General features: G+C 36.8%; 1 protein-coding gene and 1 non-coding gene across 7 annotated transcripts; both read left to right on the plus strand.

Moving 5' to 3' along the window:
• The first annotated feature begins 441 nt into the window (after nucleotides 1–441).
• KIF21A (kinesin family member 21A) lies at nucleotides 442–139,047 on the plus strand. Of its 6 annotated transcripts, none has more exons than XM_072972994.1 (37): nucleotides 445–860; nucleotides 67,292–67,514; nucleotides 67,643–67,825; nucleotides 69,202–69,351; nucleotides 70,039–70,173; nucleotides 71,051–71,218; nucleotides 73,085–73,200; nucleotides 77,930–78,125; nucleotides 78,518–78,707; nucleotides 79,057–79,120; nucleotides 86,971–87,171; nucleotides 96,336–96,426; nucleotides 96,852–96,969; nucleotides 97,340–97,528; nucleotides 97,981–98,180; nucleotides 99,273–99,380; nucleotides 103,190–103,258; nucleotides 103,354–103,568; nucleotides 103,713–103,866; nucleotides 104,658–104,852; nucleotides 105,280–105,381; nucleotides 106,087–106,252; nucleotides 106,740–106,760; nucleotides 111,257–111,317; nucleotides 111,682–111,736; nucleotides 114,025–114,236; nucleotides 116,552–116,659; nucleotides 118,060–118,188; nucleotides 120,315–120,353; nucleotides 121,004–121,018; nucleotides 124,324–124,460; nucleotides 126,208–126,388; nucleotides 127,902–128,066; nucleotides 130,021–130,138; nucleotides 131,545–131,715; nucleotides 132,985–133,184; nucleotides 137,763–139,047. In XM_072972994.1, the coding sequence occupies exons 1-37, from the start codon at nucleotides 817–819 to the stop codon at nucleotides 137,854–137,856; spliced, it is 4,983 nt and encodes a 1,660-aa protein (XP_072829095.1). In that variant the 5' UTR covers nucleotides 445–816; the 3' UTR covers nucleotides 137,857–139,047. The 6 variants fall into 6 exon arrangements, with proteins under 6 accessions (XP_072829100.1, XP_072829095.1, XP_072829096.1 ...); XM_072972998.1 differs by lacking the exon at nucleotides 445–860 and adding an exon at nucleotides 65,766–66,107; XM_072972995.1 differs by lacking the exon at nucleotides 106,740–106,760.
• A 34,702-nt stretch (nucleotides 139,048–173,749) lies between these two features.
• Nucleotides 173,750–173,852, plus strand: LOC116282728 (U6 spliceosomal RNA). Its single transcript, XR_004192309.1, has one exon. It is a non-coding gene; the product is annotated as a U6 spliceosomal RNA (small nuclear RNA).
• Nucleotides 173,853–259,541: the final 85,689 nt, after the last annotated feature.

The raw sequence follows: 259,541 nt of genomic DNA on the forward strand, positions 1-259,541 counted from the left end.
CGGGCTGGTAGATGGGCGCCGGGCTGCAGAAAAGCCCAGCTGCTCAGAGACTGTGGCCAAGCTGGGGAGCCGGTTTAGTATGAATGACTGGCTCCTGGGAAGCAGGGCGTTCAGAGGGGGCCTGGGGAAGAGGGTCAAAGTCCAGGCTGGAGAGAGGACAATGAGCTTTGGGTGGAAACAAAGGCGAGCCAGGGCAGCAGCTGGCTGGCTGCTGGCGCTGCGCTGGTGGATCAAGCTTTGCATTTAGAAAAAGACAGGCTGCAGGAGGGCGATCTCACAGAGGCGCACGGCTCGTCGCCCGCGGGCGTGGGCAGCTCGCGGCCAGCATCCCTCCCCCGCGGGCCCCAGGGCCGGCAGCGCCTGGCAGTGCCCGCCGAGCACGGGGCGGGGCGCAGGCCGGGCAGCGCGGCGGCCGCTGACGCAGTGCGGGGCCGGCCGCGAGCGGGCAGAGCCCGGGCGGGCGTGGAGCGTGTGTCCCGGCCGCCGGCAGGCCGCGTCCCCAGCGGAGGGGGCAGGGCGCCCTCAGCGGCCCGAGGGGAGGCCGCCGCAGCCGCCGCGCTCGTCCCCGCCCCAGCCCAGGGGGCTGAGCCGGGAGAAGGGGCGGGCGCCCGCGAGCGGTGAATCACCTCCTCCTCCCCCTCCCGCTCCTGCCTCAGCGCCGCCGCCACCTTTCCATTCAGCCGCCCAACATGGCTGGAGCGCGGCGGAGGTGAGCCGGCCGCCCCCTGCTGCTCCAGCCTCCCGCGCCCGAGCGCCGGCGGCGCCTCAGCTGTGCGCTGCGGAGGCCCAGGGGCCCGGCCGTGGCTCGCCGCCGGCATGTGGGGCGCCCCGGACGAGAGCTCGGTGCGGGTGGCTGTCAGGTGAGGGCCGACGCGGCGCCGGCGGGCGGGCTGCGGGCTGCGGGCTGCGGGGACCTGAGGGGCGGCCCGGCGGGGGCCCGGTGGCGGGGAGCCGAGACCGCGGGCGCCGCCGGCCCGGGTGCTCGCGGGGAGAGCCCGCGCCCTCACGCCCCGGGCGTTTGTCTGCAGGTGGCCGGCGGCCGCGCGGCGCCCGGTCCCGGGGGCGCCCTGACTCCCCCGCGGGAGGAACCGTCGCCGCCCGCCCCCGCTGGGTCGCGCACCCGCGGGACAGTTGCCTCGGGTTTGGCCGCCTCGGGCGACGGCCTGTCCGGCTTTGCCCGGAGGAGCTGCCTCTCCTGGGCTGTGGTGTTTTTTCCACACATTTGAAGAGTGACTGTCTTACGTGTGCTTGCAACTCCGGTCTCCGGAGGCGGGAGACAAAGCCTCAGCACGGCGCTTGCAGAGGCCGGGGGTCTGATGTCTGCGCATAGACGTCTGTCTGGTGACCCACCGTGGACCAGATGGCACCAGCGTGCGGGCATCGCAGACATTTCTAGAGTTGGAAGAGACATTATATTTAAGGGAAAATTCAATGGTACTAGGTCCGTAAAAGGAAGAGAACTTGAGGGGAAGGGTTAATTGGGTGACTGGATGAAACATCCTAAGGTTAAAGCAGGGTGGTTACAATAGAAAATTACATATTCCGGGGTGTGAGTCTCGAAATACTAGATACATCAAAATTGTAATTCGGTCAAGGAGAGATACACGACTGTTGGATGTAATTTGGATGGTTTTGATGCATATCAAGGAGCAGAGCTCTGACAGTTGCACATGGAAAATTGCAACATCATCCCTGAAATATTAATGAAGCATTCATGGTAGGATAAGTGCGTCGCTTTTACAGCTCCGATGGTCTGCTCTGAATTTGCTTCTCGTTATGTATACGTTCAGGATTATAAAAAGAATCTGACCTCTGAGAAATTATTTTTTTAAAATTCTCCACCCTTGTGGTCTTTCTGAGAAGTGATTTTTAAAAATCTTATCCCGTCAGCATTTCTATAGTTAATTTAGTGACAAATGTTGGTGAGGTGTAGAAATGATAGTTTTATATATACTTTGTATCTTTAATCAATCTAAAGAATAAAATGAATTTTGAAGGTTTTTTTTCATTCCCTTTACAGATGACCACCTATGGAGGTGACATTTTTATGACTGTTTAGAATCGCCTGTTATAAAGCTTGAAGTTTCAGTTTGGCCTTCTTGGTCAAAGGCTGTTTATCCAATTGTTGGATTAGTTTGCTTCTCCTATTTACTGCTACTACCTCTCTTCTGGTCTTTTAATACTTATTAGTGACTGTACCGTGGCAGAAGAAAGGGAAGGAAAAAGAGAGGAAACCCAGTAAGAGGCAGTTTTGTTAGTTAGCAGATCTAGTCAAAGACAGTGTAAGAAGGAGCAGAAAACAGTAATGAAAACAGAAAATTTGGCTGTGAGAGAAACTGTTGTTAGAGAGTTAATATTTTTATCTGTTAATTCTCTAGAATATCACAGGGCAACTTTTTTGGCCATGCTATTAAATCTGATGCTGCTTACAGTTAAGGTGAGCAGAGTCATGGATAACCTTAAAGTAATGTTGACAGGTAAATAACTTACATTTGGTTTTGGTATGCATGTTATTTATTTTTTTTTAAAGGTAATATGTGTGGGTCTGATTGTTCGGGAAAGGCTTTATAAAAAACGTAAAGTGAGCCACATTGTTAAGACCTATTTTTTCTCCCATTAAATACGTTGTCTGAGTAGATTCACTCTAAACTTAATTTGCATAGGATAAAAATATCTTACATAGCACTTTGGTATTTATAAAATATGTGTACGTATATTTTCATTTACAACAAATATTTATTGAACATATAGTCCCATCTCTTTTGTCCTCATTTCTGAGCTAAAAATAGCAAAAATTATTGGACACACAGTATGTGCCAGGGTCAGTGCTGAGCGTTAAGATGTTTTGTATCCTGTGAAATTGCGTTTATTTCTCATACCAATTTTGAGTTTGGTCCTATTATTATTATGGCCATTTTACAGATTAGATGCAGAAAGATTAAGTAACCTTCTTCAAGTTAGACTGGTAGCAAGTGGCTGAAACAGTTCCAACCCAGATAGCTTGACTCTACAGCTCGGGTTCTTAACCATTAAATCTATATAGGTGAGCGGTACCAACAGGCGTCTCAAAGCTTTACTTAGCTCAAGGTTACTTGCCTCTTCCTGGTTCTGCACCAGTTCAATTACAAATGAATGACTTTGACAGGGTATTTATACCTTGGTATTCCTAGAAAAGCCAGAGCTCAGAAAGGGGGAAACTGAATTTACTCTAAACTATTTCCTCAGATTTTTACATTTTCCCTTTGACCTCCAGTCCTAGCTTCTAGTTTGTGATAAGCTTCATCAGCAGGGGAAAAAAAAAAAAATCAACACTTAGACACAAATCAGCAGGGCATTTGACCTACTTTTCCCCTTCCATGAACAATGTGATAACAAGTAATAGAGAGTTGACTCTACTTGAGTAAATGCACAAAGTGTCCTAGAGGGCCTTGTGTTTTATTAGATGTGGAGATTTATCAGTGTGTTAAAGCTGATGACTCTATTCTAGGTTTCTCAAAATAAGTGCATGGGTCATATAAGGCTTTGGGGAAAAGAAGTTAAACAGAAAGTTTCTCATTTAGGGAGAACACTTTAAATTCAATGTCTGAAAATGCCTTTTGGCAGAGTATATGTGAAGGTGTTCTGGAGGGAATCTGTCTTTGTGGTAGATACAAATTCAGATGACAGCCCTGCTATCCAACCCCAGGAGGCCACACTTAAATTACGATTAATGCTATAACCGAAACAAACTTTGTTCCACTCACCCAATGCACAGCAAAGCCAGTCTACTGACCCTGAGTTGTGGTGAGGTTAAGTACAGTTTATTGTTAGGCACCCACGTGGAGCCAAGCAAGGTGAATGGGCAGCTTTTGCTCAAAAGACCAGAACTCCCTGATGGCTTTCAGGGAAGGGCTTTTAAAGGGCAAGGTGAGAGAGCAGGTCATAGGGTATGCGATCAGCTTACGGATATTTCTGATTGGTTGTGGTGAGGTAACAGAGAGGTATTTCGGGGGTTAACATAATCCACCCTCTGGTTCCAGCTGGTCTGGAGTCTACCTGCTTGTGGTCAGCATGCAGTTAACGTTTATACCTTGTGGGGGCTTTAGTAGAGTTAAAACCACTCAGGAATATGGCTTGGAATATTATTTATAGTCCTTGAGGAGGAACTAAGGGCCCTTGACTTTGTTTTATGGCTAAACTTATTTTGTCTTGCTTGACTGTTTCCCTTTGTGTCTGCATTTGTCTGATTAAATTTGCTCTTTGGAACTTGGGGAGGTCCTTGGAAGCTAAAAGTTTTCTACAAACGAGGTAGGGACCCAGGGAGGTGAGGGGATAGTGGGGGAGGGGTGTATGTAGGGGGAGTGGTGGTGTCTGTTCCCAGGAAGGCCCTGCAGGTTTCTGCTTGGTTGCAACACTACTGAGGAACTAAATTTTAACTTTTATTTAATTTTAATACATTTAAATTTAAATTTAAAAACTGGTCTTGTGGGAAGGGACAGAATGAGAGTTTGAGATTGGTAGATACTGACAGGTATATATGGAATAGATAAACAAGCTTATACTGTATAGCACAGGGAAACATACAAGATCTTGTGGTAGCTCAGGGGGAAAAAGAATATGAAAATGAATATATGTATATTCATGTATGACTGAAAAATTGTGCTCTATGCCAGAAATTGACACAGCATTGTAAACTGACTATAACTCAATTAAAAAAAAATAAAATAAAGGCAAAAAAAAAAAAAAGAAAGAAAGAAAAACTGGTCCTTCATTTAGTTTTGGAAAACTTTTAAGTATGCTTGGAACAATGTGGTTATGTGGATCCATTTTTTAACTGTGAAGTTTATGAAATCAAAACACTTATAAAGTATTTCTGATGAAAATGTCATCTTTATATATATATATATATATATTACACTGACATGTATTGTCAGTGTGTTAGATTTTATATGTATTAGATTTTCAAGCCTTAGTATGAAGAAAGAATGTAAATATATCAATAATCTTTGGATTGATTACATGTTAAAATGATAGTATTTGATACATTGAGTTAAAATATTTTTAAAAATTTCATCTATTTCTTCCTTTTTAAAAATATGGCTATGAGAAATTTTAAAATTAAATATAATGTTGCTCCCGTTGTGCTTCTATTGGATAGTACTGCTCTGCAGTTTAAAAAAATGTGAGGAAAAGATGTAGAATAAAACTATTCACAGCCACATCATAGACTAACCCTACCTTTAGATCCAGAAAATTCCAAAATATTGGGTGTCTGTTTTTAGAGTGGTTATATATACGTGTACAAACACACACGCGTGCGCACACACAGACACACACACATATACATGTAATATTTGATTTAATAGCAACATTTTTTTCCTCTGGATGCATAGATGTAGAAAGTTTTTGCTTATAGACTCAGTATAGTAGTCAACTTCCTAGAAAATTTGGTAAGTTGACAGATGTCATCTACAAAAATGAGCAATGTAGTGTATATTCTGTTCTTATTATATAAATAAATTGAATTGAACTATTCAGTTAATTTGAAATAATAAACTCAATTAAACATTTTTAATTTTAAATCTAAGACTTTATGAAGTGATGTGAAGGAAAGTACAGTGTTTATTACAAGGCGTCTGCTGTGAGACCAAGCAAGGAGAATGGGCAGCTCATGCTTTCCCTGTCTGAATGCTGACATAACATTTGAACATTTTTTCCCGAGATTTTTAGCTTGCAAAATATGTCAAGAGCTGAAAGAAAATGGAGATACAGAAAGAACAATTGTGTTTTCATGTCATTATGTGTGTGGTTGTGAGCTAAGATTTCTTTGCTTGGCTTTGGCAGAGAACAGTGCGTATCCTTGACAGTGGGTTTGGATTAGTGTGTAATGTTGTCTGATTTGCTGAGTTTTCACCTTCCTGCAGCACTTTAAAGAAGTGACATTGCTCTTCTAGCTTAAGTGCTGATTGGACAGCCAGAAGCTCTGTTTTAGCTCTGATTTGCAATGTGACCTCCCCCAACTTTTCTTTTTACTCATGCTGAGATGGCAATTCAAGGTTATAAGAACTTCCCATATACAATCTATTAAATATGTGATTTTTTTTGCTTGTTAGCCAAACTGTTGGTACTAATGGTGCCTCCATATTGATAGAAAGGAACTATTTTAACATTTCAAACTTGATTTTCCCACAGTATGTTTACTGTGGGTACTGTTGTTACTTAAGAGGAAACATTTAGGCTTTTGTGGTCTCTCTGTTCAATTCTGGCTATGATACAAATATGCAATATTTTATTTAATCTACACATCTACACTAAAACCCTATGAGGTGGGCTGGACAGGTATTATTCCTATTTTACAGATGAAAAATTGAGTCTCAGAGATACTTGGTGACCTCTTCAAGGTTTCTCAGCCCCTAAATACCAGAATTGGAACTCAAACTCAGGCTTCTGCGACCTATTTCTGTGTTCTTGAAAATATTTCCAAATGTTTTCAAAATATTTCACATGCTAATTTCAATTTAATAAGAATCCTTCAGCTGAAACTTGAATATACATGTGAGGTAAATTATTTGAAACAATTTAATATTTAGAAAATGTAGAGGCAAGACTTTTAGAAATATTTGATGGAAGTAGATGGTTACCTGCTGTTTGGTCATTTATTTATTTCCTCCTTCCTTCATGCATCAAATATTTATTACATGCCTACTATGTGATGGGTTCTGAGGATATACAGCACACATGAGAAACATGGTCCTTGCTTTTATGGAGCTTAGCTCTAGCAGTGTGAGGCTGTTTAAATGCACAAACTACCTTGGTCCTAACAAAAATATATCAACAGCACAAACTAGAAATTAAAGTAATTGTTGCAGCTTAGTTTTTATTTCTCCCTTCTTTTTAAACAGCATTTTTTAAGTTCATATGTTGCCTCAAGAATAGTGATTTAAAAAACAAAAAGTGTGCCCTGCTTCCAAGCATATTTCATACAAAAATTGAACTCCAAAGCCTGTGCATTAGAAGGATATTATTTATATGTATGTGTGATATAACATACATGCCCTACTTGTATATCTTTGTATTTGGATTGTGAAGTAAGGGAAATGGAAGCTAGGAGAATAAGGAACCTGTGGATGATGTGAACTGAAAGTCAATGAAATTATTTGAATATGAGTTGATACTTTTTCTTCAGATAAGGTTTATGAAGTTTATAAAGTGTGGTAGACCTGATTGTTATTTGGAATTCCACTGGAAGCTCAGGTTTCATGTCTAATTATTACTACCCCTTGAGCTCTTACCCTCTGACCGGCCAGTTGGTTAATATTTTGATGCATAATTATGGGGTAGTAAATGATGCACTAGAAATTCCAGTTTAGTGAAGCCATGAAAGCAGAAATTATCTTGGTAGTTAATTTCATAATCTGTCCAATCTTCCAGTTCTCATCAATTTCTCTTCAAAGCAGTGAACTTGGAATATCTGTTATTGTGGATGCTTTCCCCCAAGAGATGTTATGACTCACCTGTGTGACCCTGACTTATAAATGGCTGTTTTCTGTCAATATTAGACAAGACCTTTATCTGAGTTTCAGATTAGGAAGGAAAACCTATTGATGAAAATGCAAGCTAGATGATAGAAAGTATTTGTATTCAGTGTAACATTAGGATAACTTTATTCGTAATAGAATGAATGTTTGTTATTTCCAGTGCTTCTCTCTGGGGAGCGGATTTGTGAATTCTATCTTTGAATTTGGTTTCCCAGTGGATTAACCATTTAATCTTCTCAGAGTGTTAAAATAGTTTTCCCATGGCTCAGGCTTTATTTGAAGCAAGTGACAGCCAAGCCAAAGGGACTATTTTTATGACACCCTACAATTATTATGAGATCTTTCTTAATGTTTAAACATTACCGTTGCGCTTCATTTGTTCTTTGTTTTTTGAAATGAGTAGACATTTATGTATTGAATGTAACTTTTAGTATTCTATAATTATTGATGAAAGAGATTTTAAAATTGAAAGGGACCTTAAATGGACTAGCTAGCTGGTTGAGGCCCCTTTTTTAAGACATTTGAGGCAATAGAGGCCCAGAGAAGTTGAGGGAGTTGCTTGAGGTCCCACAACTAGCAGCTCAAGTCTTCTGTTGACTGTTGCTATGGATTTTCTAGGACTTACATGTTTTGCTGGCAGATGTCCCAGAAATAGAATAAATTTATATTTTATAGACTACAGTTTTAATCCTTTAAGCACTCCTTTTAAAAGTTTACTTTAACATGTAGATGAGTGCCCCCACTCTCAGTGCCCGGTGTTTTGGCTTTATGATTGCCTCAATCCTAGAAACTAGACCAGCGATGCTAAAAAGGACCTCTTAGAGGTAGAGAGGGGATCCCTGGACTATATGCTTATATTTTGAGGTTCCCAGTGTGTTCAAACGTGAAGAAATGCCAGAACAGAGTTATAAAAATAATACAGACTGTGTTCACCATATACATGTTAGCACGTTAATGCTTTAGCAACAACCACAGAAATACAATGTCTGTGTAGCCTAATTTGGAAATAATGTTAAACATATAAATAAGAGGATTTTGTGGATGTAGCCTTCTTCCTCTCCCTTCACCTTGGTTCTTGAAAGTGTCCTGTTTTGTTTTTTTCCCCTACTCCAATAGATTTGAGGATTGTAGCACACTCCGGCTATAATGGCAGCCTCACCGCAAGGAAGATGGCTGGAGAGAGGGGTAGTGTCGGTGTGGTGTATTTATTGGGATCTGGCATTGGAGATGGAGGTAGAAATCTGAGTGGCTTAAAAACAAACAAACATACAAAAACAACAAAAACCAACCAAACAAACAAAAAAACACTTGAGTATACTTCAGTAGATAGGTGGTTCTTAAACTTTTGAATAACATCTCAGCCCCTCCCATTCCTTATTTAGAAAAAAATAAAGGATGTAACACATTTTGGGCATACTGGAAGTCTATCATCCCAGAAGTATCCTAAATCGTATCTGTACTTGAAGCCTTTCTAGACTTCCTGCAGGGAAATATCTGCCTTTTGGGGCCTTAGACCTTCTTTGTATGATTCTCTCTCTCCCTCTAAAATTCCAATGGGAGAGGTATACACAATATGATGATTTTCACTGTTCAGCTTGAAATGTCCCCCAAACTCAGAGAATAGTAGAATTTTTTTTAAAGAATTTGCTAGTATACTGACTGATAGCACTGTTACAATAGAACATTTGAAGGACATTGGGGTTATTGAAACAAACATATCTATGTGTCCAGATTGGAATGAAGCTCATTTAGGATTTAACCCCAGGGTCAATTTACTAGGGAGACTATCTCCCTCCATCTATTATTTCAGTAAGAACAAGGAACCAAGAAATTGTTCTAACTTGGTTGTGGAGAGGTGGGCATCCTGAGCCCACCCAGGGGCTAAATCGAGGACAGCTTAAGGTTTGTCCCCTACCCGTTGAATCTCTTAGTGTGAAGTAAAATTTTAGTTTTTGAAATTGGATTTGACCTTATTCTCAATTTTGAGGAGCTATGTCTGTCACTTAGGCATGACAATATCCGTTCTTCCGAATAGGATGAAGGCATTATATTTTTTCAGAGTAGAATTCCCATTCTTTGACACAGCTACATTAGAATAAATGAGACCTTTTCTTTCAGCAAGCAGGAACAAGAAACCTTGGAGAGGGTCAAGCTGTAGTTAATTATTATGATGTGTATGTTGATCACATGGTGTACTAATGAGGCATAGGGCACCTGCACCCTCAGTTGCATTCCTTCTGAACTTACTTTTTTAGATCAAAATTCATGCATTTATGACATAATTATTGAATGTCTATTGTGTACTGGGATCACTTAATTTGGAGACATTAAAGAAACTGGAAGAAATGTGGTATAATAGAATGAACATTGGATGGTTAGAAAGCTGCTTTGGTGTGGGCCTTTATTAATGATAAACTTGGCTTTGTGTATAGATAGTTACCCCCTACCTCTGTGAACTTAGAAAGGGATCAACAGAGACAACTATGTGAAAGCATTTGGAAAATGGTTTTTATACAAACAAAGGCAGTAATATTATGAGAGATGAGTTTGATATATAACCATCAATGGATATGTTGGTTATATTCCAAACTCTGTCAGTTGGATTAGTCATTCTCTAATTTGTAACCCATAACCTTGCAAAGTTCTTGTAGGTGTTGCATCTGGTCTCTTGCTTTTTGAGTGCCTATTACTTGCACCGCTATGACTGAAGCAAAAATGTGTATAAATACTTCCCAAAACCTTACCTTATCTAGTCTCCTAGTTTTCATTTTGTTTTCAACATGTAAATCACGTTTCATCCTGCTCTATCTTTCCAATTGCCTTTTTTTTTTAATAGAGTAGTAAAGTCCACCATTTTAATTCTTTCTTTTCTCTTTCCACACAGACTTTCAGTTGGTGTGGGTTTTAGTGTTTGTGAAGTTACTACCATATACTTTGTGAGATTAACAATATTGTTATATTTTCTATTAGTTGCTTAACTTGATGTCAGAGGGTGGTGACTAAATTGGTTAATAAAAATGTGAATTTTTCCTTCTGAATTGGCTTGCACCAGATTTTTTAAAATATTGCTAATGCTTTCCTTGCTTCCTCTCATCAGCTTTGCAAAGACATACTAAACCAGGCTGTGGATTAAAGAGTGTTGTAAGGAGTTTACGAGTAAAAAGCCTGAAGTAATGTAACACAGAATTTTGAAAATGAATTTACATTTTCTGTAAAATTTTTTCTGCACCTAGAGCAGTGCCCCTGCCGTCATTGATAGATCTAGGTGAAAACTTAGCTGAAGGCATTTTAAAAGAAGGTTGATATTAAGTTGCAGAAAATAGATCTTGCAAGCATAGTCTGTCTACAAAGCCACCTCCAGTTTTTAACTTCCAAAGTTATTTTTATTTGATTGTTTTCTGTTATTGAAATAGTATAATCAAATTAGAAAAAGTATGTGGGAAAAGATGAGAAAAGCGACTGGCTTACCACCCTGCTATGATTGCTAGTAATATTTAGCAATCATAGTTTGCCACCCTGATGTAATTACTACTAGCATTTTGGTATGTTTATTTTTAGTCTCTTTTCATATGTGTGCTTATGTATTTTTAAATTCTTTTTTTTTCCCAACAGTGTTCTCATTTATGACTTTTTTTTTCCCCCAATGGTAAGCTTGCTAAATTTTTGTAATGTGGATACACTTCTGTAGCCTAATATTTACCACTTTATAGAGTAGAACATAAGAATTCTTCCATGTCTTTACATTAAAGAAGGGCATTTTGAGTTACATGCTAAATATATTGTATCATCTGCTTTATTTCATTAGTTCAATTCAATTTCTATTAAATCCCATCTATCAAACAGTACTGTAATTGACAAGCCTTTATTGTATAGGGCAGGCATTAATTTCATTTTCTAAGAGTTGTGCTGTGTCTTATGATTCTTAGTAATGTTTTCATTTTCACTGATAAGCACAAAGTCTATAAATGCCTGCCTCCCGGAATTGAAAGGGGAGGGTAGTGCTTCTCATCCAGAATGGATGAGTAAATGTTATGGTCTGAAGATCCTTTTCAGAAAAAGATATTGATATGAAAATTTTAACTTTTCAGCTCTATCTGTAGCAAAATACATAATGTATTAGGATAATACAGACTTCCACTCAACACATTTGTCCAAGCCACTGACGGTAAAGTAAATCAAATACAGGCTCATACCCATGCCATATTGCTTGAAAATCAGTGCATGTCTGAGGTGTTTTATTTTGCTTGTGTCCATCTCAATTCAACACAAAACAATTCTGTTTGAGCAGCTTGTTGGTCATCTCACCTGCATCTGTTGTGCCTTGAAATGGAAGTTGTCCATGGCTGATAAAACTTGAGATCACAGACTTCATTCCTGGCTATTTGGCCTGCCACTTAAGGTTCTTTAATTCGAATGTGACATCTGTGACATTTTCAAGTCTCAGTTTACAATATGATGCCTCTGAGTTTTAATTTGCCAGCTTGGCTTTAGATTGGCAACAAATTCCATCTCTCCTTGATTATATCCTTATTTATTCTGTTATATAAGTGCAATTGGACTGTTAGCTTTGTAGCAGATTCAGTTCCTGTCTTTCTGTATAGGATTTCTTTAGTTACCTTTGGTTCTTAATTTTGTATTAACTTAGTGTAACTTGTCTCTCTTTTTTTTTTTTGCATGTATTCTGTGATTGCAGCTTTCAACAAAGAGTAACCCCAAGACTTTTGATGATTTTGCAGTTTTAAATTTCAGCACATTTTGGCATCAGTTTTTGTGGTCTCATTTTACATGTTTCAATATTAGGATTCTACCTTGTTATGTTTAAAAATAGTTGTAAGGAAATTTTGTGTTATTGGGTGTTGTGTGTATTGGTGATCTGTAAGTCCGGTTGATTTCAGGGTCAGGGTAATAAATCCAGGATTATGAATTTGACCCTTGGATGGGCTTGTTAGCTTTGCTGTTTTTGATTGTAGCCTTTACGATCACAGCAAATACTGCTGCTCAGAAGCAGCGGCTGGATATTATTGATGATGAATCAGTACAGATTGGTTAATGCAGGTGAAAAATATTGCCAGCCATGTTCCAGCATTTTCATTTCCTTCATTAGATTACTATGAATGAAAATATTTTTATATTCGGTTTCTATAGGAACTTAGTAAATATTGTTACATTCAAAGTCTGTAGGGGCTCAATAAGAGAAAACAGTAACCTACCTCATATATTTGTTGTAAGAATTAAGAAGATAACATATGTAAACACTCGCACTGCTGGTAGTTAGTAAATTTGTTCTGTAAAGAGTAGTTGGTATTGTCGTCTTGATTTCATTACTTTTCTCTCCACATCCCCTTGGAGTTTCTCGGCCAGTCTCAAGTAAAGCCACAAGTAAATCAGAGCAGTGCCGTTTGCCGCACCTGCCCCTCAGTTTGAAATTCGTCCTGCTGTTCCAAACTTCCGTGCCTGTGCTTTTACAGTCATAGCTTTCCCTGTAACCTCCTGTTTTATTCACCCAGACTTGGCTTCTGCCTTGGTTTCCTGATTTATATCCCTTTTCTTACATCTTGAATCCAGATCCACTCAATTAAGTGGAATTATTCAAAGCCCCCTTTTGTGGAGGGGAGATGTCCCTTTTTTTTCCTAACTGGGGTCTCCTTTAACCCATGAGGGCCACTCGGAGCCAGGGGCCGCCACCAGATTGAATCTACTAGCGTACACGTGCTGGCACTGATCAAGCCTGGGTCGCTCTTGACCTCACTTCACTGCCATGTCATCTAGGCTTCTGGCCAGGCTAGTTGTCCAACTTTATCCCTTAACCCATGCCAGTCCAGAGTCCCCTGTATGTTTTGAGGCAGATTCTACTTGAGGTCAGAAAGCTGTGATTTTGATAGGAGATTATCATGAAACACATACACATACCTAAAAACATAAAATTCACTAGAAGTTAATAAATCTGGCTAATATGGCATAGAATATATTAATGTTCATAAACAAAATAAATTGATATGTTTCTTAATATCAGTTAATGAAAAAGATTCTCAACTTGTCCCTATGACATTTTGGTCAAAAATGATACATTGGAATTGTCAGGAAGCTTTGAAGTTTTTAGTCCTCATTTACAGTTCTCTTGGTTGTCATTTTGAAATGGGAAAAATTTGGCCACTCCTGAACTGTGCCTAACTTTGAATTGATATGAAAATGGTACTCTTTGCTTCTGCTGTGGCCCTGCAACATATGTACCGTGATGGATTGGCATCTCAATTTGGATAAAGCAGTCCACAGACTGTGCTTTGGGCTGGGCCAGGCCACCTGTATGCACTCTGCCGTTGCTCAGTATAGGACTCACACATCTAGGTGAGTTGGCCATTGCTTTTTCTCATAGCAGCTTCACTGACAATGAGACGGGATGGGGAAGAAGAGGAATGTTGAAGGGATCAAGGGCACTGATTCTTGAAACCAAGTAGCCATTCTGGCTCCTGACAGCCCTGCATTCTAGGTTAAAAGCATCATGGCTCGTTGGTAGCAGTGCTCTGTCTTGTCCCGGTATCCATCAAGGCACTGCTGAAAGCTGGTTGATTTCCTCTCTTTTTCTGGCTTCACATTTTTATTAACTTTGCCTTTCCCTTTACCCCTTCCCTGCCTTAATTTTATTTTCCTTTGTGGTGTGGCTTATTGAAAAGAGCATGGACTTTAGAGTCACAAAGATTGGAATTCAGAATTTTAGGACAGCCATTTAACTGTTATGAACCTTAGTTTTCTTATCTGTAAAATGGAGTTAATACCTGTTTTATAGGGCTGTTAAGATTAAATGAATGTTGTAAATGCCTTGCATTTAGAAGTGTTTGGAAGATGTTAGATTCTTTTTTTCTTTTTCAGTTTTCCCTCTCTCCTTCCTCCTCCTCTTCCTACCACTTCTCTCTCTCTCTGTCTGTCTGTCTTTAAATCTCTTTTTCCTCTTCTAGGTAAGACTTGCAGTGACTAACCCCAGTTTCATTTCTGATCACCTCAAGGTGTGGATAATTTCTTTGGTGAGCTCTTGTCCTCCTTCTTAGTTTCTCTATGAAGTGGAGACAATAAGAATACTAATCTCATATGATAGTTGTGAGAATTAATTCGTGTGTTGATAAACCACTCATAATAGTTCTTACCAAAAAAAAAAAAAAAGGCAAATATGTGAAGTGATGAATGTGTTCATTAACTTGATGGGAGGCACCCTTTCACAATGTTTGTGTGTATCAAAATCATCACAGTGTACTCCTTAAATATCTATTTGTCAACTGTATATGAATAAAGCTGAAAAAAGGATGGTAATAGTGCATTTATATGACTGAGATCATTATGCTTTCTTGACCAGATTGAATATTTTTTAATCTTTGTCTTTTGTTGTAAGGAATTACATTCCTTTCTTGTTTATCTTTAAGGACATGGGAATACTTCTTGATTTCCAGCTGCTTACCTGGCGTGGTGAACTGGCTGACATGTTAATCCTTAAACCTCTTAAATATATTGCTTGCTATACCATTAATCTGAGCATGCTTTACTTATGCCAACAGTTTTTAATAAGAATCCAAAAGTGATCAGACACACACATACACTCATATCTTCACACATGTATATATGCATACACACATGCATATATTCACACATACTCACACATGTATACACACACTCATTTTATATATAAGCTCTAAGAGAATGTCTCACTGTTTCCGTGCCTAATGTGAAGTACTTGAAAGATTTGATTGAGATGACAGAGTTCCTTTGCTAATTTAAAAAGACAAGAGATTAAAAGATTAATTTTGTCCTTCCTTTTTTTTTGTAGTTTATATCATTTTGCAAATTTTTGTTTTAATTATTGTGATTAAAGACGAATAAAATCAATTTGTGACTCGTTTTTTTCCCCTTAGGACCTATTCAGTAATCGAGTCTTCCATGTTTATATAGTGTTTGCTGCCGAAACCTTTGACTAGATGACTAGCTTTGTTTTCATTGAAACACAGGATTCTGAGTGGTACAGTATCAACAAACAAAGTCAGAAACTTAAATGATCTTGAAAACAAGTTTCACTTTTTAAAACAAACCTATTTAGAGAACAAACTTAATTGAATTGGTAAAAAAAATACCTTATGTGTCCTTCATAAATTGGTTGATGGTGAAATGAAACACTGTGTTGACAAATGATATGTAGTGGAAAGTTAAGTGGACTGTTGAAGATGGCTTAAGACTTAAGACAGCCTTATGACTTAACACAGCCCTATTTGCTGGCTTTGACAAGCAGAAAAATACTCCAAATATCAGTTATCAAAATAATAAACGCAACAGTAGAAATTGAATAATGTAACGGAGGATATGGATATCCTTCAAAATTATCAGTTAGATTCCCTACCCTATTTTGCTGTAATAACAAATGCTTGTCTATTTGGGTTGTTTCCTATATGGTCTGATGAGAACCATGCTCTCTATTTATGAGAAAAAAAGGATGCAATAACAAGAACTTATGTATCCAAAACCAGTCATCTTTGTACCTTTTAATTTTGGACCATCCAACAGGTTTATTTGACAACTACATAATTTTCCTTTTATGATTGAATCTTAAAATGAAGTCTGGTGATGAAAGTAATGCTTTTGCACTTTGAGTTCAGATCTCTTCAGTGCACTGACTCACTCTGGGATGGCAGTGGTATAAAAGTAACCCTGTGGAAAAAATAACGTGATGCCTCTCAATGACTCAGGTCCCTTTATGTGTAAAGTATACTTATGCTCCTGCTGCACATATACAGCCGCTTTGTAAAGTGTAGCTAGTAAAAGTGCAAAAGGAAGGGTATTGCTCCAAGCTCATTGTAAGCACAGCAGAAGTTACGTAAGTAAGTATGTTTTGATACCTAAAATGGAGGAATAAAAATGAATTTGTGAGGCTAATTAGTAGATCCCATCCCTGACCATCCTAATTTATTTTGTCTAGATAAATTCAATGTATTTCAGTTTAATTCAATTCAATTTATTAGTTACTGAAACCTACTGAAATTAAGTGTACTCAAAACACTTGGCTAGGCACTGGGAAATGCAAGATGAATCAGCTTTGGATTTTGCCCTTGAGAAACTCAGTCCAGTTGGGAGAGTCTTGCGTGCCCTTACAAGATAGCTTTCCCATGAAACATGTCAAAAATTAAGTATAAACACATTGTGTGCAAGTTATTGGAGCAGTCTACCTCTACAGCCATTGTAACCACACGAGCACAACCTTCTGATGCAGGAAAATGACTCCTTATTTTCCAAAATAGTGATGTAAACTCTTAATAATTTGTCCCGTGACATCTAATCTTTCCCAGTCTCCTAATCTTTAACATAGCCCTCTTCATTTAGTTGCCTTTATATTTCCCCTCTCTTAACCTTTCTGATTTTTCCTAATTTTCGTGCTTATCCCATTAAAAAAATCCCTTTCCCTAAATTTCATGCTATTTTCATCAGATATTAATTGCAAAGATTTATAGCAGTTCATCCACAGAAAGACATGAATACATGCCCATATGTGCACATGTGCACGCTCACACATAACCACACATCCTTTTCCCGTACGGTTAGTTAAATAACCAATTCATTCCCAGTGCTTTAGCTTGGATCTGAGTGAGGCAGGAAGCTTCTATGGGAAGTTCCCTAAAATATTCTATTTCTAAGGGTAGTTTGAATTAAATGTAAAAACCCCTTTGTTAACTGCATATCTTTTTCTTGTGTATCCACTTCATCAATCCCAGTGTCCTGTGGGTAACAGGGTGCGTTTTGGGGGGAACTGATTTATCTTTCAAGACCCAAGGACCTGAGCACTTTGGACATTGAATATTGGTGGAGTTACAGACTTTTAGTTGTTCTTGACAACTCCATTTGATATTATTCAACCTTCTGTTAAATATACCTTTTGTAGTTGTCAGCTCTTGTTAGAAGGAAGTGGCAGAAATCATTTCCTAAGAGGAGATTGGGCTTTGACATCAAGGACTTGTGTGTACCTGACTCCTTTCCTTGTTTTTAACCTTGGGTGAATTGTTTAAGCTACTTCAGCCTCAATTTCCTCATCTGTGAAGTGATGTTGATAATATATACCTCATAGAATTATGCTCTCCTAAGGGATCCTCTCCTGCCTAATTCTCCCGTGGTCACATATGAAAATCTAATGGACAGTATATGATAGCTTGCTCTGTAAATATAGTTGATCCTTGAACAACTCAGGGGTTAGAGGTGCTGACCCTCCATTCCACACAATCAAAAATCCTTGTATAACTTTACAGCCCGCCCTCCCTAACTGTGATTCTGCATCTGTGGATTCAACCAACCTTAGATCATATAGTTCTGTATTGAAAAAAATCCACATGTAAGTAGACATATTGTTAAAACCCATGTTATTCAAGGGTTAAGTGTCGTTGCCTTTAGTATCTTGGTTTTCTCTTCTTCCTCATACGGATTTTGAATCATTTAAGAGCACGGATACATTTATTTCTTCTTTACCTTTCTCTGTGAAGGGTTAACACAGCAGTAGGCATGTCAGATCTGGTCCTCAGCACCAGAAGAATGAAATACAGTATACTGCTGATCATCATGGAGACTTCAGTCAGTCTGTCAAAAAATGCCTGACTGCCATGGATGTTCCAGGTAGGCTGTTCGGGGTGTGGAGGATGTAGATGTGAGTGAGACAAGTGTTTCTGCTTTCAAGGAGTTAACAGTGGATGAGGATACAGACAGTAAACATCAAAAAGTATAATTCCGATGTTGGTAAGTGCCATGGAAAAGACAAAACAATATGATTGAGAGTAATTGGCCTTGGCCGGGAAGGAGACATTTGAGTTGAAAAGTGAGCCATGAGAGGATCTGAGAGAAGAGCATTCTAAGCAAAAGCAAGTACAGAAGCCCTGAGAAAATAAGCTGACATGTTAGGGGAATGGTGAGAAGAGACAGCGAATAAAAAAGAGGGCGGAGGCCATAACAGAGAGAGGGGCGGGAGCCAGATCATTTAGGGATTTGTAGTCTAGAATGGAAATTTTGGACTCAAAGTGGGAAGACCTCAGAGAGCATTAATTGGAGATATGACATGATATGATTTATGTTTTAGGAAGAGAACCGGTTGCTACGTAGGAAGTGGACTGTGTTGTAAGAGTTAAAAATACAAGTGGGACAGGTGAGAAAGCTGTTACTTTGTTCCAGGAGAGACGTGGAGGCAGCTTGGACTAAGCGAGCAGGACAGGTGGTGAACAGTAGATCTGAGGCATATTTGGGATAGAGAGCTGTTCGGACTTGCTGATAAAGAATGTGAGGAAAAGAGGAATCAAGTACAGTCTTTAGACTGATGGTGTAGGAAAGAGAGGAGATACGGGACTGAGGAGAGAAAGTGGAGCAAGTGGCCTCAGAAGCAGTGATGCTTCTATTTTAATAGAAAAAAAACAAGATTTGTGAGTATAGATGCAATGTAGTTTGGATCTGGGAGTATGAAGATGAAGTCATTCAGTGGTTCTCTTTTGACTGCATCTTCCTTTTTTTCTGCTTTAAACAAAAATGAGACAGGTTTTAAGGAGGCCAAACAACAATAAGATAATGGTGTTGGGTGCATTACTTAAGGGATTTGAAGTTGCCAGGAATGCCCATAGAAGTAGTGGTGGAGAGAATATTGTGGCCTGTTCGTGAGGTTGGTGGCTAGGGCAGTGTGACTAGGATAGCTTGGGGCAAGGTTTGATGACACACGTGCTTCAGAGAAGATGTGATCTTTGGAAGAGGAATGAGGAGAGAGGTTGGAAACTGCCCTAGGGAGCAAGAAGACAACTCACCTCCAGGCAATGTCTTATACACCTGTGGTGTGGGAGAAAAAACAGCCTTACTTGAGAGGACTTCAATAAAGCTATGTCCTCAGAGGATGAGTAGGTGAGGCTTTATTTTGAGGGTGTAGGTGAATTTTCTGATCAAAATAAATGAACTATCAAGTACTCATTATGCGGCAGAAGCACATGTTCTAAATTCTGAACACATATGAACTCACATGAGCCTCACAGTAATCTTGTAACATTAGGCTCTATTTTGAATCCCACTCTATGAATGAGGAAATTGACACGTTAAGCAATTAATCTGGGGTCACACAGCTGTAAGTGACAGGGATGGCAAACGTGGTTTCAGCCAGTGTTCCAGGTTAACCACTGGTCTCTACTGGTGCTGATGGAGCATGATTTCCAACACACAGTGTTTTGGAAGGCAATGAGAGAGGAGGGGGCCAAATCAGAGACTATGCAGTGTAGTATTGAATGAGCATTTTTATACTGAGTACATTTATATTATATCTGAGAGGCTTGGGTTTCTGATGGCTAGTTTGGTGAACAGGAGTTAGATGAGCTTTTTCTGTATTTTATTTTATTTCTTTTAAATTTCAATTTTTATTATTTTTTTCATTGAAATGAAAAATAACATGCCTTATCTGTATTGTGGACCAAAGAGCAACTTGAAGATCTTAGATGGCTGGTTTTGGTGGGGGCTGGTTTTGCTAACTGGGAGACAGTAAGCAATGAAAATTTTGAGGTAGCTCGTGACACCACAGAGAAGGAACAGAAAGGCAATTGATTATCTGTATTCTGGCAGCAGTGGCCTGCCATGTTATTGTGTGATAGAGAACTCGTTTGGCAGTCTTGGTTGAACATTATATTGACCAGTTCATCTTTCTGGTCCTGAAATTCAAGCATTGTTGTAGTTCTTATCATCTGATATTAAGGCAATTGCTTTTGGCTGCAAGATTCAGAACTATACTAATGACACTGAAAAGAAGACAGAAGTTTTTTTGATTGTAGCGGTAAAAATGTTCACATTTTTTTCCCACAAGGTTACTTGCAAACATTTTTAACAGTGTATTTTCTCTGATTTTAAAAGTATTATCTGTTCATTTTAGAATATTTACAAGAATTTTACCAACCAGGTAAATATTTCTGCTTATTTATTTTAATATAATCTCATGTTAATTATGTAATATAATAAAAATATATCCTATTGCATATACAATTTTCCATCTTTTCTTTTTTTTAATTTCACAGTTTAAAATTTCATGAGTCTTTCCCTAGGTCATTAAGTGATATTCTCAACTCTGGTTCCTAAAGCCTGTATAACTTGTTTGTTGAGTGGGCTGAATTTGGTAGCTTACAGCTAGGAAACTATGCTTTATGCTTCAATCAAAATCTGGCTTTCAGGGATGAATGTCTGAGTTACCTACAAAAAAAAATTTGTCTCATTTTTCTTTCAAACTTCTGTAGGTCCCATTACTTTCAGATTATTTTCAGTTACAAGAATGGTCTCATTTTCAGGAATTAGAGCCCTGCCCAGTCTAAACTCCAAACACCTAATTCACTGTTCTCTTTTCATCCAGCTCAGTTCTGACTGCAGACGGACCTACAGTGGAAAAGGGAGACTCTCCTGGCTTACCTTACTCTGCCTTAATTTGCTCTTCCATTTTTTCCTCCCTCTGCCTCTCTTTGCCTCTTCTGCGTCTTCCAAAGAAGGAACGGGGAGACATTTAAGGAAGAACAGATTTTTTTAACTTAATGTTTTTTGTGCTTCTTTACTTAGTGCTCTTTTTGGTCCTTTCTTAGCTTTTGTTAGCCGGCCATTGTGCCGTTGGGTTCTTTGCAGAGCCCCCTGAAAGCAGCCTCGGTGCTACATCTTATAATGAGAGTTGCACTCTCTGCCTGACCTTTGGGAATGCTCTAGCTCCCTTTCCCTTTTTGCTCTCCTCGTGTGCCTATAGCCTGTAACACTGAATGTCCATCTGCCTTGGTGGTAGTCAGCTTGGCTTTTGTCAGGCCGCTCTTGTTTTTGTCCACTTGGGCAATGAGAAATATCACATAGCTGTGACTTGTTAGACAGCAGACGTGCAGCTAGCTTTCTCAGTTACTGCCCTCTAACTTTTTTATTTTTCCTTAACCTCCTATCTTCATCAGACTTTTCCAGGTGTTTATATATGTAGTACTTAGACTCCGAGCACATGTAACAGATTTTCCCAGGGATTATCTCATCTTTCTTTTCTGGATGGACACTTTTATGAGATGGACGTTTGAGACATTTTGGGCAATTTTGGGACACTCTGTATTCTGCAGAAGTGAAATGCTGCAATCCCTTCCTTTTTTTTCTTTTAAAAAATGTTTCTTTTGATTTACTTTCTTTTTTTTTTTTCCTCTATTTTTGGGGGGGCGTGGGGAGGTGTAATTAGGTTTATTTATTTATTTAATTGAGGTGCTGGGGATTGAACCCAGGACCTCATGCATGCTAAGCACACACTCTACCACTGAGCTATACCCTGCCTCTATAACCCCTTTCTTATAACTCTTTAATCCTGGTAAGTAAAGAGGATTTTGGACCACCCACTCACTTGGCTTGATGGAAGAGACACATTTTGCTTCACTAATACTTTAGAGAGGAAAAAAGAAAACAGTGTTCTCTGTATCTGTGAATTCTCTTCAAAGCATCCCCACCATGAATCTTCAGCCTTATCTTAAGTAGCCTGAGGATAAGAGGTAAGGACTGATAGTTGAAGGGCCAGCTCTTTGTAAATCCTGTAGGCATGTGTCTATAAACTTTTCCTGAGGCTTGTAGTTGAAATTATGAGGCAATAAGAAAAATCCCTTTCCTTATCTTGTTATAGCCGCTGGCATTTTATTAAATGAATTAATAGCATGATTTCGTAGTAAATATTGCTGGTCATTATGGCTCCTTCACAGATGAACTCCAATCAAACCCTAAGGGAGTGGCAAAAAAAAAAAAAAAAAGAGGAACTCATTATACTATAGGAATGGAAGTTAGAAGATCTGGGGCTCAGCCCTGCTTCCCCAGTAGCTTCCCCAGATTACACAGAACGCATATTTTCTTTTGCCCTCATATTTAAAATAAAAGAGTTAGACTAAAGAATGTCTTCCAAAATTCCTTGTGGCTCTAAAATTGATGAATCAGTTTCCAAGGCATTTCTACTACTAGAATGACACCACTTTAGGAACTTGTCAACAGATTACCTATGGAAGTGGAACTTTCAGAATAAAGCCAGTACTATACCACACCATACTGTACCGTTCCATACCATTCCACACCATACCATACCACACCATATTATACCATACCATACTATACCTTTCTATTAATTAATTTTTTTCAGCAATTGACTCCCTTAACTCTGTTTACTCATAGGAATCCATTCATTGCACCAGTTTGACATACAAGGTAGATAATGTACCTTTTTTCCTAAAGAGAGGAGTAAATAAATACAGTTTGAGAAACTGTAGCTGAGCAAATAGCAAATAAAATAACATCTGTAGATTCTAGGTATAGTTCCTGGTAAAAATAGTTGCTTAACAAATATTGAGGGCAGTTAAGCCAGTTGAACGTATCCTGGGAGTTCCGCTGATTGTGTCATACTGTTGTTAAATTCCTGGTGATTTGTGGGTACTTCTAGTGCTTTATAAATAAAATATAGTTATGAAATATCTCCATCATCATAGATGTTTAGTCACTTGCTTTTGTTTCAAAACCAGACCTTTCTTTAACGTAGTAATGGCTAATTCTCACTGATACTATTGTGTATGCTTGAGTATTCACCATTCACTGAAGAATTCTTAATTAAATGGCTTTGATTCATAGTTTTTATTGCTTCTGTAGTTTTCCAGTATTTCCCAGACACCTTCATAGTTGTGTGTTCAGGTGAGATATTATAATAGATACTAGGATCAACAGTTGATGAACTCACAGAGTACCCCAGGAAACCCTACATTGTTTTCTACGTATTAGATATTCAAGTGAAGAGAAGAAGCACTTACATTGTTGGAGGAAACTGATCAACAATATGTGTATGTTTTTCATTACTGAACATGTCATGTTATGTATGTGTGTTATTCCTGCTGAATTACTAACTAGACAGGCCTCAGAACTCTTGCTTACCATCCTGGTCCAAAATCTAGATTAGACATTACAAAACCAGTGCTTTCTGGATGTTATTCTGTCTACAGCTTACTCTGCCCGTTTAAATGACTGAATTAGACGTTGCACAGAAGGGGGACCTAATTGGATTTCCACCAGTATAACTGAGGTGGCAAAGCCCTTGTCATTCCATACTCAGGTATAGATGTGCTGTTTTTACTGTGTTATAATCTATCTTCTTTTTCCCCATTCCCTTTGCCACCACCGTAGTGTTCACGTTTTAAACTGTTCGGGTATTTAGTGCCTGAACGGTTATAACGGTGTTTTAATGACTGATGTGGGCCAATATGATATGACCATTCCGAAGAGCAGACCTTCCTTCCATGATGATCTGACCATCAAATCTAGAGTCATTAAAGATTGTTTTGTTGGCTGTAGCCTTTGCAGGACTCAACCAGGTAGCAAGATGAAGGAAGCAATACTTTTTCCTTGTTTACTGCATTTGCGGAGTAATAGAAAGGATCCCAGCACGTTCCTCTTATAAATTAAACAACAGCCAGCAGATACATTTTTCATTCTTTGTCTGTTTTGAAATATAATACAAATAGAGCAACCTTTAGTAAAATCTGAAAAGCTAGAATTGCTAGTATCATTGATATTAGAAAGTTTAATCACGACGGAACAAAACTGTATCCTCTTGAGAATTTAATGCCATCTTCACATGGTTTTAGTATTGTTAGACATTATAGTCATCCTTAATATTTTCCCCCACAATTTAATACTGTAATTAACTTTTTCATTATTGTCCCCCTTAACACAGTGTCTTCTGGGACTATGTTTTTAAAATTTCTCTTCTCTTCACCTACTGCTGGTTGTCGCCATATCCTGCTGTTTCTTTCTCATTAATGTCTCTTATATTGTACTCTTCTCCTCACCTACCTAGTAATTCACATTGCTTTTACCAACTAACTAGAGTTCTGGTCACTCTAACACACTTAACTAGAATTCTGGTCTTTACTATTTAATGACTGACCTTTCGCTATAGTTTCTTCACTAATGGTAGTAATAACTAAAATTTTTATGGCTCTCTATAGATTAGGAGTAAATCCACATTAGGAGCCTTCTAATCAGCTTATCATTATTCCTATTTTCAAGAAGACAAAGCAGGGACCCTGAAAGTATCAGAGAATAGTAGGTAAAAGAGCAGGGAGTCAAACCAGGTCGTCTGACTTCTAGTCACCTGCTCTTTCTGTTACGCCCTCTGCCTTATCTTATGTCCCTCTCTAATCCATTTCAGTGCTATCAGATTATCCTTTCCTGAAGCATTGCTTCCAATACATCTGTACTGATCTCTGTCTTCTTGCTTCTGTGTATCTCTACCCTTTGAAGTTAGGCTCCTTAACACTTGCACATTATCATTACCCCATATGCTAGGACAGATCCTGCTCTGAAACACCAAGCCATCCTGGGCTCCAGTGGCTCAGAAGTTCAATGTTGTCTTATCTTGTAAAATTTTTCATTTCTAATATTTAGTTCAGGCATAATTTTTTTTAACTGAATGAATTAAACCTTTATTACTAGGCGTTCAGTAGCTTGAGTCTAGAAACTGAACCCTGCCTTGATCACTGTTCCAGTAGTTTGTACTCTGTCTTGTTGATCCATGTGTCTTAGTTACTGCCTTTGTTTACCGCTTACCTCATCATTAAACTTTCTCTTGAACTAACACCAATGACAAAAACAACACTTGTATTCACAGAATATTTAGCACAGACTCCTGTGTATAGTAAGCAATCTGTTTTGTTTTGTTCATAACTGGGTTGCCAGTATTTAGAACAGTGATGAGTTCAGAGTAGACCTTCAATAAGTTTGTTGATTGACTCTATAACGTTTCATTATAAATCTTTGTGACTGAATCTCTGGTACCTACCAACATGCTCTCCCTGATGAGGACTACATCTGCTTAGACGTCTGCCTGCTGCTTGCCCTTGTGTTCCTAATGTTGTTTTCTGCCTCCTGCTAGGCTATTGCCTACGTGCACGAATTTTTTTCCTATTGTCTGGTGCCCACACTCCCTATTATCAAGTCCCTGTGGATCTATTTGGTGTTCAGATATTATGTTTAGGTGGATTAGATGTTTACCAAGCCTGCATAGAATTCTTTAAGAGCTGTTTAAAGGCTTTTTAAATGTTTTTTAAAATATGATTTCTGACCATGTCTGGAGTACATAGCTGTCAACCAAATATTAGCTAGATCTTTCAACAATTAAGTACCAGAGATAGGATGTAATAGCAGTTAATGGTCTCATAGTGATCATTTTTGGTCTGTTTCCTGCACAGCTGCATTTCTCTTATTGAATAAATTGTGGGGGAAGAGACTGAAAATGACAGTTAAGTGAAGCATGACTTTTATATTACTGTCTCTAGCATTGGGAAGAATAATTACGTCTAAATCTTCAACTGAAATGTCTTAAGTCTATAGAATGATTTAGAATGTTTCTGCTAATATATAAAGAAAAATGAAATGCCAATTCAAATATCCATGCTTTTTATTTTAAAGGAGGTTGAGGCATCTAATCCAGGCTCCAAAAGTGATGCCAGATATTAAGATGTACAAAATGACAATCTTATAAATTTTAGTCAATTTTTTGTATATATCCCATGGTTTCTTTTAAGGTTTGTATAGAGTAGAGATTTAGTTTAACTGGAGTACGTCTGAACCCTTCGTGAAATCAAACATGTAGTATGTTTATGCCCATTTTGTGGATGTTGGTACAGTACTTTTATTAGCTTCAACAAATAGGTTTATTATTTCTGTTGTGTGGTATTTTGTTGATCTTATCTGTCAGGACTGTCAAATGTTACATCTTCCTATGGGAAAATAATTTTATGAGATATTTACATTTTAACATAGCTTTAATTCCCTATGTCACATTTAATGGTCTTACTCATCATTATGGCAATAAAAAGAAGGGCATGGCCTGAATATATCTTTTGTATCCTGTGTTATGTATATCATTTTTTTTAGTTCCCATTTTGCCACCAGTTTTGAATTAATTTGAACTGGTGATTCCTTGTAGGACTTCAAAATTATCATCCATCAAAACTGGTTTGTTCTTTTAGAACAAGGAAGTGAGGTACGACAGTAAACATCTGTGTGTACACACCTTTCTTCTTGTCCCTGAAGAACCTGCCTGGTCAAAGGGACTCAAGGATTAGATGTTGATGTTTTGTTTAAGTGGAGTAGCATTGAATAGGCAGAAGCAGGAGCGAAGAATTCACCAATTGTTTCCAAAATTGGGGTGAGAAACTGGGCATGCAATATAAGCTACTAATTAATCTGTTTAAACTAGAAAGGATGATTGTCAGATACTACAGTGTCAAGATAATGAAATTTTACTTATTCTCTATGTTATTTTTTTCAGGTAGCATGCTGATTTTTTAAAGGCGTTCAGAGAGGTCTAGATTGATGTTTGTTCTGAAAAGCAGGGGAGGCATTTCTAAAAGATTTGCGATGTTAGAGGTTTCAAAACAAACAAAGGAATACACTATATGCGTGCTTTCAGATCCAAATTTCAAAGCTCACTGGATCCTCCAAAATGACATGCTTGTTTTTTTTTAAATGAGATATTAATTTTTCTCATTTTTGTAAATTTTTTTAGCACTCTGGCAAATTATATGACACTTATTAAAATCTAGAAGTAATTTTAGGGGAGTATTTTAATGCAAAGTTTAACATCATATCCTAGAGGGCTGTAAGTGGGACTGAGGCAGTTCAGAAGTATTTATAAAGTCGTGTTTGAGTTACTGCTCTAATTATGATAGATGTGCTAGTCACAGTAATTCTATCTTCAATTTTCAACAAATCATTTTCATCCAATTGCTTGTTGACTAGGCTTTCTTTTCTTTCCATAATTGTTTTCTTTTTCATTATGGATTATTATTTTTAGTGACTAGTCAAACATTTAAATATTTTATGCAGAGTTTCTAGACAACAGGCAATTGAAACATAAACCTTGATTTTTACAGGCATGTTATGTTGCAGTGTACCTAGATTTTATATGCATCTCCCAACGTACTGTAATTAATAATTTTTCTCCCTGAAAATATTTTTTTCCTGACCTTAAATTTATTGTGTACTTTTGGGTGTTAAAAATGTAAATGCATGCATATATTGTTAGATTATTTTGAATGATGTTTATTGAATTGCTTCTATATACAATTTATCGTGATAGGTTAAAAGGAAGCATTGTAAGGCATAGCATTTCAGATTTCACTATGCATTCTAGTCACTTGAAGATGATGTTAAAATGCAGATTTTAATTCAGTAGTAGGGTGGGGCCTGAGACTGCATTTCTAGCAAGTTTCCCCAGTCGATAGGCATGTTGCTGGTACATGAGTAGCAAGTCTGAAGGTATAGGTTAATTATTTCATTAAATAACTGACAATGTTATTGAAAAATTAGTGTTTATACACCTGAAATATTTAAAAAGTACTTCAAGATAAAAGGTGATTGAAAGCTAAAGGGGACATGGACAATATTTAGTCTAAAATTTGAGGGGAAGTTGAGATCATTAGGGGCTGCTTCAAGACAGAGGCAAGGTTAAAAGCTGGGCCTTGAAGGGAGACAGGAATTGGTGGAAAGGCAAAAGGGGAGACTCCAGAGGAGGGAGCAGTGTCAAGGGCAAAGCTGCGTCTGAATGAGGGCAGTGGCCTTTCAAAGAGCAGGAAGAAGCAGCCTCCCTCCTTTTCTCTCTCCACCCAAGCTTCTAAGGTGTGAGAATTTGGTGCAGGGATGGGGAGCTCTGTAATTTGTTCAATTTTCCAATATTTAGGAGTTTTAAAGTTATTTATGTTATTTCAACTTTAATTTCACTGTGGTCAGAGAATAGACTTAGTATGATTTTCGTTCTCTGAAATTTCTAGAGACTTGCTTTATTGCCCAGCAGGTGGTCTGTTCTGTAAATGTTATATGTACACTAAGAAATATGTATTCTACAGTGTTTGCCTTTAGTACTTTATAAGTCTCAACTAGGTCAAGATAGTACTGCTTAAAACTTCTAGTTCTCTACTGTTTGTTTGTTTTTTTTTAAATCTACTTGTTTTATTAGTTACCAAGAAATGAAAGTTAATATTCTCCAACTATGATGATGAATTTATTGATTTTCTTTTTGTTCTATCAATTTTTGCTTCTTATATTTAAAGGCATATTATTGGGTAGAGACATTTGGGATTGTTATATTTTCTTGTTTTATTGATACACGTACTTGTTTTCTACTGTTGCTGTAATAAGTTGCCGTAAACTTAGTAGCTTAAAACAACTCAGGTTTGTTACCTTACTGTTCTGGGGATCAGAAGTCCAAAATAGGTTTCATTGGGTGGAAACAAAGGTGCTACAGAGGCCCGAGGGGAGAATCCCTCTTCTTGCGTTTTCTAACTTCTGCTGTTTGTAGTCCTTCTATCCCACGCCTCATGGTCCTTTCTCCATTTTCAAAACCAGCAGAGTAGCATCTTCAACCTCTGTTTTCATCTTCACATTGCATTTTTCTCTTAGGACTCGTGTGATTAGGTTATGCCTACATGATTTAATGCAGGATATCTGAAACCTGGTAATGTAAGACAATCTTTCATCTCAAGATCCTTAATTTGATCACATTTGCAAAGTCCATTTTGCCATATAAGGGACCATTTTCACAGGTTTCAGAAATTAGGACATGGATATGTTGGGGTGGGCATTGTTCTGCCTGTCACAGTCCTGTCATCATTATGAAATGTTCCTCTGTGTTATTAGTACTGTTTCTTGCCATAAACTCTACTTTATTTGCTTAGGGTTCTTGCATCTCTGAGCACATGTCTTTTAACAGGTTTGGAAATTTCTTGGCCATGATCTTCTCCAGTATTGCTCTTGTCTCATTTGCTTGCTCTTCTCCTGCTGGGACTCCAATTGCATGTATATTATATATTGAGAGTGTTTGTGTCTCCTTTATGCTTTGTTGTCTTCTCACTCTTTTTTCTTTCTGTGCTTCAGGTTGGATATTTTCTGTTGATCTGTTTTTGAGCTAGTCAAATGTGTCTTCTTTGTCCAGGCTGCTATTAAACCTACTTAATTAGTTCTTGATATCAGCTATTGTATTCAGTTCTAGAATATCCATCCATTTTTTTAGATTCAAATTCTCTCTTGAAATTCTTTTCATCTATGTAGTTCATCTTTTCTGCTCTTTTCTTTGATACATATGTAATAGTTATTTAAAAATTCTCGTTAACTAACCACAACATCTGATCATCTGTTGATTTGTTTCCATTATCCATTTTTTTGTCTTGATTATTGGTTACATTTTCCTTTCTCTATTCATATCTTGACACTTGATTTTATGTGAGATATAATGTGTGAAAGACCAGCAGAAGATTTTTGTTTGTTTTGTGGAATGGGGCATGGATTAAGAAAGATTGAGAATCATTGTGAAAGTCTTGTGTAGGGACATAAGGACACTGGCTTATTGTTTGTGAAGGAACTGGGTAGGGAACATTTGTTACAATGAATAGTAGAGTAGAGCCAAATTGTGAGATTTTTCTCTCAAACTTGCGAAGAGATTGAATAAACTGTGTGACCTTATATAAGTTACTCAACCTCATGGTGCTTTGGTTTCCTCTTTAAAATGAGATAATTACAGTATCTCTCCCACAGAGTCATTGTGAGGATTAAATGAATATGTCTGGCAGCATAGTAAGTGTTCAATATGTGTTGGCTGTTATTTATTTGAGAACTTAGGATAGACATGGTAGCCATTAGTATATTTGTCAAGTAGGTTTTCAGGGCTTGATGGTGGCAAGTGCCTGAGTGGAGGAGGTTCAGGAGAGAATGAGGAAATGAGGAATTAGAGACAGCAAGAATAGACTACTGTTTTGAGATTGCTATAATAGGGATTAGAAAAATGTGGTAGGCAGAGGAAGACATGAAGCTCAGTGATGAATTTAAGATATGATAATAATAATACTTAAAATAATCTTCACAGCAACTCTGTAAGGTAGGTACTATTTTTACCCCCATTGAATCTGAGGCATGTAATTATAGGAATGTAATTATAAAATGTTTGTTCACTGAGAATAATCTAGGAGGGAGGGAAGAATGCAGGAGCTGAAGGGGTGTTTCCAGGAATAAAGTTTTCACGTAGGTGAGAAATGATGGAATGAATGCAGCCTACAAGTGAATCAGTTAATAGGAACAGGGAATGTACATTCACTTAGTTTCAATTTGTATCGACAGCAAAGTGTATAATGTAGATCTGGGAGTGGGAGAAGACTTGCTTTATTCTGAGAGCTTGTACCTTCTCATTGAAATAAAAAACAAAGGGGTTAGCTTAGAGTAGGGTTGGAAATGTTGGAGGAGAAGTGAAATAGTTATTTTGGAGAGTGGGTGAATGAATTGACTTGGTTATGGACGAGCCTTTTGGTAGTGCGGAGGGCTCATTTGACGACTGTGATCATAAATTGAAAGTGGAGATTGTGGAGATGGGGAAGAAACGGTGATAGGGAGCTCAACATGTTTGAGAAGGAATAAAAGGCGAATTAACATGATGACGCCAAGAAGGAAGTAAGATAGTCTTTTACCTTGAAAAGCTTAAAGTCTACATACCAATTTAAATGATCCATGCCTGAAAGAACACATCAGTAAGCAAAAGATAAATGCCAGATGCATTACCTAGACCGCAGGCTCTGTGCCTTCAAGGGAGGGAGTGAACACTTTGGGCAACATGAGTGTCTGTAGTAGGAGATGAGCATTGATTGGCCATTAAAGTGTATGTAGATGACAAGCGGATGAACATTTAGCATCTCCTTGGTGTCAGTACTGTGCTTTTTGACCCATAATCTTTGAATTCCTTATCTGTGGATTCTACTTCCTACGTCTTATGTAGACACTGATTTGTCCATTTCCTTCTGAACATAATACATTACAGTCATCCTTAAAGGAAGTATACATTGTAATGACCTTGAATTATCTTCATTTTTATTTTATGTACCAAATATATTGCTTGAGAATTTATTGAAACTTGGAAATACTGTTTTGTAGGTTTTCTTTGGGGGAAGGGAGTGCTGTTAGGGAATAAAGTAATTTTTTTTTTTTAACATGCCATGTTCTGTAACTTCAGATTTCTGTTGGAACTTACAGAAATGTTTTTTGAGTATTCTGAGCTTCCTTTGACTTCAACAAGAATGGTGGCCAGGAAGGAAATATGTAAAAACCGGCTTTACATATGAAGTAAAGAAAGTATTTTTTGTATACAAAGTAAAATACTAACTAGTCACATAATTAATATAATGATGAGTTTGTAACTATCCTGCTACAATTTTGTCCATTATTTGAGTGAATTTATTATTTTTCTTAATTGCATTTTTTTTTCTTATGGCCTAGTTAAGAATGACCAACTCTGTGTTTTTAGTCATTTCAGTGAACAGGCAGCCTTCTGTTTCAAACAGAGAAACGTCTGTTGGAAGAAACATGCAACAATAATGTGGGGCTTTTTTCAGTAGTTTGTTTTGGAACTTTATGTACACTTTTATAAAGCAGCTACAAGGAAAAGTGTGTGTAGGTTTTTGTTTCTTAAGTGTTAACGTAAGTAATATTTAAAGAACTGTATGAAGCTTTTCAGCAGTGCTTTATTTGGCTGTTACTATTTAAATTTTTTTTTCTGCATTTCAGTTTTATTAGATGGCTACAATTTTACAAACGATGCTAGATATTTTTATTGCATAAACAAATGTGTGTTTTATACAGATATCCTTAAAAATATTGTAATTATTTTGGTAAAGATACATTTTCTGGACAACAGATTCTATACATTTTTCTAAATAATCTTTTAGTTTTTAAAATAGCATTTAATATTAAAGACAATTTAAAAAGTAAATTCTGAAGTATAATTTTATTACATAAATAGCTTTAAATTCTCCACTATATATTTTAATAGCATCCACTATTTTTTAATTAAAAAAGACCTTATGAAAAATTAATTTATGTAAGCAAAATTTGTTTAACACTACATTTGAAATTTGTGTTTGCTTGGTAAGGAATGCATAATATTTGGAACAGTATAGATATTGCTGAAATAGCATGTAGGTATCACTAATCTGACACTTAATTTACCAAGAATAACTCTTAAAATTCCATTATTTTCTTTGTACTGTATTTATATAACATTCAGTTTAGAAACATGTAAGAATTCTCATTTATTATTGAAATTATAGGGAGCACACTAGCAGAACTGCTGACTACTTATTTTTTATCTTGTTAACTATATTATGAACCATGAAGTTAGTATTACTTTGTAAGGAGTGGGTGGCATTTATGCTAAATTGTGCTTCTTAAAGGGAAAGGGGAATTTTTATATTAATGGCCTCAAATGCTTATTGCATATTTCCTGGTTGCTTTTGGATGTGGTTTTTAGTTATGGTAAAGAGTAACAAGTAAGATTATTTTTAGCACTATGTAAGTTATAAAAACCAATTCTTTCTTAATTAAACATGTTATTTAATGTGTTATTCTTCCTTAAAACTATTTTTAAAGGAGCTGGAAAATGCATTTATTATTCTATGTGATGTTCATTTTCTTATCAAAAGACAATTTTTTCCCCCTAGTCTTATTTGCTAGTAAAGTCAGAAGGATTAAGTTGACCTTTCATCATAGGTTAGTGGCTCTTATATTTTAATGTGTGTAAAAATCTCCTGAGTGCTTGATAAATTTGTTAGATTCACAGACTTTGCCCTCTGGAATCCCATATTTACATGTCAATGTAACTTAACAGGCTTCTCGGTGATTAGGGTGTTTTTGCTCCTTTGAGAACTCAGGCCAGGTAGTTGTTCCTCAGCATTGACTCCGTTCTCCTCACATCTTCAGTACTAGTCTTCAAAGGAGTAAGACTTTGCTGTTGAGCTGAGATTGCTTGAAAAACTTACAGGAAGGTATTTTAGCTATTTTGAAAGCTTTGGAAGTTGAAATAAGAAGTTTTCATGTTTTGGATTATAACACATTGTACGTTTGTATAAAGTCCTACAGTTGAGTAGACGCGATTAACCTTTTTTGCCATTTAATCTTTATAACAAAGCCTACAAAGCATGTAAAACAGGTATTATTATCTTCACTTCATGTGTTGGGAAACTGGCTAATAAATTTAAGTGAGCTGCCCTAGTCATATAGCTATTAAGCGGTTCAGCTTAACTAGAATGTAGGTCTTGACCCTTAGACCAGAGCTCTTTCCATGGTACCACACCATACAACTATCTAGAATTGAAGAGTTAAAAAAAAAAAAATCAAACAAACTTGTGTGTGTGTATGCATACACTTATGTATAAAGGCACATCATTTTATTGCACTTTGCTTTATTGAATTTGTAGATATTGCTAGAATTGAAGAGTTAAAAAAAAGTGTGTGTGTATGCATACACTTATGTATACAGGCACATCATTTTACTGCACTTTGCTTTATTGAGTTTGTAGATATTGCATATATATATATATATTATATATATATATATAATATATATATATATATAAATTGAAGATTTGTGCAATCTTGTACCACGCAAGTCTGTCAGCACCATTTTTCCAACAGCATTTGCTCACTTCGTGTTTCTGTGTCACATTTTGGTAATTCTCAAAATACTTCATACTTTTTCATTATTATTGTATTTGTAATGGTGGTCTGTGATCAGTCATCTTTGTTGTTTCTACTACGACTTGCTGAAGGCTCACATGATGGTTACATTTTTTTAACAATAAAGTACTTTTTAATTAAGGTATTTTTTTAAACATAATGATATCATAAACTTACAGTGTAAGCATAACTGTTTTATGCACTGGGAAACAAAAAGAATTTGTGTGATGTCCTTTATTTTGTTATTGGCTTTATTGTGGTGGTCTGGAACCAAACCTGCAATATCTCCGAGGTATGCCTGTATACCTACTATATAAGTATACATATACATACGCATACATGTCATCAGACACGGTTGAAGTTTTCTAATTAGAAAAATTAGCGTGCTGATGAGATTTTAGTGTATTTTTAAACAGTACATATGCTTTATCTTACAAACTCTAGCTTAAGCTGAATAAGGGCATGGATTGTGTTTTATATCTTTGTATTCTCATTGCCTGTCTTACTCATTTGTAGAGAGAATCCAGGTGCTCAACAAGTGTTTGATGAGTGAACGGATGGATAAATGAATGACCTTTTGGTGTTTGCCAGGAGAGAGTGTTTGAAGGATTTTGGTGTATGTTCTTGTCTTAAAATGGGAAAGACTCATGATTGGGTTCTTGATACTTAAATTGGGGTGACGCACATTCTTGAATTATGAATACATACATAATGCCAGTTCTCAGAAGCAGATGCCAAATAGTGCTTCGTAAAGAAGCACAACATTCATATGATGATAGTTTTTTTTTTTTTTTTTTTGGTAATGCAATGTAGGATATTTTATAGTTTTCAAGTCATATACACACTTTTGTCAGTTTTATAATCTGTGTTACCAGGGTAGAGCTAAATTTTCAGTAGAGGTGGAAAGGGTTTCTTTTATTTTAGAAATATCTCAGAACCTCATAGAGAATGTCTAAAGAAAATAGTTTATAAACCTGACTATCCTTTGTAATTGGATTACCACAGACTATTGTTTCTTAATTTGTAGTTGGCTCTATTCCTTTGATAACTATGTAAGTTTAAAAAGCTGAAGATCTAATCTGTTCTTAGAAACAATAATTAGTACATAGATGTAAACTAAAAACAAAAACAAAAACAAAAAACCCTAAAAACTTTAAATTACCATTATAACTTTCTCTTTGCCTTTCTTTCTAGAACGAAATTGACCAACCTCCTACCCAGATAGTTTTGGTAATTCAGGAAGATTTCCAATATTTTGGTATATGTATACTAGAGATTATTTTGTGTTGTATAAAATAAAATGTATTCAGTGTTCCTTCCTAAGTGTATAAAATCTCCTGAGAGACACAGTCTCCTTTCTTTTCCTAGAACCAGATTATTCCTTATGCGAGTTATTTAAAATGTATTACACAGTTTTTGTGGACCACTAGTTATGTTTGATTTTGTTTTTGTTTTAACTATATATGTATAATTTACTTTTTATAGCAGTAGTAAGAAGAATGAATGAATCAGATACACTATTTCTCTGCATATTTGCAGATATGAGTTCATAGCTAGCTTGGCAAGAAAGTATATTGAATCAGTAGTTCAGAAGATGTTTTAGATCAACTGTGATTTTCATGTATTTGTACAATTCTCCTTCTTTATATTATATGTAATTGATAAGTACATTCATTACTAACCCTGAAATCCCATTTCCAAAAGGTGTCTACCAGAATACCTTTTCTTGAAAAAAATTTGAGAATTTAAGAAGAAGAAACATTTTACATACTTCTCATGAAGATGTGCTTTTGCTTGATGTTCTGGTTTTGATTCAGTTTGGCACTCAGACAAGTGTTCCTCCCATGCACGCTCAAGTTCTTTGAGTTGCCTTACTAAGTGCCTGTAGAATCATGGGAACTTGGCTTCTACTGTTATTGATAATGTTTTATTGTGAATACCCTTTAATCCTTGGCATACTGAGCTTTCGTCTAAAACATTTTTTTTTTTAGTGTAAGAAATGTTTTTCAAAAACTATCTTCATAAATAGGGCAACTTTGGCACACTGTATGTGTATGTGTGTATAGGTGTGTGTGTGGGGGGGTCATTTCTGAGAAAAAGACAAGAACATAATAAATAATTATATAGTATGTTAGAAGATGATAAGTGCTATGAAAATAATAGAGTTGGTTAAGGTGAATTAGCAGAGTAGGGAGTGGTATGTGAGGGGGTGAGGGTTGGGAAGTAGAGATGGGAGTGCAATTTTGCCAGCGCTCAGTATTATTCTGATATGATTTTGATCACATTTTGAGAAACAATATTGTAGACATAATTTAAATGGTAATCGAATATGATTTCCCATCAATTGTGGTTCTTCAAATTAAAACACCTTAATATTAAGCACACACATTGTGCTGTGAATTATAAAGAACTGAAGGATAACTTTTTAACAGCTTTATTTGGGTAAAATTTATAGACTATAAAATTCACCCAGCATGAGTGTATAGCTCAGTAAACTTCAGTAAATTTATGCAGTTTTGCAGCTGTCACCACAAACCAGCTCTAAAACACTTCTGTCACCTCAGGAAGTTTCTTTGTGCCTGTTTGCAGTCAGTCTCTCCTTCTAGCTTTAGACCCAGACAACCACTGATTTCTGTGTTCTGCCTCTGTAGTTTTGCCTTTTCTAGAAATTGTTTATAAATGGAATCATATAATGTTTAGTCTTCTGAGACAGACTTTTCATTTAGTAATATGTGTCTGAAGTTCATCCATGTTATTGTATATGTTAAGAGTTCATTCCTTTTTATTGCAGACTAATATGGCATTGTCTGGCTATACTGTACTTTATCTCTTCACCAATTGGTTGGATATTTGGATTGTTCTTAAGTTATAGGCTGTTTTGAATAATGCTGCTGTGTATATTTGCGCACATATCTTTGTGTGGACATATGCGTTCATTTTTGTTGGGTAGATATGTAAGAGTGGAATTACTGGGTCTCTGATAAGTGTATGTATAACTTTTTGAGATATTTTCAGTTTTCCAGATTAACTGTACCATTTAATATTCCCATGAACAATATATGAAGGTCCCAGTTCCTCTAAATCCTTGCCAACAATTGGTATTGACGTTAGTCTCTTTTTATTATAGCTCATCCTGTTGGATATGCAGTGGTATCTGTCTGTGGTTTTAATTTGCATATCCCTAATGACCAAGGATGTCAAGCAGCTTTTCATGTGCTTATTGACCATTTGCATTTCTTGTTTGGAGAAACATCTATTTAGGTCTTTTGCCAATTTTTCAATTGGATTATTTGTTTGTTTATTATTGAGTTGTAGGAGTTCTTTTTATATCCTGGATATTAGACCCTTATTTAATACATGATTTACAAATATTTTCTCCCACTCTGAAGGTTGTCTTTTCACCTTCTTGATAATCTCCTTTGATGTGAAGTTTTAAATTTCGATTAAGTCCAATTCATCTATTTTTTCTTTTGCTGCTTATGCTTTTGGTGTTATATTTAGGAATCTATTACCAAATCTGAGGTTGTAAAGATTTACCCCTGTGTGTTTATTATTCATTCATATATATTCTCAAAAGGTAAATTTTTAGAAAAGAAAAGAAAGGCAAAATGATTAGTCTATATACACAGTAATTCCTACTTGTCAGTTATGATGACTTTAATCTGGGATCATCTTTCCTTGTCACTGCACCCCACCTTATACTGGATTTGAATTGAAAAAAAATGTCTCAGGACTCCTCTCAAACTTATTTCTTGCGGTTAACCAACTCTTAGGTTGATGTCAGTGATTAAAATACATTGCAGTTAAAAGCTTCTCAGACAGCATGTTCTGAACTTTTCATCTGCTAATGACTTTTTGTCTCTTTTGAGGAAGCAAGTAACTTCCTATAGGTTGACTCATCCACATGAGGAGAGGTCTTATACTGTGGTTCCTCTGCCCCAGACTTTCCTACTTCTATGTTTGCTGGTAAAATAGTGATTACATATGCAGACTGAAATCACTTAGTATTCTTTGTCATTAATATTCTGTATTTCTGTCAGTAGAAGGTTACTTGATGTGGAGGAGTCATAGATCATACTTTACTCCCTTCTTTTCATGGTTAAGCAGAATAATGCCCCTGCCCCAAATGTCCAAATCTTAATCCCCGCCGAACCTGTGAATGTTGCATAGTGTGGCAAAGGGCAATTTAGGTAGCAGATGGAATATTTAGGTTGCTAATCAGCTAATCTTAAAATAGGCATGTTTACCTGTGTTATCTGAGTGGGCACAATGGGTCCTTAAATAGGGGAGAGAGGCAGAAGAGATCAGAATGGTGTGATGAGAAGGAATCAACTGTTGCTCCTGGCTGCTGGCTTTGAACATGGAGGAAGACTCAAGGAATGTGGGTGGCCTCTAGAAACTGTAAAGGGCAAGGAAATAGCTTCTCCCCTAGAGCCACCAGAAAGCCCTGCCCAGTGAGACTGATGGGGGATTTTTGAACTGTCAAACTATAAGGTTATAATTTAACACATAATTTTTTGGGGGGTGTGTATGAATATGATCCTATTATTTTTTATTAAAGTATTGTTAATTTACAATGTTGTGTTGGTTTCAGATATACAGCATGGTGATTCAGGTTTTTTTTTTTTTCAGATTATATTCTGCTATAGGTTATTACAACAAATTGGGTATAATTCCCTGTCCTAGACAGTAAATCCTTTTGCTCATCTGTTTTATGTACAATAGTTTGTTAATCTCATATTCCTAATTTGTCCCTCCCCGCATCCTTGTCCGCTTCTGCTTTGGTAAGCATAAGTTTGTTTTCTATGTCTGTGAGTCTGTTTCTGTTTTATATATAAATTAATTTTTATTATAAGTTTGTTTTTTTCTTTCTTCCCTTTTTCTGTTTTATTAGGTAGAATTATTACAATTTGACTGCACATACACATACTGCATGTAAATACATGTATACAGTATACTGCACTTTTTTTTAGTTTACATATATGTACTAATTATTGTTTCTAAGAAAAGATAGATTCTTAGCTTTTTAAATTTACATAGTTATCAAAGGAATAAAGCCAACTACAAAATAAGAATCAACAGAATGTGGTAATCCAACCGTAGAGGACAGTCGAATGTTCTTACACATATTCAAGAAATCAAAATAATAATTAGTTCATCTGTGTCCTTATCATTTTTATTATATTTTAGATTCCACATGTAAGTGATAGATAGTATTTGTCTTTGTCTGACTTATGTCACTAAGCATTATATTCTCTAGGTCTGTATACTTTGCAGTGATCAAAATTACGTTTCCCCCTTCTTTAAAGCAACCAGTCAGCTATTTATTGAATAACTTTCATGAATCTGTAGTAGGAATGACCTGAATACCCATACTGTGTAAAGATTGTACCACTGGTGAATTGCACAGCTGGGAGAGAGCTTAGGTGATTTTTTTTTTTTTTTGCCATTTTGAATCGTTCCCATAGTCTTCCCTCTCCCCTGCCTCTAAGAACCTGCCAGGTGGAAAGCACAGTGCTAAATGGGAGAAGAGAGACGAAGAGATGAATCAGAGATGTTTTACAGTTTTTATAGTCCCCTAAAGCACAATTTGGGTGGAAATATGTGTGAGACAGACAGACGTGCCTCCTGAAGGTAAGGTGTGTAGTGCGGTTGGGTGGTGTAAGGGAAGCAGCAGCAGGCGTTAAGCCTTCAAATGCCAAGTTGTACGAAATCCCCCCAGATCTAGGGACAGAGAGTGAGGCTGCATGGTGGAAACCACTTGCATATCTTTCCATGAAATCATCAATGGGAACTCAATTAAATTACTTAGAAGTGCTGTGAATTTAACATTTAAAGGCTTTCATCTTTATAACAATAGATACCTCAGAAAAAGTTCCTTGAACTCCAGAAAATAATGGGTAAGGATGTGCCAGGAGTGATTTGCTCCTAGCAAGAGGTTAGTCATTCTCCCAGTAGCCCCAGAATCTTGGCATGCTCTGAAGGCTAATGGAAGACACCTGATTATGGTAAATGTGTCTGCCCTGAAATTCTTTCATGGTTTAAGTGCTTACACATATTATTTGGCTTATGAGAATCCGATACTGGTGGCAATGGCAATGGCAGTGAAAAGATCTATGGGGAACCTGTATCTTAGTTGCCAGTTAGGGCAGCCAGCTAGTGCACCATGAAACAAAGTTTCTGTAAGTTTATATCACATGTTGCTCTTTTGAAAGCTGTGTTGTGGATGATACAATATTATATTTTACTGATATCTAACTCTTGAATGAACAAAGCAATTTCTGTGTCTAAAAGATACATGAAAAGCGTGGGAACTGTGACAGATTAAACACGTTATTATCCTGTTTTTCTTTGTTCTTGGACTTTTAGGCAACATCAATATGTATATAAGCTTTTATTGAATAAATATTAAATGAGTAAATATTGAATACATATTAAGTTAAAATTAACTTGTATGTCAGATTTTTTTATTTAAAGTTTTTTTTTTTTTAATTGAGGGAACAAACTGATGAAAAATTTCAGTTCTAAACAACTCTAAAACATATATGTGCTAATATAAAAATTATATATTAAGAAATACCGGGTGGAGTATAGCTCAGCGGTAGAGCACATGCTTAGCATGTATGAGGTCCTGGGTTCAATCCCCAGTACTTCTATTAAAAAAAGAAAGAAAGAAAGAAAGAAATACCACCTTAACGAATTAGTTCCCAATTTTATAATTCAGGGCATTTTCACTGTGTTTACAAATCTCTATTCCAGAATGCATTTCATTCCAGTGAGATTTAAGAATGCTTAGAGTTTTCTTAAATTGTTTAAGTAAGCTGTAATTTATCACTGTATTTTAATTACTATTATTATCTTGTAGCTAATGGTTTCATAAAACACAGAATTTCCATACTGAGTCATGATCTAAATTAGCCAGCAATGTAGTTGGAATAGGCTTTTAAAAGCCATTCTCTGTGTCTCCACATATATCTTATACATTGCATTGAAAAGTTCCTTGTTATATTTTTATAAGCATGTGTAATTTAGGATATAGGTTTGACACTATAATGGAGATCCAAAACATCGGTTGCTTAGATAAGACAGAATTATTATGCTTGTCCAGGGTTACCAAGGAATCTGCATAGTGTTAGGGACCCAGTCTCCTATTTTTTCAGTTTGCTGTCCTTCAGATATTTATCTTGTTTATGGATGGAGACCACCATGTTTACCTCCCGGCAAGAAACAGAAAAGGGAGGACATGCTCCTTTCCTCTGAGGGATTTTAGCACACATCATCTTTCTTGCATCTTACTAGTCAGAAATCAGTCATATCACCTTATGCAGTAGCAAAGGAAGCTAGGAAATGTAGGATGCTGAATCCTAGCTGAAATTCCTATTATTATGAAATAAGGAGAATATGGATTTGGGGAGACATCTAACACTTTCTGCCTTGTACACTGTGTCTCCCAACCACAAAACATACCCACTTTCTCTCCAAGTCTCATTCATCTCATAGTTTATGATATCTGTGTAATGTGAAGTCTGTTCTTTCTCTCAAGCCCTAATATTACTTCATAGCTGATCTGAAAGGCAAGTTATCTGCCATCTGCTCACCACCCGCTACCCCCAAATACACATCCAATATACTGCGGTAAAGTCGAGGTAGGGTAACTTATACAAAAGGCAGTGGTAGAGGAGAAGCAGGAGAAGACACTCCCATTTGGAAAGGGGGAAGTTAGGGAACCCAGTAGTCATTCAGCAACGGTCAAATCCTATGTGGATTTGAAGGAATCATGAAGACTTTTATCCTGGTAGTAGAAGAGTTTCGTTGTTAGCCCTCCTGGCAAGCTTTCCCCTCTGTCCTTGGGGAGGAAACCAGTTGTTCCCCATGGTTCCTGGTTTTGTCCTGTGGGAGATTCTTTATTGTCTGTTATTCTCCATGGCCAGATCTAAAGTCAGCATTAGAAAGTATACCATTTCTTGGGGTTCGATAGCTTTCAAAGCTGGCTTCCTGCTGGTGCAGGTGAGAGAGCCTAGGGGGTTGTCTTTGGATGAGCAGTTACAGGCTTTTATAGTACAAATGTGTGGGTGTGTAATACATCCCCTCAAAAACTTACTGGGTTTCCTATTTGCACTGATTAGTTCCAAGTGCAAGTAACCATAACCGAGTATTAATCAAGACATAATTTTTTTTTCCTAGCTAACTAGATTTTAATTTCGGCCTTTGTGCTCAGCAAATCCTCCAGTTTCTAAATCCAGGATGGTTGCCTTGAGGTCAGGTGAGAACATCATGCCGTTGATATCTTCCTGATTGCTGCTCTGGACCCCATGGTCTGGCTGTGTGAACTCTTGGAGTTTCAGCCTTGTTCAGCTTAAGCAGTGTCTTCTGAACTCCTGTTTTAACTATGTTTGTTTTGAATATGGAAGAATTAGGTTTAAAACCCTATGAAGTCACATTTCACCAGACACTCAATCAATTTAAGTTGCAAGCTATCGGCAAGGTGAGCTTTCTTCCATAGAGCTGAATTCTCTTCCACGCCTGCCTGAGAATTCCTTATTTAGGCTGAGTTTATATCTCTTGAAGGATTTTGTTGGAAGCGTCAAGAAGTAGCCAGTGCATGCTAACCTTTCTTACTTTTTCCATTGCCTTCTTTTCCAGTGAGAGGCTTGGTGACAGTTTGGCTGAACATTTTGCTGTGGCGTAGCGGGAGTCTGCGACTTTTCATCTTGCTCTCTGTTTTGTCACCAACTACTGCTCGATCTCCAACTCAGTGCCACATATTATAGGTTCTGCTAGGGCAGCTGTCAGAGTCTGTGTTAGGTAGGCCGTGGGTTCAGCTGCTCAAACAAAGACCCTAAATTACAAGAGCTGAATCAAAATAGAGATTTACCTCTCTTCCACATTACAGCCGTGGCATATACACATTTGGATCTTCAAGAACAAGAATAAAGCCCAGACCGACCAACCAACCAACCAAAAAGCCTTTATCATCATATTGAAAATAGATAAGTAGTTGTAAAGTGCAGTATCCTCTAGGGTGATTGCGTGATGTATAAATTTAGCTGTCTTTTCAACAATTCAGTCTGTAGTTTACCTTCAGAGACTGCCGTGAATATGCTCGTATGCTTTACATTTGAGACTGTCTGCTTAAAAATTTATTTTTTTACTTAGGAGTTGTTTTTCTTTTCCCCCTCATGAATACTTAATGAGGTATGAAATACAGAATAGAACCAAAATAGCATTGAGTGTCAAGCATTTGTACCAAAATTCCCCTAACTGCAGAGAGAGAAAATGTATTATGAAGTCTCAAATCGGAAATTTCTTTGCTTTAGGACTCAAGTTTTACCTAAAAAATTAATACAAATGTCCTATCGTACTCCATTTCATATACTCATTCTACAAATCTGTTTGTTTTTAATATAAAAATGTTGACATTATTTATTTTACCAAATGTAAAGTTGACCCTCTGGAAAGACGTACATTATTTTTTCTGTGTTTCTTATTCTGATGCATACCTCTTGGGGTATACATGAAATAGTTGAGAACTTGGGTAATTGGATTGTAAAACTCACACTGTATACTATGTTTACATTCATTGGCGACCAGTGATGAAATGAAAAAAGCAACTGATATGGCTATTGGTGGGTGTCATTTTCAGAGCTGTCTCCTTCCTTATCCCATTTCCCCTTCCCTGTCTTCCCAGCAGTTGCCTCCTCTGCCCACTGCTTTCATATTGTTAGTTGATTCTTCATTCTTGAAGTGTCGAATCAAATGTCACATTTCCTGAGAAAGAACTTTCCTGACCATGGCAGAGAGGCTCTGGGGTGACATTCGGTGATCCTTGTGTCTTGATTTTCATGCCTCTCTTCATTTTGGGCAGTATCTATGACTTGCTTTTAATTAGTAGAGTTTGACAAGAGTGATGGGATGTCACTCCCATGATTGCATCATGATATTTAAGACTCAGTAGACTGGAGCAAGAAATTCCCTTGGTAGTTTTGAAGCAATAAACTGTCATGTTGTGAGAGGGCTGTATGTCTAGGACCTGAGTGTGGCACGTGGGAGCTGAGAACTCCCTATCTGCCAGCAAGGAAACAAGACCCTCAGTCCTATCACTGCAAGCAACTGAATTTTGCCATCAACTTGAATGAGCTTGCAAGAGGAGCCTGAAAGTCCAGCTGAGGACGCTGCCCAGCTGATGCCTTGACTTCAGCCTGGTGAGACTTTGAGCAGAGGTCCTAGCCTGTATTTCTTATCTACAGAAATGAAGATAATAAATGTGTGTTGTCTTAGGCCCTACGTTTATAGAAATTCGATACACAGCAATGGAAAATGAATATAGATGTTAGGAGTCCTGTGTTGCTTGAGGGGAAAAAAATCCACATTCCACATCCTGCCTTCCTTCCTCATAGTTGTGTCTGTCTGTGTTTGGGTCTGCCTTCTCCAAGGGTAGTGGGGCTGGGGGGGGATGCAATTCAGGGTCAGGTTTACAAACTTCAACTTCTGTCAACTTCTGTTGAGCTTGTCTGAGCTCATCCTGTGAACCACTGATTATGCTACCATAATGTGAAGCTGCTTAACTTGGCAATGACTATAAACCCAAGTAATTAGGAATGGCACTTTAATAGAGCTCTATCTATTATATCTGTATGGGTAATATAAGATAGCTATAAAATAGTAGATCTAATAATCATTATTTTAAATGAATAGCACTCCCTTAGTAAAAAAGCATCTTTTTTCCTTTTTTTTCTTGAAGTATTGTTGACGAGTTGGTGTACTATATTATGTTAGTTTCAAATGTACAACATACTGATTCAGCATTTAAATACATTATAAAATGATCATCATGATACCTTTAGTAACCATTTATTCCTAAAGTTATTACAGTATTATTGACTATATTTCTTATGCTGTATATTATATCCTTGTGACTGTAAGTTTGTGCCTCTTAATCCCCTTCATCTATTTTGCCCACTTACTCACTCCCCCACCCCTCTGACAACCACCAGTTTGTTCCCTGTATCTGTGAGTCTGTTTTCATTTTGTTTTGTTTGTTTGGATACCACATGTAAGTGAGATCATATGGTATTTATCTTTCTCTAATTTATTTCACTTAGCTTAATGCCCTCTAGATCCACCCATGTTGATGCAAAAAGATTTTATTCTTTTTTATGGCTGAGTAATAGTCCACTGTGTATGTGTGTGTGTTTATGTGTGTGGGTGTACACAAACATGCATACACACTCCACATTTTCTTTATCCATTCATTTGTTGCCGGACACTTAGTTTGCTTTCATATCTTGCCTGTTGTAAATAATGCTGCAGTGAACATTAGTGTGTATATATCTTTTCAAATTAGTGTTTTGTTTTCTTTGGGTAAATACCCAGAAGTGAAATAGCTAAATCACATGGTAGTTCTATCTTTAATTTTTTGAGGAATCCCCCATGCAGCTTTCTTTACATATTTTATGCCAATTTACAATCCCACTGACAGTATTCAAGGGTTCCCTTTTCTCTGCATCCCAATTTGTTGAGAATTTTGGTCATAAATGGATGTTGAATTATGTAAAAATCTTTTCCTGCATCTTGAAATGATCATACGGTTTTTATCTTTCATTTTGTTAATATGGTGTATCATGTTGATTGATATGCATATATTGAATCATTCTTTCTATCCCTGGGATAAAACCCAGTTTGATCATGGTGTATGATCCTTTTCCTATATTGTTGAATTTGGTTTGCTGTATTTTGTTGAGGTGTTTTGCATCCATGTTCATCAGTGATATTGGCCTGTAATTTTCTTTTTTGTAGTGTCTTTGATTTTGGTTTCAGGGTGATGCTGGCCTTGTAGAAAGAGTTTAGAAGCATTCCTTTCTCTACAACTCTTTGGAATAGTTTGAGAAGATGTAAACTCTTCTTTAAATATTTTGTAGAATTCTCCTGTGAAACTATCTTGTCCTGTACTTTTGTTTGTTGGGAGTGTTTGATTACTGATTCAACTTCAATAGTAATTAGTCTGTTCAGATTTTCTATTTCTTCTTGATTTAGTCTTGTAAGATTGTACATTTCTAGGAATTTATCCATTTTTTTCTAGGGTGTTTCATTTGTTTGCATGTAATTGTTCATAGTGATGTATTATGGTCCTGTGCATTTTTGAGTTGTAACTTCTCTTTCATTTCTAATTTGGGCCCTCTCTTTTGCTTTTCTTGATTCAGGCTAAATATTTATTTTTTTGTAGTTCTTTTCAAATAACAAACTCTTAGATTCATTGGTCTTTTCTATTTTTTAAAAGTCTCTTTCATTTATCTTCACTCTGGTCTTTATAATTTCCTTTTTTTACTAACTTTTGGTTTGATTTACTTCTCTCTCTCTCTTTATTTTTTCATTCCTTTTGGTGTAAGATTGTATTGTGATTTGGTGTAAGTTGTATTGAGATTTTTCTTGTGTCCTGAGGTGGCCTGCATCACTATAAACTTCCCTTTTAGAATTGCTTTTGCTGCATTGCATAGATTTTGATCATTGTTTCCATTTTCATTTATCTCCAGACATGTTTTGATTTCCTCTTTGATCTTTTTAGAGACCCATTGGATATTTAGTAACATATTGCTTAGACTCCATGTGTTTGTGTTTGTTCTAGTCTTTTTCTTGTAGGTGATTTCTAGTCTCATACCATTGTGTTTGGAAATGATGCTTGATGCAATTTCAATCTTCTAAAATTTATGGAGACATTTTGTGGCTTAGTGTGAGTTCTATCCTGGAGAATGTCTCATTTGCACTTGAAAAGAAGGTGTATTATGCTGTTTTTGGATGAAATATTCATATATATCTATTAATTCCATCTGATATAATGTGTAATTTAAGGCCAGTATTTCCTTATTGATTTTCTGTCTGGATGATCTGTCCATTGATGTAAGTGGGGTAAAGTCCCCTACTATTATTTTGTTACTGTCAATTTGTCCCTTTATATTTGTAATATTTGCTGTTTATATTTAGGTGTTCCCATATTGAGTGTGTATATGGTTACAATTGTTATAACTTCTGGTTAGATTGATCCCTTTATTATATAATATCCTTCTCTCTCTCTTTTACAGTCTTTGTTTTAAAGTCTATTTTGTCCAAGTATTGCTACCCTGGCTTTCTTTTGATTCACATTTGTGTGGAATACTTCTTTCCATCTCCTCACTTTCCATCTGTGTGGGTCTTTAGTTCTGAAGTCAGCCTCTTATAAGCAGCATATAGATAGGCCTTTTATTTTTATCTTTTCCAATCTATTTAGCCACCCTGTCTCTCTTGATTAGAGTATTTAGTTCATGTATATTTAAATTGACAGGTATGTACTTACTGTCATTTTCTTAATTGTTTTCTGGTAGTTTTTCTAGTTCTTCTCTGTTCATTTCTTCTCTTGCTCTCTCTTCTTGTGATTTGATGACCATCTTTAGTGTTAAATTTGGATTTTTAAAAAATTTTTTTTATGTATCTTCTAGAGGTTTTTGTTTTGTGGTTACCACAGGTTCATATATTACAACCTGTGTCTATAGATGCCTATTTTGAGTTGATAATCTCTTAATTTGAATGCATTATAACAGCTCTTCATTTTTACCACCCCATGCACACCAACATTTTATGTTTTTGACATCATATATCATCTTTTTGTTTTGTGAATCCCTTAACTACTTATTGTGGATATGGATGACTTTACTGTTAAGAGTAGTACTTTTACTACTTTTGTCTTTTAACCTTCTAGCTTTATAAGTGGTTGATCCACTACCTTTACACTATGTTTGCTTTTGCCATTAGATTTTTTCTTTCATAATTTCCATATTTGTAGTTGTGGCCTTCTTTTCCACTTAGAGAAGTCCCTTTAACATTTCTTATAAGGCCAATTTATTGGTGATAAACTCTTTTCAAGTTTTTAGTTGTCTGTAAAATTCTTTATCTCTGCTTCAATTCTGAATGATAACCTTGCTGGGTAGAATATTCTTAGATTCTTGGTTGTAGGTTTCTTCCTTTCATCACTTTGAGTACATTGTGCCATTATTTTCTGCCTTGCAAAATTCCTGCTGAAAATTCAGCTGACTGTCTTATAGGAGTTTCCTTGTTTGTAACTTGTTGCTTTTCCCTTGTTGCTTTTAAGAGTCTCTCTTTACCTTTAATTTTTGTGATCTACTTATAATGTAACTTGATGTGGACCTTTTTGGGTTCTGTTTGGGACTCTCTGTGATTCCTGGACCTGGATGTTTGTTTTCTGCCTCAAATCAGAGACGTTTTCACCTATTATTTCTTGAACTAGGTTCTCTGCCCCTTTCTCTTTCTTCTTCTGGGACCCTTATAATGCAAATGTTGGTATGCTTGATATTGTCACAGAGGTCCCTTAAAGTGTCCCCATTTTTTAAAACCCTCTGTTTTCTTTCCGCTTAGGTGATTTCCATTACTTTGTCTTCCAGATTGCTGGTCTGTTTTTTTTTTCTTTCTTTCTTTCTTTTAAGAAACAAATGAGGGATATTTGTTTCCCTACATTGATCTTATTTTCAGTAGGTAATGTCATTGATTTATGTAGGAGCCTCTAGCATAACCACACTTAATGACATTTTTAATCCAGTGACTGGCTTAAAAACAAGCAAGGAATTTAAATAAGTTGACCAGTTTGAAAACCAATTAGAATGCCAAGGCTGTGTGATCTACGTTGTTTCTCTTTGGTGTGTTTTTCATTTCAGTTATTGTATTCTTCAGCTCTGATTGCTTTTTTTTTTTTTTTTTAATATTTTCTAACTCTTTTTTGGAGTTCTCACTGTCTTCATCTGTTCTCTTTCGTTCAGCAATCCTCTTTATGTTTGTCATCTTGAAGTCTTTATCAAGTAGATTGCTTATCTCCATTTTGTTTAGTTCTTTTTCTGAGGTTTTGTCTTGTTCCTTCATTTGTAACCTATTTCTTTGCCCCTTCATTTTTTCCTAATATCTGTAGGTGTTTTCCATGTATTAGGTGGGTTGGTTTTGTTCCCTGATCAGTGAAACGTGGTCTTATGCTCCCTCCTGGCCACCAGAGCTTGGTGCTCCAGGGCTGTCTTCTATGTGGGCTGCTTTGGTTGTGGCAGGGCCAAACACTGTGGGTTCCTGGTAGGCGGGTCTGCCTCCTGGTCCAGTTGGCTCATGCAGTTTCGCACGAACACTGGTGGATGAGTCAGTCTTCCTGGGCACCTTTCTATGAGGCCCCGTGGTGCTCTGCTGCTGTGGGTGCACTGGTGGGCTGGGCAGGCCCCTGCTGTGGCCGACTGAAGCCTGGCTGCTTGAGTACAGTGAGGTCATCCTGGTGGGTGGGGCAGGCCCCTGGCCTGGCCAGCTGTGCAGCCTGGTGTCATGTGACTGCTGTGGGCCCACTGTGGGTGGAGGAGGCCCCCTGGCACAGCTGATTGTGAGCCCTGGCGTCATGGCAACTAGTGTGGGTGTGCCGGTGTATGGGGCAGACCAGGCCAGCAGTAATAGGCCTGAGAGAGGAATCAAAAATGGTGTGTGTCAGCTCTGATGTCAGCACAGTCGAATGAGTTCATAACAATGGGTGCTGCCAATGTTTCAGTCCCTGGAGGGAGTTCCAGTTGCCTCCTGCCTCTCTGGGAGGCCCTTCAAGATACACGTGAGTCTGACCTAGACACCATTCAAACTGATGTCCCAGTGCTGGGACTTGGAGTGTGTGAGATTTTTAAAGAGTGGGGTGTCAGTTTCCTGCAGCCCTCCTGGCTCTCCTGAACAAAAGCCTGCAGGTTTTTAAAGCCAGAAATTTTAGAGACTCATCTTCCTAGTGCAGTATACCTGGGCTGGGAGCCTGATGGGGGTCTTGAACCCCTTGCTCCTCGGGGAGCACCTGCACGGTGGTGATACTCCTCCTGCTTGTGGGTCACTGACCTGGGAGTGCGGGTTTTGACTTAACGGTGTCTCCACCCGCTTCTGCCTATCTTCTGTCTCCTCCTACCTGGCTCCCTCTTTATATCTTTAGTTGTGGAACGTCTTTTGTTCTGCTAGTCTTCAGGTCATCCTCAGAGGCAGTTGCTGTATAAGTAGCTAAGTAGTTATAATATCTGTGTGCCTCTGGGAGGAGGTGAGCTCAGGGTCTTCCTGCTCCTCCGTCTTGATCCACCTCCCCCAAAGCACATTTCTTTGCTTGATTCATTTATGCATTTCATTTCTTTTTCCTCAAAATCCTGCCTATTCAAGAGTCTTATGAAATATAATCTTCCCCCGTCCTGTCATGATGATACTTTTTTCCTTTTCTAACTTGGGGTGATGTCTTTTATCTGTTTTGCCAGAAGTGCTGCATCAGCATTATGTGTAGCTTATTGATAATGCAGATTCGCAACTCTAACCCACACTCTAAACGTCAGGATCTGTATTTTTATAAGCTCCTCGTGTAATTCATATACACGTTAAAGTTAGAGAAGTTTTGCTGTAAGTCTCTTTTATGGCATTTAATAGTATATTATGTTAAATTACAGTTATTTTTGTATTTGCCTCTTTTTTCTGCATTTGGTTGAACAATTCCGAGGTGTTGGAAACTACAAGTTGGTTCATTTTATTTCTCCTGCAGCGCCTAACATGCTGTTTTACATACGGGTATCAAAAGTACTTATACAAAACATTATTTGTTAAGCTGAATCAACTCTAGGAAGACTTCTTTCTGTTTTTTGGAAACCTTTATTTCTTAACAGTCAGCCTCAAATATCTGGTATTCAGGGACTCATTTTGTTGATAAAACAGGAACTTCCATAAGCTACGTATAGTTATTAGATTTCTGCTGGAAAGGGAGAGCTGATGGTTTAGAGAGCTCATTGTGTTTCACAAATCTCTAAAGACATTTTGATTCGATTCCTAACACCTAGAGTTTTTTTCACAGTGTACAAATGTAGATTGTGCTAACTCTTTTGGTATCCATGCCAATGTATGAGATTTATCTATTTCCTCAGACCTTCAATTCAAGAAAAGAAGTAAGTGCATTTATCAAACATACTTTGTTCTGTAATGTTTATCTGTTAATATTCATGGGCTAAAATGTTGCAGAGAAAGCCAGCTTTCCTAGATACCTGCTCTTGCCCACTGTCAGGGATCTTTTCACTTCCTTCTGATCTTGTTTTATGGGCTCTCAATTTTTTTGCACTGGAAAACAAAATTAATAGTAAATCAAATTAAATTTGTGAGAATTGTTTGGGAAAAGCTATTTGCATGTTCCGTTCCAGATACTTCGTGAAATAAAATAAAGCTCCATGAATGATATTTAGCTGGCTTTCTAAAAGGCAAACAATCTGTAGAAAGCGAAGCAAATGTATGTAATTTAACTGTTAGGTGGTTAATTTAATTGATAGATAATTTCATTACACATGGTATTGTATGGGGTGTGTGTATCTGTGTTTGGGTGTTTGTGTTTAGAAAAGTATGGTTTGTTAACTTTGTTTTGGGGGTGCTTATAAGATTAGTTTGAAAATTCTATTCAAAACTCTTCCATGGTCAATCCTGTCACATAGCATTCAATAAAACATGATAGTATGAGATCTCAGAATTGTTTCATAGAATAAGTCCTGTGTCTTAGCCAGCTTAGGCTGTTATAACAAAACACCATAGACTGGGTGGCTTATACAACAGACAGATTTCTCACAGTTCTGGGGCCTGGGCAGTCCAAAATCAAGATGCTGGCAGCTTCTCTTCATGGTAAGGGTCCATTTCCTGGCTTGCAGATGGCCATTGTCTCTTTGTGTCTTCACATGGTGGGGAGACAGAAAGAGCTCTGGTTTCTTTTCCTCTTTTTTTATTTTTTTTTAATTAATTAAATTTTTTTTTACATTTTTTATTGAGTTACAGTCATTTTACAATGTTGTGTCAAATTAAGGTTGTTAATCCCATCATAAGCCCAACTTCATGTCGTCCAAAACTTAATTAACTCCCAAAGGTCCCGCCTCCAAATACCATCACACTGGGGTTAGGTCTTCAACATACGAATTTTGGGGGGACACTTTCAATTCATTGATAGAGTATGAAAATAATTTTTAAAATCTAAGGCTGCTGAACCTGTTAAAAATACCCCATTTGGAGTGAAATCTGTTTTATTAAATACACAGTGACCTTGGAAGTTAAGAGACATAGGTAAACTTGCCTTCTCAAGCATGACTCATGTTTTTATTTTATTGGCAATCAGATTACCTGTAATTGTTCTAAGAATTATCACAATATGAAGTTTTTAGAATTTTAGAACTGACACTGAAGGGAACTTTAAGATTATCTACTTCATCTCCAACCATATGCAGACATTTCCTCTGCAACAATGGTTTTCAAACTTCTTTTCTGAACCCTCAAACCCATTTCTTAAAATAAAATCTTACAAATAAATGAGGAGCTGAATCTGCCATGCTTTAAAGAGAGTTATGAAAAACAGGCTGTTCACCCTCCACCCACACCCCAATTTGAAGTACCCTCAGGCAGAGGAGCTGAAAACCAAAGAAGGGTAATTTATTATAAAATTGAATGACAAGATGCAAACTTCATGGAGACAGACTCCAAATACACAATTTTAAAAGACAGTTGCTTCTCTGAGTAGTTACAACAAACTATGGACATCTTAAAGGTGCTTACTGAATTTCCTTTATTTCCTAGAAGAATTTATTTTATAAATACTTTGTTTACATTTTAGATTGTCCTTACTGAATTAAAAATGATGAACCTAGTTGGAATCAGCTGTTATTCCAAGCTATCATGCTTACGCTATGTCAACAGCATTTATTTGTACTAATGCTAATATTTCCATCAAAATTTTGCCTGTGGAACATATGTGCAGTTCTTAATTTTAAAATGTCAGTTCTTGAGATATACTGTGGTAAAGCTGTTGTCAGCTTCTCTGTTTCACAGTGCAATCAGCATATAAGTATATGGATATTAGAAAAATATTTGTTTTTTTAAATATGTTGATGTGTGATAAAGATGATCTAATTTGTGAATGCATATGCGTGTGTGGTTACTTTTTATAGTGTGGAATAATGAACAATGAATTTGCTGAAAATAAAACATAGGTTAATGAGAAAAAAAATGCATCTGAATGTGCAGAGTCTTGGTTTTTAATAGGCCTGTTCTCAGAGGAGCCCTGGATTTCATGGAGAACCCTTAGGGTCTACTGTGGATGAGGTTCCTAGTGGCAGGAATCCCTGGGATAGTTCCAGTAGGAGTGATTTCATTTTTATGTGTTTTGCATATTGGGCTTCAGGATTAAGATTGTGTTTGGGAGCAAAGCAGGTGAGGGAGCAAAGGTGGTAGAAATGGTGATTTATGTGTGTGTATGAGGCCCCAAGGGTGGGAGGGTCCACGACTGAAATAAAGTAAATATATCACTGCTCACTCCTCCTTCCAAAGTTTGGTGCTTGACTGTCACAGTGTTCGAATCACTTGGAGAGGTAATTAAAAACATAACTTCTGGGTCGCACATCATGAAACTCTGATTCAGTAGTTCTGCGGTGGGTCCTGGCAATATAAATGAGAAATACAGCAAAACCAAAGAAACAAGTGCACTGAAACACACCACGTGATTTCTCCCATACAGTCAAGTTTGAGGACCTGTACTACCTATCTGTTGTCAGTAGCCAGTGTGGGTACCTCCCTACTTCCTAAGGCAATCTGTCTGTTTTTTGGTGGATTGTTAAAAAGCTTTTTCCTTATTTAGAGCTGAAATATCCGTCTCTATAATTTGAATTCTCTGCTATGAGTGTACCATGAGTAGGCTGTTCATACATCTCAGTTTTCTAGGACAGCCCTAATTTATGACTGTTGCCCTTGGGTACTCAGTATAACGTAAAAGTAGATACACACTCCACAGACAGTGTCTCACTCAGAAGGGACAGCAGCCATGAAGCATGGGGCTGTTAGTTTTTATGGGCTCGGTAACTTCATATGCTAACAAGTGGGAGGATTATTCTGACTACTTTGGAAGGGGCTGGATTCCCAGGAACTGGGTCATTGCCCACTTTTTAACCTTTTATAGTTAGCCCTGGAACTGTCATGGCACCTGGGGGAGTGCCATTTACCATGCTAGTATAGTACAGTGAGCATATAATGAAGCTCAAGGTCTACTAGAAGTCAGATCTCCCGCCATCTTCAGCCTCAAGGTCTACTGGGAGTTGACTCTCCCACCATTTTGGTGTTAATTGCTGTGTCATTTCTTGAATGGCTGTGCCCTGCCCCCTTCCTTTCTGTCTCATTGCTGCTGTAACAAATTACCACCAATATAGAGGCTTATGAAAACCACAGATGCAATATTATCTTGTAGTTCTGGAGGTCAGAAGCCCTAAAATGGTTTGGCAGGATCACATTCCTTTGGAAAGTTCCAGGGGAGATTTCCTTTTCTAGATAATTCTAGCTATGTAGGAGTTGCTTGCATTTTTTGGTTTGGGGCCCCTTATTCCATGTTCAAATCCAGCAATGATTGGTCAAGTATTTCTAACATTGTGTCATTTTGACATTCCTCTGCTGCAGCAAATCTCCCTCTTCCTGCCTCTGTAAGGATGCTGGTGATTACTTTGGGCCACTTGGACAATCCAAGATAATCTCAAAATTCTGAATTTAATCATAACTGTAAAATCTCTTTTACCCTATAAGGTTCCAGGAATTTGGGGCCATTATTCAGCCTGCTATAGGGAATAATCTATTCTATTCTCCTGCTGACGTGTTTTGTACTTATAGGTAGCAATGTCAACCACCAGAAGAAAAATATCCCAGTCTCACAGTAGAAAATATAAACAGAAAGAGAAATCTGGGAAGTCAGTCTAACTTTTGTTGAAGAGGCACAGAGAATATAAAAGCCCTTAATATAACTGCATTTTTAAATAATATAATTGCTTCTGAATGAAAATGAAAAGAATATTATTCTTGGAAGGAAAATGTGTTTCTAATTGGAGTTTATTTTCTTTATATTTATCACCATTTATTTTTAAGACTTCTAGGAAATATAGGATATTGTCAAACATTCTGAAGTAAACAAAACAAAACTAAGCTTAAAGAAACTTAGTTGAAGATTTGTAACTTAGAAATGGAATGAGTTCATTTTCTCCCCCAAGAGGGCAAATAGATTAATAGTGTCATGAATGGAGCTTCTTTGACTATGTCTTACCATTATTGCAATATTACAGATGTCACCCATCAGACTATTCTATGTTCAAAGTTAGCATAAACAGTTGTTTTAGTGATTATGGTCTTAAAGCAGTAGGATCCAATGTAGTGAAGAGTAATAAGGTATTCTCCTGTATTAGTTTTCTGTTGCTTTATAACAAATGATCAGAGATTTAGCAACTTAAAATAGCACATGTTTATTATATCTCAGTTTCCTTGAGTCAAGAGTACAGGCACAGCTTAGCTGGATTCTCTGCTCAGGTCTCACAAAGTTGTAATCAGGGTGTCAGTCAGGGCTACACTTCTCAGCTGATTCTCACTGTCTTCTGCTGAACTCATTCAGGTTGGTGGCAGAGTTCAATTCCTTGTGGCTTTACGACTGAGGTCTCCATTTTCTGCTAACTATTGTTTGGGGTTTGCTCACATCTCCAGAAGACATCCTTTTCTATAGGCAGTTTTGAGATACGATTATTTGCCCTTTTCCTGTAGTCTAGCAGGAGCTTGTCTCTTGGATGCTTCCCTTCTTTTAAAAGTGTACCCATTAGATTAGATCAGACCCACCCAGGGTGATTTCTCTTTGATTAACTCCAAATCAACTGGTTAGTAACTGAATTGGAGGTGATATCTTGTCTTAATTACAGGCTCTATCACACTTACCGGTCAGGAATTTTGTATGAGTGTGGACCATTGCAGATCATCTTACAACCATCTACCACACTCTCTTTATAAAAAATTGTGTTCCCTGTCACTTTGGATTTCTTGGGAGATGACAGAACTGTGGCTTAAGTTAGTACTTGTGGTAGAAATTACTTTCTCTTAATGGTAAAAATTGGTTATCAAGAGCTGTTGTTCATATGTTTAGGACCTGAATCTTCATCTGCACAATATCGTTATACTTATTTACATTTCTAAGAAGCAGAACTGAAATGACAAGTCTTTTTTGCCTCCAAAGAATGATTGTAAACACAAATGGCATATGCATGGGATCAAGGATGTGCTACTGTCATTATATGTGGTCATAATACTGTTTTTTTCTCATCATGAAGTAGTTAAACAAACATACAGTATTATTAAGTATAGAAAGAGACCTCCTCTTTCCACCAAGAACACATGTAATTTCATTTAGAAAGAACTTTATAGGAATATTTTGAAAATTTTGTATATAACTCGAATGGAGTATCATAAGAAAAATATATGGTATTAGAAACCTATTGACCTCAGAACGAGAGTTGAAATGTCATATATTTATCACAACTCTCTCATTCTGAGATTACTTTTTCTCTCTTTACTCTTCCCCTTTTGAATCTTTCTCTACCATTTCTTCAAGTTTAAAAAAACAAAACTGAAGTGTTAATTAAATCTTTTAAATTGTAAGAATTTAAAAAGCAAATTCTGTGGGCCAAGAGAGGTGATGCTTTTTAAACTTTGCTATTGCCTATTGCACATTTGACTGTAACATCCATTATTTGTATCTCCAACTCCAACGCTTCTCAGGAAGGAGAATGGGCCGATGACGCTTGCTTGTGAAGGGCTAGAAAATTGCAGGGACCTCGGTGGCTCTGTATGTTAGGTCAATATTCGTATCAGGAATGGGAGAGAAAGGGCTGGTGACACGGTGGTAGAGCTAAAAAAAAAGGCTTATTGCCATTTTCTGAGACTAATCTCGATTTGGTCAGGATCTTGGCAGGAAACAGTTGACTGGGGAGAGTGTGGTGGTGGATGGGCAGCATTAAGGAAAACCACAAGGGATGAGGCAGTACCCTGATGTTAGCAATGTCAGGGTTGCAGGCACCTATGGTTGTGATGTCCTGATTAGAGCTGTGGCCTTTGTTAGAGGGACACAGCCCACCACCAGCACCTGGCAGGGAAGGAACCAGGAGAATTAATACCCTGATCTCACCTCATGTCTCTCCTTCCCTACCTACTGTGTCCTACTGGCATCTCCCATTGTTAAGTCTTTCTGGAAATTGAGGGCAAGGAAGCCCATTGCTGTAGCTCATGAAGGTTAGGCTCCTAGGGCACAGGGTAAGGTGAAAATGAGGTAAGAATCCATCTGGAGGTGAAAACTAAAAAGCGTTTGGCAGAGATCTCTAATGTGACTTTTGTGTGCCTTTGGGTGGCATCTTTTGTCCTGCGGAGAGTAGAGTGTTCATTTTAGAGGATAATGCCCTTGGTGGAATATCTACTTAGGTGGTGCCGTAACATTAATAAAACATTCCTAAAATCTGGTAACTCTTTTTATCCTCATGCTTCTACTCCAGAGGACTCTGTTACAAACAGGGACAAATATACTTCAAGTATCTTTGCCTTTGTTTTGCCTGAACTGACCTTTTCTCCCTTCTCAGCCTGAAAAATTCTAATCACCTTTCAGAAACAAGGTCAGGTATAATTTCCTGTTGAAGCGTTTCCTGCATCTATCCCATTATCCTTTGGCTGATCTTTATTCCACTCCTCCTTTGTCTATAATATTCAATTGAGCATATATTTAATTTTCTTCTAGCTCTTTTTTTTTTCTCTCTCTCTCCCATGGCTACCCTCCTCAAGTTTTTTGTTTTTGTTCTTATAAGTCCTTGCTTTCCACATATGTTTGACATACAGTAAGTACTCCACAGGGATTTGTTGACTCAGTGAAGTTTTCTGATGGCCTTGGATTACAGATACGTCACCACGTACAGCCACCAGCAACCATCGAAATTTTACAAGCGGTTTGGACATTAGGCAGGTGGATCGTGTCATCCCTTAAAGTACCACTTTCCTTATTCCTTCAGCTTTTTTGAATAGAAGCTTTTATATTTCTGGCAGACAGTCTACAGAAGTAAGTCCTAGAGTTTCTAAAAGGATTCATTATAGTGATGCAGAGGATTGGACTTTTCTCTACATCCAGAATCTGGCTACTTTGTCCTTTATTTTGTTAGTCGCTGTGCACTATTTCAGGGTAGTCCTCTGGACAACTGGTGCTCTAGCCCTGTGAAAGATATTAGTTTCCTCACTTGAGAGAGAGCTTCCCTCAGTGTGCTATACCCTTAGTTGAGTCATGGGGATAAAAATATGTGAGACTTGGGAGTGGAAGTCAGAGGAAGATGGCACGGTGTCCCATCATCCTATTTCCCCTATTTCCTTCTCCCTAATTAGCCAGCTCAGAACTGCACTTGGGGGAGATAAATCTTTGTTCTGCCAAGTGGTTTTGCAAGCCAGAGACTAAGTAGCTTAGCTTAAGCATCACAGCCCCAAACATTAGTTACATACATTGTGCATTAAGCATTTTAATTGAAAATAGATATGTCTATGTGTATCTTTTGGTGTTCCTGGATCAGAAAAACTTGAGGCAGGTGGACCACACAGGGATGAGGCAGTAGGATGCTAACTATACAGAGTTCTCAGTAATTTTAAAAAGTAATTCATCATTAATGGATTAAAAAGTAAGGTTCTTCTCGCCATCTCTGTTATTCATAGAAGTATGTACTTGCTGGTGTCTCGTACACACCACTGTTCTTTATTGTTCTTAGGCTTTTAAAAAAATTAATCTCTTAAGTAAAATTACTGAGGTATGTTTTTTTCTTGAGTATCTTGAAGAAATCTGTTTCTTTCTTGAATGTCTTGAAGAAATACGTTTCTTCCCATCGACAAACCACCACTGTAATTAAAGATCCATTTAGGGGAATTTCTTTTTGTGGACTTGTGTCACTTACTTTTTATGCAGTGCCTGATCTTTTAGGAAAATAATTCAGCAAGACCACAGATGGTCCAGCAAGTTCCAGCAGTGTGTGAGGAACTCTCTTCTAGAACAGAAAGTAGAGGGTTAAAGTCGGGCAGGTTCTAAGTGTGTGCCTACTAACTGGAATGGACTAGGGGAGAATAAAACAAGGGGCCAGAAATTCCAGTGACTTAGGCCAGAATGCCTTAACTTCTAAGAAATGAAAGGGAGGAAATTAGTGAGGTATAATTAACATTTAGATATCAAATTGAATACTAGCAAGTAGCATTTGATATAATGATCACCCACTGATAAATGAGATAAAAAACAGCAAAATAGCTGTTCTGTAAACAGATTCATTGGTGTCCTGTGAGAATAACAAAGGTGTTAACAAGGTGCCAAGTGGGCTAGTTACAGATAGCTCTAAGTAAAAGAGCCACACAAAGTGGGAATCAGGTCAGATTATTGAGTAAACTGGAGAACCACCACAATCACGTGAGGATGAGATCAGAATAACTCAAGCAAAAAAAAGAAGAGACAGTTTATAAAGACATTCAGGCAATGGGAAAATTTGTCATGCTTATGAAACAATAGATTAAGGACAACAGTGTTTTCTAACAGGACAAGAGGTTAGCAATGGCCAACCGCAAAAGGGAAGGCATGTTGTATGTTATTCCTTTCCTGTTTGTGGGGAAAAATAAAAATAACTTGACCAATCACCTAGCAAAAGAAAGGTTTATCTCTGGTGATGCTTTTAATAAAACAAGGAACATAGGGATAGGAGAGATGAAGGTATACGAAAAAATCTGGAAAAACAAAACTGCGTGTGCGTAAATTAAAAATACAGGTTTGTTGCTTGCATCTTTGGACTTAGGTTAATGAATGATGCTAACTTTTCTAATTTAGAAAAAAATTATGGGTGACTGCACAAGTCCTGGGAGGTTATAAATTTTAATGACATGCATTTTCCTTAAAAGAGCATTTCTTAAGTAACTACAAATCATGGTTAGTTATTAGTCAACATTCCCATCACTAGCACTTAATCAAATTTAATTCAGTATGAGGACAAAATGTGCCATAATTTGATTCCCCCTTTTAAAAGAACCTGTTACTCAGGAACTTGGTTCTTTTCCATTCTGAATGAAATTTGCTTAACTGGCTATATGGGGCTAGTAAAAATGATAAAATTATTGAATGAATAAAAATTCCCATTTTGGCTTCTGTTGTACGCCATGCTGATATGAACAGCACGATAATGAAGCTTGATTATTTATTACTTTGAAAGGGTTAACTTTGGGATTATGACTTTTCATTGCAAAAGAAGGTATAACATTATTCAGCCTGATTATCTCTGCAAGGCAAGGTATGTATATTTTCATGTGTGTGTACACATTTATGTGGGTGATATTCAGTGTTGTATTATACTTGTATTTCTGACATAATAATTCTACGTTTAATTCTACTAAAGATTCAGCATACCCAAAGGGTATTTTCAAAGATATGACAATAGTTTGGGAAGCCATATAGTAAAATCATGCATTCTTTAACATGCTGGGAGGCCCAAGTGGATTTAAGATGTTAAGATGCCTTATGAGGGAACTGACTTGGAGAATTTTCAAGTGGTGCTGTAACAACACTTTGTACCTAAATAGGCTCTCATTGCCATGTACTGTCTCATTTGTTCAAAATGCTGTGATGTGGTTGTGGTGACAGTAATGCTACCATTTGTCAGATAAGACTGCTGAGGCTAAGAAAGTGACTTGCCAAAGCTCACAGTTAGCATGTCTTAAGTTCTGTGAAGAGTCTGAGATTTTACCCTATTTACAACTTAACAAGTGAGTCTTTTACTGTTTGGTGTCTAGTGGCAGAAGACACAGGACTCCTGAGTTGGAGACAAAGGACTTTGATTACTCGTGGGATAGTAAGCATCATGCGTTCATGGTGATTTGAACCGCTTGCCCATCCCCACACTCCTAATCTGAAGGCCGCAATGCAGGTATACCTAATGCATGGATGCTGTGCAAGCAGTAGGATATCAAGAAACAGCAACCTTCTCATCACAGGGAAAATATATGTTTTTCTATTTCTTTAATATATCTATGTGAGATGATGGAAGCTCACTGAGCTGTTGCAGTAATCATTTCATGATGTTTGTAAGTCAAATCATACTGTGTACCTTAAATGTATATACAGTGCTGTATGTCAGTTATATCTCAGTGAAATTGGAAAAAAAAGAAAAGAAACACTGAGCTTGGGGATTCACTGTTTTTATTGTTTATTCACTGTTTCCATTGCTTTGTGGAAGCAAGTCAGCTCTGTGAGGTGGAAGACATTATTCGTAAAGGCTGCTCACTGCAGATGTACCTTTGAGAAATGATCCATGAAAAGAGTAGTCAGGGTTTGGCATTCTTGGCATACTCAGCATGTGTGTGCAGGGATGTGCTGGCCTCATGGTGGAATGCTTCTTCCAATAGTGCGTGGCAGAATTAAACCTTAGAAACAGTTTTGTTGAATTTTATGACTTAAATTCTAGCTGAAAAGGAAGCAGTTATAAGCCTTTCCCACCCAAATATACTTACCTCACTTTTCTGTCTTATCTAGGACATCTTGAAACTAGCCCTCTTAGCATTGGTATACTCAGTTACTAAGACCAGTTATGTTTATTATGAAGGCAGAGAACTGAAAACGGGGCCCAATTTAAGGATACTTACTGGTCTTACTCTCAGGCTCTCCTCTAGTCTTCACTAGCTACTGCCACTGCAAAGAGCCATGACAATGGTTTCATAGATGACGTTCTTCATCCCTGTGGCCACAGTAGCATTTGCTATATAAAAACTAGAGAGAATAATGGGAATCATAAAGAAATAAGGAAACACCTAATGGTGGGTGTAGAGTGTGTCAGAAGAAAAAGGTTGTTTATGGTTACCTCTTTTAAGTCAGGATTTTGCTTTTTCTTAAAGGAATAATTAAAATAGAATTTGAAGTTAGAAAGAACTTTAGGAATATTAAATCCAGGGCCTATATTCACTTTATAGACCAGAAAATTAAGACATAAAATGGTTCAATGTTTGCTCAAGATCAAGTTTCTAGTAACAGAGTAAAGTGATGGGGGGCAAGGTTAGATTATTGTGAGAGTCACATGCCCGGTATTAGAATGTCCCCCCCTTAAGGAGTGCAGTTTATAGGAGTCATTTAGTAAACATTTGTTGAATTACTTTTATGATTGAATAAGTTATATTATCGGTCCTTAAATAATTCAATTACTAGTGGATCAACAAGAATTCAGTTTGGTATCTGTTATTCTAACATGATACACAAATTGCATGGATTAATTCAAATTTGGTGGGGGAAAAGAACACTTTATAAATGTACAGATATTTGAGCTAGGTCTTGAAGAATTGCAAAGAGGTTTCTATGCAGAGAAGTAGAAGTCCAGCATTCCAAGCAGCGAGAAAACTGTACTTTGGCATGGTAAATGAAAGTATTTAAGTTGATCACGAAATGATCAGTGGTTTGATATAGCTGAGTATCACTAGATTTGAGAGTGGAATTGCAGGTAGAATCCAGATTAGGAAAATCTTAGATATCATGCTAAATAATTGGGACATTTTTCGGGAGAAACACTGTCGTTTTCAGGCAGGTTGGTATATGAGATATAAGAGGAAAAAATGAGCTCAGAAATTGGAATCAGTAAAGAAGAAATGTCACAAAAGCCAATCAATGAGAAATATGGTGTTTAAAGGTAGCAGAAAATTACCACCCCATAATATTATAATTTGACATAGGATTATTTTGAGCTGAAGGTAGTTAAAAGAAACAGATACAAAAAGAGATCTCTGCCCTTCCGCTATTTGCCTAAAAGCAGGACTTAACTTTTTAAAGCTATTCTTCCTCTGCTCTCTACCAGGAAGGGCAGAAATTCATTACCAGAGATTGCACCAAAAGATCCCACATCGGAAACTTTATTTAATTAGCCCCTAGTTTCCATTAGTTCCTCCATATATTTACATTCCCACAATTTGCTAGAAACTCAAAATCCTTTTTCTTTTTGTTATGATGCTACTTAAATCCGAGTTCTAACCACTCTTTGAGTCATTCATCACTGAATATTCCCATGTGCGTGCATGAACACAAGTTAATAAACTTCTGTTTGTTTTCCTTGTGTTAATCTGTCTTTTGTCAATCTAATTTACAGGGTCCCAGCCAGGGGAATCTAGAAGGGTAGAGGGAAAAAGTTTTTCCCTCCCCTGCGAGTTGTAAATAGGATCGAATGCTGAAGAGAGGTCAGGTAGGATGAAGACTAAAAAGGGTCCGTCGTATTTGGAAATAAAAAGGTCATCAGTGCCTTCTATATAGGCAGTTTCAACAGAGTGTGAGAACAGAAGCAAAATGGTTGCTAAATGCTGACGGAGAGATTCAGAAAATGGAAACATTTGTTCATGCCTCTTTATCTTAAAACTGAATAATTGACAGCTTTGATCATATTCTCTTTCAAGCCGTCAACCTTCACAAAGTAGAGATCACAGATTACATTTGTTGCTCTATGGCTCATCGTCGGTTTTCCCTTTCAGATCCCACCCCACTGGTCAATGGCCTGCAAAAGATAAAAAGTTCCATACTTTATGCTAAGGAAAAAGGCACATTTGCTGGTGAAACTGTCCCTATTTTCCATAACAACCTCACCCTGCCTACATTCATTTCCAACGTAACAATTTTTACAGATCCCATCTCCATTAGCAAATTAATATTGTAGGTAGAACCCACATTGTTGAGTTCTATAATTGGCTTTTATAATATGATATTGCTGCATAGTATTATAATATCTTAATTGTTTATGACATAAGCTTTATGCATAATTGCTTTTCTTTAAGAAGCAATTTCAAATATATCTAGTTGTATGATTACACATTTGAAAAATCCTGCAAGGTTTTGTTACTATATCTTAGTAACCTTAGTGTTAACTGAAATGTTAACCCTCATTATTTCTTGGTTTTGGGGTTAGATGAGTATGTTTAATGTTCTTATTTTTATATAAAAATATTAAGAAAATATTTCAAAATACTTGTAGTAATAAATGTCAGACTTTAGTTTTAGTCTTCCTTTTCTGAGAAGAGTTGGTACATTTTGTCTATATTTACTCTCAAATTATAGTTTTTAAACTGAAGTTTGTAACTATGAAAATTTCAAACTCTTCGCATCATGAAGGTCAGTGAATTGGCTTGGGTTAAGACTTCATCTGAGAATTCTTGACTTGAGTATACATTTAGGGGATTTGGAGTTTAAAATCTGAATTTTTGAAGGGGAATTGAGCAGGTGAATAAGCCGCTAAACTTTGAAGTATAGTCAGCTTCCGATTATCTGCGTGTGTCAGAGACCATTCCCTCAGACCTGCTGGGAAACTGCCATTGCCTGCATCCAGTGGAAAAGGGTTCCACCCATCTTGCTGGGTTTTAAAGCCACTCTGTCTCCCCACCCATGCAAATGGTGGAATTGCTTATGGTCCATTCTTTAAATGCAGCTCCCCTTGACATTAGCAAGGATAATAATCAGGTGAGTAGAGTTTAGGAGATTAAGTTCTAGATGACATTGGCATTCTAAAATTAGCCGTCATATTTACAATTCAAATAGTATTTATTCTTTATGTTGAAATTGTATCTTATTAGCCAAATAAGTTAGCCTATGGTTGTAATCATTTACTTAAAATTAATGAGGCACTGATTTCAAACAGGAGGCTAGTGCTCATTTTCATTTAGATAGTTGTTTTTATGTTCATCTGTTTTGTTATGTGGTATTTATTAAGCTTCATGGTGCAGCTATAAATCAGGGAGAGAGCAGAATCCTGGGGTAAATGAGGTAGCTTTCAGGAGATGGAAAAGCCTGGGCTCAGATATGACTTTATGTTGGAATGCAGAGAGTTAGGTGAGAGCTTCCTAAAGGAGTGAAATCTAAACAGAGATTGAAACCATGAGATGTTCAGGCTGGAAGAGGAGTTAGAAATTGAGAAGGTGGAAAAGAGTGTTCAGGAGAAGAGAAAAGGATATTTGAAGGCATGGAGTCTAGAGAAAGCATACCTTGTTAGTGAAACTGGTTAAAAGTAAACCATCACCACCACCACCATCCCCAACCAAAATCCTTTGATGCAAAGATGGAGCGTGGCAAGAGGAGATGGTAGAGCGATTTAGAGATATGCTTAAGGGTTTTCAGCAAGGTAGTGACCAACTTCATATTTTACAAATATCACTGCTGTTGCAGTCTGTGGAACAGATTGGGGAAGGGCAAGATTGACACAGGCTGAATGGTGAGGGGACTTCTGCAGTAATCCAAATAGGAGATAATGGCGGCCTTGCTTAGGGTGGTGTTGATGAGGAAGATAAGAAATTGATGGGCCCAAGAGCTATTTCAGAGATAATTCATAGCTCTTAGGGTTGGATGAGATAGATGAAATAGGGGAGAGAGGGTAAGTGAGGCTGAATCCTGTTTCTAGCTTGCCAGTAGTCAGGATGGTGGTTCTTCCAAGGAGGTGGTGGGGGGTTGGTTTTTCTCTCCATGACTCTGCTGAGGAGGGTGGGGCTTATGATTTTCTCCTCATGATTGGATGAAGTGAGATAGAAGAGGAGGAGTTTGGAAAGAAGGGAGTATGAATTTTGAGAAAGACCACTCATCAAGAAAATGAAGAACTAGAAAGGGAAAGGTGCTTCTATCATGTGCTGTTTGTATAGTCCATGGAGGCAGCTTCTTACAAGAAACCCTTTTGTTTTATTTGTTATATATCATTTTACCTTTATAACAGTAGATAAATATTATTTTCCTCTTCCAATTTTATAATACGGTGTTCTTCAGTCAAATAGTGTTGGATCTAAAAAGAACCTTGGATGTAATTGTTCTGTCAACAGGGGAGGAAATCAGAGCTCTGAGAGAAGGCCACATCACGTCTGTGGAGTGGCAGAAGTCATGGAACCCAAGTCTCCCAAAGGCCACTTCCTGACTCTCCACAGTACCCAGCGAGCTCCACTTTGGTTCTTGCATTCCATTAAAACAAATAAGTGAAGCTGAAGACTTTATGAAAGAAAAACGTCATTATCACAGAAGAAGGAAAAAATGCATAAATATATATTCTTAACACACTTTTTTGCTAGTACAAAATTCCATTTAAGATAAGCAGGGTTACAGAAATGTAGTCCCTTCTCAGTATTGCGATTCCTGTCCTTCCATTGACCTTCCATCCTGATGAACTGGTAAGGGTCAAACCTCAGGTGATCTGGACTTAGGCTTAGCTTTGTCTCTGATAGATAAATGAACTCGTTCCACTTTTATAGATCTCAGTTTTCATATCTCAGAAAATAAGAGTATGGGACCAGATTTCCTTTAAAATCCTTTCTTTCTTCTCTCTGTATCATTTTATATGTTCCATTACTGGTTGTCTTTACTCTCTTCCTTAAAATGCTTCTCCTCCATGGCAAAAAGAGACCTCTTAAAAAACTTGAGTACGATTTCAGTCAGTGACATGTATGCCTAGGGTGGTCTTGATTCTGGAGTGGACAGAATAGGGCCAGATTTTGTGTTGTTCTGTTAGCAACATGTCACCATATTTACTTTCCTTCTTGGAAATACAAGCCTTGAAATCAGGAAGAGAAGGCAGAAGAGGAAGTTCCTAGAATCTGAAGTAGATGAGAGTGAGTGTAGGGCAGGTGTAATGCTGTGGTCTTCCATGTGGAGAGAGGACCCCCTAGGAGACGTACATGATGATTCACAGGTTTTGGGGAGAAAGTATTAGAACTTCTACTTGTCTTCATTTTTAATTTCTTCCTTTTCAAAATTCTGCTTTTGTGTATATCATAATATATGACAAATCAATATAGTACATGCATATATTTACAAAATGAGTATACATTTTCTTTTATATTATATATTGTGGGATTATGCTTGAAACAGTTTAGCTGACAGAAGGTTATGGTCAAATAAGTTCGAAAACTATTCACCATTCTAGGAGAGTTTGCAAAAAGGCAGTCCAAGGGCATAAAGATAAATACTATGTCCTTAATTTCTCATTTTTGGATATCTTCCTCTGTGGAAATAAAAAGACCTCTAAAAGATAACACCACATAGGATTTTGGGAGTTTAATTTATCTAACTGAGTCTTTACCTCTTACAGAGTTGAGGAAGAGTATTCACCTGCAAAATTTTAATTTTAAGATTAATTTTACTCTTGTTCATGATTTTTGAGGGAATTGTGAAATAATTTATACTGAAAATGACTCAGTATGATTTAACTTAGTTAAACTTTTCAACTCAAGGAGCAAGTAGTAGATTATATTAGTGATTTTAAAAGATTTGGCTAGGAATTTCAAAATCCTACTTCTTCAATTTTTTCCCATTTATCTTATTTTATTTTATTTTTACTGATTTTTTTTTTTCACAGAATAAGACCACAGCTTGCCAAAGAAAGAATTGAAGGATGCCATATTTGTACATCTGTCACTCCAGGAGAACCTCAGGTCTTCCTAGGAAAAGATAAAGCTTTCACTTTTGATTATGTGTTTGACCTTGACTCCCAGCAAGAGCAGATCTACACTCAATGTATAGAAAAACTAATTGAAGGTTGTTTTGAAGGCTATAATGCTACCGTTTTTGCTTATGGACAGGTAAGTACCAAATTATTTTCAAAGAAGCTGTACTGTTCAGAAGTGTCATTTAAGCTGCACTTTCATTTTTGTCACTTGAGATTATGTTAGTAAGATCAAGCACCCATTTTTTCTGTTCTTTTATTCAGACTGGAGCTGGCAAAACATACACAATGGGAACAGGATTTGATGTTAACATCATTGAAGAAGAACAGGGTATTATTTCTCGTGCTGTTAAACACCTTTTCAAGGGTATTGAAGAAAAGAAACACACTTCAATTAAAAATGGACTTCCTCCTCCAGATTTTAAAGTGAATGCCCAGTTCTTAGAGGTAATAATCTAAGTGTGTCATTAGTTTTCTTTAGATTTTATTCTTAAGACCATAGCCCTTATAATTTTATACTCCCGCTTCCAGCTTAGTGCTTGGCACATAGTGTTCAATAAATGTTGTTTGAGTAAATGAACATTAGGTAATAGGTGGCAGTAACAAGAGATAATGGGTAGTAAGTACTCCTTGTGTGTTTGCATTTAAGATCATAAACAGCTAACTGGTGTCCGCAGAGCAACACAATTAATATTGTTTACTTCAGATTCTCTCTTTATCCTGTAATTACTGTTGTGATGTAGGCAGGCTCACAGAATGCTGGGAAATCAGTGACCAACACCAAAAGGGAGGGGGAGGATGTGAGGAATAACAGGATTGACGCTGTAGCACTAGTCCAGCTGCAGGAGCTGGTTTTCCTACAAGGAGGGGCAATGTCCAGAGGTTGGGGCAAGTTTGGATTCATGTAGGACAGTCTAGGCTGGTGGGAGGGACAGGACAGTAAGAGGGCACTGAGGATTTGAGCAGTATTGCAGTCGGGTGGACAGTGGCCTTGTAGTTCTGTGTGCTTGATCCAGAGAGCGTGCCAGTCTAACTGTCGTCCAGACCAACTGAGCCAGTCATTTTGCTCATCGATGAAACCTTTTATCCAACATTGTATGGCACAAAATAGAAGACAATTCAAATTAGTATCAGTTATCTTGCTGCGGGTTAATGGACATTTATATTTAGTAAAAATCAGAAAGAATATAATTGTGTGTTTCTACCAAAAGAAAGGTAATTAATAGTGGAGAAAGAAAAGAAAGTGTTGTCCTATCTTCCCTTTCACCCTCTGAATGTTTTTAGGCATTGCGACTTAAGCATATTGATCAAAAACAGGTATACGCATCCTCTTCTAAGGTGGCAGCACAATCTCATCAGTATCTATTGATACAGAAACTAAAATACTGCTGACCTTGTGAAAATACTAAGTATCAATTTTTAGATACATTAAGAAGGGTTGTAGGGCGAAAGGAAATATATTTGTAGCTCAAGAAGTAAAAATTCTTAAAATCGTCTCTAAGCTTAAGAGATGTCTACATTTGGTACATATTTTTTTTTTAATTTGCTTATGTTTACAAATATTTCTTTATCTCTTGCAAAGGATTAATGGATCATTTTAGCTAATCCTTAACTCCTTAGTCATGATTAAATCGTTTACTGTTCTTACCCTTGTAAAGAAATCTGGCATTTGTTTGTATTTGTAATGAATTTTATGTGTTGTTTGAAGAAATATATGTCATTTGGAAGAATTTTTAAGATATGTTTGAAAAATAACATGTGGTATGTGTTATTACAGTCATGAGGCTATTTCTGCTAACATTAGATTTATTTCTTTTTGATAGCTATATAATGAAGAGGTTCTTGACTTATTTGATACCACTCGTGATATTGATGCAAAAAATAAAAAATCAAATATAAGAATTCATGAAGATTCAGCTGGAGGAATTTATACTGTGGGCGTCACAACACGTACTGTGAACACAGAATCAGAGGTGACGTTTCGCGTTATAGTTAAAATAGAGCACATTTGACTTTATTTAATAGTTATCTTTGCTGATCAAGGTATGAAATTTCTATCTTTAAGTGTGACATGCAGTTAAAATCTTTATCGTCTTCTTCATTTTTTGCCCAGGATTTCATTATTAGAAATGTCAGAGTTAGATAAAGTCATTACATTTATCGTAGCATCAAAAGAAACTAAGGCAATGTGTGTATAGCTTTCTTTCACAGCTAGAAAAAGAGGGTTAGATAATTGAAAGTGAAGTATGAGACCACAGTCCTTTTGTACTTTTTGCTGTAACATATGTAGGACTATATCATGGCTCCTAAAGAGAGACTGTTAAGAAAATTACAAAAAAAATTTCAGCAGAAGGTACAGAAGATAACTCCAGTTATTGTTTAGCTTGTTCCAAAGTGTTCTACTGTGATAGTTTTGAAATGGAAGCTGCAAATGTCAGCCAGTGGCAAACAATGGAATCTCAGTGTTTTTCCTATTAAAAAAAAAAAACACTATTATTATACTGAGAAGTTCAGCTCAAAAGTGCCTGTAACCAAAATAAGAATCTATGTCTTTTACATTCCTTAATGTTGTGGATTTTAACCATTAGCTCAGACTTCTGATTGTGTGGACCTTATTTAAGTATTGTTCATGAAAACTCTTCTTTCTTTCCCTTTTCCAGATGATGCAGTGTTTGAAGCTGGGTGCCTTATCCCGGACCACTGCTAGTACTCAGATGAATGTTCAGAGCTCTCGTTCTCATGCCATTTTTACCATTCACTTGTGTCAGACCAGAATGTGTCCCCAAATAGATGCTGTGAGTTATTAGTTCTAATCTCTTAACATTTTCAGGTTTCACTTTCCTAAAATCACATGAATTCTCAGAGAGATCATTTGTGCCAAATTTAGTTTGTTTTTAACCATTCCTTTTCCTAATGAGATGTCTCTGATCCTGTTTAAGCTAAAGCTGGCCAACCATGTAAGATTTTGAAATAAAAAATTGGATATATGTCTGCAACAGCCAGAGAGCAAGCTGTGGCCATATGGTGATGGATATGGTTACCTGAGACCCTTTGTTTTTGAGAACTGTATGTGTTACAAATTTCCCTTCAACGTAAGCAAAGCCTCAGTCGATAACCGTTGAGTTTTGACCTTCTCTGACCTAACTTTGTCTACACTTCTAATCGCATCAGACTTCTTTATACTTATTTTATTTGGCTACATGCCTATATTTGGCTATATATTTGTATATATGTGTAGTATATATTATTTCAGAGGTCTGGTACCATATATACTATTTCAACCACTTATGTGGGAGCATGTGGATGCTTTGCTGTGAGAGTCATGCTCAGGATTCTAAAGGAGCAGCAACTTAAAAAAGTGAGGAATAAAACTTTGGCTTAAAATTTAAAAGAAAGGAAAGAGAAGGTCAAACTGGTGCAAGTTTTCTTATGAAAGAAATATTGTGGACTAAACCCTCATAAATGCTGTCTAATGGGATTCCTTCATTTTCTTTCACTGTTAGCACTTTCACTGTTGGTTATATCATTCTTTTATAGTTAGGTTTAATAAATAATGTGAGAACTATATGTAGCAATATGAAAAATATATATATAAAATGAGGGCAAGGTGGGATTGGAGGATATTTAGTGTCACATTGATAAAATATTTTCGATTATTTTCTTCAACTGCAGGAAAACGCAACTGATAATAAGGTGATTTCTGAATCATCCCAGATGAATGAATTCGAAACTCTGACTGCAAAGTTCCATTTTGTTGATCTGGCAGGATCAGAAAGACTGAAGCGTACTGGAGCGACTGGCGAGAGGGCAAAAGAAGGCATTTCCATCAACTGTGGACTTGTAAGACTAAGACGAAGGCTTTGTGCTGACACGAAATCGGGGCTATGTCATTGTCCTTTTCCCTTTTGGCATATATAATGCACTGGGCTGAGAAAGCAAAATTGCTATAAACCTAGGAGTAATGCATTGAATTTTGATCTCCTCATGCTGTCAGATTTTTTTTCTCCTTTTGACAACGAAACTTTTCTTCATGTGTAAAAATTTCATTGGATTAAATTTTATGATGTGTGCATAAAATAATATATATAATAGAAATGACAAACATTCTTTTCATGTTTAAGACTATGCTGTTTTAATACTAAATATTTTATGGGATGACTTTCATAGTAGCTTTTTTGCTAACATTTTATGAGACTTTATTTTGGAAATTATAATAAATTTTTTTTAGTAATGATCACTTCAAAATGAGAAGTTTTCTAGATTGTATTAGGAATTAACTTTTAATACCAATGCCACTTAGTCGTGTTTTTGTTTGGAAAAGAACACCCCGTGTTTGAGTTAGCCTAAAGCTTCTATTACATGGAAGAAAACACTCTTGAACCAACTTTTTATGTAATAAATCTTTCCTTCTTACTGATGTGATTATAAAGTTGGTCATTTGTTCCTGCTTAAATGTAATGACATCCTAAATTTCTGTGATGCTGACAGCATCAAGACGTGTGTATTTTGCTTTGCTTCTCTCCCTTTCTTCCTAGAGGTGGGGCTCCAAGCATATGGTGTTTTTTGTTTTTGGGGGTTTTTTGGGTCGTTTTCCAATATTTGCTCTTGTATGATTGCAACCCTTCTGCGGGGGAATTACCAGCTGAGGGTGATTAGAGAGAGCCAGTCCCCGTCTTGATGCTCCAATCCCCGTCTTGATGCTCCCACCATATGTTTGAATATTGTGTTAAAGGGAGTGAAAGACCTGGATCCTGGACTTTGTGTATTGTTTTGAATTTCTTAGAAAATAAAATCATGGTGGTATTTTCATTTGTGCTGTCAGGAAAAGACAAAAGCCACTGCACTGTTTTCCTGTGCATGCTACGTGGTAGAGCGGTTCAGTGTGGCCAGTGGTTAAAATTGTATCCTCTTTGGAAAAGGAGGACTGAGACACAATGTGACGCTCATGCACTCTCAGCATCATCTGTTGGCTCGAACAAAGACATCGTTACAGATGTTTGCATTACTGAAGGAGAGCGCGACCCGGCATGCTTACCCTGTACCTGCTAGTTCAGTGACAGCAGCAAAAGCAGTAGGCGTGGCAGGAGGAGTGACTAAAGAGTTCTGAAATTTGACCTTGTTTTTTAAATATTGGATGCTTAGCATGTAGAATCATTGAATTTCTAGGTAAGGCTATCCTTGCATTAGGAATACTGAGATTCTTCAGAGATATCATACTGATATTTTTATCGAGGTTGAAGGAGATTTTGTCTTCCCATAAGGCAGCCATAGTGCAACAAGAAAGTTTCATGAAACGAACTAACAAACAAGTTATTTCTTCATTGAATTGAGAAGAATTTGCAACATAAATTGGCAGTTTTGGGGGGAATACAACCCAATGCTGTGTTAATTCTAGAAATGGTCAGAAGTCATCAATCTTATAACATTTCTATTTCTAAAGAAAATCCCTGAACAGAGGCTTAAGGATTTGTGAATTGTGAGCATCTATAACACTAAATTTTGAGCAGTTGTCAGCTTTATAGTCGTTAATATGGAAAGCTTTGAAGTTTTCTATATACTTTAAAATACAAATGCAAAGTAAAACCAAATACAAATGTTCTCAGTTCTGCCACGTTTTCACATTATTTTCTATAAGCTTTCGGTATTTAAAAGTGTTACAGTTGGTAAATTTTTTATCATTTTTCTCTCTCTCTTTCTCTCTTTTAGTTGGCACTTGGCAATGTGATAAGTGCATTAGGAGACAAGAGCAAGAGGGCCACTCACGTTCCCTATAGAGACTCTAAGCTGACAAGACTACTGCAGGATTCTCTTGGGGGTAATAGGTATGCAAACGTGTTTATCCTCCATGTTCCCGTGTTTCAATTATTCTTTAAACATAAGTTTGTAATGTGATTTATAAGAACTGTTTTTAACTATAAAGCAAATTATTAGGATGAGGAACTAATAATTATTGAGTACCTCCAAGGTGTGAGTTCTTCTGGAAGTTGTTATTTCACATATTTCTTATAACATCCCTTGAGGTGGGTGTTATTGTTCCTGGTTTATAGATAAGGCAGTTGAATTCTAGAGAGGTCGAGTAATTTATTCAGTCATTTAGCTCAGGAGTGAAGTCCTTGGCATGTGCTCTTTCTACTACATCATAGTTTCAGTTTTCAGCGATTGGCACATAGAAGGTGCCTAGTAAAATTTTGTTGAAAAATAAATGCTCTCTTCTGTGTAATCGCAAAGTAATTTAAATATTATTGATAATTTTTTATGAAGTCTTCTAAAAATTAAACATTTTTTTATACTTGGGAAAACTTTTGTTTAATGTCAGTTGAATGAAATACAGGGTGTTAGCTGGTTACTAACTTGGCCAGAATCACTGATACCGCTCCTTTTCCGTCCTTGGCATCATTCTGGTATGTTTCATCAGCTAAACACATTCTTTGGGGAATGCATTCCTCTTTATAAACATCAACACGTTGGCTTTAAAAGTGGAAACATTTTTGGCATTTAAATTCAATCATAGCACAATTCAACAAGTTACAGACAACTAAAGTGAATCGATTTTGCAGTGTTTTCAATGGTTGAACATGTTTACTGATGCTGTCAAAATGATCCTTAGATGCTTAAAATTATCTGGTAGTTAAACTTGTAAACTTTCTCTCTGAACAACTATTAGTCAAAGAATTTTGATAATGTTGAGTCTATTTAGGTTTGAAGTTGGATGGATTTAGAAATAAAGTTTTGTTTTATAGAATTCAGTGGTCTCATTTTTATTTTATTTGTTTATTTTAGGGTTTTTTGGGGGGGAGGCGGAGGTAATTAGGTTTATGTACTTATTTACTTTCTTCAGAGGAGGTACTGGGGATTGAACCCAGGACCTCATACATGCTAAGCATGTGCTCTACCACTTTGAGCTATACCCTCCTGGCAGCGGTCTCATTTTCATATTCCTACTCTTTATGTAATGTTCATATTCTTTGTATTGCTTCCGTTGTGTATTTCTTACTTCTGTTCTATATTTTCACTCTGACCTTCAGTATCAATCTGAGTCTTATTGTAACAGGACAAATTTTTTTTTGTTTTTTAAGCCAAATATAAATTTTTAAAGTTTACTAAATTGTAGCCTTTTCTTGTATTTACTTCTTAACTTATAACTTTGTTTTATAACAAAGCAGAAATGGTAAACATCTTCCCCTCACAAGTGTCAATACTTTTGAATAATACTTCTGAAAGTTTGCTTGCCCTGTAACAGTCTTAAGATATTTGTACTCTGGCTTTGGATTCTTCTTGAGTTTTATGTAAGCTACAGCTAAATAGTCTCCTCTGTTCCTCACCCACTTCCTCACTGGGTGGTCACTGCTCTCTTCTAATTCTGTACTCAGTGATCTTCCATTCCTGCTTAAAATTGTGAGATTGAACTTCTAGTTCAAAAGCGTTATATTTTGTATAACCTGGAGAATAAAGCACTTCATTTTGTGATGTTTGTACAGATTACTCTTAAGAAAAATTAGGCCAAAGATATTTTTAGAAACAAGCTGCCTATATTTATGTGCACAATTTAGTGACTTGTTTTTCCAACCAAGCTGGCTTTCATACATTTATAATATTTAACATTTTAAAAAGTTTATGCCTAAAATTCTGAAAAATACAGAAAAATTTAAAACATGAATAAAAATCACTTAGATTTTTATTACCTGTAAGTAACTATTGTTCATATTGTGATATATTTCCTCCCTAATATATGTGATATAACAATATGTAAGATAACATAATATATTTAAATGATACGTTTTTTTTTTTTAATTTTTAAAAATTTTTTCATGAACAACTCTTCTTGAAATTTGTATCTTTTGGGTTTTATTTAATATGTCACCTTTTTTCTATGCAGTAGATTTTAGCTCCTCTCATTCTTGTCTTGCACTAATCTTCTTAAGCACTTGATCCCAGGACTCCTCAAAATATGTGTGAAGGGCGAGCCCTTCTCCTTCCCCACTTCCCGTTTGTGGTAGATTGATGTTGTACATGACTGTACTCAGCTTGTCCCATTTTGTGACTTTTTATGTGAGTTTGAATACACTTGAACTGGTCTGTCTTCTATTCAATGAAATGAGCAAGCTCCAATGTTGTAAAAGTTTTCAAAATGCTTATTTTCAATTTCTGTACTTACTGTGACAATAATGTACAGGATGGCCCTGGGCTGGGCACCACACTTTGAGCAGTCCTGTCCTCTAATCAGTATCCATAATCATCGCTCTCACTTGATTGCCTTGTCTCCTCCATCAAAAGATATGCATGAATTATCTTAACTTTCTGACCTCAAATAAATAAACATGACGTACAATTACTAATGACCTAATGTCTTCCAAATAACACAAATGTAATGACTAATGCGTTCCAAATATCATGTTGTACAGAGTATTCTGATGAGTAAAAAAGACTTGATGATCCTTCCCTCTAGGAGTTTAGGATCTAAGAGTTGGGCTCTATAAGCTTTCAGTGTAGTCACAATCATAATTTACTCATCATCTACAAAAAAGAGATAGGCAGAGAGTGTGAGAAGGTCGAGAGAAAGAGTACAGCCACACTGAGGACTGGATTCTCAGACTAGATGATCTCTGAGTTGAATCTCGAATAATCTTGTAAGGGTAAGTCATACATCTCAAGTGTAGTAAATGTATGTTGTTTTTGTCTTTGGAGGATTACCTGTCACAGTCCCCAGAGGGAGGCTAGAGTAGTGAGCTAGTTGTGAGATGGAACAGGCTGCCAGGGGAAGCTGAAATAATTCTGTAATACAGATCAAATTCTCCCAAGAAAAGTACTTGCTGATGACTGCTATCCCCTAGAAGAATAAACTTTAACTTCAATTAGTCTGGCGGCACAATAACTAGTTTCCAAGGGGTTATACCCAAGGAAGTCCATGCTTTCTCAAAGGGTCTGCCTCCTGTATACTCTTGTATACTCCTGTATACCCACTTATTACCTAACACATTTTCCCTTTTGATTAAAGTGTATCGAGGGTGCAAAATCAAATAAGTGGGTTATCTGTCCTTTTTGTTATATGTATTAATAGTTCCTTAGCTTAAAACTTGTATTTAGTGAGTACTTCAGGGTAAATATCAAGTTACTCAAATTATTGTTTTTAGGATGATATGATGGATTTTAAATAAATAAATAAGATCTGGAATGTTAAAAAATAAAAGTAAGAGTAAGTAAGGTTGAGCAAGAGTTTGTAAAGGGAGGGAGATAGGTGGAGTGGACCCCCTTTTAACAGGGTTACCATGAAGGGCGTTATGCTAAGTGAGATAAGTCAGACAGAGAAAGACAAATACTGTATGACAGCACTTAATGTGGAATCTGAAAAATACAAACAAACTGGTGAAGCCGACTCACACGTATAGAGACAAACTAGTGGCTCCCGGTGGGGAGAGGGAGAAGGGGCAATAAAGAGGTCGGGGAGTTGGGGGTACAAACTATTGGATGTTAGAGAGGCTCAAGGATGTATTGTACAACACGGGAAATATAGCCAATATTTGGTAGTAAGTGTAAATAGAAAGTAACCTATAAAAATTGCATAAAAATTAAAAAGTTAAAAAAAAAACCACAGCGAGACATTACTACGTATCATCTAAAATGATTAAAAATACAGCTTGACGATATGAAAAAAATTTAAAAATAAAAACATAAAAAGGTTACTGTCAGTACTATGAGTGCTGTGTTGGGATTATTGGGAGAATGCAGAAGTGGAAGCAGGGGCTAGGAGGCTGTAGACTAGGATTGATAGCTGTGAATTTCCTACCAGGGTGGGTAAATTAGCTCCTTAATTGTAGTTCCTGTGTATTTTTTTGTTAGTGTGTGGGTGTGCATTAGAATGTTCACATCTGTTTCATTGATAGAAATAGCTTAAGCATAATAAGTATTTTATTATCCTGTTCTTCGATTTGTAAAGCAATTCTTCATGATTGTAAAGTAGTGTTTCCCATTGTTCCTATGTAATGTGGCCAGAAACTCTGGAACTCTTGACTACTCAACCACAAGTGGTGTTTCATATTGTAAAACATATGGGTATACTAAATACTTTTCTTGATCAGAGGATTGGATTTTGTGTAAAATTCTTTGCTGACATTAAAAAAATCAGGATTCAAGTGATTAAATGAAAAGAAGAAAAATGTGAAGTCCTGAAATATTAAGTAGAGAATGAAAGCAGTGGTTTTTGAATTTCAACATGTCATATTATAGGTAGATTAAATTTTAGAATTACTCTGTGTGCATCACTTCAAAAAATTTTGTAAAGAGGTGAGAAATATATGCCTTCTCAAGGTATTATGAGTCAAAAAAATATTAATTCATTTCCCCCAGTTTTACCCAAGGAAATAAAATCTTTTTCCTTATAATAGTCTTAAAGCACTGGGGCTTTTAAAGTTTACTTTTATTTTAAGTTAGTAATATCAATCTTTTGGTATCTTGAAGAGTAGATACTATTCAAAGGGTAGGAATTTAAAAATGATTATTTCAGTGTTTTATTTGCTTTTATCTGTAAACCTAATTATCATTTGTAACTTTCAGCCAAACAATCATGATAGCATGTGTCAGCCCTTCAGACAGAGATTTTATGGAAACTTTGAATACCCTGAAATATGCCAATCGAGCTAGAAATATCAAGAACAAGGTGATGGTCAATCAGGACAGAGCTAGTCAGCAGATCAATGCACTCCGTGGTGAGATCACACGGCTTCAGATGGAGCTCATGGAGTACAAAACAGTAAGCTCATGGTTTTGACTTTGCATTTTGTGATACACGGTGTGTACACAGTGATAGCTTTTTGTAATGGCTTGCTCATGTATGTCTCTAGTAATGGTGGCATCTTTCCTTTTGGAGGTAGAATTCTCCAGTTTTCCTTGTGGGTAGCCTATGTTCACTCTACAGCCTGACCAAACCTCTTGTTTCAAAAGGCTTCCTACGCAGTCAATGTCTTCAGTGACAAATGCTCCATGGACAGTTGTCGTAGAGGGAAAAGGATCTCTTTTGCCTTGAGGCTGTTAAAACAAAAGGGCTCTTGACTGTAGAATTGTGTAGTCCTGTAGTATCCTTTAACAAAAACTCTTGGGTATTTAAAGCTTCTTAACGAACGGGGAAATGTTTTTCTTTTCTAGGGTAAAAGAATAATCAATGAAGAGGGTGTGGAAAGCATCAACGACATGTTCCATGAGAACGCTATGCTGCAGACTGAAAATAACAACCTGCGTGTAAGAATTAAAGCCATGCAGGAGACAGTTGATGCACTGAGGGCCAGAATCACACAGCTCGTTAGCGATCAGGCCAATCAAGTCCTTGCCAGAGCAGGTATGTGTGTAGGGAGGGAGGGAGGGGTTCACTTGCGGAGGGCAGGAAACATACTTCATGTTTGTTAATTATGTGGAATATTTGAAATGAAAAAGTCAATATCTGTGTTTACAGTCTGTGATTTTAAGTTACTTAATTTGTGAATAATGCATTCTTACAAAAGCAAAATATGTCCTTCGCTTTATCGTGTTATCTTATTTTCTGCTCATGTAATTAAGGTCAGGAAATTTGCTGTTTAAATTGTATTTTTCAAGTATTCTTGTTTGGTTTCTATAACTTGATTCTTTTCTCTCTGTTTTGTTGAATTTTTATTTTAGAGGAAATTCTTGATTTCATCTTTATCTTGCAGGTGAAGGGAATGAGGAGATTAGTAATATGATTCACAGTTATATTAAAGAAATTGAAGATCTCAGGTACAGTTCATGTTCTGTACTATATAATGCGCATAGTATGGGTTTTGCAATGAAGTGTTATTGCTATTTGTTGGGCTAATTTTGTAGTAACTGTTCACAGTGATATTTCACCCCTTAACGTTCAGGGAATAGTACTTGCCTGTTATGGAACATATGGGAACATAATGTCACATTGCAAACTACTTTCCTTGCCTCTCTTCCCACATTATCTTCCCGTGTTATCCTCCTACTCTTGTTCTTATACCCTTCATTGGAGGCTTACCTAACCTGATATAAGGATAGGCATAGTTGGTTTGATAAAGTTACCTCCCTGTGCCTCTTCATCCACCATTTGAGAATGGCCCACATCAGTAAGTCATCTCTAATTTTTTTAAATCTTCTGTTGCACCTGTTCCCTAAGAGTTCTCCAGTGACTCTTTATGTGTGAGTTATTGCATCCCTACCAGTTTGCCTGCCTCTTTGGTACACACAGAAGCTCACTCATCACCCACATTTCACACACGTACTGCAGGTACTCACTATATGCCACGTGTCATGCCGTGGACTGAACAAGTGTGACATAAACAAGGAGTTCACAGTCAAGGTGGGTCACCTGACATAAATAGTCACATGTGGTAAACAGGATGACAGAAATTGGCCACACGCCTAGTGTGGGAATATGGGGGGGACCACTGAGCTCTGACTGGGAGAATATAGGGTCAAAAAGAACGTCAAAGGCACTAATCATTTCTGTGATATTTTCAGATTCCATGGTTTGCCCTGATGGCTGAGCTGCTTTCTCTCTCTCTTTAATTGAAGTATAGTTGACTTATGTTGCTAGTTTCAGGTGTACAGCTAAGTTGATTGAGTTATATTTGATATATATATATATAATATCTTATATATATATATATTCTTTTTCAGATTTTTTCCATTATAGGTTGTCACAAGATATCAAGTATAGTTCCCTGTACTAGACATAGGATCTTGTTGGTTATCTATTTTATATATAGTAGTATGTATATATTAATCCCAAATTCCTAATGTATCCCTCTCCTACCTTTCCTCTTTGGTAACCATGAGTATGTTTTCCATGTCTGTGAATCTTATTTCTGTTTTTATAAATAAGTTCATTTGTGCCATTTTTTTTTTAGATCCACATAAGTAATACCATATGATGTTTGTCTTTCTCTGTCTGACTTACTTCACTTAGTATGATAATCTCTAGGTGCATCCATGCTGCTACAAATGGTAGTATTTCATTCTTTTTTATGGCTGGGTAATATTCCATTGTGTGTGTGTGTCTGTGTATGTATACTCACACACACATACCACATCCCCTCCATCCATCCATTATTGGACATTTAGGTCACTTCCATGTCTTAACTATTATAAATAGTGCTGCTGTGAACACTGGGATGCATGTATCTTTTCCAGTTAGTTTTCTCCAGGCATATGCTCAGGAGGGGGATCCCTGTATCATATGGTAACTCCATTTTTAGTTTTTAAAGGAGTCTCCATGTTGTTTTCTATAGTGGCTGCATCAGCTTACATTTCACCAATAATGTGGGTGGGTTCCCTTTTCTTCACACTCTCTTGAAAATTTATTATTTGTAGACTTTTTGATGATGGCCAGTCTGACTGGTGTAAGATGATAACTCATTGTGATATTGATGTGTATTTCTCTAGTAGTTAGCAGTGTTGAGCATCTGTTCCATGTGCCTGTTGGCCATATGTATGTCTTTTTTGGAGAAATGTCTATTTAGATATTCTGCCCATTTTTTTTAAATTTTTTTTTTTAATATTGAGCTGTATGAGCTGTTTGTGTATTTTGGAAATTAATCCCTTGTTGGTTGCAGTGTTTGCAAATGTTTTCTCCCAGTCTGTGGGCTGTCGTTTCATTTTGTTTATGGTTTCCTTTGCTGTGCAAAAGCTTTTAAGTTTAAGTAGGTCCCATTTGTTTATTTTTGTTTTTATTTTCATTTCTTTAGGAAATGGATCCAAAAAAATATTGCAATAATTTATGTCAAATAATGTGTTATTTTATGGTTACCCCTATGTTTTCCTCCAGGAGTTTTAGAGTATCTGGTCTGTAATCCATTTTGACTTTACTTTTGTATATAGTGTTAGAGAATGTTCTAATTTCATTCTTTAACATGTACCTGTCCAGTTTTCCCAGCACCACTTATTGAAGAGAGTGTCTTTTCTCCACTGTATTTTCTTGCCTCCTTTGTCGTAGATTAACTGAGCATAAGTGTGTGGGTTTATTTCTGGACCGTTTATCCTGTTGCATTGGTATATATGTCTGTTTTTGTGCCATTACTGTTCTGTTTTGATTACTGTTGCTTTGTAGCATAGTCTGAAATAAGGGAATGTGATTCCGCCTGCTCCTTTCCTCTTTCTCAAGATTATTTTGGCTCTTTGTTGTCTTCTGTGTTTCCACACAGTGTAAAAATTTTTGTTCTAGTTCTATGAAAAATGCCATTGGTAATTTGATAGGGACTGTATTGAATCTGTAGATTGCCTTGGGTAGTATGGTCATTTTAATATTGATTAGGTGCATATATATTTACATTTGTTATATTTTCTTTTTCGATTGATCCCTTGATCATTGTGTAGTGCCTTCTTTGTCTCTTGTCATAGTCTTCATTTTAAAATCTATTTTGTCTGATATAAGTATTGCCACTCCAGCTTTCTTTTGATTTCCATTTGCATGGAATACCTTTTCCATCCCCTTACTTTCTGTCTGTATGTGTCACTAGAGCTGAGGTGGGTCTCTTGTAGACAACATACATCCCAGTCTTGCTTTTGTATCCATTCGGCCAGTTTATGTCTCCTGGTTGGAGGATTTAATCTGTTTACACTTAAGGTAATTATCAACATGTATGTTGTTATTGCCGTTTTGTTAATTGTTTTGTATTTGTTTTTGTAGATCTTTTTTTCCCCCCCTTTCTTCCTTTGTTCTCTTCTCTTGTGATTTGATGACTATCTTTAGTGTTAGATTTGTATTCTTTTTCTGTTTTGTGTGTATATGTATCTTAGAATTTTGGTTTGTGGTTACCATGAGGTTTTGGTATAGCAGTCTGTATATATACATGATTGTTTTAAGTTGCTGATCTTTTCATTTCAAAAGCATTTTAAATGCCCAGTATTTATACTCCTCCCCTCATGATGACTGGTTTTGATATCATATTTTTCATCTAATTGTTTTCTGTATCCTTTTACTTCTTGTTGTGGATACAGATGATTTTACTGCTTTTGTCTTTTAACCTCCCTACTAGTTTGTGTGTGTATAATTTCCTACCTTTATACTGTATGTTTGTCTTTACTGGTGAGCTTCTCCATTTTGTAGTTTTCTTGTTTATGCTTGTGATCTTTTCTTTTCTTCTTAGAGAAGTTCCTTTAGCGTTTGGTGGTGCTGAATTCTTTTAGCTTTTGTTTATCTGTGAAGCTTTTGATTTCTCTATCAAATCTGAATGAGAGCTTTGCTGGATAGAGTATTCTTGGTTGTAACTTTTTCCCTTTCATCACTTTAAATATATCGTGCCACTCCCTTCTGGCTTGCAGAGCTTCTGCTGAAAAATCAGCTGATAGCCTTATGGGAATTCTCTTGAATGTTATTTGTTTCTTTTCTCTTGTTGCTTTTAACATTTTGTGTTTAAGTTTTGTCAATTTGACTACTATGTGTCCTCTTTGGATCAATCCTGAATGGAATTCCCTGTGCTTCCTGGACTTGGGTGACTGTTTGCCTTCCCAGGTTAGAGAGTTTTTAGCTATTATCTCTTCAAGTGTTTTCTCAGATCCTTTCTCTCTTTTTCTTCTGGGACACCTATAAATTGAATGTTCATATGCCTGATGTTGTCCCAGAGGTCCCTTGAACTTTCCCTGTTTCTTTTTATTCTTTTTTAATTCTGTTCTGTGGCAATGATTTCCATTATTGTGTCTTCCAGCTCACTGATCCATTTTTCTGCCTCATTTATTCTACTATGGATTCCTTCTAGTGTATTTTTCATTTCAGTTATTGTATTCTTCAACTCTGGCTATTCTTTATATTTTCTAACTCTTTGTTAAAAAATTCTAACTTCTTGCTCTGTGCATCCATTCTTCTCCCGAGTTCTTGGATCATCTTTACGTTCATTACCCTGGACTTGGGTAAATTGCCTCTCCCCACTTCACTTAGTTGTTCTCCTGGGGTTTTATCATGTTCCTTTCTTTGAATATATTCCACTACCATCTGTCTCTCTCTCTCTCTCTTTTTTAAAATAAATTTCTATTTGTATTTTTATGTATGTGGTAGGTTAGTTATGTTTTTCGACCTTGAAGAAGTGGCCTTCGGTAGGGAATGTCCTATGCGTCCCAGCAGTATGCTCCCTTCTTGTCACCCAAGGGCCAGGGGCCAGCTGGTTCCAGGGGATGGTCTGCCTTGCGTTTGCAGACTTGGTGCTATAGGCTGCAGAATCGTTGTTTTCTTGCTTCTTGTGCCTGCCCCCTGGTGGGTGAAGCTGGTCTAGAAGCTTGTGTCGACTTCCTAGTAGGAGGGGCTGGTGGGTGGAGCAGGGTCCTGGCCCTGTGGTGAGCAAGGCCACACCTAGGGACGTGTCTAGAGGCAGCTTTGGACTCAGGAAGTATTTAGGCAGCCTGTCAGCTGATGGGTGGGGGCAGTGTTCCTGACCAGTTTGTATTTGGCCTGAGGTTTTCCAACACTGGAACCTACAGTTGTGTGTGTCAGGTCTGGGTGCTAATGATCCCAGCAAGGTGTCAGCCTCCAGGAGAGTTCATGTAGATTAATACTCCCCAATGTGGCCACCACCAGTTTTTATGTCCGCAGGGTGAGTCCCAGCCACCTCCCAACTCCCCAGGAGGCCCTCAAAGACCAGCAGGTAGTTTTGGCCTAGGCTCCTATGAAGTTAATACTTTTGCCCTTGGGCCTGGTGCATGTGAGATTTTGTGTGCACCCTTTAAAAGTGAAGTCTCTCTTTTCTGCAGTCCTGTGGAGCACCTTTAATTAAGCCCCATTGGCCATCAAAGCTAAATGATCTGGGGGCTCCTCTTCCTGATGCCAAACCTCTGGAATGGGGAGCCTGATGTGGTGCTCAGAACTCACTCCTGTGGAAGAATCACTACAATATAATTATTCTCAAGTTTGTGGGTCACCCACCTGGGGATATGGGGTTTGATTATATCACAAGTGAGCCCCTCCTACCCATCTTGTTGTGGTTCCTTCTTTATGTCTTAATTATTATTTAAATCCAGGTTCTCACATTCTGTTTTTATCTATGAAATCCTACTCCAGTCCAGAACTTAATCAGTACTTTCTCTCAGGAAGGCGTTCATTTCCAGCCACTTAATGCAAATTACATCAGTGTATTGCCACTTGGTAATTTTTATATTTTAAGTCTTATCATTTTAGTTTTAAAGTAATACTGGTTACCTTTTAATAAATTCACATGTCATTATTTGTTGTGAAATAATAATAATAATAATAATAATAATAATAATAAATTAATCTTAGTTTTTGGGGGGTTTAAAGTTTTTGTAGAAATGTCTGAAAGTATAGGAAAGTATTAAAAAAGTTCAAATCTATATTCCCACCATTCCAAGAACTGATGTTAACATTTTTGGTTTATGTCTTCAATATCTTTTTCACTGCACACTTCAGAAAAATTTTTATCAGGGTGTATCTATTTGCTATCTATTTACTATCTATTCTTTGCTATCTATTCTTTGAAATGTGACAAGATATTAGGAGCATTTTTAATGTTGTTAAATATTTTTCTAACGTGATTTTTTCATGACTCCGTGAGTACTGTCTTGTGTGATTGTATTGATTTATTTAATGAATCCCCTACTGTTAGATAATTGTATTGTTTCCAACTTTTTGGTAAGAATAGTTATTACTTGTTAAAAACATTATTAATTTAAATTCATTATAGCATCCTCATAGCCATCCTATAGAAGTATATATTTTTATCTTCATTTTATGGAAGAAAGAGGGGAGGCTTTTAGAGATGGCCCAAGATCCAGTGAGTGACAGAGCTAGGATGTAAGCCTCAGTTTACTCATTCCCAAGGAATTCTGTGTACTTCCCCTCATGTCTCACTGCCTGATCTCCTATTAAATGAAATGCAGACAGCAACAAGTGTGTGGGTGGGTGAGTGGGAAGAAAAGGAGAGGCAAAGAGAGAAATGTTATTTCCACAACACATACAAAAAGCAGGTTCTGCAAATGTAGTGTGGGTTAGTGGAGTGGGAGGTTTCCCTGAAGGTTTCAGCCTTTATCAGCACCAGGAATGAAAAAGCATTGAATATGCCCCTCTCAAATGCAGACTTCTAAAATCAGGTAATCAAAGACATAAGCTGTCTGATTATTATATAAATGATCCAGTTTCAAAAAGACAGTTTATTATTGATAGCAAATTTATATTTTCATTCATTCTTAACATGCATTAGTGTGTACTCTGGCTTTGTGCTAGTGTAAATTTTGACTGAGGTCTTATAGTTAAGCTTCTTTTATTCTTAGGTTGCCTTCTTATAAAAAATTACAGCCTTATAGTCAAAATTTTTTGCAATCATTTAACCTAGAAGTTTTACACAGCTACTTAACCATTTTAAAACACTGTAACTGTTGTGATGCCAGATATAAAAGAAAACAATTTCATTGAAGAATATATAGGACACTTGTAACATATATTCACTGATTTGTATATACTCTGTTTCTAGCTGATTTCAACAGTGCATGAACAATTTTGGTGGACAGTGAAAAAATACAGCGCTGACCATGCCTTCTAGATCTTGGTAGTTGCAAATAATCTGGCATCCTCTGAAACATTTGAACATATGGCAAAAGTACTTAGTAATATAGTTTGAGGCAGAAGAGATAGCAGGTAGTATTTTCTCCTTATAACCCTGTCTTAATCACCATTGTGTCAAACTGACCTTGGAAATCTATTATGTTGAAGTAGATAGTTGTGTTCATGAGGTTTAGATCAAGTAGAATTAAGAAACTTGCCTAGAGGACTCTCTGAATCCCTTTTAGTCTCAAGAATCCAGGCTCTTTTAGGATCTCATCATTCTGTGTTTTTGCATAATACTGACAGTACATACATTATTCTCCTATCATTATTAGGACCGCTTGAGCAAACAAAAGAATGTTTTCAATGATCAAACTGAGGTTTCCTTGGAGACTTCATCCTTTCCCACGCCACATTCAGAAGCCAGATATCTCTCAGCCAGTTAGGGGCAAGTTTGACTAAATATTCCTTGCAAAGATTTGGAAATGCTATTATAGCATGATGAATGAGGAACAGAAAGGAAGGGAACAATGCTGCTTGTACATTTTAAGTTTAAGTGATGGGTTTACAAAGCAAGGATAATTAGGGCCTATTGGCCAGAATGCAAGCAATCTAATTACCATCAACGCTTTTGAGCACTAAGAGTGGGATTTCAAATTTATAATTATTTAATCAGAAAATCTGAAAAATATCTTAAGCATTAATGTTTGTGAACATATTTGTTAAAATAAAAGCTGTACCTTGTAATAATGTTGAAATAGATTTTGGAAAACTTTTTAGCATGCCAAACAACTCACTTAAAAATGCTCCCTATTTATTCCTAGAGTTGCCAAGATTGTAGAGACAGAAGGTATAATGGTGATTGCTAGGAGAGAGGAATGAGGCGTTAGTGTTTAATGGGTACAGAGAAGATGAAACGGTTCTGGAGGTGGGTGGTGGCAATGACTGCACAACAGCGTGGATGTAATTTTTGCTGTAGAACTATATACTTAGAGATGGTTAAGGTGGTAAAATTTATGTTATGTACTTTTTAACCACAATGATAAAATGTTACCAACTTAAATCTATTTTTATTCACTAGGGCCAAATTATTAGAAAGTGAAGCAGTGAATGAGAACCTTCGAAAAAATTTGACAAGAGCCACAGCAAGATCACCGTATTTCAGTGGATCATCAGCTTTCTCTCCTATAGTCTCCTCAGACAAAGAGACCATTGAAATTATAGATCTAGCTAAGAAAGATTTAGAGAAGCTGAAAAGAAAAGAAAAGAAGAAGAAAAAAAGGTAGTGTTATAAAATCACTGCTATATGAATCCCTGTTTTTCTTACTTTTCAAGATGCTTTATTTTGCGATTACAATGCGTATAAATAGTCTCATAAGTATATTAATGAGTGAAATATTTAAATTAGGTGACAGTTATATTTATATACTTTTAAAGATTTATCTCTATATGTAAAGAATAAATTTAATTATAATAATATGGTAGTAAATTTTATTTAGACTATGACAAGGTAAAATTACTATTAGAAGTTATTTCTTCAAATAGCTGCTTTTGCATTCCATTCATCTTTTCTGCAAAGCTTGTTCTGCCGTTGCTCAGTATTTTTTTTTTCCTCCATTTTCTAATACGATTAAATAGTCTCATGATATATTCAGCTTCCTGTCTAGATTAGTTTAACTAAAGGCTAAACTAATCCATCAGGCTGTCATTTAATGTCATTTGGTCTCTTAAGTATTTTCTGCAGGGCTTCTAATTTGATTGTGTAAAAGTTATTTATGTTATTTCAGGCTTTCTGACTTCCCACAAGGAGTTACTCAGCTTTTCACCACTGTTCTAGGCTTCCTTTTCCTTGCATCCTGGTAATATCTCCCTCTGAAATCAGCTGGATGCAAAGAAGAGGAGGAAAATTAAAATTGTAATGTGTGAGTGGTTAAAACCTCATAAATTGTTTACATGTTCACCTATTGATTCTGTATGCAGTCAAATTACTTACTTAGAATATATTTTGAACATACCAGGCAAATTAATTTTAAACATTTTTGGCTAGATATTCCAAAGGGGGAAAAGACATCTTATTTGTCACATAGTTTGTTACAGGGTATATACTTTGTGTAATTATTATTGACATTTAGTCTACCTGCTGCTTTACTCAGTTTATTTAGAAATTTATTTAGACAACCAGACATTTCTTCCTTGAATAGTCAGTTGACCAAAATTATTGGAGACAAATTCTTCAAATCAATTCTGCTGTGTGTCCCTGAGTTAAAATGGAATGATTAAAGTAATTAAAACAATGAGCTGCACAACTATGATTTGGAGGCATTGCAATTGAAATTGCATTCTCAAGATGCTAATATTTTAACAGGTGTTTCTCATGGGTGACTGACGGCAGCATTAAAAAATACGCAATGATTAGCTCTTACGCAGGGCAATTAAAAATGTAACAGTATTCACAGAATTACCAAAACCAGTGTGACCCAATATACTGTGGGAATGAAAATGAGACTTTGCACGTGACTTATCATTTATTTGTAAAAGTCAGTTGTATAGTTGGTCAAAATGTGAAATGGTATGACTTGTTTTTAAAGATGTAGGTGGTTTGCGTTCATGACTAACAAGTAAGGATAAGCAGGGTGTATTTCTCAAGGTCATGAGCTGATTCTGCTCTTTCCTTCTGAGGTAAATTTAGAGATGTTATCATGATCACCTTTTGGGTATGAATAATGAAAAATAGATAGGGATCCTAGTGGAAACCTAGGCTGTTTTGACATTTTAATAGTGATCATAGTTACCCTAAATTAATTCCTCTGATGCAGGTTATTTTCGTGGCAATGTCGAGTTGTACACATTTTGACTCTTGAATAGTACTAAAGAAGAAACATTTTATTATTAAGATTTGTTTCTGTTGCTTTATGATAGAACTCCTAACCATTTAAAGTTAAAAAATTTAGATAAAACAGCAACTATTTAAGAGTGAAAAATTGACTGTTTCAGTGATTGTGGTAGATGTAATAATTATTATGATAAAAACGATAGCAGATGTTAATACTAAGAAGACCGCATCAAACAACTGGATTTAAATGTGAAAAAGTTATTTCCTAACCAAGTGTGATGTGGGATAAAAAAAAAATTTGTGAGAAGGAAATCCCAAGCCAGAAAGGTAAATTTAGAGATGTTAACCTTAATTATCTGTGAAGCAAGTGAAAGATAGCTTAGAATGAGAGAAACAAATGGATACTTCCTAAAAATTAATAATTCCTATATGGTGCTTTAAAATGCTTAATAAAAGCATTTTCACACACATGCTATAATACGTCTTGATGAACTGTGATCTATATTATTATAGTGCGAACCTAGAAAAATGTTCTTGTGTACCATAAACTGTATAACTAGAAAAGCCTTTAGAATCAATTTATGAATTTATATTACTATATACATAAATTTGTAGAACTTAATAGAATTTTTCTTACCACATTCTTTTCAAGCCCTGTAGATTAAAAAATGAAACTCATACTGTTTTTCTCAGCTTGATAATTCATTTCGTTTATCACCAATAACTATTAGCTGTATGTAATGTAAATTCCTATTTTTTTTAATGTTGGTAAGCTCTCACTTAGCCAAAGGATTTGCTACAGATTGAAACAAACAAATAATAAAGAGTTCCAAAAGTGTTTAGAATGACAGCAGCGTTACTGAAGATAGTCTTCCACGGGAACTCTTTGACGGCAATAGCTCCTGTTTGGATGTACTGATTCTGGTTGAGTTGTATTATATGCCTCATACTTATTTTATTTATCAAAGACAGCACTGCAAAATTTGGTCCTCTCTTAACATATATAGTAAGTTCAATTAAAAATTGTTTGGAGCTTGAAACTAATTTTTCTCCTGAAAGTGTTACAAATACATAATGTCCAGATTTCCCAACTCACTCACATAAAATGATTTTTACTCGTTTGATAGTGTGGTAAGAGAAATTCAAACGGGAATAGGAAAAGGGAAAGAGAGGAGAGAAACTTTCTCTTTCATGAATGTAGACCAGCCTTTAGGGGAAAGTTTGAATTTCTCCCTTGGCCATGCTCTCTTACTCCCATCTGCTGACCACCTTTGTCCGTCCACATGCTGCCTTGGTCCCTTTCTTCCTTAGAGGTCAGTTCTCATGTAATTCTTCCTCAGCCTGAAGTACTCCCAGTTTCAAAAATCATCTGCTTTCTTCTCTCATCTCCTTAGTTTCAAAGTTGGGAGCAAAGCGGTGTGACTAAAGAGACTCATACCAGTGGAAATGACTTATAACGAATAGGCTTCCTCTAGGGGTATTTGTAATTTTGAAAGAAGGAGCCTCCGTCCAACTACTGACCGTTTGGACAGCAACTTTATGAAGAAAAAAGAAGTTAAGTAGTATAGGGAAGATTATTTTTTTACCCCGTTTGTAAGTGTTGGTAGAAAGAGTGGCCAATGGATCATTTTTATGTCAGAAGCTACATTTGTGTTCAAGGAGAATGCCTTAAGTCTTGTTTCACATGAAAGTTTCACCCTCGTCAGCATCAAAGTCTTCATCAAAACTACTATCAGTAGCTGGTGTATGGGGTTTAAAGGTTGACTCTTCTGCCTTTCTGTGCTTGTTTTCTGTTGAGCTGTAAAATAATCCGAAATTATGGATAATATGAAAATAAGGGAGAATAACTGAATAGACTACATTATCTTTTTTTTTTTTCTGGTTACAGCAGTGTTGCAGTGGTTAACAAGATTTGTCTCCTCCCCCACTCTTTTAACTATGGAAGAGGCATTATAATGGAGCTAAATGAAATAAAACCTGAACTCTTTAAATCATGGAGAAGTATCAGATTATTAGTTTATATCTCTGCCCCTCCACTGTCTTTTGGAATTACTGATTGTACTCGTTTTTAGAGGCAACTGGGAAGGCATGTAAAGTGTATCTCCTTATTAGCGCACATCATCCACTCATTGTAACATAGCTCTCCTGTGTAAGGCAGACAAAGATTCTGCACGTTGAAAATAGAAAATGTGGGAATTTTGCCTAGGAACCATATCCTTTGAGCCATTGTAGCTCGTTATCATCAGTATAAGCCTAGGCATAAAAACTTTTGCATTTTTTGTGTGTATGTGGATAAAGAAAATTTACCATTCACACATTCATCCCCATATTTTTGGATATCTAGCTTTAAATGACTTTCATTATATTAAAAAAAAAACTTCGCTTGTCCGACTGCATTCTGTGTATTTAGTGGTGTCAGGTTGAAACTCTAGAAACACAGGGGATTTCTTAGGCGATGGCATTTCTTTCCCCTTTCTAGCCATTATACTGGACATTTTGATTCCTGGTGAAGGTCACTCGGCAGTATTTTCTTCTCTGAAAGATTGCTGGTCTCTTGTTGCAACAGTAGTCTATAAGCTGATCGTGAAAAGCAGTCACAGGCTAACATTATAAAAGGAGAATGAGAACTGGCTTGATGAAGTCATTCATAGCGAAGACTCAGTCTCTTCATTTTAAAATATTGATGATTCTGAAAATTATTTTTGGAATTCCAGGCAGAAATGTACTATATCAAGATTGCTTTATGCTTAATTAGAGCCTGGCACATCTGTCTTTTTGTCTACATGACAGATACTGGTGCTCAGTACATTCCATTGAGTAAAGATTCCCAGTTCTGTGCATTGAACATCATTTCAAAGCCTTTAGGTACATGTTTATAGTTTTTCTCATACTTTTCTGCTTGAAAAATAATCTTACTAATGGAAAGTACTACATTTCCCATTTTACTGCCACCTTTGCCTTAGATATGTCTTTCTGGTAGTTGAGTAATTAGTACAGTGATATTAATTTTCAGTTAATAAAATTACAGTTTTCCATTGATATCATAACAACCATATTCATTTGACCATAACACCATTTCATGTATAATTTTGAAATATAATTATTTTTTTTAGATTTAGTGATGTTCATATGTAGTGTATTAAAATAGAAAACAAGTTTTAAAACTAGTATACTAGTATGTAGTATTAATGGTATTTTCATGTTGTGGTATAAAGGCATTACTTTTTGAAGCTCTTTTAATGATGCCATAAAAAAATCTTCTCTAAAAGTTTAAATGGAAGAGGATATCGTTGAAAGTGGGCTTTTTTTTTTTTTTGGAAGCTGAGAAAATTGATCCATTTCAGGTTAAGAAAAGCAATTGTATCCAAATAGTCTTACTATTTATCAACTTTATAAATTGAGACTATACATTTTACTGCTGAATAGTTTCAACTGATGGTCTATATAGTCTTCTTAGATATAATGCTGCTTGTTTTTTCTACTTACTTTTTATTCATGCAAAATGTATTGCCTTTTTACTGTGTATTGTCCTTTGATGATTATCTTTTAAAATTTATTTTAAAGTCTTCAAGCTCATGTATCATTTTTACCTTCTTATCACTTTCGCTTTTTACTGTCTGGTTTGTCCTTCATTGGCTTGGCCTTCCAATACTGTGCCTCGTGATTTTGAAGGCTACAGAAACTTGAGGAAAGCAATCGAGAAGACAGAAGGTTGGAATATTTCCCAGGTTTTTTATTGAAATGTCATTTAAATACTTAGTTGCCATTTGCAGGGAAATGTGTTATAGAATTATGGATTGTTTCAGACAAGATCAGTTTGGTGCTCCTAAATATAATGGTGATTTTATAAAATTAGCAAAAACACCAAAAATATTAAAAAAAAAACTTTTCGAGAATAAAACCCACACTGGTTATATGAATTAAGATTTAGGCAATTTCATGTGAATTTACAATAAGCTATCATAATTCTGATGGCGAAAAATGACCCAAGAACACCATTTGACTTTCAGAAAATACCTTTCAGAAACTTGTGAGCAGGAAGGGAGTTATTAATTTGGTGGGAATTAACATCTTGTTGCAGCACATACTAAATCATGGGTGGGCTCCTCTCTTCTCTTCCTTATTTGGTGAAAACTTTGTTGGGAAAACAACATTAAAATGGCAACAAAGTAAAAGGAAACTGTGGCCTTACTACAGATAAGATAAGGCATATTTAAGGTTGAATTATGAAATATAAAAACAAGTTTTGCTTTTAAAGTGTATCTGAAGTGAGCATCAAAAACAGGATCTTCTGGGTTTTTTTTTTCCATTTGAAATTTGAGCAAATTTAAAGGCGCACTTCTGAACTCTCAGTATAAGAAAATTTTGCATTTTACTCATTCAGTATTAGGATTATTTAACCAAGTATCAAGTAGTATTTTCTTCTTACTAGAATTTCTCTTTGTAGATTTTTCTAAACATGTCTCTTGGTTACATAGTCAAAATCATTAAGAAAATAAACTGGTTTCAAAATAATATTAAATGTTTTAGAAGCACCACTTTTGATATTTCATCTCTTAAAATAAGCCTTTTGAGAAGTTTTACTATGCAACAGTCAGTTAAACTAATCTATAAATAGGGGAAACCTTAAAATTATATTTTCTTTAAGTCATTTAATAATTTATATTTCACAGTTATATTTTATGGTATTCTGAAGTTTCTATAATTTATTCCATAGCTTACTTAGAATATTCTATAATTAGAATGTAATTCTGTCTGTAGGTTGTCTTAGGACTCACCAAATTAGTTCATATTTAGGACATTATGTTTATCCTTGGAATTAAATTAGGGCATTAGAAATGTGAAAATTTTTCTATTTTGAAAGGCCAAAATAAGATGCATAGTTAAAGTAGTGTCATGTAAACATTTTCCCGCCTTAAAATAGCTAAATGTACTTAGTGAAGAGTGTTTGCTTCCAGTTTGTATGTAATCCCTAGAGGGAAACAAAAGCAGAATGGTTTGGCGCTCTAGGACAGGGCTTCTCAAACATGAACCTGCAGATCGGTAACCTGGGGAGTTTGATAAAATGAAGGTTCTGACTCAGTAGGACTGAGGTGGAGCCTGAGATTCTGCACATCAGGCAAGCTCCTGGGTGTTGCTGATGCTTCTTGTCAGTGAACCAAACTTTGAGACAGCATTGTAGAATATTGGCCTTGGAGTCGTGACACCGGGCTTTAAGTCCCCTTGAGCTGATTGGCTTCCCCAGGCCACAGTTTCTTTTTTGGTTGTCAACGAAAGTGTTGACCTTGGTTGTCAAGTGTCAAAGGGTTTAAGCCACTTGGTCACGAGTGTTCCTTCCAGCTCCAAGATTCTGATTCTGTGTAAAGTGCATTCTATGACTTTTCATTGCTGCTTAGTTATTTTAGATGGAAAATTTCCTTGACTTATTGAGAAACTTGAATATTTGACATACAATAATCACAAAGTATCAAACTGTACTTTAAAAACTTACATCTTTAGTGATTTATAAAGGTGAATAGATAATGTAAACTTACAACCGCTGATTTTTCCGCATCAGAATTGGCACAAGCACCTTATAAGAAATGCGTTAACTTTATATAGATGTGAAAAGTAATGTTTGTTACCCTGGATTCTAGTGATTTGGAGGGAGCAAGAGGGTGTGTTGGGTCAAGTCTTTGGAATAAGGTGGTTGTACAAACCTGAATGAAAGGGAATTTGGGTTGGAACTTGATGTAAGGAAGGAACAAAAATTGTAGGCCACAACAGTTGCAGGTGAGGAAGGGAGACTGCACAGGGGAGGGAATGAGGGATGCTGACGGGAGATGCCTTTCCTAACACACACTCCTTTCCTAGCCCTAAGCCTTGGGCCTAAATCTCAAGGAGAGCACTGCTTGAGCACATGGTGCTGGCCTTTGAATCAGATGATTGGATGAAAGGGGAGTTTCTTTCCAGATTTTCAGCTTGGAATGAATGATGATAGAAAGCCAACGGCCTTATTATAATACAAGTGATGTAAAACTGGCATTCAGTTATGTTCAGCATTTTTCTCTTAATAAGTGATTTAACAAACTCATTTTATAATGGACATGCTGCCTCTCTAGTTAAGATGGTTTTATTGCTGGTCCTACTGGTAGTTTCTTCTCACTCTAGAGATTCGGTGTCTTCCGTGCATCTTTGTGCATCTTTCAACATGTGCTGTTCTGCTCCAACGTAATTAGTGTGTGAGACACAGGCAGAGGTGCCAAACAGAGATGCTCATGCACATTCATAGGGACTAATATAGTTTACAAATAGTTACTGCACATTTATTATGCACACCCTCTGGGTACTGGGCATGCGATGCTGGGCCATACAGACACGATCCGTGCCCTCAGGAGGCTTACAGTCTAGTGGGGAAGATAGAAATTAATGAAAATAATCACATAAATAAACATAAATTAAGAACTCTGAAAAATGCTTACGAAGGAAAAGTATTTATGTTCATCTTGTTCTGAGTACAAAAATGTCTGAGAATTGGGACCTAGAATTAAACATTAGATGGAGTTTAATAATAAGAACAGGGTCTAAATAAGATTAATTTTTCAGCTTAGAAGCTAAAAAAAAAATCCATGAATTAGAGTAGTTATTTGGTGTAGCAGAATATCTGAAAGAAATCATAGCTGTTATAAAGTTATTCTGATGAAATTTTTAAGCTCTTTCTAGAGGAATTTTATTTGGAGAATATTGCCTTATTCAAGTACTCTTTTTATTCTTAATGACTAAAAATTTTTTTACCATAGCACAAGAAGAAAATTTTTCATAGGTAGACTCATTTAAAGTTCACTTTCTTAGTATTATTTAAGTTGGATTAAATGTATGAACCGTAACATTACCTGACAGCAGTGTGTAGTCAGGGCTGTTATACCGATAACCTAAGAGGAGGATTCTATTTGCTTGGTGAATCTTGAGGCAGATCCTGGAATTTCCTGTTCAGTCAGAGGTCAGGCTGAACTTCAGATAGTTTTGAAGTACAAAGACCCATTTCTGTGAGAACATTATGAGAAACAGCCCTGTGGTATAGGCACGCCTAGGAGAAAAGCCCCTGTGCTGTTACCCAGAGAGACCAGAACACTGCAATGGGTGCAGCCAGTGTAGACAAACTTACTGTGGGCAGATTTATTCTGATCTTTAAATTTACTCTTAAATGTATTAGGGCATCAATTAAAAAATGCAGTTTCTGTATCTTTATTTAGATGAGAAAAAATTTTACATGTTTAGATGAGAAAACAAAAATATATTCTTTTTTACTTCCATTGAATTTAAATGGCCTATATTCTAGTTTATTTCATGTTACTGCAACTGGTTCTTAGCTGTCTCATTAGGTGTCATGCTCCAGGGTATAATCTAGTCCTCAGTGTTTCTAGAAAATAGGATTTTCTCCATTGATATGAATCACTGCACTATGAGATGAATGGCAATTTCTGATTTCCTCTAAAGCATCAGACATGGTAACTTGGCTCAGTTAAATGATGAACTCGTCTAGTTTGTTTTTACAAATAATTGGTGGTTTTGAAAAAGTGAACAATTTTCCTCTCTAATACTGTACATGTTTGTTCCTTTTTTTCTTTTTTAAGTGTGGCTGGTAAAGAGGATACTATAGACACTGACCAAGAGAAGAAAGAAGAAAAGGGTATTTCAGAAAAAGAAAGCAGTGAGTTAGAAGTTGTAAGTATGAAAGAATGAACTTGTAAATTTGAGTCCTTGAGTTAGGCTGTTCTTGACTGCTGGTAACTGTACTAATATATGTAGAAAAGGGACTTGGTTACCATGCATCCATTTTAAACTGTTTCCTGGGTAACTTATTATCTTGAGAAATGTGAGCTATAAAATATTAGCAACCCACAGTCTTTTGCATTGTGAAAGCATTGTGTTTGGTGGGGGATAGGATACAATGAGAGATGAAGTACTCTTTGATTTAAGCCAAAATTATTATAAAATGACATTAAAATTGTGGATTGATTTTTTTTTTTAACTGATGAAAAGTAAAATTCTTGCACTCTTGTACTATGTACCCCAGCCATCTCTCTTGATGAGGGAATCAGTTTGCTTTGCCAATATTGTGCCGTTAATGGACACAAATCATATTTTAGGAAGAAAGTCAAGAAGTGAGTGATCATGAAGACGAGGAAGAGGAAGAGGAGGAGGAGGAAGATGACATAGAAGGGGGTGAAAGCTCCGATGAATCAGATTCCGAATCAGATGAAAAAGGTATTTGTCTTTTGGTACAAGGACAAAACTTCATTTGGGGAACTTGTTTAAGACATGACAGAAAACTCTTAACCTTCTTCATCTTTGAGGAAGGCACCTTTTATAACTGCTGACCTGTGTATGCCCTCCAAGGCTCATGTTTGTTCTCTTACTAGGTTTAGTCATTGCATGACGTCCATTTTTATTTAGTATGTGTCCTTGACTGATGTGAACACTCTATCTTGTTACCATTTTTTCAGTTTTTGGTGTATTCAGGTTATTTTCCTTACAGCTGCCAAGTGATATAGATGATAGTTTTCATGCTCTTGCTTAAAAGCTAGACTTACACGATAGCCTACCTTAGTATCTTTATTTTCTTCTTTTATAATAGCCAATTATCAAGCAGACTTAGCAAACATTACTTGTGAAATTGCAATCAAGCAAAAGCTGATTGATGAACTAGAAAACAGCCAGAGAAGACTGCAGACCCTGAAAAAACAATATGAAGAGAAGCTAATGATGCTGCAACATAAAATTCGGGACACTCAGCTTGAAAGAGACCAGGTGCTTCAAAACTTAGGTAAGAATTTTATTTAATTCAAATTAAAGTTCAAACTAAATTGTCGAAGTGGATTTTTATTTTGTCTTCCTTTGAAAGAAGAAAATTATATAAAAGGCCATATTAAATGTTAATTTGTCCCATTATGTTAAACATTACTGTTTGTTTTATTTCTTCATGCTGGTACCTGTCTAGACTATTTAACTATTTTTTTCCAAAGTTGTGGCTAATTGTTTTAATGCCTTGATTTATGCTGGGAAAAATTTTTAAATTTAAATAGATAAAAACTTCAGTAATTGTAAAATATGTTAGGAGTAGATAATAAAAGAGAAAGTGATTGAAAGACACTCTAGCCTCCAGAGGTTTGTATTTGGAAGGTATTTCTTCTCTAAGGTCATGAGTTGTAAATCTGTGAAATAAAAAAAAATCTGTTGTCTCACAAAAACAAATGCAAATATTGTTTGATCATTCAGGCTCAGTGGAATCTTACTCAGAAGAAAAGGCAAAAAAAGTTAGGTCAGAATATGAAAAAAAACTGCAAGCCATGAATAAAGAACTACAGAGACTTCAGACAGCTCAGAAAGAGCATGCAAGGTTACTAAAAAATCAGTCCCAATACGAAAAGCAATTGAAGAAATTACAGCAGGATGTGATGGAAATGAAAAAAACAAAGGTATTGATTATATTTTCCATTAATGTTTGATTTGACAATGCTTATGTGATTTGGGACCAAAAAAAAAATTATTGTGGTTTTTTCCATATTCAATAAAAGGCAACCCAGTCTCAGAAATGATGCACTTCCTTTGGTAATTAGAAGCTGTTTCCTGTAGTTTTCCATTATCAAAGCCTTTCTTTGGAGTAGCTGAAAATCAGGGCTGGTCAGCAGGGCTGACTTTGATGGATATTATTCTCTTAAAACTCTTATACAAGGTTAACAAAAGTAAAAGTATTTCAAACATGTGAAAAAGCACAGATAGTAACATAATGAACAATATATCCACTATCTAGTTTAAGATAGTAAACATTACAGATATGCACACAGTATCCCTATGTATCCCTTCCTGATCATAGTCTCTTTTCCCTGAGAGGTAACAACTATCTTGAATTTGGTGTTTAGCATTTCCATGCAAAGAAAAGTACAAATTTTCTTCCCGTGACCAAAAAAGAGTATGTGAATTCTAATCTGTTACAGATTTTATTGTGGGATAGGTTATTCTTAGTATTTGGCATGGAAATCAGTGTTGTTCCTAAAAATGGGAAATGTGGAAATAATTTAAGAAGTAGTTAGATAATTGCGTTGTGTAGTTGCTGATGACAGCAAAAATAGCTGAAATGATTAGGTGCTTACTATGTGTCAGGCACTGTTATAAGCACTGGGCAGGTGTTAACTCATTGACTTCTCAAAGAAATCCAGTCCCATAACACTATTACCTTTATGTTAAAGATAAGAAAACCAAAGCCTAGAAAGGTTAAGTGACTTGTAGTAACACAGCTACTGGTAATAAGTCCCAAAAATTCATTCAAGTTATACAACATCTGGAAGCATGTAACATTAAGCAGATAGAAATATGTTAGAAATGTATTAGAAATATAAATGTATTAATCTTACAGAAAATAGAATTGACCATTTAAAATGTATAGCAAAGCTCCACATTGTTTCTTCTTAAGTATTCAGAATCCTAAGGCTATACTTCCACACATGTGATTTATTTAATGCATATTGTGATCAGGTAATCACAATGGATGTATTTACCTAATATTTTAGGTTCGCCTAATGAAACAAATGAAAGAAGAACAAGAAAAAGCCAGGCTGACAGAGTCTAGAAGAAACAGAGAGATTGCTCAGTTGAAAAAGGATCAGCGTAAAAGAGATGTGAGTGAACTTCTGCTCTGAGTTATGTAAGAGTGTTGTTCATCAACAAGATTGTTCAATAAATGGAAGAGAAGTTTTGGGTAACTTTATTAAATGCATATTAAGGACAGTGAATAACCATTTTATAAGATGGCATTTATTACAGTATATGGATTATAGTAATTCAACATAAAAGTTTATGAAAAACACTGTAATATTATTATAAATTTAATTGGAAGCTTATTTCCTAGAGGAGGAGATGGAAGGAAATGGCAAAGAATTAACTGGTTATTTCTATGGAGACAGAGAAAGTAGTTGCAGTATTATATAAGATAGTGGTTTTAGGATGGTGCCAAAGACAGTTTTATCACTAAGAATTCTTCCAGTGTTCCTGGAATAATAATCAGTCTTCATTAGAATAGGCTTTACTAAGAGCTATGAAAATTTTCGTATTCTTTGACATAGAGTTCTGCTTCAGTGAACTCAGACTAAGAAAATAATTTAAACTAAGAAAAATCACAGTGGTTTGTTAAAATCTTTACTTTAGGGTTATTTGTAATAGTGAAAAATGTAAAATCAAATAAGATGTGTGACAGTAGGGGTAATGGTTAAATAAATTTTGGTTCATCCCACTTAATAGTTTCTTTTAAATATCTCATCCATTTATTTCTTTATGTATGTATTTATTTGAAGTATAGTTGATTTACAATGTTGTGTTAGTTTCTGACGTACACATAGTGATTCAGTTATACATATATATATGTATACTTTTTCATTATAGGTTATTACAAGATATTGAATACAGTACCCTGTACTATATTGTAGGACCTTGTTCTTTATCTATTTTATATGTAGTAGTTTGAGTCTACTAATTTCGATCTCCTAATTTATCCCCCCCCTTCCCCTTTGGTAACCATAAGTTTGTTTTCTATGTCTGTGAGTTTGTTTCCATTTTCTAAATAAGTTCGTTTGTCTCATTTTTTTAGATTCCACATATAAGTGATATCATGTGATATTTGCCTTTGTCTGACTTCACTTAATGTGATGATCTCTAGGTCCACCCATGTTGCTACAAATGGCATTATTTCATTCTTTTTTATGGCTGAGTAGTATTCTGTTGTACATATTCACACCACAACTTCTTTATCTAGTCATCTATCATTAGGCATTTAAGTTGCTTCCATGTCTTGGCTATTACAAATAGTGCTGCTATGAACCCTGGGGTGCATGTATCTTTTCAAATTGGAGTTTTCTCTGGATATGTGCAGAGTGGGATTGCTGGATCGTGTGGTAACTCTATTTTTAATTTTTTAAGGAATCTCTCTATTGTTTTCCATAGTAGCTGTACCAAATTACATTCCCACCAATGGTGTAGGAGGAATAAGTCGTTATTTAACCATTAAAATTTAGGATTTGGAAACTGCTTAGTAAAATGAACAATGACTATAATTTAACATTAATTGTCAAGTAGCATTTTATATATGCATGCTTGATTACAATTAGGGAAAATTTGAAAGATACATACCAATATGCTAACTGTGTTTATGTTAGGGTTATAGGTTACAGTTGATTTTTTTTTCTTTCCAAATTTTTGACAATATGGTTATTTCTTATGACCTTTTTTCTTAAAAGAAGAAGCCATCACCTTTCTTTCCCCATAGCAGTTAGGTTTTAGCCTTTGTTCTTTCTTTCTTGTTCAACTTTTTCTAAATTTTCCTGAAAAAAAACATACAGGATATTTTAGAAAACAGAAGTCTACTTTGGGAGGTAAAGAGGCAATTTAAGGAGATAGAGAAGAGGGAGTAATGAGATAGAAAATTAGATATTTTAGCCAGGTGACTTCCATCTTTATGGCTTTATTTATTTATTGTACCAGGATAGCAGTGTATTTTAATAAACAGTGTCTTTTGTTGCTTTCAATTCTTGGGCATTTTAGACCTTGTTTATACCAATACATTTCCACTAAAATCAAGTAGAAGCATATTCTAACATATTGCCTACTCTTCTTTTCTGGTTTTTTAAAAAGTTGAGATAATTCACATACCATAAAATTCACTGTTTCAAACTGTACAATTCAAGATTTTAGTATATATACAGATTTGTGCAACAATCCCCACTCTCTAATTTCAGAACAGTTTCATCACTCCAGAAAGAGACACCATACCCATTAGCAGTCACACCCCATTCCTCCCTCTCCCTAGGCCCTGACAGCAGCTTATCTACTTTCTGTCTATTCTGGACATTTTATATAAGTGGAATCATATAACATGTGACCTTTTGTTCTGTCTTCTTTCATTTAGCATGATGTTTTCAAGATTCATTCACGTTATAGCATTTGTTAGTGTTCATTCCTTTTTATGACTGTGTGTATAGAGCACATTTTGCTTATCCATTCCTCAGTTGACAGGCATTTAGGTTGTTTCCACTTTTGGGGCCACTTATTTTGTTTCTAATGAAAACTAAACATTTAATTTAATGAAAACTAAACATTTAGATGACACAAATAATTTCCTTATAATGTATGCTACCTATTTCTTTATTACTAATTCATATGATGTATAAAGAGATCAACAGTGAACAATTAACTTCCGGGATTGAATTTTTGAATCTTACCCGCAGTATATATGCCTATATTCTGTTATAAAGATGTGAGACTGGCTGTTCACCTAACAAAGCTAACATTTCAGGCTTTTTCCTCCCTTTAGTGTGTTGCTTTGTGTGTATATTCATCTTGCTTCTAAATTGTTTCTTATCATATTGAGCTTTAAATGCTTAGAGAACCAAATGTGTTTATATATTACATAAAAATATGAATGAGCTTGAGATTTGATTTTTAGTATGAAGAAACTTAGTATAATACTTCAAACTATAGGTTAATTTGAGATTTTGATAGTTCATTCAATTAAAAAAAGATTTATAACTTTGCTTCTATGTCTGTCATTATGGTAGGCAATTGAGTATGGCTGAGATATGATAGAGTCCTTTTCTCATAGAATTTCCATCTGATGAGATAAGAATATGTATAAACATGAGATGAATGATCAATTTGAATTTGGGATACAGAACATGGAGAGTTATTTGTTACATCACAGAATTAAAGTCCTAGAAGAGATGTTTGTGATCAAGTCCGGTTTCTAAGCTTTTCCCATGATCACAGAGTTGGGTAAATGACAGAATCAGGACTCGGATCTGTGTTTCTATGGGTTTTTTTTTTTTCTAGTCCAAAGTTATTTCCTAAATTATATCCCTATAACATGGCTTGAAGTAATTGTCCTTATCGTATAGACTAGGAACAAACTGGTAATGAATACTGACATGCTTTATTGTCCGTATGCTTTACCCAACATAATAATATTTCCCAAGTTATTAGAAAGTGCTGAAACAGTCAGTATATGTTCTCCCTATATTTAAAACAGAGTTTATGATTATTGTATATATTGTAAGATGCCTCTATTGAAAATATTCTAAGCTGTGTTTCTTCGTGGTAATGCCTCAGCCAGCAACCAAAACAAAATGTCTAACAAAAATGAAATGAGAAAATATTTGTACAGTGTTCAGAAAAGTATTTATATCTAGTAAGCCCTATGTTAGTGTTTGTTGAATAAAAGTATGTCACAGAGGTTTCATTTTTCAGAGAGAAATGACTGTATCAGTATGCATTTGTGTTTATTGGAACAAAATATATCTGTAGTAATGGGTACAGGATTATCATTAGCTCATATTCCTCTGAGAACTCAGTTCCCAGCGGAATGGGGAAATATGCTAATACGGGAGCAGGAAATATTTATCGTTCAGCTTCCTCTTTTAACTTATTCAATATTATTTTATAGCATCAACTTAGACTCCTGGAAGCCCAAAAAAGAAACCAAGAAGTGGTTCTTCGTCGCAAAACGGAAGAGGCAAGTTGACCGTTTGGAGGGAACATTCTGGCTTCGAGATAAATGATGTATTTCTATAGACTCAGAGAATGAGCCAATCTCTGTTGCTATTTCAGGTCACAGCTCTTCGTCGGCAAGTAAGGCCCATGTCAGATAAAGTTGCTGGGAAAGTCACTCGGAAGCTGAGCTCATCTGATAGCCCTGTTCAGGACACAGGTCCCAGTGCCACTGCCATGGAAACAGATGCATCGCGGGCTGGAGCCCAGCAGAGGATGAGAGTTCCTGTGGCAAGAGTCCAGGCCTTACCAACCCCCACAACAAACGGAACCAGGTCAACACGATTCATCTATTCCTCCTGGCATCATGTTTGCGTTATTACTGAATGTTGGGCTTAAATGAAAAACAGCTCATTATTTGGCAGCACATAATCAGATAAGCACCTCGGTAATCATGTTTGTCTGTTTTCATAATATAGGAAAAAATATCAGAGGAAAGGACTGACTGGCAGAGTGTTTATTTCCAAGACCGCCCGCATGAAGTGGCAGCTTCTTGAACGAAGAGTCACAGACATCATCATGCAGAAAATGACCATTTCCAATATGGAGGCCGATATGAATAGGCTCCTCAAGGTGTGGGGAACAGGAGGGACATGTGCTCTCGCTTTGCTGACTGCTAATTGTAGTCTTCTAAATATGTTCCTTGGGTAAACTGAGTATGTGTCAGGTTTGTTCGGGGGAGGCAGGGATGGGGGTTGACTCATTGTGTATGAATAGATGAACATCATCTCATTTCTTTTTTTTTTTAATTGTGGTAACAATAGATACCATGAAATACCCCTTAACATATTTTAAAGTGTACATAGCATGGTTTTGTTAACTATAAGCACAATGTTGTAGAGAATTCTACACCTTATCTTGTATAACTGAAACTTTACATCCACTGAGCAGCAACTCATTTCCTCCTCCCGCCAGCCCCTCCTAACCACCATTCTACTTACAGCTTCTGAGTTTTAACTGCTTTTTTTATTTTATTTTATTGAGTTATAGTCAGTTTAGTGTTGTGTCAATTTCCAGTTGTAGAGCACAATTTTTCAGTTATACATACACATACATATATTCATTGTCGCATGCTTTTTCATCGTGAGCTACCACAAGATTTTGTATGTGTTTCCCTGTGCTATACAGTATAATCTTGTTTATCTATTCTATATATACCTGTCAGTATCTACAAATTTCGAGCGCCCAGTCTGCCCCTTCCCACTCCCCTCCCCCTGGCAACCACATTAACTGTTTTAGATACCTCATGTAAGTGGAATCCTGCAGTATTTGCCCTTTTGTGACTTACTTACTTCATTTGGCATAATGTTCTCCAGGTCCTAGGTAAACATAATTTCTTAAAATCCAATTTGTTTTCTCAACAGCAACGGGAAGAACTCACAAAAAGACGAGAGAAACTTTCAAAAAGAAGGGAAAAGATAATCAAGGAGAGTGGAGAGGGAGATAAAAGCGTGGTTAACATCAGTGAGGAGATGGAGTCATTAACGGCTAATATAGATTACATCAATGACAGTATTTCTGATTGTCAAGCCAACATCATGCAAATGGAAGAAGCAAAGGTTTGTAATTAAAAAAAAAATGTTTAATGATTAATGAGAAGTATTTTTTTTGTCATTAAAAGCACTTGGAATTTTCATATGAAGGAATTTTCTTTCTATCTTTAATATGATTCTTGGGTTTTGCATGTTTACCACTCCCTGTCTGCTTTTCAGATTTCTCTGCTGATTTTATGATATTATTTATTGTTTGTAAAAAACATGTATCATTTATTAATCCACCTGGGATTCTTAACTGCTCAAATATGTCTTATCTTTTTAAACTAGACCAGATGTTTCTTGGAGGTAGGAATCAAATTTTATACTTTTCTGAGGAGTCTCATTAGCTAACCCAATAATATCAGATAAATTCATGAAATAGCAGGCTTTGTCTTCTGTTGAACACATTCAGCTCAAAGTACTGATGCATCATATGCTGGTTTTGATGTAGGAAGAAGGAGAAACGTTGGATGTCACTGCGGTCATCAATGCTTGCACACTAACAGAAGCCCGGTACCTGCTGGATCACTTCCTGTCAATGGGCATCAATAAGGTAAGATCTAGCTACGCGATTATTAAAAACCTCAGCTTTGGTTAATTTGTTGTGGTTTTGTTCATCTTTTCCCAGTGATCCTTTCCTTTGTGATAAGGAAGAAGATTCTTTTGAAAAGTCAGCATTATTTACATCAATTCCATTAGCCTGTCATCGGTTGCACTTGTGTATTAGAACAGATAAACAACTTAAAGAATAAAATAATTTCTATTTTACTTTAACAAAGGAAAATTAAAAGAAAAATCCCTTGGGTTGAAAATAAATTTAGTGTCATAATTTTGATTCAATACTGATTCTTTACAGCTCAAAAAAAAAATCAGAAAAGAAAATAAAATACAGTTGCTCTCTGCTTATCTTAAGCAACTTTTGCCTAAATGTTGAAAGTGATAATGATTACTGATTCACCTTTTTTCCCACATTGAGACAGTGCTAAATCCTCTATGTTTTGTTCTCTCACTTAATCTTTACAACATACGAGGAAGTGGGTATTATTCCTACCATTTTGAATATGAGGAAACGAGAATCAGGAAGATAAGGTAACTTGCTCAGCGTCACCAGGCTTGTGAGTGGAGGAGCTGGGATGAATCAAGGTCTATCTGATGTCAGAGTTCAGACATCATATGCATTTGCTATTTGGTACAGATCTTTTTGTATAGGGTCTGTTTTGTATGATCTAAGATAATTTTTTTTTTGGTGTTGTTGTAGGGTCTTCAGGCTGCCCAGAAGGAGGCTCAAATTAAAGTACTTGAAGGTCGGCTTAAGCAAACTGAAATAACCAGTGCTACGCAAAACCAGCTCTTATTCCACATGTTGAAAGAGAAAGCAGAATTAAATCCTGAGCTAGATGCTCTACTCGGCCACGCTTTACAAGGTAATTTGGATTAAATTTCAGCTAAATAAATTGCACGGCAACTTTGCTCTTTGAGTATGCTATACTGTCCCCTTGTCCCCTATAGCTTGACTGAATAGATGCTATATTTACTTAAGCTTTTAATAATTGTTCCTTCTTTAATTTGCATGCATAAATTTGGGGGCATATAATTATTGTCATTACAAGAAATGAGTAGCAACTTAAAAGGGCTTATTTAACATTATTAAGCAATTAGTTTTTAATGAATAAAAAGATCAACTGTGTTTCTGAATTGGTTATTTAAATTGTTTAAAGTATTAACCAATTTCATTCCTTTCCTCTGCATATCTAACTGCCTTAAAAATAAATTTATAAGCGTTTGCTATGGCATCTATTCCACATATCTTATAAGTGGTACATAATCGTGTTTTATGTGGGAGTTTTTAACATTGGATCTGTTTTGATTGGAGTATTGCTTTTTGTTTCCTTTTTGCTGTTATTTACACAGATCTAGATAGCGTACCGTTAGGTAAGTATGTTTAGCTTTCTGTGTACCCTACAGATGCATGAATTACTAATTGTTCATGTACACTAATTGTGGTACATCTTATTTTAAACATTTTTATTGGCAGCCAGCTGGCTTCTGCATGATCTTTTTTGAAATGTACCTGTGACCACAAACATACTAAGTCTTTTGTCTCTCTTACACATTTCCTGATTTTTAAATTTTTAGATATTTAAATAAGTATGTTTCGTTAATTTTCTGTTTTATTATTTGAACTCCAGTTTTGGCTCCAGTTTCATAAGCCCTTCTTTCTTTTCTTATAGGGAAAAAAATGGAACATACACTCCTTTTTAATTTTTAAATATATCTGTTTACTTGTATCTGTTGTTTTACCCTCATAAACAACTTTAATATTTATCTTTGGTGTATATTTGTCTCTGGCATATATTTGCAAGATCTTTAGCTGTTCTTAAGTTTTATAAAATTAAGTGCATATATTACAGATTGAGTAAAACTATCCAAAGGATTTTATATGAAGAGATTGAAACAATATTTATAATCATAGCATGGTATTTGCAAGTCAGAAAGAGCTTCAGATTTCATTGAATATTGAGATTTTCAGTTTTTTTTCTCTTGCCACTGCGATATTCATGTGAACTACAGCCACCCTGAGTAATATCTATGCTCCTCCTGGTGATTTATATATTCATGGAGGTCCAAGAGTATCAGGGTAATTTTATTACTTGTGATTTTTCTGAATGATTATTTTGGAGCAATTTTTATTTAATTAAAATTATTTCAAAATCTGATCTTAACTTTTTCTTTTTCTTTCAAATTACATAACTGTCAAAAGTTTTCTAAATACTTATACTTGAAGGAGAGGAATGTAGCTGAAAGATTAAATGTAATTACCTTTCTAGGTCATTAAACATAATCTATGAGTCTGAATTTATTTAAAATAAATTTATGTTAAATAAGATATTACACAAATAAGATATATGAGCTATTTGATTTTTTTTTACATGTTTACACTGTGTGTTAATCTCAAAATAGTATTTCCTTGAGATCATCTCTGTAATATAGATATGGACAGGCTACTCCTTTGAACCTGCTCCAGATGTAACAAGGACAGGTGGAAAGTGAAACTGTGGTTGTATTAAGGAACCATGTTAGACTACCCATGTTCCTGGATCGTAACCAGAGTTTTGGCCATTCCATGTGTTCTCAAGCATGTTTCTGCTCCTCTTCCTCCTTGTTCTTGTTCTGCTCCTCACCTTTCTCCTCCACCTTCTCTTTATTCTTCTTCATCTCAGTGGCTCCATTATCTCTTTTAACTTGGAAGAAAAATGCAATTCCCTCTTTGATGACCTTTTGTGCAGAAAAATATTAAACTGCTATTTGATGAATGTTGTTACTTTTCACAGCCTTCAAACAACTTTCAATCATCTGTAGCTTAAAGAAGGGTCAGAAGCAGAGAGGGGAGATGCATTTAGCTGATATAACCTGTGACTCATGACGGAAATTTTCCCTAAGGATTGGGGCCATGATCTAGCCCAAAGTGCCTGAAAGAAAGAGCATGGAAGGAGAAAAACACGGATGTAAATCCATGGAAGCTACACAGTCATATACACATTGCTTTAAAAAAATACTTACTTAGTTCCAATTTATCTCAAGTATCTAGGTGCTGAAATTGAAAGATAAGTGAGACACAAAATCTTGCACTCATGGACTTGATGCCTTGCTGAGGGTGATGGACCATGAACAGATTGTGATACATTGCAGTGAGGGCAGAGACTGAAATTTGTACAGGGAGTCACGGGAGTACAAAGAGGGCTTACACAACAAGAATGGAGGAGCTGGTGAAGGCTTTCTGGACAGGGTAAAATTTGAGCTGAAACATAAAGGAAGAAAAAAAAATTAGCGAGGCAAGAGACAAGGTGGAAGGGGGTGCAGGAAAGAGTCACTCTGTGCAGTGAGTAAGTTAAAGCATGGACATTTAGCCACAGTATTATTGGCATGAGCCCTTCAAGCAGGTTGGTGCCCTGGAGCAACAAGGTTATGATATAGGGTGATGGAACATGAGGCTAGAGGGGGAGCCAGGCCCGTACCTTGTGCCTAATAGGCTTGTGTTGTTGCAGCCTTTAAAGAGCATTCTTATTTTCCCTTCTTTTTTCCCTACCTACGTTAATGTTCCTAGGGCCTTTCCCTGTCTTTGGAGAAATGCTAGAAGACTCGTGGGGTTCAGCAGATACTTGTATTCATGGCGAAGATTCATGAGAGCAATGCAGGGAAGGCTTCACAGCAGGATTGTAGCAGAAAAAGATGCAGATGGAGTTGGGAGGAATCCGTGTCCAGGCTGCCTTTTGTTCTCTCCCTCCCATGAGAGATCCCACAGAGTGCATGCGTCCCCTGGAACAAATGCAGCAACGTGTGTGCATGTTTTATGCCCAGGGAAGTCCGTTAGACACTCAGCACCTGCGGTTTTTACTGGGGACTGGTCACACAGGTATCCTCTGTTCAGAACACAGCAGAATTCTAGACATTAGAAATAAAGCTGGAGTTCAGCATAGGACATACTGTTGGCACAAACATTCTAGGTAGAACGAACTTCCCTCATTAGTTAACTGGTGACTAGGGGCACTCTGAGAGGAAGCTGCCAGATGCCCGATGAAGTCCGACCTTGCAGGCAGGCCTTTCTGAGGATAGTGGTCTCTGGGCTTTTGTGTTCACTCTTTTCCATAAGCTACTTAAAAAAAAAAATATATATATATATATATATATATATATATGAATATATATGTAACTTTTAATAAAAAAAACTTTAAAGAAATAACTGGTTAACGTCTAGTGAAGTGAAATCATGCAACTTTATATTGATATGGATGAACTTTAAGGCGTTTGGGAGTTTTAAGTATCTGCCTTTAGCTTTATTCTGCAGTGATGAGAAAAGAAACTGGGGTTGGGCTGGAATTATGTTCTTAGAATTTAGAGTAGAGCAAGGAGGTGATGGCATGTCCTGCTGCCCAGATGACCATTGTGGTACAGACCAAGCTCAGTTCCAAAGAGGGGTCTGATGTGGTAAATGTCGGGGTGAAGGTCTCCATCCTCTGGTGAGGTTGTTTATTTCAGACCGTAATTATCTCTAAATAAGGCGTATGTGCATATGCAGGAGTTCAGTAGTTTTCACTAAGCACTCACATGATGTTTAACATACTAACCGGTTTCATCACTCCCTACAAGAAAATTACTGGTCAGTCTTGGTCTGCTTTTATACATGGGAAAATAAGGGCTGTGTTTGTCATCCTGACATTTTCTATGTTATTGACTGATTCCATCACCTTAGCACTCAATTTTCCTGTCTGTGAAGCACGTCCAAAGCCTCCAGGTGTGGGCTTTGAGGTACATATGGCCTTCAAGACCATGTTTCTCATTTCAGACAGTAAACTCCCTCTGTGCGGGTCCTAGAAGGGCTCCATTTTAGAGAGCGCTCTCAGGTATTACTGACTTTCCATCCAAGTGCCTGCTGAACAGTGAAGAAGAAAGGAATTAGTTGACTCATGAGCACAATCCAGAAGTTAAAGGGAGATGAATCCTATATATTTTTCATTAACACACAAATTACTGATAATATTATCTTTGGTTTTGTGAAATGACTTTATAATAAAATGTGTAAGTTTTGAACACTTGTACCTGTATTGGGGGCTCTTTGACACTTTAAATAGTTCACTTTCAGTGGCTGTTCTATTTACTGACTTCCTACTAGTTTCATATGTTTGCTTTTCCCTCTCTTTTTTATTAGTGTGCTGCTGTTGTTCTGAAATAGCAGTGGTTTGTTTGTATTTATTTACAAAACCGTTGCATGCAAACCTATGGTTTTTGTCTTTTATGTACATGTGAGTGAGCCGCATGCTGTTGTGTGACTTCTGAATATCTTCATACACACACGTACTCTCTCTCTCTACTTGAAAACAAAAATAAAGATAAGGGGAAATATTTAAGTGAATTGGAATACTGATAAAGTATGCATACCAAGTATGTTTACACTTACGTAGTTTTAAAAGTTGGCTCAGTACATTAGAGGGAGCTCAAGTAGCATTTACTTTAATCTTTTACTCTGTGTTCCTCTGGTTTTTCAAATGTGGGATGAATGGATGACATGGGATAAATACATACTCTGAAAAAATATATATACAATTATACATACTCTGATAAATACATGATCTCATTATATCTCAAATACAGGATCCCATGAATACTGTTTTCTGTGTTATATCATTCAAACTCATGGCTTTCCTATTTTGAACGTATCTGTTGTTTTTTTTTTTTTTTCTCATCATAGGACATACAATCAAAGGAGTTTCTTAGAAATATTTTTTTGCATTTCTGTTTTGGTTTCTATATTCCAAAACCAAAGGGCCCTTATTGAGATCTTGGGCTGATGTTTATTATAGCATAGGGATTACAGTCATCATTCAAATTGTGACATGTGGGTAATACACACTTTTTGGGCTTTTTTATAGAAAATGTAGAGGACAGCACTGATGACGATGTTCCTTTACACAGCCCAGGATCAGAAGGCGGGTAAGAGAGTCTTCAGAAACTTAGTAGATTTGACTCATTTCTGTAATATTTTAATACTTTTATCTTGTTGCATCAGTTACCATAAGACAAAGAATTTTGGAGTTTACGACTAAGTGAAGAGCACTAGAAACAATCATATGGAAACCAAACTGTGTAATGCTTAAACTTCAAAAACATTAAAAATAGTCGGATACTTAAGGAAGGAAAATGAATTCTTTTAATTCAGTTGTTTTGATTTTGGGTATCGTCATTCTGTGTTTTCCATGGGCATGTAAATTTTTTCCCCGTATTTATGCTGAGAGAGGACATACAGTTTTCTATAAGAAGTTCCATTTTAATCTTGTGCTTAATTATTTCCACATAGCTCACTGTCTTCAGACCTTATGAAGCTTTGTGGTGAAGTGAAGCCAAAAAGCAAGGTAAGGAGAATTGAAAACACCAGGTAGACATTTTTACTACTGTTCCTTATTATTCCTGTTAGAACAGAGGGCACAGGGTTGACTCTTCATAGGTTAGCAAGTAGGCATGCTTTCACCAAAGGTTTCATGTGTGAGAAAGTTAGTGCTTGATTATAGTCCCCTTTTAAAAACAATTTATATTGAACAGTTTCTCCTTTATGGAACTTGTGATTTACTGTATTCTTGCACTTTTTCCATTAGATAAGATATGATTATGGAGAGCAGTCCTTAAAAATAATTTAGACAGACAGGAGATTTTTGAAATTTTAACATTCTAATATTTGTGTGTGTGTGTGTGTGTGTGTGGATGAATTTCTAATATGTTCTTAAGTGTTCCTTATTTATTTTAATTGTATCCAAAGGTGGTTTGAATAAGCCAACTCTTAATCATTATTTTGTTTTAAAAACTGAGGCTATAATGGATATTTGTGAAGTGTAAAAAAATATGAGAAGTACATACTGTTAAGTGTGTAAGACACACAATATATTTCAGATTGAGTGTTGGTAGCATTTGCTATTAGATGAATTACAACCATTTTAAGATGTTTGAAAACAAAGGATTTTTGCGGTGCTTAGTAAATATTTGTTGAATGAATGGGTGGGATCAGGACCTGAAAGAACTGTCTTGTGCTAATGGGCAGGATGGATTTGAGGCCCACAGTGGCTGGCCAGGTAATGCAAGTGAGTAACCGGCCTGGATGTAAGCTAATTAGTAGGGGTGAGTCTGATTACCTGCAGAGGACATGCCCCGCCTGAAACACCACTCCGCTATTGCTTATTTTTGCCGCGTTGGAGTATGGGCCTAAGGCTGCCAGATTCTCAGTTTTTTCGAGAGAAGCCCCACATGAGGATTTTAATGGGGAGTTTCTTTATCTTTGAATTACTGGGCTTGCCAGTCAAAGCACATCGACAGGCTTTGTGTGCAGTCCTGGAGCTACTGGCTTGGTAACGTGTGGTTTGCGTTTATTATTCTAAGTGACTAAGCAGAAGTTACCCAGACTCAGAGAAAACATTCTAGTGTAGTTTGGATCCAGTCTTAAGTGGAGGAGAGAGTCTCTTAAGGTGACTTTGTGTTTCAGGCGCTGTGAAAGCCTCGTCATTCATGCCCTCGTAGGATGCCAGGGAGAGGTGTGAAGGGGTGGCAAAAGGCCATCTCGTGGAGAAAACCACTGTGGTTAGGAATCCCCAAGAAAATGATTCCATTGGCAAAACGCTGGCCTAAAGGGCTTTTTCTTTCCAAAAGTTTTCTTGTGCTCTCTGCCACTCCTTTTGAACTGCAAAGATGCCTAAAAGGATCTCCAATCATTCATTTTTCACTTATTGAACAAACGAAGTTGGCTGTATATGTTCAACAGATATGTACCAGCACTGTGTTAAATGCAGGGGATGTAAAGTTGAATACAACAGGGTGTCTGCACTCTAAAGGTTTATAATCTGGCAAACACCATGATTGTCTGTTAGTACGTTAGTGAGAACAACCAACAAGCATTAAGAAGGTAGTCCCTTGGTTTTTTAGGAGTATGGAAGAGAATGCTTACGGTGAATTCAGATTCTAGGGAAAATTAACCTTCACCTGCCTCACCATGCTGCCAAAAGCTAGGATGGGCTGGTGTTGGATATCCAGCAGGCAGATTAAACAACCAGTGAAGACATCAGGGGGCAGTGTCATAAAAATGGAGATACAAATAAAAAAATTGATATTAAAATAAAATTTATATTAAATAAATCATCTAAGCTTGGGAAGAATCAAAACTTAGTTGAAAGTCCCTGCAATTATCTTTTGGTTTAATTTCTTTCTTTCTTTCTTTTTTTTTTAATGAGACATTGAGGGAGCTGGCCACTAGTGTCAGGATGGCATAGTTATGTTGGAGGCAAATTGCCTGGTTTTGAATCTGGCTTTGCCACTTACTAGCTGTGTGACTTTGGACTTTTAGCTTCTGTGTGCCTCAGTTTCCTCATTTGTGAATTGGGATAACGATAGTGTATGCTAATATAATAAAGTGTTTAGAACAATTTCTGGCATCCAGTGAGTATAATACAAATGTTGGCTATTATTATGGCCCCTAAAAGTCTTATCTGGCTGTAGCTTTGGCTTGTCACTATCTTACATGCTATGTTTGACACACTTGCTAGGAAAAGACACGCTAAATGTTTTTACCTATTTCAAACTAATATCAAATCTCTATTCCCTAATCATCTTCTCTGCGAACGTTTGCACCTGATTGCTTTTCCTTCCATTCTCTGACTAGGCTCGAAGGAGAACCACCACTCAAATGGAATTGCTGTATGCAGATAGCAGTGAACTAGCTTCAGACACTAGTGCAGGAGATGCCTCCTTGCCTGGCCCTCTTACACCTGTCGCAGAAGGGCAAGAGATTGGAATGCATACTGAGACCAGTACTTCTGCTAGGGAAAAAGAGCTCCCTCCCCCATCTGGCTTCCCTTCTAAGATAGGCAGCATGTAAGTCTGGCCCAGCTACACTAACTTCCTTTCTTTTGGCCTTTCTTTCTTTCTTTTTTTTAAAATATGCATGTTGCTAATTTCTATTTTTTAAAAAATTATGTAAATAAGATCTCTAGTTTTCAAAGTAATTTTTGCTAGGTGTCTTGTCCCCTAATTTTTTGAACATTCAAAATAATTTAAATGAGATGTTCTGTGTTGAAATTGCCTTGTCCTATTTCTAAGTTTTAGGGTCTTTCTTAAAGATTATCATTTTTATAAAGGCTGAGATGTGAATTACAGGCAAAATTTATTTAGAAACACATTTAGGTTATAAAATCATTATATCAAACAGAACCTTAGAGACTCTTTAGTTTGCTCCAAATTATGGTATATCCTCGTTCTAAGAGCCTGGTCAGGTTAGTAGACTTTTGCTGACACTTTTAAAGAAAAATACAGATATCAGTTACCAACCTAATACATTTTGAACTTTCCTTATTCTTTGCCTTGAAGACGTTGCACATCTGGGATGAGTGTATACACAAAGTATTATTATTATATTATTAAAGAGTTGAAGGAGGAAACATTTCCCATCTAAGATAATCTTAATAAGAAACATTCTATTCAAAACAGATTTAACTTAGAAATTGTTCATTATTATCTTGAGAAGAAAGATTTTCCTACACAGGCCAGTGTGTATATACGTGTGTGTGCTTTGTTGTATTAAAACTACATCCGTCATTCACTAGTAAAGATTTTTAATGACTTTTATCAAACTAATCCTCACATCTGATCTAGCAAATAATTTATTGGATGAACACATGACTGCATTGAGAAACAGTGCCAAAAAAAAGGGACACACACTGGATGACTCTACAAATAGTAAACTATAACAAACTCCCTTCCCCCCCAACCTGAGTATCTGTTTCCCATAACTTTCTTCATCTTATGAAGGTATTTTCATTGTCTTCCATTCAGTAAGCCCATCTGCTACCTTTAGTTCCAAAATTAATTTTGATGATGACAGAACTTTCTTGCTTGTGCTTGAGGTGGCCTATGTGATTAACTATTGAATTTGCTGAAAAAGATTGCTAACCAGTATAGCTTATGGCTTCAGTGCTTTTTTGATAAGATAACAGTAGAAGAAATGCTTTTGGAGAAGGTAGTGATGTAGAACTGAGAACAGATTTTAGGAACTCCCATGTGTTCAGCATTTAGTCTGTCAGATGAATAGAAACTTTTGGAACTTCAAGACTAAATCTATGACCTGGAATCCAGAATTCAGGTAATACCTTCTTTTTGCCTTTTTCTTTTTAAAAATGTTATCATTCATGACAGGTTGTAGAAAATATCTTTCAGATACTGTCTCTTCACATAAGTTATTTTCAAGTTTTCATCAATTAAGATGCTTGTGTAATTCTGTACAAATTTAAGAGCTGGTCATGTGCTGGTGCAATAACTCTTATAACCCATTACTTCATGGCTTTTATTGCATAAAATAAAATAATTTACCTAGGTAGGCCTTATGATTTAAATGATGCAGACCTTCTAAAATGTGATTTCCTCTAATTAGAAAAATCAGGCACATGAAGTTTAATTACATTTAGTTTTCACTTTCAAGTAGGAATCATTGTAAGCCCATTCTGAGGATCCTGCATTCTAATTCTTTAGTGTTTTTTGCCTTATTTGTATAACTAGCCAAGGATAGCAAAATTTCATTTTCTTCAATTAAAATTCATTACCACTATACACAAAAATCATAGTCTGAAGTTGTTAATTACATAGCCATTATTCAACATTTGAAATTTATAATAAAACAAAAATATTTTTATTACCAAAATTTATATAGCTAACAAATACTTAAATACTAGTTAAGTAAAACATTTTTTGTGATTACCTGTAGTATTCTTTTGTAACTGTAAATAATAATTAATTAAATTTCATTGTTTCTCATATTCAGATATTCTAGTATCTTTGTTCTTGCAAGATTGTAAAGACAATTTTTCTTCAACTAAAGCAATTTTAATCAAACTTATACTCATTTAAAATTTAAAAATTCGTTTCAGCCACTTGGCAGTATAGCACTGATGTTTATGTTCAAAGATAATAGGCTTATCTATTTTTGGTAAGATTGCCAATTTAAAAATTAAATGTACAGTTGTCAAGCTCCCATTAATTAAAAATAACTTGTGTAATATTTTCCTTTCCTAGTTCTATCTTTTATTCCCAAGTACCTTTTTCAAGTTCTAGTTAGTAATCTATAAAAATTTAGGTTGAACTGCCAAAGTGATACGTATGTATTTAAAATTAGATGATTACAGAATCTTCTCTCTTAGTTCCAGACAGTCATCTCTGTCAGAAAAAAAACTACCAGAGCCTTCCCCCGTAGCGAGGAGAAAGGCGTATGAGAAAGCAGAAAAACCAAAGACCAAGGAGCACAAGCAGTAAGTTGCTAATGCTTTTTTATCTGTTAGATCGTATAAAATATCAGCGGCACTGAGATGCTGAAGGACAACAGTGGAATCATTTTCCATATTTAGGCTGACTCTGGGATTGTGACTGATTTGACTTAAGACAATCAAATCAGCTGTTGGCTTACGGTCTTCTAATTTTCTTGGCCACACACATAACCTGTAAATAAAATCCAGTAACTGTTCCCGATCATATACCCTGATTTATTTTTCAATTATTTGTGTATATCATTGTAGGGTTAATGTACCTTTGAGGAGAGGTTTATTAAAACTGTAATTCAAATAGTCTTCTAGAAAAATTTGAAATTAATTTTGACTGTTACCTGATAAAACAGACATTGATTTCACCTCTTTAAAGTGGTTGAAAAAAATCTAATGTTAGAAGATGTGTGAGTTGTACTATTTTCTTGCTGTTCTTTCATATTTAAATTGGTATTATCCTTAATTTTTTTGTTGTTGAAATCTTTTAAAAGCTGTGTGTGTGTTTTGTGAGGGTTAGTTTGCCTAATAGTATATAATATGGTCCACTTACCTGGGTATTTGTAAACTGCAACACTACAACACGCAGAAAGTTATGAATGGGTTAGAGCCACTGCACCTTTCTCCCCTGCGGCACACTCACGTTTCCCTCAGGTCACCTAACGAGCTGCACATGGCAGGTCAGTCTCTGACATGGTCTTAAGTGAGAGTATCAATGGCAGTCTCTATTCAAACATTGGCAAAGCCAGTTTCTTCAACATAAAATAAATATAAAAAGAAGTTTTTGGGTGTTTTCTGTACCCAAGTGGACGGTCTTATACCATCCCCCAACCCTGTACCATCACGCACACTCTCTACTTTGACCACTGGTTTTAGCTGACTTGAATGTCATGGAAATTCTTCTAGTCATCCTTGCTTCCTGTATTTAAAGATGTAATTTACCTGTTTCTACTGAATAAAATATCTGAAGAATAATTAGGAGGTAGAGGATGAAGCAAATAAGTAATTTTAAAATAAATGAATGAATCAGTTGAATAAGCAAATCCCTCTTAATCTCTCAGGGTCTGTTTCCTCATCTGTAAAGGGAGCATCTTGGTCTCAACTGTAAAGCTGTGTAATTTTAAATTTGCCTTGCTTTATTCATACCGAGTTTAGATTTCAGCAGACAGGACTTTTTCTTTAGTGCCATCTCGTGGCCAGTGTAACACAGTCCAGTGGGAAAAAATTCTAATTAACTTGTTCAGAGTGCATTTTATCTTATGAAAAAGGAAGAAAGGAGGGAAGGAAGGAATTCTCTAATGAAAAGCTTTTGTTTTCAAAGCATGTTTCTTGTAACATTTCTAACAAATTAAAGCCAATTAAAGCCGCCTATTTAACTTTTCTTTTCCTTGTAGCTCAGATTCTGGAGCCTCAGAGGCTAGCCTTTCACCTCCGTCTTCCCCACCGAGCCGGCCCCGTAATGAGCTGAATGTTTTTAATCGTCTCACTGTTTCTCAGGGACACACATCAGTTCAGCAGGATAAGTAAGTCATTAACGTAGAAGAGTCCCAGCTATGGATTATAATATTCCTGAGCCTTTCAGTACAATCTATAGAAAACATTTAACTTTCTCTCTGCGTGGGAGATGGAGTCTGACTTGTGAACTCTTGCCGTATTTTATGTGTTTTTCCAATGGGAAATGAACCACATACACAAAATTAGACAAATTTATTTTCCTGCTGAACATTATTCCCTGCTGTAGATTTGCATCGCTCTACTTGAGCACTTGCCTTGCCTTTTCCTTTTGCAAGTAGATTAGAATTGAAATAATCTTTGAGATCATTTGAAGTTCAAATTTCTTGGGATTCTCTATCTTCACTGAGCCCATAAAAGCCTCTAATCTGGATAGCCTGCATTGAAAAGAGGCAAACTATTGTACTTTTGGTGGATATGACAGCTTACAAAGACCATATCACATGTGTGTAAAATGTTGTTACCATTTGGTTGTTGTACAAATCCACCACAAAACTTGAGTCATTGTGTTCTTGAAAAAAAAAGAGTACCTTTATGGGTGGAGGGGTTAGAACTCAGGGTGGGCTGTTGGGGAAGAAAAGTAGGAGGGGTAAGGAAAATACAAAATTTTCATCAAACTTGAAGTGAAAAAATATTCACACATTGAGCCAGAATCTCTCTTGCAAGAATATCATACTAACAGTTTTGCTATAAAGTATTTAATAACTCTGACTTTGTCTGCTTTGATTTTAAATTATAACATTGTGGATGTATGTACCTGATACCCAGTCTGCCACACCAATTTGTTTTCTATGCTATGATCTTCCTATATATATCAACGATTTTGAACTTTACAGAATAGTGTTTAAGATCTGTCTGGCGTGTTTAGATCATGCTAAATGGCTCTGTAGACTTAGAGAGATACAACATTATTTTGAAATAATCTTTAATCTACTTAATTTATGGGTAAAATTCTTGATTAGATTTTAATATAGTTTAATCAGTAGATGATATGTCCTTTAAAATGATCTAGTTAGGTGATTTAAAAAAAATTAAAGCAAATATCAAGACTCTTGAACATTGTTAAATCATACCTTTCATTTAATTGAGAAAAGAGTGGAACATTAGGAATGTCTTTAGGGAGTCCATTTGCACTAGTGATGTGAAGAATTACTAAAGTTTGACTACCCTGTATTTGCAGTCATAAAATTTTCCGTCAGTCTTTTGATAATCTTGACAGTCTAATCATAGTTCCATGGTTTTTTTACTGAAATAGTTTATGAGCTACCAATCATTGACTCCATTGTCGTCTCTATAAATTAAAACTTAAAATAACTGACTACCCCAAACACTCACCTACCTTTTGAATCACTTTCTTTGGACTCCTTTTTGAGACTAGCATATTTCACCTGCTAGAAGTGAGGTCCCACACATTGTTTCTGATGACATGACATGCCAGCACTCACTCTGTTCTCATCCTTCCCAAGCCCATTGTATGATACTACACGCTAAATATTTAGTATCCGAATAACCGGACTTACTGTCAGTCCTGGAGCTTTCAGGGTCAGGCTGACAGAAATGGCTCACTGATTTCTAAAATCCCACCAAAACCTCCCCGCTGTTACTGAGGGACTGGCTAGGCAGAAGACCTGCATCTTTTTGAGATGAGTTAAATCAAGTTATTAAATTTTGAGTTATTCGCTCCCCACACAAACATATAATATATTTGTTTAACTTTCATATGAGACTCTACAGTAATTATCAAGAGGAATGAAATTCATTCATGGCTATTGAAATGGGGGAATTTTTCTAGTACTAGTCAAATTAAATAGTGTCTTAAAGTGATGGATTTCATTTACCTGATGTTGTGCCTCTTCAGGGCCTACATTTTACAAAGTGAGGGTAGGTAGGTTCCATGGATCAGTAATAGAAAGTTTTCCCCCCTAAATCTTGGTAGAAAACATAAGAACAAAATATTTTACCTAATTGAGGAGTATGTTGAATTTGCTGATATCCAGTGCAAACAGGAAAGCAGGGCCTGTTAAAGGAAATGTGTGCTGTGTTTCTATTATTCATACTATTGAATCAGTTCAGCCTCAGTGTCTACCTGTTAACATCTGCATTCCTTTTCCTCATAATTCTGACTCTTTCACTGTAGGTCTGATGAGAGTGACTCTTCTGTGTCGGAGGTACACAGGTACTTTCTATCTTTCCTACTTTCTGGCCTTTCATTGATGACCTAAATTGCCTTCCTAGAAACTTTAAGCAAGTCTCATTTTTGTTGCATTCATAACTGGTAAATGTCAATGCACTAATATTTTTAACCATTAATTTTAATATATATATAAAATATATTTTTGTGACCATAACTCTCAGACAAGGTAGTGGCAGGCTTTTTTGTATAATGGCATAAAAACTTGTGCTATTTGTTTTCTGTCTGTAATCTAAAAAGTTTTCTTTAAAAGAAGTTAAGTTCAATGAAAATTAATTTCCTCAATGAATATTGCCCCCTCAAAGTGTGGGAGGTGAAGAAGTTTTTTATATTGGTTTATCGATTTTAAATGAGAAGTTTATGGCAGGCTTTGTGATGAAAAAAGGTACGCTACGGGAAAAAGGATACTATGGTACCTAAAATATAGAAAGAAAAGGAGTTTTTGAAAATAATAAATTTTTTAACTAGTAAATGCTATTTTAGAAATAACAATGTTGCTTTTTTTTCATGTTACGGAATTTTTTGGACTCTTAATTTCTTTTTCTTTCTATCATTTCCTCTTTCCACTAATCATTTTGTCTCCTTTCTCTTTGCACTTTCTCCCCATGTTTTATGGCCATTTTCCTGATCACCAGTAGATCCTCCAGAAGGTAGGCAGGGGGAGGGAGAGGAAATTAATCTTACTCACAGTGTTCCAAGGCTTTACTGGTTTTGCATGGAACAAAAATAAGCATTTTTTTTTCCTTCAGATCAGATCTGTTGTATAAGTTTGCAATATTTAACCTTAACTTAAACTATTTTAAACTTGATTTATATATTTCAGAATGTGAATAGATTAATTTTAATAGAAAAGAAATACCATAGATGTATATTTCCAATTTCTGTATTTTTTTTCTATTATCTTTGGTGTAAGGTAATCTTTATAAAATATTAACCCTAATATTCTGAATATATGAGTATTTTTCAGTATCTAATGAATAAAATGCTCTATTTAGTGTTGAAATTCTTTTTCTTCAAAGGTCTCAAAAAATAAAACATGTAAGAATGAAAAAGAGACATCCTGGTCTCTAAGGCTGTGCTGTACATAAGTCACTGGAGGCAAATATTTACTTTTATAATATTACAACCTTTGGCATGATAGAATTGTGTTGGACATTATGTCATGAAGGAAACACTTAATAGATTCTTAGGAAAAAGAAAGTAATCTGAATGAAGGAAAGTTTTTGGAGACATAGTATTATATAAATGAGGGTACCGTTTAGTTTTTTTTTTCCCCTTACGATGATTTGTGTCATTAAATGCAGATCATGCAACTCTTCAGCTGTTAACATGGATTTTTTTTTCTTTATAATCAGCTTCTTGGGATATACATACATACATACATACATACATATATATTCTGTTTTCAAAGTAAGTAGCAATTGCCTGTGTATTAGATTGTAACTTTTCAACATTTGAAGCAATAGTTATAATTTGATGGCTTCAGTTCATAGCTTTTAAACCCCACATCAGTTAGGGTTTCAAAATGGCAGATTCAGACTTTTGAGGAGGTTTTGCTCCCATTTCAGTTCTGGTTAAATTCTTAGATTACCAACAAGTTACTGAGTATTAATTTCAAAAATCTCAAATTGATGCATGTATGCAAATAATACTTTGGATTTTGTAATTACATATCCATATGATAACACTTCCTGGTATTGTTTCTAGTAATGAGGAACTCCCTTTGTTTTTTGAAATCATTATAACTAAACCTTAAAAATGAAGGATTTTTAAAAATCCTGAGCCTAAATTTACCTCCTTTAAAATTCTATTCATTGGTCTTTCATCAGCTCTCTTGAGCTACAGTATTAATCCAGCACATCTTTTTGTGGGTATGTGACAGATCTTTTACAAAGATTTATTCAGCCATTTACCTGTGCTTTTGTATGCGCTCTCGAATGAAGGTTCTCTTATCATCTAATAGTTTTAGAGTTATCTGTTCCTAATATGATACAGTCTAGGATCCTTCTTTCTGCTTCCACAGTTTTGGAAAATCTCCCATTTTTCAGAGTTCTTCTTAGAATGTGGCATCCAGAGTTCAACCTCACTCCAGATGTGGCCTCAGCAGGATATAGTAACTCTCTTGCTTTCTTCTGAAATATTTGCTTCTATTGCACAAGTCATTGAAAACATTGGTAGAGGAATCAAAAATTGTTAATCCACTGATCTCATATCAATAAACAGATTTCTTTAGCTTGTAAAATCGAGTTAAGCCTCTTTCCTACTAGGAGCATTCTCTTCTATCTTCAACTTAAATTTCATGTTTAAATTTTTTCCAGTGAATATTTTAGTGCTAAGTATATACTTAAATGAATTTTGTTTGTAATTTTTCTAGGCAGTACATCTCTTTAATATATCAATTTAATCAACATGCCATTATCTATCTTTGTTTCTGAGGAAAGATTGACTGGATACTGAAGACCTCTTTCCAAGACTGATAGGAACATTGACTCTTTAGGTGTGATTCTTCAGCCGCTGACGGAACTACCTTACTTACTACAATAGTTTTTTACTTACTCACCTCGTCTTCAAGGATGTCATTTGAAAAGCTTTTTACATGGACCTTTTTGGAGTCAACATATACTGTGAATATGATATTCCTCTAATATGCTCCCTATTAATTCTACAAAGAACTTCTCCCATGAGATTAGTGAATTCACATTACCTCTTACAGATGAGCATTTTAGTGTTTATAATTATTTAATGTTTTCTTCTGTGAGACTCAACAAGATTTACCCATCTGTAATCTCTGAAATCCACTATTTTTCTTCTTTCTAGAAAATTGGGTCTATGTGTTTTATCTCCTTTATTGATCCTCTTAGTGTACCAACAATGAATTTGCCTCCACAATGGTGTATACCTTCAAAACACTGTGATACAATGATTCAGAAACAGAAATACTTGAATTCATTGAATGAGTCTTCATTATCAGTTCTGACTTACCTTGGGCTTACGTTTCTTCTTAATGATTTCTGCCCCTTGCATCTTGAAGGTTGTTCTCATTCATCAAGAAGATGGAAACAGACAGCTTTGTTTTATCCCTGTATCTGCCATAATATGATGCCATCTGTCTTAGATAATGGTCATATTTCAGCATAATTTTTCTTCCTGCTCTGAGCAAAGTTACATTCAACTTATATATTTATCATGTCTTAATTCACGCTCACCGTCAGTCTTCCTCATACAGCTATTTCAATTCAGATCCTGTCTTAAATTCCTTTAGGATAAGGACAATGTTTTGATAAACTTTGTATTTCCGTAGTTCATAGTCCAATGGCATAAAGCAGAAACTTCAGAAATATTAAATTTGTGAGAAAGCTCCCTAAAGAGCCTCACTGTTCTTTTAAAACTTTACTCTTTAAAAACATTTTTTTCTTTGAGACTGTTGAGAGTTTTTAAAGTTTTTGCTATTTTTGAGCCATTCTCCCTTTAGAATTTCTGACTATGCAAATATTCTTATATTTCTTCAAATTGGTTTGAAATTTGCTTTCTTAGTATTTTAGGTGGTATGTGTTATACTTTCTCCAGCCTGACAGGAAGTCACACCTTCCAGTTAACCATCATTTATACTTTCTTACCTGTCAGAATTCACTATCCTTGAACAGCTCCCAATATTACTTCATTAAATTTCCAAGAGATGAAATTATTAACAAGAAAATCCAGATGCAGCATTGGCGTTGCTCTTTGCAGAATGCACCTGCTAGCTGATACCTGATTAGTTGGTGCATGCCATCCCTGCTTTTACTATTTCACACTGTGTCCCTTTGCTTAAAAAAAGAGACAAGGGAGCAATCTGGATTTTATTACTACTGACTACTTGGAAAGACTTCTAAAAGTCAGAGAAAAAAAAAAAGAAGTAGTTTTATGATATAGCTACTGAAGTAAAGCTTTGTTTTCTCCCCCCCCCCCACCTCAGGGGCATAATCAACCCATTTCCCGCTTCAAAAGGAATCAGAACGTCCCCCCTTCAGTGTGTGCACAGAGCTGAAGGGCACACAAAAGCTGTGCTCTGTGTGGATGCTACTGATGATCTTCTCTTCACTGGATCAAAAGGTGCTAGTTGTTGTGTCATGTGGATATTTAACACATCTTTTAAAAAATGATTACGTTGAATGGGTATTGAAAAAAAAGTCAAACTGCTTAAGACTCATAAGAATCTGAGAGATAATTTGGTTCAACTCCTGAATTATATAAAATATAAAATCATTGCATGGTTGATAAGAAAGTAAAAGCTCTGCTGATGTTATGTGAGTAGAATGGTGAGGGGATACATCTCTCCTCAGTAGTTGAGCATCAGATGTATGCAAAGCCCTGGGCTTAGCAATGCAGGCTGCGTAAAAATCTACAAAAGGCCATTGCAATGTGCAGTGTGCTAAAGAGAATGGAATGGGTAGTGGCCACCATCTCTTGAGCAGTTACTGTATGTCAGGGACTATACTGAACAGTATGCAAATTATATCTCACTTAATTCTCACAACAACCCCAATGACGTACATATTGCATCCTCATTTTACAGATGGAGAAACTGAAGATTCAAGAAATTAAATAATTTCCCTAGATAAACTTAGCTAGAAAGTAGAAGAGCCAGGATTGGAAAACTAGGTCTACTTGTCTCCAAACCTGCACTCTTAGCCCCTTTGGTATAATGGCAGGCAACTGAAAAATCAGCTACAAATGATTTGAAAAGTTATAGACTAAGAGTTTTGGGGTTTCAGAAAAGGGAGAGATTATGCCAAGTTGTAAAAAATAAGGAAGGCTTTGATAAGGAGGTGTTTAGGATGAGCCTTACAAGATTGTTGATACTGACAGATAAAGACTGGCAACCAAGATCAGAGAAGAGCATAAGCAGAGACGTGGAGGTAGAAGTGGATTTGGTGGGGGGAGGTGTATAACTCAAGTGGTAGGGCACATGCTCAACATACACGAAGTCCTGGGTTCAATCCCCAGTACCTCTTCCAAGAGGAAATAAATGAATAAAACTAATCCTTAAAAAAAAAATGAGTTTGGAAACTAAATCCAATTGAGTTGAAAAGTGGAATATATATGACAATGGGCAACGAGACTCGGAGGATGAGAAGGAAGGATGTATAGGAATTTGGGGAGCTAGTTAAAGTTTTTTAGCATTTAGGGATGTTCCAAGAATCAGTTTAATCAGCAAACATTTTTGCTTATTGTCTATGAGGGAAATATAAGAGTCTAGCTAGAACTTATGCATTGTAAATAATGGCAAGCAGTTCCCCCATTAAAAAATTTGCCCTGTAAAAATACAATTTTCTAATGATTCAAGTTAAATTGATTCCTCCAGGATAACTACATATTCATCATATCAGAAAAACAAAATAGAATAGTTCTATGATTATATTTTTGAGTCGAAGATAAAATCCATCAATCGGTGACTCCTGGAAAAGAAACGTGTGTATTTATGAGTATGGAGTGTTGTAAGCTGCTAAGAGTGGATTTTGAAAAGGCTGGTTTTGGATGGCTGTTTAAAATTCAGGGGCAATTTGGAGCAAGACTCTTTTCACATGTCTAATTCAAAATTCTGTGTAATTATTTTTTTAATACCGCATAATGCATACACAGGACATCCCTAGCTTTCATCCAATCCTTTACACGTACTTTGCCCTTGAACCTGCTGCGAAGTGCCAAGGATGGAGTTAGGATGCCTGTTTCAGGTTAATGGAATAATTACTGTTTCCTTATCTCATTTCTTTTTCTCATAGAAGAGAAATTGTTATTGTTAAGAGAGTCTAATTTAGTTGATATTGACAGTATTTCCTCTTTTTTTGTTTGTTTTTAGATCGTACTTGTAAAGTATGGAATCTGGTGACTGGGCAGGAAATAATGTCACTGGGGGGTCATCCCAACAATGTCGTATCTGTGAAATACTGTAATTATACCAGTTTGGTCTTCACAGTGTCCACATCTTATATTAAGGTGTGGGATATCAGAGATTCAGCAAAGTGCATTCGAACGCTAACGTAAGTCACTTAAAGACAAATAGCATAAGGGGCAAAGAGTTGTTGTTTATAAATATGAGAAAAGATAGGTCTGTGAATGCATTTTTGTTTATTTATACCTGTCTGCTTGCAAGGAACATTTAAGTGTTTACAGTAAGAATGCCAATAAAGTAAGGTGAAAAAAAGTATTGGGAAAATAATATGTAAGAGCTCAATATTAAACAGGAAGGGAGAAGTCTTACTTGATCTGTGACTAAGTACACATTTCATATTTCCTCCCTCCCAAATAACTAAGGAATTAAATTTTCATAGTACTTATTACTTATATAGTTAAATGATTTACATTACTTGCTTCAAATGAACACCACTCCTTGGAAAATGGCTGAAATCACCATTGTAGATGGTTAAGAAGTACTTGCAACATTTAATTAGCGTGTATTGAATAACTGAGAGTTTGTTGTTGCCGTTTTGTGTTTTTTTTTTAGGACTTAAACACGGCCTTGGTGTTAGCCCGTATTTTATAACTTTAGGTTGTGCTGGATAATTGGAGGATGAGTTTGTTTTCTGTGTTTCTTATCATTTATATCTTTAAAATGTAGAGCAGATGACTCTTTGTGCCTTAAGATTGATGAACTGTTTTACATAATTAAAATTAAGGTGAACTCTGGTGGTTTAAATAAGAGCAGGGAGCATAGGAATGGTTAGTTTTTACTAATTTGTAGAGTAGGGGTTACTAACATTGAATTCCATTTTGCATTTTGAGAACTACTAATTATTTAAATTAGTACTGCGAATACAAGTCTCTTGAGGGAAATTTTGTAGAAAAAGAACACTGTTATCTTATGTTAGAAATTGACCCATCCAGTTGACTCACTAAAATCAAATTTGAAAAGATTGATTACAACTTGGTATTTTAGAAGTTAGTTGAGAAAATGTTTCCAAATTTTAAAAATACATTTGCTGTTTAGAATTTAGCTGAGGAAATAGAAGTAAGTTATGTTTAAGCAATAGTAAATAATCCATATATGATTGGATTAAAGTAAACAAAAACTGAAAATAATTTTTAAAGTCCTCAATGTCTTTAACTCAAAAGGGCAGATCTCACATATGAAAGGAATATTGGTAGACTTGCCCCTCAGGAGACTTCTGGAAACCGCAGGAAAATGAATTACTTTTGTGCCACTGTATCATTTGTTGAGTTTTTTAATCATTGTCATCTAATCTTTTCTGAATCATATTGAAGTCATCCCTAACTCAGGACCCAGAATTCCTAGTGTTTAAGAGACTTGCAAATTAAGAGCTTTAAGCCATGTCATCTTGTTTTCTTTGCTGGTTTATTCATTTATCTGTCAGAATGTTTATTTATAAATGCCAGCCACGTATGTGTGAAGTGCTGTGCTAGGTACGGTGCTTACAGTGACCAAAGAACACAGATCTTGTTGCCTGCAGCCAGTTTCCTAGGAATTTAAGGAATTCTAAGCCTAATTCTTGTCCAGAAATGTGACTTACCTTGCTTTGCTTCATCTCTGTTAAGGTCTTCAGGTCAAGTTACTATTGGAGATGCTTGTTCTGCAAGTACCAGCCGGACAGTTGCTATTCCTTCTGGGGAAAACCAGATCAATCAGATTGCACTAAACCCAACTGGCACCTTCCTCTACGCAGCTTCTGGAAATGCAGTCAGAATGTGGGATCTTAAAAGGTAGAATTTGAAAGGAAAATGTATTTCTTGTGTATGGCAAATATAGTTTTTCACTCATCATTAGTGCAAGTGAAATCTAATTTTTATAACCCCAGAAGTTAATGTAAAATCGTAGGCTTTTCTGTTTAGTCCAACACTCCCAAATGTCTCTTCTGTCCTCATTAGCAAACTCACAGTTTTCCTTTCTTTAATCTCCATTGCTGGGAAAAATGTATGTGAAGGAAAATAGCCTTTCTTAATGTGTGTCTACAAGTTGTTTACTAGGAAGAGACCAAGATTCTCATCCTAACTGCATCAATACCTTTGAAAGAATTATTTTTTGTAACATCAATCATGCATCTTGTATCTCAAATTTTTCAGTTTATAAACTTTACAACTTTGCACATAAACCCCCATAGGATTTTGGTGAATATGAAATAATGTATATAAGAGATGAAGTATTAAGAAGATGAAGTGAGTAAAAAGAGAAAAAGGATAAATTGAAGTATGAGCTTTTATCCTTCATTTCAGTGTTTATTTTAGCTCTTTAAATTTTGGCATCAAGATAATATTAATTTATTAGTTAACAAATATTTATTCAAGATCAATTATAGCAGACACTGTACCAACACTGTGGTAGGTACTGGGGATAAGGACTGAGCCAGACAAACGTGGGGTCCACCTTCTTAGAACTCATCTCGTAATGGAGGATAAAGGCCATTGAACAGCAATTATAGGATGCTGAGTAAAGTTTGCAATTCAGGTAATTCAGGTAGTAATCCAATCTAGAAGGAATTTGTTAGTGGTAAATAAAAGGGAAATTTATTTTAGAAATTTTGAGAATAACTAGTTATAACTTGTAATATTTTAATGCATGAATGGGAAAGTATAATAAATCTAATTTATATATAAATAAATGAGAGAGAAAGAGAAAGAAGAAACACAGTCCTGAGTACTGTTTTAAAAATAAAAAGTAGAAAAATAAAAACAGTGCTTGTTTAAGAAAATTAGGAAAGAGAGGAAGACCTGGTTTATTCTTGAAGATACTAAACTTGTAGTCAGAGCACCATGGAGGAAGTAACTTAGTCATAACATGAAGCAGAAAAGATCAGCTTTTGAAAAAATTTACACTTTCTTTTCTGCTGAAAAGTTAGATCCTTTGAAACCTGCTTGATTTCAGCAGCATGATTAAATACAGATTCATCTTAACAAAGTAACGAAGAAAAGAGTCTTCAAGAAGTGGTAATATTCTAGAAACCAAATATATCTCTGTATCCCAGCAGCTCGATTTGAGGCACAACTATAAAACAAAGGTTCATTGTCACCCCCTGATAATTGACATCATATGGTTTTCTACCATTCAGATATATTCCAGGTCATTTTCATATCTTTAAAATAATTGATGTAATGGACTACCTATTTCCTGGTGTACATGGGTACATAGTACCTATACGTGTATGTGTATATGTGTATGCATGTGTATATAAGATGGGTGTACATATATGTGTGTGTGTATATGTGAAAATATATGTAATAAAATAATCTTAGTTTCTCCATATTGTTATTTTCTAGTTATACCAGTGACATGTTGTTTTAATTGAATTTCACATTGGGCCTGATAACATCAGTCATATGTCTATAACATGTCTAGACACTTAACAGGTTAAAGTTTACCTGGACTTAGGTTGCAGTTAAAATTAACCTGTAGCCAAGTTTTTGGACTTTTGATGCCATTTTGTTTACTACCTGAATGACATTAGTCACTTTGGAATAACTAGTTTAGGACTCCTGACACTTCCATCATAGTTTGGCCATTTTTTGACTGTTAATTTGAGCGGAGTTGTGTAGAGGTGGTGTTAAATCAAAAAGAAAATGAATGAGCAGCTTTATCAAAGAATATAGATTATTTTGCTGAGCATGCTAAGAGATATTTTCAAACAAAATTATTTTTCTTTCTTTTTTTTTTTTCTTAAAGGTTTCAGTCCACAGGAAAGTTAACAGGACACCTAGGCCCTGTTATGTGTCTTATTGTAGATCAGATTTCCAGCGGACAAGACCTAATCATCACCGGTTCCAAGGATCACTACATCAAAGTGTGTATAACAGAGTTGTTGAAATATATTCTCCTATTAAATGATAGAGTTAAAGTATTCGGATACACGTAGGACCCCTTTTCTCTTAATCAGTTTTCTTTTTTTCTCATTTCTAGCCTTTGCTTTTTCTTCCTGATCTTCCTCACTCATAGTTCCTGATTTTATTGTCTTATTATTTAAACATGTATGACCACTTTTCATAGAAGATAGGTTGGGAGGGATTTTAAAAATTTCTTGGCTCAGTCATCCAACTAATGCTTAAGTCCCATCGTCACCATCTTTTATACTGGACATGTTATGGTCTTCGGACTTTATGCAAGTAGCAGATAAGATGAGGAGAGACGCATAGTTTGATTCTGGAGATGTTAAGTTTGAGATGCTAATATTAGGAGGGTTTCCTCGTGAAGGCCAGGAGGTCATTTGAAAGGCAAGTCCAGGGCTCAAGATAAGTTATGATCAGATATGTGTGTTTCAGAGCCAGTCAAATAGGAGCAGATGTTCAAGGAGTTAGAGTAGTTGACATGGCCAAAGGAGCGAGAAGCTGGCATGACTCTCAGCCTTGGGGAATCCTATAAGAACCAACAGGAATCAAAGAGGATACGGCAATGAAGAGAGCTAGGAAGCATATAGGTACTCCTTTTTAAGGAACTTTGATTAAGAGATGAGAGATGGGTTAGTGACTTGAAAAGAGTGGTTAAGGGGAGAGGATTTTGTATTCTATAGACTGAGCGTGTTTAAATGCTTAGCGGATGGGCTCTGTGGAGACGGGAAGTGGGAACAGAGACGCGGTGGCAATTGATGAATCAGATCAAAAATAGTCAGATCGAAGACGTGAACCTTGGAAAGAAGTAAGTGCACTTTAGCAGCTGAAAAGAAAGGATGGGTAGGAGAATGTCTGAGGATAAAAGAAACTTTTGTAACTGGGGGGAGGGTCCAGAAAGTTTATTTTTGATCAGACTCGCCTTTGCAGGACATCACAAGGTCAACAGCTGAGAGAGATGAGGGCAACTGAGGGGAGTGAAAAGTTCTGAATAGCAGCTCTGGGGTATTTGCGAGGACCACCAGGACCAGAGAGTTACCTAACAGTGTTGAAATCACCATCATGTCACTTATTTGAATTGCAACTGGATTGACATACAGTATTTTTATTATTGAACATACCATTTGTGCACTCATACATGAAAAAATTAAAAGCCTAACGTGTAAGCAAAAGTAATGTGAAAATAGGGCTCAGGTTCATTCTCAGTCATTCATAGCAGGTTTTTTTAGTTAACTTAGTAAAATATCACAGCGAAACAAATGATGTCTGGTTAATATACATCTGCATGTGTTTCTATGAATGAACACATATAGGTGCTTGTTTGTAAGTTAAATAGGGTGACTGCTTTCTTTCTGCTCTTCTTTAGATGTTTGATGTAACTGAAGGCGCTCTTGGAACTGTGAGTCCCACCCACAATTTCGAGCCCCCTCATTATGATGGCATTGAAGCACTAACCATGCAAGGGGATAACCTCTATAGTGGGTCCAGAGACAATGGAATCAAGAAATGGGATCTGGCTCAAAAAGACCTTCTACAGGTAATGCATGGGATAGATTGGGTACTTCAAAGTCACCAGTATTCTTTGTAAGAACTTGAAGAGCCTCTAAGTAGAATTTCATCATTTAGGGATGATATCGATCAGGGCTTCCTCTTAAAGAGTGTTTCATTGTCACCCACCAGAGTTATTAATTATGAAAAGGGCAACATTCAACATTTAATGATAACCTCTTCGATAAGAGGAGAATAGACGCTCATAAGAATTGGAAAATCTGGGATTGCCCTGTGCATTTGTTTACTAAATAAAGTCAGTCCCGGAGTAAAGCAGTTACAGTTTCTCATTTGGTTTCATTTTTGCCGTATGTATGCATATTCCAAAGAATACCAAGGTTAGCTGAAGTCAAAGCCGTGTAAATGATGCCCCCTCTACAGGAGCATTTTCACACCTCCAAGAGTGGTGGTTCTCTCATTTCCTGTAGAATGAGAGTTGGGTTGAAGTGTTTTGTCAGTACAACCAAATATTGGTGGCTTTTCCTAATTCCCAGAGGGAGAAATTAATTAACAGATGAAATTGTTCTCAGGTTCAAGCTTTTCCTTATATGCTATCACTTTCCTGCTTTCAACCATATGGAAAAATAAATAAACAAAAGTAGCATGAGTGTTGATAGAAAAAGCCTGGCAACAGATAAAGACATTGCATTTAAAAGCTTTTCTTTTATAGATATGCATTCTTGGGTGTGACTTCTATATTATGCATAGAAATACATTCATGCATAAATTATGGTCATAATGTCTTGTGCTTGTAATTATTGTCTACTCATTTTGAAATGTACAGGTTAGCTCCAGCCTTCAACAGAAAGCTTTAGGCCTCTATGTTCTTGTTCAAAATTTAAGGCAATGATTTTATGAGATAATCCTTAGAGACTACATACCAGGTTATAGTTTTCAAACTTGCATGAAATACATGTTAGAGAAAGGTGAGATATTTATTCCTTTGAAGAAGAAGTGATGTTTGAAAAATTCTGTATACTTTCCAGGTCTGTTAGATTCTATGGATTTTTAATATTCTAGCCCTTTAATACTGATACCACTGATGATAACTAGGGAGGCAAATTGCAGAGCAAATTACAGATTGATTTCTTTAAATCACTAAGAGTGATTGCATAAAAAATGATTTTTATAGTTTCCAGGCCAATTCAGTGTTCCAAATATTGAATTTTGTCAGTAAAAACTTTTGTAACTTGTTTTCATATGAAAATTCAGTTCGGAAGTCTCCTCTTACGCTGGTAATTTTTCTTTTTTCTCTCAGCAAGTTCCGAACGCACACAAGGATTGGGTCTGTGCCCTGGGAATGGTGCCAGGCCACCCCGTTCTGCTCAGTGGCTGCAGAGGGGGCATTTTGAAACTCTGGAACATGGATAACCTTGTGCCAGTCGGAGAGATGAAAGGTCATGATAGCCCTATCAATGCCATCTGTGTTAATTCCACCCACGTCTTTACTGCAGCTGAGTAAGTTTTTCCTGTGTGATCTTTCTCTATGTTGGTTGCTTGTGTTCAGACTTAATAAGTGCTCTAAATTGTCAGTATCTGGAAATGTAGAACATATGAAATCCTTCTTTTATTACAGTTATTCTAATGGCTGTTCATGCTGTGTTATTTATGTTTTCTGAGGTACACTGGGCACTGAGTTTGGGCTCCCCAGGTTACGTGATGATAGTGTTACTCCTGTGTCAGCTCTCTGCTTATACTGGGAAGTCTACTGTCAGATCTTCCTTTGGTGATTTTAATTGTTTTTTAAAAATCATTCGTAAGTGACTAATGTCTAAAGATTTTTTCTTCCCAGAAAGGCAACAAACTTGCCATTCTTCACATTTAGAACAAATCGTTAAAAAAAAAAACCTCTTTTTACCTCTCCCACCTCTTTTAAAGTACGTGGTATTAATATCTGCTTCCTGTCTCTTAGGATGGCTGGGTTGATTGATTTCTTTGCTCATTTATGATGAATCTCCTGTGTGCCAGGCACTGTCCCAGACTCTTGGGAATAGCGAAGTGAACAAAACACAAACAAACCCCAGTTTTATTCCAAGGAGATGAAAAGAAAATGAATAAGTAAAAATGTCAGATGGCGACAGGTGCCGTGGAGAAAAAACAAAGCAAGGGAGAGAATATTTGGGGAGGAGGGGGTGATTACACAATAAGAGTGGTCAGTGAAGACCTCACTGAGAAAGTGACATTTAAGAAGGTGCTTGAAGGAGGTGTAGAGATGTGACCATAAAAATGACATTATTGTAATGTGAGGTGTTTGTCTCTTTCAAATAACATGCAATTTCTCCTGAATATCTATCTTGAAAATCTCCCTATGTCATTTGTGCACCAATTATGTTACTTAATTTAGCTTGAGCACCTTCTTGATTCTTCTATCCTAAGTGCATGATAACCCTGATTTTATTTTGAAGTCTGTGTCATATTTCTGTGGTATCTCTTATAATTTGTGATGTTTTCATCAAATCCCTCTTTTCATTTGGATTTACTTCCTCTCATCTTTAAAGAACATCAGAGCCAATTTATTATGTGTTTTTCTAAGGTGCTTCCTTTCAGTGCTTCACTGATGCTATTTCCAAGATGCATTACTTTCTTAAGAGTCACCTCTTTTGTTTATTCCCTTGGAAACTTGTGATCTTGACAATTTACTGGAAATAACTTAATATCCCTCAAAGTTGTAGGACACTCAAGATAAGACTATAAAAGAATGGTGTGTCACTGAGCTCTGTTCAATGAGGTATGATGAGACTGTAGTACCTCTCCCATGATACAGTTTTATTTTTGAAGCACTGAAATTTTCCTCAGTTTACTCATGGTGCATCAGATGCAGAGGTATTTACCACATAACTTAAAATCAGGAAAACAGACAATAAAATCAAGAGGGCTCTTTTCAAATTAGTTCTACCTATTTGTTATTTAACAAACATTTGTATAGGGCTTAGTATCTGCCAGACATTGTTCTAAGTGCTTTCAGGCATTAACTCATTCTGTCTTCATAAGAACTCTAGAAGGTAAGCATTATGATAATCCCCATTTTACAGGTGGGAAAATTGAGGCACTACAGAATTCAAAGTCCTTGTATAAGTAATTCCATCATATCTGGTTTCTGGATCTGCTGTCATTGATTTTTCTTATAATGGGTCTCATTTTTCCTCCTTTTTTATGTCAAGTAATATTTTATTGACTGTTGAACAGTGTTGTGTTTGAGTGTCTGGATTGTATTATATTCCTTTAAAGAGTGTTGGGCTTTGTTTGTCAGGCACTTAAGTTACTTGTGGTTCAGCTTCATCTTTCTGAGACTTGTTCTGAGCTCTTCTTGGATTTGTACTCAATGTCTTTGGATGTTTGATGATACTCTCTGCTTTGCTGGTCAGAACTTGAACGTCTCACAGCCCTCTGTGAACTCCGGGGACTGTTACACTTACTAGGAGCTGTTTTTCAGTCTGGCCTTACAGTCTTTACTCATGTGCAGCTCCACCTTCAGTCAAAGATATTAGAGGACCTCTGTGTCTGTTTATGGAGTTTTTTTCCTGTAGCTCCATAGTTGTTTTTGCATGCTCTCTCCTCTTCTCTACTTGGTCTTACAAGTTCCAGCAACTTCATACTTCCCAGATGTTTCTTACTATCTCTTCAACTCCGATTCTGTGATTTTTCTGTTTGGGTCCCCCTTTCCCCTACTGTAGGTCTGGAAAGTGCTTCCGGACCCAGAACCTAGTCCTTCCCAGAGCTTACTTTCTCTGTTTCCCTTTTCTCAGGGATCACAAGCCTGAACTACCCGTTGCCCAGAGTCTGAAAATAGTTGTTCCATAGATTCTGTCGCGTTTTCACTTTGTTTACAGCAGGAGAGAGAAGTTTTTCTGTCATGACTAGTAGTGGTGTTCATCTTACATTTCACAGGCCAAAAATTGAACTCCCATCCTTCCTGAGGCTCCCTCTGTAGCCTTCTCCATCTCGGTCGATGGCTTCTCTGTCTGTCTTCTCTGTTGCTCAGACCAGAAACCTTCATCCTTCCCTTTCTTTCACATTCCGTATCCACACCATCAGCACGTTCTGTTGGTGTTCTACCTGTAAATTACATGTAGAGTCTGACCACTTCTCACCATGTCTTTTGCTACCTCACTGACCCTGGTCACCATCAGCTCTTGGATGACTGTAGCAGCCTCCTAAACAAGGTCCCTTGCCCATATGTAGTCTATTCTCAGCACAGAAGCCAGAGTAATTTTTTAAAAACACAAGTCAGATCATGTTTCTTCTTGGCTCAAAACCTTGCAGTAGTTGTCCATTTCATGTAGAGTAGAGACCACACTTGACCTGACCTCTCCCTCTGAGCATCCGCTGTCCCTCACGTTACCTTCTCGTGCCCTCTGTGGGCTCCTTCTCTGACAACACGGATCACCTCTCTGCTGGCCTTTGAACAGAGCAGGCTCACTTCAGCCTTAGGGCAAATGCCCTGGCTGATCTCTTTGCCTGGAATGCTTTGCCTTCAGACCTTCCTCTAAGTTCTTTCTTTCTTTCTCAAGAAGAATAACCTTGTCATTTTATTTAAAATTGTGATCCTTCCTATGACCCGATACTCCTGCTCCCTTTGCCATGCTCCTTTATTTTTCTATAACATTTATTACTTTCTAATAAACTTTATAATCTAATTATTTATGGTGGTTTATTGTCTGTCTCCTTTTGCTAGAATGTATGATCTATAAAGGCAGAAAATTCTATTTTTTATTTATTTGTTTATCCTAAGTTTATCCCAGGCACCTAAAATAGTGCCCAGAGCACAGCAGGTTCTCAGTGAAAATGTGCTGAGTGAACAGTTGAATGGGGTAAATGAGATGGATAAATGGGTGGATGAATGAGCATATCCCCTTACTGTTTTCAACATACACGTGCTGTGTGGGTTGATGAGAAGATTATTACTTTTCCCCGAGCTTTACTGAGATATAATTGACGTACAACACTGTATAAGTTTAAGGTGCACACCATAATGATTTGACTTACATGTATAATGAAATGATTACCATAATAAATTTGGTTAACATCCATCATCTCATGTAGATACAAAAAGAAAAAGAAAAATGTGTGTTTTTTATTCCTGTGTTGAGAACTCTTACAAGAGAGAAGATTATTGATTAAGAACTAGTTTGAAACCCTGGATTCTAGGCTCGGCTCTGTACTCTACTGTGTTACACTGAACAAGTCACCAAACTTCCTTTATCCTTGAAATGGACTGCATAACCTTTGAAATGCTTTTTAACTATGAACTCTTTCTTTTTTGGCTTTGGATTTATTAGGAAATTAAAGAAAAACAACGCTCTCTTTTTAGAGCCGTGAGAGACATGGTAAAAAGTGTGCCTGTCTAATGACTGGTCCCCAGTACCCACGTGCTGGGTGAATAAAAATAAGTCTTCTCAGAGAAACTTTGAATCTTCTATGTTCTTTGCTCAGTAGAGCAGTAGTCCACTTAACAGCCCCCTGCTTTTCCTGTGGGCTTCTGCTGATTTCACCTGAACATACTTCTTCCTGACTGGTGGCAGATTCATCAGCCCCTGGAAACCCTGTCCTGGCCCCCTGACTATGACCTTACTCTGGGCTCTTATGCCTGAAGACCTCGGACCTTGTCATATCAGTGTAATGTTTAGGAGGTAGGGTCCCGGAGCCAGACTGCCTAGATTCAAATCATGCCTTTATCACTTGTTTTGTGATCTTGGGCAAATTACTTAACTTCTCTGGACCTCAATTTCCTCATCAGTAAATAGAGGATAATAGCATTATCTATCTCTTATGGTAGACAAGGAGAATTAAATTCATGCTTCTATGTAAGGTGCACATAGTGACAATGCCTGGCACATAGTAAGCCCATGATAATAGGAGCTATTTTAAATTCCATTATTATGGGTAACTGTTGGATATACTTATGGGACAATGTATATTTTTACTTACATCTATTAAAGGCCTTTTCAGAAAATGTTTCCATGATAAGTAATTCTAAGAACTTATTTATCTTTCCACCTCTTTTCACATGTTCATTTTTAATTTATTATTTTGTAGTGATCGAACTGTGAGAATTTGGAAGGCTCGGAATTTGCAAGATGGCCAGATGTCTGACACAGGCGATCTGGGGGAAGATATTGCCAGCAGTTAAACAACGAAGAGAGTCATAAACTGAATACTGCAATCACGCTCTCTGTGCTCTTTATGGAAAATGTCGCCCTGCATTTATTAGGCAAAATTGTTAATGGGATTAACTGAGAAGTATACCTGAGTCCAACTGCTGAATATTAATGGTATTATTGGTATTAATGGTAAAATTGTGTACTATCCTGTGTGCTTAATTTTAATATCTACCAATGCGTATATATCCTATAATTGATATACTGCTTGATTCGCACTTGTATCGTGGCTGGATTTTTGTGCCTAGCTATTAAAAAAACACCTTCAAATTATCTGAAATACAAGATATCTGCTTTTTGTGACAGTCAGAAAATACACCTGGAATACAGTGTGACCCCCTGTTAACTCATTCATATAGTCTGTTCAGCTGATTTACATATTTAAACATGTTGAGAATGTTAGTCAAACTGTGGTCTGCTTGTCTAGTATTTATATCAGTCTACAGAGGGTTCCCAAATTTGAAAGCTCTTTTGATGTCATGGAAAAGAGATGTGAGAGTAGTATCGATGATGATTTTTCATAAAGTGGAGTTGACCTTAATCTACTAACACAGAATGTTAAACAGTTTGTGTTAAACCTTGGTGTTTACTTGTATTGACCAAAGTTTTGCAGCTGAGCTCTACTCTGTGCTCAGGACTAAAATGCTGTTAAACTGTTTCGTTAGTGCATACGTTCTGTGATGGGAAACATTTTTTGATGTCCTAACAGAAATATATTTTGATCTATTTTCCTATGGAGTTGTTTCTATTATCACCTTTTCATTTCACTTTTATTTAATAGTAGTATTTCTTTCCCTTTTTATCTAATTTTTTATATGCTGCTAAATATATTTTAAGTATAATGTGTTTGCAAACCTTGGTAGCCATGATGAGAACTGTATTATCTGTAGTAGGAAAAGCTATGTAAATAGGGTAGATTGTAAAGAGAGAATGTCATGTTGTAACTGTATGAATTTTTAAATGCTGTAGATTGGATTTTGGAAAAGAATGTGTAATTTATCTGTCTGCTCAGAATAATTAATTTGTAAATTCTGCGAGTTTAATTTTTATGTGGATGATGTGACACTTGAAAATATTGTCTTGTGATTTTTTTTTTCCCTGAAAATATTTGCTTGTAAATGAAAGCTTAGCGAGGGCTTCAATAAACATACTGCTATGAATTATTTTTATTCTCATGTTCCTTTCCTAATTGTATGAAAATAGCTAGTGTTTGTAAAACTTTATATTTTATCTGTGTGTGATATAAGGAAAGACATTTTTATCTGGCACTGCATAGGCATTCCTTCTTTTCTTTTTTTTTTTTTTTTGCTCACTAGACATGAAATATTCTTTAAAAGTTTAAACCATAACTTAATCTTGAGGAACCGAGGCAACTCGCTGTTTAAAGGAATTAAATCAGACCATATAGTTTAAGGATTGTACATAGATGGAAAAACAAAAATTATTCCCGTAAATGTTAGGACAGGAAAGACTCTGATTACTTGGAGAAGTGTTACAGGAGGTGAGTTGGGAGTGTAGGTGGGTGTGAAGGCCCTAGAAATGTTCTCTTTCTTGACCTGGGTCCTAAGTGACATGTTAAATTGTACATATATTTCTCTTTTTTATTTTATGTATCTGTGCTGTATTTCCCAGTGAAATTATATAAACGTAAAGAAAGGATTTTCCTATAAAGAGAAACTGAGCTACTTTGCAATTTTGCCCCCTTCCCTGCAGGAGGATACTATGCTAAGACCTGAGTTATATATTGGCAGGACTATTTTGAACTTAAAACCCTTGAAATGTTTCTTTTCATGGGACTATTGTGCAACAGTTTATTTATTTGACAATTAATTTATTCAATAAAAGTTTATTGAGCATATAGTGGGTCAGGTACTAGGGACGGAAAAAAATAAAAAGGCTGAGATGATGCTTGCCCTCTGAGGAGAGAGAGAGAGAAGAAATCTAGCACTTAACATAACAGATTGCTAAGTGCTCTGATAAGCAAAATCCAGGAGCTTAACAGCTATGGAAGGCATCCAACCCTGACTGAGTCCAATGAGAGGTCTGTTTTATGGTCCTGAGCACTTGTTTGCTTATGCAGAGCACAAAGCTCAGCGTCTGGTTTACCTTTCAAAATGCTAGAAGCTCAGCTAGACTTAATCTGACTGAAGCCATTAAAACAAGTACGGAAAAGAGGCAGTCAGTCTTAAAGACTTACACCTTGACAGGTGTCGGACAAGTTCGTCAAGAGGACATGGCTGCCCATTGACCCTCAAGCTGGACCCAGGCCACTGGAGGCCCCAAACCCCGTTCCCTGTCCTTGTGTGTTCTCTTCACGTACGCCCCACTCATCGGTCCCATAGCCAGAGCTGTTTCAAGGATGCTGCCTTGGGAGAGCTATGCGTTACTGAGACCATCTAGACAGTGTATATGACTAAGCCCAGTTAAGGCCTCCATATTTGCTTTAAGATTCTGTGGCTGGGGATGGAGAACGCCTCATCTTTTGGCCACCAAATTAAACCTCGTTTGCAAGTTCCCTTGCCTATTAAACCTGCTGCCTAACAATCTGGAAGTGGTCTGCCTCTTTCTTCAGTATCTCCTCGCCCTCCACATTCAGGGTCCTCTTTATGAACCAACAAAGGATAGTGTTAACCCCTAAAGATCGTAACTAGAAAGGTTAACAATAACTGTTAAAACATTTAAAATGGTTAACAATAACTCTAAAACTTAAAAGTGGTTTATCCCTCAGTGTGTATAATATATACCTTGTCCTCCCAGAAGGATGTCTTCTTCCGGAAGATACATTTCTTCTTTCCAATTTAAATCTCTGCATCTTAGCTGAAGAGCAGTAACAAAGTTTTGCAGATCAATATGTTCACATTTATTTATTTAATTCCCCACTGATGTGGAGTCTTTTATAAAAATTTAAGTTGAAATCATCAACAGGTAACAAGTGTACCATGGTTCTATTTGTAACTTTTTCATAAACAATGCCTATACCTTACCTCAAAATCTTTTTCAGATTCTGCTTTCAGCCTCCGAATAGGTTGTGTTCTTTCTGTGCTGTTGGGGATCCGATTTGCCAATTACTGTGCAGTTACTGATAGTTGGGATTTTGTATTTGCAAACTACAGACGTAACATGTACAGATGTCTCTATATGAGCATCATGGTACAGAAGTAAGTTATCTATTTGTCTAGTTTCTAACTATAATGAAGTGCTCAGCCAGTTTAAACATGTTACAGCTGCCATTAATTTCCCCTCTTTTTAGATGAAGTCTATAACTGTAATAGCCAACATTTCCTGAGCACTTACTTTTCCCTTTGCTTGGGCATCCCTTAAATGGGGGAGAATCTAAGAGGCCTTTCAGAGTCGGAAGCACCAGATTTCAGTGATGTTTACCTGTGAAAAACCAGTGTGCATCCCTAGAATCGGTGAGATATCCAGCATTGGTGAAACACATCCTGGAACTGATGAGTAGACAGTATTCTGGGGGATTCTGCCAGACAGACAAAAATAATGACAAGTGCCCACTACCTCATACGGCAGATAATAGGGCAGATGACATGGTTCCAAACCCCCTCTAATATGTTTTTGTCTATGTTAGATTTAAGAAAATGGAAGACCACAGTTCTCAGACTTTCTTCCAGCTTGGGGTCTACATTTCAACTGGCTCCCACCTGAACAAGGTGGAGAGGGGGGGAGTCAGTGCCTCTGCGGGAAAGCTGGAAAGGCCTCGGTTTTTCCAGCGGCAGCAGTGGCGGGGCCCCCGCTTCTGGCACGGGCTGTAGTGCTGAGAGGCAGGGCACTGTTTGCTTCCCCCTGGCTGAGGTGGTTGTCCTCAAACCTGCAGTCAGGGCAGTGGCGCCTTCACTCCATTCCCCATCTTCCTCATTGTGGTGGAATGCTAACTTGGTGGACCAGTTTTGGGGGGAGGGGGTAACCTAGCACCTACTCACAATATTTTTTAATTGAAGTATAGCTGATTTTCAATGTTGTGTTAGTTTCTGGACGGGGCGGAGTCTGTTCCCTTCTGTTGAAATGGAGGCTTCCAGGCCCGTTTCTGAGCTGCGTGCGTGGCGGGCGGGGTCGGAGTGCTTTAAGTGCTCTTTGTTGACTCCACCCTTGCCCCCTGCTTTAGCCGCGGGAATGTCATGTGCTGCTCTGGTGTCCCCCAGGTTCTCTGTCCTCAGACCTACCAGTGCAATTCCGACGACTTCTGGGTCACACACCTGGATCGTACTGTCGGGTCAGCACCATCCCCAGCGCCGCCTGGCAGGTCTGCTTTGACAGGAGTCCCCACCATCATCCTGCTGTGTCTTCCTTTGTCCGTTTGCTTGGTTCCCCTTGGGTGCTGCTGCTGTTAGTTTTCTCTGCCTACTCGTGATTCTGTTGTCCCTGGGTAGTCAGGACAGGCTGGCGGTGAGGGCTCAGCACCTGGGAGTGCTCCAGAGATCCAAAAACGGCTCAGACATAATTCTCTCATTTTCATAGAGGATGTAATTTACCAGATGGGGGTGAATAAGAAATTACAGTAAAGCATTATAAGTACAGTGATTAATTCTATCTGGGAAGAGGAAGATGATCAGAAAAACGCTTTATAAAAGAAGGACCTTGAGGGTTGAAACATTATGTCAGTCCTGCAGAAAGGGGTGGGGAAAAGGCTGTCCAAGCAGAGCTTTAAGCAAAAGCCAAGAGGCATGAAGTGGTGTGGTGTGTTCAGAGGAGCTACAAGTTGTTAGTCACGGTGGAAGCATAGCTTTTGCATGTCATGCTAGGAAACGAGAATTTTACCATAAACCTAATGGAGAGCCTACAGAAGGCTTTATGCAAAGGAATATGATCTAACTGGTGTCTAGAAATACCACTCTGAAAGTAGTGTAGATAGAGGATGGATGGAAAGGATATCTGTGCTCACAATATACGGTACCTGTTGCAATAAATAGTCCAGACATAAGATGATTGTGATGTATGAATGAAAGTGGTGGCAGTGAGGAAAGAGAAAAGAGAATTAATTGTGATGGTGCTAGCTACATAAGAAATACAAAAGAAATGCTGCTTTTCGTGAAGTTTAAAGTTTACTTAGGGATTTAATTCATTCATGAAAACAATTTGGTTCTGCATTGTCAGACATCCTGATTCAGGAAGTATGGATAATGCCTGGGAATCTGTATTAAACAGTAACAATAATAACAAGACACCAAAGTGTCCAAATGACTCTACCAGGCAGCCAGCGTTGGCATCCATGAGCTTAGAAAATAAGAATGCTGGAGTTCAGAGAAGGAATCAAGTTGCAGTTGTTGGGAAAGTCTCTTTCTATGAAAGTGATTCTTATGCTCTTTGTAGTATATCCACACAGGCAGGGGGAAAAAGTCCCTGAGGACCTTTTACCCATCCTTCAACTTTGTTAGCAGGAAAAAAAGAACATGAAAAATTAGAAAGAAATAAGAGATGATTTGCAAATTTGCTAAGTTTGTATAGAAGCCAGGTTTTTGTAGATTCATGAATTCGAGTTCTCCATACATTTCAATACTGTACTAATTCTAGTTTATGAATATAGACTTTTGCCTTGTCCAAAAGTGATCACTGGTGTCTTGTCTAAGAGAGATTTCAGCTTTTCAGGGTCCCTATCCTAGAGACCATCTGATGACGAATGAGGCTATCTGAGCCGGCGGTTGAGAGATTAGGGAGGGGGAAAAGGAAGTCGGATAATAGTAACTCAGATCCCATGATCTTTTAACCTGCAGGTTTCTACTGAGCTGGTTTTTTCTCTATAAGCTTGCTGAAAGTTCTCGTCCTTGGAAGATTTTAATCTTTAAGGGAACATTCTCAAAAACAGATTTTAGTATTTCCACCAGGGGGCAGTAATATCCTCTACAATGTTGGTGATTGTGGCAGATGGGAAAATTGATCAGATTTCTGGACTTGAAGTGGGTATGAGTTAGAACTGATTAATTCTGACCGCCCAGGGACGTTTAGGGTGGATTTGGAGCAAATTCCAGCAGAAGATAAGGAGAGGAAGGTTAAATAGTGTCTGTAGGACCAGAGTCTTTTAAGCCAGTGTTACTATTTGATTGAATCAGCCACTGCAGTTGGTTGAGTTGAGTAGCTATCTTAAAACTCTGAAAATTCATAATTAGTGAAGTTCCTGTCTAGAAGCCTTTGGAATTTAGAGGACTTTGATTTTGGCAAGAATTATGTGTCCCAAGAATCCATAAGGAGCAACTTTTACAGAATTATTTCTGAAGAACTCAGACTGTTAGTGAATTCAGGCTCCGTCTTGTCACGAATTCCACCTCAGCTCCATCAGGAGAGATTTGGTGGCTGGAAGAACAAAGCTATGTTTCTAGTGGGGTAAGTTCAGTGGGCAGGGCCTTTAGCAAGACTGAGGAGCCATGAAGTTGTTAAGGTAGAAAGAGGAATAGGCTCAGAATCAGAGGAAGATCTCTGAATCCTGGTGCAGCCCTTTTAACGACAGAGGACTATCACTTACTGAATTGGGTGTGGATTAGGATGCCCCATCTGGGCTTTTTTTTTCCGGCTCTGCCACTAACTGTGTCGTCTTGACTAAGCCACTTGGCCCCTCTGCTCTTTACAAATGCATATGTATGAAGCAAGTGAGTTGGTCCAGGTGAACTTTTGAATTCATCACAAACCTAAAATTCTAAATTATATGAATCGATTTTTGTTGCTGAGTCCAAACTCATCCTGCTCGCCGTGCGACAGGCCAATAAATCGAGAGACAAGGTGTTGGGGCAAGGAATAGTGAATTTATTCGGAAAGCCGGCAGAGAGGATGGCAGATACTGTCTTGGAGAACCATCCTGCTCCAGTCAGAATACAGGCTCCTTTTATGCAAAAATAAGGGAGGTAGGAGGGAAAATACGGGAGGGGGTGTGGTTGGTTGTTGTAATCCTCTTGCTGCAGGCATTCTTTGTTCTTGCAGCCGTCCCCTGTGGGCTAGGTCATGGTGTCCCTGTAAACCTCCAACAAAACAAAGGTTTTTCTCTACTACATTTTTACTGTAGGACTTAGCTACCATCTTGGCAGCTCAGTGTAACTGCACGGAAGAAGAGATTTTTCAACGTGACATGGAGGGGGGACCTTTTATCAATCAACTTTATCTGGCAACACAGACTTGGAACTTTGTTACAAAGGAAGGCTTCTTGCTGTAGTCAACAGGCGAAGAGCTTGGAGAAATGGATCATATAAAGTTTCCTCTAGAGGGCATCAGTACACATATTTCCTCCCCATTACTTTACAAATGAGGAAGAGGAGTCGTGCCAAAATTCTTCAGGACCCATTCGTGCAGACACTGTTCTGGGTGGAGACACAGGAGCAGACAAAGCAGGTAAAGTGTCTGCTCTCCTGAGCTTAAGTTTCAGCTGGAGGACAACTAACCATATAGAGTTGCGGAGGGTGAGAAAAGGGAGCGTTAAAGTAGAGTAAGAGGGGAAGGGCTTGCCAGGGTTCCAATTCATTGATACTGTCCAGGAAGTATCAATAAGATACTCAGTAAGAAGACGTTCGAACAGAGCCCTAGGGAATATACCTGGGGAAAGGCTGTCTCAGACAGAGAAAGCAGTGAGTGCAAAGTTCTGGAGGCAACCCGACAATGATGGGCAGAGCCAGGATTTGCCCATTTACTAATGCATTCATTTATTCAACAAGGACTCTATGCTATGTATTGTTTCAGCTCCTGGGTTGGAATCTCGTTTAATTCTAAAGCACCTGTTTTCAACCACTGCGAATGCTGCCTCCCTGGTGTAGCACCCTTTTGCTGAGCACCCACTCATCGCTAGGTACTTTTTAGGTGTCTGACTGAAATTAACCTTCAAAATAATTCCATGAGATGATTTCATAAAGAATAAAAATAAATATAATACTAAGAAGTGAAGAAAAATGAAACCTAATGCCATTCATTTCAGTTCTTGCTAAATTAGATGGAAAGACTCACTAGTTTATCGTATGAATAACTGCTGTAAGTTATCTGAGTGACCCCACTGATAGTATTCAGTCAATTCACAGCAACATTTACTGAGTTCCTGCTTTGTGCCTGGAGTGGTGTTAGAAAGATGAATAAAGCATGAAGTCACACAAAGAATTACAATAGAGTTGATCAGTCTTTTAAGTGCTAGGGTGAACTCTAAGAGAATGGGCAAGATGCCAAAGATGTGGATAAAGATCTGAGTCTTCCTGGGAAGTCAGGAAAAACTTTAAAGATTAAGGAAGACTCGAGCAGGAAATTGAAGGTATTGTGCCAAGGGGCCGTGGGCGCACACCATGGACACATCACTGCATGGAGCAGATATTTTAAAGGGCTTATTGGGGGGGAACTGGCAAGCAGAAAATTAATAGAGCACATGCAATCTTCTGCTTTCTCACTGACCTGCAGTGTAGGCAAATGCTAAGCTAATACGTGATGGACAATGTTCCAGCTGAAAGGGGCTCCGGCGCTGTAAGTCTACGTATTTACAGGATCAGAGGAGCAGGGGACATGCCTGTGACTCTGTAACAATAGATGGCAGTGTTACATTGTTAGGACAGGGGAGCCTCTGAAGACCAGCAGCTGGTATCATCCAGGTTTTGTGTGTGTGTGTTAGTTCAAACCTGCTGAGCCAGCTCTTTGCTATTAGAACCAAAGGGGAGGAGGACAGGAGCCTGCAGGCCCATCAAGATCTGTCCCTTCCCAGGTGGATGTGTAGGAGTCTGAAGGTGGTCAAGGCATTCCCGATAGAGGGAACAGGGTGTGTAACTGGAGGGAAATCAGAGGTCGTGGTGTGTTTGGAGACCTGCATATATTTTGTCATGATTAAAGGATACAGTGTGAGACCAGTTGGGGGAGGGCACCAGGAGCTAGAGGAGCATCTGGAAGTGGAAGATTCCAGAAAGGCTGCCCAGCAGATCTGGATGGCTCTGCACTGTCGGGAGCCACGCCACCAGACCCTGAGGCTGTACGCACAGCGAGGCCTATGAGGGGGCCACTGCACAGCAGTGGTAAGAAAAGATGTGGTGGGGTTCTCTGCATCTTCTTAGGATTTTGCTTAATATTCGCTTTGCTGTGTGGATATATTAAGAATCATGATTCTGGGAAGTCCCCACGGGGACAAGATGGGGAAATTCAGGGGAAGACTGGAACAAATATGACTAAGGGGCAATTCCATATAAATGTGTCCCAAGAAATCTGTGCAGAGCTGTCTCTTTTATCAGGAGCCAGAGTAAGGGCAAAAAGATACCTAGAGGAAATTGGGCTTGGGTTGGAGGACCATCGAATGTTCCGTGGTGCTGCTATAGTTATTGTTGCGTATCTTGAAGGGAGAACCTGCTGCCATGAGCTGCTGAAGTGTGTCTTGTCTGTGTCTTTCTTTGCGCCGACGCTACTCCTCCCTCAGGTTCCTGAACCCGCTGGGGCTGGACTCCGGCACTGCACGCCATGGTAAGCTGTGTGACATTTGCTCGTTGGGCCCGTGGATCCAGTCACACAGCCGATGTGAGTGACGTGGGTTGGGGTGGACTGTGCTGAGCTGAGCTCAGGATATCCCAGTCCGCAGGAACTAGGTGCTGTTCAGTTCCGTGTGCCTGCTATGTGGGAACTTGTGTCCAGTGTTGCCAGAGCTTTGGATTTTTCAAGTGGAGCCATGATTTTTGTACACAAAATATTCTCATTTTAAAGGTTGGAAACTAGTTCAAACGTACTTAGCACATGTATGGGTTAGACTGAACTTGGACTGGATTGGCCTTTGGTTTCTGATCCCTGTGGGAAGTGAAAGGGGCCACGTGAAAAGTTGAAAGGGTGGTTAATGGGATCAGTTTTGGGTTTTGGAAGGATTATCCTGGACGTAGTGAGCCAAATAAATTGAAGGAGCCTAGGATAGAACCAAGAAGGGTAATCGTGAGGCTTTTGAAATAAATATTGAGAAGCTGAATGAAAGCAAATTTGGCAGGGGTAAAGCTAAGAGATATTTAGAAGATTTGGCAAGATTTGGTAAGCAATGGGATATAGATAACTGAAGAAAAAGGTGCTCGGATGACTTTCAATTTCTGACTTGGATGGCTAAGTAAATGATCATTCCAGTCACTGAAATGGGAAATGAGGGGCCAATGCTATTTTACAAAGTAATATTAATAGTTCTTTTTGCATATATTGAGTTTGAGGTGTCTGTGGAACATTTAAATAAAAACCTCATAGCCAGTTTGGTGAATTCTGAAGCTCAAGAAAGAAATCAGCTTGGAATTACATCCTGAGGAGTCATCAGTGAAAGGCTCAGGTGCATTCTTTCAACAAATATAAATGTTTTCCTTCAGTTTGTCAGGCCTTGTGCTACGTGCTTCGGGGAGAGATGGTTAACAACACGCTGGTCTGTGTGTTCATGGAAGGTTCAGGATAACGAAATGAGCAGATGGTAAACAAGAAGGCATACCAATACAAGAAATACGAGTTGTGATAAGTGCTATGGAGGAAATGTGGTTTATACGAAGCTCAAAGATGATATGGGAAAGAAACAGAAGTCATACTGGCTACCCCTAGCCTGTAACTGGCAGGAAGACAGAGAGAAAGCAGAAGTAGATGGTCCTTTGCCCGGAGGTGCTGAAACATTTGTGCTGGTTGAGGGGAGAGTGAGGGCAGGACCTGGGGTCACCCATGTGATTTGGGTGAAAGAAGAAACAGAACTTTAAACTTTGCAGTGACCCAGAGTTCAGTCCTTGGAGATGTCCTTTTTTTAAATCTGTCTTCAGTACCCTTGTGACCATCCAGTTTCATAGCTTAAAATACCATGTATGTCCTAAGACTCCCAAATTTGTATCTCTAGCTTAGACTTGCCCTTTGAATTTCAGACCCATATACCCAACTGCCATGTACACACGGATGTCGGACAGGCATCTCGTATTTAACGCGGCCAAAAGCAAGCTTCTAACATATTGTCATCCACTCTCAACTTGACCCTGCTTCACCTGAGTCTTCCCCATTCAGCAAATGACGACTCTGTTTTTCCAACTGCTTAAGCTAAACATCAGTAAGTCCTGTCAGCTCTACATAAGAAGCACATCCAGAATCAAATTTCTCCTTTTCACCTCACTGCTACCACCTTGGTGAAAATTACTAACATTCATCCTCTGGAATATTGCAATGGTCTCCAGATTGATCTTTCAGGAACATCTTCATTCTATTCCAAAAGAGCAGTCATTACTCTGTTCAAAATAGATATCTTATCATGTCCCTTCTCTGCTGAAACCCCTCTTGGAATTCTCACTTCAGTTGGAGTGAAAGACCGTTCCTTCCAATGGTCCTACAAGGCCCTATATAATGTTCCTAATTATTCCTCTTTACTCAATTCCTACTTCTCTCCCCAATGCTCACTTGGCACCAATCACACTGGTCTTGAAGTTCTTCTAATATGCCCTGCACCTTGCTGCCTCAGGGCCTTTGAATTTACCATTCTCTCTGCCTCAATTGATCTTCCCCTGGAAATCCACATAGTTTACTTATTCCCTTATTGCCTTCTGGTTTTTAGTCAATAACCAATATCACATTTTCTGGCTACTTTCTCTTAAATTATAACCCCAAACTGCTTGAATTCTTTATCCCACCTTCCCTGCTTTATTTTTCTTCTTAGTAGTTCTCATTTTCTAGTACATTCAGTATTTCACTTATTTTTCTATGTCTCCATTTATAACACAAATTCTGTGAGATCAAGGATGGACTGTTTAATTTACTCTTGTACCTACAGAGCCTGAAAGAGTGCCCAACACATCTTAGTCCCTTAGTAATTATTTTTCAAGTGAATGAACATAAAGGTCGGGGGCCAGTGAAAGATAAACCACTTCAGGGAAAATTTCTTTTCCAGGAAAGATAGGCTAATATGAACGGAAACATCAAGTGAGATAAGAATTGAAATAAAGGCTTTAGATGTGGCCAGCAAGAGGCTCTTGGTAGCCTTCCTGAAAGTGGAGTGGGTGGAGGTTGTTAGAGCACCACAATGAACCGAACCAGAAAAGATGGTGGGGAAGTGGCGGCAAGGCACGTGGACCTTGCTTGTGAATCAAGCTGGGCAGTGAGGGCAAAAGCTGGAGAGCTGTTGAACAGAACAGGACAGGAGAGACTTGAGGTCTTAGTGTTTCTCAAGAGTGGTGAGATGTGGTTTCTCAGCTTTGACTGTGCTGGACTTTGTAATTTCCTATGTCCTCCAATTTTTCACCATAAGGTGGGAGGGGGAGGGGTTCTTCAGTGCTTCAGGGGCCCATCCCACTCTCATCTCTTGCTGAGTATTTCCGAAATAGATTCATATGCCCCAGGCATTTTGAGGCTTGATTGTGTTCAATTTAGTATTTCACCTTTGATTTCCTTCCAGTTTTGTCAGCATACAAGTGTCTTCTCAATAACATTGTTAGCCCCCTAAACTCTTTCTTACGCTTGTTTGGTGTTTTCCCTGGACAAAGCATAAGGGAATTACCTCTGGAGATCTTTGTTGAATTGAAGGACCTGACTGGCATTGATTAAAAACCTAATTTAAAAAAATAAAAGCCATTACTTACTGACAATTGCTTTTTAATCTTTTGTGCCAAAGAGTACTTTCATCCCCTTAGATCAATCATTAAAATTCATTTTCAAAACCTTGACATATTAAGATGCATACTAAAATAAGATCAGACTGCTTTTGTGGTCTATGATATTTTCATTGCAGAGTTTGACTGACTTTAACATTTTTGTTTGCCCTTTTATTTTTTCTGTGTCTAATACCCCATCTGTGGGTCCTGTGCTTCTCTAGATAAGAGAAATCCATTACATCCCTCAAAAGAAAAAAAAAAAAACACTTCTCTCCTAGGAGTACAGGGAAACCCAAATTCAATCTCCGGCTAAGAATCAGCATGTATTTTTTTTCCAAAGAAAGGAAGAAGAAAATAAATAAAAGGTAGAAAATTAGACCTCAGAATTCTGGTTTCGTTCTGCTGCATAAAATGAAATGGTAGAAGAAAAGCTGTCAATAATCCTATGGAGATGATGGATTTTGTTCTTTCAAGTGAAAAAAAGAACCTACATCTTTATTCCTAAAATATCTTGAAATGGAAGTAAGCAAGGGTTTATTTTCGCCATCATCATTTTCTATTTCAGACTGATATTTCTAACAATCACTAGAATTCAGCAGGAAACTCTTAAAGAAATTAGCATTAAAATGAAAAATCTATTTGTTATCTGCTTTATAGGAAAGACTGATCTTTTTTTTTTAAGTGCATTTACTCTTGGTTTGCTTTTTAAGTCCTTAATTCATTTCCGTTTTCTTTTCTCCTTTTCACTAATTGAAAAAATTTTTAAATTTAATTCTTTATACAATGAAAGGCAGCGAACTCTTGTTTGCCCCTGCCTCTTCTCCGAACACATGCCTTAGGGTAAACTCTTTGACAACTTCTATTTTCATCTTTTAGTGATTGCCTCAGTGGACCAGAAAATCTAACTATATCTCTATTTTCACTTTATCAATAGATAATCATTGACATAGATAAAAGTATAAAATAGATAACACTGATTGGGTTTCTGTTGTGAAAAATGAGCCTTTGGCTTCACTGACCTCCTGTTTCCTTCTATTTGTTCCTTTTGCCTGTGTCTGATGGTTATATTACTCATATTACTCAATTCTTTCACTTTGTAACTTTAAATAGTAACTTCAATTCTCTTTCCATAGGGTGTTTGACATCCCATTATATAAGATAAAAGTGTCAACATCCCTCTCTTTTTGTTTTATCTTCCTCCCTTCTCTACTGTCTTCTTTATAAGGCTATCAATTAGGATTTTTCTTCATGTCATAAAGGTTATTAAAATTTGTTTTCCATTCAGAAACCACACCCAAGTCATTCATGTTCTGTCCATATGATAAATCCAATGCTGGACAATGATACAGAAAATGCCACTGTGATAACAACACAGGCAAAATTCAGTTTGTGACTAGAGGGTGCTATGATTACATTTCTTCTCTTCTATTGCAAAAGTATAGTCCCAATTGCTTAAAATGATGCTGCATTTAATTTTGTTTTATATTTGGACCTTGACTACAAGTGTCTTTTTTTGTTTGTTTCCCCTTTTATTTGCTTTTGTTGTCTACTTGATTTTTTCCAGCTTCTCAGTAATTTTTTTAAATGTTAGTATAATTGACTCATAATATTATATATTTCAAGTATACAACAAATTGACTCAATATTTTCATACATTACAAAATGATCACCATGATAAGTCTAGTTACAATCTGTCACCATGCAAAGTACTTACAATATTTTTGACTATGCTGTTGTCAATATGTTGTACATTATATCCCCATAACTTATTTATTTTATCACTGTTTGTATCTCTTAATCTCCTTCATCTATTCCATTTATTCCCCCACCTCCCCCTCCTCTGGAAACCATCAGTTTGTTCTCTGTATCTATGAATCTGTTTTTGTTTTTTTTATGTTTGTTCATTTGTTTTGTTTCTTAGATTCCATATATAAATGAATTCATATGGCATTTCTTTTTCTCTGTGTGACTTATTTCACTTTGCATAATACTCTCCAGGTCCATCCATGTTGTCATAAATAAAATAATGCCATTTGCAGGAACATAGATGGACCTGAAGACTGTCATTCTAGGTAAAGTAAGCCAGAAAAAGAAAGAAAACCATGTGATATCACTCATATGTGGAATCTAAAAAAAAAAAAAGAAGAAGAAAAGAGGACACTAATGAACTCATCTACAAAAGAAACAGACTCATAGACATAGTAAACAATCTTATGGTTATCAAGGTAAGGGTGTGGTAAGGGATATATTTGGGAGTTTGAGATTTGCAAATATTAACCTACTTACTATATATACACTATATACAAAAACAGCCCCAAAGCAAATTTCTGTATAGCACAGGGAACTATATTCAACATCTTGTAATAACCTTTAATGAAAAAGAATATGAAAACAAATATATGTATACATATGCATGACTGGGACATTATGCTGTACACCAGAAATTGACACATTGTAATTGACTCTACTTCAATTAAAAAAACCTAATCTGACAATCTATTACTTACTTAGCATGTTTAGATTATTTGCATTTAATGTCATGATTGATATGATCAGATTAAAATCTGTCATACCAAGAGCTGTTTCTGAAAAGGAGACTAGTTATCTGCAGAGCATGGCAGGACTTGGCTTCAAAATTGAAAAAGCCTGGATGTGATTCACCTGCAGGGGCCTGCCAAAGGCTCCAGACAGCGTCACAATCTACCCCTTGCACTTCAAGGGCCAATGAAACAATATGCTGCCTCAAAAAAGCAAAGGAGCTCACCCACATTAAAGATGGCAATATGTTTTACTCAAAGTCCACTGATTTAAATGTTAATCTCATCCAAAAACACCCTCACAGAAACATCCAGAATAACATTTGGCTGAGTATCTGGACTCCATGCCTCAGCCAAAAAGACACATAAAATTAACATCACATGTACCAAAATATGACTGAGGAGTAGAGGGTTTAGAGAAGCCCTGAAAAGAAAAGAAAAGTTCTTCGTTCACAGACCTGGATAGAACGTGAGTGTTCTCACAGGTTGGGTTGCAACTAGCAAATTGATAGTAAACTGTGTAACTGTTATTCATGTAATCTGGGAGCTTTAAAGTTAGCTCCTTCATTGATTTTATCTCTATTTAATACACAAAAAGTACAAAATGGTGCAGTACAGCTAGGGTTTGCTTCAAAGTTTGGCAGTGTCAGCGTAATCACTAGTTACAATCATGGTCAGACTTCAGCCATGGCTTGTACCAAATCTAGGTGTGGACGTGAACCTTGATATGAAAGATTTCACCATAATCAAACAGGGCAAGTAACTGAATTCTCCCACGGAGACTTCCTGGGGGTGGAGATTATATCCCAATTCCAACTTCTAAATGACATTCCATAATTACTGTATGAGTTGCAACTTATTTTCAACTGGATTTTCTTTGACTTTTATTGTCTTTTTCTCAAAGAAATAACAATGTTTCTTAATATTCAACTCTCTTCATACAAATGCCTTAAGAAAGAATATCTACATTTAAAGTATATGGCTGCTAATATTCTACATTATAAAATATATGGTAGCTAATATATGGTAGTTAGTTAAAATGGGTGTGTTAATATTTTCATTTATACTTGAGGTGCTTAGGTGGATGTTTGATTACTTCATCACTAAGTATTACTAAATCTGATAACTTCCAAAAGGTATCAAAATAGTGACATCACTGATTCAACAAAAAGGATAATATTTTAAAATGTGAAACCACATCCTTGTTTGGAAATGACAAATTTCTAATTGCAATGCAAAAAGAAATTTTCAGCCGAAGGATAGATTCTGATTTAAAAGTGGGTGTAATTAATGGTCTTGGTAATTTTCATAAATACAAAGCTTCTTATACAAAGCTTTGATTGTCACAGCACTCCTTGACTAAACTCTTAATTTCCTGTTCTAAAGTTCAGTATAATTCTCTCATCTCACCACATGGCAAATTGAGAGTTTTGTCATATCAATGAGTCCAATAAATGTATATATCTTCCTGACTTGTTTTAGATTTATAGTCTAATGATCAGTGATTTGAAATTTCATGAAAATTTATTTCAAGTAAAGCTGCTGACCCCAAGTATGACAGTATGTTTTTAAATGGCTTATTTTATCAACTGAGATTGTGATAAATAACTGAAGAATAATGCCATGCATTTAAATTATTCTTTCCTTCTTTAAAATCTGTACATTATTATATTCTTGGTTTAGTCCTCGGATGTAACCATATGTCTAGAGAACACATAATCAGAAAATCAGGACAGCAAAAGATGCATTTTTCAGCTAAGTTAAATCAGTAGAATACTATATATGCAGACAGTTTGGGTTGTGGCAGTTTTTTTCTGCAAATCCTAATTAAAATGGGTGTGTTAATGTTTTCATTTATATTTGAGGCTCTTATAAGAATGTTTTACCCCGTATTACTAAATATACTAATATCCAAAAGGTATTATAATACTGCTATATTATAAAGAGTGTTAGTCACATCACTAATATAAAAACAGCTAAACTGCTTTTTATAATGTATGATCTACTCATTCATTTGCTAATTTTTTATCTATCATTCCCTCATGTATGGCCTGCTTTGCTGTTATTGATTATGGGCCAAAAAAATAAAAATCTGTTTTTTAAGAGAACTGACATTGTTCTTCAAGTTTCCTTTGGCTCTAGGTTTGCCAAATAAAATATAAGCTGCCCAGTCCAATTTGAATTTCAGATAAACAACAGCTTTTATTATATTTATTTCCCAATTATTTCCCCAAGTATTACATCCAAAAAGTGATCTAAAATATAATGTTGTGTATCTGAAATTCAAGGCTAACTCAGTGTTCTCTATTTTTCTTTGCTAATTCTGCCAACGCTAGTTGGTCCAATTATTTAGGTCACAGCATCTATTAGGGAAAGGCAGCACCTAAGAGGCATGACAGCACAGTGATTTAGAGCTGGAGTCAAGCTAGATTCTGGTTCCAGTAATGTCCGCGAAGTTTTCAGGTACGCAGCTTTGAGGGAAATTACTTTCCTCACATATAAAATGGAAATAAAGAGGTATTTAGAGGACTGTTGCAATGGTAAAATAAGATAATTAATATAAGGTGCTCATCACAGTAAATTCGCTAAATGATGGTCCTGCTTTGATTGTTTTAGCCTCATTATTTGAATTTACTGAAGCACAAGCACACATATGTATTAAAAAAAGAACAAATCCAAGCAGCCTTTAACAATTGCATATTTGTTTATCTTCGTTTTTCACTCACCCTATGGTTTTTCTCTTGGCAGTCTCCTCGTTTCCATTCGCATCTTCCAATAGCTTACCCCTCCAAATTGTATCTTAACTCCTTATCTGATGTCTTTCAGGATTTTTAAAACAAGAATCTTAGACACAGTATATCTAAACTTTACTTACCATATTGTACCTGCCCAGGGACCTACTTCTTATTATATTTATAGCCATTTATAGATTTTATACCCCAGTAAAACCAATCAATCTAGAGTACATGTTCTATTTTTCCAGAATTGTTTCATCTTTGTAATTCACTTTAATTCCAACTTTTCCATTGAGTATTTCCCCATCAGCTCAGTTGGGAGCGCTCTCTCCCCTAACTGAACCCCCATGCACTTTGGGTATATCTTCGTTATGGCTCATTATTTCTACCTTTCCCGACCTCTTTGTGTCTCCATCCAGTCTACAAGCTCTTTATGGGAAAGAATCTATGTTCATGTAATCCTTTTATCCACAAAGAAGCTAACAGAGTGTCTTGTATATTGCTGATATTCAGTAGATGTTTATTTATAAATATGTGGCTATTGTCAGATATTCATTTAAGGGATGCTGAGTAACAGCAGACGTAATTGAGATGCAAGATGTGGGAATTCCATTTGGAGGTTAAAAGCCAATGAATATAGGGAAGTGTAAACATGAGTACCATCTCATGAGTGACGAACATATGTACAAGTACACACCTTTTCTGTCTCCCTCTTGAGTTGTGATAGTAAAGCTGGCAACTTCTTAAATTGAGACCATTTATTCTATTGAGATATTTGGAGGAGAAAGAAAACTCAGAACTTGATTCTCCTTCAGCTTAACAGAAGTTGAGGAACTAATGTAGGGAAGCCTAGGGGAAGATATGGGTTGCACGACACCTAGAGGTTACTGGGTTGTAGGGGGTGAAAAGGGACAAATTGGGAGTTCAAGATTTGTAGATACAGACTGGTATATATAACATAGATAAACAAGTTTGTACTGTGTAGCACAGGGAACTACATTCGATATTTTGTAGCAGCTTATGGTGGAAAAGAATATGAAAATGAACATATGTGTATTCATGTATGACTGCAGCATTGTGCTGTACACCAGAAATTGCCACAACATTGTAAACTGACTCTACTTCAATAAAAAAAGAGAACATTACTTTTTGAATTGAACTTCCATTTCCTTAATTCTTTCAAATTTCACAGGACCAATTATTTCTGTGGGTCAATTCAGTGTAGTAGCAAAGGATGCCCACTGGCTTTCCCCAGTGATGCAGGCTTCCTTCTGTTGTGGCAGCCTTCTTATTTTGCTTGGCTATTGCGAATAACTGGAAAGTCAGGCTTATATTCCTTGCTTATACTCTGTGACTCCCAGAGGGACATGTTTGCATCAGCTTTAAGAACCTTGATTTTCTTTCTCCACTGCTGATCTTAAAATATCAGTCTAGATTTTCTAAATCTGATCTAGATTTTCTCTGATATTTGTGTCCTTTGGTCTCCATGGCATCCAGCACTCTGATGCAGAGCATATAATTACAAAGATCGTAGTTTATAGCAGAAACATTTTTTGTTGAAACACTAGAATCTTTTCCAGAACAATTCAATATTTTGATAGAAGCATAGTTTAAAATAGAGCTATAAAATTACTCTACCACAATGCACTTATCATAAGTTATATATTATTATTGGTTAAATTTTTCCCACATAGTTCTGAAGTTCAAGATGTTTCCTTTCACAGAAAAATACAGAATTGGAGAATTAGAGAAAAAAGCACTCTCGCTTACCATTTGATAACTTGATGTCTGGACTGAGTTTCTAGTACACACTGGAGATCTACAAAAAGTATTACATGAACTATAAACTGGACAGTTTTACTTCTTTGTTTCCAATTTAGGTGTCTTTTATGTCTTTTTCTTGTCTGATTTCTGCGGCTACGACTTCCAATACTATGTTGAATAAAAGTAGCAAGAGAGAGCATTCTTGCCTTGTTTCTGATCTTGGAGGAAATGCTTTCAGCATTTCACCATTGAATATGATGCAGTATGTAGGTTTATCATCAATGGCCTTTATTATGTTGTGGTGTGTTCCCTCTGTACACACTCTGTTGAGATATTTTATCATAAATGGATGTTGAATTTTGTCCAGAACTTTTTCTACATTTGTTGAGATGATCATTTAATTGTTATTCTTCAGTATGTTGATGTGCTGTGTTATATTCATTGATTTGCAGATATTATATAATTCTTGCAACCCTGGGATAAATCCCACTTGATCATAGTGTATGAACCTTTTAATGTACTGTTGAATTTGTTTTCCTAATAATATTGATCTCCTAAGAAAATTGAGAACATTTTCATCTATGTTCATTAGTGATATTGGCCTGGAATTTTCCTTTTCTTTTTGTGGTGTCTTTGTTTCATTTTGATATCAGGTATCAGATGCTGGTTTCCTAGAACGATTTCAGAAGCATTCCTTCCTTTTCAACTTCTTGGAATAGTTTGAGAAGGATAGGTGTTAACTTTTCTTTAAACATTTGGTATAGAATTTCCCTGTGAAACCATCCTGTCCCGGACTTCCGTTTGTTGGACATTTTTTGATTACTGGTTCAATTTCATCACTGGATGTTTGTCCAATCATATTTTGTATTCCTTCCATATTCAGACTTGGGAAATTGTATGTTTCTAGGCACTTAACCCATTTTTCTAGGTTGTCTAGTTTACTGTTGTATAATTGTTCATGGTAATCTTCTATGATCCTTTGTATTTCCCTGGTTTCAGTTTTAACTTCTGTTTTATTGATTTGGGCCCTCTGTGTATTTTTCTTCACGAGTCTGCCTAAAAATTTATCAGTTTTATCTTTCCAAGAACCACTTATGCTAATTTTGCTTTAAGAAGGAAAATTCCACATGCCTTTTTTGTATTTCATTTGGTTTTTTCATGGTGGGCATGTCCCAGTACATCTCTCTCAGCTAAGGAATTAGTCTATTTTTAGAGAAGAGGATAGAGCAGGGAATTAACACTTCCCAGCGTTATATTACAGATGACTCTGAGATGGCTTAGTTTTCTTGATTAGCCGTTAGGCCTTTTCAGCTTCTTCTGTCTCCAAATTTTGCTATTTTCACAACTAATCAAATTCAATGACAGTTAACTGCAAGATATAAAAAGCTATGACCACCGAACAGAGGACTAAAAACTTTTATGCAAATAGAAGTTTCTGCTTGGGAAATTGTTTTCCACTATTTAGTTTGAGTGATTACAGCTCTTTATTTACATTTCCTAAGCAATTACAGCCGTTTGCAAGAGCGGTGATTCAGTTCCCACTGAATTGTTATGAAGAGGAAGGCAAAACTGGAAAGAACAAAACTAAAATTCTAAAAATGGTAAGTTACCATGTTTCACTCAGGCTTTCAGAGGTCGGAGGCTGCTCATGTCTCCTCATCAGATGATACTGGGAGATAGGAAATGGGATTTGAAAGCTACTCTGTGCTTTCCCTGATAAAATACTGAGCACCGGAAGGGAGGCCCAGTAGAGATGAAAAGTGCCCTTAGCCGGCTAGAGCAATGTGCTTAGAGCCCCTGGGAGCTGATGAAGACTCACCAAGTACCTCCAATCACTCTCCTAAGAAGAAGCATCTAGTAAGAGGGTGGAGAGCAGGAACATGACACCATCCAAATGACATTTATAGTGGCAACATGGCACAGGGAAAAAGCATAGGCTTTGCAGACAGCCTGGACTGGGTTTTCGTCTCAGTCACCTCCCAGGTATCTGATGTAGAATGGACTTTTCAAAACTTAGACTGTATACAGATCACCTGGAGGCCTTGTGAAAATGCAGACTCTGACTCCGTATGTCTGTTGCAAGGCTCGAAACTTCCCATTTCTAGTAATCTCCTCAAAATGCCGATGCTACTGATCTGTGAACCACCCCTTGAGAAACAAGGGGCTAGAGCAAGCTGCCTTATTTCTGTTTCAGTTGCCTCCTCGGAAGCTTAGAGACAGTATCGAATTGCATGATTGTGGCTTTGAATATTTATTCATATATTCTTTTTATCTTCACATAAAATTTAATTTATGTAAAGGGTCTAGTACAGTGCTTGTCACATCAATAAATGGTATTAATGTTGAATGTTTTCCGATTTAGGCAGCTTCAAATGTTTTGCCATTTTAAGCCAATCAGTAATTATACCATGGACTTCCCTGTTAGGTGTGATAACATGCTAAGGAAATGTGCATTTGCATATACATTTGGGGGTTCATTTTTAAATGAGTGACTGTTTAGCTGCCTGAAGATTCCTGGCTGGCTGGCTGGCTAGCTTTCTTTCTTTCTTTCTTCCTTTATCTTTTTTTTTACTTGACACAGAGTACAATATAGAGTTGGGGAAAAAAAAATAAGACAAAATTTTAACAATTAATGTTACCTTGGGCACTTTAAAAAAAGAAGAAATAACACTGGTTATGATTTTAGATGTGTTTTTCAAACAACTTGTATCATGTATTTTTTAAAAATTCACTTGCAGTCAGGTTGAGTGGTGCTGACAGGCTGAGGATAAGGACTCGGGGGAGTGACAGAAGCTTCCAGATTCCCAAAGCTATTTTTCCCTGTTACAAAAATGATGAGGCCACTACCTTTTCTCTGCAGGAGGTTAGAACATCAGTATGAAATGTCCAGATTACTCTGCCAGTGTTTTCCTTTTCTGTGCACATCCTGCAAGTGGCTTTAACTTGACTTGAAGATTTCCTGAGCAGATGAAAATTTTAGTCAAAAAAGGTATACGTGGTGACATGATAAAGAGATGTTTCAAAATTAAAATTTTAACAGTTTTATTATATTTTGTTTCTTTGAGAGGGTAGTTTTGAAAACTAAATGACAGTAGATTAAATTTAAAATTTTCAGATATAACTCAAAAATCTTTGAGCAACTCATTTTCTAAGCAGTTCAGAGCAATTTTGTATAAATGGGATGATTTACCTGCAAAACATATTTTGACTACAACTAGGGAAAAGCCATCATTATCTCAATTTTGAAGATGTAGAAGATGGAGCAAAAATTTGCCATGGCAAAAGATTTTGGACTAGGCTTAGATGCATTTGTGTCCTAGAACCTTCTAGTTGTGTTGGTCTTATGTCAATGAAGGCCATTGGTACAGTTAAAAATGAGGGTTTTTTTTTTTCAGAAGACATTAGCTCCCTTGGTTCTGTAAGATAGCCAAAGAGGTAAATTAATTAACCAAAAAATATCTCTTATGTGCCAGCCATTATGAACGGTGTAAAATGAGGAATAGCAAACCAATATGATTCTCATCCTCATGGAACTTGAAGTCTAGCAGGGCAAGAGAGATGTTAAGTCATCATCAATATGGAGGCAAGACTGGACCAAAGACTTAATTTTGGATGTATTTGTATAAATAGTAATTGAAGCTCTAGGTATGATTGAGATTGGCTGGAGGAGTAGTTCTCAAGCCTTAGTCTCACATTAGATAACTTAGGGAGTTTTAAAAAAAATTCTGAATCTTAGGTCCTATCCTAGACCAGTTAACTCAGGCCATTTCCTGGGACTGAGACCTAATACTAGTATTTTAAAAAGTTTCCCAGGTAATTGCTAATGTGCAGCCAGAACTGACAATCTCTGATGCAGAGCAGGCCAAAGAAGCAGATAAAAAAGAAATTATAGGAAAGCATAAATTCTAGTCATTAATGCTATTTTCAAAAACTAATTTAAAGAGATATTAACATACCAAGTTCTTAAGTATTGAGGGAAATGATTTGAGCTGTGGGATAAAGAAAGGATTCTTTTCTTGGTATTTTCTTCCATTTGGAATCATTTAGAATTTTAAAGCTTTTCCTCAAGCATCAGTAAGACATCCTTCTGAGAGTTTCCCAGAATCAGCACAGGTTTGATAGCTGTGACGTTAGCACTGTGTACTGTTGAACTCTGATCCATGTAAGGGTCAAGATAGCCCTGAAAATCCTTTTCTGTGCTTGTCTATTTCTGTTCTTCTACTACAAGAAGACATCTGGACTTGTATGTGTCTGATCATAACACATCATTTTCCCTAGTGTGTTCTCTCCTAATTCACAATTTATACCCATCCGCAAAAGGCTTTGGTAGTTTTTTTTTATTTCAGGATTAATAAGTATTATTACCTATGTGCAAAATCCACAGTGGGGAATAATTCATATGAATTTAAAGAACTCTGTGTTCAACTCGATAAGTGTCTTTTATTCTAAGTGTTTACCACTGTAATACATTCAGGAAGTGGAGAGGAAAAGGAGAAAGGGGGGGACACCTGACTTCCCACTCTCAAGGAGCTTACAGTACTGATTAAATAGCAAAGAAGTGTTGCATGCATAACAAATAGTGTTCGAAGGGTTATAATGTACGTGAAGGAGGCATCTCCCCCTGTGCACTGGAAAAAACTCAATTCAAAAGGGCAGAGATGATGTGTCTACCTTTTGCTTTTGGTATCACGGCAGGCTTAACACCCCCTTTCAGCTCCTAAAATAGTCCGACCTCCTTTCCTCCTCCGGGTGCCCATTTTGCTTTATCCAATAATGAAGGATGCTGACTAATGCCCTTTAGGACCCCATCATTTTGATAAAGTGTCTCTTCAAACTCTTCCTTCAAAGACAGAATGATTCTCTTACTCGAGGTCCTACCTCACAGAAGTCCCAGGATCGCGTGTAGTTTATTTGTTCCTCTAAATCGCTTTTCTCTCAATAATAGGTCTTGATCTTTTTCTGAGTAAATGCGATCAGCAGCTTTGCTTTGCGATGTGAGTGGCTAGGAACCAGGGTGTCAGGCAAACTGAGGGACAAAGCCAGAGCCCTAATAGATGGCTGTGCCTGGCATTCACAGTGCAAGCTGGGCAAGAGAGTCCGTCTGCTTGTCCACCTCACGAGGCATCATGCGAAGTGCTTTATATACATTGTACCGTCAAAAGGCTCTCTTTTAAACTCCACCTTGAGCATGAGAAGTATAAGATCATAAAGCATCAGGTCTCATAAATTCTTCGTGGCAAAGCCCAGATTTAAATTCAAGTCTGACTCCAGAGTACATCATACATCCTGTAGTCAAAATATCAAGCCAATATCCAGAAACCTAGGCTGAGTGTGAGAGACAGGATCCGTAGCTGGGACTTGTGTTGCAAAATCTAGCAGACATGGGCAGACAACTGTATGCAATTAGAGTATGTCTATCTTCCTTACAATACAAAAAATGTATTTTCCCCCTTGAGAACATCTTTTTTACATTATTCTTTCATTCAAATATTTCAGAAAAAAGAATGACAGACACATATATCCTAATCAGGCAGCACTTGGTAAACATGTATTTGGGTTAGCACTAAATATAACTTGAGGCACAGGAGGGAGAAGTTTTTTAAAAAAATAATGATGCTTATCTCTAATACAATGAAGAATGATAAAAAAGCTTTCCTAAATAATTATTTGTGTGATCGCCTCAGCGAGCCAACTTACAGGAAGACTGTCCGCAGAGTAATTAGTTAATCTTTTACTTAAGATTAATCTATTAATCTTCAAATCTTGAGCATTTCGGTGATTATTTTAGCTTATTAAGTTTGCTTCAAACACTAAACCAAATATAGGTATTTTCTGTGGTGGTGACTAGAGTATATCATTATCAATACATACAACGTAAATAAGTTGCAAAATTCTGGGACCTACTTGGTATTAGGTCTAAGGTAGACAGAATGATTTTGGGTCAGACAAGCTTTCAAAGTCATGCCCTCCTTAGTGGCGAATGCACTGAGCTCTGTAAGAATGCTCTTTAGAATATGCTGCATCCTTGTGTGAGAGTCTGTTGTAAAGGTTTGTTATAGGAAAATGAATGAAATTAAGTCTTTGATTATTTTTCTCTGGTTATGATTCAGTTGCTTATGCTCATAATAACTCAACAATTCTTCTTGATCATTGCAAACAGTTTTCCAATATTCAAGGACTCCCTGGAGGTTTTGATTCTGCCAAACCATAGAGGAACCTGGGTATTGCTCTTATCTGTTCTGCAAATTGGAATTCCGGAGTAAGATTTTATTTGAGAAAAAAGATATCTACAGTAAGAAAACTCTGAAACCCACTGATATGGATGATGCTTCCTGAGATCATTACAGTATTTCATTGTATTTTATAATTATATAGTATTTCATACTCCATTAAAAACTATTTTAAAACATTTGCCATAGACAGAGGACAGTAGTCCTTTCCATTTACCTAGAAGATTCATCATTTTGTGAAAAAGAAAAGAGATATATTGTCCTGGTAATTAAATGCTGTGGATTATATGTAAGATGTAAAAGAAAAAAAAAAGGTTCCAGTTCTTTAGGAGTATACTGAACAAAAAAGACAAATAATAATTTTTAGAAATAATTAAAAATAATTTTTCTAATGTATGCTTCTAAAACAAGGGTCAGTAATTTTTTTTTCTGTAAAGGATCAGATAGTAAGTATTTGGGGCTTTATGGATCATATGGCCTCTGTCACCACTACTCAACTCCACTGTAGCAGGATGGAAAGAAATCAGTTGTTAGACAGCAGTAAGCAAACGGACATGGCTGGAAATGGTCTTCAAGCTGTGGTGGGCCAAGCTCCATTCTAAAAATCAATGTTCTATGAATGGCCAACAGGCACATGAAAAAATGCTCAGTATTGCTAATTATCAAAGAAATGCAAATCAAAACTACAGTGAGGCAGCATCTCACACCAGTCAGAATGGCCATCATTCAAAAGTCCACAAATGATAAATGGTGGAGAGGGTGCAGAGAAAAGGGAACCCTCCTCCACTGCTGGTGGGAATGTAGTTTGGTGCAGCCGTTGTGGGAAACAGTACGGAGATTCCTCAGAAAACTAAAAATAGACTTACTATATGATCCAGCAATCCCACTCTTGGGCATATATCCAGAGGGAACCTTAATTCAGAAAGACACCTGCACCCCAATGTTCATAGCAGCACTATTTACGATAGTCAAGACATGGAAACAACCTAAATGTCCATTGACAGATGACTGGATAAAGAAATTGTGATATATTTATACAATGGAATACTACTCAGCCATAAAAAATAATAAAATAATGCCATTTACAGCAACATGGGTGGACCTGGAGATTGTCATTCTAAATGAAGAAGCCAGAAAGACAAAGAAAAATACCATATGATATCACTCATATGTGGAATCAAAAAAAAAAAAGACAAATCAATTTATATATAAAACAGAAACAGACTCACAGACATAGAAAACAAACTTATGGTTACCAGAGGGGGAAGGGAGTGGGAAGGGATATATTAGGAGTTCGAGATTTGCAGATACTGACTGGTAGATATAAAATAGATAAACAAGTTTATACTTGCTCCTTGTATAGCACAGGGATAAGTATATAGTTGATATCTTATAGTAGCTTATGGTGAAAAAGAATATGAAAATGAATATATGTATATTCATGTATGGCTGAAGCATTGTGCTGTACACCAGAAATTGACATGACATTGTAAACTGACTATACTTCAATTTTTAAAAATTAATTAATTAATTAATTAAAAGTCAATGTTCTTGAATATTATAGGGTAGAACAGAAAAAAGTGATCATTTATTAATACTTTTTTAGTGATAGAAGACAGATTTTAATGTTTATACCTAGAATTTTAGAGAATAGTTCACTGTTAACATTTGGTTATCTTGTGATTTTGGGTTCTATGCTTTTAAGATTTCAAATATTTTTTATGTCTGTATAATAGTTTGCATACTAATTATACATTTGAGGATTTTTGAATTACATTTGGAATAAGTATTCACTTTCGTTTCATCCTTAGCTATCACTGATTAATATCTGTCTCCACTGACATTATGCCCAGGGTTTGTTTCAGAGATTAAGAAACTTTTTATATTTTTCTAATCACAGAAAAAACTATTTTCTGGAGAGTGGTTTTGTAATTTAGCCCAAATATATTTTGATTATGTTAGCATCCTTAATTCATTTGAGATTGTGGACAGAGAAGTGGTAATTTGTTGCTTTTGAACAGATGTCCAATTTTCTCATTTTCATATGTTAGATTTACAAGGTCAAAGGAAAATCACTTTCCCCTTCAATGTTTTGCTTTATTTACTATCTGTTTTACATATTGCCTGTGACTTTAATTATTTTCAACAGCTAGCTGCAACATCTCAAAAGCATATTGAAATGATCTTAGTAGAGGGTTTAAAAGCTTATCTGTAATTACAGAAGTTAAAGTCTTACTTTGTACTAAATACCGGAATTATCAGGAAAGGCACAAAATTATCAATAAACTCTTCAGATATTAAAAGGCATTAAGCAGTGCTTGGAATATTAAAGACTATTTGGACTTAGAATATTTAAAAATTACTCTGTGTTCCCTTCTGCAATAGCAACAGCTTCAAATAGAGCTATTTTTCAAGCACCAATAAATGGAAGCCCACATAATAGCCCTTTTCAAGGACAATAATAAAGAATGACTCGGGCGGGATGTTTTTTTCAACCACTGAGGTAGGCACTCTGAGGTTCTTTCAATACAAGCACTTATATCTTTGAGCCCTAGAATTCAGATGTTGCCTCTCTTGATAGAATTTTCTAATTTTCCTACATTTTCTTGACCTTTGTTGGTGATTTTCTTGACTTTACAGTTTACTTTTTCTACTGAAACACTCGTTCATTATATTTTTAGAGCTATTGCTCTTTCTTGCCTGGTATTGTTTCTTTTTTGTTCATCCCTGTTCAAGTGTTATGGGCATAACATCTTCTTTTATGTTCCAAGGATATTATCAAGAGGCTTTTCCCATTTTGAATTTTTTCTTCTTCTTCATGCCTTGCCATTATTTCCTTGAGGTTCCCTTTTTCTCTCTATCTCAGGTAGTCCAATTTCCAAAAAAAGAATGCCCCAGGCTCCTGTGCACAGTTCCAGTTGTCTGGCAGCAGCTGTGAGAAGGAGGCTGAGATACTCACTGTTCCTCATGGAAATGTGAACCCCACTTCCCTGTTTTCAGTTTGCCACCCTTATTTCAGTCCTAAATGCTGCCTGGAGTCCCTGGGCACAGAGGTGAATTTCTGATCTCCTGTAAGGAATGTGGGGATCAGATGGGGGGAAAAGGAAGCTTCCTCTAGCCAGGTACAATGACATGGCTGGATATGGGATTGATAGATTCAGACACTTCCATTTACATAAGCACAAATGCTAGTCATGGGGCCATAATACTGAGTTACAGTAATTGAGAAGAAACTGATTTTAGGGCATACAAATTAGAATTCATTGTTGTATAGTCATGACTTTTATGTAGAGCTGTTATCAAGAGCTATTTGTTTGGAGAACTTCATAAATTCATTTTTTTAAATCAACATGAAAGGAAAACAGAGTCTAGAATGTGATTATGGAACCTGACTCTGCCATATCTACCATTAAATTGGAACAGTGTTACATTTTATTTTTTTCATTTATTTGGTTTTGATTTACCTGGAAACAGCGATTATAAACTTCGACTAAGCAATATTCTCAATAGTAAAGACAAAAAATGCTGCACATAGAAATAGGTCTGTCAACTGCACTTTTGCAGCGAAAAGTGATTTCATGTGTTTGAAAGCTTCACCACAGGGAAATAAATTAATATTTTATGCTACTCTATAAAAGACAGAAAAAGGGATATCTCTCACCTCATAATGATTTCAAGATTTTTCTATTAATATGCTCTCTCCAGTTTCACAATAAAAGTACAAGAATTCTATTCTTACTTCCAGCTCAGCATTAAAAAGCCTACCTTGAGACACCACCACCCACATCTATGCTTTCCAGGAACTTTCAGTTTTGCATCTGAGTCATGTTGCCCGTTGGAGGCCTTAAATAAGAACAAAGCTTCTTTAGATACGTACTTTTTTCAATAGGAAGAGGTATAATTCTAAGTCTTTTCATAACTATGGGTAAGAAAAACATTACTTTCAAAATCTGAACTTAATGAAATTAAAACTCTGAAAATGGCTTACCGGAAGACACAAAGATTGGATCTATCTCCACAAGGCGAAAAAGGTTTTACTCGGTGCATTCATTTGCTAGGGCTGCCATACCAAACTGCTGCAGACCAGGGAACTCAGGCAGCACAAATTTATTTTTTTTCACTATGCTGGAGGCTAGAACAGGGATCAAGGTCTCTACAAGATTGGTTTCTTCTAAGGACTTTCTTCTTGGCTTGAAGACGGCTGCCTTCTCCTGGTAACTTCACTTTGTCTTCCCTCTATGCCTGTGTCAAAATTTCCTCTTATAAGGACACGAGTTGTATTGGATTAGAACAGTCTAAGACTCCATTGTAACTTAGTTACCTCTTTAACCTGCCTCCAAACAAGGCTACATTCGGAGGTGCTGGAGGTCAGGACTTCAAAACACGACTTTGCAGGGTAAGAACACAATTCAGCCCATAGCACCCAGGTGACAGGTGCTGCCAACTCAGTTTATTCTATTCTTCAGCTTTTTCCCTAAAAGGGAAAGAGGGATTTGGACCCAAACTGCCAGTCAGAACACTAGGTTGTGTGTAGGTACCGTCTGACTTAGATACGAGGCGTATAACCGTGCTTAATTGGATGTAGAGCCATGGCATTTGCTCAACACACTTTATGGTGAATCATAAAGGCAGAAGTTACTGCATTCCCACCCTGTGCTAAGTAATGTGTATGTGCGGTCTGAATACTCACAGCAAGCCTATGGTGAGCACTTCACAGATGGATGAACTAGAAGCCAGACAGCTAAGAAATTTTACTACATTAGCTCTGCTATTAAACGGTGCAGCTTGATGTTGGATCTCTGTCTATCTGATTCCAAATACCATGTGCCTTCTGTTGTTTTATGCTGCTATATTTGACCATTCTCTGTATTGACAAACTTTAATCACATGAATCAATTTTGCACTGATCCTGACGCTTACAAAAGCAAAATGTAAAAGAGAAAGTTTAACAAATCTGTGAAAATGACTCATATTTGTATTAGTAAAATAAGTGTACACTACAGAGTAGTATTCAGGAATTGAAAGATCACTAAAAATATTGTATATAAAAAATAGATGAATAAGTTCATACTGTACAGCACAGGGAAATATATTCAGTATCTTGTAGTAGCTTATGGTGAAAAAGAATATGAAAATAAATATATGTGTATCCATGTATGACACTGTTCTGTACACCAGAAGTTGACACAACATCGTACACGGACTCTACCTCAATTAAAAAAAAATATTGTGACCATTATGACACTAAATCATAACTGAAAAGGAAGTAAATAAAGAATGTAATTGAAATACTTACACTTGTCTTTTAAAACCTCTTTCATAATATTTGTGCAATAATTTATATTCTTTAGTCCTTAGCACCTAGTGTATAGTTATCTTTGTACTACTCTTTCATGACTTCATTTTTATGTGACCAGTTTCTAGCTTGTTATATATTTTGAAACACATCATCAAGAGGAATCATGCAAGGATGGTTTATCCTGAGAATATTAAATTTCCATTTAGTTTATGGGAAAATGTGGCATATTTAGTACAAAAGCACTGAAGGGTTAATTATTTCCCAGGCCCCAGTGCTTCTATGAATGCTGTGTAAGAGAATCAGCATTTGTTCTGTGTAGGTTTACATGTCTTAGAAGAACAAAAGATCTACTCATTAGCATGCTGTTAGCTTTACCGTGGGGGACATGCATGTACCCATCAGCACGCTGCTGGCTGTGGGGTCTGCGGTGTCCCGAAGCCTGTGTTTCCCGGCTTGTGGGCAGGGCGAAGACCCAGCTGGTACCAGGGCTCATACTGGCCCCTAGAGGTTGGGCTAGGTCTTCAAGCTTTGGGAATGCCATTATCTTATGGCTGATGACCACTCGTAGTTGGGTGAGGCTGGTCTTGAGGCTAAAGCAGACCCACTGGTGGGCAGAGACAGGGATGCTGGGGCTGGTGTCTTCCCACTGCTGGGTGGAGTTAGGTCCTGGGGTGTCTGGCTGAAGTGCCCTGCAAGATTTTTCTACTCCACCATCTTGGCCAATTCTAACTTTTTTTTTAAGTGGCTCTCTGGGAAATGTGGACTATCTTATATTCAATATCATTTTCCATAAGTATGTGTGGAATTCTGTAAGCTCCCCCATGAATATCAATAGAACACTTCCAGGATGAAAGCAAGGCTTATGGAATAATTCGTCATTTTTAATGTCAGTTCACTTAACTCATGATTAGACAATTATTACCAAAACATTTATTCCATTTAATATTAATATCATTCCACCTTTTTGTCTACTTGGCCTCAATTCTCGTTGAGCAGCATGAACAGTCTGATTTTAAAAAGCTAGTTATTTTAATGTCTACAAATAAAGTTTTTTTTTTTTAATCAAAACATGATTTGTCACACCCAAAACTGGATTTGTTTCTGATACTGAGATATGAAATAGTCAAAATCTTCCCTTAGGGAAGAGCAACAAATATCAATTCAAGAAGATGTAAATTCTATAATTTTATGCTGCTAAGATATGGCTTTATTTTTTTAGAGAAGTTTAATCTTATTTTTATTTTGTGCTTAAAACTAATCCAGGAATATCATGGCTGCATTTAGACTTTGATATTAACTTTCAAAGAGATTATATTTCTATAATTAAAATTAATTCTTCCCGTGTTCAACATGTCTAAACAGACCTTAAAAAATTCTTGGGTTCTAAAATACTCACGAAAGAATTTTATAGAAATAGTATTTTGTACTAAGGAATAAACACCTAGAGACCATTTAGATTATTTCATATCTAAAAGTAGCATTTCAGAAAGACATTTTTGCCAGTGTTTCAACTGCTTCTTCATCTGATCTTTACTGAAAAACACCCCAAACCCCGTGGCTCAAATCCACTTGGTTTTCCTGGTCTATGTAACCATTTTACATGTTTCACATGCCTCTAAACAGAACAAGAGAGAAGACAGGGTATTAATGCAATTTGTGGCAGTGGAGGGGGGTATTTAATGATACCAAGTGTATGTGAAACTGGACCCACACCCTCTCTGTTGCCCTCCAAAATAGAGAGAAATGGAAAGTTTTATAAGCCTGACCTGTTGCTGGATCTGTAAAGATTTTGGTAAATGTTCGAATTCTCAGAAGCTCTGGAAACTATTTTCATGGCTGGTCTACCTCAGAATCCTTTTTCGAACCAGTTAGTTTTGAAAAAGCAAGAGGCCCTTGTGGAGAGGTAGAGTTTCAATGAGGTTCAGGTATCTGAGCTTAATGCTGACTCTTGTCTCACGGACTAAGGCTATTTGAACTGGTGGTTGTTCACATTAGACATGCTATAAATATGGGACCTTTGACCTAAAGAGTGTAAACTCTTCCTAAAGGAACCTATTGAAAAATGCTTAACTATGGGCAGTTCTGACTTAATACACTCATCAAAATTTTAGTAAAAAGAACCAACATATTTCCATCGTCTTTTTGCATTTACAAAGCTTTTACAACATGCATTATGCTATTAAACCCATACATTTCTCCTGAGGGATTTATTGCTACCTCCAAGGATTACGTTCAAAATATTTAACCAGCAGTGCAGCAAGAGTAGAAAAGCGTCTGCTGAGCCGTTGAAAAAGTGTGGAGGAATGAAACGGTGGGCACGTGTCCAGACTGAAAGGTCATGGGAGATCAATTCATGATGAGGAACCAGACGGTGAAGGGGCTGGCCTGTCATGCCAGGGGATTTGGAAACAAAGACGTCTGGAAACAAAGACGTCTTCTGAGAAGATAAGTACCTGATTGGTGTTAAGTCATAGAGAACCCATTTGGGCAACAGTGTTAAAGGATGATTTTAAAAGTCATATAATGGAAATGCTTGACAATATTCAGGTCAGAAATGAAGAAGCCCTTAGTCCAGCTATTAATAAAAATTTGAGCCCTGAATATTTATACAAGACTGACTTGAGAAATATTAAGGAAGTAAAGTTAACGCAACTTGGCGATTACTATTGGATAAGTGGGGTGAAAGGAAAGGAAAGGAAAGGTCAGAGTTCGCTCCCAGGTTCCTGACTTGGTCAACTGGATGGAACTAGGGAGCTATGGAATAGGGATGAAACCCAAGATCTGAAGGGGAAAACAAGTTCAATTTTAAACATATTGAGTTTATTGGCATATAAACATAGTACCAGAAAATTCTCAGTATAGATCTGTTTCATAAGAGGGAGATAGACCAGAGATAGTTTCAGAGGGCAGTAGGTAGTTGAAACCATGAGAGAGAATTGGATGACAAATAACATGCAAAATGAGAAACAGAAAAATCCAATGAAAAAGGCCTGGTGAAGTATCAATGTTTTAATTTATAGTCTTTATATATATATATATATATATATATATAAAATAATTTTTACTGGTTAGAAAAGAAATATGGTTTTAATTTTTGAATTGTTTAAATGTTATTTTTCTCACAAGCTCATTGACATTCTAAGAGTAATTTCTTGATTTGCCCTCTGTGGAAAAACTTGACGAACTTTTTTAAATGGATTATGATTATTTAATTTCACAATAACATATCACTGTTAAAATATAATTGTATATATAATTGTAATATATATTGAAAATATAATATTTTCAGTGAATACAAGTTTTCAGTTAATCACTTGCTCCAAGCAGTCCAGAAACCAACTCTGCTTTTTTCCAACACTCTCTGATCTGATGTCTGCTGTCAACACTCTCTTGAAACTCTTCTTGTCAGAATCACTAACAACTTTCAGGTTTCCAAAGCCAATGAAGTGTCTTTCTGCCATCACCTTATCCACTCTCTCAGTACTGGCACTTTTCATTATTCCCTTCTTGAAACTTTTCCATATACACATTTGCAAATTCAAGGATTGACTCTCAAAAAACTGGCAACGATGGTTGACTCTGAGAGGCAGGGGGAGTTACCTTTTACTGAAAAAATCTTTTATAACTTTTGCATTTTTCCCGTCTGTTTGTATCATTTATTCAAGCAAATGATACAACTTTATAAAAAGAACAAGTGCCAGGAAGATGTAATTTCTGAGACAACATAGTTTAATCATTTAGTCATTATAGACTAGAAATGGAATATACATACTGTTCCGAGATTGATCTGATGTTGCTCTCACCATGTTTTAAATGATTCTACAGTTGTTAAAGGCATAGTATTTTAGGTCTTCTGATTCTAAGCAAGGTCCTTTGTTTAGAGTGGTTTATCCTTCTTTAAGTATCAGGACTTGTCTCACAAATAAGAAGTCCTAAGATGGATAGATAGTTCAGGATTGATCTGACAAATCAGCAATGGTATCAGAAACTCAAGTTCTCTCCATGTTTCTACTCCAACACTCTTAACATGAAATGTTCTGTTATTGTGCTTTTTGTCTCAGAAACATGAGATGCCTGGCTGTTCCACCTGCAAGCCAAGTCTGTCATAAAAGAGCAAACTGTAAAACATACACTGATGAGCTGATGTCCTTAAAATCTTTTCCTGAAAGAACCACTGAATAACATCCATTTACCTCTTGGCTGTAAGTGTGTCATGAGGCTTTGTTATAACTTCGTGAAATGAACATTAGTTAAAGGGGGCACAGGGTGGCAGACAGTGAGCCGTGGTTCAACAAATGATCATAAGAGAAACTGAAATAGAGAAGTTTGTTACTCGCGGGTCCTAGAGGAAGTCCACAGCACACCTTGAGGGGCCACAGGACGAGGGCAATGCAGACTGCAGACAGATGGAGAGAGGCAGGACCTGGGGCACTTGCCTTTGTTAGGTCTACAGGTAGAGTGCTTTGGAGCTCCTGGCCTAGGGCTGGACCGGTCAATTCAAACCAAAAACCCCACAGAGGTCTTATCTAAGGAGAGCATAAGGTATACAGGTGCTGGGAGGCGGGAGATTGTTATCATAAGGGCTGTTGGGGAAGTCATATCAGCAAATTACATTTGTAGCTGTAGCTGCTGTCTTAGGGCACGCGCTTGCAAGAGGGTGCTAGTGTCGGTTTAAGGCTGTTTGGTTGCTTGGCCAAAGTGGATGCTGAGACAGTAACACCACATAGAAGCATAGCTAGACTTTTGACAGGCTTTCCCTTGATACGAAGATGACGTGTGCTTGCTTAAACAGCACATATACTAAAATTAGAATGATAGAAGATAAGCATGCTCCCTGTGCAAGGGTGACATACAAATTTGTGAAACGTTCCATATTTTTGGGACCAGCTCTTAAATGTTCTCACCACAAAGAAGAAATGATATTTATGTTGCATGATAGAAGTGTTAACTAACACTATGGTGGTATTCATGTTGCATTATATAAATGTATCAAATCAACACATTATACACCTTAAACTTACACAATGTTTTGTGTCAATTATATCTCAGTGAAAAAAAAAAATCTCGAAGATGACTGGAGAGCTAAGTACTTTTGCTGGGCATGTTTCTGTCCCAGACTCATTCCCGAAATAAGGGCACTGTTATTAAGAAAGAAGGATGTTAGATTGGCAATTGCCACAAAGCACAAAAACTACGGAGTAAGAATTTTTCTGCATTCTGGAGATAGAACAGGAAGCAAAACAGACAAAAGTTTGCTTTCAAGGGGCTTTCCTATTATTAGGTAGAACAGTCATGTTTGTGGGTAAAGAAACAGCTAAATATCAACAATTTCGTATGATCCATCTTACTAACAACTAAGTAAGCATTTCACTTACTAAATACAAATAATTATTTGATGATAATGCTTCTCTATAGTAGAGTCTAGAAGGCATTTTAGTTTACAAAGTTGGCTCTTGTGATGAGGTGGGCTACATAGACAGACGTGCTCAAACTTGTTCAAATAGAGAGATTTCTTATTTTAAAAAAATCACAGAGATTTGATAAAAGAAGTCTCTGAACAACAGCAACCTCATGAAGACTAGTGACAGTAGATGGTTTTGAATTCCAGTTGACTACGGGGAATTCAATAGCAGTAGTTTTTGGATCTTCATTCTAGTTTCTTTCATTAACATTCCTTGGCTGGTACATTATAGTTAGACTCCTGTCTTCCTGTAAGCTGGATGTCAGTGACTTTTTGTTGTTATAGTCTGTCTGATATGGATTCTTCCAACTGGCATGTCTGCCTTTACCTTTTTTTCCCACTTCAGCCTATGGTATTATTAGGGAAACTTTTTTTTTAAATTTCCTTATATTCTTCATTTATAGACTAAATATTTGTGTTCCTCAAAATTGAAATGTTGAGATCATAACCCCCAAGGTGATGATATTCGTGTTGGTGCCCTTGAGTGGTGGCTAGGTCATGACAGTGGAGCCCTCATGAATGAGGTTAGTGCTCTTAAAATAGTGGCCCTGAAGAGGTCTTCTGCCTCCTCGGTCATGTGAGAAGTTATAGTAAAACAAGTGACTATCCAAGACTCAGGACGCAGGCTGCCACCAGACACTGACTCTGCCAGCACCTTGATCTTGGACTTCTCAGCCTCCAGAACTGTGAGAAATAAATTTTTGTTGTTTATAAGTTACTTAATCTATAGTATTTTGTTACAGCTGCCTCAACTATAAGATACCCAAGTTTCTGATTTCAAATTCCTGAAAGAGATGGATAATCTGATTTATCAAGATCAGGTATTTCCATCCCCCCCCAAGATTGCATAAATTACAATTTGAAGAGTAGCCCATGGTTATGTTGCCTGTGGGTCAGAAGCTCACCTTAGATCAGTAACATGTCTCCAAGATACTCAGAGTCACTTCTACATGGTACTTACTTTAATATCTTATATACAGCAAATCCTTTACAACTAGATTATTCATTTCAGCACTTCCTTCGGTGAGATATAGTGTGTGGACATTTTAATTATCGAATTTATGATGAATTGGTTCAGGCACAGAGGAATAAAGCAATATTATCTGTAAAGGAGATGATAGTCATTGAACATGCTTATTACTTGTCCCAATTATAAAGTCAGAAGTGAGCAAAATATGTTACTTTCAGTTAATGTTAATATTTCACCAGCAACTACAATGATATTTAAGGATATTAGTGCTAGAAAAGACCAGTCAGATTATCTAGTGCTCAGAATATTATAATAACCTGATTGATTGAATCAATACCTTTCAGAATGTGTTTCATAAAGATGCTTTAGAGTCTCTATAAATAATTTCATCAAATTTAGGTTTTGGTATTTTAAACTAGTTAAAACAGTAATATGATGTGCCATCTGAAGCACAAATATGTAGCAAATATTAACACAGTGGAGGATGCAAAAGTGTTACCATGTATCCTTAATGCAATTAATGTAACAGCATAATTCATATTTATTAAATTAAAAAATCAGAAATTGTGATAAAAGAAACCTGGAATAAAGCTAACAGAGTCACAAAGCTAGCTGTTATCTTGGAGCATTTTTTGAGCCTGAATGAACTCATGACAGAAATAAAAAGATGTAAGCTGTGGAAATCAATATTGAAGACTCTTGTATAAATATAGGACTTTAAGTGGCTACGAATCCAATGTAAAAGTGAGCTAGAAATAAGTCTGTGAACCCCAAACTCCAGGAACTGAAAGCAAAATTACCTGTCTGGAAACCTGACACTGGGTAAAGAGGGAAAAATTACCTCTGAGAATGCATAATTATAACAAGTCCTCAGTTGGGTTTGCAGCCCACAATTCACATTATTTGAGTGGTTAAAAGTAATATTAAGAATATCTTTTAAAACTAGAGTTTGTAGTTGGTAGAGCCTACAGTCACCTGGCAGAAAAAAAAATACTTATCTTTTCCGAAGAAATTCCAACTTTAAATTAGCTCTCAACAAACTCACTTAGACAAAGAGATTCAAGCAATGGAAAGTTATAGGGAAAAAATTATGGGCCATGCAAAGAAACAAGATACACTGAGTGAGAAAAAGCAGAAGATGGAAGGATCAAACTGAACAAGACTTCAGATAGCAATGTCATATTTAATATATTTGAAGAAATAAGAGAAGGGAATCAATATATGAATAAGCAAAAGGTGATTTTGGATCTATGAAGATGTGAAAATAATGAACTAGAAAAGAAGGTAAATTTAATAGTATATGAAGACAGAATTAGAGACCTGATGAATAGATCTGTAGAAGTTTTGGGACTGTAGCCCAAAAAAGGCTATAGAATGGAAAATGTGAAAAAAAGATTAAGAAGTATGGAGCAGACTCGTCTAACTGACATTTAATTGGAGTTTCAGAAAAAGAGGAAAGGTCTATTAGGAAAGAGGCACTGTTTGAAAGAATAATGGGTGAGAATTCTTCAGAATTTATTAAAGACATCAAACTATAAATTAAAGAAGAAGAAATATCTTAAAAATCCACATCTAAGCACATAGTGAATCTGGAGAATGCCGAAAAATAAGAGAAAAATTTAAAAGCAACCGGGGGGGTAATAATAGATTACCTTCAAAATACTGTACCTACAATTAGACAAATAGCTGGTTTTTCATTGGCAACAGAAAGAACCAGAAGACAGTGATGTGATCACTACAATGAGCTAAGAGAAAGTAACTATCATCTAGAATTCTATTCCCGGTGAAAATATATTTCAAAAGTAAGGTAACCAAAAAACAAAACAAAAACCAAAAATATCAGGGAGTTTTCCTCAAAAAAACGTTTTGTAGGTTTACAGGAAGAAGGAGTGATCCCAGATGGAAGCCCTGAGTAGCAAGAAGGAATGATAACTGAGAAACAAGGAATTAAAATTAGACATACATAAAAGACTTAGTAAGAGTTCAGGCCAATGCTTCAGATAATGCCAGGTCCACAACTCCAGATGAATTATGTCTTTAGCAGATGTGACGACGAGGCAAGAGGTGATGGTCTTTAAGGCATGACAGAGAAGAGGAAAAGTTGTCAATAGATTATATCTAATGATTTTTAGTTTATAAAGCAACTGCAGATGCCTGATTCTAGCTCTTATTATCTGCTACATCCTAGGCATTGTGCTGGGACAGGAGTTGGCAGACTATGGCCCGCAGGCCAGTTTCAGCTCACTCTTTGTTTTTGTGCTAAGATAGATGGTTTGGAAAAAAAAATCAAAAGATTTCATGTCATGTAATGTGTATATGAAAAATCAAACGTGTCCATAAATGAAGTTTTATTAGATCACAGCCACACCCATTTTTTAATACATTGTTTGACAGAGTTGGGGAGTTGTGACAAAGGCTTATGATCTGCAAAGCCTAAAATATTTATTATTTAGTCTTCTACAGAAAAAAGCCATCAGTTCCTAGGCTAGATGCACACATGATATTATCTGGTTAACTTTAATCCAAACTGTGAACGTTTGTATTTCATTATTTTCCAGATCCTGTCCAAGGAGCTGTGCTGTGTGACCACCATTATCTCTGTGGTAAAATGGAAGCTTCGAGCATTTAAATGACTTATACAACATTACACAGCTTCCATTGGACTTATGTTGGTCTTTTGTTCACAAAGACTACACTCTTTATACCACACCATAGAGCTAGAAGACTGGAAAGATGGCCAGATATTTCACGTCTCTTTTCCAGTGGAGAAAAGGATACTCTAGAAATTGTATTCTTATGAGTTTCACTTTAAATTTCAGAAAACAATTTCAAATAAATTGCTAAATGAGCAGCTATAAAATGTAAGAAAAGTATTCACCAAGAATACTTCCCTGCTTTGACCTGGACCATAAAACATTTCAGATAAATAAGATATAAGAGAAATAAAATTATAAACATATGAGTAATTCAAAACACTGTATAAGATAACAGGATTTTTTTAAATTAAAACAAGTTAAAAACAAAATTCACAACAAAATAACATATATGTTGTAAGGGAGTCATCAGAATTAAAGATCTTTGTTCAGAGGTCAGTAAAAACATTGAATACGTTTAAATGTTGGTAAGTTATAATTTCATGTTTAAATTTTTAGAGTAAGTAGTCGAAGAAAAGAAATGGAATAATAACTTGACTAGATTATACGTATATTGCCCATTTTACTAGCCTAGGATAAAGCATTCTGTTTGTTTGTTTGTTTAACATTTTTTATCGATTTATAATGATTTTACAAAATTGTGTCAAATTCCAGTGTAGAGCTCAATTTTTCAGTTATATATGAACATATATATATTCATTGTCACATTTTTTTCTCTGTGAGCTACCATAAGATCTTGTATATATTTCCCTGTGCTATACAGTATAATCTTGTTTATCTATTCTACATTTTGAAATCCCAGTCTATCCCTTCCCACTCCCTGCCCCCTTGGCAACCACAAGTTTGTATTCTATAGAGCATTCTGTTTTTAACATTTGTGATGTTAAGATCTATATATCCTAGCACAACATCTAACATTGCCCAAGAAACAATTTCCACAGTCAGATTTTGACTGCCATTGATCAGAGAAAGTTGAAGTTGAGTAAATACCACATCTATCATTACCTTTTCTAATTAACCTGATTTTCATAGGACTTAAATTCTGCAACCCTTAGCAGGAGCGGATACGAACAGCATAAGCCCTAAGAATATACCCTGCCTTCTGTCATCTCCTTGTGTGATGAAAACTTGATTTTCTTTAATATCCAATCAGAAATAATCTAGTATGTACAAGCCCCAGGCTTTTTGTAATGGGTTTCTCAAATACTTCTCTTAATATTGTTAAGCAAAGACCTTTGGGTAATTATTTCTTCACACTTTCACATTTCTCTTTTAATGGTCTGTTCTTCATGCAGTTTACATGTCATTTTATTATTTTCAAAGCACTTCAGCTAACATTGTCTGATTTGTTCTTGAAAAGAATTTCAAGAGGTAGAAAGAACAGATGTTAAACTTATTTTCAGGGGTTGGGACTGAAGCTAAGAAAGGTCAAGTGATGTTATGTATGTTCATATAACTGGTGATTGAGAGTTAATAAAGAAGCCTTTTCATGTCCAGCCTGGTGCTTTTCATAATAGTCAAGGCTCTCTTATAAACAAAGTGCTTAGTTCCGTTAAGGACAGAGGTTCTTCTTGGGGAAATTTGCTTTGAAAGTTTGTATTTGCATATATGTACAACAGATTTAAGTGAAAAAAGAGACAAAATTTAATAAATCACTACAGGAAAAAAATCTCTTTGATGTTTTGAAAAAAATGTTTTTGAAGAAATCCACTTAATGAGAAATGTTCAGATTGTCTAATCTTATTATTATACTTGCAGTGTTAGGCTGTGTGCATCATGCAAATATATGGGTAACAATTGTCTGTTTAATAATATCTGATGGTAGCACTATAGGTTAAATATTTTTGTTTGAGATCAACCTTCGTTCAAAACTATATTTTACCTGTGAATTTACTCCCTCTTTTTTCTTTTTTTAGATTGGAAAATAGTCAGAAATACTTTGGATTTGTGCATCTGTTTCTCAGAAGCTGGCAAATAATCTTGAAAAAAGTTGTTAAAATAACCCAGTGCAGAAACAAAGTCACAGCTGTGGACTAAAATTTGTGTATACTTAAGTAATCATCTCAATTTTGTTTGCTTTTTATGTATCGCTTGACTTCTCTGGCATTGTCACTGTTTAAGGATTTGTTGCGAGTAGATTAGCCAAAAGCCCCAGTCTTTGAAGAGGCTGGTGCCCATGAAAGGACTGTGATGATGAGTATTATGACTATTGTGACTTTTTGCTTTACAAAACCAGCCTGGGAAGTCTACTCCATGGATGCTGCCGCACTTCAGAGTAAATTAAGTGCTGGCCAACCAAGAGCCTTCTGAAATCAACCAAAAGGGAGTCCATCTCAGATAAAAAAAATATAGCTTAAAAACTTACCTTTCCATCGGAATCATTTTTTATAAATTGAAAACACATCCATGATTTTAATTTTATATTCTCTGAGTTTAAAAAAAATAAAGATGTGCACATTATAAAATCCAATAACTCAGAAACCTTATGGTGATAGTTACAACCTCTTGACCACTCCTGGTTTCCATACCTGTCCCGCAGTGACCATTTCAAAAAGATCTTCATTTTTAAAAGTTTCTAGTGACTTCTTCCTTTGCTATAGAAACTTCTTTTGTTAAACTTTAGTCTGATTCCTCCACTGTAAAAAAAAAAATAAAATTGTAGATTACTTATATCCTTCCTCTCCCTCAATATTTGAGGACAAGCCTACTTTTAGTTCTTATATTGGTTAGTTTTGTTAACTTGAAATCACCTACCTATCCTCATTGTTTCATCTATATGGTCTATGTCTTGATTTTCTTCCTCTCTCCTCTTCCAGCTGCCTCTTTATAACAGTTACAATTTTAGTATTTTATCCAAAGAAATTATTAACATTTACATTGTGTTTGTTGTTCAAATGGAGACGCTTTCTCCACTGGTTCACTTGAAAAGTTGACAACTTGTAAATGGCATGTTCATTATCAATGACTATATAAATATTGTTCAGTGTCCTAAGTGAGGCCTGTGGTATTGCTTTTACTGCTGGCCTAGTTCCGAACAAGAGCAAATAGATTCTCTTTTCTTGTAGTTTGCCCCATGCTTAAAAGTCGTATTTTTGTTTGCCTTGTGCTTGAACCACAACTTTATCTTGACAGGTCAGCACATGCCTGATGGAGAAATTTCTGACTGCTTACTATCTAATTTAAAAAATGTCCACAATTATTTTTATGCTGTAAATTGTATGATCTATTGCACTTAAGTTTTTTCCTGGAGAACACCTTTCCTGAGTAATTTATGATTTCACTCCAATCTTAATCAGTGGCCCAGCCATGACTGTGACCTTCCTGTCTTCTTAGGACTTGGGACTGTATTCCTGAATTGGATCCTAGCTTCCTTTAAAGGGATCTCTGCTGAAGACAGTTCTTTGCTTTTCTTTTGTAAGAAATGCATTCTGAATTTTTAAAAAATTGACTGTCTTAATTTGAGTTGTAGGATAAGATACTTTAAAAAAAAAAGAGTAAGCATCATCCTAAACATTGGCTAAGCTATGATTCTTTATCTGGGATTTTAGAGAAATGTCTACAGCAGCCATAGCTGGTTAGCTTTGCCTCGGAGTGAGCAAACTTGCTTTTTCCTTTAATAGAAAAATCTGTCACTTATTTCACTTAATTAGATAATTACAAAATGGAACATCAATAAATAATTAATAAATGTTTAATAACTATCATGAATAGTACTTCTCCTGTTTGCTGCTATTCATTATTGATTCAGGAAAATTTATATATATTTTCTCTACTCCGTTCTATATGCCTGCAAGGTAAGCATTATCTCTATTGTATATATGAGGAAATAGACCCAGAAGGTTTTGTATAACATAGCCAAGGACAAGTGTTTAGTCAGTGGCAACGCTATGATTAAACCCATGTCTGACATGTTCTTTTTATGGTAGGTAGGCAAAACAGTGTCTGTTGGAGTAGCTTTTGCTGGGGATAGGTAACAAAAATGGAAAACCATTACGTGGCCTGTTAACAATGTACAGAAATATTGAAGCATGTTGAATGATTTCCAGTTTTAATTACTCCCCAGAGTTATCTGTTTTTTTTTTTTTTTCCTAGCAGTATAGATACTGGAAGTTGTTATTTAGAGACAAATAGATGTTGGTTTAACTTTGAAAGAACACAGGTCTGAGTTAGGAGATTTTAATCTGGTTAGGAATCAGAACAGGACTTTTAGATACAATTTCCAAATGAAACGATCATGTGGACTTTCAAGCTTAGAATGATATTCACATTCAGCTCTCCACATTAAGAAGTCAGAAGACTTTAAACTATATCCAATTTGTTAAGTAACAAAGAGACACATTAAAAAGAGAAGTTACTCTGTACTCATTGCCCATGAGCTACATATAAGACAGTTATTTCAGTGGAGGCTTTTTGGTAAAAATGAAAAAAAAAGATGAGTTTTCTCTAGACCAGTGACTTTAAATATGAAAGGTAAAGATACATGCTAGCTCCACATTTGGAAGAAAATTTTTAAAAAATTTTTAAAAGTGTAGAAATGTAGTTTACGATATTCATATACAATCCTCTAAAGTATCATTCTTTAAGACAAAGTTGTAGTTAATAACGGAGTGAAGGAAAAGAATCTGTGTTCAAATCTATTCTGTTTTAGCTTGAAAAGATTAAGTCCCCAGTAAACCAACCATATGGAGTTCCTGGAAAAATAGCACAGTTCTCTGATTTTTGACATTGCCTTCCCAGCAGGCATCACTACAGTCATTATTAAATTATCTCCTTGGGTCATCACCAGCTCAGTTTCCCATTCATCACAACCTTCTCCAAAGTTGCTATGACAACGGTATGGTACTTGGAACAAAGGGGCTAGTTAAAGCTAAGCCTATAAGCAATATGAAACATTTGTAAAAAATCATCATCTATTGAATTTCACGAGCTTCCAGCTGTTTTCATGATTTTAATGAAACCCATATTGCTTCCAGGACTGAACTGTGTGAACCAAAGATGTATATAACCTATAAATATGGCAGACAGAAAGCTTAGTATTAAAGTGACTTATTGTGACTTAGAACCCAGTACTTTCATAGCACAGGTTAAGCTGTAGTTTCAGTGTGGTGAATAAAGGGGAAAACCAAATGCTAATACTTTACACTTCTAAGAGAAGGTGATCAACTGTATCTAAAGCTTTGTGTTTACATCCCATTCTGTAATATAAATTATACACCCCTCTCCTTCCAGCTGTATGTGTCCATCTCTTAGTTTAAGAAGCACAGAGGATAATTCCACTCTTACTGAATTAACAATACATTTACTTACTTAAATAATATATAAAGTATTCTGAATATATGAAGTTACAGTGACAATCCAGTTATCATTCTGTACTCTGAGAGCTTTTGGTTCAGTTCTTTCTTTCCTCCAGTTAGTGAAATAACACAGAAAAATGGAGAAGAGATAAGCGTTTGAGGCAAATATTGGAAATCTTTTGTAGCTTCTCAGATGAAGATCCTGATTCTGAGTGAAGTTTTCCAGTTCCTGAAAGGTTAAATCATTCTTCTCAAGGATATGGACACACAATTGTTCCTTGAAACTTTACAAAACCATTTTGTACTGGAGAAATTTTATAATTAATGGTAAGAAAAGTGTACTTGTGAGAATGTGTTCCAAATTCCAAGAGAAATTTTTTTTTTTTTTAAAAAGGGACACCTTCATACTAGTGGTCTTATTTGCTTATAAATAGCAAATTAGTTCTACCATCAGTGCAATTAAATACTTTTTATTATGATAACGATTTAAATACTGTTCAGCATTTGACAAAGTCTCCAAGATAAAATTCTTCATATATTGAGAATTGCATGTTTGTTTTCCAAACTCAAAGTACTTAAGGATAGTCTATTTTCATCTCTTTAAAAATCAACGATACCTAATGCAAAGAGTTCCAAAATTTGCAGATTAATATGGAAGTGTCAAGTCTACGATGATCAGATCCTATACAGTCAAAAATGTATTATGAAGAACAATTATTATTATTTACAACTGGAACCAGATGTGACCAGGTCTCCATGGGAAACCTCTGGGTTTTGTTACTGGTTTTTTTGTTGTTGTTGTGATATTTGCTTTTTTTTTTAAAACTTTTTTTATTGAGTTATAGTCATTTTACAACGTTGTGCCGAATTCCAGTGTAGAGTACAATTTTTCAGTTATACATGAACATACATATATTCATTGTCACTTTTTTTTTTCGCTGTGAGCTACCACAAGATCTTGTATATATTTCCCTGTGCTATACAGTATAATCTTGTTTATCTATTCTACATATGCCTGTCAGTATCTATAAATTTTGAACTCCCAGTCTGTCCCTTCCCACCACCCTCCCCCTTGGCAACCACAAGTTTGTATTCTATGTCTATGAGTCTGTTTCTGTTTTGTATTTGTGTTCTGTTTTTTTGTTTGTTTTTTTTTTTTTTTCAGATCCACATATGAGCGATCTCATATGGTATTTTTCTTTCTCTTTCTGGCTTACTTTACTTAGAATGACATTCTCCAGGAGCATCCATGTTGCTGCAAATGTTGTTATGTTGTCGGGTTTTATGGCTGAATAGTATTCCATTGTATAAATATATCACATCTTCTTTATCCAGTCATCCTTTGATGGACATTTAGCCTGTTTGCATGTCTTGGCTATTGCAAATAGTGCTGCTATGAACATTGGGGAGCAGGTGTTGGGTATTTTTGTTTCATTTTGTTTTTTGTTCCTATAGCCACATTGAATCAAGAAACAATACTTCGCCATAGCCTTCAAAAGGCAGATCCAACTCCACAAAGCATCAGCAAAGAATATGAATTTTACTGGGGATGTAAATAGATAGAGGAAAAAGGTGTGTTGTTGTGCCGCACTTAACAATCCCTGGTCAAAATCCCCATTAAACACCTCCAAACTCCTCTTCAGCCCAAATCCACCACACACGTGTCTACCCACTGCCTCCCAGATACTCCTTCTTTGCTGTTTGTGGGCTTTTCCTAATTCCATATATGCTCATGAGATACCTGTTTTTAGTTTCTCCTCTCTTGCATACTTCACTTGTCATCCAGTTTAGCAAGCAAGGCATTTTGTCTAAAGTTAACTCACTAAAGACAAAAGCAGAGGTTTGCATATGAAAACAAAAAAAAAATACAACTGATTTTGTTGTATTTTGAGAGGTTACAACTACTCTATTTTCTTGAGACATTCTCTAGAGAAATGTAAGTAGAAGTGAAAATTACATGAAGATGACATCTATTGGAGTTATTTCTAGTCCCATTTCCTGTAATGCATGATACATTTAAAATGGTCTCTATGGGAAAAATATTCCAAACCAATTTTCTTCATTTGTCCGGCAAAAAAAAAAAAAAAAGAAAACACAATCTACTTTTCTTCTCTGCACTATACAGAAAGCAAGCCTCCTTTAGTTGTCAAATCACTAAATACAAAATGACATTAATTTGAGAATAATGGACACCAAGAACAAGTGCACAGCTAATGTAGTCCTGTATATATTCTTTCATTAGAAAGCATTGAAATCCAAATCCAATTAGTTTTAGTGAATTTATTAGAATACTAAGATTGCTCATACAGTTGAAGGAAGAGCTCCTGGAACATGACAACGCTAGGAAAACTTGAGACTTCAACATCAGAGCTGATCTCCAGGATTCTCCACATTTTGTCCTCCAGTGGTGCCATTTCATGGATGGGATTATGATAGTTGGGAGCTTTGAGATCACACTTGTGTCCCTAGGAGGGAAGGAGGATCTACTTAGCTAATTTCACTTAGAAAAAGGTCACAGATGGCCTCTGTTTGATCAAATTGTTAGTAACCCCACCTGAGCCAAGCACTACAGGATATTTAAAAAAAAAAAAAAGGATGTAACACTTAGCTCCCGTACATGTTGACCTATCCAAGGAGGATCCTGTTACAATCTAAGTAGGAGAAGCAATTGTACTGGGCAGACAATACCGTAATTGGCAGAGAAGACACACTCATGTCCAGGATATCTATTCTTATGTTTATTAAGGGCTTGAACAACACTGTTTTTTAAAAAAAAAATTTTTAATATGATGCAAAACAAATTTTTGGAGGGTGGAAAATGTGGAGGTTTAATTTTTTTCATTTTATTTTAAATTTATTTTTATTTTTATTTTTATTTATTTTTCTATTGAGTTGTAGTCAGTTTACAATGTGTCAATTTTTAGTGTACAGTACAATTTTTCAGTCAAGGCTTAATTTTTAATGTGGTATACATAGCTCTTTTGCTTTACATTCCAAACTGGGGAAGATTTATATAAATTTTTTATAATGCATGTCAAAATGTTCATTGCCAAATCACAGTATTCTTACTTGCCTTCTTGGCCCCATCTGTCTTTTTTGCAAAGAGAATCTTGTTCATGTTAAAATAGATCATTTCTTGAGGCTCTAATTATGAACAGGAGGAAACACAGCTGTGAATTCATCAGTGTTACTGAAGCTTCTGCATATTACTTTATGAGTGCGCTCTGCACAGTGTTAGCTGCTATACAGACAAAACAATTGTCAGTCATCCTGGATTCTGTTCTGGTTGCCACTGGCAAAAATTAATTTATAGGTGACTTGGAGATATGCATATATGGATACATTTAGGTTCATTTGAGAATGGTGATGATAGTTCTGGACTCATACCCACACCATTGGCCAGAAGAAACCACTGGGCATCTTGGATTTGGCTTAGGAAAGCTTTGCCCATAGAATGAGATTTTACAAGAAATTCAAAAGATAAAAAAAGGCTAAAGAATTAAGCAGAAGGAAAAAAAAGTTCATCTGGAAATGTAATAGGAAAGAACAAATCTGACTCCATATTGGATCTATTCCTTTAGCTTTAACCACTGTGCCCTGTTTTCTAGGCTTAGTCTTGCTAGCTCTGCGCTCACGTAAAGATAACAAGCTGCAGAATAGAAAATAACCTTTGTTTTGTTGGAGATTTTGGAAGCGCACCACGACCTGACCAATGTGGATGGCTGCAGGAACAAAGAATTCCTATACCGAGAAGTTTGCAACAACAAAACACACCTCTCCACTGATTTTTTTTTTTTTGTATAAAAGGAGCCTGTATTCTGACTGGAGGAGGATGGTTCTCCAAGACATTAGTCTGCTATCCTCTTGGTCTGCTGGTTTTCCAAATAAAGTCCCTATTCCTTGCCCCAACACCTCGTCTCCCGATTTATTGGCCTGTCGTGCAGCGAGCAGAACAAGTTTGGACTCGGTAACAGAAATACGATATATTATTTTTCCTTAAAAATAAGTAAATAAATTAATGTATTAACATTTCCAACAATTGAAATTCATCTCATTAGGACAGAATTTGGAGACCTTTTCACTGCTTTAAGCAAATTATCATCGAAAAGGATGTTCTCTATGTTTTCAAAAAACTCACAACATTGCTCTAAGTGATAGGTGTAATAATTAAAACAATAAATTAAGGGATAAAGGCAAACAAGTCAATTTTATTTAACAATTTCTATAAGCCACAAACTCTGCTAGATACTCAGATTTCTTACCTTAACCTCACAAGTATCTAGAAGGTATCTTACCATTCCCCTTTCAAGAAGATGGGAATTAAGACTCCAGACATTATGCAATTAATCAAAGGAACACACTTATGAATAGCTAGTATTTAAATCTTATTTGCAAGTTATCTACTCATTTATTGAACCAATATTTATTGAGTATCAATAAGAGCTAGGAATACAACAGGAAAAACAGTCAAAAGCTGGAACCCCTTCCCTAGTGGAGCTTAAATGAGAATGCCATGAATTCTCCTGCCTCAGTTGTGAAGTTTGCCTGGTGTGGACACACATCAACCAGTGTGTCTGGTCCTTGATAGAATCAGCCTCTTGATTTCCCCTGGATTAGTCCCAGACTGAGAAAGCCTCGTCCCGTGTCTTACCCAGTACCACTGATTAAAGGAGTTTTTCCATCTAGTGACCTCTGTCCTGAGCCCCAATAAGAAATGAGAGTGAATACCACCAACCACCTATTTAGTCAAATTAAATTACATTCCTGCTTGGTATCTGATTCTTGTTTACTTTGTCCTGTTTACAAATTCAGTGTGGTGAATTCTGCTATACGAAGTTTAGCTGTGACTTGAATACATAAATCATGTTTAATTTCATGGGCTAAACCTAAGAGGCATTTAGCCTATTTTCAGAAAAGACTGACCTTTCCTGAGGCAAACTGTGGGAAGAGGCCCTTTTAATTCCAGTTTATACTTTCCCTTATTCCCCTTATGTTTAATGAAATCATACAGACGTGACCAAAATCTCTGAAGGGATTATGGATGTGGATGAAATCTGAGATTGTTGACCAATTCTGCCTTGGGGAGGAAGAAAGTTTTCCTAGTGACAAATCTTAATGATTGACTAGGATTCAGACCATGGAGAGGGGTTAAGGGCATCCCAGGCAGAGATGCTAATGGAGCAGAGCTAGAGATTCTGAACACTGAGGCTGGGGGGCAAATGGAAGGATTTGAGAAACTAGATTTAGAGAGATTAAATCACCTGACAGGAGACATATGCTACAACCCAGGTTTTGATTAAAAGTCCATGTTTTTCTTTTTCCTGGTAAATAATTCCTTTTAATGTTTTTGAAAGAATTTTTTTAAGTGTACTTTGTTCAATTTTACTGGGAACATAGTGCTTATACTTGGCATCAGCTATGAGTTTGTTTTGAAGTAAGTCAGTATTATACCAACTTTGATGATTACAGACCTCGCCATTCCTTTGGGTAACTCTGCCCAAAGGGAACAGATTCTGTTCTATTCCAATTTGCATTGGTGGATATGTTCGTACAGCAACACAGAGAGTGATTCCACTAGCTAATACAGCATTGCCATATTTGCCATGGAAATCAGTTGCACCCTTCTGGTGACTCTACTTGGTCATTGTTTGCTGAATCTGTCAAACTCAGAGGTAACTTAGTGAATTTTTGGCAAAGGGAAATGAAACTGCCACAACTGTAGTTCATAGTTTTGTGCAACTTTTTTTCAGATACCCTTGTCTATTTTTTTAAAATTATGATAAATGCATGAGATCCACCCTCTTAACGCATTTTTAAGTGTACACTACAATATCATTAACTGTAAGCACAATGTTGTATAGCACAGTTCTAGAACTTTTTCATTTTGCATGACTGAGATTCTGTGTCCACTGATCAGCAATTTCTCATCCCTCCCTTGACCCCTGGCAGCCACTATTCTTCTTTCTTCTATGAGTTCCACTACTTTATACACCTTAGGTAAATGGAATCATGGAATTATTTGTCCTCCTGTGATTGACTTATTTCTCTTAGCATAATATCCCTGAAGTTCACCCATGTTGTAACAAGATTCATTTTTATGGTTGAATAATTTTCTATTGCACGTATATACCACAATATGTTTATTCATCCATCAAAAGAAAGACTTTTAGGTTGTTTCCACCTGTTGACTATTGTAAATAATGTTGTACTGAGCATGGAAGCACAAATATTTTGAGATGCTGATTTCAATTCTTTTGGATAAACATCTAAAAGTGGGGTTGCTGGATTATATGGTAGTTTTATTTTTAATTTTTTGCCCTCGGTCCTGGTGCATGTGAGATGTTGTGTGCACCCCTTAAGAATGAAACCTCTGTTTCCCCTAGTCCTGTGGGACCCCAGATATTAATGTCTGCAGGCCTTCAATGCCAAATGTCCTGGGGGTGCATATGCCATGTGTCAGACCCCCAGGCTGGGGAGGACTCAGAATTCTCACTTCTCTGGGAGAACCCTTGCAATATAACTATTCTCGAGCTTGTGGGTCACCCATCCTGGGGTATGGGGCTTGATTGCATCACGAGTCCACTCATTTCTACCCATCTTGTTGTGGTTCCTTCTTTATCTCTTTAATTGTAGAAGATCTTTACTAGTAGGTTCTGGTCTCTTTCATTGACGGTTTTTCTGTGGATAGTTGTGATTCTGGTGTGCTTGTGAGAGAAGCTGAGCTAAGGGTCTTTCTACTCTGTCATCTTGGCTGATCTCAACTCAACCTGTTGGAGTAGTTTTCTGTAAAAAGATGCCCTCATGGTCCTGGGTCCCAACTTGGGTACAGGTCTTATCTTGTGAAAAGGCAGCTAGTCTTTCCCTGCAGTAGACTAATTGACCTGAAAACTAGAGAAACACATATCCACCCATGAGATACTTCTGCAATTCCTAACCAGGTTATTGTTATTTTGTGATTGAATTGCATGAGTTCCTTATAAATTTTAGATATTAACTCCTTACCAGATAGGTATTTTACAATGTTCTCCCATTCCATAGTTTGACTTTTTACTCTGTTGATTTTTTTTTCTTTTTGTTATGCTCAGGATTTAATTTGTTATAGTCCCACTTATCTATTTCTGCTTTTGCTTCCTGTGCTATTGGTGATATCCAAGAAACCACTGTGATATAAAGCTGTTACACTATGTTTTCCCCTCAGAGTCTAACAGTTTCAGGTCTTATGTTTAAGCCTTTAATCTATTTGGATTATATTTCTGTATATAGTATAAGGGTCCAATTTTATTCTGTTGCCTTTGGATGTCTAGTTTTCCCAAAATTTTTTATTGAAGAGACTGTCCTTTCCTTCTTGTGTAGCTGTACTGGGTGCAGGAAGCTTCCCCTCAACTCAGGTTTCCAAACTATGCTGGTTCCACCTGTGCTCTTAAACAAGGCAAGACAGGAACAAGTCCCTCGGGCAGCCCTTCCAAAAGCTGGAATATTAGCCGCAAGCTACCCTCTACGCTTTCCTGTCTGAGGGAGAAGTTGCGAGTGGGGGCATTCTCTCCTGGTGCTGAGCTGTGCCAGCTTTGGGGAGGGGCTTGCATGGGTAAAGGGAAGTTGCTCTTCTTACCCACTTCAGTGTGAATGTTCTTGGGTTTTTGCTCCAGTAAGATACTGTAACCTTTTAACCGGATTCTAAAAATCTCATAAAGGTATTTTTTGGAAGTCTACCTTTGTTAAATCAGTGTTTCCTTGGGGGAACAAAGATTGAGACTTCCTAATCTGCCTTCTTGCTGATGTCTATTTTTAATGTTTAAATTTCCTAGGAATTTCTATTACAACAGCAGATTAAACAGAGCCATTCCTTTATGTCCAACAGAATTTCTCCAACTTAGTCATAAAGCTATCAAATGAAGAGAGTCTAAGTTAATGTCTTAAATAAGGCTTTACTTCGTATGGCCATTAAGTTACTATCAGACAACTACAAACCACTTTAAGATACTTCTGAACAGACTTTTTAAAATTTACTTAAAGATTTCTAGATGGAAGACATTTTCAATGCTCATATAAGATGCCCAATATTAATGTGAGATGGGAAGTCTTTCTTATCAAGTGTACTAAGTACAGAATTCTGGAAACAAAACTATCTGAATTTGAATCCTAGCTCTGACTTTTGTCAGTTTTTCAACTTTGAACAAGTTACTTAACCTGTTTCTTAGTTTTATGACTTTAAAATAAGGATAGTAAATCTACTTACCTTATATGGTTTTAAGGAATATTAAATGAATTTAAATATGTAAAATTTTAGTAGGGCACAGCATATGATAAATGCTATGGTAAGTTGTAGTTATCAGAATTTTATTAAAGGAATTTTAACTAAAAAAATACCTTTAGCTTTTGTTTTGAGACAAGGAAGTCTGTTCGGAGTCATACATGTCTTTGTTAAACAAAAGCCTTTTATAATTCATGAAAATATTTAAATAAATATGTATGAATAAATGAGGCATAATAAAAGATACAAGATAATAATGAGGCAATTTAAAAAGATGAAAACCTTAATCATTTGGAGGTAGGAAATGATAATTATAATTGACATCTAACAAAATTCTACTTCTTTAATAAGTTAGCAATGACGACCACAGATAGAAAAAAAGGAATTACTGATTTAGAATCATGAGTAAAGATTTGTTAGACTCTGTACCTGAGACAGTATCAACAGTGATTGAAAGAAAAAAAAAGGATTATTCACTTGTCATTAAAATCTCTAAACTGTTTGATATTGACATTTAAGGAATCTATAGACTTTTTCCTTTTCTTCATTTAAAATGGAAGATTGATGGCACATTGAGATAATTAAAATGATTTAACTTTCTCCATTTTGATCTTTCATAAATATTCCTAATGCTCATTTCCGTGAGTGTCTCTGTCGGAGTTGAGAAATGTAGCAGACACTACAGATTTCCTGTGCAGCTATCCCCTCTATACTCAATCATCTCCCTTATTAACGAAATCTTGCTTTTCAGGTATGAAGGAGCCATGCACTTTGGAGGAAATTGGTCCACTTTTCACTTCAAGGGATGAATCTTATTTTTTATCCAATTTTTATTGTGGTAAAATACACATAAAAAGTATCATCATAGCCATCTTTAAGTGTAAACTCTAGTGGTATTAAATACATTCATAATGCTGTGCTATCGTCACTACCATGGAGGGGCAAATCTTGATTAATCTAAAGCACTCATGGAAATTCCAAACCCTATTGACAGAAATTGGTTTAATTATGGACATGTGATGCAGTTTTTAGAGGGCTTCAGAAAAAGTTTTCCTCATCCTAAAGATGAGGCGCAAAGAAGAGAGATTCTGTCTTCTGGCTTTCAACATAATTGAGTGAGGGTGTAATACAGCCAGCCAATGTCAATCATTAGAAGACATGTCTGAGGAAAGAAATCAGCAGACCAAGGATGGCAGAGATGTAAGATGGAAATGACAGGGGTCCATGATGAGATTGCAGGGCTGCCGAGCTCGACCACTCTGGAATCACTTAACTTCAGAATTTTTCTTTTTTATGGGTTAGTAATTTGCCTTATTGCTTAAGCCATGTTTTGTAGGTTTTCTGTTACTTGACATCAGTGTCAAGAAGGCACTTCTTCATCAACTCCAGAAGAAAGCAGGAGGGGAGGGGGGCGGGAAGGAAGAGCATACCTGCATATAATAAATAGAGAATTTCTGATCCCCACTCACCCACAGAAGAAAGCTTGTTACCGTAGAGAAAAAAAATTTCTCACCTTTATACATAAAGATGGTTTATTGGTGAAAAAAGAACAAAGCAACCATGAAACTTTTCAAGGTCTTCTTGGTGGGAAAATCTGGAGGTTATTTGGACAGTGTTCAATCTTATGGAAGCATGCATTGAAGCCTTAGATGTAAATAGTGATGCACTATGTACTGGCTGTGTGGCTTTGGGTCAGTCACCTGACTTTTCTGTCTCAATAGCTGGAATTACCTTTTGGGAGTTAGCAGACACTTACAATTGGGGGCGATAAAATACAAATGTTGTGCTAAACTATTTATGTTCTAGTCAAACCCTCTGCAGGATATTTTCCATCTAGAACTGTGACTACAGACTCACAGAGTAAGGAACTCAGTTGGGTTGTACAAGCAGCTCAGTGGATTGAGTGTTAAACACTACAGTGCTGTGTACTGCTCTGTTGGTCTGGCCTCATGTTGGAATCTCTGATGCTGTCATAAGGTGAGACTGGATTTACTAAAATAGAGAAGGCTCCTATGTTCTATTTTTTGGGTGTCACAATGTATGTCCAGTTTCTGCTGAGAGTGCAAGTCTCAGAATGACAGCAGAGTCAACCACAAAGACATTAACAGCCTAGGAGCAGATTTCCACTGAGAAAAAAAGAGACAGAAGAATGCACTGGATCAAAAGTCAAAGCAAGGGTGAGAGTATAGCTCAAGTGGTAGAGTGCATGCTTAGCATGCATGAGGTCCTGGGTTAAAAACCCCAGTACCTCCCCTAAAAAATAAAATAAAATAAAACTAATTACCTCCCCCTTCAAAAAGAAGAGAAAAGAAAAAATATCAAAAATTTAAAAAAAATTAAGTCAAAACATCTGAATTTGAACCCTGCCTTCACTACTTGATAAATGTAATTTTAGGAAAGTCACTTAAATTCTTTATTCCTCAATTTCCCTGTCTGAAATAATGGACTCTATAATAAGCCCATACGCTGTGGTGCTGAAATTTCTGTCCCTCATATACAAATGTTTATCACTTACCCCTTCAAATCTTTTGTCAAATATTACTTTCTTACATGTATCACCATATTTAAAATTGCAACCCCCTCCTCACACTATCAATTCCTTTTTCTGCTCTGTTTTAAATAAACTTGTTAATGAAGGTATTATATATGAGGTAGGAAGGGGGCAGAGCACAGCCATTCATGGAATGCTACAGCAATTAACATCAAAATGGTGGAAGATTCAACCCCCAGTAGGCCTTGAGGCTCAAGATGATGGGAGATTTGACTTCTAGTAGATCTTGAGCTTCATTATAGCCCATTGTAATATATTAACATGATAAACAACATGCCCACAGGCGCCATGACAGCCCCATGGCTAGCCACAAAAGGTCAAAGAGTGGGTAACGGCCAACTTCCTGGGAATCCCAGCCCCTTCCCCAGGCTAGTTAGGCTGGTCCTTCCACTTATTAGCATATGAAGCTGCCAAAGCCCATAAAAATTGGCAACACTACTCCTCACAGTCTGTCTCTCTCTCCACCCCCCACCCCCACCCCCACCCCACTTTGGAGATGGCCTGCACCTCGTCTATGGAGTGTATATCTACTTTTACATTAATCTGAGCACCCAAACCCCACATCTGGTGGCCTTTCTATTGTCTTTCAATGTATCTCTCCAAATAAATCTACATTTACTCAACTGTGGCTCGCTCTTGAATTCTTTCCTGCATGAAGCCAAGGACGTACACTTGGCGGGGTGTGTCCCAGGGGCTCAGCCAAAGCCTGGGACACGGCCCTCCTCATGCCTCACGTCCATTTTTCCTGCACCATATATGCACAGAACAATGCCCCCAAAGAAGTCACATTCATAAAACAATCACTCAGAACAAGGAATAAAATGTGAATAGCACCTCAGAAATTCTCCTCATAGAATATCTGCCCAGAGGGAAACCCTACCCTGATTTCTAACACCATACCCTTTTTTGAATTTATACAAATGGAATCCTACAGTTGACCAACATAGCTTAATGTTTCCCTCAGTTGACTACACTTAAGGCAAACTTCTTGCTGATTGTTGGCCACTGACCATCCTTTGCTTAGAGTATTTACTTAAGCAAACTTTGCAGTTGCAAATTCTTTCTTTGCGCCCTTGAATTGTATGCAAATCTTTCCCCAGCCTCTGGCCAACTTTACAACACAAGGATCTGGGAGACATCCCTTTGAAATGTAATCATCAAGAAAATAGATAGCTCCCTCCTTGGTCTCTGATAACAGGGAGGAGTTGAAATTGTTTGGATGCCGATTACCACAGATGGTCTAATCACAGAAAAAAAAATGTGCACACTCAGTGTGTTGGACTCATTCCACTGATCAACCTCTCTCCTTGTTTTTAATTTGTTCCATTGAACTGGTTGTAACTTCCAGTAAAATGTGGGACAGAAGTGGTGGGTTAAGCACCTTCATCTAATTCCCAATGTCAGTGAGAGACTATAAACTTCTTACTGTTACATTTTATGTTTATTGTAGGCTTTTTGTATGTACTCATATCAGAATGAGAAAGTTCCATTCTAGTCTTAGTTTGTTAAGACTTTTTACCATTTGTGCACGGTGTGAACGAAAAATACTGCAAACCATATCAGTAAACAAAGAAAGCTGAAGCCACCAAGTCAACAGCGGCTGCCACCTCCCCCCAGTGAAGACAAGCCTGCAGCCCAGCCTCTGCAGCCACTCACAAGGGTGCACCCTGAGGGGACTCAGAATAAGAAAGGACAGGATACTGACCCTAGATAGCTGGGTGCTTGTCAAAGGAATGAATTCAATGAGCCTAAATGTTTGCTTCCTCCCATACATAGAAAAGCACTAAATTCTTTAACTTGAGATGCCTGGTTTCTTTAGATAAAAAGTAATCTTTTATTGTTCTAACTACCTGGTCTTTGTTGTAAAGCTCCTATATATCCTGGCTCCCCCCCTACTTCTTCGGAGCAGTCCCTCAGTGCCATCTGAGAGGCTGTTATCGTGGCTCAAGTTCTCCTGCCAAATAAAACGTGACTCTCAACTTTTAGGCTGCACATTTATTTCAGTCGACAATGGTCATTTTTTCAAATTTTTTTACTTGCAACATCTATTCGTATGGTTTTCGTCTCCTTTATTCTGCTAATGTGGTGAATTATAATAGTAGATTTCAAATCTTAATCAATCTAGCATTCCTAGAGTTAATGCAACTTAGTTGTGATATATTATCCTATTTATGTATCTCTGGATTTGTTTGATAATGTTTTTGCTTAGCATTTTGTGTATGTTTGTGAGAGATAATGACCTGTAATTTTCTTATCATTAAAAAAATTGATATCAATTTGTGCTGGCTGGGAATAAACAAAATCAACTGGGAAATGTTGATTTTTTATTTCAGGAAGAGGTTTTTGTTGTATTGGTATTAGGACCTGTGGATTTCTTTGTGGCAGAATAATAGATTCAGCTTCCACAATATACAAAGAGCAATTCTGGTATTTCATTTCTCCTGTCAATTTTGGTAAATTATATTTTTCAAGGAATTTATTTCATATAAATTTTAGTATTTACTGACATAAAGTTGTATATAATTTCCTCTTATTTTCTATGTCTTTAAGATATATAACGTTACATTGACAATGCTGTAAAAACCATTTCCTTACCACTGAATTGTCTTCATACCCTTATTTAAAGTTAATCATAAATGTAAGACTTTTTCATTTTCTATTGCATTGATCTATGTGTCTAGCTTTAAGCTGGCGCCACACCCTCTTGATTACTTAGCTTTGAAATAGGTTTGAAATCAAGAAGTGTGATTCCTTCAACTGTTTTGTTTTTTTGGTTTTTTTTTTCCTAAGATTTTTGGGCTATTCTGGGCTGCTTGTATTAGGAACATCTCTTCCATTTCTCAAGAAAGGCAGCTAAGATTTTGATAGCTATTAGAGTGAACCTATAAATCAATTTGAAAGTTATTTTCATCCTAACAATATGAAGTCTTCTGATTCATGAGTGTATCTTAATGTTTATTTTGATCTTTAATTTCTTTTGACAATGTTTTGAGATTTTCTGTGTACAAGTCTTGCACTTCTTTTGTTAAAGTTATAGCTGAGTATGTTATTCTTTCAATGCTGTTGTAAAGGAATTAGCTTAATTTCATTTTCAGAATGCTTATTGCTAGTTACAATGGTTTTATATTGATCTTATATCCTGTAATTGAAGACATGCCCCATAGGGTTAACAGAAACTGGTGATAATGGAAATCTTTGAACTTGTCTTACAAAACAGCAAATAAGGGAATAAGCTGTTTAAAAACTCCCCAAGTTTTAGCCTGCTTTCACTGAGCAAGTTAGCCTTAATTATTTTGTTACAAACTGCATACCCTACAAGCTTCACGTAGTCTGGATAGTATGTCGCAAGATGCCTTAACTGCACTCTATAGATAACACCTGTGATGTATGGGTTGCTATAGCAACGGGAGCTAAAGTTATTTTTCAGGGATTTGGAGCCAGCTCTTGTTCAGTTCATGCTGGCTAAGACTAGTAGTTGGGACCACTGGACGTAATACTGGGCCTGTGCAGGTATCTATGAATGACCCAAACTCCTCAAATCCTGCTAATGGCCTCCATTTTTTGAACATACATCCCATGAAGAAGCATGTAACTCAGATACACCTGCACAGAACACTGATTACTTCGTCTCTTCCCTGCTTCCAATAACCTTTTACCACACGTGTGGCCGCCCTATACTCTTTAACCATAAATATCCCAAGTTCCCTTCCTTTTGGGGACGTAGATTGGATCTATCTTCCATCTCCTCACTTGGCTGCCTCGTGAATAAATCCATTCTCTGCTTCAAACCCCAGTGTCTCAGCGTTTGGATTGCCACACAGTGTGCAAATTAACCTGGTTTGGTAATAAAACTTGTGGGCCAGGCGGGAGGTAAGTCCAGATGGACTTTTGCCCGTGGTTCATTGGCCTGCTTACTGGTACTGAGAGCCTGTGGATGAATCAGAGCAGCTTCCGGGTTTGTCTGTTCCAGGAACTGTCCCCCGGATTTCCCCCAGCACGGCACTGTTGGCCTTAGGCACGTAATTTCACTCTGAGATAAGAAATGATGTCTGGATCTGGAAGATGTCTTTTGGGTGAGTTACCTCTTTAAAAAGCACCTGTGCTAAACTGCCTGACAATTTCCTCCAGAGGGTGGGCTTGAAGCCCACCTAGTGAGATCTGGTATTCATCCAGATCATGAGTTCAAGGCCCACCTGAGGGATTCTGGTAGGACTGTGGGTTGGAGGTCCACCATCACAGCACAGGACGAAGGGTTGCAACTGCTGAGGTACTCCAAACCGGAGTCTGTGTCCGAGGTTCTGGTTTTGGGTCCGGTTTATGTTTTGGCCTTTCATGTCTGATCATCTTATCTGTTAAGAATTGGCCATCTGGGGCTGAGATTTTTGGTGGCCGTAGCAAAACTTCACTAGGAATGAACCTTAGGAGGATCTTCTGATTCTAAAGAAAAGAGCCACTGTTCCTTCCAATTCTTTGTGATGTTCCCAGGAAAATTGAGGGATTTATGGATGCATTGGGGCATCTGCCTATGACATGTAATGGCCTGATAGAGGCCCCCCTTCTAAGAAAACACATCTTTTGAGACCTTCATTGTTCATAGCAAAGTAGTTAGCAGCAGCAGATCATCTGGGGCTAACTTGCTTGAACTTGTTGGCTCTGGGTAGTTTCTGCAAGGACCACAGAGTCAGAACTTAATTGAGAGCCTTAAAAAGATCTTCTTGCTGTAGCCGAGTGGAGGCAAAACCCTTTTAAAATGAGAAATTGCACTTCTAAAGCCTAAGAGCTCCTAGTTGGGCAGCCACCCACTGGCATTCCAATTGGCTTCACGTACAAGCGATACAGAGCCAGTACTTGCAAGTGCTTAACTTAATTAGGAACTGAAAGAGATCTCACTCTGAAAATGGCCAAGATGGGGTTCTTTTGACATTCCCAAACTGATTTTTGCATATGCAGTTTAAGAAAGCTTGCTTTGTAAAATATCTTTTCAAAATTCTAAATCTTAGGGAACAAAAATATTCTTAGACGAAAACTTGAAGTTATAATTCTTATAAGCACCAAGGGTCCCTGGGCAGAGAAAGAAAAGCAGGAACCTTTGGGCTGATAAGTGGTCACACCTTTGGGGGTGATAAGTGGCCCAGAAGCCAACAAAGAAATGTGGGAAAAGGCAGGAATCTCCAATGTCTGAATGTAACCTTTTGGTCATTATGCCTTTATTACAATAAAATTAGTTTTGCAGATTAGAAGTACCCATCATGCAGTGACACCATGACACTTCTAATTCAGACTAAATAAGGACCAAAATTCCTCCTCTGGGAAAGTGGAGATGGGATGATATCCAGGGAATATGACCCCAGATCCTTACCTCCCCAATAAATATTCCACTCATGTATTTTTATACCGTATGTAACTGATGCAGGAAAACAGATGTGGGACATGAGGAGGGCTGTGTCCCAGGCTTCGGTTGAGCCCCTGGGACATGCCCCACCAAGTGTGGGTCCTTGGCTTCGCACAGGAAAGAATTCAAGAGCGAGCCACAGTTGAGTGAAGGTAGATTTATTTAGAGAGATACATTGAAAGGCAAGAGAAAGGCCACGAGGTGTGGGGGGTGGGTGCTCAGATTGAAAGCAGATACACACTCCATAGACCGAGTGTGGGCTGTCTCCGAAGAGGGAGAGAGAGGCGCGGCCATGAGGCACCGTGCTGCTAGTTTTTAAGGGCTTGGTGGTTTCATATGCTAGTAAGTAGAAAGACCAGTCTGAGTAGCCTGGGGAAGGGGCTGGGATTCCCAGGAAGTTGGCCATTTCCCACTCTGACTTTTTGTGGCTAGCCTTGGGACTGCCACAGTGCCTGTAGGTGTGTTATTCACCATGTTAATATATTACTATGGGTGTATAATGAAGCTCAAGATCTGCTAGAAGTTAAACCTCTCAACATCTTGAGACTCAAGGACTACTAGGGTTTGAATCTTTCACCATTTTGATGTTTGCCGTGGCATTCCTTGAATGGCTGTGCCTCATCTCCTTCCTGTCTCATAACCAACTTGCCAAAAGAACTAAGGGCAGCTGCTCACCTGAGCCAGCCCACTCTCCCCTTGAGAGGGTACTATCCATCCCTTAATAAATCCTCACTTTACTTTTTAATCACTGTGTCTTGTCTCTGAATTCTTTCTGGGATGGGACAAGAACCTGGAAACCAGTTACATCCACCACCAGCAGCTTAGCCTGTCTGTCATCTATGCCATGTTGAATTGTTGTGCTGAGTGTTGCAGCAATAATAAGAAAAGGGGCTAGAATGGGATTTATATTTTTTCCCTGAAAGAGAATCAGGACAATTTCAGGCAAAGAAAGGCTGTGGTGTTTCTGAGGCATTTGTGATTTTGCAATTTTCCATTTCTTCCAATTCTCTTTAGATACTGTGATAAAATTGTTAGTGTCTTTCTTAGTTTTGACTAGGGCTCTAATGTTTACACGAGTGATCTATTGACATGGTGTTCATTTATCTGGAGCAATTTGAAAACACACAGCATCCATTTTTGTGTTTGGTTTTCCATAATCTCAGATTTACAGGCAGTCAGGAAGAGACTTGCAGGACATAGTATGACCCTAAGGAGGAGCAGAATACGCTACCCCTAAATATGCTTCTTTGGCATAAGGGTTATCTTGAGCTGATTATTTTTAAGAAACATAGAAGTTACCATTTCATAAGAGAAATCTACATTTATAAGGGAAAATTTCCATTTGTAAGGATGTCTTTTTCTCTGTACTAGGAAGAAGAGAATGACTTTAATCTCTAGAAACTTCCATCAATGGAGAAAGCATAGACTTAAATCTGCGTAACAAACATACCATCATTTTCTATGCTTTCCCTGGTAACCTCTCATAACTGGTCTCCATGCTACCTCCCCTCAACATCTTTTGTTTCAAGATGAAGAAGGTATTGAAGGCAATGCTTGGGCCATTTGCAGGAGTAGCTCATTTATCCTGGGCATCTCCCATGTATACAGGATGTACACATGTTATCAAACTTGTGTTCATTTTTCTGCTATTAATCTCTCTTTTATTACAGGTGGGAGGTCTCAGCCAAGAACATGGACGGTTAGAGGCAAAATTATTTTTCCTTCCTTATAATTCTGAGTTCTGTTCTATGCCTTGAGGGGAGAGTTTTTAAACTGAAATTTTTTATTTGTTTTCTAAGTTCCTTTAAGCTGTTCAGGGACACTATTTTCTGCAATAGTCTAAAATTTCCTTATACATTTTATTTTGGTTAACGGCAGCAGCTTCACCCTCACTGGGCTAGTTGTCCAAGATGCCTGCAGCTGGAAACTTGATTGATTGCTTTGTCACTTTGTAGCAATGGCTCATAGTTCCCCTTCTTGGAGTGTAACTTGGCTTTTTACTTCCACTGGACCCACCCTAGCCCAGTAAGCACATTCAAATACTGTATACATTCCTGAGTTTCTTTTGCTTGAATTCTGCACTGTTTCCAATTTCTCTAATTGTGACATCCTTTAGTTGCAAACAATAAAAGCCCAATTCTGGCTAACTTAGGCAAAAAGTATTATTTACTCAAAGTGAAGGAGAAATAATAAAATGGCCATGCTTAGGCTAACTAATTCTTGGCCTTATTCTTACTGTTTGCTTTTAGAGGGATCAGCAGCTCTGACTGACCGGACGCTGCTCCCGGCCCCAGGCCTGTTATTAGAGTTAGAGCTATTGACTTCCCTGTTTGATTTACCTTACTCTGATAACTGAAATTTACAGTCACGTTTGGGTTTTGATTCATTCCCCTAGGAAAGGAGTCATGGGACGATAATCTCAGGAGAATGACCAGACCCTCCTAAGTTCCTCCTGGCACCTGATGAATCTGATCAGATACTGAAGGTCATGGGCTGATAACCCTCCAGACCACCGGACAGCCCCACGACACCAGACAGACATGTCAAGATTCTGGAGGAAGCTTTACCGAGACTTTTGTTAATTAATAGCCCCTATTTTGCCCCAATTTCTTCACTATATGATCACTGAGCCCCAACCTTAAGGCGGGTTCACAATTTTGAAGGCACTAGCCTGTGTGAGACCCCTTTGCCCAGCAAAGCAATAAAGCTGCCTCTTTTCTTCTAAATTCCAAGACCTAGTTTCTCCGTTAATCAGCTCATCAGGGATGGGGGCCGATCTTTTGGCAACAAAAGCGCATTTTACTCATACAATAAACCAGAAATATGAGCTATGAGCACAGATCATCAAATATCAAGAATTTTTGAACTGTCTCTCAGGCATTTTTATCAGTTAATTCACATCTAAGTGCATTCTGTCTTGATGAATGTTTGCTCAAAGTTCAAACTGGACTTAACTGAATTACACTCATCCTGTGGGAGGAGTGGCAAGATAATGGCCTTGCAATGAATAGCCTCTGCAACCAAACATGGTGTGGGAGTAGATCATGCCTCCAAAGAAGGGTTGTTAGGCAGAACCACCAAACACACACCCAGACTATCCACTAACAAGTGACTTGTCCATATATATAGCTTTTCTTCCTAACTCGCTCCTCCCTTTCTTTCTTCCTTTCTTCTCTACTTTTTTTTTAAAGTAGGCTTCAATGGTTTATAAAATACATGGATGATATAATACTTAGAAGAAGATAATTTTCTTAGTATGTTTATTTCCTAATAGAATTGTTGGAATGTGTGCAATATCTAGAAAAATACTATCCTTATCAATGTAAAAACCACATACTAATAATTATTAATATTGTTATTAATTGAAATTATATAGTTACATAAGGAGCACTGGCCTGAAATAAAAATACTGCCAGCTATTTCTCCAGGAAAAAAAAAAAGGCTTATTTAGGATAAATTAAAAAGAATTGCAACTGAGAGTCTGCAATCATGACAAGCCCTGTGAAAATCCCTTCCCAGTAAAGGAAGGGGAACTCTTTTATAGAGGGGCAAAAGGACGTAGGGAAAGTTATAGCATGGCTCTTAATTGGCTGGGCTGTTGCCAGGAAAGAAGAGTCTTTTTCTTCCGTTTATTAACTTTGAACATTCCCACCTTTTGACCAAGATCTTTCTCTGAAAGCATTACTGTACAAGCCAAGTTTTCTGCCTTCAGTGACTTTTTGTCCCTCAATGCCAAGAAGGATCTTTCTTGGGTGTAGTGTCTCATGTCAAAGGAAAAGTACACATATTGGAAACCTATTGAGATCACATTCAATTAACAAGGAGAAGTAGTGAAGGAAACAGGCATTTTTAATCTAAATGCTGTAAGTATTAAGGATTACAGCCATTAGAGATCATCTGAAGCATTCTATCATCATCAAATGTTTGGCAACAACGCCCAATAGGCTTGATCTGAATCTCTTGGAAAAGCTGTCTTATCAGATGTCATCTGCTTCAGTGCTAGGAAATCTTTATTTTCAGGTCAGTGGGTGGTGTGAAAGACAAGTCAGAATTCAGTGCTTTCTTTAAGTGTCACCTGAGGCCAAGAGTCTATTCCCTGGAGTCTGGTAGCCCAAGGATTAGTTAGCAATACCTTATAGGGACTTTTGCAGTGAGGTTGAAGGGGGTCTTTCTGGAGATGTCTTTTCCAACAGACAAAATATCTAGGTTACAAGATGCGATGCTTAAGATCATTGTATCCCAAGAGTACACCATGAAAAGAATGCCCTACCAAAACATGGTTATTTTTAATAGAAAAAGTATCAGGCCTTTGTAATTTTGGAGCATCTCTTCTTTTATCAATTTTAGGACAAAAGAGGCAGGAGTCAAGTGCATTGGGCAACCTGTGAGTATCTCAAAGGGTGAGAGATAGTGAGTTCCGAAAAGGGTGGATCTGAAACTTAGAAGGACCAATGGCAATGCTTTCAGCTGAGGTATTTGAAAGGTTGACTCAAATTCTGATAATTGAGTCTTAGTAATGCCATTAGCGCATTTGACTAAACGAGAGGATTGAAAACGGTAAGCATAAAGTGTCTTAAAACTGGCCACACAGCACAGACTTGATGTACCTGACCAGTCAAGTGGATTCTTCAATTACTATGAAGTTTAAGAGGAATTCCACTGGTAGGGATAATCTTTTCCAAAAGGACTTTATTCACAGAAAAAGCTGTAACCTATCTGCAAAGGAAGGCTTCAGCCCAGTGCAAATATATACAGATCATAACTAAAACATATTTATATCCATGAGACAGAGCGTGTTGTATGAAATACATTTGCCAGACCTCAAATGGTCAAAGAGGCAGATTGAAATATCTAGGAGAAATGCAAACAAGTTTCCTTGAGTTGTGCTTTGGACAAGTGAGTTAGGCACTTTGTTGATGTTTTACCACCAATATTAATTCATGAAGGATATCATCTTGTCAGTAGACTAATGGTTTAATGTAGGTATTGTAGTGAGGAGTGGTAGGTAATTTTAGCCTCCAATAGGACTGGGTTTTTATTTGATCTGAACCACATATTGGGCACTCTGGCACTGGGGTCTGGCACTAGGAAGATGAGGCCCTTAGCTGGTAGGAAAACCAGTGGGACTTACAGGAGGGCTGTAAGAAGCAGTCTCCACTAGTGAAGAGCACATCCACATGCTCCCTCATTCCTGGGAACAGGGTGGAACAAGCAGATTGAAACTTTCCAAGGCTCTGTCTGGTATCCTGTGATCATCCAGCACATGCTCTGGCCCCTCTAGCGCTGGTGCGGCTCTCAATTAGAGCAAAGGCTGCTGTTGCCTGGGAGAACACAAACATGGGTTGGGGAGCAGAGCTGGCTCGGACCTCAGTCTACATCTAAAAGGGTCAAATGGGTTAAGGGTGGCCTTTGTTGGTGCTTGTGGAGGCAGCAGATCCTTTGAACCGTCTCTGCTTAAGCATTGTTCCCACACTGTACCTTATCCTCTACAATTATTGAAGCTTTACATGAATGCACCCTGTGGAGTCTTGTGAACCCTTCCAGTATTTGATTCTGCATAATTGATGAATGGATTGTTTGCACTTTGCTCTGCTTAATGGGCCCTTATGAATGAATAAACAAAAACGTACCTAAATGTAAATTATAATCTGGTATACTTGTACACAACACTGATCTTAATTTGAATGTCTGGTTTAAATCTACATTTAACTCTCTGTATACTATTTGTTACTCACTTCTGTTGTTTATAGACTTACGTCTTTCTTTGTCTATCGAAAAAAATCTTAAAATTTTTGAATTGCAAGATGTCTGGTTTTTGTGAAAAAAAGATAAGTGGAATGCAATTTAAAGCACTAGTGACTTTCATATGCATAGTGTACTAGTTTGAGTCTGTTGGTCAAATTGTAACCCACTTGTTTAGCATTTAAATCAATCTTGAGTAGGTCCCTGATTCTATAAGTTATTTTTCATATTATAATAAACAAATAATAGAAAACAGTTTTTTTAATGTTCTTGACTTTAATCTGCTAATGAAGAAAAAGTGTGTCACTGTTACCTTTTAACTTGTATTTCCAAGCTTGTGTAGCTGCCTATATTCTGTGCTAAAATGTTAGTAATTATTTAGCCAATTTTTAGTGAAACGCATTCGTTTAGTGCTCAGAAACATTTTACTATCCCCACAAAAATAAATTTTAGTTTTCCTTTCCATTGGCGTTATTTCTGTTTTATCTTTAACTTTTATATAAAGGAAAAATGGACTTCCCGCTTGTATTTAATTTATTCATATGCTGCTGAGCCTATTTTAAAAGCACTGTGTTTGTAATTCCTGGAAGAACTTTGTCACTAATAATAGAAAGAAACTGTATAAACATGGAGATTATAAATATGAATACATTTGGAAATACATTCTGAAACTTTCCCACCTGTTTAGAATACTATTTCATAAGTTCTACAAATTTTATAAATAAAATAACATTCTATAAATTCTTTATGAAGTTTTTATGTAAACTGTAAACACGTGGAAATATTGTGCCTTTTTTTGTATTTTGGTCTGGAATATTCCTTTGCCCTTAAAATTGTATTATGGCTTAAATGAATATGTTACTGTGATGTCTCTGCATTTGTTTTATTTATGACGCTATGCTAGTGGCCAGAGAATTTAGAATCTCTAAAACACTGTTTAACCTGTGAATGATAAAAGGAAAGGCAAATGTTCTTATTTAGCAATTCATGGATGTTCTTCCTTGCTTATTTAATATACTCAAATACTTCAGAAAAGTTTGAATTAGCCAAGTTATTTTTTAAATATCCCAACAGACATTCACTATTCAAAGGACTCATCTGTTATTGATCATCATCATAATAATTGTATAATGTTAAGACACCGTTTATAACATAAATCTTCATTCCCAGAATTTTTTTTTTTTCTTCTATATTGAGGTTTCATGTAATAGGCATGTATCCATTCACTTTTGAAATCACTGTACTGATCTTGGTTTACATTCCTCAAACTATGAAGTGCTGTGAATCAGAGAACACAGTTTATATATGTAAGACTATTTTCGTAGGGCTGAAATGGGGAGGAGCAGCATGTTGGCAGACTGCAGAAGAGAAATCTGAGACAACGATTCCACTGCTGCTTCCTTAGTAAAGCTCTTCAGGGAATTATTTAATTGCTAGTGACAGAAATTCAACACGTATGAGCCTAAGTGAAACATAGGAGGTTGTTGGCCAGGATCATGATCCAGAAAGACTTCATCCCAGCTACTTCCTGCCAAAGACTCATAGAGAAGCCTGGTGACTGATCCAGCTGAGTTATACGGTTGGGCATTAGAGTTACTATGTGTGGTGATATGAATCCACCTTATGACAGGAAGGTGGCAGGGGGCAGGTTGGCTGTCTTCGCCAGAACAACACATTTGAGGTAAGGAGAAGATATAACCAAATAAAAGAGTAGCTATTTCTAGAAGAAGATAGAAAGTGATTCTAGGAAGAGAAAGCCGTCACATGGCAACTTTTAGGTTGGACCCAATATGAGTGTGATGGGAAAAATAATTCCAAATTAATTTAATATCCTTACTGATAGGGCAAATCAGGTAATAAAATAGGGAATTGATCAAATAAATCCTTATTTCGTCAAATTATTTAGAAAAGTCCCACAATATCCTGGTGAATCAACTATGTGTTGTGGACTGAATGACAACACTTTTTGATGAATTATTAATTTGAATAACTGGATATTAATCTGGAGTGAGGTCTTTAGGAGTGTTCCCTAAAAATCAGTCTTTACACTGTGAAGAATTCCTTTTGTAAGCTTTTAATGAAGCCTATTATTTAACAAACTTTAACTAAGACCACCTTGGGGGCAGGCACCATTCTAGGCTCTGCTGATACAAAACACACTCTACAAATTCCCTTCTTCAAGGAGCTAACTGTCTATTAGGGAAGACAAGTACATAAGCTAATGATTACCTTAAGAAAATATTATTTCAAAGGCTAAGTTGAGGGGATAGACTTCCCAAAGGGAATTCCCAGAGATGGTGACACTTGAGCTGAGTCTGGGAAAGACAAGAGAAAGACATTCTAAACAAAAGCATTACAATGAAGTGGGAATAGCTTTCCACTTGGCAAATAGTTCTACGTGTTCAAAAATCTACCAAATATTAAAGTGGAATATGACTATGTAAATTAAAATAAATTCTGTACACTTGGAGCAAGGATCTGTTTGAGGGAGTAAAGGGAGATTGGCTAATGGGTGGTCTTGGCAAGGCTGTGTGAGACAGAGAGGAAGCCCACAGCATGTTAATCAGGATAGCAACGTAAGTCCAGAACAATCCTTGGGGCGATCTCTTGTTAAAGAAAGCACAGCACAAGAATCATTTTGTTGCTCTAATAATTGAGCTCAGTTATAACTTATGAAGATGGGCTTCCCAACATAGCTACATTGAGGCAGAGAGCCGAGAGTGGATGTTATACCTTGGCAGATGTCCAAAAGTAGCTTGCATAACCTTGGGGAATATGCTTCCTTTGAAACAGCCAGGTCCTAGAATGTGGGAGGGCTGTGAAAATATCCTTGAATTGCACTGGGCAACCCCACAGACTGGATGATGAGGCAGATAAATGAGGACATGTGTAGCAAACTTCCCCTTCCTCCACACCAAACTGAGCTACTGGTGTCACAGGTTGGAGCAAAAAACGTGGGTGATGTAGCTAGTGATGGTGGCCAACTGCTAAATTAAAACACACGCGTGTCTTATAAAGAAGGTACTTCACCCCAAGTCAGAGAGATTTTGTTATTTGCTGTTATGCGCTGAGTCATAGCTTTGGGACAGAGTACTGAAGGAAAGGTCTGCAAACAAACAAAAATCCAAATCACTCTCTGACTCATCTCTTTTCATCACCCTTCCCTTGATAATCTTCAACCAAAAAATGACCTGGAAAAAATAGTCCCACAAAGACTTGCTTCGTACCAATAAAATATGGCGATTGTGTTATGCTATATGACACTTTATCTTGCTAGCAGACTCCATCTGGAGGACTTCTCTCCTTTGTTGGTTTTGGAGAAGCAACCTGCCATTAATCCTACTGCTACGAAGAAATGACTTCTGTCAACACCCTGAGGGAGCTTGGAAGCAGGTCCTTTCCCAGTCAGGCTGGCTCATACCTTGATTGCAGCCTTTGTAAGCCCCTCAGTAGAGGATCTAGTTAAATACTGCCAGGACTCCTGACCCACAGAAATTGTGAGATAAAAAATGTGTGTTGCTTTAAGCTACTAAATTTGTGGCAATTTGTTACATAGCAATAAAAATCAAATACAAACATTTACCCAATTAGTGATCTCTGAAATCTACAGTCTCATTGGGCAGTGTAGACAAATAAAACAGTTACTTAAAACAGAGTATGGTAAAAGCCCTACTGTGGGAAGTTGAGAAGTTTGTTCCCAGAGGAAGGAAAGTAATTCAGTGTTGCTGATCTGAGGGGAGAAAAATCTCTAGAGGGAGGCAAAAGAGCAGATCAGGGAGAACTTTGTGATCCTTGCTCAGGAACCTTATTTGGGAGGAATGGGGAAACAATGCAGGGTTTAAAGCATCAGAATAGTAGAATCTAATTTGCATATTAAATCGATCACTCTGATGGTTGTGAGAAATTTAGATTTTTAAGAGAAAGAACAGAATTGAGGAGACAGACAAAATTAAATAGAGAACATGAGGGACAGAGTTAACAGTACGGCAGTGAAAGTCGATAACAGGAGTTTGGGGAGAGGGAGGGAGGGAGGAATGAACAGATGGAGCACAAGGGATTTTTTTAGGGCAATGAAATTACTTTGTAGGGTACTATAGTGGTGGCTACATGTCATTATGCACATAGAATGTACAACATCAAGAGTGAACCCTAATGTAAACTATGGACTTTGGTTGATAATAATATGCCCATGTTGGTTCATTGATTGTACCAAATATATCACACTGATAAGGGATGTTGAGGGTAGGGGAGTATATATGTGTGGGTGGGGAGGCTATGTGCGAACTCTCTGTATTTTCTGCTCAATTCTGCTGTGAAACAGCTCTAAAAAATAGTCTATTAATAAAAAAAATCCTTAACTCAAAAAAAATACCAATTAATAATATGGCAGTGAAAGTCGATAACAGACAGACCACAAATATATCAGAAGGTGCTGTAAATACATATTTGTTTGGCTTTAGTGACTCACTGAATGTATTTAGGTGGTTGAGGAAAGGAGAAATTAACATTGGGTTGTTGACTTATATGACAAAAGGTGAAAGTTGATGCTAAAATCGAATTTCAATAGGTAAAGTGATTCTCATACAGGTATAAAACAAACATATGTCAAAGATTTCACTTAACTCATTAGATCATTAAACTTATTACCCTGTTAGATAAACAGTAAGATGTTATAACTGATTCGAAGGATAAATTAAAGACAGAGGTAATCGGGAATACTAAAATGAATTTGCTAATGGACGCAAAACTTACACCCTGCAGAACAATAAAAAAAATAACATTTGGAATAATTGTTTCTAGAGGGTGGAAATCAAACTAGTCAAAATTAATATGTAGTTCTATGGGTAAAAATAATTACTCTCAGCTTTCTTCAATTTACAGAGTTCTAAAATAGACAATGACGAGGGTAGAAGTTAATATCCAGACCCCGCCTCGAAAAGATATCTTTTGCCACTTTGGCTTTTCGAAAACTTCCTTGATGGTGCCAAAAATAAGTCCAAGAGAAAGGAACACCAGACAGAGAAATCTCAGTATACTGCTATGGGGGAGAAAAGCTTTCCTTTTCCAGCAGCGGACTAAGAGGGCAGCAGGGCAGATCCCATGTCAGCATTTTTTTTTTTTCCTTTTACAGGTCCAACTTTGAATGAGTTTGATGTGGTAGAAACTTCAAACAGGCACTGGTAAATCAGGAACACTGGAAATGCTGGTACATTTTCCCAGGCGTAGCCTGAGGGAGGTTGAAAGCTTGAGGGAGGCTGAGAGCCTGCAGGAGAATTTGTTCATTTGGCTCAGAACTACATCCAACTTTAATGGGGTCAGAGTGAAGATTTACAGAGGAAAGAGGCTAAACATATGAGCCTGACTGAGGCGGTGTGCCCACTCCTGTGGCCTGTAAATGGAATGCAGGGGATTGAGGAGTGCCTTTTGCTAAAGATGCAAAAGGGCTGAGAGGATGTGGGGAGCGGTGGAGACCCCAGAACACAGGAAGTGAGAACTTCAAAGCCAAAGGCCAATTCCACACCACTTCTTTTTTTTTTTTTTTCTGTCCACTTGAGTGTGGTGTGAGTAAAGTTTGCAGCTTCGTTTCAATAAAAGTTAGATGAGAGTGCTGTCAGAAAATGGAGGTAGGTGTATTTGCACATTTCATTCTTCCATTAACTATTTATTTCACACTTAACTTAGACAGTGAGCTGGGATCCTTTTTGCCACATCCTCTTTTTAAAATTTAAACTACAGGAAAGACACATTTTAGAGAAAGATATGTGCACCCTCCCTGAACTTTTCCCTTTCTTAACAGGAAGACATACCTATATTATTTCAGTTCGCAGAAGTTTCATTTAAAAATTCAGCCAATATTCATTGAGTGCTAATGTCAGAACTGGGCTCTTATTGGTGAAACTGATGACTTGATGGTTAGCAAGAAAAGCCTTATCCATGGGCTCTAGTTGGTGAAATTTAGGATATTCAAGATACAAGGATTGGCAGAAAAATTTTAGATATACTCATGCATGCAACAGGGTCATAGTCCAGCGGGCCCTAGACCTGTGGGAGCTTTGAGCTCTGCATGGTCCTGTGTCCAGCCACTGAGGTAGAGGACTTACGGTCATCTGATGCTGACTCTAAGGGAAGAAGAATCTTGCTCTGGAGTGTTTGACTGCCTTCAGAAAAGTTTTCATGAAAAGTGGTGGTTGGAATATATAAAGGGACCGAGATCTGGGACTCGACTGAGCTTACAGAACAGGTTATGTGAAATGTTTTTGTTCCTGTTTGCTAAGGAATGGTAGTTGAGAGTAGCATAACTGACAACGTGTTAACTTAGAAATGTCAGTGAGTTGACACAGTAGAATTTTATTTCTTAGATGATGAGGAGGTACAAATAATAGCTGGACGTGGAAAAGGCTTCTGCTCCACGCAGTCATTCAGGCATCCTGGGAGTGAGAGCATGTGGCTTTGAAAGCTTCCCTGAATATCAACACTCAGTAAGTAGAAAGAGAAATTACGTGGGAATTTTCAGTTCAAATGTGACCTCTGTCTGCATTCCACTGGCCAAAATCAAGTTCTACAGCTGTGCCCAGAAGTAAGCGCTCTGAAACAATGAGATCTCTGGCCAGGATGACGCCTTCAGTAACCTCCCCTAATAACCAGTAACCCCGTAGAAGGGGAGCACAGGTCTTTGGTGGGCAGGTAGCTCTCTGTGCCACAGAACCAGAGAACAGTGCACAGCCAACCACTTTAAGTCAGTCTCAGTACTGTTTTTAGAACCTTCCGTTCTTATGGTTTACCAAAACACAAAATTTAGAAGCAAGATTCCATTCATTCCTCAAATCACCATAAAACATTAGTGTCAGAGGTCTAGGTATGATAGGGTTACTATGGTTTAAATTAATTTGTACATGTGGCACTCCCACCAAAGGGAGGGCTGAATTTGGGAAAAGATGTTTATTAGTCCCAAGGGGCCCATCCAAAAACAGGAGAATAATTCTTATGACAAACTTGTGCTTTAGATCCTTAAAATTAACCTTTTCGCCATTTTGCATAAAAATGACTTCTCTTCCCATTCAAAGAGGAAAGCTATGCTTGAGCTCTGTAGTGGATGTCCTCTTTCAAATTCAAATACGTAATGACAGAATTATAGAACTGTATCTGTCGTATCAGACAGGAAACAGAAAGAGCACTATTGAGGTCAGTATTGAGGAATTTAATAAAAGTACTCTGCAAAGCAGTGGGACATCAGTAAGGCTAAAGGGATAGTGAAATACCTTGAGGCTAGCATGAGCAAGAAGCTGTTACTTCTGGGAGCAAAGGGAGGGATTAGTGAGAGGAACCCAGAGAGAATCAGTGTGTGGAGAGTCCAGTCTGCCTGCAGCTCATGGAAGGCACCAGCACAGCTATTAATTTAGATCTAGCTACATTCTCTCTTTAACTATTTCATCTAAGAATTTCCTGTCTATCTCAGAAAAGGAGTAATACATAGCACAATGATGAAGGGCATGCGTCTGGAGCTAGATAGCCTTGATTCAACCCCCAGCTTTGTTACTTCGCTTCATCTCTTTGTGTCTCAGTTTTCCCCTCTGAAAAATAGAAATTTATCTCTTGCTGTTCAAAGGCTTACGTGAGTTACTGTAAGTGAACTCTTAGAGAGATGTCTGACCCTTGACAATGCCATATAATTTTTACCTTTATTTATCTGGTCTTTTTTTCATTTTAATTTTATTAAAAATAATACACACATTCATTAAGCTGTTTCATGATGACTCTTTTCCGGGTTTTAAAATATATTAGCATTGGGTAGGTCCTATGAAGTGGGTGGATTTTTGTCTGCCCAATGTCTCTTTTATCTCTTTGGGAGGCCACTTCTTCTCCATTCTTAGACCATTCATGTGATTTAGGTTAGGCTGTCTTTTTTCCCAAAAGCAAAGTTATTTTGAACTTTCTGTTTTTTGTTTTGTTTAATTCTTCTTAAATCACAGTGTATTACTTTTATAAAAACAATGCAGCTTAAAAATAACAATAACTTCCCAAAGACTAATAAAACTTTCATGAATATCACAGCTTTAAAAAAGGAGAAATAAACTATAAAGGATTGGAATCCTGATTCAGCAGCCAGTGTACCTCATGTATACGCATTCATTTATTCAATAAATCCTTATTGGGCGGTGGATATTGTGGGAGATACCTTGGGTAAAATGGTGAATAAAGTCGACATCGTCTTTAATATTCATGTGCAAAATGCCAGTTCCAGAATCCTAATAGAATCTGACACATGCAAACAAACATGCATTTTATGTTATGGATGTGATTGTGTGTGGGTGTGGGGGCGGGGGGAGGTGGGAAGATGGAAATGATTAGTCGTTGGAAAGCCTATCTCTCAACGCATTCGCTGTTCTTTGCACATCCATGAGCAAACAGCTCCTGTTAACACCCTCATGGATAAGGCTAAATGAGGTCAGGTACAAGTAAGGGTTTTATATAGGTCACCATCTCCTTTCTCAGCTGCTAGTCCTGGAAGTCTCTGGAAATTATAAGCTGTATGCTCAGAAGTAGTGACTTACACACGTGTTGGCTTATAAGTGCACGCCATGTGTGCAACCACAAACATACGGGACTGTTTCTTTACACTTCCCAAGAAAAGTATTTATCAAACACATTACAAAATCCGAGGTTTAAAATGGGGAAACCTCATTTCAAAAGGGAGAAATTTAACACAGCTAAGAAAGTTTGATGTGCAATTTTCAGCTACTTTGACCATAACCTGCAAATCCTTGTGGTAAATTCCCTTTCCTGTGTGAGTGTTTCATCTGATACTTTTCTTTCTCTCCCTTCCTCCTCCATCAACCATCCTCACACAGTAATTTGGAAGTAAACTGCTGCTTGGGCATGACGGGCAGATCTGTTAGAGTAAGAACTCAACCTGATGCTGGAACAGGGACAATATCTGAGAGGCTGAAATATTTGGAAGATCTCAGCAAAAATCCAGGAACTGTGAGGCCCTCCATGTGCCTGTCTATATAAGTGCCCATGTTTATTTATAAACCAATGCATTGTAAAAGGCTTTCTGATTTAAACCCACTGGGGTAACAAGGAGAGTTCCTCTCGCTTGATCTGGTTTTGGTTTCTCTGCCTAAGTCCTATTTAAACTTACCAGGAAAGAGTAACAAACTGAACTCTAAGATACCTTATCATCTAAGGCTAAAACTTTCATTATTAAATTGGATCATTCAGAAAATAGTGAATTATTTCCCTTGGCCCAAGAAAATCTGACGTCCAAAATGTTTTATTTTAATTAGGGATTACCTAACTTTTGAGTACCACGGTCTTTACTCTTAAGATTTACATTCTGTTCCCCTAGAAGAGTGTTAAGGAAGAGGAAATCACAGTTCATTAATCTAACAAGTTAGACTAGGTGATCTTTAAGGCCATTCCTGGTCTCACATTCTGTGATTAAGTGACGCTGCTGGAGGGGTGGGTTTTAAGATTTTATTAAACACTCCGTGAAACCGAGGATGGTGATAATGCGCCACTGAAGCAGGGGTCTAGGATGGCGACAAGGCTCTTTTCGTGTTTCTGGGTAAGATGGCAGGAAGAAAACAAACTGTGTTTGATGGCTCATACATTTTCTTTGCTTTTCCCCAATTTTATCACATACTAAAATAAAGACTGAAAAATTAGAGTCAACATATAGTTATGACATATTATCCATAAATACGAATGTGTGTCCAAGATTTGAGAAGTAAAATTCCATTACCTTGATTCATTTAGATATTGTAAATATAGAACAAAGGCCTGTAAAAAAAAAAAAATAGAAAGCATTCCAACCAGAGGAGGCAAACCCATGCATGATGGCACAGAAGTGTGCTTCAGTGTGGTTTTTAGGCACTTGTAGGTTGTTCAGCAAGGTTGGGTAGTATGTGACGGTGGGGCAGGAGGTTAGGAGATGGGGAGTAGAGGCTAGGACTAGAGTGGTAGTCAGGGGCCAGATCACGAAGGGCCTCGAGTACTGAATTAAGGAATTGAAATTTTGTTCTTAAGACTGTGCAGACCCTTGAGAAATTATTTAAAAATCTCAGTTAAGAATGACACGTCAAGGGATGAGCTGGGTATGTTTATTGCACTGCAGTTAGTTTGGAGCAGAAGAATTTAATGTGGCAGTCATCGGCAGATAAATAAGCATCTCTGGGTAGGAGGAAAGGAGTGTCAAGAATGAATAAAATAGTTGTACTCACCTTCCCCAACTCCCACTGAAAAGAGAAACAAGAAAAAGAGAAAGAAGGATCCTCTGTTAGCAAGACAAAGGGCACTCCTTCCTTCCTGCCTTGCTGTGGGGACCTTCATTTCTTTCCAAAATTGCTCTGGTTTTTTTTTTTTTTTCTTTCTCAAATTTTATCCATTTAAGAACAGAATTAAAGGGAGCAGACAGCAGTATAATTTACCTCTTTCTCTGACCATCTAAAAGGGATCTTCAGGAAGAGTGAATACTCTAAAGGGGGAAATGATGTGTTTCGGGCAAGAATCCTGGAAAAGGCAAGATTTTCTCAGAATCACCTTGCTCTTTACATCAGTTTGGACAACTGAGATATTTTATGTATTTTTTTCCTTCCTTACATTTTCCTTTCATTCTTTTTTTAAATAAAGAAATATAAAATATGGAGGAATTTTAACATAAAGAGTTTACAAACTTTAAGTAAATAAGAAAGAAGACAAAACCCTTTAGAACACTGAACAAAAGATTATAGAAAGAGAAAATGATAATTCTTTTGTGCAAACCTTTCACATAACCTCACTATGGTTTCTCACTCTGCATTGCCTTAGGGCAGTTTGAATTCACACTGACTTTAATGCTTCATGAGGTTTATTCCTCCCCAGTTTTTTTTTTTTTTAAGCTATTGGGAAAGTTCAGCAGAGGCCAGAGGATATTTTTGTTACAGTCCAAGGACAGATAATCAGACCTTTTGAGAAAAGAAGGAAGCTGGTAGTTTGGATTAAATCTCTTTGTATTCCAAAAATGTCCATAGATCCTACCCAGTAAACGTCTATCGCTATGGCTTGACCTAAGTGATTTAGTCAAGTACAACTCTGAGAGCCTCTTTAGGATAACAGGATCCTAGGATTTAAGATAATACGAGAGCTACCAATATTTAGAGATGGTCAGGGTTAACTACACCCTTCACCTCTCAACCTCCCTATCAAGCTATAAAGAAAGCACTCAGACCAAAGGCTGGCATGCATACACACATAGACTAAACATTTATTAACAAGTAGGCATGCAGCTACTCATATAATCCATTCTGCATGCTTAATGAATTCCTAGCTCTGCGTTCTTTTGTGTGTTCTGACACATATGGGGGGAATATTTATTCAAGGCAAATGTGACAACATTCTAAAGACAGAAGTCAGTTAGGTTTATAATTGACATCAGGCAATCAGACTCCTTTAACTAAGTGGCTGGATCCAGTTTTGTTATAGAATTGTTAGAGCAGGCAGATAGCTAGATATGAGCAGAGAAAGGGGACACAGACCAAATGGCAGGAATTGGGCAGAAAGGAGGGGCACAGGCCGAATGCAGAAAACATACATAAGCACCAGGGGTCCCTGGGCAAAGAAAGAAAAGCAGGAATCTTTGGGCTGATAAGGGGCCACACCTTTTGGTCTGGAGACCAACACAGAAAGGTCAGAAAAGGTAGGAATTTCCAGTGTCTGAATGTAACCTTTTGCTCATTATGCCCTCATTTCAACAAAATTAGCCTTGCAGGTCAGAAGTCCCCATCATGCACCGACGCCATGACACTTCTGACCCAGACTAAATAAGGACAAAAATCCCTCCTCCCTTTGGAAAGGTGGAGTTGGGATGATAAACAGGAAATACGACCCCAAGCCCTTCCCTCCTCAATGAATATTCCACCCATTCATTTTACACCCTATGTAACTAACTTGCCAGAGAAACTCGGGGCAGCCGCTCACCTGAGCCTGCCGGCTCTCCCCTTGAGGGTGTAATCTCCATCCTTTAATAAATCCTCACTTTACTTTTCTTAACCTCTACATCTTGTCTCTGAATTATTCCTGGGATGGGACAAGAACGTCGAATACCAGCTGGATCCACTGGCAACAGAATCAATCTTTGGGACCCTTTCTAAAAGTTAAGGGATCAGTAGATTCTCACTTTCATTTGAGGGTTGATATAGATGTAAATGTTTTAGCCAATTTATATATTTTGAGTTTATCACTGAGAACTCTATTATGAATATCTGTTATCGGATTAACAACCCTGAAATGTTCACCAAAATTTTCCTAGTATACATGATGTTAATTGATCAAGCCTTTGGTATTGATCAGACAAAAATGATAGCAGAAAGTATTAACCTCTGGAGTATAGGTATTTCTTATTAAATGCTAGCTGATCAGGCATGGAGTATTACTTTCTCATTAGGGCAACAAACCACTCCTAGAGTGTCACTTAAATGAATATATAAACTTTTATGTATCACATTGCCTGTGCTTAAGTATTTTAAATTATAAAGCTCATAACACATGATGTTATGGATTGCATGTTTGTGCATTTTCCTCCCTCCCTCTCCTGCCCCGGACAATTACATATGTTGAAACCATAATCCTCAATGCGACAATATTTTGAGGTTGGGCCTTTTGGATGTAATTAAGTTATGAGGGTGGATCCACTATGAACAAATTAGAGCTCTTAGATGAAGAGGCCAGAAGCTAGCTAGCTCACTCTCTCTGCCAGGTGAGAACAAAACAAGACAATAGCCAGCTGCAAACCAGGAAGAGGGACTACACCAAGAACTCGACCACACTGGAATCCTGATCTCGCATTTCCAGCCTCCCAAACTGTGAGAAATACGTGTTTGTTATTTAAGGCAGAGTCTAAGGTATTTTGTTACAGCAGCCCTGACTAGGACACCTGCTATGGTTAACATCCTAGTCCACTGAAATCCTCTTCTACTCCTGGAGAACCAAGCAGCATGGACCTGTATATAAGTATGAAAATTGATATGTGATTGCTGCACTTTTAAAACAATGAGAACACTTACATTAAGTCACATCAAAACGGTCTTATTACTTGGCATTTACACTAATTAACTCATTTATATTCTGTAACAGCAAAGCTTCAGTTTGTAAAATGGTCCAAAATCCAATACGTTAAAGTGCAGCATATAATTGATCCATAGTGTTTTAGAAAGCGCTTGACATTTACCTAGGAAATTTGATTTTGGGGGGGATTGTTTACCACTAGGAGAGAAATCTAAATTTATATTGTTATCTTCCAAAACCCAAATTGCCTTTCCATCAATAAACAAATCATGTCAATTTTGGTAATTTAAACAAAGTGAGATTTGATGAGTATTTGTGTGTTTTTATTCAACAAGGTCAGATAAAATACAGGATGATCATTTCACTACTGCAAGATAAAATTGCATTTTTCAGTGCTGGGCAACATTACAACTAAAGGTTAAGAATCTTCTCTTGATACCGATGCGTAAAAGGTTGCTTTTAAAAATATGAGTAGCTTAGACTACTTACCAAGACCCTTTTTTAAAAAGTCTTCATAAGACTAGGATTGGCTTCATTTTTTTACACTTGTAGTGAAATGTGATAGTAGAACACACAAACTGAACCTGAATATCACAAAAATATTTTTTCTTATTACTAGAGTTTACTGGCGAAGTACAGAATTTCCCGCCCCTCTGTGCACTAAGTATACTGTTTAAGTCAATTAATAGATTGCAATTGTTTTGTAAACATTTTTCAGAATGTCCCCTTTATCACTGATGAGGAAAGAAAAAAGAATCACTAGATGAGAATCATTACCAAAGGAGGCCCTCACTACAGGTGGAGAGCTCTGCTGAGCAATCTGATGTGAGGCTGGGGGTAGAGCAAAAGTAGGCTGCCAAATTAAACACAAGATTCTCAGTTAACGCTGAGTTTTAGGTAAACAGAGAATGATTTTTCAGTATAAATATGTATAGAACATACTTACATTAAAATAGTATCCCTTATTTACCTGAAATTTAAATTTAACTGGATGTTCTGTATTTTTGTTTGCAAAATCTGGCGACTATAGGTAAGAGGTGGTGGTACAGAAGTCTCTATTTCGATTTCTGCATATTGAATACTATTTTTTTTTAAGTGATGATCTTAAATGGAAGCTTCTTTAGGAAATAATTTTGAACGGAAATTTAGAGGGTTTTTGTTTTTGCTTTTTTGTTTTTGTTTTTCTATCTAGGATTTTGTAAAGATTTTTCTTTTTTCTGAAATCTGTAAATCAAAGTGATAAGAAATGTCCACTTTATCGTTTGGAAATGAGTAGTTCAGGGCCTTTAGACTGGGGACAAATGATAAACATTAATTCTGGATCATTGACTATCGGTACAGTTTATTGATTGTTTGGCACACATCTTGAATTCTGGAAAGCTTTACATTAGTAACTAAAACATAGATATAAAATTGAATAGGCTTGAGTATGGCTACAAAAGTTTTGATGTGACTTTGGGCATTATTATCTCTTTTAAGACAGTGAAATTAATAAAGCAATAGTAACTCTGTTCTGAGGATTAAATCTAATCACACTTGTAAATTTCTTAACAGAATTTGACATATACAAAATACTCCAGAAATGGTAGTTTTATTTTCCATGGCTTTTCAAAATCAAGTGTGTTTTGCACTGAGTGGGGTATTTTTTCTTAAAAACAGATAAACAAGAAAAAAACAGGTTATTTCAGGAAGAATATGTTATTTACTGTATAAATTGGGCCAAGAAATAGGGATGAACAAAGCTGTATTTGGAAGATCATGACAATTTTGCTTTTTACTTTTTAAAATTATCTCACTTACTTCATTGCTAGAACTCTAGGAATCATCATATAAGCCTTTTTATAATATTTTTGTATATGTCATAAATAAATATTCATTGTTCATTTGTCTAAAAAGTTGAATTCATATTATCAGTAATAATGATAATGTAAAGGCCATGGTATTTCAATGCAGAATTTTAACATTCTCAAGTATTCAGAAACCTATGAGGATTTTATTTTTGTTATTATTGTAATTGGTTACTTTAAATACTTAGTTATTTTAGCTTGATTTTAGATAATTATTTATTTAAAGAATATTACTTTCCAAATTGATATATTATAGAAATATGCTATGATATGTGGTGATTATAGTTAACCACGATAGACGTAAACTTGTGATAAAATTGGTATGTTATTTTTATGTGTTTTACCTTGAGTAAGTCAAGCTGTAATAGAATGGTGAACCAAAGTTTCAGATGTTGTGATATGGCTCGCCTTAGCCAAGGCTGTGGCTGCCACAGTGCCCACTAGGTACCCACAGATTGCATAGGGAAGTCCCACATAAAACTGCTTCAAGACCTATTTAGGTAACTGTTTTGCCTAATTTTATAGAGACAGAGAAAGTCAAACAAAATGAGAGGACAAAAAAAATATGTTTCAAATGGAATAACAAGTTAAAACCCCTGGAGAAAAAAAAACCCTAATGAAGTAGTGAGAAGTAATTACCTGATAAAGAGTTCAAAATAATGCTAACTAAAAATGCTCACTGAACTCAGGAAAAGACTACAGGAACACAGTAAGAACTTCAACAAAGGACTAGAAAATATAAAAAAGAACCAATCAGAGCTGAAGAATACAACAAATTGGACAACCTAGAAGAAATGGACAAGTTTCTAGAAACATACAGTCTAACAAAAGTGAATGAAGAGAAAAGAGATAATTTGAACAGGCCAATCACTAGAAGTGAAAGAGAATCTGTAATTTTAAAAATTCCCTGAAAACAAAAATCCAGAACCTGATGGTGTCACTGGGGAATTCTACCAAACATACAAAGAAGAACTTATATCAGTCCTTGTTAAACTCTTCCAAAAGACTGAAGAGCAGGGAACACTCCCAGACTCATTCTATGAAGCCACCATCACCCTCATACCAAAAGCAGACAAAGACACTACCAAAAAAATTACAGGCCAATATCTTTGATGAACATAGATGCAAAAATTCTCAACAAAATATTAGCAAACCAAATCCAATAACATAAAAAAAGATTATACACTGTGATCAAGTTGGATTCATCCTAGGAACAAAAGGATGGTTCAACATTTGCAAATCAATCAACGTGATACACCACATCAACAAAAGAAAGGGGATAAAGGTCACATGATCATCTCAATAGACAGAGAAAGCATTTGATAAAATTCAACATCCATTCATGATAAAAACTCCTACCAAAATGGGTGTAAAGGGTACATATCTCAACATCATAAAATTTATTTATGACAAACCCAAAAACAACATAATACTTCATGGTAAAAATTTGAAAGCCTTCTGCTAAAATCTGGAGTAAGAAAAGGATGTCCACTGTCTCCACTCTGTTCAATATAATATTAGAATTCCTAGCCATAGCAATCAGACAAGAAAAAAAAAATTTAAAGGGATCCAAATTGGAAGAGAAGAGGTAAAACTGTCACTATCTGCAAATGACATAATACTGTGTGTAGAAAACTCTAAAGATTCCACACAAAAACTATCAGAGCAGATAAGTGAATTCAGAAAGGTAGCAAGATATAAGATTAACATACAGAAATCAGTGGCATTTCTTTACACTAACAATGAAATATGAGAAAAGGAAAGTAGAAACAATCCCTTTTAAAATTTCATAAAAACAAGATAAAATACTTAGGGATAAACCTGATCAAGAAGATGAAGGATTTATACATGGAGAATTATAAAACATTGATAAAGAAATTAAAGATGATTTAAAGAAATGGAAAGATTTCCCATGCTTTTGGATTGGAAGACCTAATATTGTGAAAATGGCCATACTACCCAAAGTAATTTACAGATTTAATTGAATCCTTATCAAATTACCCAGCACATCTTTCACAGAACTAGAACAAATAATCCTAAAATTTATATGGAATCGCAAGAGACCCAGAATTGCCAAATCATTACTGAAGAAAAAGAACAAAGCTGAGGGAATAACCCTCTCAGACTTCAGACAATACTGCAGAGCTGCAGACATCAAAACACCAGGGTATGGGCACAAAAACAGACAATGAAATATCACCTCACACCAGTCAGAATGGCCATCATTAAAAAGTTCACAAATGATAAATACTGGAGAGGGAGTGGAGAAAAGGGAACCCTCTTACACTGTTGGTAAGAATGTAGTTTGGTGCAACCATTATGGAAAACAGTATGGGGATTCCTCAAAAAAATTAAAAATAGAACTATCATATGATACAGCAATTCCACTGCTGTGTATTTAACTGAAGGAAACAAAAACATTAATCTGAAAGATATGTGCACCACTATGTTCACAGCAGCATTATTTACAATAGCCAAGATATGGAAGCAATCTAAGTGTCTATCAACAGATGAACAGATAAAGAAGATGTGATATAGATAGATAGATAGATAGATAGATAGATAGATAGATAGATAGAAATGTTTCCATTTGTAACAACATGGATGGGTGTAAAGGGTATTATGCTTGGTGAAATAAGTCAGACAGGGACATATGCTGTATATTTTCACTTATCTGTGAAATCTAGAAAATAAAACAAATTAACACATTGTTTAACAAAATGGAAACAAACTCACAGATAAAGGAAAAAAGCAAACTAATGGTTACTGGAGGAGAGAGGGGTAAGGGGGGGTGGTAAATTAGGTGAAGGGGATTGAAAGGTAGAAACTTTATTAAGCATTAAATAAATAAGTTACAAAGATATAATGTACAGCACAATGAATAAAGTCAATATTTTATAATAATTTTATATGGAGTATAATGTATTAAAATATCAAATCACTTTGTTGCAACTAACATAATATTGCAAATCAAGTCTACTTCAATTAAAAAAATATTGCACTTTTGGGCACCAAAATGTTTAATTATATGTGGTCTTTTTTAAAGACTAGAAATAATAATAGTGAATTTCTAAGCATTTAATATGTGCCAGGCACTGTGCTTAAATTAAGCTCTCCATGTATTATCTCATTTAATGCTCACCACAACTCTTTAAAGTACTGTTTTGCAAATGAGGAAGTTTAGACTCAGAGAAGTTAAGGACAAGAAGTTAAGGTTGAAGCCCAAGTTTATCTGATCTGACTGTTTTATGTATACTATTTCTGCTTAATTCAAGACGTAGTTGCTTGACATTATTCACTTTACACTAAGAAGTCAGAAGCGACAAAAAAGAAATCAACAGACATTCTTAAAAACCGAATTATCAATATGACTTTTTATGCTATTTCACCCACATACAAATAAAGTACATGCCCTCAGGCCTTCACTCACACGAGCAGGCACATAAATGATTTATTTTTATTCTCTATCTTAATGGAATTATCTAGCAGAGAGGAGAAAAAACAACAGCAATTCAAATATTTGTCTACTGGCGTATCCTCAGAAAATGGAATTCATTTTAAGAACTGAAGTAGGAATAGTTTTCTACACAATTTATTTTTTTAGCCTTTTGCTGTTTCTGGGTGTCTTTTCTCTTTTTTCCATATCTGAAAAGGAGATTGGAAGCTTTGTTTTTAAATACGCTATGTGATGAGGTCCATGTCTTAGTGGATCAATGTTTTAAAGATCTCAGGATGGCTGAATTTGTTACAAAGATAAGCAAACAGGAAAGAAAATGGGAATTAGGAAAATACACAACCAACTGAATGCCAAGACCCAGAAATTAGGATGGTTTTCTGGATTCAGGTTTTTTACTTCTGAAGCTGCTTTGTAAGTCCACCTGTAAAAATTTCATTCTTTGGGACACAGTCTTAGAACAGTCTTCAGTGTTTCCACGAGAGGGCAGTAGTATCCTCTACTTCATCTTTGGTAATGGTAAGTATTCATCAGTCTGATGATATAGTGAAAGAGTGGTTACAACAAGGTGGTTTTGGTACCAAAGCCTGATGGAAGGCAGAATAACAATATTATAGCAACCAGTGTAGATCTAGAAAGAATTCTAAATCAAACTTACAAACACAATAATACAATTGCCTTAATTCATTGAATTGAGATGGTATCCGAAACTCTTGAGTGTGGTTCATTCTGGAGGATGCCACCAACAGCCATCAGCGAGACTTGTAAATCAGCAAAATCTCTCTGTTCCATGAAACTGTATGGAGATCATCTTTCAGATCAGAAAAAGAAATAGGGAAATGGCCTTAATGTGTTAATCACTTTGTCTTGTGCCACGGAGTAGCACGTCTCTTTTCTTTAATGACACTTCTCTCTCATTCAGCTGTGGCAGATTGGCTTAGTGGATTAGACACTGAACTGAAATCTGAGAAGCAAAATGTTTATTAGGGATTAAAGAAAAATGTCAAAGGGAAGGGGAAAAGGCAAAGCTAGGCAGAGCATGAAGTTCTGAAGTGTGATTCAGGCCTGGCAACGCCTTGGCCAACCTGGCCAGGAGGTCTGGGGCGAGAATGGCCCATCAGTGCCCTATGTGAGATGCAGCTGGGTAAACTTCACACCCACTTGTCAGTCAGACCTGGGTGTAAACTGCATTGGAATGGTGGAGGAATCCCTGAGGGAGCTGTGAGGTGGATTCTGTGTGAGTAACTCAAAGGGGCCTTGCTATAGACTGAACGTATGTCCCCAAACCTTCTATGTTGAAGCCCTAATCCCCATTGTGATGACATTTGGAGGTGAGGCTTTGGGGAAGTAATTAGGCGTACATGGGGATGTGAGGGGGGGAGCTCACAAAGGGATAAGTGCCTTTGTAAAGAGATGAGTGCGCTCTCTCTGACCCTGCCACATGGGGATACAGCAAGAAGGCTGCTGTCTGCAAATGGCTCTCAGCAGACACTGAGTCTACCAGCACCTTGATCTTGGGCTTCCCAGTCTCCAGAACTGTAAGAAATAAATATCTGTTAACCATCCGCCCCTCAGTCTATGGTAATTTATTATAACAGATGAGATCAAGCTAACATACAGGACTTTTCCTATTATGACAGATAAATTCAGTTTGGGCATGTCAGATAAGGTTGCTAAAGGGGCTCCCTCCATGTCATTCTGAAAAAGTCCTTGTTCAAACAAGTTTTCTAATGACTAGATCTGCCCTAGGATCATAAGCAATTTTCTCTTTCATAAAATTACATAGCTGAAAGAATGACAAAGCTTATGCAGGGATGTGAAGACTAGGTGAGGCATGTAATTTATGAGAATTCCATTCTAAGCTAGCAGCATAGCTAGAATTCAGGTCTCATTCCAGTACTTAACCCAGTACTCACTGTAATTTGCGAACATGTGCCAGACTGGCCATACCTATTGCTAGGTATTCCCTGAAATCGCTAACATCAGTAAGTTACTCATAGTTATAGAATAATAAATGTTGATATCATTAAACACGTGAATTTCTTATTAATATTTTTGTTAATAGTACTTTGGCCTCAATCTTTTTCTCACCTAATTTCCTTCACTTACTGTACATAGGCTGTTTCTCATTGCCATAGGCAGAATGCTCATGTCTCCTCAAAATTCATATGCTAAATCCTAACCCCCAGTGCGATGGTATTTGGCTGTGGAGCCTCTGGGGGGTGATTATATCATACAGGTGTAACCCTCATGAGTGGATTAGTGCCCTTTTAAAAGAGACCTTAGGGAGCTCCATGCGCCTCCCACCCTGTGAGGACACAGTGAGAAGGCGGCCATCTCTGAACCAGGGAGCCGGACTTCACCAGACACTGAATCTGCTGGCACTTTGACTTTCCACCTTCCAGAACTGTGATAAATGAGTGTTTATTGTTAAAGCTAACCAGTTCATGGTATGTTGGCATTATGGTGTTAGCATCTCTAATGGACTAATGTATCCACAATTGTCCATTCTCTCAGCAGTTGATGACTCAATCTAGAAAACCACCCTACATCCATCTTCTAGCTGTTGACATTTTTCTTTAAAGGCCAAGTTCTATTGCTCTCTCCATTCTGTTTGGTTGAATTTGCCTTCACTTGGTGAAGAAGGAAGTATCAGGTGACACAAGTTTCTTCCTGATTAGAAGCAAACAGAGTACATTCAGTGTAACTCTGCGTGTGTACCATTAGCATGGGAGGCAAACAGAAAATGGGAGTAAGAGAGAAGGCAATAAGGCAGGCAGCTAAAGAAAGTGTGAGTTGTTCCTCAAGCTTGTCCTGCCGATAGGAATCAATTCTTACAAACAATACTAGGCTGTCATGTTCTGCCCTGTGCCTGTACTATTACACTTTAACCATTGTCGCCATCAGGTGAGGCGGGGCACTATTGTCCCACATCACAGGTGGGAGACCTGAGGCTAGCACAGATCAAACAGCTTGACCAGGTCAAACAGGCCTTTTTTCCTTTCTTTCTTCCTTCCTTCTTTCCTTCGTTCCATCCTTCTTTTTCCTTTCCTTCTATTTATTCATTTTCTCTCTTAACACATATTCATTGCCTATTATATGTCAAATGCTCCAATGTATGTATGACCTGCACTGAACTGTGATGTGTGAGAAACTTTTACTTCTTAAGCTACAGAGGTTTGGTGGTGTTTGTTTTGTTTTGTTTTATTTTTATAAGTCTACCCTGACCGGTGCAAAGGACACAACACAGCACACAAGGACAGTCACACAGTACACAAGGACACACTCTGTCCTTGTGACTCAATACATCAAAAAGTTAATATAGAAGAAAGTTGGTTGTCTTCTAATATGAAAACCTCATTTGAAGTGATATGACTATGGTGATGGGAATGTGACAGCTCATCGCAGGACTCACGCGGCTAGTCCTACACATTTCTTGTGTTATATGTTTACATACATTATTAAGTTGTTTATTTATTTTAGTTTGATACGTTTATTCTTTATATACTACATACAGTGCTTTGTTCTCATTTGTAATCATTTTTCTCTTTCTATTTATACATTCTCTCTATTGTTTTAGTGTTTCTCTTAGTCTGGTAGGGTATTCTATCTCTTTTAAAATATTTCCTTAATCTTTCTAGTTTTTTGGAGCTCTTACTTATAGGCTCGCCATTTTTGTCCTTCTTACAACTTTTAAAATTTAATTCTTAATTACTTAATTATTTAAATATTCAATAATGTATATAATTTTTTATTGAATACACAAACATTTTTAAACTCAAATTTTTATATGCTCTTTAATGTAGTGTATTAAGTTGAAAATCAGTGATGCATGTTTAACATTATATGCTTAGGATGATCCAAACTGGTTTTAAAATATTAAGCCAATACATAATCAGAAATGCATTCAATTTATTTTTAACCTGAGAATATCAACATTTGTAATTTTTTTTATGACTGTCTTTCACATTATCACTGGTTATTTTTCTTTTCATTGACGGGCATGACCATTTGAAAACTCACTGAGCTATCCTGAGAAAATATAGGGTTTGGTTTTTCAGATGATTCTTCAGCAACCCCATGAGGTTATATGGAAAAAAGTAAAAACAGAAAGACTAAAAAACAAGAGAAACTATACTTATTACTACTTACTTTCTATTCTTAAACAAGGCAGAAGAATAAAGGACTTACTGATTTGCTGGACAAATAATTGTCAGAGGAGAAAAGTTCCAGAGTGAACACCACTGACTTAATTCATGAATTCAGTCATTGAATAAACTTGTACTGAGACCTAAGTCTGTGCTAGGCACTGACAATACAAAGTCAATGACACGTGATTTCAGGCTCATGGATGAAGTCAGTGGGAGGTATTTGTGCAAATAAGCAATTTCAGTTCAATAGCTAATGCCTTTAATAGAGCAAGTCCAAGGTAACTTGTACAAAACAAAAACAAAAACAAAAAACGCTTGACTCTTTTGGGAAAAACAGGGATGCTCCACATAGGATGGACTGATCCTGGGAGAACTAACAGGACTTTTATAGACAGACAAGAGCATCCAATACGGATAAGGTGTATGAACTGTTCTGGGTAAAGACAGAAAAAGGATTGAGTCTGAGAAACTGCAAAGTGAGAAGAGAGGGAAGGGGATGGAAAGCAAAGGTGAAGGTGGAGAAGATGACAAGAAAGATTTTGTAGGTGATACTGAGGTGGAACTTATCCTTAGGAAATGAGATATTATTGTGTGGTTTTAACTCAAGGAGTCACCGGATCACAGTTAGATTTTGGGAAGATCATATGTCAATAGTGTGCAAGGTGGAGTAAGGTGCCAAAGATGAAGTCTGACTAGGGCAGGGCAAGAGGAAAAAGAGGAAGGGATAGCAGAAGGAGGAATTTAGGAGGTATAATTGACTGGGTTTGGTACCTCGTTAGATATAACAAGGAAGGAAAAAGAGTCCAGGATACGAGTCAGGTATCTGGCAGGGCTAATTGCATTTTTAATCTTTTCATTCATGACAATGGCAAATGTAGAATGTTATAAAGTGACTTATATCCCTCCATCCTTAAATATTGAAGCCTTAAACCCCACTGTCCCAAAGAGACTGTATTTGGAGATAGGGCCTTTAAGGAGGTAACTAAGGTTAAATGAGGTCATAAGTGTGGGGCCTTAACTTAATAGCAGTGTTCTTATAAGAAGAGGAGAACTCTCTTTGCATGAACAGAGGAAAGGCCATGCACAATGAGAAGGTGATTGTCTGCAAGGTAGGAAGAGAGGTCTTGTCAGGAACCAACATTGTTGGCAACTTGACTTTGGACTCCCAGCCTCCACAACAGTGAGAAACGAAATGCCTATCAATAGTTACTTTAAATGAAAATGGACTAAGTGTTCCAATCAAAAGACATAGGGTGGAGGGTGATGAGATATGAAAAGAACTCAACTTGCTATTGGTTTTGAAAATGGAGAACGTCTATGAGCCAAAGAATGCCAGCAGTCCCAGAAGCTGTGAAAGCCATGGAAACAAATTCTTCTCCACAACCTCCAGAAAAGGATGCACCCTTGTGAACACTTTGATTTTAAACTCATAAAACCTGTGTTGGGAATTTGACATATAGACCTGTAAGGTGGAGTGTTTTCCTATTATACTTACTTAGCTGGGACACTGCTTCAGAAAATTTCCTGGAAACCTCCTTTTATAGTTCCAGCATGAGCTCTGGAGTTAAATTCCTCAGGCTCCGATCCTGATCCTCACTTGGCTTTGCGATTTTGTGACCAAGACAACTGGGGAGCAGTCAAGGAGATGGAGTAAAAAGACACTGAGCTCCACTCCTCTCATGAGCACCCCAAAACCATGATTATTTGCAGAATAACCATCAATGAAAAAGACCAAAAGCTATCAGAAAAGATATTCTACAAGTACACTCATAAAGAAGGAACCACCAAAAGATGGGTAAGAGGAGTGGATTCGTGACATAATCAAGTTTCATACCCCGAGATGGATGGCACACAAACTGGAGAAAATCACACCACAGAGCTTCACCCACAGGACAGAGAGTTCTGAGCCGCACGCTGGGTTCCCCAGACCAGGGATCCTGTGCCAGGAAGATGAGTCCCTCGAGCATATGACTTTGAAGTTTAGTGGGGCTTAACTTAGGGAGTCTAAAGGACTAGGGGAAATAGAGATGTCACTCTTAAAGGGTGCACACAAAATCTAACATGCCCAGGACTCAAGGAGAAGCAGTAAGTTAATAGAAGCCTGGGCCAGTATATTGTGTATATGTATTTACATGCAATATATTACATATGTGCAGTCAATTCTACATAATAAAATAAAAAAAGACTGTAACAAAAGACAAAGTAAAATACTACATAATGATAAAGGGATCAATCCAGCAAGAAGATAAAACACTTGTAAATATATATGCAACTAACACAGGAGCACCTAAATACATAAACTGACAGTAATACGAAGATTGTACGAGACTTTCACAGCCCACTTACATCAATAGTTAGATCATCTAGACAGAATCAATAAAGAAACATTGGTCTTAAACAACACATTAGATCAAATTAATTTAATAGATACATATGGAATATTCAATCCAAAAAATGCAGAATGTACATTCTTTTCAATTGCACCCCTATATTTATTTCAACATAATTTATTATAGCTGAAATATAGAAGCCACTTAACGTTTCCATCAATAGATGACTGGATAAAGAAGATATGTTATAAACAACAAGGGTTTACTGTATAAAACAGGGAATTATATTCAATATCTGGTAAAAACCTAAATGAAATATAATCAGAAAAAATATAAACTGAATCATTTTTTCATCTACCTGAGACTAGAACAATATTGTAAATTAAGTCTATCAATTTAAAATGTTGTATATATGTATATAAATATATACATATACATACACATACACACTGGAATATTACTTAGCCAAAAGGAAGAATAAAATTTTTTCGCCATTTGTGACAACATGGATGAGCAACATGCAGGGCATTATGCTAAGTGAAATAAGTCAGACCAGAGAAAGACAAATACCATATGATCTCAGTTATATGTGGAATTAGGAAAAAAAAACATACAAAACAGAAACAGACTTGTAGATACAGAGAAGAAACTAGTGGTTGCCAGGACATGGGGAAAGGGGTTGTTGGGCAAAATATGCAAAAGGGATTAAGAGGTACTAACTTCCAGTTAAAAAATAAATAAGTTACAGGAATGTATATGCAGCATAGTAATATGGTCAATAATGTTGCAATAGCTTTGCATAGGGACAGATGGTTACTAGACTTATCGTTGGTGATCATTTGGTAAGGTATCTAAATGCTAAATCACTATGTTATACATCCAAAACTAACGTAATACCGTATGTCAACTATACTTCAAATAGAAAACTGGGTGAGGCTGTGATCAACTGTGTCAGTACTACTGAAGGTCAGTTATGACAACAGCTGAAACAGAGGCCCTCAGTCATTCTTGGTTCATGTCATCCTTAGAGTCTTTTTTATGGTTGTCCTAGGCCAGAAGAAATACTTAATAGTTTTGTACATTAAGTGGTCTTGCCCAAACAACTTAAAGAATATTAGTGTTCTATCAATTTAGAAGTGATTGAAAACCTAACTCATACAAATTAAAATGGAAAAAAAAACTAGTATTTAATCTCATTCTTAACTAACCACAATTATTTTGTAATAGGATATGTGTCCCTGTTGGGCACTGCACAAATTCTAACTATTGGAATCTCTTTGGGAACTACCTCTTATACCCTGCGCCACATTGATTTTTGCACAGTCTTTGCTTTTTATCACAACAAACATCAAAACCCAACTTTGAAAAGATACAACATCTTTGATAGGAAAGCAGCGCAGTCTCACATTGAAACTGCGAACTAACTTGAATTAGCACTTTGTGCTTTATTTGGCAGTTATTTTTTCCCCCCAAATTTAAAAATATCCCTTGGAGCTTTGTGAGTTTGCTGTGGTGCTTTAGGGAGTTTGGGGCACGGTATGAGGACTGAGTACTGGGAAATGACCACAGGATTTTTCAGTGGGAGTCATAGATAGGGAGATTGTATATTGCATCGTGCAGAAGTATTTATTTATGAAGCTGGTGAAGAACAAAGTCGTAGGAAAAGAGAAGCAAGAGAGAAACGAAAGGACAAGAAAATGGCAAAGTGGCCACCTTTAATAGCATCTAATACAATAAATAAGCAAGATAGATAATAGAACTCAAGTGTGAACATTAGATATGCAGGCAAGACAAAAACTGTTTTCTTGGAACTCTGGGAGCTAAGCCAGCTTTCAGTGGATTAAGGCATGTAGAGAAAAAGTGTGAAAAGAGCATAAAGTAGATTGACTTTCCAGAAGAGACAGCTGGGCCAATCATAGAAGTTGCATGGAAAAGGGCTGAATCATTTCAGAATACAAAAGTCTTGAGAATAACCTAATATTTTTAAACATTTGGTGGAAAGAGATTGCTCATCTTTGCAACTGATTCGTAAATTTCACAAGGGGTTATGATCATTGACTTCATTCTCCTGGGAAGGAAAACCTTAGAAATATTTCAAGGCCCATGTAAGACTGTCATCCCTTCCTCAGTGTTTCAGAAATCCTTTGAGATTAACTCTATTTCATTCTTTTTGAAACTTGATCATTTTTATTTTTGTATTTAGTTCTTGGCTGATCTCTTTTTTTAAGGGTGTATGTCTGACCTTCGCAATAACTGTAATCTTTCTGAACTGGGACTTTCCTAGTACACAGCAGGCATGCTCTAATCTAACCTCAGACCCTTGCACTGGCTGTTTACAAGAACTCCCTTCCTCCCTGCTTCTGATCTGTGTTCAAATGTCCCTTTCTTAAGTAGGTCTGCCCTGGACACACCTATGTAAATTACAACCCACATTTCCCTCATCCCAGTGCCTGTTATCTTAATCATCCTACCTCCACTCCATTTTTTCCTATAGCATTTTCAACTTCTGAAGTATAACTATTTGTTATGTTGAGGGTCCCTTTTCTGCCTTCCTCTAAATAGAACGCAACCTCTACAATGGCAGGGGATTTTGTTGGGGGGAGGGAAGGGAAGTCGCGTCTGTTCACTGATAAGTCCTAAGGGCCTGATACATACAAGATGCTCAAGAAGTCACTTGCAGAGTGAATAAATTTGTTCTCTATCCTCTCTTTCAATGGAGTAAGTCTTCTGTGGTCTCGATAAGCCCTTGTTAATTTCAAAGCCCTGACTTGGATCAAAATCTTAAAAGTTCTGCAATTCCCAAAGCAATGGCAATCACTTTTTTTTTTTTAACATTTTTTATTGATTTATAATCATTTTACAATGTTGTGTCAAATTCCAGTGTTCAGCACAATTTTTCAGTCATTCATGGACATATACACACTCATTGTCACATTTTTTTCTCTGTGATTTATCATAATATTTTGTGTATATTTCCCTGTGCTATACAGTGTAATCTTGTTTATCTATTCTACAATTTTGAAATCCCAGTCTATCCCTTCCCACCCTCTACCCCCCTGGTAACCACAAGTCTGTATTCTCTGTCCATGAGTCTTTAGATTCCACATATGAGCGATCTCATATGGTATTTTTCTTTCTCTTTCTGGCTTACTTCACTTAGAATGACATTCTTTAGGAGCATCCATGTTGCTGCAAATGGCGTTATGTTGTCGGTTTTTATGGCTGAGTAGTATTCCATTGTATAAATATACCACATCTTCTTTGTCCAGTCACCTATTGATGGACATTTAGGCTGTTTCCATGTTTTGGCGGCAATCACTTTTTTTTATCCCTTAGTATCAGAGCACACTCTTCTGTCTAGACTGGCCAGTCAAAGGCTTTCCTTTTTGTTTGTTTGTTTGTTTTTAAGCCCTTGATTGAAATGCTTGTTGAAATTACATTGACTGCTTTTACGTTCCATTTTTGTATTTAGAATTTCTTTAATTGATTTTATCTTTTTATTTGTCTCTCTTTTGTCCCCTTCTACTTTTAATACAGCTTGTTGCCTCACAATTCTGTTTGATGATACTGGCTCAGAAAATAAAAAGTGGATTTTCTTTTTCCCAAATAAGTAGAGAACTTTCCTCTATACTCCAAGGGGATATACATGAAGAATACAAGTATGGATTCAAAGCTATGACTGAGAGTCAGCATGTACTTTTCCTAGAAGAGAAAAGTTGGAAAAGTTGAGCTCAGAAGAATTGTTTGGCATGGGTGAATCAAGTGAAACTACATGAAAAATAAAGGTTGTCGATATTCTTATAGAAAAAATAAATTTTGTTCTTTCATGTAAGTAAAAGCCTCTTCACTTTTATTTTTCAAATGTCCTGGGTTGAGGTAAACAGGATCTATTTTTTGCCATCAAAAATGTCTGTTTTTTTCTGATATTTTCTCCAATCAATAGAAAGCAGAAGGACACCCCAACAGAAATTAGCATTAAAATGCAAAAGCATTGTAACTTCTTTTCTCTGATGGATATTGATTTTACATTTGAATTTAACATGGCTTACTCTTTCATTTCCTCAATTTATTTCTGTATTTTTATTTACAGTTTGTTATTACATTAAATACTTTTTTGTGGTTCTCAATTTGAGTGTGTATATATATATATATATATATATACACATATATAATATTTTAAATATATTAAAAACGAATCACTTAGCAGGTGTTTACTGCCTGCTAATTTGTGTTCAGTCACTGATGTAAACATATCTTACATTGCTGTCAGCTGCCTTGGTCAATAAGGTGTAACAGTCAGTGTGTTCAAGCACACTACGTTCTGTATAATCCTTAATAGGCTTTAAAGTTTTGTAGGTCAGCTAATTACCTTTTCCTTTTTAATCAATAGACTATTTTTTAGAGTAGTTTTAGGTTCATAGCAAAATGAGCAGGAAGTACAGAAAGTCCCCAAATATCCCCATTCCTCCTCTTTTCCTCCTCCTTCCTCATTACCCAGAGCCCACCCGGGGACCAACACCCCACACCAGAGCAGTGCATTTATTACAATCAATAAAACCTACATTGACACAGTATAATCAATCAATCAAAGTTCATAGCTTACAGTTGGGTTCACTCTTGTATTATACATATTATGGATTTTGACAACTGTATAATCACATGCATCCATCATTAGAGAGTATATCATACAGAATAGTTTCACTGCCATAAAAATTCTTTGTGCTCTATTTATTCCTCTCTTCTCTCAAACCTCTGGCAGCCATGGATCTTTTTACTCTCTCCATGCCTTTTCCTGAATGTTGTATAGTTGGAGTAATAATGTGTGTAGCCATTTCATCTTGGCTTTTTTCACTTAGGTATATGCATTTAAGGTTTCTCCAGGTCTTGTTGTATGTTGGGAGCTCATTTCTTTTCAGAATTGAATGACATTTCATTGCATAGATATACTACGGTTTATTTATCCATCAACAAATTGAAGAACATCTTGGTGGTTTGAAGTTTTGTCACTTATGAATAAAGCTACTCTAAACATCCATATGCAGGTTTATGTGAGGTTCAACCCCTCTGGGTAAATACCAACAAGCATGATTGCTGGACTGTATAGTAAGAGTATGTTTAGTTTTGTAAGAAATTGCCAAACTGTCTTCCAAAGCGGCTGTACCATTTTGCATTCCCACCAGCAGTGAATGAGGGTTCCTTTTGCTTCACATCCTCACCAGCATTTGGTGTTGTCAGAGATCATCATTAAAAAAAAAAAGACAAAATCTTTTCTAACCTCATTTTAAGATTTTTCAGTAAAAAGTCAGGAGTCAAAAGTCAGGTATCATTTTTTTTTTCCTTTTTATGAGAGCGGGGGTTACGGCGATGTTGGGAAGGAGAGGTGTGGGGGTGAGATGGGATAAGTGGGGAGCAGAGGAGGGGAGGGGAGAAAATGGAATTAGAGAGTTCTTCCCTTTCCTTTGTAGTATTTCTTAGTTGTGAAGTTTCCCTGGAAACTTGTAGAAAACTCCAAGAAGAGAAAACATACTTACAAGGTTAATAACTACAAAAATTGCTTTGAAGACATTGGGTGAGTAACAAGTGTCTAGATTTTGGGTTCTATGTTGGCAAATTTTAATAGTATTTATTTTGCAAAGTAAGAGTAGAATCATAAACTTGACTGCAATTTTACTTCTACTCATCAGATAAGAGCCTTTCATCATGTCTTACACCAGTAATCAAGACTGATTAAATAGCATATGTATTGAATTCATTGCATTTCATTCTTGACTTTTTGAAAAATTATTGTTGTTAAAATAATTAATAATAACACAAAACTGATAATCTCACAAACCAAATAATATAAATCTTTCATTTTACAACCTCCTTTTAATGTGAATGCATAATTTTTATAGGACTCAAAATTGTACTAACTGGGGGAAGTTTGTGAATTGAATTGAATGTATTGAATTTGGGAAAGTCCAGTAGCCAAGACATTTATTTCCCACCTGTAGCCCAGGCCAAAGGACTGTCTGGCAGATTCAAAATCCCGACAGTCAGATGATGTTTTGCAAACTACAGGAAGCCAGAAGTTTTCACTTGGCAATTCATAAATCCACAGGTGTTTAGAAGGGTCTCTCGTGTGTTCATGAATTAAAGGTGTCGATAGCATCTGTTTAAACTCTACAAATAAAAACTAACAAAGTTACTGATAATTTTGTACTCTTTAAAATTTTGAACAGTGTGAAAGTCTGTATTGAGTGAGCATACATGATGAGCTGGAAGTCAGGGTCAGAGGAGGGGACAGAAATTTAGGATTGGGATGCTCAGTTAAGCAGTGGTTTTAAGTATTTTAAGGATTTAAATTGTTTTTATTCTTATGTATTGTTTAATTTATACTTATAAAGGGTTATTAGCTCAAGTCAAAAGAAAAAGGAATGCAGATTGTTAAAATGAAACAAAATAATGAGGAGTGAAAAAAATAATTCTTCAAATTCATCTAAAGATGGTATTTCCCAGATTTATTGCCTTGTATTTATTAGATCAAATTTTTATTCAAACTTCAGAAAATCTTTTGAAATTCAAAAATAAATGTTAAAAGGAGAAAGTATAAAGTCTATAGACATTTTGATTTTTTGTTATTTGGAGATAAACATTTTCTGTAACAGCAACACCTTACTTGAAGATAAATGTCACTTTTTAAAAACACCTATAAACCTCCATTTTAAAACATTAAAAATTTCATAAAATTTAATTTTGTAAGTATAATAGCAATAAAACCAATATATTATGACACTAAGTTAACTAAGAATATGAAAGTCCTTTAGGCAGAAAAGTTTAAAACTCTAATTAAGGATATAGAAGATGATAGAAGGGATCATTCATATTATAAAAATGTCACATTTCCCCAAATTAATCTAAAAATTAATGTCATCCCTATCAAATTGCCAGTTGGACTTTTTGAAAAACTTAGTAACCATATTGCAAAGTTCAGCTGAAAAAAATGAAGTTCCATAAATAACTAAGTCATCTTTAACGAGGACTGTAAAAGCTTGCCTTCCCAAATGGCCCTACTTTCATAATAATTGTTTCTGCATTATATACATTCACATATATAAATAATAAAATCTAATAATATACTTTCGTTTGAAGACAATAACATCTAAAATTGTTTAAGTATTTTAAGAGCACAAATTCACTAAAAGCTTTCAGGTGCGATACATTAGACATCATGGGGAACAAAAAAATATCTCTACATGAACCGCAACCAAAACAAGCATTGTCATGAACTTTCAGCATCTCTAATGAGGCAAATACTATTTTGGACACTAGATTCAGCTTGTATGGCATCTGCATTTGCTTAGCCTAAATAATATCTTTTGTGTGAACTGAGGTGTCCTCGGTGTGTGACAGTTCTGTTTCGACCTCATCAGACAGTGACAAGCTCAACTTTCACACATCTGTGTGAATTCCCACAGCTGTGATTTGCTAACAAGGGCCTCCCCTGGTGGGAAATTTCACTGAATGATGTCCCCAGAAGTATTAAGTTCTCACTTAAATGAATAAAGCCCTTAATTAACGAAGCTGCCAATGACACTCTCATTTTGTAAAACACTGGAATATAACTTTCCTTTTCAACTGGAAAAGTACTCTCTCCTTATCTAATAAGTCCACCTTTCAAAGTCTTTGTCTTCATAGTCTCTGGCCAACGTTCACTGACGTAAAAGCCTTTGTTAAGCCCTACTTTTTAAGCAGGATTTATTTTCGATTTATTCCAGTTATGCTTTATACCCACTCTCAGTCATACTGCTTGTAGGAGTTCTAACCAGGGGTTGTAAAAGGAACACTAAAACAAAATAACTTTCTCCAAAAAAGCCTTCTTTTCTATTTTCGTGGTTAGAAATCAGAAATGTATGTATATATTTTTTAAAATGAGCACTCAGAGACAATCACATACACACATTTACAAACTTGCGATACTGTAAATTATGTCTGTGCTTACTTTTAGAGAGCAGGTCCTGATTTTGAGGATACTGGGACATGTATGTAATGTGTGAAATTATGGCATTTACTTAGTTGGGGCTCAGCAGTGTGTTATGAAAGTGGACGTTACCTCAGTTGTTCTATGGAATCTCTGAGCGGTTCTCTGTATCCATTGCGAGATCAAGGCTTGAGAGCTGTGCCAAATATGTATTTTCCAGTTACACTTCTTACCAAGCAATGATGTAAAATTTAGTGATGATGCTTAAGAGTGGGGATTTGGAAGACCATCTTCTTTACAGACAAAGACAATTAGAAAAAAAAAAGCTGTTGAGGCAGTAGCTCGAAGCAAAAGGGTGACGTCTGGGCTGAGAGATGCCCAGGGTGGGACAAGGTCTTCTCAGAAATATAATGAATTCCAAATTGAAAGAAGCAAAGACAAATATCTTTATATTTTGTTTTTATTGCTTCTGGGCCTTGAAAGTGCTCTGCCATGATGAAAGCAGGCCATTTTACAGGCTCAAAAATAGAACTTGATTGAGCTAACTTACATTACATGCTATTTTATGTTATTCTAAATTTGCCCTTGGTTTGAGTTTTTACAAATTTTAACAGAGACCATCATGGAAAATGTTTTGAATACAGATTAAAATAAAAAAGAGCCCAGGGTGAGTAAGAGCAGTGAACTATAAAACTGAATAAAATAAATAAAAATCAGATAAATAAAATTATAACTAAATTAAATTCTGACTGGGAACGGAGATTATATGGAAAGGGGAATTGCAGGAGAAGCGGAAGCACTCTGAGAAATTCGCTAAGACTCCAAACATCAGTAGCTTCACTGTCTAGGCTGCCTTTGGCTTATTTGTAATGTATGCTTAGCCCTGATCTAAACTCTGGGCTTGGGAGATCTCATTGTATCTCATTTTGATTATCAAATTATTTTGCTTGCTGAATTTAGACAACTCATCAAATATTAATGGAGTCTTTGTAAATCAGGAAAGAATGTTCCACAGCAACACAATGTAAGTAAAGTGGTGCTTTCCCACGCTAGACCTAAATGCTCAACCAAGAATTTACCTGAGCAAATGAGTCTCCTTCCCTGAATCTGACATGGGAAGGCTTGGTTAGAGTGGATGGTGGTGGTGATGGCAGTGACGGTGCTGCTGAATGGGAGATTCTAGCAGCTGGGATGAAGTTGGTAGTTTCATACATGTTTGAGCAAGGTGAGAAGGGAGGACAGAACTAGGAGGGGAGAGGCTGTGCCCAGAGTTCTGGGTGCATGACTGCCCATTGATTACTTTTAAGCCTAGTTTTTAAAAGTCATTGACAGCCTATCCTGATTGACTGTGACTAGAGGAAAACTTCGGACTCATTATTTCATTCTACTACCAGGTAGACTGTGTCAGTATCAGTTAAGTCAGGTGACCATTTTTTGTTGTTGTTTTTGCAGGTTTCCCTATTTTTAGAGATGCATTAGAAAGAAAATTAGTTGATTTTTTGTATAATCATTCCACTTTCTAACATCTACTTCTCAATGTTTCTGCTTTTAGCAAGATGTTTATCTTAATTTCCTTTTTCTTGTTAGAGTAACTTGTTTATCTCCCTCTTTAGCAACATGATTTTTACCTGAAATTCCGCCCATTTATAGAAACAAATATACTTTATTTAGGCTAGTAAAATTGGTTTACCTTATAGGCTAATTTTAAGGAAAAGTGACACTATATCCCTGTTCAGAAATGGTATTTCTCCAATTGTGATGAATATAGGATTTCATACTAAAGATCGGCTCTGATTTAAGGTAAGTATCACTTACTGATGGTCTGTATTTTTTTTTTTAATGAATACAGTGTTTATTAGTGGAAGATTTTAAATTCTGTACATCAGGTAAGTACCTCATAATATTTTCTTCTGGAGATAGCTATCATTTCCCATTTCACTTATTGGTAACATTGAAGTTAGATCATTTTTTAAAATTAATGCAGTCTAAATCTAACCTGTTTTACATTTATGACCCTAATAACAAACTATTTGAAGTTCCACTCAATATTGATTCTTCCTCAAAGTTTGCTATTGACCTCCATGATGACATTGAATTTACAAATGATACAGTTTTTCAATTTAGAGTAATAAGAAAGAAGGCAAGAACAGCATTGTAAGTATTAGTATGTGCTCTACCACTGAGCTATATACCCTCCCCCTGCCTCTTATTAACATTTTTATACAATCTTAGAGGCAAATGATTACTATTGATATTATCAACTAATCAGGAAGCACTGTGGTAGCATTTTGTCTTTATTTTAGGGTTTGTAGCTAAGTAAATCTTTTAATGAACTTACAGGAAATTATACACTGAGGCTTTGATGCTTGTGGCAGGGAAAAAATGAAAAGTAACCTTGTTCTGAAGCTTCGGTGACTTGAAAAAGTAAACATTTTCTCTTGTTTATTAGGGTCTGAAAAAACTGGTTATACTACAAAACACAAGAGAAAGATAATAAATCTTTTCCTATGAAAAACAGAATTGATACATAGCACGGCTGTTTGTATACAGTACCTCACCGGCTCATAACAGTTTCTCCTGATCTTCAACCTTCTCAGGCTTGCGTGCCCCTGTTCTGCTCCTACATCGGCATGTACTTGTTTATCGCCCCATATCTCATGTGTTGTAACTACCTAAGTGTTCCTGCCTCCGTGTATTTCTCCAAGACAGTGCTGGGCACTCAGAAAATGATCCTTGAATGAGAAGGGGAGGGGAGGAGGCGGGGAGAGAGAAACATTAGAAGAGCAACAATTTCTGCCAAACACAGGAAGTGTTGCCACTTGGCAGCAGTCTCCTCCAGTAAGTAAGAAACTCTCCTCTGTCCCGGTACCTAGGAGCACCCATCTCTCCAGCTGAGTGCAGGTCATGGATGGGAGAGCAGCAGAGGACATAACCGAGTTATGGGTCCAGAAGCAGCATGGGGCTCTCCCATCTGTGGCTACTGTGCTAGCACCGCCTTCATCATCACTTCCTCTTTTCCCTTAAATGACTTAACCCTGGTTTTCACAATGTTAACATGCATTCTGGAGGAAAGATTTCATTAGACAATTAACTTTGAAAAATGACATGCAGTAGTCACTTCTTAAAGATTCATTATGTATTATTCCTTATTAAAAACTTGGTAAAAGTCCTATAGAAAAGATATCTAGCTAGATTTGGGTAACCTAGCATTTCCCAAGTTTTATTTGAACATGGACTACTTTTATTTCAAGAGAGACCTACTTCCATTTCAACAGATGAAATGCTGTACAAAAGTTTGTAGAGGCAAAACTGACTGGATTGATTAATTTGAGGCAAGTTATGAATAAATTAACTTTTCTGAGTCTCATTTTCTTTGCTTATAAAATGGAATAATAATGCCTTCCCACAGGGTTATTGTGAGGACTAAATGAAATACTATAGATACACCCAGGTCAGGGGCCAACTTTTAGGAAACACACTCAATCAACAGGAATCACTTACCATTCCCTCATATCTTCTCACATCCTGCCTTTATTTTCTCATCCCCCTTTTAAGACTTTGCAGGATTTTTTTTTAACCATAATTTAATGGAGAAAAAAAAATGTTCTTATTAAAAGCTACCTAGTCATTGTCTTTCTGCTTTGTCTGGCCCAGGTGGGAAATCACCTATTGGAAGCCTGATTTTTTTTCTAACCATTTTATACAAATGATGACCTCTGTCCCATCCATTTCAATCCATGGACTTGGTGAACATGGATACCCATCCTTTAAGCACAATAAGAATTTTGTTAAATATGACATGATTTCCAGGAATTATTATGTGAATATAGATTCTTAATACTAGAAGTCTGTTTATTGAAAGAAAAAGAAACAATTAATAATAAGATTGATTTTCTATATGGTGCTATAAATTTACTATAATTGCTATAATTGGTTATAAAGGAAAGTTCGCTATTTTATGTCCACTCAGGTTGCACCATTTTGCCTTTTGTCCTCATAATATGTCTTACACATTATTTTTCTTCTTTGGCATGTCATTAATTGCTACTGGATGTCATTGAGCTAGGATAATAAAATAATAAATTATAAAAAATATAATATTTTGTTTTGCTGTTGTGAGCCTTTAGCAATCTCTATGGAGTTCATCTTTTTAATATGTGCATAGAGAATGAGTAAAATTATTCAATGCTGATGGTGTTCTCATCTTGAATTCCAGTGTTCAAGGTAATTTGATTGGTTAAATTATGAAGACACAAAGGCACAATTTAAATTCTAATCTTGCCTTCCCTCCCTTTAAAAAAATTCTTATTAAGTAGAATAAAATAGAGCAAGAGGTTGTTTTCTATTTACTATTTTGTTTCAAAATGGAAAACTTTTTATTGAAACATATAAGTCATCCTAATATATTGCAAAATAATATTAAGACACATGGTACCAAGGATAGATAACTGAAGAAACCAGAAGCCATTTGAACAAGCAATGTTAGACATTTCACAGTAATGCCACATTGCTAGGTCTGCTATATCATCTTAGGGTTGTAAACGTTACCAGGCTTCCTTTCTTCATTAAATCTTCATTAAATTAGTCTGGAAGTATTTGAAATGTATTACATCTACAGCAGGTTTCTTTACTGCCTTTTTTTTTTTTTGAGGGGTTGGTAATTAGGTTTCTTTATTTTATTTTTAGAGGGGGTGCCGGGGATTGAACCCAGGACCAGATGCATGCCAGGCAAGCACTCTACCACTTGAGCTACATCCTCCCCCTTTACAGCAGGTTTCTTTAATTGTGTACTTTGGGCTTAATTTCTCTCTCTCCCTCTCTCTCTCTCTGTGCCACGTGTATATAAATGCAGTATAACTGACTTGATGTATTCTTCAAAAACCTGTGCTTTATAGCACAGAGAACTATATTCAATGGCTTGTAGTAACCTGTAATGAAAAAGAGTACGTATATATATGTGTATAACTGAATCACTATGCTGTACACCAGAAACTAATACAACATTGTAAATCAAAAACAACAAAAACAACAACACAAGCTTAAAAAAAAAAAAACAGTGAACACACAGAATTGGAAAATCCTGGCAGACACTTATATGCTATCAGAGCTATTAATAGTGTCTAATATAATTAGATAACTGGTCTAGGTAGCATTGAAATGATAGAAGTATTAAAATAGTGATCTCTGCCCCTTATTTTTATTTGTGCTTATTTTGTATTTTGCTTTATTCTCTTCAGATGTCATTCTAAGCCCATAATCCTTCTTTAACATTCTGGACATTGGAAGAATACTTGATTTCTGTATGTTTCTTGGCCTCACTCCTGAAAACGTCCAGCAGCACAGAGATGTGAACATAGGACGGCAGTTTATACTCTGGCTTTCACTGCCCTGGCTCTGAGCGGGGGAGGCACGATTAGCACATCCATGAATCACCAGTCCTTTAGCCTTACAATTTCATGGTTATTTGTTTCCACATTTAGGCACAGGCTTCCGACTTGATTGCAATTTTATTAAATAAGGGTTTTAAACCTTGTATTTCTTATCAAGGTTCTGTGTTTAACCCTTTGAAGAGGGCTTTGGAGTAATTTAGATAGAATTTCCCTGAAATAGAAGTATGCCTTCTATAAATATTCTAGGCTTCTAGAGTGAAGGTTTTGTTTGTTTGTTATGTTGTTTATTTTTTCATCTAGTCACAGTCAAATATTGTAGCTCCATAACTTCTGGTCCCTGGTGACCTGTGGCATTTGACACTTAAAATCTTTAACTTGTAGCCACTTAGTTCAGTGGGGCCCATTAGGACTGGGTTTTGAGGAGCCAAACTTGGAGGAAAACCTCCTGATAAGTCGGAACTCATGGAAAACTGTGCAATAGTGACCTTGGTTTATCATCCATACTCTCCTTTTTTTTTTCCTGCCCTTCTGGATCTTTTTTTTCTAGATCTAGGTGGAAGTACTCTACCTCTGTCCTCTTCCCCTGTATCTACCGAATTTTATGTACACAGACAGTATCCAAGATACTCTGCCAACTTGTTGCTCTCCCTTCCCTCAAACTATCATGCCTCAAATGATCTCTTCTGTCCAAGGGGAACTAGTCAGAATCCCAAATTCACAGGGGTGTTTGCAGTTCCAAATAGGATGCTTGGTAATTCAAATGAATACCTGGCTAACAAAATACTTGTGTATACTGAATGGATGGAAGAGATGAAACAGATATGTTTTGAGCCAGAGTTGGGGTAGGGGGGTGGCAGAGTAGGGTTAAAAGAGCTGTTAAAATAATAATTATTAGAATGTCTTTTGTTAATGACTGTCACTGAATCTGACCGGCAGACAACACGATAAGGAAAGTGGTTGCTGGGGTAATCATGGGAAAAGAAATGGACCTTTCCTCCCAGAAGATACCTCGGTTCTCTTAGAGACTGGGGCACGCCTGATGGAGTCCCCTGGACCAAGCTGGAAACAATGACTGCACCAAATTTTGTGACTTCAAGGGATCCCATATAGAATGCCTCACTTCTCTTTCCCAAAGTCTACAAAATCGTCTACACAGGGCTTAGAGAAGTTGGGATTGAGAATGGGGACAAGACGGGATTAAAGGGAGAGTTACATAAATCTGAAAGCGACAGCCCTCCTTCTGTCTCTGCAGGCTTCCTTATCTCAGCCCTCCTGCTTCTGATTGATCCTACAGCAAGGGGTTGTGGGACGGGAGTGGTGACCCCACCACGCAATGCCTCTGCCTAGAACAGGTGTGGCTTTCTTCTAAAAGCTTTTAGAATAGCTCGCAAAGGTGGTGAAAACAATGAAGCAAAAATTACTTCCGTTTACTTCGTCTCCTGAGCAACTCCTCAGTCCCCCAAAGAACTGATCCAAAACTAACAGCTTAAAAGAGACAAACTTTTCTCTTTTATCTCATTTGCATCATGTTGTTAACAATACAGACTTCCCTTAGCCCACTTAGTTTTCTGGGGGAGATGATGACCTGGTTATATACGGTAGTTTTTGCACTGTCTTCAGAAAGGACAGCGTCCCAGGAATGACACGCCCTCTCCGCATGCGCTGATGAGTCACGTGTTTCCGGTTCCAGCCCAGAGCTTTTCCCGGAGCTTCTGCATACTTTTCTGTCTATTGAAAATGTGTATTTCAGGTCCCACAAGCATCACAGCATACTCTATACAGAATTAATAATCTTTTTAAACTTTACTTGAACTAGGTCTTCCAGTTGGCATTTTCTGAATTAATGGAATCGTCAGGAACCCAATCATGCAAACAAGAAACTTAAAAGTTACCTTCTTGATCCTTCGTTATCTGCAGCCCATGGACTGAATCTGTCGTTTTATTTTGTCTGCAGAACTTGTGCCTCAATAAGTTTTCATCTTTTCTCCTCTAATTGTTATAATAGTTGGGCAAACTGATTTTCTTACCTCCTATTTGGTTTTCCTAGAAACTATTCTTCACATTTTTGCCAGTAGGATATTTCTAAAATGCAAATCCTGTCTTTCTCTCTTAGCATTGTCAAGTAGATCTATAATGCAAGACATACATGTAATTTAACAATTTTTAGTAGCCAATTAAAAAAAGCAGAGGTGAAATTCATTTTAATTATGTATTTTGTTTTGCCCAATATACCCAAAACATTACCATTTCAACATGTAATCAGTCAAAAAATAATAATGAAGTATTCTACATTTTTTGCATACTACATCTTCAAATTCAGATGTGTACTAGTTTATACTTATAGCACATCTTAAGTTGGGCTAGACACATTTAAAGTATTCACAGCTACACGTGACTGAAGTGACTCCCTTACTGCTCTGCACAGGACTAAATGATAGAACATCCACCTTAATTTGCACAACTTATGAAGTCTCTTGATTATCTGCTCCCATCCTATATCTACAGCATCATCCCCACCAAATTCTATACAAACACTATACTCTAGCCCTACTGAAAATGTTCAAGTCTTCCTATGTTCTTGGCATCCATGCTTTCTCTTCGCTGGGAAGAATGCCTTATCTCATCTACACAGTGATCAGCTTACTCTTTATATCATCTCTGTGAAATTCTTCTGTTACTGCTAAAGACCCAGATATCCACCCTACACGTACACACCCTGGCTCATGCACAATATGAACGGAAGCTTTCTTTATCCAGTACCTTCTAGTCCTATCATACTAAGAGGTCTTCTCTCCAACCCTACGAAGTCAGATCTTGTAGAATTTACTCTTGGCTGGCATAAGGAAGAGACATATTTAAATCAGTATTTTATTTCCTTGCTTAAATTCATGTTCTGAGAAATTTATTTTTATTATTTTGGCTATAATTTACAAACCTACTTCTTACATAAACATTCAAAGTCTCATGCAATTATATTATCCATAGTTGTTTTATAGTACTTTTATAATTCTGAAATCCCAAAAAATCTTCAGAAAATAAGATAATGCAAAATTTCAATGAACTTGCTAATCATTTTTCAATTAGTTTTTTTTTTATTCTTTAACTATAACACAAATGCCTTATAACAAGTTTCTAGTGTAGTTGGACAATTTAAATCTTTATTTGCATTATTTAAAAAAATCTATGTGTCTAAGTAAGCATGTCTTCTGCCTTTTGTGAATATTCTGAACTATTTACAATGAAGTCAAGAAATATTTTTCCAGATATGTTTATTTTTTTATTCCATATGCACTATGAAAATTTGTTCTCCATGTAACAGTGTCAAATGATACAGACGTATAATTCCAAATCCTCTTGTCTTTGGCAGAAACAACTGCTTCTGATAGTTTTCCAAATATCCTTCTGGAAGCTTCCTATAAATTTACACACACATTTGTACTTCCCTCTTGTGTATAAATGGGATCATACAAGAGCTATTTTTTGCAACACAAATTTTTAGTTTATCTCTGTTTTGGAGATCTTTCCATATCAGTACATACAAGTCTATATTGTTTTTAACTTTTTTTTAAGAGCAGTTTTTAGGTTCACAATAAAATTGAGAGGAAATATGAGATTTTCCATATACTCCCTGCCCCTACACATGCATAGCCTCCCCCATGATGAACATCACTCACTAGAATGGTATTTTTGTTACCAAGGATGAGCCTACATTGACATACCGAATCACCCAAAGTCCACTGTTTACCTTAAAGTTCACTCTTGGTGGTGTACTTTCTGTGGGTTTGGGAAAATATATACTGACACACATGCATCACTATAATATCATGCAGAGTATTTTCACTGCCCTAAAATTCCTCTGTGCTCTGCCTCCTTATAGCCCCACTCCTGCATCAGCAACAATTGACCTTGCTACTGTTTGCATAATATTGCTTTTTCCAGAATGTCATATAGCTGGAATAATCATACATTATGTATGTAGCCTTTTCAAATTGGCTTCTTTCACTTAGTAATATCCATTTAATATTTCTCCATGTCTTTTCATGGTTTGATCGCATATTTCTTTTTAATCACTGAATAGTAATCCATTATCTGGATGTACCACAATTTATCCATTCACCTACTAAGGGGCATTTTGATGGTTTCCAAGTTTTGGCAATTATAAATAAAGCTGCTGTGAATATCTATGTGCAGCCTTTTGTGTGGATATAGCTTTCAACTCCTTTGGGTAAATGCCAACAAGGACATTTGCTGGATCATATGGCAAGAGCATGTTTAGTTTCGTAAGAAGTTTCCAACTGCTTTCCAAAGTGGCTGTAGTATTTTGCATTCCCACCAGCAATGAATGAGCATTCCAATTGCTCCACATTGTTGTCAACATTTGGTGTTTTCAATGTTCCAGATTTTGGTCATTCTAATAGGTGTATAATCCTATCTCATTGTTTTATTTCATTTCCCTAATGACATGTATGTGGAGCATGTTTTCAGATGCTTATTTGCATCTGTGTATCTTCTTTGGTGAGGTGTCTGTTAAGATCTTTGGATCATTTTTTAATTTGATTGTTTATTATTGCTAAGTTTTAAGAGTTCTCTGTATATTTTGGATAACAGTCCTTTACTAGATGTGTCTTTTGTAAATATTTTCTCCTATTCTGTGGTTTGTCTTCTAATTCTCTTGGCATTGTCTTTAGTAGAGCAGAAATTTTAATTTTAATAAAGTCTAGTTTATCAATTCTTTCATGGATTTTGTCTTTAGTGTTGTATCCATCATTCTTTTAAAAGCTGAAATATTGCCATTTAAATTGATTTCAATGTTTCACTAGTACAGAGAATGTAGCAACAAACATTCTTGTTCAAATGTCTTTGGACACAGCTATGCTTCTGTAGAATGCATTCTTATAGGTGAAGTGAGTGAGTCAAAAATATACCTATTTAAAATTTTGATAGATATTATTAATATTCTTTCTCCAAAAAAGACTACCAATTTCCACTAGCATCTGGAGTATAAAAAATAAGAATCAAATTTTAAGAAACTGTAATTTGTTTTAACCAACTGTAATTTGTTGGTGGCAAGAGCAGTTGGTCAGGCATCAGAAGAACTGGTTCCTATTCCCTCTCTGATGCCTTAATTAGCTCTGTGACATGACATGAATCACTTGACCTTTCTGTCTCACTGGACCCTTTGACGTGCACCTCTTAAAAATGCTAGTAGATACAGTTTCTAGCTTTGGTTTTCAAGCATTTATCAAAATTCAATATGCTTATTATGTAGTTTATGAAGACTTCATTCCTAAGCCAACCTGATAAATATTCTCCTGGCCTAAATTCTTCTAAAATGGGAGCTAAATCCAGGGAAAAGTTAAGACTTCCAAGAGCTACTCAGATTCTCAGAAGCCAGTCCTGTATTTGGTGCTTGGCTACCTGAAACCCGCTGTGGTTCAGAGACCTGCTTTTTTAAGTATCTAAGGCCAGTAGTGATTCCAGGAAGGTAACAGATGATCAGTTAGAAAGAGAGGATCAGGGGCCAATATGTGGCACAAATCCACTTGACAAGCATTCTGGGAGGAAATGCTGTGTTGCCAGCATAATCTGTTTCTCCGTGTTCCCAGGTGGAGATTTTCTGTAATGAAAAGTTTTAGTTCCCACACTTGTGCCAGAATAGGATTCAAGCAGTGACCCACGTTAACACTGTCTTTTTTCCATCACCATCGTAAATGTTCGGCTGAAGTAACAATGCTACTGTGAGGTGACGGAGATAAAATCCACTGCTCCAGTGAACCCGATGTCAGGTTTTGCTAGGAAAGTAAGTGATTAGAGTGTCAACTGCAACTATTCTCTCTCTCCATTTCAAATGCTTATTTCAAAGAGGAAAAGATTTAAAACTATTCAAATCCGAATTCTGAAACTGAAAGGAAGATTGCTAAGTGACGTCAGTTTGTATTTTTTTAGGGCACTGAGCTGTCAATGTTGCTGTTCCTTGTCTTTGCCTGGTTTTGAAAAAGATTTGTGTGCTGTGAGGGACTCCCAGAGATTCTGATTTAATTGACCTTGGAAATGACCCTACATCATCATTTTTAAAATCTCTCTAGGTGATTCTAATACATTGCAAAGAGAGCCATTTGGGTCTTATGCCACTTAATATGGTTGTCACCAGTCCCATGTGGCACTGAACACTTGAAATGTGTCCAGATTGAATTGACTCGCATTCGAAAACTTAATACCAAACAAGTAATATTAGTAATTAAAATATTATCTATATCATATTCTAATAATAATATATAGCACTAAATTAATACTAATAACACTATTACTGGTGTTATATTAATAATTAACATGCTAATAACAATAAGATACTATTTTATATGGATTATATGTTGAAATGATAATATTTTGGATATACAGAGTTAAATAAAATATATCCCTAAAATTAATTTACCTGTTTCTTTTTACTTTTTTTAAATATGATTCTAGAAAATTTAAAACTACATATGTGGCTTAAAGGAAGGGCTCAAGATGGAAGAGCAGAAAGAGCCTGAGCTCATCTCCTTCCATAAGCACACAAAAATTATATATGCTTCCAGAGCAACTATCTCTGAGAACAACTTGAAGACTGGGAGAAAATGTTTTCCACAACTAGAGATACAAAGAGTTGGCCACAAGGACATGAGTGGGAGGAGTGCAGATACAGTCTAAGCAGAACTCATACCCCCAGTTGGTGACCCACAAGCAAGAGGTACATCACAACCGCTCAGGTCATGAGAAGAGAGGGGCATAAGCCCCCACATCTGGCTCCCCAGCTGCATCAGGAAGATGAGCCTCCAAGACATCTGGGTTTGAAAGTCAGCAGGGCCTCTGTTCAGGGGAGGTGGAGGGTTGCAGGAAACCACAACTCCACCCTTAGGGCACGCACAAGAGCTCTAGGACCTAGCACAGAGGCAGGAGTTTGAAAGGTGTCTGGGTCAGACCCAAGTGCTGATCTTGGAGAGCCTCCCAGAGAAGCAGGAAGCATCTGGGAATCCTTTGGGGGATGCGATGACAGCAGGAGGCATTTTTTGATCTTATTCTGGTAAGCTGACACCGGAGAAGGCATGCACCATTTCAGGATCCTTCCTCTTGACTCTAAGTGCTAGGGGCCTGCCCAACACAGGCTATTAACCTGGAAAACTTAGATTTTGGAAGTCAGAGTTTCAATAAAATTATACGCAAAACATCCCTTTGTAACTTTGCTTTAAATGGGATATGATGCTACATGAAAAGTATTAAATTCTTGACTTACACCTACTAGGGATTTAGATTCTCTGACATATTTACAGTTTCTACTCTAAATCATCTATATTTCATTGTTTTTATTGTTTGCTACGTATGTAGTTCAAGAAGACTTGAGTCTCCTATATGCCCCAGTTTTGCATGAGTTTGCAATGAGTGTTTGGAATTTTCTTAGAAGGAAATCGTAGGCAGTTTAAAGCTGGGCTCAGATCGTGATTGTTGAATCTTTGCTTTCCCTATATATGACTCACGTGTATTTGATTGATTTGTGTAACTGTTCAGAGCTTCAGCTTTCTTTACTAAAAATTCAGGTTGTAACTCTCTGTTACATAGCCCTTCTCAAGATTAAACTTATCTATCAGCATCTAGTTAGGGCTATGCATGTATTAGATCAATGAGTGATGACTCTCACTCTTATGTGGTATTTAAATTTTGTCAGAAATGCAGAAGACACTAAGTTAGTGTTTTTTTTTCTCTGAATGACACTGCATGTTATGAGAGAGGCAGTTTAATGTAGGACACTGGCTCTCAAGCCAACATTAAGTTCAAATTGAGTTTCCGTCACCTACTATTTTTGAGATGCTGGGCAAGTTTTTAAATCTCTTGACTGCATTTTTCCTCACTCACAAAACAGATTACTCATAGTACTTACTTCATAAGATTATTGTCAATACCAGTGATTCAATACGTAGGAAAGCCCTAGAACATGGTTCCTCACAAATAGAAAAGCTATTTAAGTCTAAACTCATTCTGGCACATTCTAGCTACCCAATAAATGTGTTATTTTAAAACTGCCTCATGGTCAGAGACAGCTCTGACTCTTGAGTGGAAAAGACAGTTTGGGGGAAAGGGAAGAAAGGCTTTGGACTTTTCCTACAATACCAAAATGCATTGGGTAATAAGAGGCCAAAAAACATGGGTTAAAAGAGAATTTCTTATCAAAATTAATGGAAATAATCCAAGTAGCATTTTCCACTATTCTTGCATATATTTTATGAGTTACTTCTCATAAAACTTGAAAGATACTCAGGACAGAAATTACTATTCCCATTTTAAAAGTGGTCAAATTGGTGTTGACAGTTTTGGTGATCAACAAAGGGGCTTGGAGCAGATTTCTCTCCTTTGCCTGAATTCTTCAAAGATTTGGAGCCTGGAATCATTAGAGGCCTTTATGCTCATGCACCTCCTCAAAGAGCCCAGGTGAATTTGGTGTGAGTCTCTCCTGGTTCTTGGATCTCCCATCATTGGCTGATGACCCTGCGTTTTATTCGGTGGTGTTAAACTCTCTGGAGGAGTAGGTTATCCTTGAAACTTAGCTTCGAGAAGAGGTACCTGGGTTATCCTCTGTTGAAAGACACTGAGAAGATTTTGCTCAGTTTAATTGCTAAGTGGGTTATATTCAGCTGAAAGATGGAAGGCTTTGCTCACTTGAAAGATACTGAGTAAGGTTGGACTGGGTAGTTAGGTAGAAGGCTGCCCTGCCATTTTTCCTTGAACTGGCTACTTTAATAGGGCCTGTTGGAGTCAGTGTGAAGATACCTCATGAGAGCTTTCAGCTCCAAAGAAGGGACATCTCCTCCTGGCCAGCGACAGCTCTCTCAGGCAACTGAGGAACTGGCAGGAATGGTGAAGGCAAGTCCTCATACTGTGCAGCCGTCCCTATAGGGGAGGCCATTCATTTTCATTTAAAATCTGCTCTGCGAGGGACATGCAAAAGAGCTGGCCACTCCACGATCTGAGCATCCAGAGTGGTCTTAGGCTATGGAAGGGAGAAAACAGACACGGAATGCGGCTGCAACAACACTAGGGTAAAACCTGTAGAAGTTAAGCTTGCAAACAGCACATTGGCACACCACACAATTATCACTAGTGATTTTATCTCAACAAACTGACCTCAAAATGGGGAACAAATCTTGCAAAACAAAAGAAAAAGCAATGACAGTGCCAGCCTCCAACTAATACCCCAGCCAGATTTATGTCAATGTATGTAGAAAATTTACACTAATAAGTACTTACTTAATTAGAAATTAAGGAAAATCTTGCCCTGAAAGTGACTTTAAAAAGTGAGAAAACGAAAGATACTTGGTTGAGTTGCCCATGAACACAGAACAGATGAAACACAAAATTACAGCTTTTGTCTTCCAATTTTGGTTATTTTTATCATTATATCACAATGTCTACATCCAAAATGATGTTGGTAAATGACTTCTCCAGAAAGGTGAGATAAGTATTTTCTGGATTTTTCCAAAATGTTCATTTAACTTCACTGTTGAATCCCTTCCCAAAGGAATTTTCCTCAAGTTAATACCCACAACCTACGTAGATATATCTCTGAAAAGATATCAAGTATTAGTTCTTCAAAGCTATGGTTTTAAATTTTGAAGAACTTAGGAGCATTTTTATCATGCAAACTGAAATAAAATACACAAGCTAAAAGTTGAGTTCTGTTTTTATTCAGCAGACTTTCTGAGGACTTAGCCCAGGACACAGCACCTCAGATAGCTCTCAGAGGTTGTTTCAAAGTGGCAAGGTAGAAGCCAGGATATATGAATTTTTGTAACAAAGACCAGGTAGTTGGAACATCAAAAGTTTACTGTTAATAAAGAAAATGAGGCACCTCAAGTTAAAGAATTTAGCACTTTTCTATGTATAGGAAGGTGCAAAGGTTGGGGCTCATTGAAATCATTCCTTCGGTATGCACCTGGCTGTCTAGGGCTGGTGTCCTGTTCTTTCCCATCTTGAGTTCCCTCGTGGGCACCACTGAGGATGGCTGCAGAGGCTGGTCCCCCTGCTCGTCTGCATCCTGAGTTCCCGCCGCTGACTGTCAGGGGTGTCAGTAGCAGCTGATGGTTTGATGGCCACAGCATTCTTTGTTTATTGATAATGGCAGGTGATATTTTTCATTCACAATCACATGAAGTTTTTGTAAGCAAAGCTCTTGTGAATATGTGATGTTCTTAAAAATATAATCTTCAGTGGGATGTTGATGCATTCTAGGTACTTCTAAAAATCTGTTCTAAATTACAAAGGTTACTGTTTCCCCTGAAGGCACATTGGTCTCAAGGATAATGACACTTTTCTTTTGTATGGAATTGAGAATGGCTTAGTTTTCACCTTTATTTGAGAATTTGCTAGGCCCACACACATTGTATTAGAATTCTCACCTTTCTGGAGAAAGCCATTAAACCTTTTTAATGCTAGGATTCCCTCTTTTAAGTTTTAGGGTCTTTAAGCTAGGTTTACACTCTTTAGAGTACATGTAATATCTTAAAATCAGATATTTAGTGAATTGCCTGTGTAGTGTTCTAATCTGGGCATAATTTCAGAATACTGTTGAATTTATTTTATTCACTTTGTTTGTCTAGTTATCAGTCTCTATATCATAAAATATTTGGCTCCTGTAATCTGAGCTCTCAGTATTTGTCCTGTGTACAGCCAGGGGTTCCCTAAACTTTTGTTGCAATTTGAGACTGGAATAGGTCTTATCTCTCACACAAGCAACCATTTATAATCTGTTAAAAGGGTGCACTTCCGTTGATAAGTTATTGCTCAGAAACCACATGAATACAGAAACACAGGGGACTTAGGTAAAAGGATTGTGAAATAACCCAGTTCCTATTTCTTACAACTCAAATTTCTTTCAGTTTAATCACGTCTGCTGCTTTCCCATACGTGCTCCTTCAGGAGATGGATCAGCCCATCTTTGCAGAAGCTTTAAAAGCCTTCCTATAAAATCCTTTCTGTTTATTGTTAGATGGTTCATACAGTTATTTTTGGACCCAGAAAATCAAGTTATTGGTTTAGAAAAGCCTTAAGGTTAAGGTCAGTGATTTTATCCAACAGGGATTTTTGTAGTTCAGCTTGTTACTTGACCAACACGAAAACATGTGATGTCTTTGTTAGATCCCATTTTAATTCACTGTGCCTTTTAAGACCACACAAAGAATGCCCATCAGTCTTTCATTGCAGGGGTCAGAACTCAAATGCTTATGGGACTGGGCTGCTAAAGTAAACCAGCAGAATGGGTGGTAGGGACTGTGGCCAACTGGAGAGTAAACACTCCTGTCAAGAATAGGAGGGTGGGTGGACCAAGAAGAATGTGTTCCTGAATGATACACAATGTCAGTCATTTTTATTATTTTTTTTTAGGCACATGAGCTCCTCATTTCTTTTGAATGTTACCATTCTCCTGGAGCCTTGCTTGTTTTTCTTCGGTATGTTCCCACCTGGGAACAAATGGCGTCCGTTGTTGACATGTGGTGTTTTTGTTGACATGGAGCAGAGATGTGGAAAAGTCAATCCACCTGGTTGTTTTCAATCTGTTGCTGGCTCCAGAGCCAAATACCTGACTCACTCATGCTCAGGGCACTCAGGGCATGTTTACAGCCATTTCTACTTTTTGCAAGAGACTCCTACTGTGTGCTCCCTTACCTAATCAAATCCCTCTGCTTTCTCTTTTCCCGGAATTCTTCTTGGTTAACATTCACCAAGCGTGGGTACCCCTTGTGGTTTTCTAATTGATAAATTAAATTTATTTTAAAAATCTTTTTTTTAATGTTTAGAGATTTGAGGGGGGACATAGAGCTTGCAGGAAGTATAACATTTTGAATTAAATCTCACCCATTTTATAGAAGATAGTCCAATTATAAAATAATAGAATTGTGCTGAGTATGGAATTAGCCTCTGGGCTTTTAAAAAATTATTGCTATTTTTTTCCTTAGATTTGCCTATAGACAGCTTTGTTTTGGTACAGCACACACACACACACACACAAACACACACACACACACACACATATACACATGCACACAAATTTACTTATAGGAAGTGCCTAATTTTTCCAATGACCTTTTCCTTTAACTGATGTATCTAGCATTTCACATCTTACAATGCCTCCCAGCAATTTATTTTTTTCCCTAAGCTTATTCCACTTGAGTGCCTGAGATCTGTTAAAAGTAGAAATGTTGGGTTAATATTTTAAAATTAATTTATGCCCCCATGCTGATGCAAAAGAGTGGAATGACTAATCTGAAAATTCGTATATACAAAAAAAGATAGAGATCGAGAGGGTAGCATAGAAGCAAAATTCAAAAATTGTGTGGAGAAAGGTGAGAAATCAGTACTCAAAGCAGCTCTAACTTTTCGCCTCTTTAAGCATCACTTTTAGAATTCCGATATCATGAAAAATGTAGATTTAAATATCTTACCTTCACAGTTCACATCTTTGTCTTATTTTCATTTGTCCCCTTAGAGTTTATTACAGCTGCTGGTATGCAGTTGGTGCTCACATCATGGTCATGGAAAAGATGATAATCTGACACCTCTTTCACAGATTTAAATTATTTGAACATATAGAAGCTTATAAATATAGATTTCATTATTAGAATATTTGATATTTATTGAGCACTGAATGTGCCCAGTATGGTTAATTATTTTCTGTATTATCTTTTTTTTTTTTCATTCTCGCCATGACCTCATTTTATAGACGAGGACTAACTGATGCAGAGAACTGAGGACACAAATGTGATAAAGTGGCAGAGCAAGGATTTGAATCCAGGGCTGTTTGACTCCAGAACCCATACTTGAGACTAGTATTCTTTTCAGCCAGATTGAGGGATTGAAGGCTAAATTTGTCAGCAAAGAAGCTAACCAATAATTACTTGGGTCACTTAGATAAAATCTCTGATTTCCTTGGAAATAAGCATTTTAGGCTTTTAGATTAGAGAAGAATTTTAAGCTTAGGAAGCAATGATTGTTTTAACTCAATGAATAGTTTCCATTTTTTTCAGATTTTCATACAAATAATATATAAATATAAGAATAAAAATCAAAATTGTATACATTTGTTTAAAATTAATAGATAAAAGATCATCCTTCTTACCTCTAGTCTCTGTCTACTGAAGGAGGCACTTTTTAACCATTTCTGCTTGTATTTCAAGACTAGTGATTGCTTTCATACCACTAGGAAATATTTTTATAAAGTGCTTCTGCACTAGGCTCTATTTTAGGTTCAGAGTATATACGAATAATCAACACTTAACGTCATTCTTCTTGTGGAGCTGAGTTTCTAGTGAGGGGACTGTCCATAGACAAAAGAACAAAGAAGCTGGGTGATCTAAGAGTGGTAAGTGCCATGAAGAGAATGATACTGAGTAATACATGGAATGGTGTGGAAGGGTGGTGAGAATTCAGTTGATGTGTTCGTTCATCTTGGGATTGGACCTCTTCTCTTCCTTTTTTATTTTTATTTTTTTAAACTTTTTTTTTTATTGAGTTATAGTCATTTTACAATGTTGCATCCATCTTCTCTTTCTTATCATTAGGTTTTCCCAAATATCTTGTGACCTTTGCATGGCTGCTCCGACTTATGAATGAAGGATCAGATGAATTATTGGAGGTGTTCCCCACTCTTCCTCCATGAGAGAATTATACCTGAGTTTTGGGAATGTGGGTAGGGCTGGTCACCTGGCAGGCAGGCCAGCTTTATTCTAGGAGCTGCTGTTGCCAAGCACGAGTCAGCTGTCGCGTCCCCACCATCAGGTCAGAATGGGGAGGGATTTTCTCTGAGGTGACTACCAACAGGAGAGATGCACCTGCAGGACTATTTGGGGCTCAGAGGTAAGATAAAGAAAGAAAGCTTTCTGGTGAGAGAATTTTGCCTCTAATCAGCTCCATTGGAGTGTTTCTAGAATGGAATGTGGATGTAGTATGAAGAGATTTTTTTTTTCCAGGAACAATAAAAAATTAAACGTTTATATACAATTTTCTGTTTACTAAATTTGAATCAATCCTTCTTAAACTTTTCACAGTGAAATGAAACATGTTTCAGGGCCATGGATGTGTGTCTTCTGCTTCAACCCAGTGCCCCATGTATATTGGCATACGACACATAGAAAATGACAATATTTGGTGGTAGACAGACTGAGGGTACTCAACCTGGTCTGGGGCTTCTGGTCCTTTCCTCAAGAGCCGAGACAATATCTTAAGACACACAGAGCTAGGGTAACTGTCTTCACGGGTTTGTCCTCAATAGTCCCGGTTTACACCTGTTGCCCCAGTGATCTTCTCTGAACAGTAAGTCATACTGTTACCCTACCCATAATCCATTCATGACACACAATGGTCAAGGAATCCTGAGAGTTTGTTTTCTGGGGATTGTTCCAGCTCTTTTTGTTGGCCTGGTGCAAACTCTGCTGTTGTGCATTAAAGGAAGATGAGGCAGGTGCCACTGAAATTGAGTGACCTTTCCATGAACTTTCCTTAATTCAACATTTTGATTTCTGTTCCACCACACTCCTCCATTTCCATAATCCCCTACCTTGAGATTGAACAGCTAATAGCTCAGCCAGAAGAAAACCCCTCATGCCTGCTGTATCATTCTTCTGTGTACTTTCTGGGTGATACCTCCCTGAGCTCTGATCATTCACAAAGTCCCATCTGCTTTCTGTATCACATAAAAGTTCTAAATCACGAGCATGTTTATGTGTCACTCCTTTTCTCAACATGAATAGTGAATAGATGCCTTTTTGAACTTTTTTTATTGAAAATTTTAATGGAACTTGAGTAGAGGGAAGAGAAGTGTGGATGATCAATTCAACATCATGATCCTAAAGTTTTTACTCTCGCTTATTAACTCAATTGAATTGGAAAAATAGGCCATGTATTCTGTTTTCTCTCTTGGTCTTTTGACAGGGTTTTTCACATTTATTAAGGGCAGAACTTCAGAGATCTCATCTCATCTTGGCATATGGCAGTGGGGTTATCCTACCAGCCAGATCACAGGAGCTGCCAGGGTATCCAGGTAAATTAGATCACAGCAAAAGTCATATCTGTCATCTGTGCAACGTAACTTCTATGCTGTTCAATATCCATTCTGCCTTTGAACCTAATGATCTAGAGATCACTTTGAAACTGTGTAACCCTATGGGGACAGAACCCTCACCTCCATGTCTTCTGCTTTAGCTCCTCTCTGAAGTACCTACATAAGAGTGTCCGATGCACCTTTCCTGTTGTTGTTTTACAGATGCTAAAACTCTCACTAAATGGAAGGAGTTAACTACTTGATGACCACAAGCATGTAACTCCCAAACATACTGGAGCCTGAGGGCTAATAACGTTAACCCTGAGACTGTCCTTTTATCTCACCATCAACCAATTATTGTGCACCAGCCAATTACAGACTCTGCAACTCCCTTCCCTCATCTTGCCTTTAAAAGCCTGAAGCCTATTGAGGAGTTCGGGTCTTTTAACATTAGCTGCCCCTCATTACCTTGTCTGACACCTTACAATGAACTCTGCACTTTCTTTCATCACAACCCTGTGGGTCAGTAGACTGGCTTTACTGCTAATGGGCAAGCAAACCCAAGTTTGGTTAGGTACCCACTGGACCTATTAATTTGCCTGCTCTTTTTATTTGCCTTTTGAGGTAGATTTTAAGTAAAAGATTTTTAAAAGTTAGTAGCATCCCGACTCAGAAATGCTCTAAAGCAGGAGTCCCAAATAGACATTATGGAATAGATTAGCAGCCAAGTGCCAGTGACATTTTATAATCAGTGCTTGCCAGTGCCTTTGAAATTTGGAATGGGAGAAGAGGAAAAGAATTTAGAAAAACTCTCATTTAAGCGGCAAGTCTTTGCGCATCTCTAATAAGCTGCTTCCTTTCTTGCCTGGGGGTTTCCTAGGAAATCAGCTGCCTGCGACATAGCAGGAGCACCAGTGGCTTTATCTTTTTGCCTCCTGCTGCAGTGAACAGGCAGCATGCAAACCAGTGACACCAGTCAATAATTTCATGCTGTTATCTAGACTGGGGAGTTT

This window comes from Vicugna pacos, chromosome 12, assembly GCF_048564905.1.
Source record: "Vicugna pacos chromosome 12, VicPac4, whole genome shotgun sequence".
Lineage (NCBI taxonomy): Eukaryota > Metazoa > Chordata > Mammalia > Artiodactyla > Camelidae > Vicugna > Vicugna pacos.

Coding starts and splice junctions, on each gene's coding strand:
- KIF21A (XM_072972994.1), top strand. CDS start 817: ATGTGGGGCGCCCCGGACGAGAGCTCGGTGCGGGTGGCTGTCAG. Junction 861..67,291: donor TCGGTGCGGGTGGCTGTCAG/GTGAGGGCCGAC, acceptor TTTTTTTCACAG/AATAAGACCACAGCTTGCCA. Junction 114,237..116,551: donor CCTTCTAAGATAGGCAGCAT/GTAAGTCTGGCC, acceptor CTTCTCTCTTAG/TTCCAGACAGTCATCTCTGT.